At 46.6% G+C, this 288,358-nt stretch overlaps 1 protein-coding gene across 4 annotated transcripts; it reads right to left on the reverse strand.

Moving 5' to 3' along the window:
- Positions 1 to 10,461: 10,461 nt before the first annotated feature.
- Positions 10,462 to 199,159, reverse strand: LOC146785217 (putative E3 ubiquitin-protein ligase ariadne-2). Of its 4 annotated transcripts, XM_085634123.1 has the most exons (5): positions 198,944 to 199,139; positions 122,878 to 122,972; positions 96,761 to 96,928; positions 11,558 to 11,623; positions 10,462 to 11,128 (listed from the first exon to the last, which is right to left on the reverse strand). In XM_085634123.1, the coding sequence occupies exons 1-5, from the start codon at positions 199,011 to 199,013 to the stop codon at positions 11,108 to 11,110; spliced, it is 420 nt and encodes a 139-aa protein (XP_085490249.1). In that variant the 5' UTR covers positions 199,014 to 199,139; the 3' UTR covers positions 10,462 to 11,107. The 4 variants fall into 4 exon arrangements, with proteins under 4 accessions (XP_085490249.1, XP_085490250.1, XP_085490247.1 ...); XM_085634124.1 differs by lacking the exon at positions 11,558 to 11,623 and having other exon boundaries at positions 198,944 to 199,128; XM_085634121.1 differs by lacking the exons at positions 10,462 to 11,128; positions 11,558 to 11,623 and adding an exon at positions 49,603 to 52,492 and having other exon boundaries at positions 198,944 to 199,122.
- Between the last annotated feature and the right edge of the window lie 89,199 nt (positions 199,160 to 288,358).

The following is a 288,358-nucleotide window of genomic DNA, read 5'->3' on the forward strand; positions in this document are numbered from 1 at the left end:
CTGCGGACCAGATACGTTGGCTAATTTTGGAAAAAATTAGGACCAATTCGGGTACAACCAGCACCAATATACGCAAAAGTAGAGAAGTCTATTGGATTTTCCGTCTTAATACATATCTCAATGGCATGAACAATGAAATTCCTTGGGATCAAGTCATAAAATATAACTGTGGCTAATACCCATTTGTGAGTTGTCCCTTTTCAGTAACCTTTAGATCTCAACATGAGCTCTCGCTGTTTTTCTTTTTCACTTGTTTGATATCATCTAGCATCACGGATTTGAATATCTAAAGTCTCGTGTAGTTAATTTGTAATTTTCATGCATTATACCCCCTTTTTTTAACCTTCATTAGTTATCCCTTCCAAGATGGCCGCTTCTTTCTCTATTCTTTCTCCCATTCACTACTTATAAAAGTCCATGTCTCTATGCTAATGCATTTGAAAGCCTCATTTCCGTTTGGCTTCGTGCATGCACAAGAACACTATTTAAACACGGCCCCAGCTTACGCATTTACCCCTCTTGCTCGGCTGTCCAGGAGAACGTGATGCGGGAATTTATCAGGACGACTTTGAGAGAAAACAGATAATGTGATCTACGGCGGTCTCACCCTTTTTCAAGTGAGCAGATTACACAATACCATATCGCTATTCCGCGATTATGAGCATCACATAGATAGAATCTATATCCAATCTATCGTTTTTTGCAGTTTTGTTATCTTCTATTATAGATATCCTTCTAAAAAGCATTAAGGAGAATGCCTACACCTCTGTTTTAAAACTACCGAGGCTACTCCTGGTTACAATTTAGGTAAGCTGACATGGATTCACTGCCTTATATTTCCTCATAGTATCAACCACGTAATTTAGTCACGGTCATTATGCAATCGACTTTTGAAGCAGCTTGTCTATATTTACAGATATCCTGATAATTAAATATATTTCTACCATACCTGAACGTTCCGTTCTTACGAACCACCGTATCACGCTGACAGCACGGTATTTTCTAACTACGACGGTTTTCCAAACCAGGTCGGTTCTGTTTGAATTTATAGAGATACTTTTTATAAATATACAACTTACATAGCATTTACTATGCAATTCCATCTTGCACCTTTGTTGTATTAATTTATCCACCAGTTTTCCATCACATTTCTTCTAAGTAGTTACTTATATAATTAAAAAAATACCATTGCAGAGTATACAGAAAGCTGAAACACTGAACCACTACCTGACCAAGACTTCACTGCTCCATCGACCTGTTATTCGTCCTCTAACTGAGACACAGGTATTGAAATAATCTTGAGATTTCAGTGACTCTATAGCATATCCGCCCCTACCTCTCCCTTTGTTCTTTTGATTCATTATCATCTCCTTTAGAAAGTTACCCTTTTTCTTTGGATTCATCAACCCTTTCCAAATTCATCTTGTTTTTCCCCTGGCATAATAAATGTATTTTTTTCAAAGTCACAATTGGTGATGGGATTTCTTAAGGTGCTAGATTATAAAGTCCACCTTACCAATTAGATGACTAGAAATGTAGACTAGTGATTTTAAATGTGTTTTCTAAATGTGTTTTTTTAAATTTAAGATGCTACATACTTCATGCTTTGTATGAGCGTAAAACAAACTCTTTTGATCTTGACTTTTGAACAACTTGGCATGTTCTTGATAGCTATTTGTATCTCATTCAGGCATTGATGAACCAATTCTATGGCCCCCTGACGAAGGCACATTGCCGAAACGCGCGTAGGAATTTGGAAATATCCTAAGGCCATACCATTGACATACTTGGCGGACTGTGTAAAATACGAAAACAAATTTTGTTTACACTGTGTCATTTATACATTACGTATGTTTTGTGATTGTTTATGTAATTTATGATTCAACATATTTTCATTATAGCAATGAAACAATACTGACTATTTCCATGTATATATGTATGATTCAAAACTGATTTCCCCTTGTTTTTCATAATTTATATATTTTTTATATTTTTTTTAAAGATTTGTTATATAAACAGCCATACTTTTGAATACCATATTGTTTTCAAGATTCATGTTTGTTAATTCAAGTTTTTTCAGGACATAATTATCGTTTCCTAAATCTATGTTTTTTCACACATGTTCACTTACCCTGATTTAGGATTACCAATTAGGGGTACCCTCCTCTTTCTTACAAACATTTTCTCCACAGCTTGTCTGTGTGGGGGTCTTTTTCAATTTTTTTTAAAATATACCCTTCCACTAGTCTCTTTTCATTCCCTCCTTTCAATCAGTTTTCTATCTTTCCATTCATTAGATTCCCATTCTTATGTCCCTCACCATCAGGTTATTTTTCATTAGAGTTACCGTTTTAAGCATCCAATCCAGAGATTATTGAGATAACCATCATGGACAAATTACTCACATTCGGATTCACAGATGAAGACTTTGCATCTTTGATTGGTGAATCTGCTTCCAACATTACCGCTGCCACTACCACCACTTCATGGCAAAGTAATACAGATAGCCAAAAGCTCCTAGCTCTTAAGAAAAAAACAAAGAGAATAGAACTCCATGGACAGTTTATGTTGGAGTACCTTAAGGCAGGAGTAATACCTCAAGGGCTTAGAGTACGAAATATCCCTGGCCTATTTGTACAGATTCGTAAGTTTTTGGAACGATGGTCTTTAATCTTAAATAGATGCTCACGCGACTACATGATCCTGATCATTGAGACTGCCAAAGAGCTAGTTCAAACACTTCTTGTTGAAATTTCAGAATTAGATTCCAAATTGAAGAGCAGCAATGCCGTAGAAGAAGCTAAAATCAAGCTAGCGGAGGTAGAAAAGGAAATGACTTCGTACAATGACTATTTACTAGAAAGAAAGACTGACAAACTCAATAAAGATATCAGATTCCTCAGCCAAGATAAAGTCTATCCTTATCTAGCGGAACACTATCATCAACCAGAAGCTAGTGGAGATACTTTTGATTCGTACACCACCAACCAATCCAATAAGAAGGTAATTACCTTCTCTGATACCTCTGACTCAGATAATGAAGGACCTAACCAATACCAAGCACAGGGCCCTAGAGCCAACATGAGTGGCAATACCAGAAGCATGCGTACCTCCTCTTTTTTATCCAGGCGAGGCAATCCGCAGCCACGTTGGAGAACGAGATACCAACCGAGATTCAGGGGCAACTTTCAAACATTACAGAATCAACAGTACCCCTCCCCACAGAATTACCAACAAGCACCCACCACCTATTCCAATCAGAATCAATTCCTAGTGACGAGAAATGCACAATATTGGCACGACTAAAAGAGATTCCCATCTTTAATCTGAGCAGCCATTCACTTGACCATCCCACAGAAACTTTACTCACCAAAGGTCTGTCTTTTGTACCACATAGTAGAATCAATCAGTTTGAGCTCTTTAAAGACCTCATGATCTTTTTCCGAAAGATCAGGCTCCAAAGTTTCTTTGAAGGTAACCAAGATAACATCCCAGTGGATAATAAATCAGGTCTCAAACCATCTTCCTCTTTTCTCCCTACCCTTGAACAAGTGGCACCAGAAATATCTGTGTTTGAACATGTCGTGTTCAACAAGCTCACAGCGGCCACCAAACATATCCCTTCTCCAAAATACAATATATCACGCGAAGAACATCTAGCACTTGAATCATTGAAACAAAATAATCATCTAATTATTAAGTGTTGCGACAAAGGAGGAGGTATTGTTGTATTGGACAAACTCCAATATATTCACAAGATGGAAGAAATGCTGAATGATCAGCATCATTACATACCTATAAAGAAAGATCCCACCAAAAGAGTCCAAACTAGCATACTCCAGCTTACTACTCAAGCGTTAAGACAAGAACAGATCTGTGAGAAGGAATGGCAATTCCTCAATATTCAAGAAATGAAAATGGCCGCCATATACAGAATCCCTAAAATTCATAAGGACAGCACCAATCCCCCTACAGACCAATAGTCACTACGATAGGGTCCGTGACGGAGCCACTATCTAAATATGTGGACACCATTTTAAGACCTTTGTCACACAGATCCCTTCATATATACGTGACACTAGAGATATCATCAACAAAGTAGAGAATTTACCTTTTAATGCCAATTCCCATCTGATGGTCACTATGGACATTACAGCTCTATACTCCAATATTCCACAATCTGGAGCTTTGGAAGCTGTAGCCTGGTTCATGGAAACGTTTAACATTGACTGCCCAAGATCGTTCATTCTAGATTGTCTTACCTTGATACTCACTGAAAATACCTTTGAATTCAATGGCTCCCTTTTTAAGCAAACTAAAGGAGTCAGTATGGGGGCATCCTGTGCCCCAACAGTGGTGAATATTTACATGGCTTTCTATGAATCTCGATTTATGTATAATGAGATTGCCCCCTTCAGTGAATCTATCACATCTTGGTCTAGATACATAGACAACGTCTTTTTCATTTGGACATCTGACCCAGATGATCTCCCTACCTTCATATCTGGGCTCAATTTATGTGATGATAACATCTTCTTCACGGCCAATTTTAACAACAACAGAGTGGAGTTTTTGGATATTTTGATCCAAAATAATATAGATCACCTTGAAGTAGATCTACACGTCAAGCCAACAGCACGGAATACGCTTCTCCATTTTGAGAGTTATCACCCCCTAATGCAGAAGACCAGCATTCCCTTTAGTCAGTTTCTGCGACTTCGCAGGAACTGTACTAATGTTCAAGACTTTGATACAAGATCTGAAGATATGAAACAGAAATTCCTCACAAGAGGATACCCAAAACGTCTTATACGAGATTCGTATAAACGAGCGAGATATTTCGACAGACAACATCTACTAACATCGCGCCCGAAAATTACCAATCCCAGATTAGTCTTTGTATCGAGGCACTCCACCATGAATGAAAAAGTGTGTCATATCATCAATTCAAATTGGCATATATTAAATGCCACCAAACCCAAAAACCAAGCACTTCCCAAACCCCTATATGCGTATAGGAAAAATAAAAACCTGAAGGATCTTATAATAAGATCACGCATGCCAGCCAAGTCTGGTTCAACCCTAATCCAGTCGACCATTACTGGCTTACCCAATGTAACAGGTAATTTTAAGTGCCTTTCTTGTACAGCTTGTGAATTTGCGATCGAAACAAAACAATTTTCTTTCAACAATTTCAATTTACAACTCACAAGCTTGACGAACTGTAAAACTACTAAAGTCATCTATCTGCTACTGTGCCCATGTAACCAAGGTTACGTAGGCGAGACAGCACGCATGCGGTCTACCACATTGACAGAACACAGGTCAGCTATACGCACTCTAAAAACTTCAAGCTCCTCTGGTCCGCCATTACATGGAAGCTAATCACACTGCGGACCAGATACGTTGGCTAATTTTGGAAAAAATTAGGACCAATTCGGGTACAACCAGCACCAATATACGCAAAAGTAGAGAAGTCTATTGGATTTTCCGTCTTATACATATCTCAATGGTATGAACAATGAAATTCCTTGGGATCAAGTCATAAAATATAACTGTGGCTAATACCCATTTGTGAGCTGTCCCTTTTCAGTAACCTTTAGATCTCAACATGAGCTCTCGCTGTTTTTCTTTTTCACTTGTTTGATATCATCTAGCATCACGGATTTGAATATCTAAAGTCTCGTGTAGTTAATTTGTAATTTTCATGCATTATACCCCCTTTTTTTAACCTTCATTAGTTATCCCTTCCAAGATGGCCGCTTCTTTCTCTATTCTTTCTCCCATTCACTACTTATAAAAGTCCATGTCTCTATGCTAATGCATTTGAAAGCCTCATTTCCGTTTGGCTTCGTGCATGCACAAGAACACTATTTAAACACGGCCCCAGCTTACGCACTTATCCCTCTTGCTCGGCTGTCCAGGAGAACGTGATGCGGGAATTTATCAGGACGACTTTGAGAGAAAACAGATAATGTGATCTACGGCGGTCTCACCCTTTTTCAAGTAAGCAGATTCCACAATACCATATCGCTATTCCGCGATTATGAGCATCACATAGATAGAATCTATATCCAATCTATCGTTTTTTGCAGTTTTGTTATCTTCTATTATAGATATCCTTCTAAAAAGCATTAAGGAGAATGCCTACACCTCTATTTTAAAACTACCGAGGCTACTCCTGGTTACAACTTAGGTAAGCTGACATGGATTCACTGCCTTATTCACGGTCATTATGCAATCGACTTTTGAAGCAACTTGTCTATATTTACAGATATCCTGATAATTAAATATATTTCTACCGTACCTGAACGTTCCGTTCTTACGAACCACCGTATCACGCTGACAGCACGGTATTTTCTAACTACGACGGTTTTCCAAACCAGGTCGGTTCTATTTGAATTTATAGAGATACTTTTTATAAATATACAACTTACATAGCATTTACTATGCAATTCCATCTTGCACCTTTGTTGTATTAATTTATCCACCAGTTTTCCATCACATTTCTTCTAAGTAGTTACTTATATAATTTAAAAAAATACCATTGCAGAGTATACAGAAAGCTGAAACACTGAACCACTACCTGACCAAGACTTCACTGCTCCATCGACCTGTTATTCGTCCTCTAACTTAGACACAGGTATTGAAATAATCTTGAGATTTCAGTGACTCTATAGCATATCCGCCCCTACCTCTCCCTTTGTTCTTTTGATTCATTATCATCTCCTATAAGAAGTTACCCTTTTTCTTTGGATTCATCCACCCCTTCCAAATTCATCTTGTTTTTCCCCTGGCATAATAAATGTATTTTTTTCAAAGTCACAATTGGTGATGGGATTTCTTAAGGTGCTAGATTATAAAGTCCACCTTACCAATTAGATGACTAGAAATGTAGACTAGTGATTTTAAATGTGTTTTCTAAATGTGTTTTTTTTAATTTAAGATGCTACATACTTCATGCTTTGTATGAGCATAAAACAAACTTTTGATCTTGACTTTTGAATAACTTGGCATGTTCTTGATAGCTATTTGTATCTCATTCAGGCATTGATGAACCAATTCTATGGCCCCCTGACGAAGGCACATTGCCGAAACGCGCGTAGGAATTTGGAAATATCCTAAGGCCATTCCATTGACATACTTGGCGGACTGTGTAAAATACCAAAACAAATTTTGTTTACACTGTATCATTTATACATTACGTATGTTTTGTGATTGTTTATGTAATTTATGATTCAACATATTTTCATTATAGCCATAAAACAATACTGACTATTTCCATGTATATATGTATGATTCAAAACTGATTTCCCCTTGTTTTTCATAATTTATATATTTTTTATTAAAACAATTAAAGATTTGTTATATAAACAGCCATACTTTTGAATACCATTATTGTTTTCAAGATTCATGCTTGTTGATTCAAGTTTTTTCAGGACATAATTATCGTTTCCTAAATCTATGTTTTTTCACACATGTGTCACACATTTGCCATAAATTCAAAATGTTAGCACTCTAGTTGCTCATTAGATCACTGTAGTAAAGCTACTGCTCACCAGGGAAGTCTGCTGCTGGTATTGAACGTGCATGTTTCAGTCTGCATGTCAGAATTTTTTTATGACATAGAAGAGGATTTGAGAAGTCACTCAAAATGCTCCCTAATTTTTCTTTCTGTAGCAATAATCATACTTTCTATGGCAAAATGAACCCCCTCATTTTGTTCCTTTTTAAATTAAATGTTTTAAGAGTTACCACTTTATCCCAATCAAGATGGCTGCAGGTGTGCCATATGTTTATCATAAGTATGACTGTTAGTGCTCTAGTTGTTCTTTGGAACACTCTGGGAAGCTGCAGTAGAACACAAAGGAATCAACTGACAGTCTCTACCCTTGTTGGATGTACATGTTTTACTGAGAATGTCAGACTTCATTCTCACATGACTGAGAAAGATAATGTGAATTTAGAGAAAATATGCTCTCAGTTTAGCTTATAGATCACCTTTCAAACCTCTGTGGGAAAAGCATGAGAAAATAGTTTTCTCTCAAAAATGATTCATGATATCCCAGCAGAAGGCTTTTTCACATGGTAAAATCACCTTAGAACATACCACAATTCCTAAAATGAGTATGGTACCATAAACAAATGATTTATAAGGTAACTAGAGTCTTAAAACCTTCTATTAACTGAAATGCTTTTTAATGAGGTGCTTTCATGTATATTCTTCCCAAGATGGCTGCCAACACTTCTTGGATGAAGTGCTGACAGCCAATCAGATCTCACGATGAGATGTGTGGTTAGGCTCCGCCCAGATATATATGTGATTTTACTTTTGATTTTCTCAGGAACTACTGAACGGATTTACACCATTTAAGCAAAAGGCACGACTCGGAACAAAGGTCTACCTTTCTGCCAAATTTTGTGTAATTCCGTTCAGCAGTTCGGGTTGTAGCTGCGACTAAAGGTCCCTATGGAAAACTGCATGGGGAAAACACATTTTGGGACCCCCTTTTTTCTCGGCCCCCTCTTTACGAATCACCCCGAGACTTTCAGGATAGGAGCAGACTGGAGCGGGCCACGAGTTTTAAAAATTTTGCGAAGATTCATCAACCGGCGCCAAAGTTATTCTAAATAGAATGTTGCAGATTTCCTATGGATAATAGGTCCTAACTATAACTACCCACTGGCGACAGCCAGTAGGTAATGTGTATATATATATATATATATATATATATATATATATATATATATATATATATATAAACACAAAACTGGCTCCGTGTTGCGGACCCCTGGCGCTTCTATTATCCGGTGCGGAACCTCAGCAGAGCCACGCTATCATAATTTCAACATCTTATCTCCATGGGAAATAAATGGCACACACTCACAGGCTCTGAATTGATATCCCCAATATTCTTTATTCAGCTCACAGCTTCAAATTTGAGGGACAAACCAACGCGTTTCGCTATCAGCCGATAGCTTGATCACGGTCAGTGTACCTCATTCAAACCAACCAATAAAAACAAGTTGATGCAAGGTCATGTGATTAATGATGTCATGTGTCTTACTTCATTTTCCCAAAGGCTTGTGGTCCCTGTAGTTAACACAAAATTATACTGTGATTCAAACAGATTACTCATTTGTTTTTACAAACTGCTGTCTATATGTCATGAAAGATTACCAAATTTGTTTCTTTCATATATAAAAATGTCCTATTCAGGACTCAAAGGACAATTAACCAACTAACAGACATAGGGAGAATTATTCTCTTCCGCAGATATACGTTTCTGTCAATGTAAGAATTTCGAACGATTGGTGTCTTCGTTATGAGGCTATCTGTTTTGAGGAAGGGTACACAGGGGCATATACCAGAATGTCAACTGTAATGGGTTGCAGCCCATATCCCTTATACACTAGGTTGCTAAAAAACATTGTGTCCCTGTCACTATGTCCAAGAGTTAACAATTCATACTGTTGGTGTCACAATTGACATGAGTAATATAAGCCCACCGGAGGGCAGATCACTGATAATTAAATATACAAAAGATTCTGACAATGAATAGTAGCCAACTGTACAGTTTAAATCTTGAAAAAAACTATTGTTACCGAGATGCGTAAAAATCCGCTGTTGACGGAAACGTATATCTGCGGAAGAGAATAATTCTCCCTATGTCTGTTAGTTGGTTAATTGTCCTTTGAGTCCTGAATAGGACATTTTTGTATATGAAAGAAACGAATTTGGGAATCTTTCATGACATATAGACAGCAGTTTGTAAAAACAAATGAGTAATCTGTTTGAATCACAGTATAATTTTGTGTTAACTACAGGGACCACAAGCCTTTGGGAAAAGGAAGTAAGACGCATGACATCATTAATCACATGACCTTGCTTCAACTTGTTTTTATTGGTTGGTTTGAATGAGGTACACTGACCGTGATCAAGCTATCGGCTGATAGCGAAACGCGTTGGTTTGTCCCTCAAATTTGAAGCTGTGAGCTGAATAAAGAATATTGGGGATATCAATTCAGAGCCTGTGAGTGCGTGCCATTTATTTCCCATGGAGATAAGATGTTGAGAATATATATATATATATATATATATATATATATATATATATATATATATATATATATATATATATACACACACACACACACACACACACACACATTACCTTATGGTGGTGCAGATCGGAGCTTCCGAATCCCCTCTACTTCCACGGACGGAGTGATTTCACAGTCACACGCACACACACACATCACACGCTGGTGGGGCCCCTTACACCAACATTCAAACCTAACCACTTTATCCGTGCCTTGTATAGAGGAAACACTTTCTATATACCTAACCAATCTGCATATACCTTGAGGTCAATGGCATCAACTAGTTGCTATAGATCTGATGGAAAACATTCTGAATATTCAATAAACATGACAAGAAATAACCACCCGACACAATAATTCAAACAGAATATAGTTTATCTAAATTAATTTGTAAGAAAAGCCAAATAAATGCAAAGTCATTTCTTCTCATATTTACCTATTCTGGCTAAAAGTCGTTTTCTAAGTCAGAAAGCTGGTCCTCAGCAAAAGTTAAAGTTTCTAGCCGTCATGTAGAGTCACCGTCCTCTCCGTCAGCGTCGGGACCTCTAATCATTGGTTCGGGAAGTAGTGGCACTAGACCTCTCTAGTCTACTAGTATTTATACCAAATTTACATTCCAAAATGTTGCAATCATATCGTACAAATCGGACGAATGGCGGAAATTATGTCGTCTTGGTACATTGGGATACATCTGTAGTTTTTCACACACATTGATCGTCTCAAATAATGAATAAAAATAAGGAGTCCATAACTATTTCGTTACTTCTACGGATGTATCTTTTGGATAAATTGTATCCCATTCGTAGGATCATCACAAGTTCATAAAGTCAGTATTTTAGTTTGGCAACACATTTCATGTTCAGGGGCATTTGGCATCTCTCCCGGATTTGTCGTCATGATCATGGCTTTTCAGTTCGACAGGAGGGCAAGGTCACAGTCAGCGCGAAGCCTCCTTGCAAATTTTCCATCTACTCAAATACAGGCTGCAGGTGGTAGCCATGTTTTAGCAGGCCACAATTGTCAACTTAAGTAAAAGGAAACACAAAACATAATTACTGCACGGAAATGATTATACAGTGTTATTCCCCTGCTAATACCCTTATGTGCATGTATTTATCTAGCCATTTGCAACATCAAAAGCCATTAATGCATATTAATTATAAGCACAAAACATAATAACATCACATAAGCAACATTTATTTTGTCAATTTGCTCACCAACATTTTAGCCATGCAATTGCATTCCCACGTGTAATTCTTCTGTTAATAAGGTTGATTAATCAAGACTCAACAATCTTTAGTAATTACTAATTAATCAGTAGTATTTTTAATAATGACATACAGATATTTGGGTTTATATTGAAAACCCTGCTCCATCAATGGTGCTAACCACTAGGTAGTTATAGTTAGATCTGCTTTGCCATAGAAGAAGCGTTTCTTAGTTTGCTAATAACCTTAGCCCTGTTTGCCGAATCTTCATGAAACTTTGCAACAAAATGTTCATCCACCTCAGCTCCTTCCTGGGCAGGGATAAAAGGAGGGTCCCAAAATGTAAAATCTTCATTCATTCTAAATAGACTTCTTCAGGCATGGCTACGAGAAAAACTGCTTAACCGAATAACACCAATTTCGGCAGCAAGCTAGATCTTGGTCCACAGATTGTGCTTATTGTGAGTTGTTATAAATCCATTCAGTAGTTTTTGAGAAATTAAGACTGAAAAATATTTCTATATTTTAGGAGTTGGGCTCGCAAGAGCCCCGCGAGCCTCCCACAAGCCTCTCGCGTGAGTGCAACATAAAAAATGGAGCCCTGTGATTGGTTGGGAGACCAGATTTTCCTGTGAGCCTTCACTCTTTTGCGGGAGCGAGAGGCTCCTGTGAGTCTCGCGAGTACTCTGATTGGCTGGCTGTTTGAATGTTAGGAGTGAAATTGCCGCCATTACTGTTCATGTGAAAATTTGGAGGTACTTTGCAAATGAAGTAAAAAAGCTAAATAAAGGGGCAGCAGAAAGGCATGCTGTCCCCTTCGATTTAGAGAGGAGGTGTCTAAGGGATAACTTCCGTGGAGAAAATAAATGTATATCATTTTTAACTAATGTTTATGATCTCGCAGGACTCTCACGGGAATGTGAATAGTAAAAAGGAGTAGGTGAGGTCTAAATACACTTCATGAGTAGGAATGCATATTATGGTTGTTTTTGAGGAGTAGTGTGTAACAGGTAAGTACTGTGATGAGTAAATAGTTAATTCTTATTTGAATTTTTTTAACGATCTAGCAAGACTTGCGGGATCGTGAAAAGTAGGAGGGAGTAAGTGATGCGTGAATGCACTCTGCTATGCGCACTTGTTACTTTAGGAAGGAGTCTTACTAGAGATGATGCTTATCAAAGTCTACTGTTTATGCTCATTGGCTTAGGAAGAGTTGTGAGTAGAGTTAAGCTCATCCATAGACCCTACTATGCACACCTGTCATCTGAAATAGAGGTCTGAAAGGAGAAACTAGTCCATCCCCACACCCTACTATGCACACCCATCATTACAGAGAGAGGTCTCAGCTGAAAGACCAATCTCTCCGCACACCCTACTAAGCACACCCGTCATCTGAGAGAGAGACCTGAAAATAGAGTCCAGTCCTTCCCCATAGCCTACGACGCACACCCATCATTCCAGAGAGAGGTCTCAGCAGAGAGGCCAGTCCCTCTATACACCCTACAATGCACACCCATCATTTGAGAGGACTGAAAGGCGAGCCCAGTCCCTCTCCGCACCCTACTACACTACACACCATCATCCAAGAGAGAGGTCTGAGCGAACAGCCATCATCAGAGAGAGAGAGGTCTGAAAGGAGAGCCCAGTCGCTCTCCGCACTCTACTATGCCCACCCATCACCTGAGAGAAGGGTCTGGAAGGAGAGGCCAGTCCCACCGCATACCCGTCATTTTAGAAAGGGGTCTGAAAGGAAAGGTCAGTCCATCCACACACCCTACTATGTACAGCAGTCATCTGAGATAGGGGTCTGAAAGGAGAGCCACTCCCTCCCTGCACCTTACTACACACACCTGTCATTTGAGAGAGGGGTCTGCAGGGAAAGGTCAGTCCCTTACCACATTCAAGAAAGATTTTTCCTGTCTGCAAAATGCTTTAAATAATGGAGAAAAACTCTTCTCTCTGAAGTGCTCAGACGAGTCACAAACATGCGCCAAGTAGAGGTTCCGCTCACAAAAATTGCTATTGATGAAGATACACAGAATTAAGTCAAATGGTATACATTTCCATTGGATCCCAAAACATAAACAGAAATTGCATTTCTTATGTACTACTTTTATTCATGTCAAAACGATCAAACTGAACATATTAAGATAAACTCAGGGTAATGAAAAAGCCATACAGTAAATAAACTGATCAAAACAAAAATATCATCACCAAGATAATCTCACATTTGATCTATCAGGCATACCACATTCATACCACAAACAGTCAACACATCTTAAAAACAACACTGAGAAATACATTTTTTAGAGAGACCATCCTCAATCTAACATAACAAATCTTCTTATATACAGTTATATATCAAGTTGGAGTAGTCTCAGTATCTTACATTAATATCAAAAACTAGAAAACAATTACTGACAGTGAAGCTGTTGAATCACAGTGACAGTGATAAGAGAAATAAGGTTCCATCTGACAGTATAAATCCTAGCTACATGGGGTGGCTTATACAAAACCTTTTTTAGCTCCAGGTGTTCGCCTCTGTGTGTGCCAGTCCCGCCACACACCCTACTGTGCACATCCGTCATCTGAGAGAGGTCTGAAAGGAAAGCCCAGTCATGCTGCACACCTTACTACACTCACCCATCACTACAGAGAGAGGTCTCATCAAAGAGGCCAATCCCTCAACATACCCTACTACATACACCCTTCATCTGAGAGAATGATCTGAATGGAGAGCCCAGTACGTCTCTGCACTCTATAACACCCACCTGTCATCCTAGAGAGCGGTCTAGCAGATAGGCCACTCCCTGTCCGCACCCTACTACGCATACCTATCATTGGAAAGAGGGGTATGAAAGGAGAAGCCAGTCCCTCCCCACACCCTACTACACATACCCGTCATTTGAGAGAGGGGTCTCAGCGGAGAGGTCAGTCTCACTCCACATATCCTACCACACACACCCATGATCCGAGGAAGCGGTATGTATGAAAGGAGAGGCCAGTCCCTCCATACACCCTATTATGCACTCTTGTCATTTGAGACAGGGGTCTGAAAGGAAAGACCAGTCCATCCACACACCATACTATTCACACCCATCATCTGAGAGAGTTGTCTCAGTGGAGAGGACAGTCTCACTCTACACATCCTACCACACACACCTGTGATCTGAGGGAGAGGTATGAATGGGGAGGCCAGTCCCTCCACACCCTACTATGCACATTGTGCACAGTGTGGGATTGGCTGTAAGGGGAGGTGTTGGCTGCAGGGCTTTTGGCCATGCACTGCGGGGTTGCACTTGTGTATGGTAATTAAGTATTACTTTACATTTAAAAAAACTCAAAATTCCCTGAAAAGAGCAAAGGTTAAAGTAACATTATAGTTAGGTGTGATAGAAGGATCTTTTTTGTGTTTTTTTTTTTTTCAAACCATAAAATTCACTAAAAAAACACAAAGGTTAAAGTAAAGTCATAGGTGAATTTCTCAGTGACAATATTAACATTTTGAAAAAAAACCACAGAAATTCACCAGTCATAGTAAGCTTCGCTAACTATAACTTGCGTCCCCACCTTGCACTACTTATGACCTTACATATGACATCACTCATGACATGTTCTATGACATCATATATGCCATCACTGATGACATCTCAAATTACATCATACCAGTGGTTTTCGGGTTGATTGACCTATACTTCATTGTTCCTAGTCCAACCTATTGATCTGACTTACCCATGTGTTCAATGACCTGATCTGCTTTAATGGACGACCAGCATTGATTATTCTAGTTTCTTTCAGTGAAAATGCCCAGATAGTGCTGTGTTTCTCTACATAGCTGATTATGTGGGAAAATACGTATTGACAAGTTAAAACAAGTCAGTTCAGCCAGTGCTAACTTTTTTTGATTAACAGCAATTTGCATGCTAGGATTTTGGAAAACTTGGCTGTGCTAAACGTGGAGGGAAAAGTCCTATAACACAGCAGGCTCTTGTCTAGTTAGTCAGAAGCTACGTTCTTTACTTCAATGTATCTTGTTTTTAAAGATGTGTATTCTGTTACATTTGGTGGCTCATTCCAGATCCCAAGGAATCCTGGGGGTGTATTAGTAAATTTGGTTAATGTGGGTACCGCTGGAGCAGTATAAACTATGTGTGCTCTTACTGTACCGTTTCAATGTATACCCACAAAATTGAAGAGATTGCGTAAATGCCATGTATTCCCCTTCCAAGGTACACAGATGCAGAATGAATGGTGTTTCCCCACAAAATTATTTGCACCAGTTTTTACCTAGTTGAACTAGTGTAAGCAAAAAGCCTTGGAGTATGTTAAAGCTGGAATGTGTATAGTCCTGATTCAGTTGCAAACTCACGTTCATGCTCAAATCAGAATTTAAGGGGCAAGCAATGCTTACATGTGTGTTGATAGTTGCCGGCGGTGGCCACTGGCACTCATTTTTCCACCTCAGACATTAACCAAGAGTGAGAGAGGGAAAACACACAAAGTGCAAAGATGGAGAAAAGAGGAAGAAGGAACAACCTTCACAAAGAGAGAAAGCACGAACGTTGAAGAGTGAGCTAAAGGGGCATTGGAGTCTTGGAGTGGATTAAAGAGGCATGAAGTCAATTCAAAATTGTGCTGCTTAGGTGTTTGGGGCAACAACATTTAATTGCCCCAGCCAGGGGCTTCTGAGCAGCGCTTTGGACACCAGCATTCATTCTTTTACAAATTAAACACTGGCCCGTTTCTGTGCCTGCATCAGCACTTAATTTACACAGAGGAGACTGGGGACTGCAATCACTATCAGCCTTGGCGCCTGGAGACGCCCGCATCATCTTTCACGTGCCGGAGGCGCATAAAGGAATCTGCAGGCTCCCACAGAACTGGCGTGCCTGGAGCAAGGGCGGGCCCGTCTGTGCCCGTCCGTGGCCGAACGAGGCTGGGCTGGCCCTGTCTCTTGGCTTGCTGACACAGCCTTGTCTAATGGTGGATAATCTGAGACCACAGGTAAGAGGATGGGGAAACGCAAATTAACTATGCCTACCACTAAGGATTGCCCACTAACCTCTATCATTACCAGCTTACTCACTACTGCCATGGGGGCTATTAATAGTGAGATTGAATGTGTGGAGGAGAGATTCGGGGCTACAAAACGGGCATTACACAACAGTTCATTGATGGAACCTGTGTGTCCAACAGATAGTCAACGACTGAGGGGCTCTAACCTACCCACAGGTGCCACAACATCAAGGGCCATATGTAGGAAGCCCAATACCGGTCGGTAACGGCCGATTTTCGGTAAATATCCCGTTACCGACCGGTATTCAGGCTTTTGGTATGTAGGGGGCACATTTCAGGATTCGGTAATTTACCGAATCGGTAAAATTACCGATTCGGTAATTTTACCGATTCGGTAAATACCGAATCCTGAAATGATATGTAGGGGGAGTGTGTGGTTGTTGTGGGGATTCGTTATTTACCACCAACTAAAAGTTGGTGGTAAATGACGAATAGCTGGAAAAAAGCATTTTTTTGCACTTTGAAGTGTGCAATGTGGCAGACATTCATGCCCTTAGGGCATGTATGTGTGCCACATGTGCACACATGCAGGAATCAGGGGTGCAACAGGGTGTCACTGTGCCACCCTGCCACCCTTGATTGTGCTCCCCCCATTACCGAATCGGTATTTACCGATTCGGTAATGGTAACTGGCTTCCCATTGATTCCTATGGGCCTCCTGGCCCATAGGAATCAATGGGAGGCCAGTTACCATTACCGAATCGGTAAATACCGATTCTAAATTACCGACCCATTCCGAATCGGTAAATATTACCGATGGATTACCTACATATCATTTACCACTTCATAAATACCGAATCGGTAAAATTCGGTATTTATGAAGTGGTAAATGTTAGGCTACCTACATATGGCCCCAAATGTCTTAGAAGCCCCCAATACCAATACCAACGCTACTCAGCAAGGCTGCTCCCTTGACACTTTACGTCCCCCTCCTCCAAAAAAGGCAAAGGCATGTAGTAAATCAAAGATGGAAGTGCAGCCACCGGTAACTTGGAGAAAAGCACCCACTGTGATGAAGAGCACAAGGGCTCCAGACTTGGAAATTGATGTAGGTCCCAAAGACAATGGAGACAATGGAGACTTACTGTCGCATGCACAATTTGTCAGTTCCCTCGAACTAGTAGTGAAATCCCTCCTCGACCCGTTTTTAAGCATTATGAATAGCTTAGATTAGTCACTGAAAATTTTGATTGGTTCAAGTCTATCCAGCCTAACCTCTGGGACTAATATCGCAACAGACTTTGACCCTCTGTCTTCGCGCCATACTACCTTGCCCCCCCTCAGCTTAGCCCCCCCGATTTTGGACCCGCCCTTAGGTTGCTTCTGTGCTACTAACACTAATATTTTAGCCCGCCCCTCGCAATCTCAAACAAATATAGCATCTGTTTTAGCTGGAGGTCAGTCAACCATCTTAAATGGGACAAATGATGTTGGAGCTCTTAATCCTGCTGTCAATCGCCATGTTTAATTAAGGAAAAGTCACGAAAGAACCCTCCATCTTCTACCTGAAGCTACTCCGTTGGTAATAGTCCTCAAGAATGTGCCATCTCTGCCAACCAATAAGGAGGAAGGCTTGTCGCAGTTAAAGAACAAAACTGTACTCTGGTTAGTGAAAGCCACGGACTGGCCAAAAAGTGAAGATTTATTCCAGCATATAAATAATGTTAAATGAGTTTTGTGGGTGGGCACACAACCTAAAATGAAATCAGGCGACTGTGTCGTTCCAAATTTTAAAAGCAGGTCATTAGTTAATTCCCTTACGAATAGGCTCTTTTGGAGCAGCAACGCCAGTGGCTCTATTGAGGCGGTACCCCTGGGATATTTTTATAAGCCAAATTCAGCTGCAGTGCATAGGCCACTTTGTACAACTGATAATGCTGTGCATAATTTTGCTATTTCAACCTGTAATCGTTTTTCCCCTCTTGATCATGTGGATTGACTACATCATAGGGTGCATGGATCTGCTTGGTCCACTGAGTGTGATTTAGAACAGAGAATTGCCAAGTGTAGTACTGGCGGCCCTGAAAAATCAATACAGAATGTTCTGCCATATGTAGGTAGGCCTATCTTCCCGGATTTAATAAGGATAGCATTGATGGAATCTAACAACTTCTCACCAGCTGAGCAGGTCTAACTCTTGTTGCCTCCTCATCTGGCCATGAAATACCAGGGTGACTGTGAAATAACCGCTCATACAAACAATGAGGGAGCATTTTGCAGTCACAACACATAATTGTCTCTGGCAGCCTTTTTTTAAAAATAATGCTGGCTTGTCAAACAAGCTGAAATCTAAACAATTGCTTGATTTTTATAAAAGGTTATAGTATTGTATGTCTTCAAGAAACCTGGATGAGAATGACAGCTTATATTAATGGTTATGCCTCCATGAACACCCCAGCCAATGTAGCTCTGGGTGGCCATTCCAAGGGTGGCCTATTAACCTTGGTAGCGACAACAGTATCAGACAGAGTAGGTAAGACCCAGCTTCACTCACCACATTTTCAAGCTATTAACATTCTTTTTAGATAGACTGTGACGCTTGTCATTGTTAATTTTTATCACAATAATTTTGTTCCCAATAATACCGCCATTGCCGAAGACTTAGAGATTTTATTAAGCAGACACACATACAGGAGATAAATACAGATTTTATTGTTCTCTGGTGGGGTGATTTTAACTGTAAATTATGCCCCCTATCAAAGCAGTCTGCATATTGTTTGCTAGATGGGGCCAGGGACGGTGGTTGCCACTTTTATCACAATCCTTGTGTGAATATCTTTAATTCATTGCTTTCAAATTTTTCTCTTTTTCTTACAGTTGATCTTATTCAACCAGAAGGTATGGCTCTTGTTTTGTTTATGGGGAGAGGCCAAGGGAGTTTAATTGATTTTGTTGCCCTTGTTGAATACATTAAACCTCAATCTGTGACCTTTTCTATTCTTAAGGTCTGTTTTAGTGATCATTACCCATTATCAATCCATTTAGAGATTCAAACTGGTGACCCCTCTGGGACAATTAAATTATGTCCCATAACTTATAAAAGAACCAAGGGGTTGTTGCGCAAGTGGGCTATCATTAATCCAGACTCCGTTCTCCAACGGATCTTCACCACCGATATGAGCCAAGTCTTAGAATGTCTGGAAGATAGCGTAAATCCACCATCCATGTTAAAGGCCTATGCTGCAATAACTGAGACTATTAATGTTGCTTTATGCAGTGACAGCAGATTAAGACCCCGGAAGCAACACAAGTGATTTAATAGTGGCTGCTCGCAATCTCACAAAAAACTTGTTAAGGCACTGAAAAAAAAAACCTGGATAACTTGGTGATAAAACATCTTTGAAATGAATATAAACAGGCGTTAGGGAGATGAAACTGTATATAAGAAAAGAAGCTTGGGAACAACTGCACGTAGCTTATCAAAGTAAAGATCCCAGACTCTTCTGGAAAACCGTTAACTCAGACTTCTTCCAGAGCTCCCACAATAGCAGTATTGATGTTACATTCATGCCTGATGTGTGGGTAGAACATTTTTCCTTTTTACACAGCACCAATGGCGAGCACTATTCCAACTTAGATCACAGGGCATGAGAGCTGGCTCAGCCAACTCTTGACGAGGTCGAAAGGGCATTAAACCAAACAGTGAAGAACAAGGCACCTGGCCCTGACAGCATCCCAGCCGATCTGTTTTTGGCCAACTCTGCTCTATGGCTCCCTCTATGACTAATATTTTAAGTTGCATAGCATCCCAGTGTCCTCCTGAATGATGGGGATCCATAATAATAGTCCCCATTTTTTAAAAAGGGGATAGATCGGACCCAAAATGTTATCGACCCATTTCATTAATTGACTGCAATTGGAGGTTGGAGGCCTGGGTAACCAATAGTGGGAAATTTTCGGATGTACAATACGGTTTCAGGAGGGGTCTGGGAACCATTGAACAATGTCTTTATCTGCATCTGGTCATAAGCAAGTATACAATAGCTAAGCCCGGACCTCTATCTTGAGTTCATGGACCTTCATCGGCTTTTGACTGGGTGCAGAGAGGGAGACTATGGGAAAAGATGTCGAACCTGGGCATTGAACCATCCATAGTCCATTTCCTAGCCAAACTGCATCAAGATGTGATTGGGAGGGTCAGATATGGAGTGGGCGGGGAACTCTCTGCTCCCATAAAAATGAATCGTGGGGTTCGTCAAGGCTGTGTCCTTGCCCCCTTTTTATTTTGTTTATACATCAATGATTTAGAAAGTTACATTAATCATGGGAATGTGGATGCCTCCAACATAGGTACCAGACATCTTCCGGCATTACATTACGCAGATGATTGTGTCCTAATGTCTAGCACTAGTGTGGGTTTGTAGAAGCTTGTGAACAGGTTTAATGATTTTATGAACGGACTGGGTCTAAAGACCAATACAGGGAAATCTTACACCATGGTGGTGGGTAAATCCCCCACCATTTTAAATTCATGTTTTTATCAAAAATGAAAAGCTGTCCTATGTCCCTACTTTTTCTTATTTGGGAATCCCGTTTTACCAGAAAAGCACCTGGCACCACCTAGTTGAAACAAGGATCAGTAGTTTCAACCAAAACCTGGAGGCGGTATTCAGATTTACGAAAAAGCTAGGCTCAAGACTGATTAATATAATAATTACCATCTATAAGGCTCGCACTTGTTTTGTCACATTGTATGGGGCTGGAGTATGGGGTTCCTGTAACCCGGTGGGACTACTAAGAGCTGAGAACACCTTCATGAGAAGCTTGTTGACAGTCCCCAATAGTCTTTCTGCTACTGTCTGTCACAGCAAACTTGGCTTGATTACTTTGTCCTTCCGCATACAAATAGCACCAACTTTACTGTGGCACTCCATCTGGGTGAAGGAAGAACCAGCCCTTAACCGTGCAATTATCTTAGACTGTTTTAAACTGGATTACATGTCGAAGATACCTTGGCTCAGCTATATAAAAAAACAGTTAGAGTCACAGGGGTTGGCGGATTGTTTTTATAATCCAGCTAATATTGCCAAGATCCAAAAAGCAAAACTGTAAAAGGATCTCCTGACCTGCCTAAAATCAACTAGAGGAAACTTACAGATTGCAACAAAGAGTGTCTCAGAACACTCCCTTTTAGTATGCTCTTTAGGTGTTGAGCCTTATCTCTCCTTTTATTTTAGTCATACCAAATTGTTTTACCTTATTAGATTCAGGTTTGGCATTTCGCAACCTTTGATTTCTTATCCACGCAAAGTTTATTTTGACGCCAAACTGGATCTGTGCCCTTGCGATTCCAAGTCCACTCAGAGAACGCTCCAGTTCCTTTTCTTCTGTCAACTTTGCATTAAGCCAACGTGTGATTTTATCATCCGTTTCCTAAAGTTTTTAAACATTGGGAAGTGTCGGCCAGCTTTATATCATCTCCAGCTTTTAAATGATGAATTTACTTGTCTAATGATTTATAGATACAGCTCTTCGGCTGTTTGTTTGCGTGATATTGTTGGGAAATGATTTTATTTGCTTTAACAATTCATTTCTGGGCCTTATTGCTCACGGGACAGGGGATTGTTATGAATTCATTATACCCTGTTCGTGCTGTTATTTTGTAGCAATGTTAATTCATTGATTATTACTATGACACTGATTATGAATCATCACCGCTGCAAAACACATCATTCATTGTCTGTATTACCTTTTTTTTCTAAAAACTGATTTTATTTGTCAAATAGCACATATGAGGCAGAGCTCTGTACCCAAGAGACTTCTGCATATGAAACTTACATCATCTTGACTTTGACTTTCAAAGAAACATAATCAAGGAAAAATGAAAAGCAATACAGATGAAAGAAAACAATCAAGAAAAAAGATAACTTTACAACCCCCCTCCCGTCGCACTAATGTCTTCCCTAAAGTAACACACCATTAGGAAAAAAAAAGGCACCCACACCATGAAATGCAATGCATCATTACACCCAGAACTGCTCACTGCAACCAAATAGGAACTTAAGCTGAGTCAGGTACCCCCATTGTAGAGACGGGCTCCAACTGTAGGCCTCGATAGTCCGCCCATTGCTTCCAAATTTTAAAATGTTTTTGCGGGCATCCCCTCACTGTAAGATTGGGATTTCCAAGCCCATGAAAAAGTCCAGGACATTCTTCCACGCAGTCAGGGAGGGAGCTGCCGGTGCTTTCCAGGACTTTGCAATGTCTCTTTTGGCCAGAGTAAACCCCAGTAACATAAGATGACGTTTGTATATGTTGCCCCCAACCCCTTCCATGATATGTAAAAGTACCAGCTTCTGCGAGCGGGGAAGGTCCCAGCCAAATACTTCTGAGAGACAAGCCATGACACCTCTCCAAAATTGTACCAAGGCAGAGCGGTGCCAGACCGTATGCATCAAGGTTCCCTCTTCCCGTTCACTTCTGAGACATACAGGAGAGGCCACCAATCCCGCCCTCCACAATCTAACTCCTGTGAAATATACCCATTGAAGGTACTTGACCTGGATAAGGCGCAGGCGCACCGCTATTACGGCCTCCCGCGGGGAGGCCAATGCCTCCATCCAGTGCTCCCCCTCCAGTGGGCCTACATCACTCTCTCAGGCCTCTCTGAGCTTTTGTAGTGTAGAGGAGATATGTGTAACTAGGGATTGATAGATTTTAGATATATTATGGTCCTGGAGATCTCCCATAAATACCTTCGCCTCGATGGGGCTAAACTCAGCAAGTGATTCTAGCCACTCCAAGCTAGGGGAGATGGCATGCCGGAACTGAAGATATCTATAAAATTGGGTCTTTGGCATTTGAAAGTCCCGGTGGAACTACTGAAAGGACTTCAGGATCGGCCTGCATTACATCTCACAGGGTAGAAATGCCAATACTGTCCCAGCCACGAAACCCAAACAGAGTAGCCAACTGTGGCAATCACCCATTGCTCCAAAGGGGAGTCTCCCTCGTCAACCTATTCCACCACCCCATCCTCTGAAGAGCCTGCTTCCAAACCTGAAATATGACCCTCGTAACTGCCGGAAAGGAGTTGTGCAGCGGTGCTGAATACAGTATAGTATGCAAGGTAAGATCCCCCATACACCGCCGCTCAACTGCATAAACTGGGTCTGCCCTATCCCCGTACCACGACTCATTTAACACAAGCAGGTGCGAGGCCATGTAGTACGATTGAATATCGGGCTTTGCCAGCCCCCCGCAATATGTAGACCGGAAACACGTCGTAGCGCAACTCCGGCTACCCTACCTGCGCACAAAAACTGCCCCAAGGCCGCATTAACCTGCCAGAACCATTTGGGAGGAATCAGATACGGGTGATTTTGCAAGTGATATAGTAAACGGGGGAGTGAGACCATCTTAAAAATGGCCAATCTACCATAACTGGACACAGGCATATGGGATCAGGTCGTAAGATCCTCCCGCACGCGTGCCCATACTGGAGCTAGATTTCTGGCTCAAGACACGCTAGGCAAGTCTGACAAGAATACCCGCAGATATTTTACACTCCCCGTGGCCACCTGAACCACCGAAGCCCAGGATCTCAGGACAGCAGCATCTCCCAGGACCAATAAAGTGGACTTTTGGGGGTCCATATATAATCTAGACGGTTCCCCGAAGATTTGCATAATGCAGAGCAGCCTCGGTCCCGTCCTATTGACATCGGTAAGAAAGAATAGCACGTCTGCGGTGTACAGCGCAATACGGTCCGACAGCCCTCAAAGCCGGTCACCTGCGCATCCATTCGCACCCAAGTAGCCAGAGGTTCCATAGCCAACGCAAACAAGTATGGTGACAGGGGGCAGCCCTGCCTGGTGCCCCGCCCGATGGAAAATGTCGAGGAAATAGACCCAGCAATGCGCACTGAAGCGGTTAAGTCACTGTAAAGCAAGGTCAGATTGGACAGGGATCGTGGGCCAATATTCAGGCGACGCAGAAGCGCAAATAGATATACCCAGATAAGAGAATCGAATGCCCAATCCATGTTAGCCAGAAGCAACGCTGCTTGTTTACTCAACCCCTGATGAGCTGCAATAGCAACATGCGCTCTGCGAACATTGTGACGTGTTGCTCTTTGGGGCATAAAGCCAGCCTGATCGGGATGTACCAGAGTAGTAATATGATTTGCCAAAGCCTTGGCAAAAAATTTTGCCTCTACGTTCAGCAAAGAGATAGGGCGATATGAAGCTATGGAGCAGAACCTGCCCTAAACCTAGGGATGAAGTTATTAAATAACTGTGACCAGGTATCAGCCATAATACTAGCTAACATTAAAGGGGAAGCAGCATCAGTGGCAATCTGCCAACGCATACGGGAGTTCTCTCCGTTAGAACATGAGAATGAACTACCAAAAATAATAGATACTGCATATGCAGAATTAGGCAGTGATAGTTTGGGTGGAAGAGCTTTAAAACCTCAACTATAGGGCAGTCCTGAGAAGGACAATTCTTCTTCTAAAAAGAAGTGGGATAATAAAAAAGAATACTCTCAAGAAAAGAGATCTCAGTCCCGAGGTAGATCTCCTCAACAGGAGCACTCTGAAAAGAGGTATAACCTTAGGAATAGGGATAATATATAGAAACCTGACAGGTATCAGGATACTGATACACGTTCCTCTCGTTCCTTTCAGGGCTCGAAGAAAAGCTCCGAAAGAGAAGGACGGTCAGAAAAAAGAGAGGAGCGCACACAGTCCAGAGACAAGCAGTGCGCTCAAGACTTTACTTCTAAAAAAGAAGAGAAGCAAAATCAAAAACCTCAATTTAAGAAAAAGAAAGTTGCAGGTCTGAAAATCAGACATGCCCAGCATTCTGAGGACGCAACTCCTGAACGGGGAATGGGCTCTGAAGATGCTAGACAGTGCGGCAGAATTAACAATAGCTTGCCTGAACCTGAAGGAACTTCTGGTGAAATCGGAGTTGAATGATTACAGCCCTGTGGAAACACCAGACACCAGGGTGAGCGTCCCACATAAGTTATATGAAATAACACTCCGGATGGAGGGGGACAAGCCCAGGAAAGTAAAAGGTTAGGACATCCTGTTAGCAGAACAAGATTCACCGCTGGCATTCGTAATTGAGTGCCCCAGGGGAGAAAGTATAGTTTTTCCTGCATTTTTCAACTATGTTCCCGTTCACCCTAAACATAAATATGCGCAGGAGTGGGCGGTAGCTCAAGCTCCAGCACTGTACAAAAATCATGTTGGGTGGGATGAGAACTCAACCTACCCTGTGATCCGTTAAAAACTTCACCTAGTGCTCTGAGACAATATCCAATAAAGCAAGAAGCTAAAAAACAGGTTAGGGAGATCTTAGATCAACTTGAATACCAAGAGGTCATTGAAAAATGTACCTCTCCAATGAACAATCCTTTGTTTCCCGTCTCTAAACCTGACAACACTGATCGTCTAGTTTTAGATTACAGACATTTAAACTCATGCACAAAGACATTTTCTGCCCAAAATGCACATAGTGGCGCATTAATGAATAACATTGTGTGCAAAAAATACAAAACCAACCTTGATACCTCAAGTGGATTTTTTTATCAAAATATAGCGCCTGAAAACAGATATTTAACCGCATTCAGTGCCTTAGGGTCCCAGCTACAACTCTGTCCACACGCCCAAGGGTATAAAAACAGCCCGGGTGTATTTTTAGCAAGAGTAACAGAGTTACTTCAAAAAGTTGATGAAGAAGCGTTGTCATATGTCGATGACATTTATCAGACTTGATCAGGGTAAGCACCATTATTGTGGGATTTACCACAGAAGGCTACAAATTCAACTTTAAAAAGTCGAAAATAGGCTACCTCAACATCCTATTCTTGGGATATGAGTTGTCAAGTGAAGGCAAAAGTCTGGCAGCTAACTTTTTAGAAAAGTGTGCGGTGCTACAGGCTGCAAAATAATTAAAAAAACTACAATCAATACTTGGATTCCTAAATTTTGGCAGGACATACATTTTAGATTATGCACAAAGGGTATAACCTTTCTATGACTTTCAGCCAGGGATTGAACACAAGAACATACTAAAAAATTTTGTTTACTCCAGGAAGACATGATTACTTCAAAACACTTACAGACACGCATAAACATACGCCACTTAGTGATCCGAATAATTGCGGGTCGATGCGGGTACACTTATTTGACGTTTAATGAGGGAGAAACAGTACCAATCGCATATAAATTACACCTGTACACAAATGCAGAAATGCGTTTCACTTCAACAGGAAAAATACTGACAGCTGTTCAGACTGCGGTAGCAAGAGAAAGAACACAGGCTCAGGAGAAACGCATTATTGTCGTAACTCCGGTACCGGCATTAGAAGCTGTTACAAAGGCCAGTATCCCAAATGCGAAAGTGCTACATCTGAGATGGATACAATGGGCTAATTCTCTTACTGCAACAGATGTTGACTACAGATTTGATCCAAATTTACAAACACAAGCATTCCTGTAATATGAACAAGAATTGTGCTGCTCCCCCCTCTTGCCAGAAAAAAGGAGAAAAGATTTGTCTCAATTGACTTAATCAAACCACACTATGTGCCTGATACTAAACAGTAGGCATAGTGGACTCCGCTGTAGCAGATGCCCTCCTCTAGCTACAATCCAAGAAGTTCAAACAGAAAGACTCATCATGTTTGAAGAGCCACCTGTAAGGAATGAAGGAATATGCAACAATGCTATGGAACTTGTTCCACTTGAACCAAACATTAAAAATCAAACTGAAAATCAAATTAATTCACAAGTTGCAATTCGACCAAATACGGGCGTCTACATGAACTTGCCTAAGCAAGAGGAAAATAATATTTCAACCAATCCTGATGCAATTCCAACAATTGACGAACAGCTTCTGGCTATTTCATTCACTTTGATACGTTTTCTGAGGATCCAAGTGAGACGGAAACGACGCCAGCCAAAACACTGTTGAAGCAACAAGCAAAGAACTTTATTCTCTTTCTTCAAAAGACATACCTGGTATCACCATGGGTTGAACTGTGGGCAATATCTGGGATAATGTTTTTTCTTTTCTGGGCATGCACAGTACTGACTTTTAGTATGCTTATAAATGGACACTTTCTTCAACAAAGTTCCACAGCTCAAAAGGTCAACATTCTACTGAAGCTACATCCATCATCACATCGAGAACAAAGAGACTTGTCATCAGTGAACATCACGGCAGTTCCTATACCTGATGGTGTAGTATGATTTCAACATATCGGACCAACCGAACTTTTAAAAATTAGTCATGTATTTAAAATATCACTGAGTGATATCATTACCTCCAGTACATTATCTGATGATTGGGACACTGAAGTAGTTAATAACATGTTGTCTGATTTAGAGAAAACAGCTGCATTTTCTAATAATAAAATGTTAGAAGGTTCTTCAGACGATGACAAATTGTACTGTTACCAACACTTTGGTCATCATTTTCTGCACAAATCCATCTCACCTAGGTATGTACTTGAGTACCATCAGTGGGAACATTGCCCAACACCACCAAAAACTAGTTCACAAGTGTTTGCACAGAAATTTGCATACTTTTCAGGATTTAACACCAAAGATCCAGCCTCATTTTACTATAAGGTTGTACCAAGATCAGTACTGAAAATTATGTTAATGAACACCAAACGGATTTATTCTGCTTCCTTTTTGGCCCAGATGTCTGAACAGGGTTTCAACCTATGGAAAGATGAAATTGACACAAAATCAGTCTTGGGTTGAAGAGACTGGCAAGTCCAGGGTACAGAGGCCCTATTTAGAGCATGCCTCATTCAACAGCAGATAATCTTTTAAAATGAGACTGTGCAACAGACATCCTGTCTTGGAATAGCCAAGATAAAGGACCTGAACACTCCAAGGTTAACTAGACCATCACATGGGTGGCAGAATTCTTCAACGAATAAAGGGGCAACAGTTGATGACATACTAAAGTACAATAGATCAGACCCAAATTGGAAGGAGTTGGTGGTTTGGCCCTTAGACACAAACACATGTCATAAACGGTTCCTACACATCACCGAGGGACTCAACATGCATAGGCCAGACCCACGTTATGTACAGAGAGAACATCCAGGGGTAGTGACATCCCATAGTGTTGGGAAGTTGTGTCTAGATTGGCTAGAAACCTCAACACTTGCAGAAGTGAAACAACGCTTATCTTTACTGTCACAAGAAATGGCTCTCAGGGACTTCTTACTAGGACCTAGGAAACAACGTCAAAAACGTTTCATATATGCAGGCATTTATGCTGCCTATAATGAAATCTTGAAGATTTCCCAACAAGAAGCCGCAGAGAGAATACGGGAAATAAACCGAATCAACTTAGAAAAAGCTTTTGCTGTGGTAGATAATGGGTTAACAACTTTAATCTCCAAAATATATTCATTGGGCAACATTGTATCTTCTGCTATTGACATACTGGAACAGGATTTAGCCATATTACAACACGGCCAATCTCAGTTACGTTCCATTATGTTATTAAGCTAGATGCTGCAATCTTTGCGTGCAGGAATTGTGCCTTGGCGTTGCATAAACAGTGCATCTCTGTTTTCAGAATACAATCTAACTGATACACGGATAGAAATGGCACAAAGGGGAGCTAGATATAGAATGCTGTAAATTGAAAAACTGGACAAGTCATAGTTCACAGTAGCTGAACTATCATCAACAGAAGGGCTACTACACGGCCAAATCACTCTCCAGGTCACAACCTTTCAGTTTCTCTATTGCCTTGAGCAAAGGCAGGCAGGCAAATATGAACAACTGGGTATAGAATACATTAAGAAATCCTGGGATTTACCATATAAATTCCGAACTCGGAGTGGGATTGAGAAGTGTTTCTTAGTGGTACAAACTGCAGGAACGCTTTAAGTGGTTCACTCATGTGCCAAGATATTATTTTGCACGGAGCTTGTAGTGGTTCAATTGCAAATCTATCTTGCCACATGGAAGGAACTCCAGCTGCCGTGATAACACCAGTGTTCGAGTTACTTTCGAATGGGAGTTACTTAATGCTGAGCGATCAAGGTTGCTGTGGGGTGCTCCCGGGCATCGCATATCTGGTCACCGTGAACACCAGGGTTACTTGCTGTATGCAAGTATTGTTTCCTCTGACAAATACCGTCAGGGATGCACCAATTTGGCCTTCACTGAATGTTTTGTTGATACAGTTTGATGCTTTGAGCAGAATGAAAGCCATGCTTTTACAATAAACCGTGCCGTTAACCTCCGCTCGAGAAACCTTTGAGCTCCAAATAGCAAGGACTTCGACAGAGATACAGGCACTAATCCACACCAACTACCCCCTACACTTTGCAGAAATGGTGGGTCGTATCTTTAACATGTCTGATACGAGTGGCATTATACACCTATTTAAGACCATAGGGTCCGGCTTCCTTAGCACTTTCCAGATAATCCTCGGAGTTATTCCTAACTTCATGCACTCCGTGTTTGGAAGCATTTTCGGGGGTCTACCTCTGATCCTGCTCGCTGTAGCTGGAATCCTGATTATCGTCTACCTGCTACGCAATGGAGGGACCATCCGCCAGTGAGATTGCAAAATCACTCGTGGCGAGATATTGACGTGAGCGCATGGTACAACATCTGGGTTCACCTCGCCTACGAGAACTGAGTGCTTCTTGGTTCTTGTCCTTCAGACCAGTCTTTACTGACTGAATTGTACCTGTATTCCTATGCCTGTTCTGGGGAAGGAGAATGCGAGTTAAACGTCTGTCTGACACCTGACACGGAGATGCCAGTGGACTTAGACTCCAGGCTGGAGCCCCTGTGGTCCCATGCACGACTCTGTTCCCAGCATATTCCCATATTGACGCATGCCTTCCTTGAGGAACCGCAGGTGCCTTTTACGACTGAATTGAATTTCAGCTCCAGCATTGGCACCGAGTTATCGAGTTCAGCACCGGCACACCACAACAGCTGTTGGCAGCAAGGAGTTTCATCTGTGCACACTTGAAGTGCTATTTGAGGTATTGCAGTGTTTGTCACCTGCTGTAGCAGGCAGCGATAATGTTATGTTTCCCAGCCAGGACTTCTAATCTGAATCTGGCTCACCGTGTGCTGGGAACGAATATGGAACTTTTCCTTCCCTTTCTTTTCAAAATAGCTTTTTCAAATTGACACTTTCAAATGGCATGGCCTTCTTAGTACGCTTACAGTAGTTCAACTTGTGTGATCGAACTTATTTAACACTGCGATTTGCGGAACTTTACAACAAAAAGTCAAACTTTACCAAAGAACATTTATTTCCTCATTTTTAAACTGTTTTTAAAAGATTTTAAAGCGTTTTTAGAAAGATTTTAAATAACCTCTTGACAATGTTTAAACACTGAAACCATTATGGATGTGTATCTCTAAATGTGTATTATTATTGTTAAGTATAAGGTGGAGTGGGTGTTATATTTCATATCGGTACCCTGACATAGGTTTAGAGATCATCATACTCTTTCCCTACATCATCTCCCCTTCATTTCATATTAACGAGCCTTATAAGGATATAACTCCAAATAAGGACAGAATGCTTTATAGGGACTGAACGCCTTATAAGGACTGATACCTTTAAAGTACTAAACCTTTCACCTAGTTTTATGACGAGGGTGAGCTCTGCCTGATCGATATTGCTAAGACGTCATCCTTAGCACATATATATAATTTATTAGAACACTCTCTAGGGGGCATACCTCAACTCTACTATCTACGTACAAAGGCTTAATCCCCGATGTCATCCTCATACTGAACAATGGGTAACACACGTACCTAGACTGTATAAATACAGCACCTTTCGCTATCAGTAAGCAGGAGGGACCCGAGACTTCGAGGCCGACACACTGACCAGAGACGCTGCGGCTCCGGCATGCCATCGCTCCAGCTGACAGTGGTCTGATTATCCCTTGCGGGGTATCCAGCTCAAGTCCAGGAGGTAGTCCCACACTTTCAGGTATGGGGGTTTGACTAAATACTAGTCGGATTCTTGTCTATTAGACTCTTAGACGATTAGGCTATTAGGCTCTTAGGATTAGGCTTTTTTGCACCTACTCACAAGCTAGGTACTGCACAATTATTTTACATGAGAAGAACAACGTTACGGGGGGGGCGTGGCTTGGACGCCGAGGGAAGATGGCGGATCTCCGTTAGCTCCGCTCGGACGCGGTGCTATGTAGCTGTGTGGAAGGCTTCCCAGCGAGCTACGGGCACTGTCTCCAGAAGAACTTACCAGCGGAACATGGCGTGATTCTGAATTGCTCCTCGTTGGCTGTTTTTTCCACTCCTATCCCTCGGAAACGTGGCGGTTTGATTTCCTGAGGTAATGCCCGACGGCGGCCATTTTGTATCGAGGCGCCGGCATTCTATTCCTGAAACACCGCGCACGCATTTCCTGGTTCCAGTCATGCTTTGATGCTTTTCTGCTTCATTTCTCTTTGAGAGGGAGTCTGTTCCAAGTTCAACAGTCGCCAGTAGCCCCTGGCCATGCTTGTTCTATATCGTTTCTCTCCCCGGAGAAGGTCTCATAATTTTGTCTATCTTCTGAGGAGCCGTGATTAACCCCTATGTTCCGGTATCTTCAGAGCCACAGGCTGGATGCATTGCAGCTTTGTGTATCTTTCTCTTTTTGTTCTAAGGTGATGCTCTAGTGGCTTTATGAACATCTTTGTCAAACCTTACAGCGTATGAGAGAACTCCGTGTACTTTTTCCCGCCAAAAAAGCATCTCGTCAAATTGCCAAGATGTCTAATGATTCCCATCCTCCAAATAAACCGTCTTCTTCTGGCGCAAAGCCTAAAAGGCTGAAGAATGACCCGCCCTCGCCTATTCTTTCATCGCAAAGCCCAGTTTTGGATAACATACTAGAGGAAGTGCGTGGTCTTCAGCCCTTTATGGCCGCCACAAACGAAAAATTGCAACAAATTGAGGACCGATGGATTGTCATGGAAGGTAGGGTGACTGAGTTAGAACAACGCGTCAGTGACGTTCAAGATGTTGCCATAAAAATTCCGTTATTGGAACAAGAGATTCACAAATTGAAGCTCCATACTGAGGACTTGGAGAATCGTAATCGAAGGAATAACCTCCGTCTTTTTGGCTTGCCAGAGAATATTGAAGGTCCAGATATGTTGCTTTTCCTTCGAAAATTCCTTCATGACCTCTTGGGCCTTCAGTCATCTACACCTTTGAATATACAGAGAGCTCACCGCTTAGGTCGCCTTCAACCGAATTCCACCAAACCTCGTGGTATTATCATGCTGTTTCTGGAGTTCACAGAACTCATGACTGTTCTTAAAGCAGCTAAACTCAAACGTCACCTATCGTGGTCTGGACACAATATCTTTATCTCACAAGATGTCTCCAATGCGACCAATGCTCGTCGCAAAGAATTTCTTGCATTGCGTCCACAAATGAGGCTCTTGAACGTCCAGTATGGCATACTCCATCCCTCCATCTGCAAGATCACCCACGACGGCCAGACGAGATCCTTTGATGACCCGGGAAAACTGAAACTGTTTCTCAATAACATCTCCTCTCGGAATATGGACACAAACCATTGAGCGCTTCTTCTTTTTTGCTGCTTCAGTGTAGTGCTCTTAACAGCTATTAACAGCTTTTTTCTGGTTACCTTAGATTCCTCTTATACATAGCTTTCCATATGCTTTAGTGCTTATTGCTTATTGTACGTTTGTTAATCACGTTTCTTCCTCTTTGTTACTGCTTATTCCTGTTCAAATTCTTTCTTCCCCTTCTCATATCTCGCTTCCGCTATATGATTACCTATGTTATGTCCTGCTTCCAATTGTACCCATGTGAATTACACCGCTGTCTTCTCTCCGGTCTCATCACGCTCCAATTTTACTTTTCTATTGATGTCTTTCAGGTCTGGACTCTTTTCCTTGACCTGTTTTCCTTCTCTGCTTTCCTATCCTTTTTTCCTCTGCTCACCTTCTTTCCCTCACCTGCTCTTTCGCGCTCTTTCCTATTTCAGTCTCCCTCTGGTCGGTGCGTCACTCTCTTCTTCTTTCGAGTTTTTCCATGTTTCCTCTTCGCTCTTTTCCCTTCATTTCTTCATGATTATGGTGCTTTTGGACTTCTTTTTATGTATGACATTGTCAAAGGCTTGTTGATTCTTCTTAATAAGGTGGTTTTATGTTTTGTTGTTCCCTTGTGTAACCCTTATGCGCATTTTGTCTTCCAGTGTCGTTGTGTCTCCGAAGTATTTCCACACCATGTGTATCACATTCCCCTGACCCTCGCGTATGTGTAATTTTGTTACGTGGAACGTCCGTGGTCTTGGAAATCCTGTTAAAAGACAAAAGGTAATTTCTCATTTATCTAAACTTAATTCCCAAATTTCCTTTCTTCAAGAAACTCACTGCAATGACGTCGAGTCACTGAAATTAAAAAGGCAATGGGTAGGCCAAGTTGTTTTTTCCCCTGCTGTTGACAGGAAGGGGGGGGTTGCCATATTGTTTCACAAAACTTTATCTGTGCAAATTATTTCCTCTCAAAATGATGACGCAGGTCGATGGGTAATGGCCAAGGTTGTTGTACACAATAAAACGTTAATCTTGCTAAACATTTATGGCCCTGTGAAACCAGATCCAAAATTTTGGAATGATATCAAAATTCTCCTTTCCACAGCTGATTGTCCCAATATTATTGTAGCAGGCGATTTTAATCAATGGTTGGATCCTTTCTCGGATCGCTTATCCAAGTACAAATTTCAACCGGATAAGACCCATAAATCCTTTCAATCGGCCATTGCCTCTCGCCCAATGTATGATGTCTGGAGAACCTGTAACCCTGATTTGTTGGAATATACGTTCTTTTCGAATGTACACCAAACCCGATCCAGAATTGATTATATCTTGGTTAGCAAATCCCTTCTTCCTTGTATCCAAAAATCTGAAATTGGCTCTATCTTTATCTCTGATCATGCCCCTGTCTATGCTATGTTCGACCTTTCACTCACCTCCACCAAATACAATCGCTGGAAGTTTAACACTCACCTACTTTCTGATACAACTTATATTAAAGAAGTCACCTCCTTTATTAATGAATTTTTCACCTTTAACAACCCATCAGACACTTCCACTTCTAACAACTGGGATGCTTTTAAAGCGGCGCTCCGTGCTTTTACTATTTCTTTTGTGTCCCGGAAGAAAAAGGCCAATGTGAAAAAGTATAAAGACCAATTACAACAGTTGAAAAAATTAGAGCATAACTATTTTTCCTCCAAAAATGCTGATTCACTTAGGAATTTAATTACAGCCAAAACCAACCTTAACAAAATTGCCACTGTTGATGCCTGCAATGTTTTACTTAGAATTAAGTCTAAATTTCACGGAGGGCAAAATAAAGCAGGTAAAATGCTAGCGAATTATTTAAAAATTCGCTCTGAACGTAAGACCATTGGTCCTATCTTGGATGAATCCACCAATAATCTGGTGTCCTCTGATGAAGAAATTGCAGCGGTCTTTCATGACTACTACCGATCTCTTTACTCAGATGATACATTCCCCTCCTCTTATAATCTTGATAAGTTTTTTTCTGGTCTTCCTGCTCCCCCATCTCTGAATGCTGAGTTTTCTGCCTTAGAGGCGGATATTACCCTTCAAGAGATTATTACCGCCCTTCAAGCTTTAAAGAAATCAAAAGCCCCCGGCCCGGACGGATTACCGGTGGAGTTTTATTGTACTTTCAAATCTTTGTTTGCCCCTAAATTATTGCAGCTGTTTAATTCCTTCATTGCTGATGCGAAAGCATCAGGCTCCTTTATGGATGCCCTGATCGTCATTATCCCTAAGCCTGACAAGGACCATTCTTTATGTAAAAATTTTCGCCCAATCTCCCTTATCAATTACGACTGCAAGATCTTCGCTAAGATTATTGCATCTCGACTTGATTCTATCATACCCCTTTTGATCAAGACGGACCAGGTGGGTTTTGTCAAAGGTAGATTGGCTTCCGATAATGCTAGAATGTTCATGAATATCCTGTCCCATGGTAAAAATTATAAAGATCCTTTGGCTGCTTTGTCTCTGGACGCTGAAAAAGCATTTGATCGTATAAATTGGCAGTATATGTTTCATACTCTACAATGGTTTGGTTTTGGCCCTAATTTTATTTCCTTTATCAAATTGTTATACTCATGTCCGAGGGCAAGTATTTTTGTTAATAACCAATTCTCTCAATTTTTTCCCCTATCCAGAGGCACCAGGCAAGGTTGTCCTCTCTCCCCATTACTTTTTATCCTGTGTTTGGAACCCTTCCTTGAGCGTATTCGAACCAATCCCAAAATTAAAGGTTTTGTCTCTGCTTCTGTTGAAACTAAAATATCTGCCTACGCGGATGATATATTGGTATACATGTCCAATCCCAGTGAATCCCTTCCCCCCTTTTTAGAAGAAGTCCATCTTTACTCTTCCATTTCTGGGTACAAACTCAATCTAACCAAAACGGAGGTTCTTCCTTTAAATTCGATTTGTTATCAATTCATGTTTGCGGATACAGCCTTTGCATGGTGTCCCTCCAAAATTAAATACCTTGGCATTTGGTTTGCCTCCAATATTGCGGACACTATTAAATTCACCTTTAACGCACTAATGAATAAGTTGAAATCCCTTCTCCTTGTGTGGTCCCCCTTATTTTTGTCATGGTGGGGTCGACTAGATACTATTAAGATGATGGTCACTCCTCATATTCTTTATACGGTTTCTATGCTCCCTGTCAAAATCCCTAACACGTTTTTCTCCCAACTAAACTCTTTATGTATTAAATTTTTATGGAACAATAAACGCTCCCGCATAGCCTTAAACAAACTTATTTGCCCCAAGGAAGAGGGGGGAGTGCGTTTCCCTAATTTTAAAATATACCACTCTGCTTTTTTGATTAAACAATCTTTCTCATTGGCCTTCGATTTTGGGGATACGCCTATACCTCGTTGGATTATCTTTGAGCGATCGCTTCTAAAAGAGTTTCAGTTTCAGCATGTTACATTTATGTCCAACTGCACCTTTTTGTCTAAAAACCCTGTACTAAAATACTCCCGTGAATTGCTGTGCAATACATTTCTTAAGGACCTATCCCCTATCCAATGTTTTTTAACCTCTACCCTGTGGTATAACAAATTTCTCAAATACAAAGGTAGATCTTTCTATTACAAATACTGGAAGGAAAAGGAGATCATTTTTGTCCATCAGTTTTTGAATGGGTTCTCTATCATCTCCTTCCAGGAATTACAAACACGATATCAGCTACCTGACTCCTTCTACAAGGAATACCTTATTATCTCTAATGCTATACAAACCCAATTGGCTACCTACTCTCTCCCATCAGTCCCACCTTCTTTAACACCCTCTTCACCATTGTATCCTCTATTCCCGGCGCATAAACTCAAAGCTGCCACTGTTTATAAGTTATTGTTATCTAATGCTAATGTTCGTTCTAAAACCACCATTGAAAGTGCATGGGAAACGGACCTATCCTTTTCTCTTCCTATTGAAAGTTGGGACAAACTATGGTCGAAATTATTTAAAGTTTCGGCTGCAGCCAGGATAACCCAATCTCTGTTTTTTCTGTATCATAGAGCCATTATTACTCCTGTTACTATTTGTAAGTTTTCCCCCACATCCTCTCCCCTTTGCTGGTCCTGCTCTACCGAAACTGGTACATTAGTCCATCAGTTATATGAATGTGCATCTGTTCTATCTTTTTGGATTTCAATTTGGAATGTATGCATGTCAGTTTTCAACTTTAATGCAACCTTATCTTTTGTAAATATCTTTTTAGGTTCCTTAGCTCCTGATATGGAAACTGTTTTACCTAGTTCTAGGTTATTTGACCTTTTTATTGCATTAGCTTTTAAAGTGATCCTGTCTGCATGGAAAGATAATTCTAAACTGTCGTCAATTACTTGGTGGAATTTTATTTGTGACGAACATAGGATTGCTTCCGTTTCCTCCTCTTCTGTCTCCCAAAAAATCAAGACTGATCTTCTTTGGCTTCCTTTTACTGTTTATCTCTCCTCGCACCCTCCCTTGCGGTAATTCTTCTTCTTTTTATTCTCTTCTCTCTCTGGCTTTCTCTCTTCTCTTCCCCCCTCACCTCTTTGGTCTTTCCTCTCTTCTTCCCTTCTTTCCCTACTATCCCATTCTCCAGTGCCATTTTCCTCAATTTACCCTATTATTGATCCTTTTTTCCTTTTGTTGACCTAATCATTATAAACCAACTTCGTTTATATAATATTTCTTATGGCGCTATATTGTAATAATTGTTTTATTGTATCATTTGTTTTTTCTTTTTCTTTTTCTCTGAAAATTCAATAAAACTTCTTAAACAAAAAAAAAAAAGAAGAACAACGTTACAATAAATTCTTATTCTGTTTCTTCTATGTCTCTCTGAGAGCAAAACAGACAAGCACGAGTGACTAGGTGAAAAGTAATATTTTGTTTCCACGAGTATGAGGTTATTGTGTTCTGAGGTTGCCAAAAACTAATCTCTCCGATAACAGGAGATTCTAGTAGGCACTGCGAGCTAGCTAATGCAAACCATAGGCTGACATATGCGGTGGGGGTGTACAGAGTCAGTCTACCACCAGACCCACAGTATATGTTATCCGTAAACAGCGTAGGTCCTGCATGACAGGGTACTATTAGGACTACACTACTCCAGGGAGTGTAGTTTAGTGGACTGATGAACATCTGGGAGTCCCCCCGTCTCCATCTATCTCTGGCCACTTCCATTACATCATTCCAGTCCCCCCAACCATAGACAAGCCTTCCGGCATATCTGCCCACAAAGTCATGTCGCTCCACCAAGCCCCAGGAGAGCTGCGGAGGAGCATATACGCATCCCAGCACCACCCGCTCCCCACAGACAGTGCCATGAAGAAACAGATATCTCCCCTGGGTGTCAGCCCACGTTTGAACATGCCTGTAGGGAACCCTGCGGTGGATTAGGATTGCCACCCCTCGGGACCGCCTTATGAACCCAGAGTGGAGCACTTGGATGTATACATAGCGTTGTAGGCACAATGCCTTCGTCCCCATATAACATGAGAACGTCAGCTTGAGCCCATTTAGCCTGCTGGAGTATAGCCCCACGTTTGATTTTGTCTAACGCCCCCCTGACGTTCCAGTTTACTATCCGAAGGGTACCAGGGTGAACCTGCTGTCTATCTGCTGGGGCCGCCATTGGAGATCCTAGTGGGAATGACAGGTGCATAGATACTCATCTGGTGTGCACGTGGCGGCTTTGGACCAGTATAAAATAGTGCATTCAGAGAACAACAACAACACAACTGCCCCCCACCCTATACCTCAAAACTGCTGAAGTATCTGTTGCGGTGGGTGTGGCCTGTGGACCCCATCAGGAGTACCCGGCCCACCCCCACCAATCGATCCCCAGCTTACAGCCCATTGTCAGCAGGCTCTCTCTCTGTCAGGCAAAGTCTGGCAGAGGTACTGGCCCTCATTCGTGCTTCTTCGGTCTAAAACAAATGCGTCCAGATCTCTTAGGACCGGGGTCCCTACCGTGTCTAAGAGGCCGAAGCATGCTGCTGAGGGGCCGACCCTGCCCTGGAAGAGTCACTACATGACTGAGATCGACGTCCGGACCTAGAGAGTCTATTCCCCCTGAGCCTTGGCTTGGGCAGCCTCCGGGCCATCTCACTGGATGAGGAGTCTGATTCCCGTCTGGGAGGCATGTGGGGACGTACCTTTCCTGTCTCGTCTGTCCATTGGAGGACCTCCTCCGGCGAGTCAAAGAAATGGGTGTGGGATTGATAGACCACCCGCAGTCTGGCCGGGTACAGCAGGGCATATGGAAGTTTGAGATACAGAAGATGAGCCTTGGCTGCCAGAAACGATTGTCTCCGCTGTTGGACCATCCTTGTGTAATCAGGAAACACCAGGATACAGGCATTATCGTATAGCAATGGTTCCTTGTCCCTGGCCTGCTTCAGGATGATGTCCCGGTCATGGTAGTTTAGTAACTTAGATATGACCGGCCTCGGCCAGGCCCCCGGCGGCAGCTTCTGCATCAGGGCTCTATGAGCACGCTCCACCACAAAACACAGAGATAGGGACTCCGAGGCGAGCCAGCTTCCAGCCACTGAGTGAGGAACCGCTCCATGTCTCCCCCTTCGCAGCCCTCCGGAAATCCAACAAAGCGGAGGTTGTTATACATGGCCCTGCATTCAGTATCCTCCACTCGTGTCGCCAGACCACGTTGGGCGGTTTCCAATGAAGCAACCTTTTTTTGCAGGGTGGTGACCACATCTTCCACTCCAGAAATCCTGGTCTCGGCCTCCGTAATGTGCCCCACTGTATTGCGCAAATCCTGTCGAAGCAGCATGACATCAAAACCAACCACCCCGATTTTAGCGTCCAGGGTGTGCCTGGATTGTGTGATGGCCGCCATGAGTGCGGCATTATCCAGCATGTCCCCATGTGCTCCTCCAGGCTCAGTCGTGGAGGCCCCAGTGCCAGTGAACTTGTCCAATGTGCTTTGTTTGGCAGAGACCCCCCCTGTTTTATCCTTTGTCATGCTGGCCTCCGATCCTCCCAGCTCCCAGGACCATCCCACTGCAGTTCACAGTGCAATTCCGACAGGGTAATGCAGGCTTCCAAATTCAAGATAGTGAGGAGGCTCACTCAAATATTTAAATCAGTCCACTCTGACTCCACCAGCTAAGGGTGTTCGGGCCGGACGGGGACCACCCACCAACAAGCCGCACCAGGCACTAACCCGGCCACCTCCGCAGGCATGCGCGTCCCCCCCTAGTGGGTGCCCCACCTCACCGTCTCTTGCACGACCATTTCAGCAGACAAACAGAGTCAGGCCCCCGACTCACACGATGCTTCGGGCCCTCCGACTCCAGCCGCTGCAGCGCTCTACCAGTTTGTATTGCCATTTCCCAGTATAGACGGCTGGCGATGTCAAAGGGGCCGAGTCCCAAAGTCCGGACCCTCCAGAACCCCCAACACGAAGGCAGTCACTCTATTATGCGAGGTATGGCGAACACAAGGGGTTCAAAGCACTCCGCAGTTCGTATAGCCCACGGGGTTCCACCATGCAGGCCCGGGCCTCCCAAGTCCACACGACAGGTCATGGGAGCACGTACTCGTGGCCTGCACGAACCGACCTGGCCGCCGAACGTGGGACCACCAATCAATGGGAGGAGGCGAGGAACCCAAAGCCGGTGACCAGGCACCCAAGGGCAATCGCACGCCGCTGTGCGGCACCACGCCCTGCCAGTGCCTGTAATAGTGTCTCCCGGGGTACCCCGCACCTTCTGGTGCTGCTGCTCCCATTGCCCCCTAGTTGGAATCCGGGAGGGGGCCCACACACACTGCGTCACCCCTTTGGGTGCCTGCTACAGATCTCCTCTGCTCACCGCAGCAGACCGGGTCCATAAATGTCCCCACAGGCCCGCAGTGCAATACTCTCCCCTGGTGGCTTGTGCGACCCGATATGGCCACCGATGCGAGATCGCAATGCAAGGGGAAGGGGAGGAACAATGAGGTGGCCTACCGGGTGCTGGATATTAATCCCAAATGAGGCCGGAGGCACTGTGCCGGCCCGGAATCAGGGAGCCCCCCACAAGCCCCCATGGCTCCTCCTGCAGCCGGATGCGACCGCCAACAACAAGGCCGCAGTGCGAGGGGGGAGGGGCGAGGGGGAAGGTCCGCTTACCGGGTGCAGGGGACCAGTTCCAGTTGGCTGCTGCTTCACCGAGTCCCCTTCATAGTGAGTTTCCCAACCAGGCACTCTACCGGTGTCCCCACACGTCACAGGAAGCCTAAGTCCCACCACGCCCAATCCCCTCGACCGCAGTATGCTTCTGCAAGGCCCCGCCTCAGCTCCACTGCGTGCAGGTCGCAATCCGGGCTGCCACCGCACCAGCACTCCAAGCTGCAATCCAGGCATGATTCGGGGCTCAAAGGGCAGCCCTTCTCCTGCTCCATGCACAGGATGTGGTCAAATCTCCAATTATGACCGGAGAAACAGGATAAATAAAGGGTAATTGCTAAGGCTGAGCGGAGCTCGCCTAGCACACGTCCACCATCATGGCTTGCTAGGCCACGTCCCCCTGTATTACCTTTTTATTTCATGTTTTAAATGTTTTTATGATGCACTCTTTGATGGTTGAAAGTCAGTTGAGTGCAGGTATTTTGACTGACTAAAACACTGGCTTCCAGAGGTATGAGGGTCCTACAGAGGGCATAATTTAGTATGGACTGGTTACTTCAACACCCAAGGGTTCATAATGCCATACAAGACACTTCCTCAATACATAGCATGGCCAGTAAAAGAACAGGACTAGCCAAAATAAACCTATAAGAGGAGGAAGCTAGCAACTCTTTCAAGAAGGCCCTGACCTCTGAAAGCTGTAACCCGATGAATGCAGATTGTGGTAACCCTGAAAATGGAGGAAGGAAGTACAAACAACACTCTTCCCTCCCACAAATCTCTTCCAGTAACTGAAAAGGCAACCTCCGTAACTGAACACATTACTCCATAAGAGACAAACACAGACCATTGAGGGATAAATTGCAATGTTTGGAATAAGAAATGGCTAGGTGTAGATAGAGGAATCTAGCTTATAACAGACTTTTGCCGTGCCCAGTTTTGGTTGTCTATTATCAAGAGACAGCGGTCCCTTACCAGGTGAGTCAACATAGGTAGCGACAAAATTACAATCAAGTTTAGGTCTGTTTGTGTCCGATTAGACAGGTTGCAATTTTAATAAACATATAATTAAGGCGAAAGAATAAATAACAAACAACAAATAAGTGAGCAGAATGTGAAGGGGTTTTTGAGAAATCAGCCAATTTCCTTACCCAGGCAAGTGACTTAAAAGTGACTTGAACGGTGAAGATGAAAATGAGCTCAAGTTACAATTACAGAAAACATCTTGTACTCCACAAATTACATAGTTTATAGTATAGAGTTAAGATGCAATTGTCGACGACGTTTCGATCGCAATTTGGATTACGGGCTCATCATCAGGACTGAGCAATAAAGAAAATGCCTGGGAAGTTGCTGTAATAAGGATTCCGTCCATCATTTGTTGCAGTTACAGTATTAAGGCTAGGAGCAGTCGGTCCTGTATAGTGGTAAAGCAACGTGAAATCACGATCTTGCAGCAGTAAGGATGGTTGCCCGCCGGAGGAGATACCAGTGGGGCGTGCGGAGGGAAGGAAGATTATTACCAGCGGGGGAGAATCCCGTGCATGTACTGCGTTCTGTGGGAAGATTGTGTCCTGTGTCCGTGAGGGCTGGGACAAGGTCTGGAGGTAGGGCCAATCTTTAGTTCAGAGGCATAGTAGCGGATGTTAGGTCAGGGAGTGCAAGGAACAGTGCTCTATCAAGGATCCACGTAACTGCGGTGCAAGAGGAGCTGTCCTGTCTGGTTGTCTGGCACTGCTAGATGTGCCACCTTGAAATGACCCATATGTGCGCTGTTTTATTTGGTCCAGCCACAGGACCAAAGCAAATGAAACAAATCCACTGCTTTGTCGGAGAGTGCAGGTTTTGGAGGAGACCACAGTACTGGTACTTGTGTTCGGTCATGGGTGAGTCACACCTTGGAACTGAACTGTCTACCTTTCACACATTTTGTCAGTTACGTCAACATTTTATTTCCTTCTGTCACAGTGATGCATTGGCAAGATGAATACTTTTCCTCAGGTGCACAGTGAAAAACCTTGACTGTGGGCCAACAAATGTTCCATATCGGAAATAGATTTTACTACATTCAGATTGAGAACAAATACGCCAGCCATCTAGAAGAATATAAGAATGTTTTAATATGCAAACGTCAATTTCACATAAAGATTTGATTGATTTATCAATTTGATTTATTAGATTCATACATTTTTCATAACATAGTTTACATCAATTTCGCATATATTTTACACAGACATTTGATTTCTAGTTTCAGAGAGGCAAACAACCACAACATACATTTTTTCACGTGTTCCTTGCTCTACCCCATTGAATGGATTTATTCGGATTCCCAAAGTAATTATACCCTATCTTTGCATGGCAGTGTAAAAAGCTAATCTCAAAACTGTTGTGCCATATGGCTAGGGAAATGGCAGAACCAGAGAGGAGAAATTGCCACCTGCGTACTGAGCAAATTGCACTTACAAATCAAGTCCTTGATGAACTCAACATTCTGACCATCTTGCACTAACCTATCTACAGTAAGTCACAGCAATACCTGGAAAAGCTGCGGGGTCATTTAATGTTAGGTAGGACTAATGGGTCAGCAGAGGCCCTTGTCTATTCCCTGGAAGTACATTAGCAGTGGATACACATTAGGCAGAACTGAATACTGGGTGGTGCCATGTTTTAACAGCACAACTGTTATTCATTTTCTTTTTTCAGAAGCAAACCCCCAAAGGGGAGGTCTATTTCTGAAAAGGAACTCAATAAAGGCTCTAATGTGCAGGGAGCTTTCAGCCGGTGTGTTGATGCCACTGTTTATTTTCTCTGCCATCTGAAGTTGCATGTTGGACTAAAACCAATAGTCTGCAGAATGCCCCCAATAGTGTTTGCCAATGGCTGAGATTTCATCCGTCCACCCATCACCCTTGTGTTTTCCTCAGTGTGACACAATAGGTACCATCAATATGCCCAGTTGTTGATCCTGTGCTCACTGTGCCGCAGACCTCAAGCTGCACCTAACGGATGAGGCCCAACGAGGCTGGAATTGGTGTGGGAGTTGCTTGTGTTCCTGTTCAGAGAGGACTTGTATGCTTGGTTTGGGCTAGGCTGCTTCTATTATAGCGAGACCAAGTATGATTTGTATTAGGTGGGGCCCAGAGCGATTGGCAGTGACTGAGACTTTTGCAAGCATTTTAACCCACCAGGTGTGGAAACTGTGAGCTACGTGAAGTGGCAGCTTCACCAAACGATGGGGGAGCTCCTGCTCCAATTCACTCTAAATAACTCCCGTAATTTCCACCCCAGTCTACTATGGTAAGTTGCATACCAACCCTCGATTATTCATTACACTAGGCGACTGATACCTTCCACTACCATGCCAAAGTCATGTGGACCATACTGCTCTTGGATCTCCAAATGCAAACTAGCCCCTGACTCTCCACGAGGTATGCCTGTTCCCACCACAGTCTGGAACACCTGGACTATGAATGATAAGCTCAAGAACTTGGTTGCCTGAGTAGTGTTTGAGCACTACATACATGGATTTAACATAACATACTAATGAGCTCCAGGGACCATTGCTTAAATTCATGTTCTGCTGTCAGTGGATGAGTGATGAAACTGATTTTATGAAATCCAACTCTAATGTTGCTGGCTTGAAAATACACTCAATAATTATGTGATCGAGGAGGACTCCTAAACACCCAATAAACCTAACTCTATGGATGCATAACTTTTATCCAAACTGTTTGCCTCAAGCCATGATCTGTGTATGCCCATCCCCGTTGATGTTGATAAGACTGGCTATATTCAAGATAGGCAGGTGCCAAATATTGTTATAAAGTATTGACACTTGAATGATAAACAGAAAAAGGCATTACACAGCTTTCACTCTAATAGTTGATGCCGACATGGCATCTGATTGAGTCATTTGGGGCTATGTCAGGTGGGTCCTGGAGACGGTGGGCCTAGGTTGTAGCTTTGGAACCTGGATATTTGCTATTAACTCAAATCCTAGGGCAAGCATTTGGACAAATAACTTCCTGTCATATGTTCTCATCCTTGAAAGGGACACAAGGCACTTGGCAACTCAGGCCTCGACTCAGCATATAAGATACAATAAGCATAAACTAGAATATCCTTAAGAGAACACTCTGGCAAGTTTGGTAGAGCCCGGCAAACCCCTTGAACAACACAAAAGGAAATGTATTAATTTACAAGTGGTATCTAACTTTAAAGTTAATCATAGAAAATCTGTAGTTCTGAATATCTTGATGAACTTAAAAAAAGGAGACGCTAGACAGACCATATCTAGCTCCATTAAATATCTGGCAGTAAATATTTCCCTGGAATTTTCCTATTTTAACAACACACATTAATTGAGCGATTCATGCAACATTCAAACAGACCTTCACAAAATATGCTTTATTCTAATTCAGCAGCACTGCCAGAATTAGGATAAATGTTTTACTCATATCACTATAAATATTTAATGTCTTCCATTACTGGTCACTTAGATCACATTATTTGCTTCACAGAAGAAAAGCATCACATCTGGGGAAGCTGAAGGAGAGATATTCTTCTAAGAATAACAGGGAAATGTGAGGTAATAAGGATAGGTCTTGTTGAGAACCTTTCAGGCAGCATAGATTTGAACAAAGTTTCTGTAGACTAATGACCATTCTGATCAGATTTGGTAATACCTGGGAAGGCTTTGGCCGAGGCACATTTAAACTGTGGCATCCAGGTACAGAAGAAAGAAGGAACACAGACTTTACATATGAGTCCAATAGGCAGAACGCCATTGAGCTTGTAGCGCACACCAACGAACAAAGAATGCCTTTGCTCCTTGCCACTGTTGTAGACACACACCTTTGAAAATACAGAATTCGTTCTAGCTGTAAATCCTACGGTTTTTATCTAGGTTTGGAAGTAGAAGGCCAAGTCACTTCAAGACATATTTAAGAATTCAGTGGTGAAATCCTTTTTATGACATAAAGACTAGTTTAACTCACTGAAAGGGATAGGCTATCATATGGTCTGCTTACACTGAGGGCCTTTTACGAGTTCGCTGTTCCGTGGACCGCCATACCTTTGGTCATGGTCCGACCGCTGTATTGCGAATTGAGAGTATTGCCTATCCAAAGACAGTGGCTGGACCACCGGCACTGCGAGCACACCGCCCACTGCCAGGGACGCTGTAGGGGGAAGGCAGCCTCCATAGGGCGGTACAAAAGAGCTACACCGGTGTCCGTATTACGAGTTGTTTTCCCCATGAGCCGACCACGGCAGTCAGACTGCCATCTAAAGGTCGGCAGAAACGAAGGCTTTGGGGTGTATACACACCCCTTTTCAGTTCTTCCCAGCAGATTACGACATGGATCCCTTACTCCAGGTCCCCCCTACACAGCAGCATCTTCACCCCAAGGAATACGACCCGGTCTGCGGCAATGCACAGGTAAGTGCTTTTGGTACCATATACCTATTGACAGGACTGCCCACATATGAGTAGGACTCAGGCAATGGGAAGGTGGTATTTTTCTATATCTATCATGCATATGTGTGCATTCAACACATATGCTGTGGAAATGTACACACATGCATCAATAGATATGCAAATACATTCACCACCACCACAAGATCGCTGCAGACACAACGCAGGCCCCGCGGTTCACTCGTAATACGGCAGCCGGAAAATCGCCATGGCTGTGGTCTTCTCGCAGACAGACCGCTAAATTCGTAATCAGGCCCTGAGTCTTGTAGAACTGTCAAGGTAGGTGTGACAAGTGAAAGCGTTTGAGAGGCTGACTGAATTAAAGTATGAAATGTAGTTATCTGCAAGAGTGAAAATGGATTTAGGACAGACATTTTCATGATTCATGTACCCTAATTTAAACAGAGTTTAGGCAAGGCCAGATTTGGGGAAGGGTGACCTGTGCAGCCACACCTGGCACTGAGCTTGAAGGTGGGTGGGGTAGTTGTTTTACTGTGTTATAAAATAACTTATGGATTTAAAAGCACCTGCTGCAGAGTTTCTTTGTTTGTCTATCAGGCAACAATAAAAATGTCAAGATAATTCTGTTAATTAGTGTTGCTGCTGGAGAGAGATCGGAGTTCTGTCTAGTGGCACTTTTGACTCGCAAAGTAGCGCAGAGGGTTAATATGCCTGCTGCAAAGAGCGTTTACCATGCAGTTCACAGCACTGTATTTTATGTAGCTAGTTTAGTGAATTACTGCTTTTGTCAGAGAGATACTTTTGTTCCTTGCAGTTCATAAGTCATGATTCTAATATAGTAAAGTGACCTGTGAACTGTCATCAAAGAGTTGCATTGCAAACTGTAAGGTAAAAGTTAAAAGTTAAGTTTTCCCCCCCAGTCTTTCATTATCCTAATGATGCTAAAATGGGGTTGTTGTGGTAGGAAAAAAATCTTATTAGTAAAGCCAACTCCAATCACTGTGTTACATTTTACAACTTAAATTTGTGCTTCTCGAGACCAATCACTCTTAAAATATTCTGAATATTTGTATGGATGATATGTGATTCCTACACCTTGTAGTCCTCATTGTTGTATGTAACATTTCCTATAGACTGATTTATACACGATTTATTGTCTCTGTGTAATGTCTGTGTGATGTAAAGTGCTATAACGTCCTATTCTGGCACGAGTAGTGCTATAATACAAATTAAATGTATGGGAGGGAGGGACTACAGACAGATGAGGGGCACTGTTGGAGGCTTATAGTAACGGAATTCGTACAGAAAGAGGTAATTGGGAGGGCGTTCAAAAAGAGTGTCGCCACCAACGGTAAAGCTGGCCCTGAGTTAAGGCATCATTTTTCCAAAATTAGCAGGCATGATTCAAAGTACTAGACGTGCGGATACAACATGCAGATTTAGATACATCTATCACAGCTCTTCAAATCTTTTCTGGGGTTGTATGATAGAAGCACAAATTGTTTTACCACACTTGCCTCTACCACACAGCCCAACCACGAATGCATCTTAGCCATGCATTCCTTTACCATGCATGCCTGTACCACAGAATTTCATGGTATATGCATGATTGGTAAAGAGGTATGTGTGGCTCAGGTCGCCATTACCCAGCCTCCTCTGACCACCCACCACCCCTTCACCCCTGACCTTCTTGCCCCCTCAACCCCTTCCACTGCCCTAAAACCTACCCTGACTCCCCCCGCCCTAAAAACTAACCTAACTACCCATTCCCCTCCCACTGCCCTAAGGCTTAAACCCTGCACCCTAACTTACGCTACCCTGGTCCCCCGCAACCCACCTGCACTGTCCCTAAAAATGACCTCAACCCCTTCCACTGTCCTAAAACCTACCCTCCTAGCCCTAAAAACAAAAAAAACAGCCCCACATACCTCACCACAGTGTCTCCCTCCTTCCGTCTTCCAGCAGCTAGACCATGCACTGCCTTAACCACGCATATGCGTGGTTACGGCATATGCGCAGTTAAGACAAGCATCTTAGAGCTTGCGTTGTCGGAACACACGTGGTTCCCCTTGCTAGAGATATCATTTTAATAAGGGTTTGCCACGTTTTTACCTTTGGTAAACTCTCTACAGAATTAGGGCATTTTCCTTAAGAACGGTTGATAAAAGTGGGGACATTATGGATTCTCACCTTCTAGTAGATCCCTCTGCTACATTGCTAGGTGCCTCTAACACGAGTTCTTCAAATTTCAGGGCCAAATTATCAAGAACGGCGAAAACATTATCGCCGCTTTAGCAGCAGGAAACTGCCGCTAAAGTGGCGATAAGGGGCTTGATAATATGCCCTGAGAATTCCAATAGAAGCTCAGGTTTGATGAACCTGGGCTTCTATTGGAATTCTCTAGGGCATATTATCAAGCCCCTTATCGCCACTTTAGCAGCAGTTTCCTGCCTCTAAAGCGGAGATAATGTTTGCGCCATTCTTGATAATATGGCCTCAGGTCTCTTGAGAAGGGTGTGCATTGATAACACATTTTTAACTAATAGACAGATTGGTCATTCCAGTGCATTGGAGGAAAGACACAATTCCCTTTGTGGATGCTTGGCCACATACAATCTTGAGTATAGTAGCATAAGTACATATAGTTTACGAAATTTGTTTTCCAAACTGCAAAAAAACTTAACTCCGTAGGTTTGCAGGAACCATCGCCACAATCTTTAAATCTATGACCGATCTGGGACCCCCGTGTCCCCTATCAAACCTCAAGACTCTTACTGGTGGACCCTTTGCATGTTTTACTGAAAGCTAGGGGTGGGTTTTACACTCATCAACAAGGTCATTATGTTTTTAAACATACTTTAGCTGCTTCTTGTTTAAAAAAAAATATATATATATATATATATATATATTTTTTCACACCACTGAATCTTTTTCACAATTTTAACTTCTTCTTGTTGCATTTAAGATGAAACATATTTTTTGCCTGTTTTATTCTAAATTGTCATGATTTTAAGTAATCGAACAATAAACAATTATATACATATATCATATGCTATAATCAAATAAGACACTGCTTTTAAAATATCTCAAAAGCAGTCTTTAATTAGATCGCAGGTCAAAATGGAAAATTAACTTTTTTGTCAAAGGCTAATAACATGAACTTCTGAAAAGGGTAAATGTTGTAAACTTGAATTCTAGGTTTTCTTTGTGTTTGCCAACTGCACTAGATTACCATAATGACTATTATTTCTTGACCTGTTAAGGCTTCTGCCCTATTCTTAAGATGTCTGTTTATGTGGTTCGTAGGGGTGAGAGGAAATGGCGCTCATTCTTCTTGTAGAAATGTTTTTGGTCCTGTAATGCTGTATCCATTGCCAGTTGTATTGGCATTAAACACAATATTTACACTTTTCTTAGGGCAATGTAATCCTTGCTGTTCAGAGTCGACATAGTTATATAATGAAATAAAATACAAACTATACATTGTGACTCAAAATAAGTAAAAGGGGAACTGCAGAGATGACCCTTAGTCGGAGATAAAAACAGAAAGCATGGTAAACTGGACTGATAGTTTTAAGACAGTTGTGATCCATAATTGTCAATTGAGGCTCAGAATGTTGAAATGGAGCGACGGATGGAAAATGCAGATCCCAGCTACAATTTGCTCATTTGCAATGTAATGAAATCCAAAGAAGGGAATAGGAAGGGTGCCTCACAAAGAAGAACTCGGGTTGAGTGTGAGGGAAACAAGGTTATTGACAATATGACATACATAAAATTAATTGAATATCAAAAACATAACTATATTGAAATTCCACCCCTTTCCCACCCCACAGCATTAACCATGAGTGATTTTATAGCTTCCTCTTTAACATACACGTAAAAACTTTCTCAATCATTATCTCTCATTCGATTTAAACGTTGGACACTGACCAACGAAAGCTTCATTTAAGTTTTTGCATTCTTATAATTCGATATTCAGTTTTTTGTGAAGAGCTTTTAGTACTTGCATTTATTAATAGAGACTTATTATTAGACGATGCTGTGGAATTTCCCACATATTTTACAGAACAGAAGGGTCTTTGTATCCTTTCCACCAGTCAAATATTGCATAATATCCCTTGTTACGAATTGCAGGGTAAATTGGTGGACATGACTGCACCGGCAACTAACAGTAGCCCATTGTGCAGTAGCTATTGGGTGCTATATATAGCATCTAATTCCAGAGATCAGAATGAGGCATCATTTTTAGGAGGTTTTACCTATTTCCGGCCATTTTTACCTGGATAATATCGCCAAATCTACAACATCCATGGAAAATTGTAGGGGAGCAGTAACTACTCTGTTCTCTAATTATGCCGTGGGGTATTTACCATGTGCCGTATTTTACCCTATGTGATAATCATCCCACACTTCTGAGTCCGGGTTTGGAATTTACCTCATTGCATGGAATGAGGGCTAATTTCTGCTGTTTATCCAGCTGCTGGCTAATGATTAATTTATGTCCTGTTTTACTGGCAACCGGAAAAATAGTATGAGGAAGACTTTTTTTAACCCGGCTCTCTTTCAACATAAGAGACTACTGGCAATGCCACAGCGGTTGGTGTGTGAAAACTCGAGTGCGATTGCTGTAGTCGGGGACTAGCAAAGAACTTCACTATTCATAAATGGCTAGCTAAATAGTACAGAACCTCTGCTGATACGTCAGTGGCCTTAAAAATAGTGAAATGTTTTTATTTGACTGCTCTCTGGACTAGCAGTATGAATTTCTTCTATTAAGCCTAAGGAGGGTAAATCGTATTGTTTTGCCTTATCGCCGGTGCCACCCAAGCACCATTTCATTTTTGCTATTTAACTGCCAGCTTTTTAAAAAGTGAATTTCTTTTGCCATTCACTAAACTGTTACTTGGCTAGCAGCCAAGTAAATGTAAATAGAGCAGTGTTTTCTATATTTGCTATCGACCAAACTGAACACATCTCTGCTATTCAGCCTGAAAGTATACAAATAGTGACGTTTCTTTGCCATTTATGTGGCCACCAGCCAAATAGTACATCATATCTGCTGTTTAGCCAGCACTGAGGTAAATAATGAAGTTACTTTGTCATTTCCGTGATCCCCCAAGAGACATGGGGGCAGATTTACAAGCCCCTTGCACCACTTTTGCGTCATTTTTAACATGGGAAAAGTGATGGAAAAGTGGCGCAAGGGGATTGTAAATCTGCCCCATGGTTCATCATCTGCTATTTAAACGGCCATCAGTAATATTATGAAGTTTTTCCTCTTTGCCCGCCCACCAGTCAAATAATACATAATCTGCGCTATTTCGCTGGTACCAGGGAATTAGTGAGGTTCATCTCATTTCTGAACGTCTGTAGGCAAATTAATACATAATCATTGCTATAGAAACGTCACTGTGTACCCAGCCATGAGCCTAATAAACGCTGCATCAAGCGGATATATGGCGTCTGAGGATTTTGAGGTGGTGTAGAGCCAGATGGGCTCCGTTGACCTCGCTGAGACCACACCGGAACTTTAGTTTGCCGGGGAGCAACAGGCTTGCTGCAGACACCAAACCAGGCCCCTCCTCTGCCTAACTTGCACTCCTTAGCATTTTCAAGGCAGGCAAAGCAGAACTCTACATGACACTGTTTGCACATCATATATTTACACATTTCCTTGTGTTCTATCATAAGCCCACATGTGGGACAGGCCCTGGTGGATGGACAGTTTTTGATTTCACTCCCTGGAAGATCTATGACACTACATTCGGCGAGGATCTTTAGCCGGGGGTCTGCGCACCCCTCGTTTCCACATCGCATAGCTGAAGATCCAGCATCTTTCCAGGGTCTCAGGCACTGCCAGCAGAACTCACAAGTTGCCTTATTTGTGGCCCTGCAGATCACACAGAGCACCCTCAGGTTCCCCAGGTCTTTGCGTTCCACGAATGTTTTGCATCCAGGACACTAAAAATGACAATAAAAGATTAGAGATCTGCACATATCTTTATCTACTATTTCCACAACATGACAGTCACTGCCAGTGATTCCTTTTTCTGAATAGTTCCTAATAAATAGTTGACATCTCTTCCTAGGGCCCAGTACACTACCCTTATCTACACACCATACTCTATCATCCATCTAACATCTCTTGACAGTAGCCATCATAAACAAAGTGAGAATAAAAAGCTGACATTTAGGGAGGGAAGGAGAACCGATAACTGGCAAATGAATTCAAGCAAGAGTGATGGGTTGCCATTTTGGGCAAGCAAAGGTAGAGCTGCAGTGGCCTGCCAGCTGTTTGTAGTGGTGCCACTGAAGACAAAGATGTAAGGGTGAAGCGAGTATTGGGCCACCAACATTCCAACTATCCCCAAACAGGAAAAAGCAAAAATAATGGTCCAACCCTACACTGTAATTACCCTCCTCAGTGTAAAGAGTGACAAAGAACTTAAGATTCCAAGACGACTGCATTTCCATTTTCTGCTGACGGGAAAAAACATAAAGAGCTTTAAACTCCTGTGTAGCTCCCTGAATTTCAGCCACCTGGACGTGGCACAAAACGACCCCTGTGTGGCACTGTTTAGATACACGAATACATTTGGCAGTGCCTGCTTTTAATTTTATGGCAAGACCGGAGGCTCCTATTATGCTTTTCTTATCTTGCATTTATTATACGGCAGCCAAGATAAGTGCAAAAAACTACATTTCCCAGGGGCCCAGGTAAACAAACTGGCCAATGGGAACACAAGAAAAAACGAGACCTAGTAACCAATCATCAGGTAACAGCCAATATAACATCACATCTGACTGCGGAGCTTCCTCTTTTCTTGCTGCTCACAGTCAGATAAGTGACTTATCTTTTTGCTCCCATTGCGCTATGTTATATATTTTGCATGTTGCTAATGTTTATGGTTTTGTCTGTTATTCACTGAATATTCGTAGTGCTCTCGCGCTCCTGGTCAGCGTTTCTCTGCTGCAGCACGGACCCGCTCCACTCCTTTTCCCCCCGCGGGTGTTGTTTCAGTGGTTTCTGCTGCAGCTCACTTTGCCGCTCCGAGTTTCTCGGAACGCTCACGCTTACCTGACATGGCCCCCCGGTGTAGCGTAGGCCATTTTTTCCACTTATCAGCGCTAACATGTAGTTTCCCCCTCTGACTTCCGCGCTACCGGTCCTTGCCTCGGGTCCGCATTACGGAGCTCCGGTGAGCTCGAAGGCTGAGTCACGCCCCTGGGAATGTTTTTCCCTTTGTGTCCCTCCCTCCTGCCTGCCTGTTAACCCCTGGTTACCTCTCATATTATTTTGCTCTGCATTACAATGGAAATAGACAGTTCTCCTGAACCTGTACAGCTCAATAAGGAAGGCAAAGCCTTTAAACATGATTTAAATAGGTTTATAAATAACTCTGTGGAGAATGCAGTGGAGGTGTCCATGAGATGCATGTCTAAGGGCATGGAGAATTCCATGTTAAGTCTCTTGTCCAAAGCACTGGCCCAGTCTGCGGGGGATAGCAGAAAAAGAAAGGTGGTTTCCTCTGCTTCATTGCATGCTTCCAAAACTGCGTCACTATTGACCGGCAAGGTTTCCTCGCGCTTGAATGAGGACCAAGTGCCTCCCAGGCCTCCAGCAAAGGAGGGGATTTTAGGTACCGAGGGCAAACTCAAACATAAGGCGAAGCACGCAGAGTTACCCAAGAAATTGGTTATTTCCACCATTTTGGACACTGATGACGACATGGCTGACGCAAATTACCTCTTTGATCTTTTTGATGTTTCGGACCCTCCCTCCGCTCCCTTCAAAAAATCCAAGTTGGATTCTTTCGCCTTTGACCCATTCTTAGATTCTGACGGGGTCCCTATGTTTGATCCTTCATCAATACGTCATCCTAATTCAACTGAATGGTTGCCCGCTTCTCATGTGGGAGTAGACATTTCGGCCAGACTACGCCTTCCTTTGGATGCCTCGGTCAGGTCGAGGTTGACATCAGAGTGCCCCAAGCCCTCCTTGCCCGAAATGGTTACCATGGTCCCTTCCATCGATCAACCCATACTTACCTTGTTCTCCAAATTTGGTAAAGATCCTCGTAAAGGGGTGGACAAAGCCTGGTCCACCTGTCAGGATAAACTGCTTGATGTAGTGGGTCCTTTGGCATGCATTTTCGACATGGCCGAAGCTGCTCGCCTAGACGGCTCTGAACTGTCAGCCGAGGACGTCTCTTTGTGGGTCCAGCGAGCCTTTTGCCTGCTTGGGAACGCCAATGCCACCATCACGCATGAACGTCGTAAAGGTCTTCTTACCAAGTTAGACCCCAAACTGGCCAATTTAGCACCCCAAGATCCGGGCAGTAAGGCTAATGGTCTTCTCTTCGGAGAACCTCTGGTTAAGGACCTCAGCAGGTTTGTGCCCACCTTCGCGTCGCTAAACAAGGCACAACAATCCATAAAAAAGGTGCTTTTGCCACGGGATTTTGGACGGGCCGGCAGAGGAAGGAGTCGCTCTTCCGGCCGTCCCTGCCACAACCAAGGCTCCAGGGGGTCCTTCAACTCCTCCGCCCAAGAATACAAGCTTCAATTCTACCCTCAGCGGGGTAGGGGATTCCGAGGTCGAGGCCAGAAGAATTATCGCAACCATTACAGCAACCAACAAGGTATGTCTTTCGTCCCCTCCTCCTGTGGGAGAACATTTAAAATTGTTTCTTCCAAAATGGCAAATCATCAACACAGATCCTTGGGTGCTAAATACCGTTCAAGGCTATCTTATAGAGCTTTATTCACCGCCTTCCCAAACTATGTTCCCCCTCCCCTGTTTTTTTCAATCGAAATGGCTCTTCTGATCTCGTCGGAGATCCAGAACCTTCTCCAGAAACAGGCCATTCAAATGGCTCCTTTCGATCCTACAGGTTTCCTAAGTTCCATCTTTCTTGTTCAGAAAAAGAACAAAAAGCTGCGTCCAGTGATCAAAATGAAATGGTTCAACCAGTTTGTGGTGTACCGCCACTTCAAGATGGAGACTATTCTTCATTTAAGGGATACCCTTCGTCCAAACGACTGGATGGTACGATTGGACTTACAGGACGTATACCTCACTGTTCCCATTCACCCTTCTCATTCCAAATATCTCCAATTCCAGTGGTCGGGCATGACCTACCGCTTCACCTCTCTCCCTTTCGGCCTCTCCTCAGCATCCTGGTGCTTTACAAATCTCTTAAAACCGGTGGTGGCTTTTCTGCGATCCCTCGGGATCAGACTGATCATTTATTTGGACGACATCTTGATCATGAATACAGACAAACAGCTCCTTCTGTCCCAACTTTGCACCACTCAGTCCCTGCTCTTGGATCTGGGTTACCTCCTCAATCTCGAAAAATCAACGCTTATTCCATCACAGAACATCGAGTTCTTGGCTTCCCTTGTAGATTTCGCCGCTGCCTCCCTTCTTCTTCCTCAGTCAAAGGTCTCGACGATCAAGGCGGAGATTTCTTACGTCCTTCGGACGTCTCTCATCTCTCTGAGAGCGCTTGCGAGAATAGTCGGTCTACTCTCTGCGTCAATTCAAGCCATCTTCCTGGGCCCCCTGCATTATCGGGCCCTTCAACGTCTAAAAATCAGACATCTGCATCAAGGCTTGGCCTACGCTGACCTTATCGTCTTGGATCAAGACTCAAGCAAAGAACTTCAATGGTGGATCGACCATTTAGATGCGTGGAACGAGCGCACTATCTTCGCTTCGGCCCCAGATCTTGTATTAGAATCAGATGCAAGCCTGTCGGGTTGGGGCGCCCGCTGTGGTCCAATATCGATTGGCGGTACATGGTCGCGCGAGGAGTCGAAATTGCACATCAATTGTTTAGAGATGCTTGCAGGTTCCTTTGCAATCCAAAGCCTTTCAAAGAACAGAGCTCGATGTTCCATCCTCCTTCACATGGACAATGTTTCTGCGGTCCGCTACATCAACCATCTCGGCGGTACCAAATCCAAACCCCTCGCAGAATTGGCAAAGAGCCTTTGGGAATATTGCCTGTCAAACCAGCTTTCCTTGACGGCGGAGTATCTTCCAGGAGATCTCAATTCTGTGGCAGATTGGCATTCTCGATATCTTCGAGATTCCAGCGACTGGAAGCTGCTGCCATCCGTCTTCCTATCCCTTTCTCAAAAATGAGGTCCTTTTTATATAGATCTCTTCGCTTCCCGTCTCAACACTCAGTTGCCCTGCTTCTTCAGCTGGCGTCCAGATCCTTCAGCCCTAGCAACGGATGCTCTCCTTCAAGATTGGTCTCTCCACCTCAACTACGCATTTCCTCCTTTCCTCATGATCAGCAGAGTACTTTCCCAGGTGCGTCGTCAGTCGACATCCCTGGTCTTGGTAGTCCCATTTTGGCAATCTCAGATTTGGTTCCTGTCCCTGTTAGAAATGGCGGTAGATTTTCCAGTTCTTCTTCGGACACGTGTGGACTTGCTTCTGAATCCCCTGGGACTTCCACACAGCCTCATTCTGAACAACTCCCTGGTTTTTTCTGCCTGGAAGGTTTTTGGCCTGTCCCTCCTGACATCCTCATTTTGCAAGAGGCTTCTCTCTTTATCAGCAAGGCCTGGGCCCCTGGGACCTCAAAAGCTTACAAATCCGCTTGGTCTCTTTGGGCAAGCTGGTGTCTGGAAAGGCATATCGATCCGCTTTCAGACCCTCTAAATTTTGTGGTCAATTTCTTGGCCACTGAAGCTGGTGCGGGTAAGTCTTACAGAACAGTCAACTTGTACAGGTCTGCCATTTCCCTCAACCATTCTCCTATCGATGGCAAGTCTGTAGGCGCTCATCCTTTGATCTGCCGTCTTCTGAAAGGAGTTTGTTGTTCCAAACCTCCGTTGGCTAAGTATTCCAGTTTATGGGATGTTTCTGTAGTTCTCAATTTGTTTTCTGACTGGCCAGATAATGCTGCACTTTCTCTAAAAATTTTATCTGCTAAACTTACCATGCTTTTGTGCCTTTTTTCCATTAAACGTGTTTCTGATGTTAAAGCTTTGGATATTTCATCTCGTCAATTTTCCCCTACAGGTGTTGTGTTTCAGATTCATAGACAAACTAAAACAAACTTGAATTCGGTGTTTTACCCTTATTTTCCCTCTCATCCTCAGTTGTGTGTAGGCCAATGTTTAAAAATGTATGAGCAAAGGACTTCTGATCTCAGAGCGCCCTCTCATTCCCAGCTCCTCATTTCTTTCCGTAAACCCCCCCTTCCTGTCTCCTCCGCTACCCTGACACGTTGGGTGCGTTGGGTTATGTCCCTTGGGGGCATTGATGTCTCCCTTTTCGGAGCTCATTCCACCAGGGGAGCCATGGCTTCTAAAGCCTTTTGGGCAGGCTCCCGTCTAGAGGACATTCTGAGATCAGCTGACTGGACTAATGACAATGTTTTCCGTATGTTTTATTGCAAACCAATTGATACTGTGGCTTCTTTGATGGTTGCTATGCTTTAAACAAACATAATAGGTGCCTCCGGGCTTGCCATGAAATGTAGATTTTTCTAGTTGTTATGACGGAAAGTCTTAATTTTATTAAAGACACGGAGGCAAGTATTATCCTGCCTCTACACTACTAATCTGTGTTCTCCCTCCCTTCAGCGAATCCGGCCTTGCCATCTGCATCTTCGTGATGGTCCTGTTCAACAATGGATATGGTCTTCTCCCTGTGGGAGCATTTCTCCTTCCTGTTTGGAGTCATCTACGGCGAATCCTGCTGTTCGTTTCTCCTGGATGGATTTGGTTCAAGAAGTTTGTTCCTGGACTTTGGCTCTCTCTATTATTTTGGCGATTGTTCCACTGTTTTCTGACTTTATCTGACCTGCTCATCAGTGAAAAGAGGAAGCTCCGCAGTCAGATGTGACGTTATATTGGCTGTTACCTGATGATTGGTTACTAGGTCTCGTTTTTTCTTGTGTTCCCATTGCCCAGTTTGTTTACCTGGGCCCCTGGGAACTTCATTTTTTTGCACTTATCTTGGCTGCTGTATAATGAATGCAAGATAAGAAAAGCATAATACTCGCCTCCGTGTCTTTAATACAATTAAGACTTTCCGTCATAACAACTAGGAAAATCTACATTATACCAAAGCAGGCATTAGCTTTAGTACCAATTCTGTATCATATTTCTGTAGATTGTTGGCTCTGTGGATGTGCTACTTTGTTAACGCAGATTTGTTTATTTCAATTATTGCTATGAGTCATGGTTATCTAGTTGTTATAATGATTAGATATATTAAGCATATTAACATCAAGACAATCAGATACCTAGATACACACGAAACTGCACTTCATCCGCTGTCTATAAACTGGGATGGAAATAAACCCAGGTCCAAGGATGCCCAAGTGCCCCCTCCCAAGTCCTGATACAGATGTAAGTAAAGCATAGAGAGAAGAAGCAACTCATCCAGCCTTACAACACCTTTGGTGTGGAAGGGCTGGATCAGGCTACAATGTCCTTTCCTTTACCACAGGGTTAAAATGAGGATACAATCTTAAGCCACAAAAACCCAAGGTACCTGGTACCACCTTGTGAAAGTTAGTAGTGACCGAACCCCAACAGCTTACTTTCTTCTACAAGTAGGGCATAGGAAAGCCAAATATTGCTGGATGGCAGCTTCATGCCCCAAAACAATGGATAAACTGCTACACTGCAGGTCCTACTCCCAGCCAATGTGGAACTGAAGAGAAAAGAAAGCATGATCCCCGTTATTGCGAGTGAAGCAACCAAAAATTTGTAATTTTTGCATCTTCCGCAGCATGGCAGACGTCAGAAAAGTAGCAGGCCAAATTGGCCTGTGCTGTACCCTGTGCATTGAGGCAAGAGAAAGAAGAAAAACAAGTTGTAGAATAGTTCAACATCGCCACCCATCATTGGATGGGAAAATGATCACAAAGTCGCACTGCAGCTTTCTGTCCACATTACCACAGAGTCACAGAAGAGTGGAGTCCATCCACAAAGGGCTAGACAACTAAACAGGTTAAACAGGCAGAGCTTTATAACACCAGGCGTTGATGTATATCAGTGCAGAAGCTGTGAAAAACCAGCTACCTTTCTCTTTCTTTAATTTAATTAATAAGAGGATTGTGGCATGCCATTCTTAGTTCACGCCAATAGCTAAGCCTGAAATCTTGAAACTCATTCAGACTATAGGCAATTCATGCATTTCCATCTATAGAACCTGAGTAAGGTGAAGTCAGCTGAAGAGTGGCAGGTTTATTAACTTCAATGATCACTTACATTATAAAGAAGACTCTTAGGAAACGTTATTATTGCGTGCCTTAAGCAAGCAGTACTGTGTTTGAAAAAGCCCAACCTGAAATACAAAAGTTCAGCCAACTTTCATCTAACAAAAATCCCTACTTCATCCATCCTATCATGGATGGGTGGTCTTTAAAGAAACAGTTCAGTCTGTCTCATGTCAAGAGGTTTGCTCTACTTGACATAAAGGAACACTATGAAGGTATTTACAGGAGATTTTGCTGGAAGGCTTTGTAGGTGGGAATGGCTCTAGTCTGACTGAGTCTTTCTTAGGTCGAGCCTCTGCAAGACCTGTTGTAACCTCTTCTGAGGGCTTTTGGCACACCCACTGATTGCCACAGGTTGCTATCTGTGGCATTTACAAATGCTGGCTTGTTATTAGTGCTTGTCCGTGTTAGTCCCTCCTTTCTCTGTCTCTTCCTGCCCCATGGCGATTTCACTAATGGTTTCTTTTGGTCAGCCGGCTGCAACATACTTCAATGCGCCTGATTGCCCGTCCTCCCATCGTATAGGCATGCTACAGTTGTCTTCCTATTTGGCATTGTTTTATTTTGTTAACATGCAATCATCATGTATTTAAAGTTTTTAACTAGGCAGGGACAGTGAGACTCGAACCCGGTTCCCCAGCTCCAAAGTCGGCAACTTTGGATGTTACGCCAGTCCTCTCTCTAAACATTGCTCGTTTTGAATGGCAGTGAATGCCAATAGGTGGGGGCAATACCAGTCCATAATGTCCTGATAAAAGAGAACGCCTTCTGCATGGTCTTAAACTTAATCCTGGCCCAGGCATTTTTTAATGGCAGCTCACCCCCATTTGGTGATTATTGCTCAATTATCTTGGTAATCTTTAGCGTTGAAACTTGGCTTCGTGCAATCAGATCACATGGAGTGAGGTGGCTGTCTGCTCATACCCTGCCTTAGAACGTCTACTTTGCTTGTAGTGCCCTGTTGCATCTCACACTATGATGGTATGGTGTTAGTATTAATATAGTGTTTATTACCCCTGTTAAATTGTTCTATTACCCTCACTCTGGGGTCGTGCAAGGTGTCCACACAAGAGAGTGCACTGCTCTGATGTTTTATTGTGTCTTTTATTTACTATGTTATTGGCAGCCTAAGACAGCCATCTCTCAAAGACGTTTAACAATCACAAACACCTTCCACTTACTTAGATGGATTTCGTCAGCTGGTCAGTGGACAGTAAACAATTGTAAAATGCCAAAGGATTGTGTTCTATCTACACCCAAAATTAAAACTTGAATGCATTAAAGGAAGACAAAAAGAGATAGTGGGCAGACATTTTTCAATATGCCATTGTTTTATTTACCATCATGTATTTAATTTTTTGTATCTAGGCAGGGACTCTGAGACTCGAGCTCGGGCTGCTCTTGGCATTAGATGGGAGGGGCTCTAAGAGTTTTAAACATTTTATGACGGATGAGAGACATTTTATGACTTCTTTTGAAAATGTTAGGATCACCCTTTGGAAGCATTTTATAAATACATGTGAGTGCGTACCTACGTTGTGTGATCCCAGAAGTTTGTTGTCGGAATATTGTGTATCATATACAGAAATATTGTGTATCATATACAGAACTACTGTCTGACACAAACATTGTGCCCTAAAACTCATGTACCAAAATATTGCCCAATTGAAGTTAATAATATAAATTCCACACCCATTAAGAGGATATTTTTGTAAACAATGCAGGTATAGAGGTTCCTCATAGTGTCTAGTTTCTGACTTTCTGACGCGGTGATGTGTTGAGTCATATTAAGTGTTCTAAATCGCCCCACCATCGTCTTCAAGCTATTTCAATCTAATCAGTCATGCCTGATACAACTTACTCAACTAGTAACAACAACTAATTACAACTCAACTATTCACTCAACTAATGACTCAACCTTATAATTTGTGCCTCTCCTTATATCTCCTGCCTCTAACCTATCGCATCTGATTGGTCTCATCACTTTGTCCTCCTTTTTCCCATTGCCCCACCCAGGTGACCTACTTCACCTTCAGATCTACCAAGAACCTTCACACTGAAGAACTCTATCACCATTTGTCCTTTTCTCTGTCAAAGTAGTCGGATGATGCAATTCGCTCAAACTCACTCATCTCCTCCCTCATGGCTTCCATTGACACAACGTCTCCAGCGACCTAGGAAAGTGGCATCAAACGCTAAATCAAGACTCAATTCTGCCAAATGCATTCTAAGAAAACATGAGAAGCCCTTCACCTCCTCAAGGCCACCAATAGAACTAGTGTCCTTCAAATCAGATAAAGCCACCCACAAACACACAGTTTGTCAAGTTAAGGGTGCACAATATTGGAACACAATAATTCAGCAAAGGATAACCCTAAAGCCTTATTATTCAAAGCAGCATTACACGTGCTAGCCCTCATTCAAGACAATATTGCAAATCAACAAATGTTTCTCTAATATCAAAACCAAATGCAACAATATTGATTTCTCTAACGGGCCTAATGTAGACCCCAAAGTTAAGCCCCTCCATTACTGGATAGGCCCGCTTGGAGCTTTCCTCAGTTGCTTTTCACCTCTGATGTGATCGTTTAGTCCCTCGAACACAGATTTTAAGACATTGACATATTTTCTCATCCATCAAGTCTCTTCCTTTTTCTGCTTCCCCTTACCCCTACTTATTTAACCATTATGAACACCTCCGTTTGAGCTGGGGCCTTGCCCACCACCGCAAAAATAGGAAAAAATCATACTTTGCTAAATAAACTCAATTCAGCAGTTACCATCCATGCTGAAATTATGAGCGTTGCAGAAACACTGCAGGTCTGAGAATGTAGATGACATTTCTGTGTGAAAGTCTGGGCAAAATTCAGTTTTTCTTAGTGGACCGTCAGGGTGCAACATGTAATAGACCTCAATTTCCCCATGCGTGGGGTTAGCGCTACCCCTTTCATCAATTACTCCAATGTGGAGAAATATCTGCCCATTTTTCCGGGCTACATGCAATGAGGGCCAAAGTGTCATCTGTAGTGGTTATCCAGTAATGTAATTCTTGTTTGAAAATGATTCAGTCCTGGTTATCCACTGTCTATCTCAAATTAAATACAACTAAATCTCTGTCCATGCTAGTAAACATTGGTAAAATGCATAACACACTGAATCCTGACTAACTTCAATGTATCCTGAAAGCTTCTCCCTTTCCCTCACCTGAAATGCAAAATCTTAGAGCTTTCATATTGACCTCCTCTTGTCTCCCTCAAGCTGTTTCCAAATCAAGTTTCTCCTTGAAGAGTAAATCCTTCATTTCCCCCACCACCTTCACAACCATAATACTAGTCCTTGTCTTCAGGGGCGTAACACAGGCCCCCGCAGCCCCTGCGGTGCGGGGGGGCCCCCACGCTCCAGGGGCCCCCTCACTCTCAGTGAGGGAGACAGCTGCGCCTGCAAACTAGCCTCTTCAGTCTTCGCAAATTAAATAGTGCTCCTGCGCCCACGGCCTCCCCAAGTCCCCATAAATTAAACTGTGCACACACTCTAGGCCTCCGAGCAGTGGCGTAACGAAACTTGAGGGGGCCCCCCTGCAAAGCACATGGAGGCCTCCCCCCCGGCGGCACGGTCCACCATCTACCACTTTGCCCTACCACCCAGAATTCTAGCATATTTTGATTTGAAACCTCCAACATTTAAATGAAATGCCTCTATATTGTCTTTCTCTAAGTTCTAATGAGAAAGTGGGAAACAGTCTTAACTTACAAGCTACGCCATTTGTAACAATACTGTCAAAAGCAGATTATTTAACTGAGGCAGCAATCAGAACAATTCCAAGGAGTGATCCTATTGTCTCAGAAACTGCCTTTGGCTGAGAACAAAGAACAACTATGAAGGGTCTGAAATAGAATTGACAATACCTTGAAACTTTGAAAGACCAACACAAACCTGCAACTCCATAAAAACTCGACTGACAATATACATGAGAAGTACACAAACTATAACTCAGTATCCTGCGAAAGTCAAGAGAAATAGACTGGTGAATTATCTGCATGCCACACACTAGCGACTGTTAAGGGTTGTGCATGATAATAACATGAACTGAGGAAGCGATTTCAATCATAATGTCTTTATTAGTAAGCACTGCAAAACAGGCAGGCAAACAAGGCTGAGGAAGAAAACTGTTTGGATGCTTCAGAACATTGATGCAGATGTTTGTCTGTTTTAATTTATCATTTCTGTAGTGTAAACAATGCTAAATACAAGATTTAAGGTACACGTATTACAGATAAGTGCAAGCAACACCATAAATAACACTGCATGTAGAATAAAAACAAACCATATCAGCAAGTACCTAATGACAATCTATACAAACTGTAGTTGGCAAAGCAAAAGAAAAAGTGTAAATACTTTCAAAGTTCAAAATAAAGCAATCACCAGTCCAGCAATATAAAAAAATCAAGCATGTTTTGTAAAACAATCCAACTTTCTTCTTGCATCAAGGTGAAAATGCTTTCAAAGTGCATGGCAAAAACAAGTCCAGCAGCTTCCCGCACAAGGACTGACCTGAACCACCAGACTGGGCTTTACTTCATAACAAACAGAGGCCTCAGACCTCTGTGTGTCAACACTGGCGGTATTTACAATTTGCTAAGAGTATAGACACGCCTGCTAAATTACAGATTCACCATTGCCTCCAAATGGCTCTATCGTCACGTGTGACACCGCCAGCCAGGCCTGGATTTTAAGCCAACAGCGCCTTGCATTCTGGGAGTTGTACTGTGACCATCTAAGTAAGGGGTTAAACATTCCAGTATGAAAAGTGTGGTTGGATAAAAGGTACGAATGGACACAACATGGTGCCAATGCCATTTGGCAGCTATGTTTTATACAAGCACAAGGGGATGTTTAATTTCCTCAACACAAGCTGCAGAAGTCTGGCGTCAAATAGCAAAAACGCTGTGCGGAGGACCCAGAAACGTGCTGTGTGTAGCCCCCGTGTATGGACCTGAGGTGTCATTCTCTAAGAGACCCAGTGGTAAAAACCCACAGTTGTCTCTAATGCATGTTAGTGCCAGGCAGTGGTCGAAGTGGGGGAAAAAAGTAGGGAAACTGTGGGAGGAGAATCAGAGAGCGGGAATAACCAATGGATTGGGTCAGTGGGCAGAGTGAGAGGTGTGGCAGAAAGAGCAAAATATCCCAATTTTTAGTATTCTTTTCCCATTTCACTAACCAGTTACATCTTATTACATTATTTAATTTAACCAATAGATACACATGTGTATTTAAGGTTGAATATGTGTTATTGACATTAAAATACATTCACAAAGTGGGATACGTTTCCAATCACAGAATGTCCCAAATATCCTTAAAAGTGGAATCGGAAGCCATTTGTCTCCCAGCCATGGAGTTTCTGTCATCAGCACGTCTCCTCCCTTTTTCCACAAGAGCAGTTCAAACATGAATGGCAAAATATCCTAGTTTGCAAATGTTTTCCACATAACTATGGCTTTGCCATATTTGCCACATAATACATCATCTGCTGCATAATCTGACGATTTTAACTAATAAATTGTTTATAGCTCAAACACATCAAAAGTTACAAAAAAATGTGACTTGTGCTGCTGTGAAGTGGAGGGCCCTTTGCAAAGGCTGACTGGGCACCTTTCCCATTGCTGCAGTTATATGTTCCACTAGTACTAATAAGGAAAAATCTTTGCAGAGACTGTTAGAATGTATACAAATATAAAAATAATAAAGTATCAGAAAATGTACAGCACCACTAATACCAGTGTAGGGTGTCAGAGCACTTTACATCACACATATTACATAGAGACAATCATTCATATGTGTGTAAATCACTGTGTAGGAAATATTACATAAGACAAAGGACTACAAGGTGTAGGAGTCACATGACAACCATACTAGTAGGCAGCATAGTTTAATAGTGATTGGTCTGCAGAAACACAAACTCAGAATTAAAAACATAATACCATGGTTGGGGGTTCTCTTTAATAATCAGAATTGATTTCTACCCAAATTAACCCTTTTTTGCAACATTAGGATAATCGAAGAAGGGAAAAAAACATAACACTCTAATTTATACCTTGGAGTTTGCATGCAGCTCTTAAATGACAGTTAATAGCTCACTGTTCTATGTTAGGATTTTAACTTATTAACTGCAAGTAACAATAGGGTATCTCTGACAAAAGCAGTAACCCACTGACCTATTCACATTAACCCTCTGTGCTACCTTTACATGATTCAAAACGTCCACTAGAGAAAACACCATCTCTCTCTACTAAGAACATTAATCACTGGAATTATCAAGACATTTCTATTGTTGCACAAAAATGTTGGAGGCCAGGAAGGAGGCAGCAAGTGCTTTTAAAACCATATTATACTTACAAACATGACGCCCCCACCTGAATTTAGTGCCTGGTGCGGTCGCACTGCCCTAGAGCCACTCTGCTCAAGGGTCCTGTGACCTCAGTGACAGAGTCACTGCCACTCTATGGTGTGCTGCTTCATAGGTCTGTCCCCAAGACTGGAGGTGAACTTCAGTATGGATTGTGGTGGACAAGCCTTGAAGGTTAACCTACACTTGTCATGCTGGGGTCCACCTGCTGGTGCTAAGACACCAGGGCTTTTAAGATCTTGCGGCGCCTTCTAAGGTGTAGCACAGGAATGTGCTCCCTCCGGAGAGTGGTCTGGGAGCCTGGTCATTAAGGCTGAACCTGGTTCACCAGTTCCACTTCAGTAGCTCTGACCACAGCGCCACATCCTCTCCCCCACTGAACACCATACTGCCCCACTTAGAGAAACTTGCACTGCACTGACCCGCTGTAAACACCTGGATGTGACTCAATTCTAATTACGCACTAGACAAGAGCAATATGCTGCCTAAAAATTTTTTACATTCTAGCAAAAGAAAACACTCATAGGGAATGCAAGATTAAGTAAAGCATGTCAAATGTAAGCAGGAACAACATGGTTACCTTTTTCCTTTTTCACTCATTATTCTGGAATTAGTGAGTGTTTTTGCATGAAAAGGTAAGGCTATGACTACAGGGCCCGGAAGGGACCTTTTTCAGTGCCCATTGCTTATATCTTTTCAAAACATAAGCAGTATGGTTTAAAAAGACCACATTCGGTAACACACAGTCGCTGTACACATTTTGGGGCATATTATCAAGGGCAATATCGTCGCATTAGCGGCACTTTTTGCCGCTAAAGCGCCAATATTTTTATCACCCTATTAGCAAGCTGTCACTAACAGCTGTTAGCGACAGTTTACTGGCAATAGCGTCTGTTTTTTGTGCCACTTTGCATGTCAGCGATATTTATCGCTAATGATATGCAAAGTAGGTGTTCCTCACTAAAACTAAATGGAAACAGTCGTAATCACAACTTTCCCCTATTATCAATGCCAGCGTTGAGATAAAAAAAGTCGCGCTAACCACAATTATCGCTGGTTCCAAATGCCTGATTGAAACCTGACTTAGACATCTTTTCAATAGGAGGTGGATTGTCAGGCTGAGACCACCTTAGCTTATTACCAAGGATTTCGCTATCGCAGGAATTTCATCACTGGATGTCCAGCGATGATCAGCCATTTTGCCGCTATCGCTGGTTTTTTTATCGTCTTGGAGATAAGTGTTACTAATAACGCGCTATCTCCGCGATAAAAACCAGCGATAGCCAGCGGTAAACAAATTGATGCTGAGCACGCTTTGCGACATTTATCGCAAAGTGTTGCTAATTTGCCCCTTTGTTTTCCAATTCACCCATCAAGCAGGTATTTCAGTACCTCCAGGCAAGGTGCACTTTCCCACACAGGGAAAACAATGTTGTTCAAAGAGAGAGGAGAACACAAAAGTATCACTTCACTGGCAAACACTGTAAAGTGGCGCTAATGTGTTTAGGTGTAAATAAATCAATCTGGCCACCTTGCAACTACCCTGTCTCGGTTTTCACTAGTTGAGGAGCGAGACAGAGAGAGAGGGAAGACTCGGAGGCAGGGGCGTAACACAGGCCCCCGCAGCCCCTGCGGTGCGGGGGGCCCTACACGCTCCAGGGGCCCCCTCACTCTCAGTGAGGGAGACAGCTGCGCCTGCAAACTAGCCTCTTCAGTCTTCGCAAATTAAATAGTGCTCCTGCGCCCACGGCCTCCCCAAGTCCCCATAAATTAAACTGTGCACACACTCTAGGTCTCCGAGTCTTCCCTCTCTCTCTGTCTCGCTCCTCAGCTAGTGAAAACCGAGACTTCAAGAAACGGGGTTTACCCTCTCTTTCCTCCTTTCGTTTATTTGCTCCCCTGTGAAATGGATCCAAAAAAGAAAAATATTTTTGCTGGAAATGTTGTCTTTTTCTGACACAAGTGCAGCCTCAGGGTGGAGAGAAATAAAACATTCCAATTGTGAAAAAAAACAAAAACTAATTAAGCAAGACAGAGTGGTTGCAAGGTGGCCAGATTGATTTATTTACACCTAAACACATTAGCGCCACTTTACAGTGTTTGCCAGTGAAGTGATACTTTTGTGTTCTCCTCTCTCTTTGAACAACATTGTTTTCCCTGTGTGGGAAAGTGCACCTTGCCTGGAGGTACTGAAATACCTGCTTGATGGGTGAATTGGAAAACAAAGGGGCAAATTAGCAACGCTTTGCGATAAATATCGCAAAGCGTGCTCAGCATCAATTTGTTTACCGCTGGCTATCGCTGGTTTTTATCGCGGAGATAGCGCGTTATTAGTAACACTTATCTCCAAGGCGATAAAAAAACCAGCGATAGCGGCAAAATGGCTGATCATCGCTGGACATCCAGTGATGAAATTCCTGCGATAGCGAAATCCTTGGTAATAAGCTAAGGTGGTCTCAGCCTGACAATCCACCTCCTATTGAAAAGATGTCTAAGTCAGGTTTGAATCAGGCATTAGGAACCAGCGATAATTGTGGTTAGCGTGACTTTTTTTATCGCAACGCGGGCATTGATATTAGGGGAAAGTTGTGATTACGACTGTTTCCATTTAGTTTTAGTGAGGAACACCTACTTTGCATATCATTAGCGATAAATATCGCTGACATGCAAAGTGGCACAAAAAACGGACGCTATTGCCAGTAAACTGTCGCTAACAGCTGTTAGTGACAGCTTGCTAATAGGGTGATAAAAATATTGGCGCTTTAGCTGCAAAAAGTGCCGCTAATGCGACGATATTGCCCTTGATAATATGCCCCAAAATGTGTACCCCGACTGTGTGTTACCGAATGTGGTCTTTTTAAACCATACTGCTTATGTTTTGAAAAGATATAAGCAATGGGCACTGAAAAAGGTCCCTTCCGGACCCTGTAGTCATGGCCTTACCTTTTCATGCAAAAGCACTCACTAATTCCAGAATAATGAGTGTAAAAGGAAAAAGGTAACCATGTTGTTCCTGCTTACATTTGACATGCTTTACTTAATCTTGCATTCCCTATGAGTGTTTTCTTTTTCTAGGATGTAAAAGTTTTTTAGGCAGCATATTGCTCTTGTCTAGTGCGTAATTAGAATTGAGTCACATCCAGGTGTTTATAGAGGGTCAGTGCAGTGCAAGTTTCTCTAAGTGGGGCAGTATGGTGTTCAGTGGGGGAGAGGATGTGGCGCTGTGGTCAGAGCTGCTGAAGTGGAACTGGTGAACCAGGTTCAGCCTTAATGACCAAGCTCCCAGACCACTCTCCGGAGGGAGCACATTCCTGTGTACACTTTAGAAGGCGCCGCAAGATCTTAAAAGCCCTGGTGTCTTAGCACCAGCAGGTAGACCCTAGCGGTGCCAAGTGTGGATTAACCTTGAAGGCCTGTCCACCACTATCCATGACGTTCACCTCCAGTCTTGGGGACAGACCTATGAAGCAGCACCCCATAGAGTGGCAGTGACTCTGTCACTGAGGTCACAGGACCCTTGAGCAGAGTGGCTCTAGGGCAGTGCGACCGCACCAGGCACTAAATTCAGGTGGGGGGCGTCATGTTTGTAAGTATAATATGGTTTTAAAAGCAATTGCTGCCTCCTTCCTGGCCTCCAACATTTTTGTGCAACAATAGAAATGTCTTGATAATTCCAGTGATTAATGTTCTTAGTAGAGAGAGATGGTGTTTTCTCTAGTGGACGTTTTGAATCATGTAAAGGTAGCACAGAGGGTTAATGTGCCTGCTGCTAAGAACATGTGCCATGCAGATCACAAAGTTCACATAATGTGAATAGGTCAGTGGGTTACTGCTTTTGTCAGAGAGACCCTATTGTTACTTGCAGTTAATAAGTTAAAATCCTAACATAGAACAGTGAGCTATTAACTGTCATTTAAGAGCTGCATGCAAACTCCAAGGTATAAATTAGAGTGTTATGTTTTTTTCCCCAGTCTTCGATTATCCTAATGTTGCAAAAAAGGGTTAATTTGGGTAGAAATCAATTCTGATTATTAAAGAGAACCCCCAACCATGGTATTATGTTTTTAATTCTGAGTTTGTGTTTCTGCAGACCAATCACTATTAAACTATGCTGCCTACTAGTATGGTTGTCATGTGACTCCTACACCTTGTAGTCCTTTGTCTTATGTAATATTTCCTACACAGTGATTTACACACATATGAATGATTGTCTCTATGTAATATGTGTGATGTAAAGTGCTCTGACACCCTACACTGGTATTAGTGGTGCTGTACATTTTCTGATACTTTATTATTTTGAAATTTGTACACATTCTAACAGTCTCTGCAAAGATTTGTCCTTATTAGTACTAGTGGAACATATAACTGCAGCAATGAGAAAGGTGCCCAGTCAACCTTTGCAAAGGGCCCTCCACCTCACAGCAGCACAAGTCACATTTTTTTGTAACTTTTGATGTGTTTGAGCTATAAACAATTTATTAGTTAAAATTGTCAGATTATGCAGCAGATGATGTATTATGTGGCAAATATGGCAAAGCCATAGTTATGTGGAAAACATTTGCAAACTAGGATATTTTGCCATTCATGTTTGAACTGCTCTTGTGGAAAAAGGGAGGAGAAGTGCTGATGACAGAAACTCCATGGCTGGGAGACAAATGGCTTCCGATTCCACTTTTAAGGATATTTGGGACATTCTGTGATTGGAAACGTATCCCACTTTGTGAATGTATTTTAATGTCAATAACACATATTCTACCTTAAATACACATGTGTATCTATTGGTTAAATTAAATAATGTAATAAGCTGTAACTGGTTAGTGAAATGGGAAAAGAATACTAAAAATTGGGATATTTTGCTCTTTCTGCCACACCTCTCACTCTGCCCACTGACCCAATCCATTGGTTATTCCCACTCTCTGATTCTCCTCCCACAGTTTCCCTACTTTTTTTCCCCCACTTCGACCACTGCCTGGCACTAACATGCATTAGAGACAACAGTGGGCTTTTGCCACTGGGTCTCTTAGAGAATGACACCTCAGGTCCATACACGGGGGCTACACACAGCACGTTTCTGGGTTCTCCGCACAGCGTTTTTGCTATTTGACGCCAGACTTCTGCAGCTTGTGTTGAGGAAATTAAACATCCCCTTGTGCTTGTATAAAACATAGCTGCCAAATGGCATTGGCACCATGTTGTGTCCATTCGTACCTTTTATCCAACAACACTTTTCATACTGGAATGTTTAACCCCTTACTTAGATGGTCACAGCACAACTCCCAGAATGCAAGGCGCTGTTGGCTTTAAATCCAGGCCTGGCTGGCGGTGTCACACGTGACGATAGAGCCATTTGGAGGCAATGGTGAATCTGTAATTTAGCAGGCGTGTCTATACTCTTAGCAAATTGTAAATACCGCCAGTGTTGACACACAGAGGTCTGAGGCCTCTGTTCGTTATGAAGTAAAGCCCAGTCTGGTGGTTCAGGTCAGTCCTTGTGAGGGAAGCTGCTGGACTTGTTTTTGCCATGCACTTTGAAAGCATTTTCACCTTGATGCAAGAAGAAAGTTGGATTGTTTTACAAATTATATTGCTGGACTGGTGATTGCTTTATTTTGAACTTTGAAAGTATTTGCACTTTTTCTTTTGCTTTGCCAACTACAGTTTGTATAGATTGTCATTAGGTACTTGCTGATATGGTTTGTTTGTATTCTACATGCAGTGTTATTTATGGTGTTGCTTGCACTTATCTGTAATACGTGTACCTTAAATCTTGTATTTAGCATTGTTTACACTACAGAAATGATAAATTAAAACAAACAAACATCTGCATCAATGTTCTGAAGCATCCAAACAGTTTTCTTCCTCAGCCTTGTTTGCCTGCCTGTTTTGCAGTGCTTACTAATAAAGACATTATGATTGAAATTGCTTCCTCAGGTCATGTTATTATCATGCACAACCCTTAACAGTCGCTAGTGTGTGGCATGCAGATAATTCACCAGTCTATTTCTCTTGACTTTCGCAGGATACTGACTTATAGTTTGTGTACTTCTCAGGTATATGGTCAGTCGAGTTTTTATGGAATTGCAGGTTTGGGTTGGTCTTTCAAAGTTTCAAGGTATTGTCAATTCTATTTCAGACCCTTCATAGTTGTTCTTTGTTTTTCAGTCAAAGGCAGTTTCTGAGACAATAGGATCACTCCTTGGAATTGTTCTGATTGCTGCCTCAGTTAAATAATCTGCTTGTGACAGTATTGTTACAAATGGCGTAGCTTGTAAGTTAAGAGTGTTTCCCACTTTCTCATTGGAACTTAGAGAAAGACAATATAGAGGCATTTCATTTAAATGTTGGAGGTTTCAAATCAAAATATGCTAGATTTCTGGGTGGTAGGGCAAAGTGGTAGATGGTGGACCGTGCCGCCGGGGGAGGGGGGGGCCCCCTCCATGTGCTTTGCAGGGGGGCCCCCTCAAGTTTTGTTACGCCACTGCTTGTCTTCTCTGATATTGACGGACATAATATACTTCTAACATACCTCCCTGACTTCACTCTACTCCCTCTTAAGGCAACTTTACATGAAGCTCATAGTCTTATTGCTGGTGAGCGTAAATTTGAACACTGTCCCTCCACCCTCCTGAGTCTGCTCTGCAATCTCTACGTGCATTCATCCAAATGAAGGGGCTTATTTATGAGAGCCCTGCATCACTTTTGCACCATGTAAAGTGGTAGATGCATGACGCAGGGCTGTCAGAGGTCACAGGAATTAGTCACGGCCAGGCATCAGGGATAAACAGAGCACGGGAGAACTACATCTCCCAGCAGCAGTAGAGAACGTATGACGTCCGACGCATTGTTGAGCGTGACGTGGGGAAACCACGGAAAAGGGAGGAATTGGCAGGAGACGCTGCCGATTATTCGTGAAGTTCCTGTCTAGCATGCTCTCGATTTTGTGGCAAAACTTTGAGTATCCTGGCCGGGTAAGGGTGCCATTGGGCACTGGTTATTTTCCTTTTGTACCATTTCGTGAGTATGTGTCAGGGAGACGGATGGAAGACAGCCTTCAAGACTCGCTATGGATTATATGAGTATCAAGCCATGCCGTTTGGGTTATGTAATGCACCAGCCGCATTTCAATTCTTTCTTAACGATGTCCTATGGGAATACCTGGATAAGATAGTAGTCGTTTACATAGACAACATACTGATCTTTTCTTCTAATGAAGAGGAGCATGTTACACATGTGGGATTGATTCTCCAAGCCTTGAAAGACAACCATCTGTTTTGCAAAATCAGCAAATGAGAATTCCACGTGTCCACAGAAGAATTCTTGGGAGTGGCGCTCACACCAACAGGACAAGAAATGGCCGAAAGGAAAGTGAGGGCAATCACCGAATGGCCTTGTCCCAACAACGTTAGGGACATCCAATGCTTCTTGGGATTTGCAAATTTTTATAATCGCTTTATATCACAGTTTTCCAACAAGGCGGCACCTATAACATAATTGATGAAGTAAAACACACACTTCCAATGGACCGAGGAGGCACAAACAGCATTTTACATTCTGACGGAGGCATTCATTACAGCTCCTATCCTAACCCATGCTGATCCGGCATTGCCATTCATTGTAGAGGCGGATGCCTTGGAAGTGGCGATTGAAGCTGTATCTCCCCAGAGAAACGTTAACACAGGCAGCTGCATCCTGTAGCTTTTATGTCCAAAAAATTGAACAGCGCGGAGCAGAATTACACCATTGCGGAAAAAGAGCTGTTGACCATAAAAGAAGCTTTTGTGGAATGGAGGCATTCGTTGATGGGAGCTAGACATACAGTTACGATATACACGGACCATCGCAACCTTCAGTTCCTAAAGACCGCCCAGCAGCTAACACCTCGTTTATTACGATGGATGATGTTTTTTGAGGCATATACATTCATAGTGACGTTTCGACCTGGAAGTATGAACAAGAAGGCAGATTCTCTGTCAAGACTAGAGTACACAGTGGTACCTCTTCATGGCCCTGAAAGAGCGATGATCAAACCTACGAAAGTTATTGGAGTGGTTCACACGGACACCTTTTTAAAAAAGGTGGTGCATGGAATCCAAACTTTTCGATGGAAGGATTGGTTGAAAGGTCATCCAGAATGAAAGAAGTGACAGGGGATACCCATTAAGGGAACACAGATTCTGATTCCCACTCCTAAATTAAGACAGATGGTCTTTCAATGGTGTCATGTACATCCTAGTAGAAGACATCACAGGAGTGAAAAATCATGTAAAAAGATTCAACAACAGTTTTGGTGGCCTACCCTTTGAAGAGATGTACCTTTGCGGGTATAGAACTGTACAGTTTGTGCTCAAATGAACTCTATCAAAGACAAACCACAAGGTCTCTTACACCCTCTACCCACTCCGGATAAACCCTGGGAAAGATTTTCAGTAGACTTTATAGTAGGATTAACTAAGGCTAAAGAACACATGGTTATCCTGGTGGTAATCAATTATTTGACTAAGATGGGACATTTCATCGCTTGTAAACAAATCCCCACAGCAGGACAGTTAGCCAAACTGCTATTGTTACATGTGGTTAGATTGCCTGGGCTTCCCCAAATGATTGTGTCAGACCGTGGAGCCCTATCCACGGCACATTTCTGGCAAGTGTGGTGTTCAGCCCTACAAATATCCTCCACCATGTCCACCAGTTTCCATCTGCAGACAGATGGTCAAACAGAGAGGCTAAATCAGACTCTTAAACAGTATCTGCGCTGCTATGTAGACCAGAACTCAGAAGCGTGGGTGGAGTGGTTATGGCTTGCAGAAATAGCTTACAACAATGCTCAGCATAGCTCAACCAAACATTCTCCTTTCTACAGCTCATATGGTCATAACCCCCGTGTTATTCCCTTTCTGACACCTAGCAATAATGAGCGTCTTCCTGAAGTACATGAGCAAATCTCTCAGATCTGTAGAATCTTGAAGGATACACAAAAACAGTTAGTCCACGCTAAAGACCGATACAAAAGGCAGGCAGACAAACATCGCAGGCAGGCTCTACCTACCGAAAAGGGGGTTTAGTGTGGCACGTAACATTCATTTCAAACTATATAGTGTGTTTAACCTGAAATACATTGGTCCTTACAGAGTAGTGAAGCACATCAATACGGTTGCGGTGAAACTTGTTTTACCTTCACATTTGAAAATCCACTCTGTGTTTCATGTGTCCTTACTCAAACCATCGCATGGCACAGTAAAACAGAGGCTGGCGCCTTTGTGGGTTGATCAGGACGAAGAATATGAGGTGGCTGATATTCTTGACTCTAAGATTCGGCGGAAAAACCTTTGGTATCTGGTGGCATGGAAGGGGTATGGAGCTGAGGAAACTCTTCGGAACCTGAATCTTCTGCTCCTAAGATGATTAAAGCTTTCCAGAGATATCACCCAGATAAGCCCTGTGCCTGTCAGTGTTCTCCGAGAAGGGGATGTACTGTCAGGAGTCACGGGAATTTGTCACTGCCAGGCATCAGGGAAACGGAGCAAGGGAGAACTACATCTCCCAGCAGCAGCAGAGAACGTGTGACGTCAGACGCACTGTCGTGTGTGATGTCCCGAAACCACAGAAAAGGGAGGAATCGGCAGGAGACGCTGTTGATAATTCGGGAAGTTCCTGTCTTGCATGATCTTGTTTTTGTGGCAAAGCTTTGAGTATCCTGGTCGGGTAAGGGTGCCATTGGGCACCGCTTATTTTCCTTTTGTTCTTTAGTCCGAGGAGTGCGGTTCTAACTCTCTCGGTGTGGCTGGTCGTTCCAGCTATCTTTCATATATTTCCCTACGTTGGAGAGTCATTTGACTTACGGACTCATGTGAGGGACATATCTTGATTGTTCTTGAGTGTCAGACTTTGATTATATCATTCACGCTTAAAGAGGTTTCTCCTTTCTTTCCCTGTTGGCGAGTCCATGGCTGAGACTCATGCAGGGAGGGTTCTGTTTGCCTAATTTATTGACCGGGCTTTCTATTCACACAGAGAGTGGTTACGAACTCTCATAACATTTTGCTTTGTTGCTTCATATACGGATACAGTATATGATGATGCTATGAATAATGCCATGAGTGTATTTTACTTCATTACTGGCTTATGATGTTGAACCTCTTGACAATGAGCATTGTCTCACTATTTGCTACGTTTTGTGATACAAGGGGTAGGTGTTCCATGCAGGGAGAGTTATTTCATACACTAAAATGATATTGGGGTGAGGTAGAAAGTATAACATTTATAGATTCTTTTATCTTATTTAATTGCAGTATACTGTGTAAGGTAGCAAGATCACCTGCTCACCACCCATTTTTGCAAAGAAACATTTTCTTTCTTAACAGGTTAGTTGAAGATGGGGTTCAGGCAGTCTTTGAGGTAGTGGTAATAGTTATCTCATCTGGATGAACTCATACTATAAAATTTCCATTTGTGTTCACAGGTCTCCCTCCCCGCAGTCCCCATCCCTTCCTTCCCCCGCTTGACCATCATAAAAGTCTGTGTGTATTCATATTCAGACTTGGGGCTGTCAAGAGGTGGACCCCTAAGAGCTTCGGTTCGATCCTGAGGATACTTCAGGCCTGGGACAAGGGATTTGTGAAGCAATGCAAAGCCAACCTGTGTGTCTTTTGAGTGGCCTCATGAATCATAACTAAGGCGACGCAGCACAAATTTCAGTGTCGCCTTACTCCGTGCCCAGGAGGCGTTCCATGGGCATTGTGATATTCATGAATTTGATGCTCCCCCAGATTTACAAAGTGATGTAAACCTGGGGAAGCGTCAAATCCATACGCCTCTTGAGGTGAGGCATAACGAGGAGAAATATGTTAATTTCTCCTCGTTTTGTCCTCTTTTTCTTTGTGTTGCATTCTGCAGCACACATTGGAAGAGGAAAACTCCTAGGATTGTTTTTGTGCAGAAAGGTGCCTCTTACTGCACAAAAACAATCCTGCCTGTAACGGAGGCACTCTTGCACCATGGTGACGGGGTGCCTATATTGGCGCTAGGCTGCAAAAATGGTGCCAGCACAGGCAGAAAGGAGAGGAATTCACCATACTACTTAAATAAGGTGCATTCCAAATCAATTTGGCTTAGGGTGCTTTTCTGCACTGCCCTATGCCAGAATCCCATAAATGAGGCCCTAAATCTCTCTGCATCGCTTGCAAAGCCCTCCTTGCTTGCAGACCGGCCTACCTAACTGAAAAACTATCTCTACTTTCAATGCAAGCCCAATGATTCTAGAAATGTCCAAATTAAAAGAAAAACAAAACAAAAAGTAAGCCTTATCCTCTTTCTCCTTTATTCTGCAGAACAAACGTCCCCTGCACCCAACAGCATGCTGCTTTGTTACATTCAAATCTAACCACCAAGATCTCCTTTACCCAGTTTAAGTCCATCTACTCCCAGTACTGTCCTTACTGCTACTGAATTTGGATTCTGAGTTACCCCTCAAAACTCATGTATATATCTGTTTGGATGTCATCTTCCAAATACTAGATAAGTGTTGCTCTTGAGTATTTTGTCTGCCCATTTTATACTTCTAAAAAGAAAACTACAATCTCGTATTTGTACACCTTTATAAAAATGTATTGACATTAAAGGCAATGCAAGAACTATGCTATCCTCTTCTATAAATTCCCAACTGCGCCTCCCTCAAAAAAGACTGCTGGGGAGTGGCCCATGCACTCTAATTTTTGTTAGAGGCTGGTGTGGACACTACTCAGGAGTGATGAAAAACATTAGCTCTGCGTCACTCTTCCACATCTTTAATGAATTTACAGCCAGATCTGTCTCCGCAGAGGAAATCAAATGCTGACATTAGTTAACATATTGACCCTGCACCCAACATTCCCAGAATCATGCACACCCCTGCGGTGACTGCTTATGAGTTTTAAGCCAGGCCAGCAGTTTTAAGTCTCATCTCTGATGCCCTCTGTCTTCAAGATCTTGAAATATAGTTTTGGCAGAGGAATGCCAAATCTGGATCTCAGCAGTAGGCAAGTGGTCTTCCTGTGTAACAATGATGCAGTGGACCCAGAAAGAGAGTCTGACGCTAATAAATCATGAAGCATCTGAAGACTTTGGCAAGGAGGGACGGTGCAATACTGCATAGTACCCAAACACACTCTCTTTCATGATTCTTACTTCATGGACCTCATTGATGGGGTTTTGGCATAGGGCAGCACAGTAAGTCACCTTGTTGTGCTGCCCCGCATCAAAGTGAAAGGACAGGAATGCACCGCATTTATCCAATAGGGTGCATTTCTGTCCTTTCTCACTGCACTGGCTCCATTTCACAGCCTAGCGCCAACGTAGGTACCCTTAGAACATTGTGCAAGGGTACCTGTGTTGTCGGCAGGATTGTTTATGTGCAGGAAGGGTCACCTTCCTGCACAAAAACAATCCTCAGAGGCTTTTTCCTCTTTCTATGTGTTCTGCAGAACACATCGCACATGGATAGAGGAAAAATGAGGAAAATTAAAGTTATGGGGCATCCCCAGGTTTACATGGTTTTGTAAATCTGGAGAAGCGTCAAGATCCATGGGTGGTGGGTAGAAACACCCACCACAATGCCCATGGAACTCCCGCGTGGTGCAGAGTATGGCAAACCAGCAATATGCACAGCCTTGACTTACTCCATATCTATGAGGCCACTCAAAGCCACGCAAATTGAGTTTCTGTGAATTTCTAAATATAATTTTGCAGTTTGTGCTGCTGGAGCATCACAAATAGTAACACTCCGGCGGTGCTAGAGACTCAGAAATATGCCTCAAAGTTTGTGTAAATAGTAATGGAACACATAGCATAGAGGGAGCACCAAAGTCACAACTCATTTTGGACTGCTGTCAATTTCTTTTCTTGTGATTCCATGGGTGATCTACAAGGGAAAACAAGAACTAGGTGAGGCATACTGGGTTGTCCATTTCTTCATCTGATTCTCCTCCTTGTCCAACCAGACTTAGGCATAGGAGGCACTGTGAGAAAGTCATCCTTTTTGTCCTGATCACCCCCATTTTTAGGTCAAGCCTAGCGCAGCACGCATGCGCTGCCCTAGAAAATGACTTCTTGGAATGACTTCAGCTTTTCAGCAAACTCGTGCATGTGGCTAAAAAAAGCCACACGCACGAGTTTGCTGAAAAGCTGAAGTGATTGGTCATTGCGTGTGGCTTTCAAAAATTGAAAGCCCGCAATTGGCCAAAGGCAGGTGCATGTCCCGCCTTCTCTCTAAACGTTAACGCCCCTGGCCTAGGGAGCTCGGGAGCGAGCAGCAGCGCAGCCGGATGCCAGCTGTATTCCTGACATTCCTTATCTAATTAGCACGGTCGCTTTAACTTTCGCTGCCGCGCTTGTTTGTTATCCTGTAAATGACCCCTTTTCATTTTCAAGAGAAGTCATCAAAAAACCCCGTTAATTCCCCTTTTATCAGAGACCAGAGAAAGCGAGTTAAAAGCCAAGGCCTCTGATCAGTTTTCGAAGCCACCTGCAAGATCCTAGTCTGAGGAGGGGAAAAAACCTCAGACACAAAAGAACAAACACACACAGGCACTTAAAACAAAACAGACAGCTTGAATGAACCCTTTGAATAACCACAAGGATAATTCCCCACTCATGTGTGGGAGAGAATGTAGAAGAACTGGCAAATTTGCAAAATTCCCTCGAGCACTGTTTCCTTTCAGACTCCAAATATCAAAGACGCGCGCTTTGCTGCGCAGCGAGGCACAGGTGTTTGAGCTGCAGGCTGCGCGCTGTGAACATGAACAGCTCTCGGCCCTCAGATTCAGTTACCCAGACAGATAGGGGATGTACAAGAGGTCAAGCTACTCGTTTATCAAAGGTCAGAACGGTTCCTACAAAATGGCGCCCGCCTGAGGGACTTTAATGTAGAAGCGAGCTTGTTTAGATGTGCGTGGTGTTGTAAGTATAATCATGGGCTGGCCAGGAGGAGGCCATTGGCTTGCATGCCAGTGCATTCCATTTTTTAATTTTTGTAGATTTATATAGCGCGTACTCGACTTGAAGGTATTAGAGCGCTTTACACGAGCACCAGTTACATTACCCAAATGAATATTCATTTTTGGTAGGCACAGGTAGATTAAGTGACTCGCCTAGAATCACAGGATGTTGAGCCGACGCAGAGACAGGAACCTGGTTTCCCAGCGCCAAAGTCAGCAGCTCTGGCCGCTGGGCCACATCCTGGCCTTTTTTTTTTTTTTTTTGTAGAGTCAGTGGGCTGCAGCAGGAAGCGTGCATCGAAACGTGGGAAGAATACAGCAAGCACAACCCATTTGCAACGCTCTCGCGCTCCCCATGGCTTTCTTTGCATTGTGGGAATTGTAGTCCCGATTATCACTTTATTAAATGAGAAGTACATGTTCCAAAATGGAAAGAAAAATGTGGACTAGATAAGCTACTCATGCCTTGGCCTTGAATTAATGAGCTCTGTAGTTTATTTAGTAGCCTGTGATGAGTGCTGCACGTGTTCAGCTCTGTAATGCACACAATATGTGCTGAGAAGGTTTGCTCTTCTGGGGTTTGAAACTTATCGAGATAAGGAATCCAGGTTGATTGAACATCTGCTGGGGGTATCTCTGTTCGAACTGCAGGTCACAGGTTTGAGCCATGATCGGTCGACTCTGCCCCTCATTCTTCTTAGGTCAATAACATGATGCTGCTTGAGAATTTTCGAACTGAGTAACTTGACACTTGAGACCTCTGCAGGCAGCCCACTCTTTTTTTTTTTTTTTTTTTTTTTTTTTAAAAACCTTTATTTGTGCATAGTAAAAGAACAAATACGGGCCTACAACCATCCGGCCGGCCACAATACGGTTAAGCACTGAGTCAAACATTACATCCCTTGTGCATTGATGATCAAGCTTAGCTACGATTCACGAGGTATACACTGGAGAGATCCTTGACACCAGGGGAAGGAGAAGTGAAGGTTAATTTTAAGGTTTTTAAAATAATTTTTCGAGAAAAAGTCAGTAAAGGATAGAACCAAGGAGATTCGAGTCCGCAAGATGGCTTCACCACACAGGAGAGCAGCAGCATCATTAAAACGACCATAGAAATTCTCAGACAGTGAGGCGGTGCAGTTAGATAACAGGATAGTCACGTGAGTAAATACGCACCCCTCCAAAGCCGCCCCCACTCAATCCACCCCACCCCCGGACCCCGAATCGAAACAAGTATAGCGCAGAGACATAGAAGAAAAAGGCCCATAGAACTAAAAAAACAGTGAATTACCCCCCCACCCTACACCAATGCGGAGGCTACGGCCTGCCCCCCCCCAGCATAGTGCCTGTCGCCCAATGAACCCGAAATATAGACAAGAGAGAAAGTAGGAATAGAATGAAGAAAATAAGAAAACAAGAAAGAAAGAAAGCGGGGAGGAGCCCCACGTAACCTCGGAGCGCCCGGGACCACCGGCCAGCCACGCCTCCACACACTGAAAACCCACTATACCCAAAAGCGATCGTGTGAAGATAACGTGTCACAGCAATTTAAATGAAGGCAGACAATTCGCGACGAGTGCGCACAACATATGCAAACAGTTCCAGTCCGAGTCCAGTCCAGCCGTGAAACCATGGTGATATAACTCAACCTAGCCCTGGCCCGATCGCGGGCTTAAGATTAGACCAGCCCCCACATGAAGGCCCCGCATCCCGTGCAGACAAAGACAATATGGCCGCTGGGGAGAAGATGGAGAAGTAGAGTCACAAAATGGCCGCCGATCGGCTATTGAGGTCCCCTTGTGCACCATATAAAATCCAGACCTGGCCTGTAAAGTACACGAGTTCCACATAAAAGAAGCCGTAGGCCACCGTGAACGATTCCTCGAGGACGTCAGGTGTCGCTCAGCTGGATACTCTTGCGGGCGCGGTGGGGCAGGCAACAACAAAGCAGGCAGCGATGAACGGGGAAACAAAGTATCCGCAATTGAGCAGGAGAGCGATTGATCCTGGATACCGGGAAAGCCAGTTGCAGACACCAGCGTAGCACGGTTATACACAGTCATTGCGGCCCCGCAAGAGGACAGAAGCACCGGCCGACCCATGTCTTGTTGATAACAAACGGGGCGCTCACGACCCGCAGCCGACAGTATGGAGTCGAACCGCTCACTCAGTGTTTGCAAGCCAGCACACAATTGCAGACGAAAGTCCCGCAGGGCAGCCAGAACGGAGCCGCATGTCAGCGGAAGCTGCGCCCCCACATCGGCAGCAATCCGGGACGGCACTGTGGAGCTAGAATCTGGTAGAGGGAGGGCGAGGCGGGCAGCGGGCCAGACCGGAGCATCCCCCCCCAGCAGCAGGCAGGCAATCAACGCCATGTTTTACCGCTGAACGGTGCAGTGGCCAGGGGGGGGTCGTTACAAGGAGGCAATTCCCATCAGGTCTGCGCCGCAACAGGTGAAAGCCAACAGTCGCTTCCCCTCCCTCGGGCTCTCTGTGCCGCCGACTAGGCGATAGAAGAAGGGGGTCTGCAGCCTCCCACAGCGCGGTCCACAGAGCGGGCCAGAAGACCCGCCACACCGGGGCTTACCCTATAGCTCCAGCCCGTCAGGTGCAGGGCGCAGGAGGTGTCCGGGCTTCTCTCCCCCGGCTCATCTGGCGACAGTCCGTGGTGTGAGGCGGGATCGGGACCGCGGGGCTCAGGTTTGCGCCAGCGGGTCCGGTGACTGCGGAGCTTCCAGGGGGCCGGCCAAGGCCACAATAGAGCAGGGGTCCAGTGCGAAGTACAAAGGCACCAAGAACTCCGGCATCCGGGTGGGCTAAGACTCCGGGAAAGCGGCGGCGCAGTCAGCGCGTCGTCGCACACGGTGCACCTCGAAAATCGGCGAGGATAGGGATCAGGATGATAGTCCGAGGCCAAGGGCCGACGGAGCCGGGCGCTCAAGCGTCTGCTCCGGTCGCCATCTTGGCTCCTCCCACAGGCAGCCCACTCTTGATCGAGATGCGTGAAGATAATCTGTTTTTTTAGCAACCGACACTTTCTATGTTAGATTTATGTGAGCCCGGTGTTGGAAGGGTAACTTGAAAACCCGGAATGCAACATGCTTTTTGGATAAAAAGCCAAGTCTGACTAAAGGTGTCATATTTAAAATGGGGACACATGGCAGATCTGCACGAGGACACCTCATTTTCTGTCCTCGGCTTTTTAAGCTGGGCACTGATGTGTGTGTTTAGGGAGGGAAGTCCGCAGGTGATTGCTGCAATGTACAGAATACTTTTTTTTCACTAAGAGGTACCTTGTTCAAGTTCTAACCAGTGGCCCCTAATTCATAAAGGCCACTACGATAAAACTCTGTTGCCCTGCTGAACCCTAGACTGAAGAGGGAAAAAGAGAGACCCCAAACCGCCCATGTCTGCCCTCCAAGGAGAAACTGCTTCAACTGATCCTGGGAGGACTGTCTGGTAGTGTATGTGGGGTTCGAAGGACAGCATTTGTGCTCTTCCTGATTGGGGAGGTCTTCTGACTCAAAATCCACCCTACAGTAAAATGCTTACAGTGCCTAATAATCAGGACCATCTCCCCAATACCTTTTGCCTACACGTCCACTTGTTTATGGGGCGTCTAGGGCAAAGGAACAGGTGCGGCCTATGCCCAACATGCCAATGCTGCTTATCTAATAGAAACCTACAAAAATGTCTCTGTCCCTTTATTGAATGCCACCAAAAGCAGTGACCAATGTCACCTTTGATTGGTAGCTGGGCCTCAGTCCAGCGCCCTACATAAGTACTGGGGGGTCTGCAAACTCACTTCAACTAGACCTTTCTGGCTCTTAATGACGCAAGCTGTGGGACGCCTGATTCCCCAAGACCTAGATCAACCCTAAATAAATCTCCACCTCCACTCCCTCCTCCCTCCTCCCTCCACCTCCACCTCCACTCTCCCACCTTCACTCCCCCCTCACTCCCTCCACCTCCCTCACTCACTCACCCCCTCCCTCCACCTTCACTCCCCCCTCCCCCCACCCCCTCACTCCCTGCACCTCCACTCCCCCTCCTCCCATCCCCTCCCTCCCTGCACCTCCACTCCACTCCTCCCCTCCCCACCCCTCCCTCCCTCCCTACACCTCCACTCCCCCCTCCCCCCACTGCCCCCTTCCTTGCATAAACAATAAAACTAGAACACATTTTTGGTGTTAATTATGGTTTTTATTAGGATACTTCAGTTGTATATAATTTTTTCTAGGTTATATATAAAGTGACAAATGTTTATAGCAATTTTTTAATTGTTACTTATAACTTTTAAACATGCTGTGCAACATTCACAATGCTCTTCAACACATATTAAAAACGTTAACAAAGCCAATAGCTCTCTCTAAACACTTATAAGGCCCAAAGGCGAGACCTATTGGCTATTCCAATGCTTGTTTTGATTGATATTGATGGTAATTGACTCGTATTGTGCACTGGGGTCTGCTAATCAAACCCAGGGCCAGTGCTCTGTGTAAAAGGTATATGGTAAATAGGTGTAATTACAATTAGTATGACAACTTACCTGTAAGCCCCTATGTTAGGGTAAGTAGGTGTAGAGGCACAGCAGATTTAATGCACTTAAGTGTGCTTTGCTGTTGTGCCTGCTGTCATTTTTAAAACAGCCCTGCTTTAAAGACTGCTTATAAAAGTACAGTATATTCAAATTCAATTTTGGAAATAAATGTATTTCCAAAGTCTCAAACTACCTTATTTTTACATATGTCAACCCTAAGGTCTACCCTAGGTGTCCCAGGGAAAGGGTGCCTTGTAACTATAAGCAGGGTCAATATAAAAAAAGCTTTCATAAGCCTTGGAGAAAGAAAAACTGCCAATTTAGTTTTTCTCCATTGTAGCGCAATGGCTCCATCAGCTAACATGTGAATACTTAAACAGAGTCCAACTATTGCTAGAAGTGAGCTAAAAATATACTTCAAAGTCCAACAATTTGCCATTGTTAGATTTATTATAACTCTCACGGAAAATAAGTTATACAACTTGCTTTTCTGAAGAACCAAAATCCAGTCTTCCAGCAGCCCTTCTCTCAATGACCAGCCTCTGCCAGGCTCGGCCAAGCTACCTTAATGAGGTGTGAAGTGGTCTGAGCTGAGACAAAATAAGTCTTTGGTGGGAGAAGAACTGCAGCTGCAGAGCAAAAGGCAGGATGGGGTATAATAGCAAACTGGTCTTCAAAGAGGGAATGACAGGACAGGACACAGGTTCACCCCCACATCCTGCCACCCTAGCCAGGCAGGAGCCCCAGTAATTAGATTAGCAGAGGGGCTGGAAAGGGTGTGTTAGGAAAACTTAGCCATGTCAGTGGGATGGCTTAGCCAGAGCTTAACCTCCAGGAGGGAGTTTGTAAATTTTGGATTTTGGAAGAATAGTGCTTTCTGGGTCAAGAATATGCCACACTTAGAAGGAAGTGTTCATACCCGAGGTTGGCTCCATGTACCCCATTGGTCAGAGTTGCCCCCCTGCTTGTCACTCAGGAGAATTGGATACAAATGGGAGAGCTGCCCAGCAACTCAGATCCCTGCCTGAAACTACAACGAGAAGCAGGACTACCCTACTGGAACTTTGGCCCTCACCCCAAAGGATTGCACTCTGAAGGACTGCACCTTCTGCACACTGTGAAACTAGAGCCCTAAGGACTTTGCCTTGCTTCAAAAAGTGAAGGAGTGGACACCCTGAAAGCAATAGGTTTACAGAGCTCCACGTGCATCATCTCCACCAACAAGGACCCAGTTTGAAAGCATCCAGGGGACCTTTAAGGATTTGGGCTGGTGCATTCTGGGAAACGTAGTCCCAACATCTCAAGTACCATCTCAGAGCTTCTAGACCCTTGGATTTGTTTTGTGGGCACTTCTGGGAGGAGATCCAGAAGTTTGGAGAAGATTGGATACATTTTGTAAAAAGCTTCCTAATGTGACTGATCCGTTGATGACATTCAAACGGCTGACGTCGGACTGGGACCAGGCCTGAATTTCAGGTTCGTCCTGCTGAAATCTCCGGAACTCAAGACATCCAGGATTTCACTGAGGCCTTGCGCTGAACCAAGCTGCTGTCGTCTAATAAAAACTCGGCCTGACGAGTTGCCTAGCTCGATGTCGAGAGACAAAGCTCCGGGAAAACGACTAAGTGCGAAGGTAAAAACTTAAAAACTTAACTGAGGCCTCCCGCTCAGTGTATCCGACCCCCGCTCCACCATTGTGGTCAGCCTCAAACTTTGACTTTGTTCCAGTCAAGTGCGACCAGATGTCTCAAGTTGGCGCTTTTTGGGCACTTTAACCGTTCAAAATTCATATCTGCAGTTACCTACTTTGGATTTTTGTCGTTTTGGCGTCATTTTAATCATAAAACGATGTCCTATTTGTATAAATTGGTTGTGGATTTTTATTGTGTGTTGTGTCTTACTTATTTCATTTATTGGTGTTTTTAAATGCTTTACACATCTGTCTCCTAAGTTAACCCTACCTTCTCGCAGCCAACAACCAATGGTTGAGCAAGGGAATAATTTATTTAGACCTTGACAGGACCTTTTGTTGTGGTTGTGGCCTTATTGCTAGTGTTAAGTACCTACTTATCCCTACTAATAAACCACTTTTCAACATTTGGTTTGCAGTAGTGGGATACAGTACTTGTGTTTGATCACATCATACAGTAATTAAGTGAAGATCTTTAAAAATCCAGTACATTAGCTTAGAACAAAAATCGATTTTTGAAAAAAATTATATTTGGACTAAACTGCTGTTAATTCAATTTTGAATTTCCTGAATTGTTCTACCTCTGTTTACAAAAGTTTTTTTAGTGACCCAAAACTAGGGATACCATGAAGCTTGATCTGGCTAACCTGTCTAACCTCCCAGTGGCTGAGCTTCGGGTACAGCGTAGGGCTAGGGGGCTGCCAGCTCCTACTCATATCAGAAAGAAATATATGGTTAGGTCCCTTAAGGCCTTGGCAGAGTCAGCTACAGGGGATAACAGTGAGGGAGAGAGGCCCCCTCCATTCTCCCCCAGGAGGAGGATGATGACAACTCGCCCATACCTCCTAGCACTAGGTTCAGATTTTCAGCTAATGGTGGGAGGAGGGGAGGCTCCACCACAGAGGAACCAGTGCTGCCCCTTGCAGAGAGCCAGCTTGAGGCTCAACTAGTTTCCATAGCTATAGAGAAGGAGAACAGCTGAGAAGTGGGCTGAGGCGAAAGCAAGAAAAAATGGTGGCACTGAAAATGAGGGAAATTATGAGACGTGGGTGGGTGGGTGATGGTTTGATTCCTGGCTTCCTAAGGGGATAGCTACCAAATACCCGGAGGGGGACAACATTGACAAATGGCTGACTGCATTTGAAAGGGCCCATAAGATGAGAAGGGTCAACTCCAAATACTAAGATTCACTCCTATGGAAATTGATTCCAGTACCTTGGAGGGATAGGCTCCTGACCCTAGAGGGGAATGAGGCAGAATCCTACTTCTACATGAGAAAATGTCTAGTCAGGAAATGTAGTCTCACCCTAGAGCAGTACAGGGTGAAGTTCAGGGACACTCAGACAGTAAACACACAGTCCTGGGTGAACTTTGTAGACATCTCCATGAAGGCACTAGAGGGCTGGATTCAAGGTAACCAGGTGAGTACTTATGAGGGGATGTACAAGTTATTCCTTAAAGAGCACATCCTGACTCATTGTTTACAAGAGAAGTTACGCTAGTATCTAGTGGACTCTAACCTGTCTAGTCCCAGGGAACTGGGGGGGGGGGGCGGCTGATGAGTGGTTGAAAACCAGGGTTTTGAATCAACAATAAGGGAGTGATCAAAGGAAAAAAGGAAACCCCCCTTCCCCCTCCCCCCAGGGTAAAGCCCAGGGGAAAGATGACAAAAAATTCTCACGAGACCCACAAAAACCTGTGCAATGAGATGGTGCCAATCCACCTTAAAAGGGAGGGGGTATCAAGGAATGTCTTTTTGACCCTGCAAAGGCAGAACATTTCTTTGACACTTCAAAGGTGGGTAGGTGTTTTAGCTGTAATCAGACAGAACACAAACTCTGCACAAGGAAGCCCCCACTGGTGGGCAGTCCCTGGGGATTGTCATTGTAGGCGGAGATCGTCCCAGAGTTGGGGAAGGGTATCACAGAGGCCACCTTAGTGTCCTTGTGTGGGGTGGAAATTGCAACTGTGGCCGTCTTGCCTCCCAGTATGGATAGGTACAGGCAGAGGCCTAAAATCAATAGAACTAAAATTGAGGCTCTGAGGGATACAGGAGCCAGTGTGACTATGGTTATAGAGACACTGATTTCCCAAAGGCAGTTCATACCTGCTGTGTATCACTAGGTAACAAATGCAGACAGCAGAGCCAAACTCCATCCCATGGCAATGGTGAGTTTGGAATGGAAAGGTGTGACAGGTCATAAGAAGGTAGTTGTGTCTCCTGCACTTCCAGTACAGTGTCTACTGTAAAACGATCTTGAAGTGTTTGACTAGTTAGGGGTGGAGAGAACAGTACATGCAAGGATCTCCCTGAGTGGGTATGTACTGTGACCAGGTCACAGACTGCACAGCAGGGTGATGCTGGACACTTCAACCCTGGAACAATGGACCAAGCATCCATTGACAAGAGAAAGGGCACAGGGTCTGGTGAGCCAGCCCAAGGAACTCCAGAGATGCAGGAGGAATCTGACCCTGAGGGGGGTTAAGGATCTTAACTCTGAGGTAGGGATTCCACCACCCCTGCAAGATCGATCCAACCTGGCAGAATTGATATGAGCTGGTGGATCCTCCAGGAAGGAGTTGTGTCAGGGACAGAGAGAGTGTCCCAGTCTTGAGAGCCTAAGGCAGACCACCTCCAGGCAAGAGGAAGGTGATGTCAGTGGATTCTACAAAGTATATTGAGATGAGGGAGTTATGTTTACTGAGGCCAGAAACCTCAAGGAAGGAGCCACCAGGAGAATACCTCCTCACATTGAGTCACGACATCCCCTAGGCAGGTCATTTGGGTCAGAATAAGACTTGGAACTGGTTGGTTAACGATTTCTATTGGCCCAAAATGTCTACCAAAGTAAAGGAGTTATGTAGCTCCTGTGCAACCTGTCAGGTCAGTGGCAAGACAGGGGGCAAGCCACAGGCTCCCTTGATTCCCAGACACACTTCTAAACACAGTTTCAAACCTGATAACAATACACTCCAACCTATGCGTTCTGGGTGACCTCAACATATGGTTTGGCAAACCCAATATGACCCATCCGAAAATGATAATCACTGGCCTAAACGCACTGAACCTGCATCAGATTGTCCACAAACCCACCCACATCGCTGGACATATCCTAGATGTCATTTTTGCTAATACCGAACTAGTTACCTTTTAAACTATAACTCCTGTCACATGGTCAGACCACCATTTGCTTGATTTCCAACATAAACCAACACTAAGTGACTAACCTAAAACCACCCTACATGCATCCACCTATTGACCGTGGAGCAAACTCAATTTGGAACACTTAGAAACACAACTAACAGCCAGTACAGATCTGTAAACAATAAACTCTGTTCAGAAACTATTTGAGTGGCTACAGGAAGCTTTTGATATCCTGATACCTCTCAAAACCACATAACAGAACAAAAGAAAACAAGCATCTTGGAGAAATACAGAGATAAAAGACATAAAACTACAAATTAGAAAGCTGTCTGGCTCGAAACAAAAAACAAACAAGACAAACTTCACCTACAGAAAATTAACAGATTATACAAGTCAGCTATCAAAAAGCTAAGAAAAGGTACTATTCAGACAGAATTCAAAATGCTAAATATGCAAATAAAGAATTCTATAAAATACTCAATAAATTCCTAAACCAAATTGCCTATAAGGAACTCATCCCGGTACTCAAGATTTCACAGACAAACTGGCAAATCATTACACGGACAAAGCAGACACTTTGGACTCGTACTTAAAACAGAGACAAAGCACCGGCACTAACCCTTTTACAAAACAACAATCTAAGAATACTCTAACTCAGCCTCTCCATTCTTTCCAACACATTTCACACAATGAATTTATGGACCTGCTCAAAGCAAGCAGGCCTGCTGGCAACCCTTCTGACCCCTTTCCAGCGTAAACTTTCAAGACAATTTTTCTAACAACCTCTGCTGCCACTGCAGTACGAAGAATCAACAACGATTCCTTAACTACTGGAATATTTCCAGAAGAACTCAAAAAGTCATACATACACCCTTTGCTGAAGAAAACAAACTTGGACCTGCTGAACCCTGACAACTACAGACCCATTACAAATGGACCTTTCCTGGGCAAACTGATAGAAAAAGCAGCGTTCACCCAGATGTCACAATTCATTGAAGACAATGCCATACTTTCAGACTTCCAAACAGGATTCCGTCCAGGAAGAGGCACAGAATCTGCCCTCCTTCCCATCTGGGATGACCTGAAAAACACAGTTGATTGCAATGGGGTTGATGCGTTTCTCCTCCTTGACCTCTTGGCTGCCTTTGACACGGTTGACCATGACACTGATACAAAGACTCTATGAAGCCGGCATAGAGGGGACTGCTTTAGACTGGATTACATCATACCTTCGAAACAGAACTAATGTCATCCATACCCCACCTTTCTCGTCCAAACCATTCTCCACAAAAGCTGGGGTCCCTGAAGGCTCTATCATCTCGCCCATGCTTTTCAACATCTACATGAAGTCATTACTGGTACTGATCAATCAATTTCAACTCACGTGCTATAACTATGCAGATGACATGCAAATACTCCTTCAACTGGAATGCCCCAAAGACATTGGAAACTCGCCAATTTTCAGTTGTCTCGGAGCAGTAGATAAATGGATGACTTGGAGCCATCTCAAATGGAATGCTTCGAAAACGTAAATACTCAGGTTTCGGTGATTGGAAACATTATGACCCGCTTGCCACCTAGCCTGATGAACAGGGATCACCGCCTAAAGTATCGAAGGAAGTAAGAAACCTCAGAATGACCATGGACTCCAAGCTATTGATGAATGCCCAAGTGGACAAACTAGCAAGATCAAGCTTTGTAACTATAAAAACTCTGCGACAAATTTTCCGCCATTTGGGATTTCCACACAAGGTACAAGCTACCATCTCCCTTGTTCTGTCCAAACTTGATTACACCAATAGCCACTACCACGGATCACCTTTAAGGACTATGAAAAGACCACAGCGGATTCAGAAATCAGTTGCCAGACTACTCTTGCATATCAAACCTCAAAACCACATCTCCAATGCCTTGAAAGGCCTGCATTGGTTACCGGTTGCCAAAAGATCCACGTTAAAGCTGCTTTGTATCACCCACAAAGTGATACATGGAATTGGACCACTCTTCATGACTAATAAAATCACCAAACACATTCATCATAGGAATCTCCGCTCTAGATTAGCACCTCGCCTCAAAATCCAAAGATACAAGAAAAAAAACATGGGTGGCACACCCTTCTCTGCTCAAGCAGCCAAAATATGGAACTCTTTACCCCCAACATAAGATCCACCAACAACCACCTTATCTTCAGAAACCTACTCAAGAATTGGTTCTTCCCCACATAAGCACCATACGCAAACAGAAATATACAGCATCCCTCTGTATATAAGCCTTTATTTGTACTATAGATATGTACCTATATATGTGTATTGCTGTGTATAAACATGTAGAATAATTATGTGTTTTTAAAAAACAATTTAAAAATAAATATCTTTAATCTACATATACTTACTTCCTTATGCATCTATACACTTTCCATGTACTTATGGATCTATATATTTATTACTTTCTTCTAATTCAGCATGTCCAAAGCACTACCATATCTCTCACCCTATACCTCTCTCAATATATCTTCTACTTCAACTATCTGACTCATCTCAAACCTCTTTCTACTACTGTTTCCAATGCACTACCCTATTTATCACCCTATACCTCTATCAATAGATCCTCTACATCCACTGTCTCATTCATCTCAACCCCCATACCACTACTATGATCCCCAAATTAGCCTTTCTAGATTCTCCGCCACTCTACCCCTCCTTGCACCATCTGACACCTCTTTTACTATACTGAGCCCCCAAAACAAGCCTTTCTAAACTCGTCCCTCTGACTCTTCCTCTCCACATCCCTTTTTACTCATCCCAAGTCTCCCACTACTGCTATGACCTCCAAAAAAAAGAAAAGAAATCCAAATCCTTCACTCTTCTATCCCTCCACCATCCTTTTCAATCAAAATACCAGACTAACCTGTCCACTTCTCAAATTTCATATTCCACTACACTAATTCACCACTAATCCTTTATGGGTTCCAGAGTAGTGTGCTGCTCGCCGAAAAAGAGCTTCAACACCTCATTAGGGGTAGCAAGCACTATATAAATGCAACCCTTTTCCACCTCTTCTATCCCTCCGCTATCCTTTTCAATCCAAATAACTGACTAATAACCAGAGTAGTGTGCTACTCGCTGAAAAAGCGCTTCAACACCCCATCAGGGGTAACAAGTGCTATGTATATATGTGAACCTTTTTTTCCCTCTTCTATCCCTCTGCTACCCTTCTCAATCCAAATAACTGACTAACATATACACCACTCAAATTACTTTCATATTTCACTATACTAATTCACCACTAATCCTTAAGGGTTCCGGAGTAGCGTGCTGCTCACCAAGAAAGTGCTCCAACACCCCATTAGGGGTAACAAGCGCTATATAAATGCAAACATTTTTTCCCTCTTCTATCCCTCCGCTATCCTTCTCAATCCAAATAAATGACTAATACCCCCCACTCAAATTACTTTCATATTTCACTATACTAATTCACCACTAATCCTGTATGGGTTCCGGAGGCGCATACTACTCGCCGAAAAAGCGCTTCGACACCTCGTCAGGTGATCTACCGACACTACGCGAGCCACACACACCCACTTTGAAAGTTGCAGAATGGGATAACACCCATTGTCATGCCATTTCTAGGCTAAAGGTTGAATCACACTAGAAGATTGCTTACTAGAAAATTGACATATCCTTTAATACCTTGACATAGGAAGAGCTTTTACATTGATCAGGCTTCTACCAATACCACTTTAAGAAAGTGGATTGAAAATCGCTGATAGTACACAGAATAGAAGGCCAACACACTTTTTGCCCTGAGGAAGTCTTAGAGGACGAAACGTGTTAGCTACAGTGTTACTTGTTGTGAAGAAGAGATCACGAATAAAGAAAAGTTAAAACACACCTGCTGAATTGATGTTGTTCTTAATCATGTGATGTTATTTGAGATATTACCATAAGGATTGCTGGACCAAATTGTTGTTTTGCTATTGTGGGGTTTTCTAATCCTAGGAGGCTTAGGGGTATTGGGCCTCAGGTCCAGTGCACTATAGATTTAATTTTTTTACCTTACTGTTGGGATAAGTGCAGTCATAATTGCCTCATACCCTGTATATCTGTTGTCTTCTCATGCTTCACATGCCTGTCTCCTAAGTTAAGCCTGCTTGCTCACAGCCAGCTACAAAGGGTTGAGCAAGAGAATCATTTATTGAGACCTTGACTGGAGCTTTTACTGTGATTGTGACCTTATTACTAGTAGTAAGTACCTACTTATCCCTACTATTAAACCACTTTCCAACAGGCACCAATTTAGGAAGAAGTAAGATGAATCAAAGTACCTTGAAGGCTGTATCTGCAACACAAGCAACCCAAAAGTAGTCTGACCAAGAGACAAGCCTCCCTCTTGTCTACTGTGTATAATAAGCCTGAATCTTCATTTTATGGGGAGGAACAGCCACAGCAAACACAAGGACCCTTTTCCTCATGGGAACAGTCCAGCCCGAACTGCCAAGCCAGGTCTTTCCTGTACCGGAAACAAGCATAATGGGAACAGCCACAGTCCAACACACCACACAAAAATCCTGGTGGCAAGTATATAGCTCAGGACTTGCTGATTCATGTCATGGCCCATTAAAAAAAAATATGTAAGGTCCCACATGCTGAAGAGCCAAGAATTTCTTAAGTGCCAAGACTGTAACAGCTCAAGAAACTAAAGAATACATGGTTTCCCTTGCTGCCAGAATCAAATGATGTGAAATTCTGTGAATGGAAGACTCCAGATAAGATCACCCTTCGAGATTCCTATCAAATTTCTGCCACTGTTAGGGGAGTAGGACTGCTCCTTACTTGAAGTAACTGTAAGCTAGTTTGTCTGGGCATCCTTCCTTGGCACCAAAAGATCCATTAGAACATATTGATAAGAGAATGGATATAGCTTTCAAAATATTCTTATGAGGGGTCCTGTCTCTCTTTAAGAGCCAACAATTACACCACTAGCAATTACTTGGGCCTCCATCCCTCTCTATCCATATTTTGCACACAATACCCAGCCATGTGCAAATCAGTCTCTGCCCTGCTCCAAAGGGAATAGTTCAGCCCAAATGCGAGACCTGGTCATCCTTGAAGCTGAACACAAGCAACATAGGATAGGTTTCATCCTAGTTAGGGCTCATCAGCCAGGTATAGCTTGGTTCCAGTGACATAGCATGTGGGTATACCCGTCCCACTTAGGGCGACACACTTAAGTATACAAAAAAGCAAGGGATGGAATGCTGGAACTAAACTCAGCCACCAGTACTTACTTGGATCTACCTCTCAGACCATCATTTTTTTGCACACAAATCCACCTCAGTTTGGACCCAGCCATATGCAAATCTGTCTGGACTCTGCTTCAATGGGAACAGTCCAACCCAAACTGCCAGGCCAGGTTCTACCTAAAATGTAACACAAACAACCTAAGCCCAATTTTGGCTTAGCTAGTGATCATCAACCAGGTATAGCTTGGTTCCAGTGACACAGTGTGCACAGGAACCGAGTCTCGGTATACCCATCCCACTAAGGGCACCACACTAAAGTGTACAAAAAAGTGATGGATGGAATGCTTGTATTAACCTCAGCCACTGGTAATTACTTGGACCTCATCCCAGTCCATCATTATTTTGCACACCATGCCACCTCAATTTGTGCCCAGGAATATGCAAGTCAGACTCAACCCTACTCCAGTAGAAATAGTCAGGCTCGCAATGCTAAGCCAGATCCTCCCTGAACTTGAATACAAGCAACCTAGGTAAATCTCTTCAGCCAGGTATAGCATGGTTCCAGTGACACAGTGTGCACAGGACCCACATCTGGGCATACACGTCATCGTAAGCCTGAAGCAATGTTTTACATGCGAACCCTCCAGAAAACACCATAGGTGCTGCAGTCCATAGGTGGTATTTAGCTTCCAGGTGGCTGGTGTTTTTCCTACACCATATGCTAGGGACTTATAGGCAAGTTAAATATATCAATCAGGTATAATCCAATGTAACCATGTTTAAAGGAGGAGCAAATGTATCTTACTCCAGTTATTTAGGGGTAAAGTGCGTAGAGTATAAAAAAGCCCAGCAAAAACAGGGTCCACAAAAAGACAGAAAATCAAGGATGACCATGCAGAAAAGACGGATTTGCTACAGTTATTATGGCGCCTAGCTTTGGTGACTAAGAGAGTTTTTCTGGTGTACTCCAAGAGACTACCTATCTCCAGTGAAGACGTATACAAAGTGGCCAGGTAGAACGAGCCAATAAGTCTCACTGATCCCCGCCTGGGTGAACATCATTCACCCACTCCAGTATCTATTTGTGGCATCTGAAGGCTACACAAGTCTGGTCTAAAAAACCATGGCGGGAGATGGTCTGTTCAATCTATAGCAGAGTGTACTCAGGCCAAGTATTCTTTATAATCCAGACATCTCAACTGTTCCACATTGACTGCATATTATTGGAAGCTAGTAATGGAAAAAGACATGCTTTTGTACTGCGTCAGAAGTCCAAGGGTGGGCTGTTCTCTTCTAAACTCGTGTATTTCAAATACACTCATCTGAATGTATTGTCTTTAATACATCAACCTAAAAAACCCAGCCCAAATGTCGGGTTACAGTTTCCGAGACATTTAAATTAGTACCTCATGTCCTTTTTGGGTAAGAATCCTTGATGTGATAATGCCAGAAATCTTGTAGATTGGCAGGTTGGAGTGGTATACTAATCATTACTGACTCTGGTCCTCATGGGAACAGTCCATCCTCAAACATCAGGGAATGCTATTGTGTTTCATGTAATGCTTTAAGTGGTCGAGACTGTGCCCAAAGGTGAGTCCCTTGTTCGCTGTGCCATAGGATCCAAGCTATAGCTTGCTGATGAGGCCTAACAAGACCAACAACAGTCTGAAGAGCTTGTATATCCTTCTACTGGGAGCCTCACTTGGAAGTTTGGGATGGACTGGTCACATGAGGAGCAGGGTCAGTACAGATTTGCATATGGTGAGCCACTGTCTAGAGTGCCACAGTAGGTGAAACTTTATTGGTATGAATGCTGCCCAGAGCCATTGCCCATAGTGTGGACTATTTGCAAGCATCCCTACCACCACATTTTGTGCCTTTCATAAATTCTAATACTCAGAATGTTGCATACTAACAGATATGACACGCTGGAGATGTAAATAAAGTGAGAAAGATTAAAACAGCACAAAAACCACAACTCACCTCTTTAAACTCACAGTACTGCTTGGCTGCCATTAATGCCACTTTTTCTTCAAACTTGCACTGCTCATCCTCCATCAGCACCGCATGTCTCCGTATCTCCACATATGGCCATATTTTACCACATTTTGCACCATTAACATCAGCAGGGCAATGAAACATGAAATTTCCCTGAAAACCAGGAAAAGCACAGAGTTAACATAGTCTTATCGAACGGTAAATCATGTTACTGAATATGTAATTTCTCCAGAGGGATGAGAGGAAAAGATTAAGTTAATAGGGGAATCCTTCCCGACAATACTCGCCAACCCATGCTTGCCTACTGGAAAAAAAAAGCTATTAGAAAGAGCAACAATTAATAATCAGTTCTGCTAAAAGGACAGTCTTAGTTCTGACAGCAGGTAATCACAGATTTTATTCTGAGTTGAAAAGTGAATAACTTTTTTGTTTTGAAAAAAAATCTGGTTTTTAATTTCCAACCAATAACCTCTGACATTATGAACAGGAAACTGTAGTTCAAGGCCTAACATCATGACATAGTTTTCATCTATATATATGAGTCACATTCTACAGGGCACAAGTTCTAAAGAAGAAGTGGGGAGACTGACCAACCTAAGCAGTATGCAAGTGATATCATGACGCGTGACATCAAAGCACATGACGTCACGATGAGTGACATTCCAGGTGGCATCACAGGAAGTGACCTCACTGGAAGTGATTCTCTGATATGTGTATGTTAGGACATGTGACAACTGAAAATGCAATAAAATATATCTAAAAAAATGTTGTCTCCTGCAAAGCATATCATGTAGCATACAGATCACAGATTTTTATTTTATGTAGATAGGTAAGTGGATTACTGCTTTGAACATGGCGATCCTTTTGTTACTCTCAGTTAATAAATTGTAATTCTCCTAGTACACCACTGCGAGCTATGAAGGGTATTAGACTCCTCCCCACACTTTGTAACCCTGACACTCTCATGTAACACATCTTGTACATTGATTTACACTCACATGATTTAGTTGGAATGGATAATGTGAATGTTATGTAAAGCGCTCTAACACTGCATTGGGATGAGTAGCGCTATAAAAGAAATAAAATAGTGCTATTGAAATTGTTATTTGTGTATATACTGGGACAGACCAACACATCTGACATTTTTACAGTGCATGCATCTCTTATATACAGGGACTGAACAAAGGCAAAAGCATGCCTCTATTAAGAACCTGTGAAGAGAATACAAGCTGTGTGCTTTTGTTTCCTCGCCTCTGCATTTGCATTTGTGAGGTTCTGGGGCGCCTCCAGTCCCATACTACATCAAAAGGAGGCCTGATGGCCCCTTAACTTCGGCCCAGCTGGAGGTGAAACAAAAGCTCCCTCGCTGCCTGCACTTTGCTGCTGGGAATGGAAAGCAGGCAACGTGCAGGAGCTGCTACAGGTGTCCCGGTGTCTGAAAATTACACCGGGACAAGTTGAACATATTTCTGTGGAGCCCTACTTCTTGGCAGGGTACACAGCGTCCACCCCTGTGAAAATAGTGGATGGAAGCCGTGTACCTGCATGTACTCCCGACTTGTGCCCGGACATTCTAGTACCACATTACGTGCGTATGGTCCCATATTCCTATCCCATTCCTGCCGCCCCTTATTCCTCTCCACTCAAGGGACACCTATCAACCTGGTGTTCTACCAGTTTCTCTCCTGGGCCCACTAGCCCTATTTCATGTCCTCTTCTGCATTCCTCCATGCACCCCACACTTTGTCGAATTTACATGGGTAACCCCAAGCCTTGTACACCAGTTCTACATGTTGCATGCATTAGTTGAGGCCAGATTCCCACTCTGCCACCGTAGGCATCTTCGATGCCCACCCCCCCCTCCCCACCCTATTATCGCACTATCAGGCATATGCATCAATATTGGCTGTTGCGATTCCTTAATTGCGATTTTTAAGGAATCGCAATTAAGGAATCGCAAAAGCCTATGCATGTAGAAATTGCTGGAAAAATAGCGATTTCTAAACATTCCTTAATTGCGAATCCCAAATTGCGAGTCGCAATTAAGGAATACCTCCCCATTCATTCCTATGGGCCAAGAGGCCCATAGGAATCAATGGGAAGACATTCTCAATTTGTGATTCTCAATTAGAGAATCGCAAATTGAGAATGCATTTTCAAGGGTGCAAGGGTGTTAAGACGACACCCCGTTGCACCCCTGAAATCGATCTGTGCACAAATGTTGCGCACACACATGTCCAAAGAACATGTGTGTGTGTAACCTACGACTTTGAAAAATGCACTTTAGTGCATTTTTCAAAGTTTTCGCTATTTATAATGTGGTATGATTCCATGGTAAATAGCGGGCCCAAATAGCGAAATCGCTATTTTTAAAGGCATCTTGCATTGCAGTTAAGGAATCGCAATTTGCGATTCCTTAAATGCAATCGCAATTTAAGAAATCACAAAAATTTGCGATTTCTTAAATTGCGAGTGGCAAGTTGTTTCATGCATCGCAAAAGCTATTTATGCGATCGCAAACGGCCGATTTTTGCGATTCGCTCCGTTTGCGATCGTAAAAAGCTTTGATGCATGTGCCTGTATGTCTCTCCTAGCCACCATCAGGGCTACATTACAAAGAAAGTTGCATGTATATGTTCAGGGCCCCTTTGCCCCGTATGCCCATTATAACCAGCTGGGGGTAAGTTCCAGGTCTAGTTTGGCGATTGGTACACGTTTCTTACGGATCTTCCCCTAGTATTCCTGTACGTATGAGCGCCCATATTCTGTGCAGTAGTATACCTTTTTCTTTTGAATGCCCGGCGCATCAATCGTCTTCCGCTTTCCCCATTTTCAATAGCTGCATTCTGTTGTAGTATACCCTGTGTAGTAACTTTAGTGTTACCAACCGAAATCATGCCCTTATGGCCACCTCCCAAAGAATACTTCAGGCCTCCCCCCATGAATCAACCTTCAGCCTGCCCAGGTTCTGTTCCCATTTATCCCTTAACGCTATGAGGGGGTGGTAGGCTGTTGTTTAGCAATGTAGAGTTGATAAGAGGAATAGAATACCTGTGTAGTGGGGCCCTCAAAACTCTCTAGTCAAAAGGTGTCTCTTGCAAAATATCTTGTTACATGCACGTACCTAAGAAATGTACCTCTTGTGAGCTCACATTACCCCTACAGCTCTGGGAAAGGCATCAACTCGCCATCCCGCTATACGGCGACCATTTTGGAGATGCCCAGCAAGTCCCATTGCTTGTGGCTATCAGTTGACTATACGTCTTTCAACGTTTCAGTCTCCCAAAATAGCATCTCAAGTGTCCGTTTCCCATTCCAACCCACTGCTGCTGTGGTGTGGCTTTCTGCTAGACCTACGCTACTATGGCTGTGGGGGATTGCAGTAGTTTCATCTTTCCCGTACAATAAACTCAGGTACCCCTTAAGATCCCTAGCCCTCCTATCAGCAAGCAAAGAAGGTTCTTGCAATTTCATGAATACGCAGTTGTTGCTCAGTTGCAGCAGGACAGAATGAACCACGCTTAGAAAGAGGAAACAGTGATGTTATGCTGCCCCTGAGAAGGTGTAGCATGTTGACGCATTCCCAGGTTTACTATTGTTGGTAAAACAGGGAATGCGCCAAAATCCATGGGCAAATGCAAGGGAAAACCCATTGCCCCCCCCATGGAAGGCCTTTCCAAGGCACAGTAACGCAAGACAGCAACTTGCGCTGCTGTGCGTTACTCCAGATTTACCAAGCAATGCAGGGCCACGGAAGGTGGCCTTGCGTTGCTTGGTAAATCTGACTCAAGAATTGCGTTGTCCTGCAACACCCTGCGTAACTCAAAGGCAACATAATCCCTTTATAAATCTGGCCCTGAGTCCCCAGCCTATGCTGGACATGGTTCAGCAACCACTGTCATAAACACATGGAGGTCCTTCAGGAAGCAGTGGCTCCTCATCAGGAGCTTCAGTGTGCAGCCCCCCTGCCTCCTGAGTGGCCCCTCCGTATTTTTTCAATTTAGCAGTGTTCATGAAAACACGAGTTTCGTATTTTCATGAACAGTGTTGGTGGCAGATTAGCCCACCCTGCCTCCAGTCCAGGCTCCTGATGACAAGAGGAGAAGGGGGCTGAAGGGGTTGAGGTATGATCCAGCTACAGAGTGTTGTTTCAGAATAAAACACTCCGTAATTAGATGTCTGGATTGCACATGTCTGAGGGGCGTAGTTCAACTATGATCCCCTCACACAGGTACAATCTATTTTATTTGGCAGACACAATGCACATGCCTCAGGTAGTGCAGTATATCTGCTAAAATGTGGCTCTCTGGTCACACATCATCAGTGCATCCCTGAAGCCAATCAAAAACCACGCAGAACAACAGGGGCAGGATTCTGAGCACTATCCCATCTTCTTATAGGACTATATTTCCAGTTCGGTCAAGAAGCTGGGAGAGGGACTGAGGTGGTTTTTCCCCTTTTCAAACCTATCATTGGTGCTCCAAATGGCTCCTCGTTGGGAATCATGGCTTGCTGGTTCCACTGTCCAGCACAAGATCCCTGTTCTGCTGCTGCCATGGAGCCTCCAAGTTGCCAGCTAGGTAAACAGGGTAAATAAACAAATTCTATTTCTCTGTGCATGCCTGTATGTGTTTGTGAGTGATTGAGAGTGAATGGCATTGAGTGAAAGAGAGTGTGTGAGGGTGTTTGAGAGTGTCAATGAGAGTGAAACTTAGTGAGAATCTGAGTTTGAGAGTGTGTATAAATAAGTGAAAGTGAGTACAAGGGTGGGAGTGAAAATGTATGCTAGAATGAATGATTGGAGGTTGTGAGAGGAAATGGAAGTAAGTTTGGGGTGTAGCTAATAATGGTGCAGGAGGTGCAGTTGCACTAGTGCCCAGAGTCAGTGAGTTTGTGTAAGTGTGTTAGTAAGTGAGAATGAGAACCAGCGAGTATGAGTACGTTTGTGTGCAACAGTGAGTAGGAGTGAGTGTGAGTGAGAATGAGTAAGTGAGAGAATGTGTGTTAGAGTCAGTGAGAGAACAAGAGTAAATGTGAGAGGGAATAAGTATGTGTGAGGACATTTTTTGAAAAAAAGGGTGAACTCCACCACTTACACCTCACCACTTTCAAAAATCACCAGCTGCCACTGCCTTCAGGTCAGGGAATGAGAATGTGCACCCCTAAGTTCTGCATACCTGCACAGTCATTAGTCCCTATGCTCAAGAGACTGATGTCTTTGTAATTTGTGTCTGGTAATGAAACTTTGTTTTCTAAGCATTCTTTGTTCTATTTATTTAGGCTGGGGTAAACAGTTCCACATGTCGTGTGAGGCTTCTTCAGAGAGTTATGTTAAGTTAAGCTCTCAGGGAAAGAGCAACACACAACAATACACTACTTTGCACTAGCAGCAAATAGTAGAGATAACTCTGAGCTATTATTTCCATGCTAGTTCAATAATTGAGGAACCAATGAGCTTTTCACTGTTTCTTGAAGGTAAATCTTTTCTGGTGTTACACATGTTAAACGGAAAGTGATTCCAACGTTTGGATGGTTGAGCCAAAACGCAGTAAGTACCCTAACTTTAATCTAGCTTTACTGCACCTCAGTACCTTCAGTGAGATGAACGTGGTACAAACTGTGGCCTGGGATGGACACATTTCTTGTGGAGAAAACAGGACAATGCTTATAAATTGCCTGATGTATAATGCACAGCATCTTAACCAGATCCTCTCTGTCCCTGGTAACCAAAGAAAAGATCAAAGGCATGTGTTCTGCAATGAAACTCTGATTAAAATGTGAGCTGTGGCTTTTTGTTTGGACGATGGCCTACTTGGTAGTCCAGAAGTCCCAAACGTACTATGTTTGCATAATCAATCTGACATAGTGGCAAATATCTTAACACTGTTATCAGGGGTGGTTTCTGACTTTTGGGCATTGCCTCACACATATTTGCCCCTCCCACTGGCCTCCGTCTAACATGTTGTGAAAATGTAAGTTGTTGAGAGACTTCTGAAACTATTTACTGTATTAAAATCCTCTGAAGGGGGTGGGGCTTAAGTTTGATGGGCACAAGCGCACGGCACCTAGGCAGCAAAGTGTGCATGTCGGATTGGACGGCAGCCTTTCTCCGCCAACCTGACATGTGCACTACAGGCTACGCAGGGGTGTAACACAGGACCCCACATCCCCCGTGGTGCGGGGGGCCCTGAGCTGCAGGGGGCCCCCTCAGCCCAGTACTCAGGCCTTAGAGCTCCGGATTAAATCTGGAGTGGGGGCCCTCCGTGTACCTTGCAGGGGGTCCCCCTCAGCTTTCGTTACGCCACTGAGGCTACGCTGCACTGCAGATTAAGGGAGTGGGGGTGGCTCAAAACTTCAGACTTCCAGTCACTTAATGAGGAGTGAGTTTGCCTGCTCCAGCCAAGCATCATGATTGGCTGCGGGACGAGGTTGCCAGGCCAAGTGCAGGCCTTTGGTGCAGTCTAGTGTGCCCACATGGCACAATGGGGCTGGGAGGGTCTGCTGATGGAGCAAAGGCCGATCACTGTAATGGCTTAATGTGAAGCCATGTAGTGATTGGCCATTTCTGCCATTGTTTGGCTGATCGGCCAACCTGTCTGTTTCTGCCCCCTCTCGGCGAGCGAGAAGCAGACTCAAGTCACTCACCGTCACCATCCAGAGGAGTTAAGGAGTGGACGACACAACACTACTTTGGTCAGTCGACTAACAACAGCCAGCAACTGAGCTAAAATAATTGGCACAACAGAGGAAATGTATTAAGGAAGGGGCACCGTCAGATGACAGTTAAAGTTTAGAGAGGGGGGTAGGGGGGAGAAGAAGGATTCAGTCAGAACTGATGGAGTATTGAGCTTGGGTCCGGTAAGGTTTGGTTAGTAACAACAATGACAATCCCTGAACCTTACTGAACCCAAACACACCTCTGCTGGTTCAAAGAAAACATGGCTCTTATAATTTTGCGTTAGGTCACGTGCTGCATAAGTAACACGGCCGGGTTTCCATTTCGCCTATCTGGAATAGAGGGATCTGGTGTGAACAGAAGAATGTCTGTAAGAACTTGAGCGTTTCCAACTGCATAGTGTGTTTGTTTTTACAAACTTAATACAATTTTTATTTTATTACAAATACACGTGGCTGTTCCAAGTGTTGTGCAGTGTTAACGGTCGGTGGGCTTGATTCTACAGACTTTTAGTGACTGGAGAAAACTGATTTTTCTTATGTAAGTTCAATAAATGAATGAAAGTGAGCTCGGACTTAATTGGCCCTTTTTTGCAGTTCTGTAGTGAATGTCATTCAGCGCTCCGAAGGGGTCCCGGTGACGCATAGTGCTATGTAAAGCTAACAAAAATACATTTTCACATAGCAACCTATATGAAGTAATGTAACTTTCATTGCTTTTTTTGTAGTATTTATCAAAGATGCACCAGTCTCACCGCTGTTTTCCAAACACCTGATAATGCTTAGTTTGTATTTAAACAGAATGCTGTTTTTGCCCAGATGTCTCTGTTTCTTGCACTGTGTGCTGCAATAGGAACAGATGCGCACAGTGATTATTTGAGACTGTGCACTAGTCCAATAGTGGAACACCACCTCAACTTCTGCTGAGTTCAGTTTCACTTTATTCTGCAGAAGGCAGTTATTCAGCTCAGGCATGAAGTCTCTTAAAATTCAATTCACCATGAAATCTGCTTTATTAGATTCAAAATAACCTAAATATGACCGGCATAGTTAAATGTTTTGACCCTGAATGAATGATACAAAGTAATGAAGGGGTGGACAATCACAACACCAACACAGCTATAAAAGAACAAAACAATGCATTCTGTCCACCATCTATTTCAGTGACTAGTTCTATATGTGCACACATGCATGCATATGGATACAAACACACACAAATACACACTCTTAGTTAAAATTCAGATGTGCTGGCTAATAAGGTTTTATTCCCATTGTTGAGTGTGAGGAGGGGGCATGACTCACACAAGCGATGAAGTCCCAAGTGAGTCATGGTACCACTAGTCTCCCTCAACAATGGTAATAAATAGTATCTTACTATGACAAAAAAAATGATTTGACTTTGGCACTATAGCATGGCTTTCATATATTTGTTCCAAGTTTAGGCTTTTTTACTACACAAAATGCAGTGGTGTAAAAAATTCATGTCTCAGAGGGACACATGAAATATGTTCCAGATTTTGCAGAAATTATGTCCTAATTACAGTCTCTGCAGGGTTTCACCACTGCCCATTGTTTATTTAGTAACCACTTGATGAAAGTTAAAACATAACTATATCCATGAAATTACAATCCAGCTTCATTACTAGCTGAATATTGCACGACAATCTTAAAATAGCTGAGCACAGCAATTGCTGCTTGTTTAATTAGCAGTCCATTTCTGAAAACTAATTAAATCCTGAATATTCAAAAATTAGCGGCCTATTGGTAGTTGAACAGTCACGGAGTAGCCCCAAACATCACTCAGCAAAATAAATGTACATTTTTCAATCAACAATCATTTATGAAAGCTGCACATTCTAACTACAGTTCCGGGCCCTTGTTGTCAAGTTCTGGAATTATATAGATCTATTGAAAACACCAGTCATCCCTGAATACCCAAGCCTGTCAGCAAACAGGAAGTCGCTACTGGACGTGGAAATCGGGCTAGAAACAGGGAAGGGAGTGAGAGACAAACCCTGGACTGGCGCTCACACTCCTTCAAGGTTTGTTTGTTTGAAGGGACAGCACCACTCTATCTAGATCTTACTAATGGGTTTATCAACACAGGCGGGAAGAAAGAGTGGAGATGGTAGATAAGCAGTCAAGCTGGTAACCAAACAATATAGCACAGATGGAATAAATGTTTACCTGTTCTAGCAGCGAGTTGTGCTATAATGATACCAAAGTTGACCAGGATACAAGCTGAGGCCCCAGGATACTATAGTAGCACACCAGTAGGACTATACAGAAAAGAAGGTAGGGCAGCACAACATATGGAAAAGCACAACAGGAGGAAACAGGGAAACAGAGGTACCGAAAGGGGAAGGAAAGCAAATGTGGAGGGAACACAATAAGAGATGCAAACTAGTACATGAGCGAAGAGCCAGTGCAACTATGCCACACATTGCCAAGGAAAGTCTAATAGCCTACATTTCTCTAAATAGAGCTCTATCAAGCTCAACCCAGAAATCACCAAAAACCTGGAAGTAAGTAATTATTGCTATACTGCAGTTAGCAGTCTGCTGTCCCAGCCTTACATAATTTCCACTGGTCCATTCTCCAGCTTCTCCAGCCTCCTTGCACCTGCCATTCCCCCTGAAGCCTCAAAGTCCCTCACCACTCCAAAGAACGGCCTCCTGAAGAACAGTTTTGGGCAAAGGTTGTAATGGACTTTGTTTGTAAAACCTCTTTATTAATCTGTAGGAGTGTAGAAAGTCTACTCACTCCTAAGACCTTTATAACATTTCATAACCCTTACAGGACACCAGCTATTGTAATTGACCACTCCATTAAAGATACACAAACCAATGATGTCCTCAATTTCACTTTCAGGGGACACACTCTTGAATCCACACACAAAGGGTTGCATATCCCCCTGTAGTGAGTCTGGAGCCAGGGCAGGAAGGGCAGTGCATCTGTGCACTTCAAATGCATATCCTTGAAGTCTCCCCACTTAAAATGCACCACTGGGTATACAAACTGGACCTCAGACACCACCAACTCAGTACACTTCTGGGCCTGTGGATACTCTGCCAGGAAGAGGAACTGCTGTGCTGCTCCCAGGACTGCCACTCTGCTGGACTTCTGATTGCTGGACTCCTGCTTTGCTTTTCTGCCCTGTGCCTGCTGACCTCCTGCCTGGGAGTGAGAAGAACTGGACCTGAATCTCTCCAACCCAGAACCCAGAGTGACTCCAAGGGTAGTTGGCTGGTCTCCTAATTTGAAGTCTCAGGGACATAACAGACTTCCAACCACCCTGCTCCTAGACTCTGCCATCTGTGAGTCTGTCCTGCTAAGTGGTGCCACCCCAGTCCTGATCCCTTGAAAGTGGGCCTAAGATATTTTCTCCAGCGAAACCTATGCATCCTCTGCTGCAGGAGAGGAATAGACACATCACCTTCACAGCGTGGGTCAAAACTAGCAAATCACCTTTGCAACCGACATAGTGACACTTTTCTCAGCGCAAGGTCCTTGCATCCCCGGCAATGGCAGCCTCGGCGACGATGCTGAAACTTAGCATCGCAGCCTCTGCACTCATCAGGACCAACCCATCGTGTCAAACAATTCGGGAAATCCCACAGTAAGTTCACTGCATCTCGGAACCGACCGATCGCAGCTGTTGCGTGGAGAACATCAGCACAACCTCTCTACTGTGTGGTTTGGAATCAAGGCATCGCTCTGCAACCCAGATGTATCGTACTTTGGTTAGGCGGTTCTACCTGGGTTCTTGTAGGCAGCCTGTGCTCCTTCACGGTCGGCCTAAATATTTGAATTTGTCCCGGTCAGGCACAATCAGATATCCCCGATTGGTATTTTTTGCTTCTAAGCGCTATTTTACAGTTTATTCCTTGAAAATTTATAATTCAAGTTCTACTTATTGGATTTTGATCACTTTACTTTAGTCTTCATTTATTTATTAAGTTAATCTCTATTTTTCTAATCTGATGTGGAATATTTTTGTGAGATGCTTTCACTGTTTTACTGTTTGAAGTATTGCACAAATACTTTACACATTGCCTCTAAATTAAGCCTGACCGCTCTGTTCCAAGCTACCAGAGGGTGAGCACAGGTTTATTTGGGGTTTGCTTGTGCCTTATCCTGACCAGGATTGTTGTTGCTGCTTGACCAGGGTTCACACCCTAGTCAATCGGTAACCCAATTTCTAACATTGGTGATCAGTGGTGAGAAAAGGACTTGTGTTTGTGCAATACCATAAAGTGGATTGGTGTACACTACTATTCCATACTTAAGACTAATTTGAGTGAAAATTCTTCCTGATTCGCCTTTTTGCTTTTTCAAAATTCATTTTTACCTTACTTGGCTGTTGTGTCTGTGACTATCTTGCAAAGATGGAGTTCGAGCTGGCCAACCTGGAGAGCTACACAGTGGCCAGCTCAAGGAATTTTGTCAGGTTAGAAGGCTGCTCACTAAGAGGAGCATTAAAAAGGCTGAGCTCCAGAAAGCTTTAAGGGCATGGGCAGAGGTTCATCAATATCTAACTGCAGCAGATGACCAGGAGGATGAAAAAATGAGGCGGGGGTCAGAGTGGAACCCAGAGGATGGTCTTGGACTGCAACCTGCTGAGGACGGGGTGACATCCCCCCAGGATTGGAGGAAAGGGAGGAAAGAATTGCTTTGGACCGTTTGGCCCAAGAGATGAGCCTTAAGAAGCTGGACGTCGAGGCCAGACAGGCAGATTCCAGCAGTGATGGTATCAGATTTTCTTTAGTGTCCTCTGGAGACAAGCGGGTTCACATTCCTAAAGGTCTGGTGCCTGACTTTGTTGTAGGAGACAATATTGATAGGTGGTTAGAGGTTTATGAAATTGCCTTGCAGATGAACAAGATCCCAGAGGAGGCTTGTGGGGCTAGTCTGTGGAAGTATATCAGTAGGGAGGTGAGGGACACCATACTGGCCCTAGAGAAGGAGGTCAGAATGAGGCATCCCCCATGAAAGAGGACCTTATCTGAAAATATGGATTAACCCCAGAAACATATAAGGAAATGTCCAGGGACAGCCAGAAACTGGCCAAACAGACCTGGGTGGATTCTGTTTATACTTTTTGCAAGGCACTGGATGGTTCGGTGAAGGGCAGTGAGTTAAAAGATTATCAGGAGCTGTACAATTTGGTGGCAAAGGAGCACATGTTCAGTCTTTGTTTTGCACATCTGCCCCAACACTTTATTGACAGTAAGCGCACTGACCCCATAGAGCTTGCTAAGGAGGCGGTCTGCTGGGTATCTGGGGGGATCACCACAAGGGTGGGCATGGTCTCTATCAGAAGAAGGAAGGGGGGGGGGAAACATAAAAGCAATGAGTTCTCAAAATGGCCCAAAACAAGCACCCCCCCCACCCCCACTGAGAGAAAGAAGAAATGGTTCCCTAACAGTAAACCTGCAGGAAAGACACCCCTTAAGTGCTGAGTGTCAACAGGTAGGGCACTACAAGGGAATGTCAAGGGTTCCAAGTGGGCACAAACCCCCCCACCAGTGAGCAGTCATTGGGGTTGGCTCGTGAAGTGCTTGGGGAGAAAATTGTCCGAGATAGAATTGGTGACAGAGTAGAGGTTACCCTGTATGATGGAGAGTTGGTGCAGAGAACTCACATGCCTATTAATACTAGGAAATATAGGTAGTGGGTCGCCACCAATGGGCAGAAGATAGAGGCTCTAAGAAACACTGGAGTCAATATGAATACTGTCAGATGCCATCTGGTGACCTCAGAGCAGGTAGTCTCTAATGTGTTCCACCAAGTTGTTGCAGCTGAGAACTGCGAGTCACTATCTAGTGGCTCTGATTCTCCTTAAATGGGAGGTTCTCAGGGTCCTTGAGGGTAGCTGTGAGTCGGCCCATGCCTGTGGATTGTCTGCTTCGCAATGAGCTGGGGCATACTGCCTGGAAGGAGGTGGAGCTCAGGTCTCACTGTAAGACATTAGGGTTACCTGAGTGGGTGTTACATGACCACACGGTCCATGGCAACCCAAGAGGGTAGTCAGGAGGTCTGGAGCCTGGAAGAATGGCCCAGGATCCTGCCAAGAAGAAAAAGGGCAAGGGGCATGGGAAACCAGTCCTGAAACTCCCACGGTACGGGAGGAGGATGATCCTGAGGGTGACACCCCGGTGAAACTACATGGGTGGATGTGGCTGAACTAGGAAACCTGGCTGAGCTGGCCAAATAACAGCAGGAAGGTGTCCCACCAGGAAGGAGTTCTACAAGGTGCAGAGGAAATGCCCTACTCTTGTGGGTCTACAGCAGCAGGCTGAGACCCAGGCAGCTGGTGACACATCTAGTAAACACCTGATCTACTTGGAGAATGGGGCTCTGTATAGTGAGCCTAAGGCTCCTGTGCCTGGTGCAACCCGAGTGTTGGTTGTCCCACAGTGCTATAGGCCCTTCCTACAGGAGCTGAATCATGATTAGGGCTCCCGGTTTTATGGTATTTATTTTTTTGCCATTTCCGTCTGTATTTATCCATATTTATTTTTTGGGCATTTTTTCTGTATTATGCACATTTATTTTTGCCACAAGCAAAAGACGACGCTACAGCTAGTATTTTTCCACATTTATTTAAATTGAAAATGCACACATGCGCTCGGTTGTTATTGGTCAACACTATACATTCATCTGAAAACTTTGCCATTTGCAGAACGTCACAAATATTCTTAAAAGTGCTATCACAAGCCATTTGTCTCAGAGCCCTGCAGTTTTTGTCATCTGCAGAGTGCCACATCCTCTCCCCCACTGAACACCATACTGCCCCACTGAGAGAAACTCACACTGCCTTCAGCTGCAACCCAATTGTGCCCCGCTATAAACACCTGGAAGCAATTGAATTCAAATTATGCACTAGACTACAGTAATATGCTGCCTGAAAAAAGTAACAACATACTGGAAAAAAGCAAACACTCATAGGGAATACAACTTAAAGCTTTTCCACCCAGTATTCAGAAATCAATTAGCGTTGTTACTTGAAAAGCTAACAACATGAAAAGAAAAATAGCGCTTCACTAGCAAACTCTGTAAGGTGGCGCTAATGTGTTTGAGTGTAAATAAAACCAATCTGGCCACTTTGTGACTACTCTGTCTTGCTTTATTTAGTTATGTATTTATTGTTTGTATTTTAAAATCTTTTTTCTCTCCTCCTGAGGCTGCATTTTGGAGGAGAAAAATGTCTGACAAAGACATTTGCAGCAAAAGTGTTTCTTCTGTTTTTTGGATCCATTTCACAGAGGAACAAATGACGGAAAGGAATGCAAAGAACAATCACGGTTTTCTACAAGTGAGGAGGAGTGCAACAGAAAGAGAGAGAAGAAGAGGAAGAAAGAGTGGGGGCAGCAGAAGTGGAAACTGTCCTTGACCTTGTCCAGAGAAAAAAGGAAGAGACCGCTGCTGTGTAATTGAGCACTTTGAAGTGGCTTTGAATCATATCTGTGAGTGACCCACTAATGCTAGACATAAAACGCTAGAGTAGGTACCTTAACCGATCGAACTATCTCTCTGAGATGCATTATTGCTGGTGTTAGCTGTGGACGGTCCTGCAATAGACGAGTGAGGCTACTGTTCGTACCCACAGTGGGGAGGGCACAGACCGAGGCACAGGCAGGTGTTATGTTAATACTTTTACTCACACTCACTGACGGCCCATGGCCTGTGGCGAGCTGCTGCCCTCCTCCTCCTCAGTTATGCAACCTCCAATGGCATAGTAGGGACCGTCCCCTGCTTGACCTTTCCATCCTAACCTGTTGGGCTACTGCTACCTGCACAACAAACGTGCTCTTCGGATAACAGAGGCGGCAAGTGACCCCTCAGTGCCAGACCGTGTTTAATTTAATAGGCTTTGCCGCCCCACGGGGTGCTGGCATTCGATTCCTGCTTTTGCCGCCCCCAAAACTGCATACGCCACTGACTCCAGCCCCCCACCCCCTTCCCCGAGGGCACCTACTTTTGTTTTGAAATGGCTGCATATGCTGCAATTAGGCAGGTCTGGGGTCAGACCGTCATCCTCTTGGCCACTCTGGGCGGCTTCTTTCTATTACCGGAGGAGTGAAAGAACAACAAAGCCTCGTTAGCAAGTAAATGGTCTTTCAAAGACCTGTGAAGTACTCGGATGTGGCTGCGTGTGTGTGCCCGGGAAGGCTGACACCTCTTAACCCTCTAATGAGGGGGAGACACCAGATGGTTGGGGCTGTGATTCTATTGATGCCAATGAAGACCTCACTCGAGGGGCGGAGCGGAGCCCCCAGAAATGGCTGGGGCATCAATAAAAGCGTTTTATGTTACTGTAGGCAGGTCTGCTGGAGCACGGCAGTGCTGCAAATTTGTACTAGTATTTTCCAGTTTTTATATGTAAATACAGATAAAGGAAAACTTGTTTTGTGTCTGTATTTATATGTAAAAATCAGTTTAAACAGAAAACCGGGAGCCCTAATCATGATGTACCCCTGGCAGGTCAATTGGGGCAGGGCAAGTCCTTTCACATGCGGGTTACCCACTTTTACTGGCCTAAAATGCAGAAGGCCTCAGATACACTCTGCAGGACCTCTCCTACCTGCCAGGCCAGTTTTAAGTTAGGGGGGGAGAGCATGCCCCCCTTGCAACCTTTACCTGTCATTGGCACCCCCTTTGAATGGGTGGGGGAATCGACATAGTTGGGCCTCTGGACCCCAAGACAGCCATGGGCAAGAGGTTTGTCCTACTCTTGCTGGACCTTGCCATCCGGTATCCGGAGGCTATACTTCCAAGGACTGTGACTGCACCTGCAGTGCCCAGAGCACTAATGGGTATCTTTACCCGTGTGGGCTTCTCCAAGGAGGTGGTATCTGACCGTGGTACCAACTTCATGTCAGGGTACATGAAGGCCATGTGGAAGGAGTGTGGGGTAACCTACAAGTCCTCCTCTCCTTACTCCTCACAAACCAATGGGCTTTTTGATAGGTTCAACAGGACCCTACAGGGCATAATTGTGGGCCTGTCAGTGCCACTGAGGTAGAAGTGGGACGTCCTCCTGCTATGTGTTTTGTTTGCCTACAGGTAGGTACCGCAGAAGGGGATTGGCTTTAGCCCCTTTGAACTTTTGAATGGGCACCCTGTGCAAGAACTCTTAGTTTGGTGAAGGAGGGCTGGGAGCAAGCTCCCAGGAAACTCACTCAGGTTGTGACCAGCTACATGCTGTCCTTCCACAACCAGACAGCATGCTTCAGGAAACTTGCTCGGAGAACCTAGAGATCTAGCCATGAAGACATGAAACAATGCTATGACCAGAATACCACTCTGGTCGAGTGTCAGCCTGGTCAAAAAGTGTGGGCGATGGAGCCTGTGGAGCCCTGGGCCCTGAAAGATCGCTGTTCTAGGCCTTATGGGGTGAAGGAGTGCAAGAGTGATGTCACCTTCTTGAATGACCTCAAGACTCCCAGGAACCCTTCAATGTTACAGGGATTCTGCTGGAAAGAAGAACTGTGCCTTCAGAGAACAGGACGTCAGAATGTTGGGAGTGAGTCTCTCTACCACATCAGTACCTGTAGGCCCAAATCCGATTAGCTCACAGTGCCTCACCGGAACTCCTAACATTTCCAGAGTAGCAGGTGAATTTGACAAACCTAGAACATGAACCTCTAGTCCCCAGTGGAACCGTGTAAACAGATCATCACCTTTCGTTTCTTACTCATGCATGTCCATAGTAAACAAAATTAAGTGACAAAGGAAGTTTACAATACATTTATTGAAACTATCGTAGTGTATTTTGAAGGAGGTAAGTAAACCAATACAACTGATCAACATAATCAACATTACTAGCAGCCTGTATATAATGAACACACCAATTATGGCAACTAATATATCTATCTAGGCCTATATTAGTGATCTCTGGGATTAGCAACAGATCCCTTACCTGGTATGCGTAGTTAGGTGGTCCACATCATAGGTGTAAACTGAGTTTATGCAAGGCTGCTGCTTCAGTTTTAGGACCAGACTATCTGCCGTTATTCTCCTCTCTGCCCCCCAAGGGGGCGAGACACGGTTTATATGATAAGAATTACTTATTAGAAAACTGTAGCTGTGCTACCATGTTAGGTCTAAAAACGTTAGGAGATGTTGCTGACGAGGCACAAGAAAACAGGACACCATATTGTTCAACCTTGTACAAGATGTTCAGACTGAATCCCGAGAAAAGTCACTGAATACCAAATAGTATGTACAGCGTATTACTGAAAAGAATCATGTCACACAAATACATGTATTATGTTTGTCTGTGCAAAGCAGTGGCAGTCTAAAACTGCTAATACATGAAACTAAGGGAGAACCAAAGTAGGCCCAAAAGGGAAATCACTAAATTAAGTGTTCTACATGTCAATTGTCTCAAGCCCCACTTGAGAGGTCTGAGTTAACCAAGCTCTTAGTCAAAGGATGATGGGGTGGAAGAGGAAAGTGAACCTCTCCTTGACCTCCTTTCTTCTAAGCAGCAGGATGGGTCAGTGGATAGTGTCAACTTCTCCTCTACATTGACCCTAGACCAACAGAGAGACTGCTGTCAGTTGCTGGGGCAGTTTACCACTTTATTCTCCCTCACCCCAGCACTCACTACATGGTGTAACTATCATATTGAAACTTGGGACAGCATGCTTATGAAAAAAAAATATACAGGTGTTGGAAACGGGTAGCGTGGTGCAGAGCGGGCGGGCCAATCTCCGGAGGAAATGTGCAAAGCATCCACGCAGTACACACAGGCGACACACAAGGCACACTACAAAAAAAAACACTACACCAGCTTAGGTAAAAAGAACTTTTGTATTGTCAAAACCACAAGGTGTCAGGTAATCTCTACACTGCGCCAACTGGCGCTCGGGTTAAATTTACAGGGGGGGAATTATGTACAGGGCAGGGCCAATCGGGCCCCTGCCGGAATCATTGTGACATAGCAGACAGTAAAAATAATTCCATCAGCTGCAACCCTGCAAGAAAAGCATCATGGCACAACATCAGCAATAGTCCGGGACACCTGGAATAAAAACATCATGCATTCCCTTATGCATCACCAATATGATTGACTCCTGAGCCGGAGGCAGAAATTAGGGTAGGCAGTGCATTGACTCATCAAAACCTGGCATCTAAAACTAGCGCTGCACAGAGCAAAACAATAGCGCTTCCCATAGAGCCTTTTAACATAGCGCTGCACATAGCAAGGCGATAGCGCTTTAAAACCAGTATATACACATAGCGCTGCACACAGCAAGGCATTAGCACTTTAAACCATGGCATTCGACATAGCGCTGCACATAGCAACTCAATAGCACTTTAAATGTGGCATTTTGACATAGCGCTGCACATAGCACGGCAGTAGCGCTTTAAAACATAGCCTTTAACACGGCGCTGCACATAGCAATGCAATAGCGCGGTAAAACAGTGCCTTTACCATAGTGCTGCACAAAACAAGGCCTTTGCGCGCAGAGCATGGCAAATAAACATAGCGCTGCACATCAGAGCCTTCAATCAGGGTATTAAATCTAGCACTCCATTAGAACATTGCATCTGGCATTGCAGTTCACTGTAGCACTACCCCTGTATCTCCCTCAAAGCGTTATCCCTTGCCTTTCATCTGGGCATGTCAGTGGGGCCTCCAAAGTGTCCCCCACGTGGCCACAGTCCAAAATGAGACCCGCAAGTTGCTAGTCACGTAGGAGGTCCGCTTGACCCTTTGGGATCCCTCACTGGGTTTGAAAATCCCTCGATCCAGCCCAGGGTGGCAATACGTAAGGGACCTTGGGGCCCCCCTCCGGGACTCCTGGGCGCCAACTGCCTCCTACTTCGTTGCCGCTGCCCTCTGTCAGACGGGGCAGCGGGGAGGATCAGTCCAGGTACCGGGGGCGGGCACCGGCAATGTGCCCCGACACACCCCCCTACCACACGACATCAGAGCCCCACTCACCGTCTCGCTGGAGAGCTCCTCGGGTCCCCGGACTCCTTCCAGCAGGTGACAGGCACCGATAGTTGCCTCGACAGTCCCCTGCTCCTTCAGGACTCTTGCCGGCTTCCTCTTGCGGTCTCTGCTCCTTAGGCCCCTGTCAGGGCCCTGCTGCAGCTCCGCCGACCTACACCGGGACACAGTGACCCCACGCAGGACTCTTCTCTCATTGTGCGGGCCCCGCGAGGGTCAGGGCGCCTCCGGACTTCACCCCCTTCACCCGGGCCCCCTCCTGGGACACGGGACTTCGTATGGAGCCTGAGAGGCTCCGGGCGGCGCAGGCTTCCCTGTGAGGCTCCCCTCACCAGACTCCACCCGGGCCCCCTCCTGGGACCCGGGACTTCTTCCGCGGGACTCTCCTCTCCTCATGGGGAGCCCCCACCGTCACTTGGGCACTTCCTCGCCAGGGGGGAGGCGGAGTAGGCTCCCGCTCTCCCCGGACTTCTTCGACCGGCGTCCTCCGGTCTCGGCCGTCTTCGGGGCTGCTTCCTGGCGTCACGGGGGCGCGGCCGATGACGCGGCCGGCGCCCCGGTTGCTGTGCAACGCGCACTTGCGCGGCCAAGGCCCGGCACCTCCTCCAAACAGCGCCCGGGCGGCGGCGGTGATTTCTCCTCAATTTGAAGCGCGGGGTAGGCTCCCGCTATAATTCTAATCGGCAGAAGGGCGGCAATACCGCGGGGTGGACACCCGCTTCCCTGGCAACGCGGCGACCTCCCTCGGCGGCAATCACGCGGGGTGGGCACCCGCTCAGTTACCGGAGCCTGCAAAACGCCACCATTACGCGGGGTGGGCACCCGCGGCGCTTACACATCACCAACTCTTCCGGGCCACACAGCGCCCCTGGGCTATGGAGTATAGCGCTTCCTCGGCGCTGGGCAGTCCCACCAGCTAACACAGTCAATTCAAATATAGCGCTCACCAGCTATAGCGCTCTCCTTCCTTGGGCAGCGTGAATTTAGCGCTCTCTCCCTGCAGGCAGCTTGTGAATAGCGCTCTCTCTCTGCAGGCAGCTTGTAAATAGCGCTCTCTGGTTCTTGCCCCTTGGTTGAGGGTTTCATGAGGGGGGAAGTTGCGTTGGTGGCTGCAGGCGGACTAATTAGTCTCTGCCTGTCGTCCCTGGGTTCTCCTCTCGCCGGGCCAGATCAGTGGGCAGTTCAGGATCCCTCACTCACTTGAAAGGCAGCACCTAAGCCCTGTCACTTTCAGAGGCATAGGTCCCTGACTAAACCCTACCGCCTAAAACTCCTGCGAAGGCTTCTCCAGGACTGCGTTGCCCCAACCATAGCTTTCCCTCGCCCTATGAACAGTAGGGGGGGATAGGTAGGCTCAGGGCCCAGCACACAGGCCCATGTGGCGGTAACCCCTGGCAGCAGGTCCCCTCTCTCCCAGGTCCACCCTCTGACTGAGCACATGGCAACCCAGCTCCACCCTTTATACGCCCCTCACCCCACCTTCCAGACAGTGCCTGAAACTTCTAGAAGCGTTTGGGGAAACTGGCTCTAACTGGCCTAGGGGGAGGGGTAGAGCACCCTGGGTGCCAGGCTTCCCTCCAAAAGCTGAGGTTGCTGGGAAATAACGACTAGACTGTTAACCCAGCTCAGTCAAACGGCGCAACCACACAGCTCTGGCATCCATTTTAAGTTACATTTTTAAAATGGGGAAACTCAGTCTGCACACTCTTTGCATTTACACATGTGGTTTCCCAGAAAAGCGAAACATTTCTGGGAAAAAGGGCCAAGTCCAACACCAGGTTGTCTGACAAGGTGAGATCCAGCATTATGGAGGTTGTCTTTAAGATGCTTACCCTAGGGGTTATTCAGCCCTAAAACAGTCCTTGGTTCAGCCCGGTCGTGTTGGTCACCAAGGCTGCCCCTCCAGGTGTCACTCCAAGACTTAGGTTCTGTGTGGACTACTGTGGGCTCAATAGAGTCACCAATACTGATGAACACCCCATCCCCAGAGATAATGAGCTCATAGATCAGCTAGGAACCGCCAAGTTCTTCAGCCCATTTGACTTAACGCCTGGGTACTGGCAGACTGCCTTGGCCGAGGGGGCTAAATAGAGGTCTGTGTTCTCTATTCTAGAAGAGCACTTCCAGTTCAAGGTCATGCCCTTCAGGTTGAAGAACTCCCCTTTTACCTTCCAGAGGTTGGTCAACCAGGTCCTGGCTGGGTTTGAGAACTTCAGTGCCGCCTATTTGGATGACATTGCGGTTTTCAGTTCTAGCTGGGAGGACCACCTGTGCCACCTCAGAGAAGTCCTTCAGGTTTTGCAGAAGGCAGGCCTGACTATCAAGGCTTGTAAGTGCCATACAGGGCAGGGTTCAGTGATCTACATAAACCACCAAGTAGGAGGTAGCAAAGTGCAGCCCCACTAGGCCAAAAGTGAAACCATTTTGACTTGGGAACCCCCAAAGACACAGACAGCGCCTTTCTTATGCCTCACTGACTATTAAAGGACATTTGTCAAGGGGTATGGCATCATTGTTGCCCCATGACAGAGCTGACTTCCAAAAAGAAGCCACATCAGGTGATCTGGACAGAGATGTGCCAGAATGCTTTTGACACCCTGAAGGAGGCCATGTGCACAGCAACCCTGCTTAAGGTCCCAAGAATTCATTGTGCAGACCCACACCTCAGAGCATGGCATAGGGGCCATGCTCTCACAGCTTAACAAAGAGGGCCTAGATCAACCTGTAGCCTTCACCAGTAGGAGGTTACTTCCCAGGGAACAGAGGTGGAGTGCAATAGGTAGAGAAACCTTTGCTGTGGTCTGGGTGCTGAAGAAGCTGAAACCATACCTGTTTGGTGCACACGTCCGGGCTCAGACAGACCACAGACCCCTCCGATGGTTAATGCAGATGAGGGGGTGTGAATCCTAAACTGTTGAGTTGGTCGATCTCCCTACGGAGAATGGACTTCATGGTGGAACACCATCCTGGAACAGCCAATGCTGATGGTCGCAGCAGGTTGTTCTGCTTTAGTGAATAGAACTCCTAATGGGTCAGGTAGCTCTCTCCACTTTCAGCTGACAGGGACACATGTTAGACCGGGTATCCTAGGTGTGGTTTCCCCTGACTTTTTGCCTTCATACCACCTGTTTTTGATGACTTCATTGTTGCTGGCCTTAGGATATTGTGACTTTACCACTGCTAACCAGTGCTAAAGTGCTTGTGCTTTTCCCCTAAAATATGGCAATATTGGCATCCATACAATTGCCATATTCAATTTACCTATAAGATCCTAGTAAAGTACACTTCCTGTGCCCAGGGCATGCAAATTAAATGCTACTAGTGGGCCTGTAGCACTGATTGTGCCACTCACCCAGGAAGCCCTTTAAAAATGTGTGAGGGCTGCCATTGCAGATCCTGTGTCTACAGTTTAAATTGCCATGTCGACCTGGAAGGATAACACGCTTGCCAAAAGGCCCAAACCTTCCTTTTTATTACATATAAGTCACCCCTAGGGTAGGCCCTGGACAGCCCCAAGAACAGGGTGGCACTGTATTTAAAAGGTTGGAAATGTAGTTGTTAGTTTTAAATCTCCTGGTAGTACAAAACTCCTACATTCATTTTTCGCTACTGCAAAATCTATATTTCCCATAGGTCAACATTGAGATTATCTTATTGCATCCTTTAAGTGTAATTCACAATCTGGAAGAGATAACCGTTTCGAGTTTGGTGTCACTGGAATCACAATTTAAAATCACAACTTATGGTGAAATTGAATTTTAAATTAGAATTCCGAAAATGCCACTTTTAGAAAGCGTGCATTTTCTTGTCTTAGCTGTTTGATGCCTGCTGCCTGTCTCTGATCACTTGTCTGGGGTGGTGGACAGCTGGGTTTTGTGCATTTCCACTAGACAGCCACACACAATGGGAACTTAGGGGTGACTTGATAGGCCCTCTGTAACCTCATGGGCCATCCTGAGCAGGGAGGGGAATGAGGAGTTGGACACACGCACACAAAGGGCTGCACTCCCATTGTAGTGAGTCTGGAGCCAGGGCAGGAAGGGCAGGGGATCTGTGCACTTCAAAAGCATCTCTTTGAATTCTCCCCACTTAAAATGCACCACTGGGTATAAGAACTGTACCTCAGACACTACCAACTCAGTACACTTCTGGGCCTGTGGATACTCTGCCAGGAAGAACTACTGCTGGGCTGCTACCAGGACTCCAACTCTGTTGGACTTTTGCTTTACTGTGCTGCTCTGTGCCTGCTACCCTCTTTCATGGGAGTGTGAAGAGCTTGACCTGACTCTCTCGAACCCAGAGTGACTAGAAGGGCTAGATAGCTGGCCTTCTGATCTGAAGTCTCAGGGACATGTTATGTTATTGACATATATAGCGAGCACAGATACCGAAGAATGTCCCGGCGCGGAACCTAATGGGGACTGAGATCACGGACCACGGATCATTAGATAAAAAGCAGAGTTTTCAGACGTTTTCTGAAGAGTTTCGGGTCCTGGATACCACAAAAGGTCCAGAGGAAGTGAATTCCAGGCCACCGCTGCCTTGTAAGCCAGAGAATTGCCACCAATTCTCGTAAGGCAAAAGCAGGGAATGACCGCCTGAGGCTGCGCTGCTGAGCGCAGCTGTCTCGTAGGAACATAGAACTTAAAGTGTTTCTTGAGGTATACAGGGCCAAGTCCGTACAGGGCTGAATGAGTCAGGGTGAGGGCTTTAAATTTTACTCTTTCAGCCACAAGAAGCCATTGAAGATCGTACAGGTGTTGCTTTATACTAGATCTCCCTGGAATGTTAGACCTTGCTGCAGCATTCTGGATTATCTGCAGTCTCTTCAACTGGTACCCTGGCAGGCCGATGTATAAGGCATTTGCATAGTCAATGCACAAGAGGATTAAGGCACAAGTAACCATTTCCTTTGCTGCCCTAGGGAGGAGGGGGAGAAATTTCCTGAGTGATTTAAGGATGCCAAAGCACTGCCCCCTAGCTTCTTGATCTGTGTAGAGAACCGAAGATTTTCGTGGAACCAAATTCCAAGGTTTTTGGTGGGCTGACCCAAGGAATTGGGCAAAGGATAGTCAGCCGGCCAGAGCGATTCCTTAAACTGAGGAGGAAAGGTCCCTCATTACACTTGAGCTGCGCAGAGAGAAGCCATTGAAAAACGGCCATAAGGCATGCTCTAGCTCGAGAAAGGGAGTCGGTTTTTTTCCATGTGAAGAGGAGCTGGGTATCATCAGCATAAGCAATGATTTTGGTGCCCAACTCCTCCGCCAGCTGAATTAGCGAGGTGATATATATGTTAAAGAGGAGGGGGCTCAAGGTGGAGCCCTGAGACACTCCTGTAGTCACACTTTGGGGGGGCAGATGAAGACAGGGGAAGCCAAACTTGCTGCAATCTGTCTTCAAGTAATGATTTTAGCCAGTTCCCTGCAGATCCAGAGATACCGATATCCGAGAGGCTGGCCAGTAACAAAGAGTGAGGCACAGTATCGAAAGCCATGGAGATGTCTAATTAAACCAGAGACGATTTGCCACCAGCATCCAAACACTCCCGAATTGCTTCAGAGATTTCGACAAGGGCCGACTCTGTACTATATAAGGCTCTGAAGCCCGATTAGGTTGAATGGAGTAGGCCAGAACCTTCAACATAGTTGGTGAGCTGTTTTTTAACAGTTTTCTAACAGACTTTCGCCACGGCCGGAAGGAGAGAAATAGGGTGGTAGCTAGCCGGGATAGATGGATCCAAAGAAGGTTTTTTCAGCAGAGACAACAGTTCAGCCTGTTTCCAAACTAGAGGAACTGTAGCATCCTGTAAGGACATGTTGATCAGACTATTAACATCCGGGTTTACTACCTCTGGTAACAGACTTCCAAACACCCTGCACCTGGACTTTGCCATCTGTGAGTCTATCCTGCCAAGTGGTGCCAACCCACTCCTAGACCCTTGGAAGTGGGCCTACTGCTTGCTCCAGCGAAACCAGCGCATCCTCTGCTGAGGTAGCAGAATCTCCGCATCGTAGTAGGTGCATGGAGAAAATGTATGCCCCACCCCTACTGCATGGCTGAAACCCAGCGCATTGCCTTAGGAACGAACACTGCAGTGCTTTCCTCGGCACAAGGCCCTTGCATCCCCATCTACAGCAGCCTCTATGATGACGCTGAAACTAAGCATTGCAGCCTCTGCACTCATTGGAACTGACACATCACATTGACGTCAATGCATCGGGAACTCGCACCACAGTATCACCGCATCTCGGAACCGATGCATCACAGCTGTTGTGTGGTTCAGAATCGACGCATTGCTCCACAACTGGGATTTAAGGTACTTTAGTTCAGGGAACCTACCCGAGTCCCTGTAGCTGGTCTGTGCTCCAATTGCGGTCAGCTTGAACTTTTGACTTGTTCCAGTCCGTCGTGATCAGATATATCTCCGGTTGGTGCTTTTTGCTTCTAATCACTATTTTACAGTTTATTCTTTGAAAATTCATAACTCAAGTTCTACTAATTGGATTTTTGTCGTTTTGGTCTTGCTTTATTTATTAAATTAAGCTCTATTTTTCTAACATGGTGTAGAATCTTTGTGTGTGGTGTTTTCACAGTTTTACTGTTTGAAGTGTTGCACAAATGCTTTACACATTGCCTCCAAGTTAAACCTGACTGCTCTCTGCCAAGCTACAAGAGGGTGAGGACAGGTTTATTTGGGGTTTCCTTAAGCTTTACCATGACTAGCATTGCAGTTGCTACTTGACCAGTGCTCATGCCCCAATCAACTAGTAACCCAATTTTCTAACACATTCTTTCAAGTTTTAAGGTTGCAATATAATGTCACAACTTTAAGGGCCTCACTTAGGACCAGATTTAGAGTTTTGTGGATGGGTTATTCCATCAAAAGCATTATGGATGCCCCATCCAACTTATTAGAAGGCCCATCGATTATAATGCACCTGGAATAGGGCTGATGTGACATCTGCCATGTTTGAGATGGAGTAACCCATCTGACAAACTTTAAATCAGGACATCCAAATGATATGAATAAAGAAGTTAGGACCGATTCACAGAACTAATCTGAGATAAAACCCTAAACTTACAACTTTTGGTATTCACAGAAGGCATTTAGTAGCAGTAAAGTTAGGACTCCTAACTTTACTACTACAAAACTGAGACAAAATCCTAACTTTACAACTTTTGGTATTCACAAAAGGCATTTAGTAGTAGTAAAGTTAGGAATCCTAAATTGTTTTAGTTATTTATTTATTTATCTACTTAACTCCCTTCAGCCGTATGCCGGAGTTTACTAACCCCAACCCAGCCCTACCCTGCCCCACCCCGCCACACCGCCCCTCAGCACACCCTCGGCGAGCCGCCACTGGGAATGAACTACGGGCTTACATACTGTCAGAGGCTCAGAGTAGTGCTGAGGTTCGGTGATCAAAATCAGGAATTGTTACCATCCATCTAAACTTACCTGATCTAAGAGACTGCGGCACCATGCGGTCAAAGAGTTTGGATAAACAGCGTGTCCGCATGACATTTTCACGCAGGGAGTGCCATTATCATCACCTATAAGAAAGAACGAGCAGAATTATCATTTAGAGGCAACATGTCAAGTGAGTTAAAGGAAACATTCTGACGGAAATGTGGATGATGAGGAAGGAGGGATTGAGATAGGTTCTTTGAATAATGTAATGTTACTTAAATGTCATAAGCAAGTCCAATGTATGTTAAATCTCCTTGACACATTTTGGATCAGATATACTAACATATTACGGCATGTTTGCATCACGAACGTGACACAAATCAGTGCATAATGTTTATTTTTAATTTACTTTCAAATGCAAAAGGGGGCATATTATGGGTGGTACATGTGCGCACTGAGGGTGCTACTTTGTGTGTGGAAGTGCCAGTGTGGAGACAATTTGCACGATTACCTTGCAGACAGGAAATAGAGGAGTCTACTACTGTATTGCTGCCACTGACGTCACAGACGCAGCTGAGGGAGTTGGAGGAAGCTGGTGAGGTGAGTCCAGGCTTAGAGCACGTTGTGGTTATGGTCAAGCGCAGGGGGTCGAGGGGGTGAGACACTGTTAAGTATGAGCCCCTGCTGGAGCAGGGTTTTCTATTAAAACTCGAACTTCAGTTTATATTTTTGTATGTCATAATTAAAATCACTAACAATTAATTATTAAATATTAATTTTGTCGAGTGTTTTGATTAATCAACCTTACTAAAGAAAGAATTACACGTGGGAATGCAATTGCATGGCTTAATTAATAAGTGAACTAAGTTGGTGAGCAAATTAATTAAATAGGTGTGGCTAAAGTGCTATTTGTTATGTGTTTGCGCTTTAAAATAATATGCTTTAATGCTTTTCTATGTCGCAAATGGCTAGATAATTACATACACATAAGGGTATTAGTGGGAATTAACACTGTATAATCAATGCGATGTAGTAATGTTGTTTTGTGTTTCTTTTTAATTAAGTTGTCCATTTTGGCCTGTCGAGAAATGGCCGACATCTACAGCCTGCGTTTGAATAGATGATGTACGGAGAGAGGCCTCGCTGAATATGGTTGAAAATATGACCTCGGCCTCTGTCTGAGCCAAAAGTTATGAAAGGGCAACAGCTCTGGGATCATCGCCAGATATCCTTGGAAGTGAACCATTGTCACAATGAACATTTTGATAAACTTGCGGTGGCTTCACTATGATTCCGGAGAAGAGCATCCATGGATGTTACAAAATTAGTTTGTGCTTCCTTTTTCCGTGTTTTTATTTTTGAGATATTCGAGAGCAGAGATTTTTCTAATGTTGCGAGTCGACATCCTTTCCTGCTCGCTCTGCTCAACGGACGCTTAGAGCTTGTTTGTAACTTTTAATGTGTAAGTTTTCGTATAAATATTGTTAGACTAGGGAGGGTCTTAGGCCACTTCTTCCTGAACCTATGCTCAAGAGGATCGATGCTGATTGAGAGGACGGCGACTCGGGAGACTTTAAGAGACTGGTCCTGACCTAAAATATGACATTAGCTAGAATAGGTAACTATGAGAATAATGATTTTGCTATTGGATGACTTTCATTTGAGCTAATATAGATAAATGATTTTCTGTTTGAAATACAGTGTCGGGTGGTTATTTCTTTGTCATTTATTGAGATCTCAAATGTGTTCTTATTATTTAAATCATGACTCGAGACAAATCAATTAGGTTGCATTGACCTCAGAATTAGATGCAGATTGATTTAGGAGAGTTCTCTCGTATAATCAGTGTGGATAGAGTAATAGAATGAATGTTGGTATGATGGGCCCTAGCGTATGATGAGTGTATGTGCGTGTGACTGTGAAATTACTCTGTCCGTGGAAGTAGGGAGAATTTACAAGTTCTGATCTGCAGCAGTTTCCTGGTAGCAGTATGATGGTTTTGATTATTGTCTTGATCTGATAGATTGCTTGTACATAGGCTTTTTGGATTTATTGATTGATATTGATACATGTACTAACATTATATGTTGAAGTCGTTGTATTGAGTTATATGTAGTGTGTACGGCTTCTGGAACGTAGGGAGTCGGTGACGGTTCCGTAGTAGGCCAGAGGGAAGTAAGTGCTGCTCTCGGGAAAGACGGGATTGTTGGCCCTGTACGCATGCAGGGAAAAGCGTGTGACAATTGAAGTTGCGCGTCGCATTGTCTGGGTTCGGCAAGGTAGCATCGCCATGTGTTGCCATTAGAAATGTTTTCTGTATAAGAGAAGTGTGTATGGTTGCGAAGGTTATCTGTGAAGTACTGGTTTTAGGTATCAGGGATCCTTTTGGGATTGCCGTTAACGCTTATCACTGGGAAGGTAATAGGTATTCTCTGAGCTTGATTGAAGGACTGGGCAGAGGTAAGCGCTGCTTGGTTAACGTATGTTATAATTCTGTAGTGGGACAGATTGTTCGCTGTTCTCGGGAAAAGCAGGATTCTGTGTGGATGTACTACATTTTCTGGAGTGAAAGTGTGTGAATGTATGAGCATTTAGTTAATTGTGAAACTCTTTGGAGCATTCTGAGAGGAAACAGTTAATGGATGCATGTTAGAAGGGCAGAGTAGAGGGATGTGCTACTGTGTCAACGAAAGTAATAATTCCGTAGTGGAGCAGAGGTAAGCGCTGTTTCTGAGAAAGGCGGGATTCTTGTGAGAAAGACTTTCCTTTACTATTCTGTGGTTAGCGGAGCAGACAATGGAGATGTTTATATGTTGTAACTAATAGATTTGTGGAATCTGAAACAGAGTCTACCGAGAAGGTTTTGTAAAGGAGGGGTAGACGAGTGACAAGAGACAGGAGTAGGAGCGACTGCAGCGACTACTGACGTCAGAAAAGACCGCGCTGTGATTGGACAGTGGGATAGAGCAGTGTTCGTGCTGTAATTGGTGCGTTGGTGTGAGCCGCGCAGGGATTGGAAGAAGTACAGGGTGACGTAGACGCTTCGGGATTGGTGCGTTAGTGTGAGTCGCGCTGTTATTGGACAAAAGATCGTACAGTTGCGGAAAGGACAAGAGGGTTGTGGTAAACGCAAAAATGTATTATCAAGCGGAGGAAAAGAAGAAGAAATCCTTGTTCGGTAAAATTAAAAGATGGTTTGACAAGGATAAGAACGTAATAACCAGAGAAGGTGAATTACTACCTCCGACAAGAACCCCTGCATCCTTCATGGTTGCGAAATATGGGTACCATACCTGTATATGGTTAGACAATTGGGCTAAGTACACTAAAGGAGATGGTGTTTTAGCATTCCCGGAACATGGTTCATTTAATCTGGCCGTGTTGAGAAATTTACGGGAAAAGATGTTGTGTCTAGAGCCAAGACCAAGACCGACACAGTTCGAGGCATTGGTAGAATGGGAAGATGAGGTACATGAGCGAGAAAAACAGAGGAGTGGAGGTAATTATAGGTACATTTTTGGGAGGAAATATGATCGTGAAACTCATCATGATCGAATGAGGAGATGGCGAGATGCTAGTATGTCAGAAGGATTGTATCCTATGAGAACTGTTGAAGAAACGGAAGGGAGGAAAGGTACGGAGAAAGTACCTGAGGCGGAATTGAGAAGGTATGGGGCTAATGAATATGAGGATGAAGTCTTGGATGACATGATTTACAAGAGACCACCTCCATATAGACCCGAACCAGAAGTGAGAACACCAGTTGCAACCCCAGTGAGAGATACTTTGCGAATCATTAAAACAGAAGTTGTGACACCTGATCTGAAAAGTGGTAGCTCTTTCGCGGAAAGGGAAGGAGAGAGAGAGCGAGAGAGAGAGAATTCAATTGGAGATGAGAAAACAAGGGAATTGGTGAGAACAACATCTGAGTTGACAGAGAAAATCAGGGAGTTGACAAAGAATCTAGAAGCTGTTACAGTGCCTGTAACAATAGGTCCGGTTATGCCTATTTTTGATAAGCAGAGGACGGGTGAAAGTGGTTTGACGGTTCCATATGTGGGAAATCGATTAATGAGTTCTTCAGATGAGTCAGGAATAAGGACGGGAGAAAATCAGTTGAGGCATATCATATGTGTTGAAGAGTTAAATGTGCAGCCTAATTCAGGATGGAATACTGGTTGTGTTGGAGGATCAATTTTGGAACCACAGAGGATGGCAGAAAAAGTGAGTACAGTGAAAAAGTCTACAGAAATAACAGCTGAGGATTTGAATGATTGGTTGAAGGTTCTTCAAAAGAAGGATAAAGATTCTCAGGCAATTGATGTAGCTAGGTTGCGTATAGAACTGGAGGAGCTCATAGCGGGAACAATTCCTACAGAAATGTTAAAAAATCATCATGATGGAGAGTTGTTATTCATGTGCAAGAGTATTACCTGGAGGGCTAAGAATACACATGACAGGTTAAAAGGAATAGCGAGTGAAATGGGAATTGACATGGATAAGGTGAAAGCTTTGCAGAAGCCTTACCGAGTGGACTTTTCTGATAAGGACATTGAGAACCTAAATGAGGTTGGCAGAATAGGGCAGATTAAGGAAATGATTTCCTTATTGCGAAAATGGGGTGATGTGGAAAAGTGGAAAGATAGGTGGTATAAGAAAAGAGAAGATTCAGTGGACAGGACTTATTCAGCATTTCCTATGAGAGAAAAGGAAAAAACAGTGGATGCTTACCCTATGAGAGAGATTCCTGGAGGAGGGTACGTACATGTTCCATGGACTAGACAGGATATTTTGTCATTTACGAATGATTTCCCTCGACTGAGAGAAAAACCTGTCGAGTGGTATAGGCAGGTAGACAGGTTTGTGAAATTGTCGAAAGTGCTGTGGATTGACCTGAATAGTCTGTTTGATATAATTGTTCCAGCAGACTTGTGGGCAGAATAGATTGGCCTGCTAAAGAATACCCGAGAGATCCAAAGACAGGAGCTCCAGACCCGGAGGTTATGAGAAAATATGAACAGGTCATTGTGTTCCTGAAGAATAAGGTACCCCCTAAAGAGACAGATTGGGTTAAGATAGATCGAACACATCAGGAAGCAAAAGAATCAGTTCATGCTTTTTATGAAAGGTTGATACTGGCTTTTAAACAGTTTAGTGGAGATGAACACCTGGGTGATAAGGATTTGAGTCATTTTGTATACAGGTTTGTATATGGCTTGAGACCTGAAATCAGTGAAATGATACGTGAGCACACAGTTGATTGGCAGAGTAAGAAAATTGATGAGATCCTGAGACATGCGAAGTACTTTAGGGATGAAATTGAGGCGAAACAAAGAAAGCTGAAAGAAAAAGCAATGTGGGCACAGGTAAAGGATGCAGAAAGACAAGAAGCACAGCTGGTTGAACAAACAAATAATCCAGGAAATAGGCCTAGATTTGGTACAGGAAAAGGAAAGGGGAACCTAGAAGAGGCGAAGAAGAAGTTCCCATGTCACAACTGTGGACAATTGGGGCACTGGAGATCCGAGTGTACGAATCCACCATTAGTGAGTAATGAGAATAAATCCTTGAATCAACAGGTGCAGAGCGAGGGGTGTAATCATCAGCAGCAACAACAGAAGGTTGTCAAGCAGCAGAGTCAAGAGCCAAAACCGCCTTTGCCACAGAACAGAGGGTCTCAGAAATATAACCAGGATTCGGGATTCTATAATGGTGAACAGGTAAACAAACCGAGACGTACTAACCCAGTACAGCAATACTGGCTAAAGAATGAGGGGAGTGAGTCTGAAGGTGACTTCTGACGGTGCCGAAGAGAGGAGGAGGAGTGCATACTTGGAGCAACTCTAGAAATAGACCAGGCAGGACCATTTGTAGATGGGAAAATAAATGGAGAAAGTGTTACTTTTTTAGTAGACACAGGAGCAACAAGATCAACTGTCAGGTCAGCAGATATAAGAAATCTTCCTCTCTCGGACGAAGCAATCCAAGTGGTTGGTGTATCAAATACACAGATTAAGACCCGTCTTACTGAACCAGTAAGGGTAAGAATAAGGAAATTTTCAGATATGCACAGGTTTGTTGTGTGTGACACTAGTCCAGTGAATTTGTTAGGTAGGGACTTATTGTGTAAGATGAATTGCACAATTTTTTGTACTCCGGATGGAATAGCCTTTGAGACACCAGATGAGGATGTCTTATACCGGATGACTCTAGACAATAGAGAAAGTGAGATTGTTGGAGCATATGCTGTATTTAATCCAGATGATTTGCCACAGGAGTTGAGGAACACAGTAAAAACAGTGGTCTGGGATTTTACTGGAGAGGATGTGGGATTGATGAATAATGTAGATCCAGTAAAGATTACAGTGAAAGAGGGAATCACTTATCCTAATATCCCACAATACAGATTGACACCAGAGATAATTGAGGGAATAACTCCTATAATTGACAAGATGATTCAGCAAGGTGTTTTGAGAGAGTTGCTGAGTAGCCCATGCAATTCACCGATAATGGGACTGAAGAAACCTAATGGGAAATTCAGAATAGTACAAGATTTGAGAAAGGTTAACAAAATTGTGGTATCATGTTGTCCCATTGTGCCAAATCCATCAGTGATTTTGTATCAGATCCCTCATGATGCTGAATGGTATACAGTAATTGATTTGTGCCATGCTTTCTTTTCAATTCCATTGCATCATGACAGCCAGCCGATTTTTGCATTTCGGTTTGGACAGCGTATTTTGGCATGGTGCCGAATCCCACAGGGGTATACAGAGAGTCCTTCAATATTCAATCAGTTGCTGAAGAAATCTTTGGAGAGTCTGACTATGCCTGAAAACTCAGTACTAGTACAATATATTGATGACCTACTTGTGGCATCGAAGACACGTGAAGCTTGTGAAGTAGATACCATAGCTTTACTGAATCATCTGGCTGATGGAGGGTTAAAGGTATCATCATCAACAGAGAATGGATCACTGGTACCTGTTATCCAGGGTTAAGTGGTTTTTTCGACTGTTCCTAAAAAAACCCTCATTCACGTTTTTAGATGGTTACTGTGGCGGTATATCTTGGTTCTCCGCCTACAAAACGTGACAGCATCATCATTGGGTTTAGTATTATGCTACCTCCACCCGGAGGAAACCACTGGATATTTCAGTAGTGATTGGAAATAAAAAATAAAAATTGAAAAAATTGGTTTATGTGCTCGTGTGCAGTGATTCGAGTGAATTAAAAAGGATGTTCCCTTATGCTACCTGGACCATGAATTTATTGTTGTCTGGAGCACAGGGAAAGAATAAAAATAGGAAGAGATTGTACAGAGAGGACAATTATTGTGTCCACTGTACGATCAGTCCGGTGTGTGGGTCGACATGTTTCAGCTCCTCATGTGCCCCGTAGGGTCAGGAGAGCTTTCTTCAGGACCTAAGGGTGTTGTGATAGAGAGGGGTGTATTGCCCACTGTCTAGGTAAAGGGTTTAGAAGGAGATACACTGAGCTCCTTGTGCGAGGTTAGTACCTTGAGAAGCTCCGTGTTGGGGCTTCCGAGGAAGAATTACAGCGCAGTTTAGCGGGATTACCGCTGAGCACGACTTGTGCTGACACTGTCTTCTTGTTGTGCTGGTTAAAGGTATCTCCAGCCAAGTTGCAATTTTGCAAGAAAGAAGTACATTATCTTGGACACAATATTGAAAAGGGTCTGAGAAAAGTGACAAATGACAGGATCAAAATTATCAGAGGAATGAGAGCTCCAATGACCCAGAGAGAAGTAAGAATGTTTCTGGGAATGGTAGGTTACTGTCGTCAGTGGATAAGTAATTTTTCCCTGATAGCAAAGCCACTGATTAAATTGACCAAAAGTGAAATAAGAGACCCATTGGAGTTGAATGCAGAACAAATGGCAGCATTCGAAGAATTAAAGAGCAGATTATGTGAAGTTCCTGCTCTAGGAATGCCAGACTATGAGAAGGAGTTTGAACTGTACTGTAGTGAGAGAAATGGATGTGCACTTTCAGTGTTAATCCAGAAACATGGACGACTGAGAAGGCCAATTGCGTACTTCTCATCAACACTTGATCCAGTAGCAGTGGGTTTACCAGGTTGCCTGAAAGCAGTAGCTGCTACATGTAGAAGCTTGGAACAGAGTGAGGGTATAATAATGGGATATCCTGTACGGGTATACGTACCTCATAATGTGGCAATTCTTTTGACAAGGAGCAGAACTCAATATATGTCACATAGTCGGCTGACTAAATATGAGAAAATCATTCTGGGAGCATCAAATGGGACTCTTGAGAGATGTGTGAATGTGAATCCAGCAACACTGTTGCCAGATGCTGAAAATGTGAATGTAAGAGATGAGGATGATCATAATTGCTTGGATGTGCTTGATTACTGCACAAAACCGAGACCAGACATAAGAGGTCTGCCACTGCCAGAGAGTGATCATGTGTTGTTTGTGGATGGATCATGTCTGAGAACAGAAGACGGTGTGCTGACTGCTGCATATGCGGTGTGTAAAGTTTCAGAAGTTATGGAAGCTTCACCTTTGAAAGGAGTTAAGTCTGCTCAAGAAGCGGAATTGGTAGCACTGACAAAAGCTTGCAAGATTGGGAGAAATGTGAGAGTGACTGTAATGACTGATAGTCAGTACGGATTTGGAGTTGTGCATGATTTTGGCCAACTTTGGCTACAAAGAGGTTTCTTGACTTCGAGTGGAACTCCTATAAAGAATGCTGAAGTGATTGGGAAATTGCTTGAGGCAATACAGCTGCCTAAAGAACTAGCAGTTGTTAAATGCGCTGCTCATGGACAGGGAAATGATTTTGTTACCCTTGGTAACCGTTTTGCCAATGACATAGCACAGTATTGTGCAAAGAACAATCAATCGATTAACAAGGGAAGAGAGAAGGAGATGTCTTTTTGTTCTGTTATGTTTACTAATGTCCTGGAAACCTGGGATGAAGTGAAGCAGTTGCAGGATGAGGCAGGAGATGAGGAAATGAGAGATTGGATTAAAGCAGGTTGTGCACCAAGGGAAAAGGATCATGTTTGGATCTATAGAGATGGAAGACCAGTCATGCCAAATTCTATGTTGTCAACAATGGCAAGAATGTATCATGGCCAGGGACACCTGGGAAGGGATGCTATGATTAGGTCCTTTAAACAGACCTGGTACAATGCAAATTTTAGGTTGATTGCAGAGAGCACATGTCAAAGATGTTTGATTTGTCAGCAATTCAATACTGGAAAGAAAACAGTGGTGATCCTAGGAACAATAGGCAGAGAAGGAGGTCCTTTTACCAGAATGCAAATAGATTTCATTGAAATGCCCCAAGTCAATAGATTGAGGTATGTTCTAGTGGTAGTCTGTTTGTTCTCAAGGTGGGTGGAAGCATATCCAACTAGGAGAAATGATGGAATAACAGTGGCCAAGCTGCTGTTAAGAGAGTGGATTCCTAGGTACGGGTTCCCAGTAACGATTGAGTCAGACAGAGGTGGACACTTCTACAATGAGCTCATGAGTTTAATTTGTGAAGCATTGAGTATACAGCAGAAGCTACATTGTGCATACAGACCAGAGGCTTCTGGTGTTGTTGAGCAGATGAATGGCACAATCAAAAACAGGACTGGTAAGATGTGTTTAGCCACTGGAATGAAATGGCCTGATGTCTTGCCTCTAGTGCTAATGACTATTAGATCTACTCCAGACAGAACTACGGGGTTGAGTCCACATGAAATATTGATGGGACGTGCCATGAGACACGCATTCGTGCCTGTCAACAAGCTGATGACTATAACTGATGACATGATTTTGGATTACTGTAAAGGCCTGGCTGACGCAGTTCATTCTGTGTTTCACCAGGTTGGAGAAGACGCAACTACGCTTGAAAAGAAGCAAGCCCATGATCTGAGTCCAGGGGACTGGGTGAGGATAAAAGTACACAGAAGAAGAAATTGCTTGGTTCCAAGGTTTGGAAGGCCAAGATAAGTCATTCTGACTACGACGACTGCTGTGAAGTGTGCAGGAGTGAAGAACTGGGTTCATGCAAGTCATACTCTGAGAGTTCCAAATCCAAAGGATGGGACTGGGAAAGAGTACTTTGAAGAGTCAGATTCCAGTGATGATGCAGACACTGAAACAGTGAGAAGAAAAAAGAATCCTGAAAGGGGGGAAGGAGAGTCAGGAAGAGAGTCAGGTGATTCTTTTTTCTTACCAAGAGAGGTTTCAAGAGGAACATTGAGAGCCTCAGAAGAGGGTTCAGATTCTGGAAAAGTGCCTGAAGTTCCAACGAGTAGTGAAAAAGGAAAAGAGAAAGAAAGGAAAGAAAAGAGTGATTCCATAGAGACCATACCTGAGTCAGATGAAGAGATTGAGAATCCACCTGGGATTACTTCTGAAGAAGTAGGGTCAGAAGAAGATAGAGAGGGACAGATTGCGGAAGACCCCCGAGGAGGTGTAGGGAACAATCCTGATAAGTTAGGTGAAGGGACAAGTAGACAGCAAGAAGATTGCGTGTCGGAGACCCGAGGAGGGACAGTAGTAGGGAAATCTCAATCGGTGGAGAAGAAATTTGTGGAAAAAAAGAAGAGAATCGTTGATGAACAAGAGGCAAAAGAGACAGAATCAGATGAGAGTGAGAATGAGAAACCAGAGGGTCGAGTTCTGAGAAAGAGAACTTGGATTGGAGAAAGGAACAATAAAGATGCGAGACAGGAAAGAAGTGTAAAAGGAGATCTTTGGCCTAACAAGATAAAGAGGCTGAGATATCGGCTGACACGAGTGAATTCATCAAAAGCTGAACAGGTGAACGAGGTGTCGAGCCAGAATCAAGCAAAGGAAGAAGAACAAAAAGAACCAGAGAAACCGGAAGAGGTCAAGAGAATCAGAAAGCCCAACCAGAAGTATAGGTCACCGGAATGGACGTACGTGGCACTGTCTGAAGGAGAAGAAGAGGCAGAGAGTCAAGGAAATCCAGAGGGGACCTTACGGAGAGTGGTTGAGGAAGAGAAAACTGTTGGAATCCTGAAAGTTATATTGACTGACATTGGAGAAGAAACATATGTTCAGGATATTCAGGATCTGATACAATTTGATGTTGCTGAAGAAGAAGTGAAAAGTGATGAAAATCCAAATTGAGTGAACTTAAGGAGTCACCTGGAGAAGAGTGAAGACAAAGAGCCTTAAAAATTAACAGATTGAAACAATCTAGTGTCCTAGACACACAGTAGTGGAGTAGTAGAGGCTAAGTCAAAAGACACGGTCAAAGTAGTAAAATGGCTAACACAGAAAATAATCAAAGTAGATGTGCCTTCTTGAAAAGATGGTGTAGAATGTGCTGCTGCTGTACAGGATTATTAATGCTGTTATGGAGTGTACTTGCTTTATTAGTTACTTTAAGAGTTTCCATAGACACTTTTGGAATACATACTGAGAATAAGACTAGCATAGGGAAGAGTTCACAGAAAGTAGTGCCAACTAGAATTAGTAACATATACATACATAAAGATAGGTCAATTAATGATTTTTCTAGCAATGTTTTTTCAAAATTGTTGTATGAATACGTAAAGACAATGGAAGTAAGGGATTGCTACGTTTGTATGCAATTACCTGCATCTGTTTCAGAGGGAGTTACTTATCATCATCTTCCAGCTATGTATGGGATTTCATGTAGTGTGTTGAGTAGTGTTTTTTATTTGTTAGGGAAAATAGATTATGAGATGTCTGATAAGGATAACATTTTTGGGCAATTGCCTATGAATAGAAAACTGAATCCTGCTAAAGAAGCTAACATTTTAGTTGAGATTTTTATTGAGACTGAAGAATTAACATTAGATTATATTTTTAAGAATAATTTAACCTGCAGTTTAAAAGAAGAAGAAAAGGCTTTCCTAGATATGGTTGAGAAAAGAAGGATGGGTATGCATGAGAAGGGGAAAGAGTACAAGATGAGTGAGACAATATGGGATATTGAGATGGGAAAGAAGTTGAAGAATGAGGCCAGTCCAACTTTGGCTTTAGATGCACCACAGAAGGGTAAACTATGCATTACCAGAAGGAAATCCCAATATGATCATTATTTTGTTGGAACTAGTGAGTGCCATGATACATACTTTATTGCAACGGGATGGGGATTTAAAGGAGGAGAAGATCCAGTTTTCCCGGGAGTGTATTATATTTGTGGGAATAAGGCTTATTACAGGTTGCCTGACCATTGGTATGTCACATGTTATGTTGGCCTGGTCTTTCCAAAGATTTTCCATATGGATAGAATAGAAGATACAGAACGGATTAATTTACTAACACGCTTTAAAAGAGAAACTTGGTCAGAAATTGTAGGAGATATTTTCGGAGCTTTGATTCCAGCAGTGGGAATTTCATTAAATGCATACGGAATTCGGAAATTGTCAACAGTGGTGGATCGCTTATCGACAAGCACCGCTGGAGGCTTTCTTTTGGTAAATACTGAGATGGTTGCTGTACGCTCTATGTCAATGCAAAATCGACTTGCCCTTGATATTCTATTGGCAAAAGAGGGTGGAGTCTGTGGAATGCTGAAAGTTCAACATTGTTGCACTTATATTCCTGATGAAAGCAAAGATCTAAAGGTCTATATCAAAAATATTACTGATTTGCATGAAGAATTAGTACCACTGGAAGCTGAAAGTATCTGGACTAAAATGGCTAATAAGATGATAGCTGTTAAGAATTTTATTGCTAAGATAGGTAGTACCATTTTTGGTAGGATATTATTTCCATTGATATGTGTGATTATTGCTTTATTGATTCTTAGATTAGGGTGTTTATGTTGCAAGTTCATGAGAAATAAGAAGAAAATTACGTACGAAAATGTTAAAAAGAGACAAAAAAGGTCAGAAAGAGACCCACAAGAAATTGAATTAGAAGAATTTAGAGAGAGTATGTAATTAGAAACTAAAAGAGATGACGAGAGAGAGACTGGTGTGTAGTATAAATGCAAAAAGACATTTGAACTTCTCTTAAGAAAAGGGGACTACATTTTTGGGTTGAATTTTTGTGGTGATAATATATCACCAAAGGGGGGATTGCTGGAGCAGGGTTTTCTATTAAAACTCGAACTTCAGTTTATATTTTTGTATGTCATAATTAAAATCACTAACAATTAATTATTAAATATTAATTTTGTCGAGTGTTTTGATTAATCAACCTTACTAAAGAAAGAATTACACGTGGGAATGCAATTGCATGGCTTAATTAATAAGTGAACTAAGTTGGTGAGCAAATTAATTAAATAGGTGTGGTTAAAGTGCTATTTGTTATGTGTTTGCGCTTTAAAATAATATGCTTTAATGCTTTTCTATGTCGCAAATGGCTAGATAATTACATACACATAAGGGTATTAGTGGGAATTAACACTGTATAATCAATGCAATGTAGTAATGTTGTTTTGTGTTTCTTTTTAATTAAGTTGTCCATTTTGGCCTGTCGAGAAATGGCCAACATCTACAGCCTGCGTTTGAGTAGATGATGTACGGAGAGAGGCCTCGCTGAGTATGGTTGAAAATATGACCTCGGCCTCTGTCTGAGCCAAAAGTTATGAAAGGACAACAGCTCTGGGATCATCGCCAGATATCCTTGAAAGTGAACCATTGTCACAATGAACATTTTGATAAACTTGCGGTGGCTTCACTATGATTCCGGAGAAGAGCATCCATGGATGTTACAAAATTAGTTTGTGCTTCCTTTTTCCGTGTTTTTATTTTTGAGATATTCGAGAGCAGAGATTTTTCTAATGTTGCGAGTCGACATCCTTTCCTGCTCGCTCTGCTCAACGGATGCTTAGAGCTTGTTTGTAACTTTTAATGTGTAAGTTTTCGTATAAATATTGTTAGACTAGGGAGGGTCTTAGGCCATTTCTTCCTGAACCTATGCTCAAGAGGATCGATGCTGATTGAGAGGACGGCGACTCGGGAGACTTTAAGAGACTGGTCCTGACCTAAAATACGACATTAGCTAGAATAGGTAACTATGAGAATAATGATTTTGCTATTGGATGACTTTCATTTGAGCTAATTTAGATAAATAATTTTCTGTTTGAATTACAGTGTCGGGTGGTTATTTCTTTGTCATTTATTGAGATCTCAAATGTGTTCTTATTGTTTAAATCATGACTCGAGACAAATCAATTAGGTTGCATTGACCTCAGAATTAGATGCAGATTGATTTAGGAGAGTTATCTCGTATAATCAGTGTGGATAGAGTAATAGAATGAATGTTGGTATGATGGGCCCTAGCGTATGATGAGTGTATGTGCGTGTGACTGTGAAATTACTCTGTCCGTGGAAGTAGGGAGAATTTACAAGTTCTGATCTGCAGCACCCCCCAGTGGAACAGTTGTAAAGAGGTTTATTGGCACTGGAACACCAAGTACAGAAGAGCAGCGACACAGTTTCCTCCTAGCTCCGCCAGCTCCTCTGTAACTGTCCCCTCTAATAATCTAGAACCCCTAGTTTCCAGGGAGCTAGGCACGAGCCTGACATGTTATAAACTGACAACAAGCGATTGTTAACATAACACATCTTCCCTCTTTAAATGATAAAACAAAAGAATACTCCTCCAAGCAACATGTAAGAATGTAAACCAATACATACATACTCATTTAACATTCCTAGAATGCAAAAAACAGTAAATAATAAACACATCAATTATTCACTACAGAGAATAATAAATATATATCAGTCACTTACAATCTTACATTCATTTTTTTTCTTTTTTTTGTGGCTTTATTGAATAATTTCATATATACATAAACAACAACAAGGCAATTGTCAGCATCGTTTTCTAGAAGGGAGACCTTCCATGCGTTAGTGTTGAAAATAATAAAAATTCCAACAAAAGGTGGGAAGGGGAGGAGAGGATTAGAGGGGGGAGTGGGGGCGGGATTCCACATGTGTGCTCTGTATGTTTTAATATAACAATTACGCTGGGGGTATATCAGGTTCTCTCTGTGATAAGTTCTGAAGGAGTGATCAGTATGTAGGCAGCTAGTACCATATCTAGTGCGGCGAGGAATAAGTACAGGTCTAGTGCGTTGATTCTGAGGACGGTTGTAGAGGAGCCGTGGATGTGGAGCCCTATGGTGCTAGCCGGTGTGTAGGAGAGAGAGTAGGAGAGGTCTGTTGTGTCTGTTGTAGGTAACAGCGATAAATATGCCAAATGTCTTTGGGTCGTGAGGATGGGGGCTGAAGTGTAGCATATATTTTGTTTTGCATATCACAATATGTCATGCTTCGGAGCCACGCTTCCTTCGCAGGATGTTGCCCCAGTACAGCGTAATTTCTCTTTTCGCTAGCAATAGTGCTATGGCGAGAAACCCACGGTAGCAGAGTTTTATATCTCTGACTATTCCCATTAAGGCCAGTTTTGGAGAGGGAGGAGCGGCGTGGAGATCACGTCAGAACCCGTTTGGTACATGTCCATCCAATATGCAGTTACAGGGGGACACGTCCATGTCATGTGTGCAAAGTCCGTGTCGAGAGCTTTGCATTTTGGACAGCTCGACGATTTGGTGGGGTCATACTTGGTCATTTGGATTAGGATGATTTAGATCCGGTGTATAAACTTGAAATTAAGCAATTTATGTCTGCGGTTGGGGAAAACCCTTTTTATTTGTTCCTGACTATAAGCCCATTCCTTGTCTGTCAATGGCGGACCCAGGTCCTCCTCCCAGCAATGCCGCACCCTCCTGTCCTGCATTTGTTTGAGCGCCATACATGCCCGGTACAGCTTAGTGACCAAATGGGACCATCTTTGTCAGTTATAAGCAGCGTAATCGGTGTGAACTCTTTAGGAGGAGCTGGAAAAGAAGAGGTGGCCGAGCGGAGTCACAACACATTTATCCATGTAGGACATCTCAACTTGTGTGGACAGGTCTGCCATAGTTATTGGCTGTCCGTCAGGGAATAGGGAACCGATGGTGCATAGTTCAATTTGTTGAGGGTGCGCTGTACCATCCTCTCAGAGGTGAGTGGTAGAAACAGGTTTTGTTGCAGTGTGATGCCTGGTGAGTATAGGGAGCCGGTACCCAGTAGTCGACTCAATCTACGCCAGGCTCAGCAGGTGGTGGATAGGGGTTGTATGTCGTTTGGTTCGAGCGGCATACCCAGGGGGAACAGTGCACCTAAAGGGGTAGGGGCAGTCAAGTCTCGTTCAGGCTTGGTGTGTGGTATACGGGTATCTGGATTAAACCAATGCTGGGCAAATTGAGTCTGTGCAACCAGGTAGTAAAGATGCAAATCCGGGACTGCAAATCTTCCTCGCTCATAAGGAAGTGTTAAGGTGTCCCATGCTATTTGCGCTCTATATCATGCCCAGACCAAGGGGTTAAGCAGGCCTGCAGCTGTGTGAAAAAGGCTTTTGTAAGTGGGATTGGTACGTTAACAATTAAATGTAAAAATCAGGGAAGGACATTCATTTTAATGAGGGCAACGCATATGGCCATAAATATCGGTAGTTGGATCCATCTCTCAATCTGTGAGGTAAGCTGGTCTATGGCTGGCCCGTAGTTAAGGCGGATAACTTGTTCCTTATTTCTGTGTAAAATAATGCCTAGATGCTTGGTGGTATCCATCGACTTGTCCCAGTTAATTTGCAACCCGAACATGTTGCCAAAGCTGCAGATTTAATCAATTAGGGGTTGCAAATTGATGGTGGGATGCCTAATAAATAGCAGGATGTTGTCTGCATACATAGACATCAGCAGGGGTCCTGATTAAAATTGAAGCCCACAAAACATGTGCTTTCCATGTAAATGCCTGAATAAGGGATCCATGGCTACTATAAAAAGTAGAGGAGACAGGGGACAGCCCTGGCGAGTGCCACGGGAGATCAGGATCGAGGGGGACAGTAATCCAGTGGTCCATTCACCCGGAGCCGGGCCGTGGGGGATGAGTATAGCAGTGCAATCAAAGTAATAAAGTTTGCTGGGATGCCAAGTTTGCAAAGTGAGGCAATGGGGAATGACCACTCCAGAGAGTCAAAGGCCTTCTCTGCATCGAGAAGAGCTACTGCTGCCGGGACAGTCGGCTCTATCCTGCTTATCACTGAGAAAACAGTCCAGAGGTTTAGGGTGGTAGATCTATGTGGGATGAAGCCGGATTGCACTGGTGAGCGTATTTGGTCTAGCAGCAGTGACAATCTGGTGGATAGCATTTATGCTAGGATTTTGTTGGGCGAAATTTATTAGGGAGATGGGGCAATAGGAGGCGCAGTTGGTGGGCTCCTTACCTCGTTTTAACAGGAGGATATAGCTGCCTCCTTCATGGAAGGGGGGAGTATGCCCTCCTCAAGTGCTTCAGCGTACACCTCGAGCTGCTGTGGTGCTAGTGTTTGCTTAAATGTCTTGTAGAATGTCCCTGATAGACGGTCAAGGCCCAGGGTCTTTGCTCTGTCTAACGCGTCTATTGCCTGTGTATCCTCCTCCATGGTGAAGGGTTCACCGAGGAACTGCGCCTGTCCAGTGGTGAGCCATACCATTGCAACCTCCTCCAGGTAGACTAAGTGCTGTGTAAAATCTTTGGGGAGTTTGGTTACATATAAAGACCGATAGTATGTGATTAGTTCTGATAATATGTATGCATCGTCAGTAGCTACGGTGTTGTTGGACTGCCGCAGCGCCGCTATATGTCCAGTTCCCCGGGGGTTACACCAGTTGTGCCAGTGTCCTGCCAGGGTGCTCCCCCTCACCATATCCACGTGCTGCGTGGTGTTTGCCAAGTAGAGCGGCCTTCCTGTCTGCGTGTTGGTTGACATCAAGTATCAGGGCATTGCGTAGGTTGAAAGTGTTTGGTGTAATTGGTGATATGTCCAAAAGCGACAGGTCTGCCTCAACCCTGGCAAGGCTGCCACGCTTTGAGCGCAGGACCCCAACCTGTTTGGATATGCAGATACCGCGGACATATGCCTTAAAGGCGTCCCATAGTGTTGCATATTTAGACACTGAGCCTGGTTTTAGAGTGAAGTATTCAGTTATTGCCTCTTGTAGTTCAGATTTAAACAGCGCATCCAGCAGGGCCGTGGCTGGGAAGGGCCATCTTTGTTCCCACCAGGTGGAGTGTATAATTTTTAAGTGAAGGATCACTGGAGCATGATCTGAGAGCATGCGGGGCAGTGTTTCTATACCCCTAGTCCACTGACAGCCTAGTGCATCAGTGAGACAATATTCTATGTGCGTCCGGGTTGAGTGGAAAGTTATTCCGGTGCATCCTGATGGTGCGAATGCCAGATGTCGTGCAGGGTCAAGGATTGTATTTAATCCCACATTGCTTGGTGGGCATGTGGTTTTGTATTTTTCATGGGGTTAGAGGAGTCGCATCTGGGATCCAGCCATAGGTTCAGATCCCTCCCAATAAATAGTGAGTCGTAGTCATAGCAGTTAAGCATAGTGTGGAGTTGGAGAAAAAGGCAGGGGCCTCCGTGTTGGGCGCATAGACATTGAGGAATACTACTGTTTTGCCCATCAGCGTTCCCATCACCATAGATACCTCCCTTGTGCATCGAATATAGATACCTCCCTTGTGCATTCAATCAATCAATCAAAGAAATTTATAGAGCGCGCTACCTACCCGTAGGGTCTCGAGGCGCTTGGGGGGGGGGGGGGGGCGCTACTGCTCGAACAGCCAGGTCTTGAGCTTCTTCCTGAAGGAGAGGTGGTCTTGGGTCAGGCGCAGGTCGGCCGGGAGGGAGTTCCAGGTCTTGGCGGCCAGGTAGGAGAAGGACCTTCCTCCAGCAGTGGTTCTGCGGATGCGTGGGACGGTGGCGAGGGCGTGGCTGGCGGATCGGAGGTGGCGTTTGGGAGCGTAGAAGTTGATTCGGCTGTTGAGGTAGCTCGGGCCTTGGTCGTGGAGAGCATTGTGTGCGTGGGTAAGGAGGCGGAAGGTGATTCTCTTGTTGACCGGGAGCCAGTGCAGGTCTCTTAGATGTCCGGAGATGTGGCTGTGACGTGGGATGTCGAGGATGAGTCTGGCTGAGGCGTTCTGGATGCGCTGGAGTCTCTTCTGGATCTTGGCGGTGGTTCCGGCGTAGAGTGCGTTGCCGTAGTCCAGTCGGCTGGTGACGAGGGCCTGGGTGACGGTCTTCCTGGTCTCTGTGGGGATCCACCAGAAGATCTTCCGAAGCATGCGCAGGATGTTGAAGCACGATGAGGAGACGGCGTTGACTTGCCTGGTCATGGAGAGGGAGGAGTCCAGGATGAAACCCAGGTTGCGTGCGTGGTCTGTCGGTTTGGGTGCGGTGCCCAGGGCGGGGGGCCACCAGGAGTCGTCCCAGGCGGAGGGCGAGGAGCCCAGGATGAGGACCTCCGTCTTATCTGAGTTCAGCTTCAGGCGGCTCGTCGTCATCCACTCGGCTACCTCTCTCATCCCTTCGTGCAGGTTGGCTCTGGCGGCGGCGGGGTCGTCGTTGGTCAGGGAGAGGATCAGCTGGGTGTCGTCGGCGTAGGAGATTATGTTGAGGTTGTGTTGGCGTGCGATGGCCGCGAGAGGGCTCATGTAGACGTTGAAGAGAGTCGGGCTCAGTGAGGATCCCTGAGGGACGCCGCAGATGACTTCGGTGGCCTCTGACTTGTATGGTGGTAGGCGGACTCTTTGTGTTCTTCCGTCGAGAAAGGAGACGATCCATTCCAGCGCCTTCTCCTGGATTCCGACGTTGCTGAGGCGCTGTGCTAGGGTGCGGTGGCAGACCGCGTCGAAAGCCGCGGAGAGGTCTAGGAGGATGAGGGCCGCTGTTTCCCCATTGTCCATCAGGGCTCGGATGTCGTCAGTGGCGGCGATGAGGGCGGTCTCGGTGCTGTGGTTGGCACGGAATCCGGACTGCGATGGGTCGAGGGATCCATTCGTCTCGAGGAAGGCGGCCAGCTGTTTGTTGACGGTTTTCTCGATGACTTTGGCTGGAAACGGGAGTAGAGAGATGGGGCGGTAATTCTTGAGTTCGGTGGGGTCTGCTGTAGGTTTCTTGAGTAGAGCGCTGAGTTCGGCGTGCTTCCAGCTCTCGGGGAAGGTGGCGGTGTCGAATGAGGTGTTGATGATGTCCCGCAGGTGGGGTGCGATGACAGCGTCGGCTTTGTTGAAGACGTGGTGAGGGCAGGGGTCGGTCGGAGATCCGGAGTGGACGGAGTTCATCGTGTGGACGGTGTCTTCGGTGTTGACCGGGGTCCAGGCGCGGAGGGTGGTGGTGGGTGGCGTTGCTGCGGTCGTGGCGTGGGTCGGATGGGTGCTGAAGCTGTTGTGTATGTCCGCGATCTTGTTGTGGAAGTAGGAGGCGAGGGAGTTGCAGAGGTCTTGCGAAGGGGTGATGTCGTTGCTTCCGGCGTTGGGGTTGGAGAGCTCTTTCACGATATTGAAGAGTTCCTTGCAGTTGTGTGCGTTGTTGTCCAGTCGGTTCTTGAAAGCCGTCTTCTTGGCGATGCGGATCAGTTGGTGGTGTTTCCGGGTGGCAAGCTTGAGGGTGGTCCTGTTGTCCGGCGTGGGTTCCCTTCTCCAGGCTTTCTCGAGGGCGCGGCAGTTCTTCTTGGAGCTCTTGAGTTCGTCGGTGAACCATGGGGCTCTCTTGCTGCCGGGTCTGCTGGGCGGGGTCCTCAGTGGGGCGAGTTCGTCCGCGCAGACGCTGATCCACTTCGTGAGGTTGTCGGCGGCCTGGCTGGGGTTCGCTGAGCTGGCCGGAGGGTGCTGGCTCAGGGAGGCGGCGAGCTGGTCGGCTGTGATCTTGTTCCAGCTTCTTCGGGCAGCCTGTTGCTGGTGGTGGTGGATGGTCGTTCTTCTGAAGGTGAAGTGGATGCATCTGTGATCCGTCCAGTGGAGTTCTGTGGCGTGGCTGAAGGCGATGTCTTTGCTGGATGAGAAGATGGCGTCGAGTGTGTGTCCGGCGAGGTGGGTGGGGGTGGACACTAGCTGCTTGAGTCCAAGGTTGGCGAGGTTGGCGAGCAGGGTGCTGGTGTTGCAGTCGTTGTTGTTCTCCATATTGGATATTGTAAGCTTGTGTGTGAAGGGCAGAGTTTGCCGATCGGCAACCCCGATCTAACTCCTCTGCCCTGATCATATGGTCTGCCTGTAGCGCAGCGCTGGTAGGTCTCAGGACCCTGAAACTTCAGTTCTCGGACGACTGCGACGTCGATCCCCAGGATATGTGACTCAGTGCCAGCAGAGACGATTTTGGTGCACGCATGGCTATGATCAGCGCACATCTCGCTGCTTTACCTGGTTCTTCTCTTTCGCCTCTTGTTTGATGCCTGACCCCGAGAGGGGTGCCACCGGGTGGTCACGTGAGTAATTCTGAACATTTTGGCCTTAACTTCAGTTATATCTGTAGAGAGAAGCTTTGCCCAAAATAATCTCTCAGGCAGTTTGGTATCTTCCACATACTGGAGGCTACTCTCCCAACCAGCATTTAAATGGCTAACATGGCAGCCATCTTGGAACGGTATTCCCTGCCTCTGTAACGTCTACTTACTGATGATACTGACCTCCTACTAAAGACTCCTATACCTGATTGACAGCTTGCATTATTTTTTATCACTACAGCAGCCATTCTGGAAGGTTCTCCTTCCAAAGAGACAGCCATACTTTATTGTTGTAATCACCTATACTCACTACGCCAAATCAGCTTTAAGTGGATGACCAAAACAGCAGCCATCTTGTAACGGCTATTTGCTTGTACAATCTACACCTAATGCATAGTCATTAGATTTAGCCCCTGCGCAATGTCAACCATCCCTCTCATTTATTTTTCGTATCATAACCTACCGCGTATTAGCATTATAACATCCAAGCTTATTTTCACTCCTCAGAGAAATTCATAGCATGGCGGAACCCAACATGATACAGGATATAAACAGCGCGTACTCTATTCAATACCCCCCTAACCTCTCAAAAAATGCCTCTAAAACTTTCAAGCACAAGGTGCTCAGAAGAAACCCAGATACCCTGTTCCTAGATCCCTCCTTTAATGCCAAAAAAGGCACTATTCTAAATAACCTCATATTCTTCACAAGAAAAATAGCTAAATGGCGATTGACCCTCTCCAAGTTATTAAATATCCAGGAACATAAAAACATCCCCTAGGGAGCTCGGATTACTACGACACCTTTGCATAACCTCAGAGCTACACTGAACATAACATCCTACAAAAATGGCACCATGCTCATTCAAGCAGCTAACAAGGACCTAGAACAATTCGACAGATACTTCGTCACCCTCAAAACACACACCATCACCACTTGTAGCATCTCACAGGACCTTACCACGCCTACCACCCCTTCATCTCCTGTTGTTCAACAACTCCCTACCCCTCCCAGAATGGCTGAAAGTATCATTAACAATTATCTGCAGCCTAGTGCGTTAAAAAGCCATTCTATCAACCTACACGCGGGCGTAACCTCTCCCTCCTCCCCATCAGTGCTTCCTGAGGATCAACGTCCCCCTACCCCTCCTAGAACTGGCGATAGTAGCATTAACAACTCCCATCAGCTCCTTCTCTCAAAAAGCCAGTCCATCAACTGCCCCAGGGCTCCTATTGACCCCACATCTTCCGCCATCACATCAGCACCTCAGGAAGATCTACGACCATTGCCTCACCCCAGATTCGCTTCAAGAAGCGTCAACAAAACTCCCCCTGTTTCACACATCGCAGTGACTCCCGCACCTAGTTTTAGCAAGATCAATAACAACAACCCCTTCCGTTCCACTTCCACACACACCCGTAGTTCCCCCCGCCCTACCAAGATCCTGCTAACACACATCCCTTCATCACTGTCCCAAAGCTACAAAACATTATCCATGAAATCAGACATGTCCTTCAGCTCACTGAAAACTCCCTCTCTACACTTTAACACCTTGAAAAGTCCCTAACATCACTCGAGAAGGGGATAAAAACTATCCCCTTACCTCTGACTGAGCGATTCTTGCGCACATGCAGACGTTCCAACAATATATCGTACCGTGAAATCCAAACTCTACTAGGGCTATATGAAACTACGGCAGGCCCTACCACAAACAACGATGAATATGCTATACTCCCAATCCCCAGTGACCCAAGCAGAACCTCACATCCTAGACTTAGAGGAATGAATCTGAAAAACCTTCAATCACTAACCGCGCACACCGAGAACCCTGAGCCAAGTGTAAAGAATTCCGCAAATGCGCTTTCCTGCCTTTTACTGAATTGCCGCTCAGCATCTAAACACGCCTCCGACATCGCCGACCTTGCTCTCAACAGGAAAGTGGATATAATCATCCTCACAGAAACATGGCTTAATGAATCTTCCTCCCCATTCCTTGACCTTCTAGTCCCGCCAGACTACAACATCATTAGATTAGACAGAACACACAAGTCAGGCGGGGGTATAGCCTGCATACATCGTTCCGGCATCTCCATCTCGAAATTTCACTCGGAACCCTTAGACTCCTGCGAATATCTGGGGATTGCCGTTAAAACTTCAAATATCCTCTCGCACAAACTACATATACTCTACCATCCTCCAGTTTCGAATGCTGAATTCACAGAACAGCTTATGGAAATCATTACCTTAAACTCTTCCCCTCACTCTAAAGACATATACCTGGGTGATTTCAATCTTCATTGGGACAACCCCCTGGACAAGCAGGTTAACGCCCTCAAAACCTTCCTAGCAGACCTTTCCATGACCCAATTTATCTCAATGCCTACTCACTCAAAAGGTGCCACTCTTGACTGGATCATTTCTAAACACGATACAATTGAATCTCTTTCGGTCAGTCCCTGTGACTGGTCAGACCATCACATTATCACCTTCCAAATTCCATCAAGTTACAAGAAAACTTTCTCGCAACAAAGAAAGCAAAAACACTGGATAAGAGACACAAAAAGCATAGAGTGGAACAACCTGGCTTCCCGTTGTGAGAAGGTTCTCACTCTCCCCTCGAACGTGGCAGAAGTCAATGACCTGACTGCTCACTATAACTCCTCAATGTCCGAAATCTTTGATCAAGCCGCGCCTCTAAAACTCAAAAAAATTCCAGATAAAGACAAAAACCCATGGTTCAGCGAAGCCTTAAATGAAGAGAGACGCAATCTTAGATTAACGGAACGGAACTGGAGGCAACAGCCTTCCCCCAATCATCTCAAACTTCTCTGTAAATCGAGGCATTCCTATAATAAAAGTATTCTACAATCAAAAAAAGACTTTTTCAGATCAGAACTAGACAAGGCCAAAAATATACCAAAGAAACTTTTCGAAATTCTGAAACAACAATCCAACAAATTAGCCAAAACCTCAATCCTAACATCGAAATCTCAGTTGAGTAGTGTAGAATTTTTGTTATTTTTCACAGCTAAAACTAACTCCCTGCAACTCGAACTCAGTGAGGCAGCAGCCAACTCGACCTCGACAAAGAGCAGTCTAGCCATAACTCCGGCACTGCAAGAACTTCCGCTACCTAAAAACAACTCTCACTGGGACGCGTTTAGACTCTACGATCTCAATGACATCACCGATATCCTAGCAACGACCAAACTCAACAACCACTTTAACAACCCTATACCCTCTAATTGTTTACCACGCCTCTTCCATATCATCGCACCACTCTGGACCAAAATCATCAATGCCTCTCTTTCACAAGGCCACATCCCAGACTGCCTAAAAACAGGCCAAGTCACCCCTATCCTTTAAAAACCAACAGCAGATAACTCCGACCCCAACAATTTCCGACCAATAACCAACATTCCTATGCTAGCTAAGGTCCTGGAAAAATGTGTGCAGCAACAACTAAACCAACACATCTCGCACTTCAATCTTCTGAACACTCACCAATCGGGTTTCAGACCTGGACATAGCACACAAACAGCCATCCTACACATTGTAGATGATGCCATTCAAGCTCTTGACCACAACAAAACATGCCTGTTAGTCCTACTTGACCTCTCATCAGCCTTCGATACGGTTAATCATGACAAACTACTAAGAAGACTAGAAAACAGGATGGGTTTTTTGGGTAAAGTCCTTCAGTGGTTCAAATCCTTCCTAGAAAACAGAGCACAATCATACATGATCAACAACAATCTCTCCGTTTCCTCCCTGAACTTGCTGGGAGTTCCTCAGGGCTTCACACTATCTCCCATGTTATTCAACCTATACGTTGAACCACTCACCGAGTTACTACAGCAGGAGAACATCTCCTTCCACATGTACGCGGATGACACCCAACTGTACATCAAGATCTCCTCGATCGAAGAAATAAAGTCAATGAACCTAGTTCTCGAAAAGACAGTCCAATGGCTATCAACGAACTTCCTCAAGCTTAACTCTCCAAAAACAGAGTTTCTCCTAATCTCCCCCCCCAAGAACTCCACGGAGACAAAGGAATGGATCAAAATTATCACTGCGTTGAAATGCACGCCAACTGTGGTAGACTCCTCCTTATCACTAGGTATCACTCTAGATAAGAACCTCAACATGCAACATCACATCAAATCACTGACTAAAAACGCCCGCTTCCACCTCAGTTATCTCAGAAAAATGAAACCTTTTCTCGAGATTTCCGACCTAAAATCCGCAGTCCAGTCCTCAGTTATTTCAAGGCTTGAATACCGCTGCACCACCATCGCTGGACTTCCCAAAATCTCTACCGCACCGCTAAAAGCCTGTCTCAATGCAGCAGCAAGACTCATAACAGGGTCTAGGAAATTTGACCACATATCACCACATCTGAAAGCTCTCAACTGGTTACCCTACTAAGCCCGAATCCAGCTAAAAATAGCTTGCATCACACACAAGGTGTTACACCACAACACCCCCCAGTACCTAGCCCAAAAACTCACCTTATCAGGAGGAAACAGACATTCAAGGAGCTCAAACAATCTATTTCTGAAATCCTCACGTTTCAAAAAGTCTAAAACTTCCAACAGAGCTTTCTCCGGGGCTGCACCAAGGATATGGAACTCTCTTCGACCATTCATCAGAAAAATCTCCGCTACACCTCTCTTCAAAAAGGAAGCAAAAGTATACCTGATGAGCAAATTCCTACTTTAATTGCACACAACCTCGACCCCTGAACCTCAACCACTAACTACCTCTACTGTGGGTTCCCTGCCCGGAACTATGACCTACACGAGCTTGAACTATATTGTAAGGCTCAGAGCATTTCTTCCCAATGCTGACACGTGAAGTGTAAACCGACACGAATGCTGAATATTTTACTACTTTAACTATTCATTTAATTGTTGTTACTCCTTGTTTCTTTCGGAGTATGTCTTTTTATATGCAATGTTCTCCTTTGAAAGTGTTCACCGTATGCCTTCTGTAAAGCGCTCTGATACCCTTACCTGGGTCTGGTTCGCGCTCTATAAAACTTTAAAAATAAATAAATAAAAATAAAGGGGAGGGTAAGATAAATAAGGAGGCCTACTCTACGGGAATAAGTGCTGTAACTTGCAAAGTATCTATGAGGCCCCCACGAGGAGTCAAATGAGGGGGCAATCTGCGATGGAAGATGGGTTTTTTGTAAGAATGCTATTTTAACGTTGATCCTCCAGAGGTACGCAAGTACTAGCTTGCATTTCCTGGGGTTGTTAAGCCCTTGCGCGTTCCAGGTGATTAGTTTGGCCTCAATAGTAGGGTCAGAGATCATGGTCATATGAAAAGGTGTATGCATTTGTACCTCCATCGAATAGTAATGGCTGTATTGCGTGTGGAAAGGGAAGACTACATGAGGAGAAATATGTAAAGAACAAAAACCAAAAAAAGAATATGCAGACAATAAAACCCCAATGAAAAACAGCAACCCCCCCCCCCCCACACCGGGGCTCAACGGTCCAGTGAATACCCTACAACCCAACAGAGAAAAGATAAGAGGAGAAAACCCAGAGGCAAACTATTGGGAGTCATCCGTAGGAGGCGCCTCAGACATCCGATGCCCATTTCTTAAACTAAACAAGTTGCAAAATAGATATACAGAAACATTTATAACATTTGGGAATGTCGCAGTTTTCTTCTCAGTTCCAGTTAAGTTTTTAAACAGCGTGACAGGCGAGGGCCAGCAAGGTTAGGAAGCCTAGGCGACCATCATTCCGAGGTAAAGAGTTCAGCGCTTGCGGCAAGCTGTTGGTCCAGGAGTGTCCAGAGGACAGAGGACAGGGCAGGGCTCCTGCGGGCATGATTTTGATGTTGCTTGCAGAAATTAGCACATCAGTAGAGTTGTCAAAGAAACGGGGTCTGTCGTCCACTAATACCCGCAATCTAGCCGGTTATAGCATGGCGTACTTCAGGCCAATTGTACGAAGCTGACATTTGGCCTCCAAAAATCTGCGACAGGCTTCTTGGACTGTAGCTGTGTGGTCCAGGTAAAAGGAGAGCACGGTGCCTTGGTACTGCACTGGTGCGTTTTCCGGAGCCAGGCGGTGGACCTCGTTGCAATCCCTGTAATTAAGCAGACAGGCAATTATGGGTCATGGGGGAGCACCTGGAGAGGGATGAGGGCAGAGGGATCTATGAGCTCTTTCCACAATGAAAGTCTTGGAGAATTTATAGGATCCAAACATTTTCGCTAGTATTGCTTCAACAAATGTCTCAGGCCGCCTGATGTTCGTGGATTCCGCGAGGCCCAGGATGCGAATGTTATTTCTCCGCAATCTAGCCTCTAGGTCTTCGTTTTTTATGGCTACAGTCTAGAGCAGACGTTCCTCTCGCTCCAGCCGGCACGTTGTATCTTTGGCTTGGTCTTCAAAGGAGGAGATCCTGTGCCCATCCAAGGGTTCCCCCATTCTATCCAGCCTGGAGGGTATGGAATCAAATCTGGAGTGTATTGCGCGGAACCCAGCACGGTGCTCCGCCATTATGGCTGCTGTGCCTTCCAGGGCAGGAGACTGCTCACACCGCTCCGGTCCATCACCTCTATCAAGGCTTTGGTCTGCACGCTCTTATGTGCCCGGCCTATCATAATTCAGCCTGCACTGTTTGGGGTCCCCATGACCCATGCCTGTATTGTATGCCTAACATGGACGCAGCTAGACTGGAGAGTTTCCGTCCCATCTCCCTCCTGCCCTGGGTCTCTAAAATCTCTGAGGTCTATGTCAATACCATTCGGACAAAGTATCTGGAGGAAAATAACATACTAGACCCCTCTCAGAATGGCTTTTGTTCTGGTCACAGCACGGAATCTGCACTCCTTGCTGTCACAGAACAGCTGAGATGGGCCTTGGATGAAGGTCGTACTTCGGCACTGATTTTGCTTGATCTCAGTGCCGCGTTCGACACGGTTTCCCACCAGATCCTATTGAGGCATCTGGAGAAGGTGGGAATAGCAGGGGCCGCCCTGGACTGGTTTGTCTCCTTTCTCTTCAGGAGCACCTTCCAGTTTGCCGCCTCTCCCTTTGTTTCTAGAGTCTATGCCACTAAGCAGGGGGTACTGCAGGGCTCGGCATTGAGCCCTACCCTCTTCAATTTGTATGTTCAACCACAGGCGAGGGTGGCTAAGAACAGAGGGCTCACGGTAGTGTCATATGCAGACGATACTCAGTTAGTAGTCACACTCTCCGATGACATTATTCGGGACGCTTGAAAGTTCCGTAGCGTTCTTGAGGCTGTCTCGGAGTCGATGACTGCCAACTGTCTCCAGCTCAATGCCAGCAAGTCTGAGGGGCTGCTGGTGGGGAAAGACTCGGAGCTGTGGAGCGAACACTGGTGGCCTGCCATGCTGGGGCCGGCACCTGCCCCTAAGCAGGTGGTAAAAAACCTAGGGGTTTGGTTTGATACCGCCCTTTGCTTTCATGTTTGCTTTGGGCTATTGCAGGGGCTCAAGCCTTTGTTGGGCTGACAGGTCATCATGATTTTGATTTTGTCAAGACTGGACAATGCAAGCTCCCTCTGTCTGGGGGTTAACCAATCTGAGATTGACAGATTACAAAGGGTTCAGTATGCAGCGGCTCAAGCTCTACTTGGCCTACCGAGGAGGTGTCCTACTTCTAATGCCATCTGGCCAACCGTCTAGAGTTCAAGGCCCTTTGCATTACTTTTAAAATTCTTAATTTTGTATCAACATCTATTCTGGCTAACTTGCATCCTCTCCCGCCAACTTCGCTCTATGAGACAGAATCTTATGGTTGCGCCCTAGGGTGAGGAGGGCTCGTGCTGGAGGGGCGTTCCTTCCGTGTGTTGGCCTCAAAACTTTGGAATGCACTCCCAACTGCTGTACGTAGCATAAAGTCCTATCTGCCTTTCCATATAGCTGTGAAAACATTCCTCTTCCCTCCGCTATGAGCTGTCTTGTTACTACAAGCTGTGCAGTTTTCTGTTTTCAGCGCTGGGACGCCCCTTCGCTGGGGCAGCCGAGCGCTTTATAAGTCACCATAACATAACATAACAGTGTTTGCAAGGGTACCTGCTGAGTGCCTTATGGATGCGATGTTAGGGCCTCTGTATTAGGAAAGGGCGACAAAAATGATGGTACTCACGCACCAGGCCTTTGCATCAGCTATTTCCTTAGGGCCCAGCCGCTGGTGTTCATGGGGGTCTGCTGCCGCTTAGAGAGGTGCATATGTGCTTGTGCAGTTTGGCAGATCCAGTCCAGGAGGGTCACAGGGGGTGTTGCTGGGCCAGGTGAAAGAATGCAGTGATGGATCTGGCCTGATCGGGCTGACACGTCGGGCCTCAGTGTCAGGTGTTCACGCCCGGCCGCTCGTAGTAGAGCCTGGCTTTGTAAGTTCTACTGGGTCCCAGGCACAGTCACTCCTCACTGTGTGTTAGTGGTGCATGATTGGCGGCGGCCACTTCCCCAGTCCCAAGCATCACTGTTCCTCTAGGAACAGCCTGATTTACACTCCCTGCCCAGCATGGTCGTGTTTGGGTGCTGTGCAGGTATGTACTGACCCTTCCTGGCATTATGTGCCCATGTTCCCAGCCCTACCTTAAAGTTCCTCTGCCAGTGATCCTGTGCCCCGCCTCCAATGTATGGGGTGTGCGCCCACTATGCCGGTGCAGCGGGGGCCTATGAGAGTTTTGTTGAGCCCGGGGGAGGGAGGCAGCGGCGACCTCGGGCCACGTAGATTTTCTCACTGGTCTTCACAACGATCTCCCTTACTGGGCCATGTGTGTCACGGCCCGACTCCCCGCGCTCACCCGGGTCCCAGTGATGGGAGTTGCTTCCCGCTCAGTCCGATCGCCACAGTAAGGGCGCTCCCCTCGCTCCTCCGGCCGTGCGGCCCCGGAGGCAGGGGACCTAGCAGAGCACCATTGATCCGGTCTCAGGCTCACCCATGGTCCCTATCACTACGGGGCCTCCGAGGCAGGCTGGGCCACAGCTCGCCACAGCAGGACCAAACGGCAGCCAACGAGGGGGTCTGCGCAGGGTTTCTTCATCCCTGGCTCCATCACCACACTGTCGTGTGCTTACCCTGCAACATTTCAAGTGTTGGGGACTACCGGATCATGTAATTTCTGCTGCTATAGGGACATTGAGCGCCAGAGCTTCAATGCCGTATGACCATTTTGGTTGATGGTTTGGCCATGCCCCAATCTCACATTCATAATCCAACATCCACTTAGGTTTACTCCTAACACTCTTCCCATTGCACCTCACTTCCACTACATCCACAAAACCATCATCCCTACCGACATCATCCGCACTTCAAACTTCACCACCCTGCATGTAGAAGCTACAATCATTTACCTCCAAAGGACCTTCTTCTCCTACACTACTTCCCTAAACACTTCCTCCTGTAACACACCCCTCAGCCTCAATCAGCCTTTCCAACTCATTCCTCTCCGTTCCGAACTCTACTGCTGGTTCAACAACATTTCAATCAGTATTTGCACTTTTGTCATTTAACTTCTCCTTCCTTACATACTTATTGTGAAAAACACCTGTTCTTTTCAAATTCCAAACCTTGCTATCACTCAACATGAGAGGATTGCGCAAAACCTTAACAACCTTCAAAGGTTCAGAGAACTGACTCTCACCTTTCTTGACTTTCCAAGGTTTCCTCACTTTGACCATCATTCCAACTTCCATAACAGTATCTTTAGCATTTTTCCTTAAATCATACTGTTCCTTGTATTTTAAACAAGTATCCAAAATCCTCTTCCTTACTACCTCCATAGCAAACTTAACCACTCACGGTTAGCCTTGGTTCTGGCCTCCCTTCCTCTCATGATTTCAAAAGGTGAAACACCCAAGACATCATAAGAAACTGTTATGTACAACCAAACTGTCTTAAAAATGTGGACCTTCCAATCATCCTTATTCTTAATAGCCAAACATACTGCATTTTTTATTACCCTGTTGAAGCCCTCTATCATTCCATTCCCACTAGGATTATAGTGAAGTGGTCATATGTTTGATGCCCACCCTGGTAAAATAAATAAGAGCTTTGCCAGACATAAATTGTACTCCATTATCACTGACCAGTTGCTCAGGCAACTCCTCATTCAAGAATACCTCATCCGTAAATGTTAGGACTGCATCACTGTCAACTCTTTCAACAACTTTAATGGTTGACCATCTAGAAAATATATCAGTTAGGGCTATCACATACTTCTGCCCATCTCCAATGGGTCCCATGATGTCAATGGCCACAGTCTCCCATGGACCATGCAGGGCAATAGACTCATACATGCTAGGCCTCAAAGTCCTTAAGGACTTGTCAGAATTTGAACATGCTTACCATACTTTCCACAAATATATCCACTCCTAGCCCCTGAACCATTTTTTGACCATACGTTTGCTTTTGGCAATGCCTCCATGTCCTTCATGGCATAAATTGACCACCTTCCTTCTGAAAGTAACTAGGGGAACATATTTATCACTCCTACGTAAAATGTTATCATCCACTGATAATTTGTTTCTTACCTCCCATCAATGCTTCAATTCCGAGGACAATGCAGCTTTGCTGGGCCAACCAGACCCAATAAAATTGATAATTTTTTGTAGAACCACATGCATGGCACACTCCTTATTCCAAGCCATTTGCATAACACCTGCCAAACCTTGATCAAGAATAACTGCAATCCTAAAATCGTCCCATTCAAACTCCTCACACTACAGAATGTCCAAAGGGATTCTTGACAAAAATTCAGCAGTGACATTGCTTTTACCCAGAACATATTCTACTCCATATATGAAATCCTAGAGTCTCATGGACATTCTGGGGCCGTTTCCGATCCTGGAAAAACCGGGTACAAACCGTCGGTCGGAGCGTTTTCTCCGTCCGACTCGTACCCGGGAAAAAAAGCCTACAAACTTGCAAGTACGATTCGGACGGAAACACCATTTCCGTACGAATCGGAAAAAAGACCGACCGACAGAAAAATACAGTCGCTGTCGCTCCGGACGGTCTTTTTTCCATACAGTTGTACAATCGGACGGATGGGACGGATCGTACTTGCGCATTCGGACTTCAGTTTTCCCATTTGTACGTAAAAATGTCCGGGGACGTGTCAGAGACTTTTCCCGACCCGAGGACATGTGGGGGAATTTTCCCAATGCGATTCGTATGGACTTTTTCCCATACGAATCGTACTTGCCAGTTCGTACCGAACTTGTACGATTCGGTCAGAAAAAAATCCAGATAAGATTCGTACGGGGAATTTTTTTCCAGGATCGGAATCAGCCCCATAATCTATCCTTGCCAAAGCCCTGAACATGCCCTCTGTCTTTAAAAGTTACACTAACGGCTTGTGATCAGTCCTCACTGTACATGCTTTATCCCATACAAACAGTCTGAAGCGTGCCAACGTCCACACACAAGCTAAAGTTTCCTTCTATATGACTGAAAACTTATCCTCCATTGGTGATAATGCTTTAGCACATATGCAATGATTCTTTCCTGTCCCTTGGTGTCCTTTTGTAATAAAACGCCCTTAAACCTATGTTACTAGCATCCACCATAAAAAATTCTCCAAATTGGGATCAAAACCTTTTAAGGTGGGACCCTTCACAATGGCATTCCTGATGTTTTCAAATTCCTTCTGACACTCATGTATCCAAGAAAATTTACACTTGTTTTAAGTAGCTGTCTGTGAGAAGTTGGCCTGGCATATGCGTTCCACTAATTAAAGTGGGCACCTTGCACCGGTCCAAACAACCCTTTTGGTGATTTAAGAGGTCAAAGATAACCTTAGAAAGCTATCAAAGTGGTTGCTATGGAGAGCAGCCTTCAAGCTTAGTCTTGAAGGAATGTTTAGCAGCTTGTTTTACCAGAATGCAACCTTATAGTATTGGTTAAATGAAAGGAGAACCACACAGTAGTTAAAAAAATATGTCTTTATTGATATAATGCTATCTAGTATGACACAGTATCTCTTACACGGAGATAATCGCAAAACACACAATACTTAAGCATAGAAATGACAGTAAATAGCACTAGTACACAGTGGACCCCAGGAGGGGACCAAACCATATACTAATAAAGTGGTATAAGAATCACAACTCAAGTCAATACAGTGTCAAGAGGACGTAAAATCACTGGGACCCCAAGGAACCACACCAGGTGAGTAAGTAGGGACCCCATGGAGGAGGGGTGCAGTGTGGGAACACGACCGCGTGCTCCGTACAATTCTATGGGAAAGTCGCGGTTGAAATTTTAGAGTTTAGGGACCCTTCCTAGTGGACTAAGAATAAACCCCATGGATCACAGAAGGTTGGAGAGCCACCCCATCCGTGGATACCAAAGTACCAGAGTTACCTCTTCCAGTTAAGCCAGGTACACAGGCCTGAAGTGGCACCGGAAACCTCCATCGATCTCAATGGAGGACTTCAAGAAAGTGACACTGCTTGAAGGAAGAAAAGTGTCTGTTGGAATCCAAAGGTGGATTCTTGTCGAAGAGTACCTGAAAGCGGAGGGGACAGAGTCTGGGTCACTCAGAAGTGAACAGGGGCTCGTTAGCGAATGCCTGCCGATGTCGGATGCTTCAGGTGTGTTGAGGGAGTGCTTGACTCTGCAGCTATGGGGACCAGGAGATGTCGAGGATGACCAGGAGCCGATTACGAGCTGTCCCATGAAGGATGTCGAGTGCTGATTGGTCGGTGTTCGGTGGGAGTACCAACAAGCATTCGCATTGGCAACCCATGCAGAAGGTCAAAGATGGTTACGGTACAGACCAGCAATTGCCAGGAGACTCACCACAGCAAGTGCAGGCCTGGAGCAACCAGAGGAGCCCAAGAAAAGCAAAGTTGACCCTCAAGTGGACTCACAGGCCGAAGCCACAGGAGTCGCAAGAGGACCTCGAGCGATTTCACCAAACGGCAGCCCACTGAGCGCTCGGTGTAAGGAGGCCAAAGTTCTTGGTAGGAAATGGTGCCAGAGGTTGAGGCTACTCGTAGCCCTATGCACTTGTTCGGGAAATGCCAACAAGCATATGAACTTACAATGTACGTGGTGCACAGGGTTTCGGTTATTGCAGCCCCACAAGGGATTCTGACCTCAGACCTGGTGAGAGGGCAGCTCAGACCTAGAGGGATGTAGAAATCCACCTCCTGTTTTGCTGCAGCCCCTGGAGTCCGTAGGAGCTCACGGTCAGCAGACTGGACAGTTGTGTTGTGGTGCCTGCAAATGGAGGGGAGTGACTCCTTCACTCCAAGGGAGATATCTTCGGTTGTCCTTGATGCTCCACAGTTCCTGCACAGAGCCTGTATGGTGCATGCAAAAACAACAGTTGATGGACAGAATGCAGAACAATGTCATACATTCACCCCAGTACAGAGATCTGGGCCTAAATCCATCAATTGTTTTTGCTCACCATGCCATTCCAGTTTGATACGGTATGATTCCAAGATACCAAACACGATATGGTTAGGGTCAGCCATTTTAGAGTTGGTCATCACGCGGTCGCATAATGCCACTCTATATACCGTAAATGGCAGCCTCACTGACAACCAGGGAGAATGGACTTCGTAGGCTGCATCGGTGTCCTACTCATGCAGTGGCACCCTCTCACTTAGAACCAAGCACCCTGCCCTCAGGACTGCAAGGCCTGCCATAGGGGTAACTTATTTGTTTTAAGTGCAGTGACCCTTAGATATAGGGAACCTATATCTTAAGTAAGTGGTGCATGCACCAGCTTACACAGGCTGCAATGGCAGACTTGTAGTTCCATTTTGCATGTCCTCTCATGGGTGGCATAATACCTGCTTCAGCCCATGGGAGGCCTCTGGGGTATCTATGCCCTGGGTACATGTGTACGATATACTAGGAACTGACAAGGGTACCCGAGTATCCAATCTGGAGTGTACCTAAGTATAACATAACAGTTTAGAGAGAAAGCATTAGCAGGATCCCAGTCAGACTAGTCAAAAACCAGCTTAGCACAAGGCAAAAAGTGGGGGTACACATGCAGAAGGATCCTACCTTCCTACACAGTTGCACATTGTAAACTTTACTGGAGAACCCTTCTACAATTACTTTGGCAAACACATTGTCATCTCCACTACCCACAATCAATGGCAATTGTTCAAAAACTTTCAACTCCATAGGCCCCACGGAATGTAAATATATGTGTTTTTTTTTCTTTCAGGTTTCATCTTCTAATCAATGTCAATAGTATCTAAATAATTCAGAAAATAAGACTTTCAATCCGACCATTTCAAGCATGGTTAACCTCCAGCTGGACAAAATGCTTGTGGGGGAGTTAAAGCATGGTTCTGGGTGCTCATGGCGCTGTACTATACCAAAGAGTAGCCAGACCTGAGAGACAATAATTACAGTGTTCCTTCTTCACCCCAGGAGGGACTAGTTCACTTTAAAAATTGCACAAAATAGGGGCACAGGAGGTATCAAACTGAAAATAATTACAGCGTCCCTTCTTCACCCCTACCAGGGACTACGTCACTGTAATTACTCAAGGTATGCAGGGCACGGTAAAATCCAAAAATATGGGCAGCCAACTCAAGGAATCCAGCAACAATGCAGCTATCATAATACTTTCTGTATTGAAACTGGCTTACGAACAGAAAACTATGAATACTTTACTTTTACAGTTGCAGGAAGAGCACTGGGCTTTCCAGGATCTGGAACATAAAGGCACTACCATGTCTGAGGAGGACGCGTTTCAGAGGATGCCTGCTGCCTGCAACAGGGCGTGGACAGTGGCAAAGGACAAGGAAATAGTCCTTCTTAATCTTCACTGATGTCCTGCACATAACACAGGAACAAAGGATTTAGAAGATGCCCTACTTCAATTTCTATAAAAATGTTGGAAAGTGGGTTATTAGTAGTGGCAAATGTGTATCTGCCACTAGCAATAAGGCCACTAACACAATATAATACTCAGTACAGGTCTTAGAAAATTATTCCCATGCTAAACCCATTGTAGCTTGGCTGCGAGCAGGAAGGCTTAAATTCAAAGACAGGTATGTAAAGCATATAAAAACAACAATTCAGTAAATAATTAAGATACAACACACAATACAAATCCAACACCAATTTATAAAAATGAGAAATATTTTAATCTTTAAAATGACACCAATACGAAAGCAATTCAATGTAGGGAACCAGAGATATGAATTTTTAAAGATTGGGCACTACATAACACAAAGAAACCAATAGCACCTATTGGGACATCTGCTCGCGGTAGACCGGGTCAATGTTTCAGGCCGACCACAATGGAACCCTGCACAGCTACCCCTTGCAGTAAGTCTCGGTAAAAGTTTTTAACTTCTGACTTAGAAACTTTTCTGTAGCTTTTCATCCCGGGGTCCCTAGAATCTCTCAGCCAGTCCAGATTCTGTTAGGGTTCGCCTGCTTGCTTTGCGACGAGCTACCGGAAGTCTGACCTCTGGAGCTTTGTGATGAGGTCCCGGAAGTCCGACCACTGGAGCTTTCCAGCGGGACGAAACAGGGATCCAGGCCGGCTCTTGTGGTTGGTCTGGGTCAACTTTCCTATGTTCTGACTCAGAAACGTTTACAGAGCTTTTTCTTGTGGGTCCCTCGATGCTCTTCACAAGGATGGATTCAGTGAGGGTTCGCCTGCTTAGGTTTCAGCCCACTCCCGGTCAAACTCTGGAAGTCAGACGTCCAGAGCTTTTCAGCAGAACGAACCTGGAAAGCAGGCTGGCTCTCGGTTGAGGGTTGCTGGCTTGGCAGGCCAGGTTGAATTGCTCCACTTATGGAGCTTTTTTCCCAAAGTTGCTCCAAACTTCTCCAAACTTATGGAACTTCTTCCTGAAGATCCCCAAATGGTCCATAACTAACTCTAAGGGTCTGGAAGCTCCAAGATGGTCCTTGAAAGTTTGAGACTTCAGTTCCGACAATCCACTCGGACAAAACCCTTACAAATCCACTGGTAGTACTCCAGGCTGAGGGTTCTTGGTGATGATGTTCCAGGTGAGCCCTGTTAACCTGTAGCTTGCAGGGAGTCCACTCTTCAGTCCTCTTGAACCATGGTAGTCCACAGGGCTGTAGTTTTGAATTGTGCAGCAGGCGAATTCTTCAGAGTGCAGGGGCTGGTTGGTACAAATCAAAATTCTCAACATGGACCCTTCTTCTTTCTTGAGTGTCAAGCAGCATATCTGAGAGGCTCTGCCCATCTCGGATACTTATTCCAAGTTCTCTGGGTCAAACAGGAGGACACTCCTGTCCAATGAGGTTCAGGGCAGCACTACAGGGTATGACAACATCCTCCATTGTGTCACACTATTTTCTCCCAGAGAGCACCATTCCTCCAAATTTCATCATGGCTGATTTTTCAGCAAGGAGAGCAAAGAGCTAGTTAAACACACCCCCAGGACGGTTAATCTCCATAGTCTCTCCCCCTTGCATCTGCTAATTTTTTCCTTAATCCTACTATTGGGCTGAATTCAAAGAGGAGAGGTGTAAATGAAACTGACTTCTTTTGACTGTCTCCTCCTTCTATTGAAGAATATTGTTTACGACCCCTCCCCCTGCTCTGGCATTCCTATGTACCAGAACCCTGCCCTCCCAGAAGAGCTGTCTAACCTCAGTGGCTATTTATCACCTCATCAAAGGAGCCTGGCTAATCCACCTAACTCCGACCAATCGGGACAGACCACTGGAAGGCTGAATTATGTCTTACAGACAAGAAAGTCCTATACCTTCTTGTCTGTACCCCTTTGGGAGAAGTTCAACAACACCATATTGTTGGACTTATCAATACCATTCTAGGAAGTCTTTGAATGGCATTTTTATGTTTCTCCTAACGGGAATTATTAGTTAATAACCTCTTGCCATGTTAACCTATGTGGCAGGGGATTTCCAACACCAGCCCTTTTAAAAACATCTTTTATATAAACCATGCCTATATATACAGGATCCCCACCCCTTTGGGGTTCTGAATATGTAATAATATTGCATATCCTCCCTCCACAGTGCTCCTAGCACAAAAGTCGATTTTGTGAAGTACTTTATCACAATGTGGGGACTGAAATGTGTTTTCGCTTAACCCAGGGCATATAAAACTCGTTTTATAAGTGTCCTCCTTGTAAATACCTGACCCCACCCCGGGATACTGGGGGAGACCCTGGGGGTACCTAATATACCCAAACATTGTAGTTTATCAATTTTTAAGTGCCCCAAACACCTAAGGAGAGTTTGTACACAATATGCATTTTAAAAGCAGTCCTGCAACACAGAGCTGCTTTTAAACTGATCTCAGGTTTCAGCGTTGCACTCATGCAAGTGCAGAAAGGGCTGCTGGCCTCTAAACTGCCATGCCCTATTATATACTAGGGACTTAAAGGTAGTTGTAATCCCCCTGCCCTATTATATACTAGGGCCTTATAGGGAAGGTCCTGCCAATCAGAGCCGTAACCTAACCCATAGTGTACCCGAGTGTATTTAGGTATTTTCACTGTATTCTAAATGTCTCTTTCAGCATAGCACTGGCTCTGTGCCTGGTTAGGCAGAGCCCAGGGTCAGTCAGAGTCAGTTACTATCAGTACCAGTCAGCAGAAAAGTTGGGGGTGCCCAGGGCACAGGGTGACTTTGCAACACTATGAAAGCAGTGTAACGCTTACAATGACCAAGGGAACAATAGCATTGTGCAGATGATGGAGCAAGGTTTCGTAAAAGAGACTTGCTCGTATGCAATCCTCTTGAATAACATGTAATAATGTAACCAACATGTTTGTGAGTACTAACTTTGCACCACATTTTACATATTGTATCTAGGGGAAGCTTTTCTATGTATTTTACGAACCAGTAACCCGAGTGTCCTTAAAATGGCCGCCGAAAATGTGGGAATTCTTCTGCGCATGTGTCTACTGCATCTACGTAGTATGAAGTTTTCTGTCGCTTGGTGGGAAATCTTTGCAGCTGCGCAATAGCTTTTAACATGGCTGCTCGAAACTCTCGCATTAACGCACATGCAGTGCTGAAACTAACCCGTGCAAGTTTTACTAAGCTATTAATGCGAAAGAAATATTAAGTAAATGGGATTAGAGTAGAAGTAAGTGGTATACAGTGAATTCATTTAATTTCGTATTCTAACATGTTTTTCTCTGACTTTATTAATAGTTCGTATTTGGGCCCTGGAGGGTGACTGATGTCTCTACCCCTTGCGACAACTACGCAAGGGTCATTGAATGGCTGCCAAAACATGTCCCCAGCAAGGACATGGGAAGTTCAACTTTTGAACCTACGAAAGGAAGAAGCCGAAACATTGTACTACAGATTTATCGATCCACATATGAAATGCTTGTGGGAATAAAGCTTGTGGGTATTAAAGTTAAGGAGCGGGAATTAGACAATAGAACTAAAGAAAGTTATTACACTTGGTATGGTGTGATGTCCTCACTCCACTGCCTGGCCCAATCAAATTGAGGGGTGTACATAGAATTGAAACATTTGGGGGTGGATCATACACTCGATTTGGTATAACCGAGGTAAGTTTTAGTTAGTTAGACACACTTGATGCTGATGCTATGCTGAGATGTTGCCCGATTTGCTGCAGGCTGATTGAAGAATCCAACACTAGGGAAGAACCGCGGAACAACCGAGGAGGCACATCTAGGAAGGGGTACGGACGAGCCCGAGCCGGAGAGTGTAGCAACAGAGAAGGGTGTAATGCTGGCATTGCACTAGAAGAGGTCACCTTCCCGGTCCTGAACCTGTCCTGAATCCTTGATACTTTGATGTCTAGGTCCTCACACCATTCTAGGTAAATATAGATATGTGGGGTTATGCTACATATTTGCTCTCTCCTCAGGTACTATCATCACAAGAATTTAATTAATGTAAATTTATCTAAGCTAACTGTATTTTCTTTCCTGATGGAGAACTTTGGTGTAACTAGATGTATTCTGATTTGACTCACAAAATTATTAATTCAGATAAAACTTTAAAACTCCTACTTAGGTGTAGATTCCGATTCTGGAAAAACCGGGTACGAATCGTCGGACGGAGCGTTTTCTCCGTCCGACTCGTACCCGGAAAAAAAACCTTACAAGTACGATTCGTACGGAAACACCATTTCCGTACGAATCGCAAAAACCACCGACCGACAAAAACATACCCATAATTCTGATCCGGGACACCGCGGACGTGACGTCCGGACGCGTTTCACGAACCAGCAAGTACGATCCGTGCCCACGTCACTCCGCACGGATTATTTTTTACGGCAGCCAAAAACTGCCGGGAAATCAGGACGACGCGCAGAAGGAGCACCTGTACACGACGGACAGCCATGGACCCCAACCTACGTGTCATCCTGGCCCTCATAGCAGTCCACCTGGTGTACAGGAACCGACGCAGACGCCGCAGAAGGTCAGAACAACACCCAGGGGCAAAGGGGGGGGCAGGGGCAGGAAACATAACCCCCACCCAAGTTACAAATCATACATGCCCTGTGCATACCTGACACCCAGGGCCTGGTCACTTCGGGGGTGGGGGCGTGTCCACCAAGGCCTGCGTCCGCCACAACGGCAGTGGACGTTGACGCGAACTGTCAACACAACAATTGTGGCACCCCAACAATGGCAGTACGGACCGTACCCATGCCTCTAGGACGTGGGTACGGGTCGTACCACACCTACCCCTACGGCACCCCAACAATGGCAGTACGCACCGTACCCACGCCTTAAGAGCGTGGGTACGGGTCGTACCACACCCACCCCTACGTCACCCCAACAATGGCGGTACGGCCCGTACCCACGTCCCAAAGGCATGGGTATGGGCCGTACCGCCATTGTTGGGGTGCCGTAGGGGTAGGCGTGGTACGACCCGTACCCACGTCCTAGAGGCATGGGTACGGTCCGTACCCCCATTGTTGGGGTGCCGTAGGGGTACGGACCATACCCATGCCTTTGGGACGTGGGTACGGGTCGTACCGCCATTGTTGGGGTGACGTAGGGGTACGGACCGTACCCATGCCTTTAGGACGTGGGTACGGGTTGTACCACGCCTACCCCTACGGCACCCCAACAATGGCGGTATGGACCGTACCCTTGCCTCTAGGACGTGGGTACGGGTCGTACCACGCCTACCCCTACGGCACCCCAACAATGGCGGTACGGCCCGTCCCCACGTCCCAAAGGCATGGGTACGGGCCGTACCACTACGGCACCCCAACAATGGGGGTACGGACCGTACCCATGCCTCTAGGACTTGGGTACGGGTCGTACCACGCCTACCCCTACGGCACCCCAACAATGGCGGTACGGCCCGTACCCACGTCCCAAAGGCATGCGTACGATCCGTACCCCTACGGCACCCCAACAATGGCAGTACGGCCCGTACCCACATCCCAAAGGCATGGGTACGGTCCGTACCCCTACAGTACCCCAACAATGGCGGTACGGCCCATACCCATGTCCCAAAGGCATGGGTATGATCCGTACCCCTACGGCACCCCAACAATGGCGGTACGGACCGTACCCATGCCTCTAGGATGTGGGTACGGGTCGTACCACGCCTACCCCTACGGCACCCCAACAATGGCGGTACGGCCCGTACCCACGTCCCAAAGGCATGGGTACGGTCCGTACCCCTACGGCACCCCAACAATGGGGGTACGGACCGTACCCATGCCTCCAGGACGTGGGTACGGGTCGTACCACGCAAGTGGACAGACACATAGGGGTGTGTGGCCATCAGCCCCAGCAGTGCCCAGACATAGGAGGGGTGGGTGCAGAGTCCTCCCAGCAGTGCCCAGACATAGGAGGGGTGGGTGCAGAGTCCTCCCAGCAGTGCCCAGACATAGGAGGGGTGGCTGCAGAATCCTCCCAGCAGTGCCCAGACATAGGAGGGGTGGGTGCCTATCACTCCCAGCAGTGCCCAGACATAGGAGGGGTGGGTGCGTATCACTCCCAGCAGTGGCCAGACATAGGAGGGGTGGGTGCAGAGTCCCCCCAGCAGTGACCAGACATAGGAGGGGTGGGTGCAGAGTCCCCCCAGCAGTGCCCAGACATAGGAGGGGTGGGTGCCTATCACTCCCAGCAGTGCCCAGACATAGGAGGGGTGTGTGCAGAGTCCCCCTAGCAGTGGACAGACATAGGAGGGGTGGGTGCAGAGTTCTCCCAGCAGTGCCCAGACATAGGAGGGGTGGGTGCAGAGTCCTCCCAGTAGTGCCCAGACATAAGAGGGGTGGGTGCCTATCACTCCCAGCAGTGCCCAGACATAGGAGGGGTGGGTACAGAGTCCCCCAGCAGTGCCTAGACATAGGAGGGGTGGGTGCAGAGTCCTCCCAGCAGTGCCCAGACATAGAAGGGGTGGCTGCAGAATCCTCCCAGCAGTGCCCAGACATAGGAGGGGTGGGTGCCTATCACTCCCAGCAGTGCCCAGACATAGGAGGGGTGGGTGCGTATCACTCCCAGCAGTGGCCAGACATAGGAGGGGTGGGTGCAGTCCCCCCAGAAGTGCCCAGACATAGGAGGGGTGGGTGCAGAGTCCTCCCAGCAGTGCCCAGACATAGGAGGGGTGGGTGCAGAGTCCTCCCAGCAGTGCCCAGACATGGGAGGGGTGGGTGCAGAGTCCTCCCAGCAGTGCCCAGACATAGGAGGGGTGGGTGCCTATCACTCCCAGCAGTGCCCAGACATAGGAGGGATGGGTGCCTTTCACTCCCAGCAGTGCCCAGACATAGGAGGGGTGGGTGCCTATTGTTAGAAGGCGACCCCAGGGGAGACAGGGAGGTTGCCTGAACGCCCTGAGACCCACCCTCGGGGTAACGTAGCCGGGCACTGGCGGGAGTCTCTTCAGGGGAAGAGTCTCGTATCTAGAATCGCACACACGGCACCACACGACAAAGAGACACCACACGGTAGGTCCTTGGGAACAGATCTTTTATCTATTCAACTTCGTCGGATCTTTATGATCACCAAGGTAGATATGTACAAAATAGAGCACGGGCTCAGAGAGTCTCGGTAGGGAAGGGGGTAGCGGGACAGTCTTTGGGGGATCCGGATAGATGCAGGGGCGTACCCAACGCACAGCTCACAATCCTCGAGCCGGGGGATACGCTGTGGTCCAGCCAGACCAGAGGAGACTTTAGGAGCCGCGAGTCACTCAGCGGGGATCAAGCACAAGTTCGGAGGTCTTACGATCTTCAGGGGAGCCGCGAGTCACTCAGCAGGGCTCAAGCACAAGGTCGGAGGTCTTACGATCTTCAGGGGAGCCGCGAGTCACTCAGCAGGGCTCAGAGGTTCTAAGGTTGCAAGGGAGCCGCGACCACGTCAGCAGGGCTCTCGTCGTTCCGGACGAATCTGCCAGATAGCCCCAGAGCACCCCTTGTTATAGGTCAGCTCCTCTTTGATGTCCGGGGTCCGTGTGGGCAGGGGTCTTAGCGCCTGGGGGCCGCTCGTTGGAGTTTCCTGCCCTGTTGTCCTTTGAACCTTTCAGGGCAGGGTCGGGAGGAGTCCCAGACACCCAGCAGGCGTGGAGCCAGCCCTCAGGGAGGCTAGAGGGCCGATCGAAACCCATCTCCCGAGGGGAGGCCAGAGGTGTGATGGAAACTGCTCCTCCCTCTCTCACTCTATGGGAGCGCGATGTTCTCCAGCCGGGGTGGCGCCTGTAGGCCTGGGTTGTGCTGGGGCCGGGCGGCCATCGTAGGTGCATGAAGTGGGCACGCAGGCCCGGTGGTGTTGGGAAGATGGAGGGCACAGACAGGGAAGTCTGGGTCGGGTGTGTGTGGGTCCTGGTGGACAGGACCGGCTAGGCCATGTACTGAGGGACTGAAGGAGGTGTACGGGTCAGGGGGTGTGGCCAGGGGTCAGGGATGGCCAGGTCACAAGGCCGGGTCTAACACGCGTCCCCCCCAGCTGAAAGCCGGAGAGAACTACCCATCTTCTTGTGGTTCTCTTCGCTGAGGCGGAAGAACCGGGAGAGGCCGTCAGCGTTGGCGTGGTCAGTACCAGGGCGGTGCTCTACGGTGAAATCCATCCCCTGGAGGGAGATTGACCACCGCAATAGTTTGGGGTTCTCCCCTCGCATCTGCATGAGCCACCGCAGGGGGCGATGGTCGGTTTGGACTTTGAAATGGGTGCCGAACAGATAGGGTCGTAGTTTCTTGAGGGCCCAGACTACGGCGAACGCCTCGCGTTCAATGGTGCTCCACTTCTGTTCTCTGGGTAACAGCCTTCGGCTGAGGAAGGCTACGGGCTGGTCTAGGCCTTGGTCATTCACCTGTGACAGGACTGCCCCAATGCCATGCTCGGAGGCATCAGTTTGTACCACAAACTCCTTGGAGTAGTCGGGGGCCTGGAGCACGGGGGCAGTACACATGGCCGCTTTCAGGGCATCGAACGCCTCCTGGCAGGCAGAGGTCCACTGCACCTTCTTGGGCTGTTTCTTGGACGTGAGTTCCGTGAGGGGACCGACAAGGCTGCCGTACCCCCGGATGAATCTTCGGTAGTAGCCGGTGAGGCCCAAAAAGGCTCGGACCTCCGTTTGGGTAGTGGGTGGTTCCCTGGCTAGGATGGCGTCGATCTTACGCTGCAGAGGGGCGACCTGCCCGCTTCTGACCTGGTGCCCTAGGTAGACCACCGAACCTTGCCCAATCTGACATTTGCTGGCTTTTACTGTGAGACCTGCCTGGCGCAGGGCCGTTAGCACCCTCCGGAGGTGCTGGAGGTGCTCACTCCATTCGGAACTGAAAACCGCAATATCGTTGAGATATGCGGCGCTGAACTTTTCCAGCCCGGCCAGGACTCTATTTACCAGTCGCTGGAAGGTGGGCGGGGCATTTTTCATCCCGAAGGGCATCACGCGAAAGCGATAGTGCCCATCCGGGGTGGAGAAGGCGGACCGCTCCTTGGCTCCTTCTGTAAGCGCAATTTGCCAGTACCCGCAGGTTAGATCGAATGTGCTGAGGAAATGAGCCGACCCGAGGCGGTCAATGAGCTCGTCTGCTCGGGGAATGGGGTGAGCGTCGGCTCGGGTGACTTCATTGAGTCCCCGGTAGTCCACACAGAATCGGAGTTCTGGGGCGACACCGGGGGCTGCTGCTTTCGGGACCAGTACCACGGGGCTGGCCCAGGGGCTGTCTGAGGGTTCGATCACCCCCAAGGTCAACATCTTCGAGACCTCGGCCTGGATGCAGGACCGGACTCGATCAGGTACTCGGTAAGCTCGTTGCTTCACCGGCGGGCTGTCACCGGTGTCCACGTCATGGACACACCAGTCGGTGACTTTGGGGACGAGAGAGAATAAGTCAGGGAATTGCCCTAAGAGCTGGCGGCAGTCTTCGCGTTGCTGGGAAGTGAGGGATGGAGAGAGGTGCACTCCTTCCACAGAGCCATCCTTCTCCTCGGTACACAGGAGGTCAGGGAGGGGATCTGACGCCTCCTCTGCCCCGTCATCGGTGGCCAGCAGCAGACTCAGCTCCGTCCGCACGAAGTGGGGCTTGAGGCGGTTCACGTGAAGGACCCGAAGGGGGTCCCGAGGGGACTGGACGTCCACCAAGTACGTGACCTGGCTCTTTCGCTCAACGACTTTGAAGGACCCGGTCCATTTATCCTGGAGGGTGCAAGGTTTCACAGGGGCCATGACCCATACCTGCTGGCCCGGCTGGAACTCGACCAGAGTGGCATTCTGGTCGTACCAGCGTTTCATTTCTTCTTGGCTCGCCTCCAGGTTGGCCTCGGCCATTTCTCGAAACTTCCTAGTCTGGTTTCGGAGGGCCAGAACGTATCGGAACACATCTCGGGGGGTGCCTCGGGGCACCGCCTCCCACCCTTCCTTGACCAAGCTGAGGGGCCCCCGGACGGGGTGCCCGTAGAGTAACTCAAAGGGGCTGAACCCCAGGGATTTCTGGGGGACTTCCCGGTAGGCGAACAAAAGGCAGGGGAGCAGGACGTCCCACTTGCGCCGGAGGGGCTCTTCCAGGCCCGCGATCATCCCCTTCAGAGCCCGGTTAAACCGCTCTACTAGGCCATTCCCTTGGGGGTGGTACGGTGTGGTGAACTTATAGGACACTCCACATTGTTGCCACAGGGACGTCAGGTATTTAGAGATAAAGTTCGTCCCGCGGTCGCTTACGACCTCGCGGGGAAAACCCACACGGGAAAAGATCCCCATCAACGCCCGGCCCACCACAGGGGCGGTGATGGTGCGTAGGGGGATGGCCTCCGGGTATCGGGTGGCATGGTCCACGAGGACGAGGATGAAGCGGTGACCTTGGGAGGTTGGGGGGTCCAGGGGCCCCACGATGTCGATCCCGACCCGTTCGAACGGGGTATTGACGACAGGGAAGGGTTGGAGGGGAGCCTTGCGCTTTCCTCCACTTTTCCCACTAGCCTGGCAGGTGGGACAGGACTTGCAGTGGGTTTCTACATCTGCTTTCATTTTCGGCCAGTAAAAGTGAGTCACTAGGCGACTGTATGTTTTGTCTTGGCCCAAATGGCCTGCGAGGGGGACATCGTGGGCCAAGCCCAGGAGGAAGTCTCGGAAGCGTAGGGGTACCACCAGCACCCGGGCTGATCCTAGCTCCACCGACTTCTGCTCACTGTACAAAAGGTCATTTTCCAAATATAGCCGGTGTGTTCCAGATTGGTCGCCCGCGGCTTGGGCCTCTGCTTGCTGCCGGGGTCCGACCAGGGAGGGACAGGTAGCTTGCTCTTGGCAGAACTCCCCTCGGGAGGGGCCCCCCTCGTGGCGCCACTGGGCCAACTCGGGCAGAACGCTTAACTCTGCGATCTGTGTGGGGTCGGACGGTAGGGGTTCGCCGTTGGCGACAGATTCTCCACGTGGGGAGATGTGGGGGACCTCGACTGGGACAATCCTGTCTTCGTTGGCAGGGGCGTCCTCGACTTCCCCAAGGGGGGGCAGTCGGGCCACCATAGATCGGGTGGTGGCGCACACCCACTCGGGGAGACCCATCATCCCTAGGTGGGCTTTGTGCTCGACTTGCTGCCAGGGGGAACTTTCCAGGTCGTTCCCCAGGAGACAGTCGACCGGCTGAGAGGTTCTTACGGCTACTTTCAATTTACCGACCACTCCGCCCCATTCAAAAGGCACCAGGGCTACCTGACAGAGACTCTCCGTGTTGTCGGCTGCAATTACGGGGCTAAATATATTGGGGAGGATCTGGTCTTTGTGGACTAAGTGGCTGAGGACACCGGTGATGCTCGCCCCGTTGTCACGAAGGGCCTCTACCTGTTGCCCATTGATTGTCACTAGCTGCCATTATTTCTTCGTGTTGGAGGGCAGGAGGCTCCCAGGGACCATTTCTCTGTCTCCTAATGACACCAAGGCCATGGCGGCGGGTTCCCATTCTACGGTCTCCTCACTCTCCTCCCCTAGGGCTACATTGGCTATCTCTCTGGCTGGAGGGGCTGTAGAGGGGACGCGCAGGGCCATGGGGCATTCGGGGTCATTGGCGTAATGCCCGGGCTTCTGGCAACGGAAACAAGTGATGGTCACCCGGTGCCCCCGTCTCACGGGTGGACCGGATACAGCTGGTGGGGGTGCCGGGAAGTGCGGAGGTTGGCTTTTCGGAGGACTGGACTGGGATTCCCTCTGCCCTCCCTGGTTCCCCCCCCCTCTCTGGCGGGGTGGTCCCTGACTGGTTCGGGGGTATTCTCCTACAGGGCCCCGGGAGACCCGGGTGTTGGTCCAGCGATCTGCCTCGACAGCCAGCTTCCTCGGATCTGTGAGCTTGCTGTCGAGCAGATGCTGGCGTAGCTCCACAAAGCAGTTCGCCGCTAGGTGCTCCCATAGCATAAGGTCGGTTAGTTCGTCCAGGGTGGTTACTTTGCTGCCCTTAATCCACCCGTCGAATGCACGGCTGAAAAAGTTCACATATTCCACCCATGTGGTGCCGGGGATCTTCTTGCAGTCCCGGAACCGCTGGCGGTACATCTCCGGGGTGAGGCCGTACCTTGTGAGGAGGGCCTCCTTCATGTGGCTATAGGAGGTCTGCAGGGAGGATGGTAGGTCGAGCAGGGTGTCTCTCCCCTCGCTCAAAAATCGGCCCCACAACCCGGCCCCCCAATCTTTCTGCGGGACTCGGTGGGAGGTCATGGCGACCTCGTAGGCCTTGAACCATTGTTGGATGTCATCGTTTTTGTAATATTCCTTGACCACATCTTTGGGGATGTGTACCTTCTGCTCTGCCGGTGATGGCGCCCCCCGGTTCTCCGTTGGTCGAGCTTCTTCGCTCCTCGCCTTGAGCTCGATTTCTTTCAAGCTGCGCTCGTGCTCCAGTTGAAGTCTTCGTCCTTCGTGCTCTCGTTGGAGTTTCTTCTCTTCCAATTCGCCTTGTACTTGCATCTGTTCCACTGCTAGCTTCTTCTCAGCTAATTTCAACTCGACCTCAATTTTCATTTTGGCCAGTTCGAGTTCGTGATTACGACTTCTCTCTCTGTCTGTGAGTTCTTCCGGGGATAGACCCCCGTCTGGTACGAAGCTTCGTACCTGGTTGCTGCTGCTTTCTCTTGGGGAGAGTCCAGCTTCGTCGTGGAGCTCCACCGCTCCTTCTGGGCGGGGGGCTCCGGATTCCACCCAAGCTTTCAGTGCCTTCTGCATATCTTCTTTGGTGTTGAGACCAGTGGTAGCGATTTTTAGTTCTTTGCAGAATTGTTTTAGTTCTTTGTGCGTGTACTCTTCCAGTTGTTCCGCTTGGAACACTGCACTCGCTTTGGTTTCTGTGAGACTCATGGCGTTTTCTTCTGCCGTCTTTGCCGTTAGTGCGTCAGCCGCTTACGGTACGATCTCTAGATGATGGGCCCGAATCCCGTCGCTTGCCACCAATGTTAGAAGGCGACCCCAGGGGAGACAGGGAGGTTGCCTGAACGCCCTGAGACCCACCCTCGGGGTAACGTAGCCGGGCACTGGCGGGAGTCTCTTCAGGGGAAGAGTCTCGTATCTAGGATCGCACACACGGCACCACACGACAAAGAGACACCACACGGTAGGTCCTTGGGAACAGATCTTTTATCTATTCAACTTCGTCGGATCTTTATGTTGACCAAGGTAGATATGTACAAAATAGAGCACAGGCTCAGAGAGTCTCGGTAGGGAAGGGGGTAGCGGGACAGTCTTTGGGGGATCCGGATAGATGCACAGCTCACAATCCTCGAGCCGGGGGATACGCTGTGGTCCAGCCGGACCAGAGGAGTCTTTAGGAGCCGCGAGTCACTCAGCGGGGCTCAAGCACAAGTTCGGAGGTCTTACGATCTTCAGGGGAGCCGCGAGTCACTCAGTAGGGCTCAAGCACAAGGTCGGAGGTCTTACGATCTTCAGGGGAGCCGCGAGTCACTCAGCAGGGCTCAGGCACAAGTTCGGAGGTCTTACGATCTTCAGGGGAGCCGCGAGTCACTCAGCAGGGCTCAGAGGTTCTAAGGTTGCAAGGGAGCCGCGACCACGTCAGCAGGGCTCTCGTCGTTCCGGACGAATCTGCCAGATAGCCCCAGAGCACCCCTTGTTATAGGTCAGCTCCTCTTTGATGTCCGGGGTCCGTGTGGGCAGGGGTCTTAGCGCCTGGGGGCCGCTCGTTGGAGTTTCCTGCCCTGTTGTCCTTTGATCCTTTCAGGGCCGGGTCGGGAGGAGTCCCAGACACCCAGCAGGCGTGGAGCCAGCCCTCAGGGAGGCTAGAGGGCCGATCGAAACCCATCTCCCGAGGGGAGGCCAGAGGTGTGATGGAAACTGCTCCTCCCTCTCTCACTCTATGGGAGCGCGATGTTCCCCAGCCGGGGTGGCATCTGTAGGCCTGGGTTGTGCTGGGGCCGGGCGGCCATCGTAGGTGCATGAAGTGGGCACGCGGGCCCGGTGGTGTTGGGAAGATGGAGGGCACAGACAGGGAAGTCTGGGTCGGGTGTGTGTGGGTCCTGGTGGACAGGACCGGCTAGGCCATGTACTGAGGGACTGAAGGAGGTGTACGGGTCAGGGGGTGTGGCCAGGGGTCAGGGATGGCCAGGTCACAAGGCTGGGTCTAACACCTATCACTCCCAGCAGTGCCCAGACATAGGAGGAGTGGGTGCTGAGTCCTCCCAGCAGTGGACAGAGACATGGTGGTGTGTACACCATCCTACAATTAGCAAAACTTCATGGGTGCATGAAGGCATACACAAAGTGCGACTATATTGAGAGTGGCATGCCAACACATCACTGACAGCAGTGTCCTACTCCCATGAGGGTGGATGTCCATCCCCCACTGCATGACAAACCACATGTGGGTGTGATGACAAATTACACATGCATACCCACCCCTGGCGCTGGCAGCACAATACACACACTCAGAGAATGCAACAAGACTGTATATTCATGTGCCACCCTACTAAACTAAGAGACCCAAAGGGAACACACACTGTCACACACATTCCAGGACTGATAGGAATGTACAGGTGCTGGGGCAGCCAACAAGTTGTTGTCTCCCATGGAAGGAAAAGGGTGGAGTACCCACAGATACAATGCCCACAATTGTCAGTCAGGTGACCAAAGACCCTGCAGAACACGTAACACATGTGTGCGAGGCTGGGAGTACACACATGCATAGTGCGTAAAAGGGAACCCTACACACGCATGTACGGACCATATCCCTATGGCGTACGCCTACGGCAACACAACCATAGTGATACGGACCCTACACACACGTTTACGGACCGTATCCCTATGGCGTACGCCTACGGCAACACAACCATAGTGATACGGACCCTACACACGCGTGTACGGACCGTATCCCTATTGGGTACGCCTACGGCAACACAACCATAGTGATACGGACCCTACACACGCGTGTACGGACCGTATCGCTATGGCGTACGCCTACGGCAACACAACCATAGTGATACGGACCCTACACACGCGTGTACGGACCGTATCCCTATGGCATACGCCTACGGCAACACAACCATAGTGATACGGACCTTACACACGCATGTACGGACCGTATCCCTATGGCGTACGCCTACGGCAACACAACCATAGTGATACGGACCCTACACACATGTGTACAGACCGTATCCCTATGGCATACGCCTACGGCAACACAACCATAGTGATACGGACCCTACACACGCGTGTACGGACCGTATCCCTATTGGGTACGCCTACGGCAACACAACGATAGTGATACGGACCCTACACACGCGTGTACGGACCGTATCCCTATGGCATACGCCTACGGCAACACAACCATAGTGATACGGACCCTACACACGCGTGTACGGACCGTATCCCTATGGCGTACGCCTACGGCAACACAACCATAGTGATACGGACCCTACACACGCATGTACGGACCGTATCCCTATGGCGTACGCCTACGGCAACACAACCATAGTGATACGGACCCTACACACGCCCTCAGAGCGTGTGTACGGTGCGTTTCACACCTTACACTGGTTACAGGCGGCACACAGAAAGGAATTGAGCTGTCATACTTTGCCAAGGCTGGACATCAAGTCATTGTCAGTGCAGTCCTACATGTCTCGGGCCTAGGTGTGTCATGCTGTGATGTGGCACATATCTCCTCATGTTTGAACCCAATAGCTGTGTGATGAGCTGTGTACACATGTCATGTGTGATGGTGCACTATGTGCCACACATCCCCTTCACACCTTTGACATGTGTGCATGTAGTACAGACTTGTTGAGCAATGCGTCACTGGCATGGCACAGTCACCAACACCCGCAACTGTCTCCTGATGCCAGGTACACGTATAATTACACCTGACATGTGACTACCGACGTTGCACGATGTGACTATGTCATGTGTGTGTCATGTGTTCCCATAAGCTTGCTGTTGGTGTTCCGTCAAATGCATCTGCAGTTGCTGCATCCCACATGTGCCTGTGTGTAGATGGGCATGGCACACTATTATGCACACCAGGACACATGTGGAATCATACGTGACATGTGGATGTATGCATCGAACATGGACTTGCGAGACAAGGACATATCTGCGTAGTCTCAATGTATGTGTGATCAGTCTTGACATGTACCCCTTCATGGCAAGGTGTGTGGTCTGTCCTTTTTTCAAGGACATGTGACCTGTGCCTCTAGTGTTCCGAAACCTGTCTGTATGATAAACCTCCTTCTTCTGCACATATGTGGATGTCTGTCACTCCTGTAATGAGTCTGCCTGTGCACTTACACTGGCCCACAACTAGTTTCATTCCATTTCATGTTGAGCTTGAGAATCCACGTTTGTAGCTGGCTCTTGGTAGGAGTGTCACCTGCCTGGCATACGTGTCCAGGATATATTGCACAGACCTGACTCTGTATGTTGCATATGTGTATTGGCTGTTGAACATGTGCTCAGTACATTGACATTGTTGTTGTACTGTACTCAGTCTTCGTTGTCCCTTCCAAATTACTGCAGGGCTCCGCCTCTCCCCCGACCAATGCCAGACTTGGCTGCCCTGAGGGAACGTGACTGTATACGCCGCTACCGCTTCAACCAGCGGTTGATTGAGAACTTGACCGCAAGGCTGGCACCACACCTCCAACCGCTACACAGGTATCCTACTGCACTGACACCCAAGATGAAGGTGATGGCAGCCCTACATTTCTTTGCCACGGGTACGTTTCAATATACCATAGCTCATGTTGGTGGCATGTCCCAGACCATGTTCAGCCGTGTCCTGCATGATTTTTTAGAGGCCATGTTGGTACACCTGGATGAGTTTATTCATTTCCCAACTCCTGAGCAGTTGACAGGTGTCAAGGGTGACTTCTATGCCCTGGGAGGGATGCCCCATGTCATTGGGTCTATTGATGGGACACATGTGGCTTTGGTACCACCACAGGCACAGGAGGTAGCCTTTCGCAACCGTAAACATTACCACTCTATTAATGCCCTTGTGGTGTGTCTTGCTAACATGGTGATTTCCCATGTCTGTGCTCGTTTTCCAGGGTCAGCACACGATGCCTACATCATGAGGCGTAGCAGGGTGCCAGGAATGATGCTGCAGCTGCGCAACGAACGAGCATGTCTTGTTGGTGGGTATACTCTATTAGTCCTGTATTTAGCGTCATCTTTATGTCTTACTGCTTCTCCTGACCCACTTCTGTCCATGATGTTTCCATGTAGGGGACTCTGGCTATCCCAACATGCCATGGCTGATCACGCCTCTCCGCAACCCCAGAACGGCTGCCGATCACCAGTACAACAACGCCCATGGGTAGACCAGGCGAGTGATAGAAAGGACTTTTGGCCTCCTGAAGAGCCGATTCCGGTGCCTCCATAAGACCGGCGGCGCACTCCCATATGCACCGGTGAAGGTCTGCAAAATCTTCCTCGTGTGCTGCATGCTGCACAACATAGCAGTGGAGAAAGCTGTGCCACTCATCCTGGATCCGGATGAGCAGGAACATCCACCCGTGGAGGATGAGGGGCTTGGTGACGAGGCAAGTGATGTGGAGGAGGAGGAGGAAGAGGACATCCGGAGTCAGCTCATACGCAACTTCTTTGCTTAGTGGTGAGTTGCAATGTCTGAGTGTGCACGCATTGAGCCTTGTGTGGCATGTGTTGCAATGTGTGGGTCCATCTGCATGTATGGCAAGTGAGTCAGAGGTGTGTTTGGATGTGTCACTCGAGTGATGGTGTAATAAAAGAATGTATTTCCTGAGGCACTTTTTTCACCTAGCATGTTGACAACCTTATACGTGTCGAGTACATGCCCATGCATGCGGATGTGCTTCTTTTGGCTCACTTCTTGTTTGTCTCTCATCCCCAAGTATTTGCGCATGCTGTCTGCTGGTGGCATTGTTGTGCTCCTGCTATTCCTCATGAATACAGCTACGTGTGCTGAATCAGCGTAACATGCACGGACATGTTGAAAATTCTCCTTAGGGTAAGGGATGCAGCACGGCTTTTTGGGTGTGGTATTTGTTTGGAATGTGTGTGCACTGCTCCTGTTCATGTTTGGTTACTTTGCATACATGTAGAATCACCATGGGGCACATGACATGGAGCTGGATTCACCTGAATTGATAGTCACACTTGGTGACAGTCATCTGTAATGTGATTGTGGATTGTGATGAAGGCATCAATGTGTGTAACACTGCCCTCGGAAACATACGGGATGCACCGTGTTGACATAGTGTGGGACATCCCCATTAGAGGCTCAATGGTGAATAGCAGCCTCTCCGTGAGCAGCAGGGGGTGATTGCCTCAAACCCGTCACTTGTGTGCCAGTTCCATGGATTTCATGCATCTGTGGTGCAAAGGGGGGTGCCAGTGTAGGTCCCACATGTTCATCCACATGACCTGTGCATCTGTTAATATAGATGCATTTGCCTTCCGGCGAACATGACTAATAAAGGTGTCCCTCAGCCTCCAAGGTGCCTCATCTCTGTCAATGCAGGTCTCTTGCCACTGTGCATGCGGCATGTCTGGCATAGTTATCACAGATTGTGCATATGAGTCTATGTGTAGAGTAGCAAGATGCAAGCTGTTTCTCAGGGATTATAATATGTATTGTGCATGATGTCCATGTCTTTGTAGGTATTTTGGCATCTCAGTCCCCACAACGGCCACTTTGCTGCAAGTGCATCCATTGTCTGTGTGTGTGTCATGTTGAACCAGACACTCCTTCCTTATCATACAGCTTTTGCAGTAGTCCTTTCTGACATCCTTGTCTTTGTGTGCAACTTGTGGCATGGTTTTCAGGACATGGCGCCTGCTGCTGCAGGCCCTGCAGCAAGGGCACACAGTGTTTCTATATTTTGCCTCACACACACGCCTCTAAGACGCACCCCCCTTCCTCCCTCCACCCATTCATTTTGGTGTAATCTGCTTGTGTGTGACACAATTGCGGTGGCAAAGGCTGGACCATCTGCACATGCTACGTGCACATTGCACCTGCCTCATGTCCTTGCATGTGCCACATCACGCTACACCATGAAGTTGAGGCCACCCGCCAAGCAATGTCCATCCAATACATCTGTTGCATGCACTCATCACCCACAGAACACCTTTGCATAATGAGTGTGCAACTCCAACTGCCTACACAGCGCAGGCACGCCTTCCACGCCCTGTCACACCAACCAGGTCATGTCCCTCCTACTCCCCACCGGCTCTGTACCCCAACAAGGCCATGGGAGTGGTACTCCAGGACTCTGCATGTAGCATGGTGTCGTTGTGGGACACATGGCACAGGTATCATGTCTCAGCGTGTCAGTCTACAATGTGTCCAGGATCCCCCTCTACACCATGACATGCGCACTGCATCTCATCATCATCTGGTGTCCCATTGACAGCCAGGTGCTCCTCACCCTCCCCAAAGACGCAGTCCTTGCCAGTTCTCATATTGAATAATGCATGGTATCCATTGGCAGATGGCTGAACATCGGCCACCTGATGCTGTACTTGTACACGACTGAGGTGTTCATCTGCGGATTGTCCCCTTACAGCTGGGTCAACTGCTTGTATCCCACCCGCAAGGGCCCTGCACAGGCACACAGTGTCCACGCACACGAGCTGGTGTGCATCATGGATTGCTTGCTCACATGTGCTATGCTGATCACCAGCATCTGTACCTCTGGCTTCAGCACACTCTGCATTATGCACAAGATCCACAGTTCGATCCACATCAAGGCAAGACAGACCATCCCCCAGGTCAACTACAACATCCGTGTCAAATCCTATCCTGCCCTCTACGGACAAGTACGTTACAACTCCCATGATACTTTTCCACATCCAGGGTGCATCTACACAGCTCTGCTTCAACATCCGGCGACCCAGCCACATCACCGTCCAACAGAGATAGCTGCAATGGATCACTGTCAGCTGCAGGATGACCTTCACAATCCACGCCCACACTCAGGATGCAGCCCACGACCACAACCCCAACACAACCTTGTGGCACTGTCATCCAAGACCCCATTGTGCCATCTCCATGCATCCAACCTTGGCCTGGCCACCATTCTCCACATCCACCTGACTCCAGCATGCAGGACATAGTTCTCCCACCTGGCTAAACATACCTGGGACTCCCACCCCAGGACCCTCCACATGATCCCTGACCTCTACGCATGACTGTTGCTCTTCGAAAAAGGTCTGTCCGCACAGTTGTGCAGGCACCCCCTCAGCTGGTTGGGCCCATCACGGGTGAGTATGGTGCACCATGTCTGTATTGGATGATACATTGTGACACATGTTTGTCCTGTGCCAGACTCAGATCCCAGTGTATGGATGGTTGGAGTTACTTCAAAACTCAGGCATGGTTTGACTTTCCGACACACACATGTTATGGAATAATGCAAAATGACGGCATCATCTTGTGATTTTGAAGATTTTTATTAGTGGTGGGGTACGTGTTTGGGGGGATGAAAAGAGGTGCTCGCCGGGTGTCTGTAATCCAAAGTTCACAGGGGGATTTGGGATCCTTGCCATTGGAAGTCATCAGAGTCCATGCCACAGTCTTTGTCAACATTGGTCAGACAGTGACCAGCAAGTCCATGTGGCAGAGAATTTCATTGGATGAGGTGCTGCTGTTGCGCCAGAGGGCCAGGTGCCAGGCCAGGTGACCTGGGAGATGGTGATGGTCCGCTGACTCTCACGGTCTTTTGCGTGGACGACCCACCTTCCTCCGGGGACCCTCAGAAGCAGGCCGTGACGATGTCTGTGATGCTCCGTCGGACGAATCCTCCTCCTCCTGATCCCTCCCTGTGGCTGGTGGTGATCTTCGCCTGGTGCCACAGGGAGGGTTGCCCATGTTTTCGGCAATCCGACGGAGTGAACGGCTCATGGCCGTTTGCACCGCCACGAGCTCAGCCAGTCTTGCCTCCATCCGTCATTGGTGTTGCTGTTGACTGGCATATTGCTCGGCCTGCAGGTTCTTAATCTCGTTGAGGGTCTCCACTACCTGGCTGATGCCCCTGGTGTCACGCCGGTATGTGTCCAGGATGTTGCGGACGTGTGATATAACCAGTTCCTCAGCTGTCTGGTCAGGTTCGCGCCTCTGCCGTCCTCCACTCCCACCACCCCTGCCCACTCGAGCCTGGCCTGCCGTTGTGGGCACATCGGGTCTCCGGAACCCATGAGGGATGGCATTTGCGGGGTCGCCTGCCTCCTCCTGGGTGCCCGGAGTACCTTGTCCCTCCTGGTCAGACTGGCTGCGTTGTTGTGTGCGAGCAGGGCTCCTGTGTGTATCCTGGGATGTGGCAGGAATGGGGGTGGTGGTTGGCACAGTTGTACCTGACGCAGGTGCTGCAGGTGCTTGGGCACCAGAGGGGCCAGGTTGGCCTGGGTCATCCACGGAGTGGTGAGAGTCGTCGCTGCCGGTGGGATCATCGTGACGCCGAGCCTGGTCCTGTGATTCTTCCCCCCCAGTGTTGGGGGGAGATCGATGACGTTGGCCTGTGTGTGAGAGAGAGACAATGTTAATGGTGTTTCATGCGACATCCATGTTTCATAAATTTTCAAGTTGTCACAGTTCCTCTGGGTAGTTGGATATGTCTAGCATTCCTCTCACAGTGCACTTGTGGATGGGTATGTTGCGGGGGACAGATTGATATGTACTCCTGGTTCTTTGGCCTGTCTAATGAGTGTTGGGATGCTTATTTGGCTATGGATTTGTCTTGTTGTATCACATGTCCATTGTGGGAGTGGCAATTTGCGTTGGCTGCCCCAGGGGTGTGTGCTTGTGTAAGGGGGGGGTGTGTGTGACCGGGCATGCTGTTGGGTGTGGTGTGATTCGTCATTGGGTCTACCAGGTGATGTGTCTATCCCCTCATGGTGCATGGTGGCATGACAGTGAATGTGAGTTCCTGTGGTAGGTAGGTGGCATGTGGAGTTGGTGTTTGAGTGTACAGTGGTCCCAGGATTGCCTTGTGCTGTCTACAGCAGGGCCAAGTGTCATCTACCTTATCTGTACTTGGCAAGTCCCTGGGCATTGTGCATGGTGCATGGGTATGTCCCTTGGCCACAGCTTTCAACACTTTTCCTATGTGTGACACACTCTTTGTTGTTGCATCATTTTGGAACGCAGTAAGCAGTGTAGCGTGCATTCGTAGCGAGCGATGCAGAACCGGCTTACGTGTTGCACTGTACATGGGCAAATGGTGCTTTTTCATATCTATTGGAGAATGCAGGTAGGTAACTTATGCATTTGTGACTGGGTTCTAACAAACACAGTGAGTGGGTATACTGGGTGTAAGGTTAGGTTTGTGCCTGCAGCAAGAATCTACTCGTGCACAGTTTGACACTTGGCCCAGTGATTTGCAACCGAAAAAGGGGTGGTTCACGCACTGCCAAACCTTGTCAACATGCACACAGTCCACTTGCTGACGAGCGGACATGCCCCCACCACCCAAGGGTGATTTTGTCTCCCTCTGTCTCCCTCTCTCCCTCCCTCTGTCACCCTCGTCCCTCTGTCTGTCTCCCTCTGTCGCCCTCAGTCTCCCTCCCTCTCTCTCCCTCTCCCTCCGTCTGTCTGTCACCCTCTGTCACCTCAGCCCAGCTTCCTGGGCACACACACACTTTGCAGGTCTTTCAAAGGCCATTGGCTTGTTCATGTGGCTTTGTTTAGAATCTCCCGGCCCCCATTGGGCAGAGTGTCTCTGAGTCTGCGCTGCTGCGGCGGTGTGTGCTGACACTCTTTCACAGCGATGCCTCTTCATTAGCTGCTGTTATACACAGTACAGTGTCGGGACACACTGTTTGTATAGCTCTGCCCTAGGCCATATGGGCTGAGGGCATTGGTGTCTGCTTCTGAGTTGCACTATGTTTTTTTTAGGCCTACCCTCCCGGCATCACGGACATCCTGTCTTGTGTTGGTGTTTTGTGTGGCCTGTGACTTGGCATGGCCTTGCTTGGTGCATGGGGCATGGAGCCGCTAGTGGCATGTGCGTGTTTTTGGAGTGTGGTTGTGTCCGGTGATGGCTTTGGGGTAGTTGCGTGCATTATTGTGAGTTGAGTTGTTGATGCGGTTCCCCCCATGTGTGGTGAGTTGTTTGTGTACTCACCAGGCTCGGCGACTCCTTCTACTCCGTGTACTCCCACCGGCGGCAGCGTGCGCATCACCTTCTCCTCCCAGGGATGGTAGTGTACCGGTCTGCGGGGCGGGCCACCTCCAGTGATGTTCCCCTGGTTATATTCGTCAGTTATGTTTCGGCGGACCGTCCTCCGCAGATCGTACCACCTGGCTTGGCATTCATGCCTGGTCCTTCTGATGGGCGCAACAGCATTCACCCTCTCGACGATCCTCTGCCACATGGCTGATTTTGCTGCTACGCTGGTCTGTCTGACCAATGTTCCAAAGAGCTGTGGCTCGACTCTGATGATTTTGTTGACAATGATCTCCAGCTCCTCCCTTGTGAACTTTGGATTCTTGTCTGTGGGCATGGTGTGGGGTGTGGGTGTGGATGGTTGTGGGTGTGTGGGTGTGGATGTGACGGTGTGTGTGTGAATGTGATGAGGGGGTGTTTGTGAAGGTGGTTGTGTGAAGGTGTGCAAGTGTAAGGTGTATTCAAGGTTGAAGTATGGTGCAGTGGGTTGTCTGTGGGGTCTGGCAGCAGTGGGTCTGTTGCAAAGGCTCATGGTTTGTGTGTGTGGGCCCTTTTTATTGGTCCATTTGTGGGTGTGGCTGTGTTTGAACTTTGGGTGGGTGTGTTATAAGAAGTGGTTGTGTTTTGGGCCTCTGTTTACCTGTTTGGCTGTTGCAGGTCAGTGTATTGGATGTATTTGGGCTTGTTGGATGTGTTTTGTGGTGTTGTGCGATTTGAATTGACTCTCCCTGTGGTGTTTTGCAGGGTCCTGGTTCAGTACGAGTGTTTTTCGCGTCTGTACGGTGCGTACATCGGCCATGTTGTTGTACAGTCCTCACATTTGCTATGGCTTGGTACGACTCGTACATGCGCGATGCTGGGTGAGGGTGCTGGTGTAGGGGCCTGGGGTATGGTGCGTACAGGCACGGGCATGGTGTAGGGGCCTGGGGGTACTGGGCGTACATACTGGGGGGCTGGGGGTACGGCACGTACTTACGGGGGGCTGGGGGTACGGCGCGTACATACGGGGTGCTGGGGGTACGGTGTGTACCCCCACCCACGTATGGACGGTGCATACCCCCACCTCCGTATGGACGGTGCGTACCCCCAGCCCCCGTATGTACGCACCATATCCCAGCACATACCCCCAGCCCCCCGTATGTACGCGCCGTACCCCCAGCCCCCGTATGTACGCACCGTGCCCCCAGCACATACCCCCAGCCCCCGTATGTACGCGCACAACCCCCAGCCCCTGTATGTACGCAACGTACCCCCAGCACATACCGCCAGCCCCCCGTATGTACGCGCAGTACACCCAGCCCCCCGTATGTACGCGCAGTACCCCCCCGCCCCCGTATGTACGTGCCGTACCCCCACCCCCGTATGGACGGTGCATACCCCCACCCCGTATGGACGGTGCATACCCCCACCCCCGTATGGACAGTGCGGAACCCCATGTGCTGGGGGTTCGCACCGTCCATACGGGGTTGGGGGTCCGCACCGTCCATACGGGGGTGGGGGTACGCACCGTCCATACGGGGGGCTGGGTGTACGGCGCATGCATATGGGGGGGCTGGGGGTATGGCGCGTACATGGTGGGGGTGCGCTCTGTACATACGGGGGTGGGGGTACGCTCCGTACATACGAGGGGGGTGTTCGGCGCATATGCGGGCACATGTTTGGACGTCTCCATGGTTGCTATAGAAGTTCGCTCCGTACGGTGTTTTTTCCATATGGTTGTACATTCGGACGGACGGGACGGATCGTACTTGCGCTCTCGGACTTCAGTTTTCCGAATCGTACGTAAAACTGTCCAGGGACGTGTTGGAGACTTTTCCCGACCCGAGGACGTGTCGGGGAATTTTCCCAATGCGATTCGTATGGACTTTTTCACATACGAATCGTACTTGCCAGTTTGTACGGGACTTGTACGATTCGTACGGAAAAAAATCTGGATACGATTCGTATGGGGAATATTTTTCACGGATCGGAATCGGCACCTTAGCTTGTGGTTCTTAAAGAGTAAGGCTAAATGTGTAATTATATCCTTCCTATTCTAATCTACAACTAGATCTATCGACAAAGTACATTTTACTTAAGAGACAGGAATGGTAAGAGTACTGGTGTAAAGGGTTCTCTAAAGTAAACAAAATTGATGACCAGCAGATATTTGCTACCTCATTGAATGTATGAATGTATATGGGCCCAAAGTGAGAGTTGTGTGTATGTGTGTGTACCGAGCTGGTAAACTCCGCTGCATCACAGACAGAATGTCAGTTGCTGGGAAATGCCTCGAGCCAGCTGTGCAGGGACTCCAAGAACAGCACAGAGCACTTTTCAAAGGATGCCAACCTTACCCAAACAAAGGCAACCGGTATAATGCTCCACTGTAAGTGCTGCCATCGAGACCTTCCCAAAAGGCAAACACGGAGATAAAATGAAGCTACGATTTAAAAACTTCCCCCTTAATCGAAATTGCTTGTTCTTTCCTTACTAATCCTCTGCATATGTGGTTCTATAGTGTTTCAGCCGCTTGGTGCCACTTTTATAAAGTATGAGCCCACCAGTGTAATGGTTGAAAAGGGCTTAAATGGCACTGGAACACCAAGTAGAGAAGTGCAGCAACACAGCCTCCTCCTAGATCTGCCAGCTCAGAACCCCTAGTTACAATGGAGATAGGCACAAGCCTAGCATGTTAAACACTGACAACAAGAGAATCTTAACATAACAGACACCGAGGCCTTATTATCACCACAGATCTCTGTACCACCATCCAAGGTAAGGGGCAGCATACTGGCCGATGCCCGGTGCAGAGGTGGCTGAGAAGAAGCAAGCCATTACCGCCCGTGATTATCATTATACTGCAGTGTTCCATGTTACCGTATCTGCCCCCGTATTGCTCAGTCGCCCCCTCACCTCTCCTGCCAGCCACTTCTCCAGATCATCCTGTGCTGATTGTCTGTTGACCGCTCTACCATGTGCTCCTACCTTACCACTCGTCAGGGACACGAGCCAGCACCTACCAGCAACTCTTTCACCTATTTGAGCCTACTCAAGCCTACTAAAGCTCATACCCTTTGACTACCCCTCTATTATAGAAGTAACAGATCTTATAAGGCCCCACAACTTGCATAAGCTGCACAAGCAGCACAAGGCCACGTTGAGCTGGCCCTAAAGGTGAAAGGAAGGTGGAAGGAAAAGCTCTCCAGTATCTGGTGCACAGTTCTCAAATGTTCAGCACTCTCTTACTGGGTGCAGGCCCCTTCTAAGGGGCCCTTCAAGAGCACCTCAGAAGTCCTCAAGGCCCCAGGCAGGACTAGCAAGACTCAAAGGCTACAAAAAAGACTAAGTGGAGACTAGAAGGTCCCAGAAGACAGCTGTGGCTAGTGAGACACAACAGTGAGAGTGAGTTTGGTTGGAGCTGATTGTGGAAGTGGTGTTAGAGCCTATGCCCCAGGTTCAAGTCAGGTAGGTGCGGATGTGGGTGACCTAGGCCCCGATGCGGCTTCTCTGTGGGCTCCCGTGTCTTCCCTGCTCCTCTGCAGCCCACTCATCCTAACACCTGACGCCACATCCACAGATGAAGCTGCAGTCCCATTAACTAAATCACCAACCTTCAGCAGCAACAACAGCAACAGCTCCAGCGACAACATTCCTTAATGCAAGGATTAGCAAAATCCCTGCTACGCAAAATTTAACTCAGCTACACAACCACCCACTTTTTATGACAGCTGTGATAGATGTAACCATTAACTTTGCCCAAGGCACGCAAATACAGAGTTTGAGGCGGGAAATAAACCCCAAAACCAACAAAACTCATGCTCAATTTTAAGCTTTTAACTAAAATTGAGGTCCGGAAAGACACGGCTGCCCCCGCTTCTAGGAAGAAAGGCCTCCCGGATGTGGAAAATGCTAGCAAGACCGCATCAAGGTCGCAAAACAAAAGTCAAGTGTTCCACTGTTTAATTTCACCCATAATTAAATCGTTTGAAAAGAGTCAGAAAATCCCACCCAGGTTTGCATTCCTCAATGAGCCATCCCAGGAATCACCCCTGAAAATTGATTCTACAAGGCCTGCCAGAACCACTAACTCCGCAGATCTTGTTTTGCCAGCGGGGGCTCAATCCCAGACCAACTCAAAGTTAAGGCTAAAGCTAAAGGCTCTGACAACCTAGGGGTTACCCCCGAGCACGGCCTTACATTTTTCCCAGACTTCACCACAATACCTAGCCACCCAGGCAATGTTCACATACTACAGGGCCAACATGCCCAATTGCCTGCAGAGGCAACTGAGGCAGGAAACGCAGCCAAGCCCACATAGTCACCATCCCTGTTCCACCTACAAAACTAAGTCACAAAGTCAGAGGTTCATGCTCAGTGAGAAACTGTTTTGGAAGACATGCATGACCTAAGCAATCTTTCCCCCCACTGGAATTGAAGATCAGAAACATACCCTCAACACGGCACCAAACGCTGTTTCCATGTCAACTAGGCAAAAGAACTCCTAGTGACACCAACCAAGCTTCAATTGAGCTAAATCTAACTAGCTCAATGAGGTCAAAAGTTGCACATGTGGCGGAGACCATCAAAGTTATATTAATCCCATGCCAGGAAGCGACGGCCTCCCCCATTGAATTTTATAAGACATATACCTAAGAACTGGCATCTATACTATTGACTGTCTATGAAGAGGCTTTTTAGATTGAATGACTGAGTCCATCATAATCACACTTCTTAAACCAGATAAATGTCCGAATAAATAGGAGTCATATCGGCCCTTGTCCCTTATCAATGTTGACAGCAAAAGTCTTGCTAAATTACAGGCAAACAGGTTACTCCCCTTGTTGCTGAGATTGATCTGTCCAGACCAGTCTAGCTTTACTAGGGTCGCTCCACAGTAGATAACCTTCGCTCACTCTTCACCCCTACCTACCAGCTAGGATTAGGTGGGACATTCGTAAAATGGGTTCACCTGCAGTATACCACTCTTCCGGCTAGACTGCGCTCAAAGGAAGGTCTGTCTGAGCCTTTTATTATTGGACTGGGTACACGGCAGGGATGCCCTGTCGCCTCTTCTTTTTGCTCTTACAGTAGAGCCCATGGTGTGTGCTCTGCATGAGTTCCATTATCGTCGGGGGTGAGTATGGGCCGAAGATGCGATGCTAGTGGTAAAAAAATCCAGAAGTTAACTTGATTCCTATTACTGAGGAAGTAGTGGAGTTCCGTCGGTGGTCAGGCCACCGGATTAATGGTCCAAATCTATTAACGTCCCCGTGACAAAAGCTGCCACTAGACGAGACACACCCTATCAGCTTAAATGGCCGACTGAACCAATTAGATTTCAGGGTATTATCTATCATATAGACATTCCCGCCATTATCCGTGAAAACTATGGGTACTATATGGAGAACCTGCACTCCTAGGTCACACGTTGGATCACGTTGCCGCTATCATTTTCAGGCAGGGTGGCTCTGATGAAAATGATTGTTTAGCCCAAGTTAATATATTTGTTTCAAAATATTACCATCCCTTTAAATAAGGCCTTTTCTGCTCAACTGCGCTCGCTAATGATTAAGCTGGCATGGGCGGATCGACAACCAGGCATACATTGCAGCTCCCATATCAAAAGGGGGGTTTTGTGTCCCCTCATTTTGAGGTGTATTATCTGGTGGCACAGGTCCAATTCACCCATCACTAGTTCCACAATAGCAGACAGGCCCCCAGTGTTGTTATGGAGATAGGCATGATTTCCCCCACCCTACTCCCTGCAGCCCCATACGTGTCGCTTCCCAGACACTCACAGGAGATCCATACAGTCCAGTGCACTGTTTGGGCCTGGAATAGACTGGCCTCGTTATGTAATATTCAAGTACCATACTCTCTGCAAATACCCATTAAATAGTACCACTTGCTAAAGCTCCGGAACTGTTGATGTCGCCTGGGAAGAAACACATTAAAACACTGGATGATTTGTTCACAGCAAAAAAGTTTAAAACATACTGAGAGTATCTGGGAGAATCCTCTGCCACTTTGCTAGATGTTCTTGTCTATTAGAAGCTCGCCCATGAACCTCGCCGCCTCTTTGTTATGTTCTCGGAGGAGCCGACAGAATGGCCAGTATTGATGATCTTGTTCTCTAACCCCCAACCATTTCAATTTTTCACAAATGTATACACTGCGGTGATAGGCTGCATGTTTATGGAGTCCTACAGGGCTTACTTGGCATGGGAGGGTGACCTGGGTACGGTCATATCAGGCGAACAATGGCAATTCTGTTGCCAACCAACTAAGGTGGTGTCACCCCAAAGGTAGATTTCGGTTAATTCACTATAAACAGTATTAGGTCAAAAATGCTTAAGATAAGAACACAGAGCCATAAATAGCAATCATAAGAAATATCGCTAAAAACATTAATTAGTACTAAACTTTGTGTTGTATAAAAAGGCTCGAAAGTACAAAAACAGCAATAAAAACAAAGAGAAACATCGATAAAATGTGTGAGACAAGATATTTCAACACCATTGTAAGTTCATTAACAGGGCCACGCTAAAATAACTTTACGTAAAAGTAGGTATAACTAGACTTGGGTTTCTCTTATTTTTTTGGAACGGATAAGCCAAGCCCATTTAAAAAATTTTGCCATAGCAATAACTATTGGGTCGTTAGTGGATGTCTGCAGAATCCTTAGTGCCTCCGTGGCAGATCTAGTACCTAGGTTCATACAGATAGGTTTCAACCATTTAGTCCTGGGTAACTTATAGGCCGGACACACAAAGAGAACATGAGATATGGATTCCGTCTGGGCCAGGCAAACAGGACAGTGATCTGGCCCATGCAGAAGCCATTTGCTTGTAAAGGTGTTGATCGGAAGAGAGCCAACCCTGAACTGGTGGTATAGTTTCCTATCCATTGGTTTTAGGATGACATCCCAGTAAGCTTCAAGCACAAGGTCCTGTTTGTGCGTCAAAAAGTCCCTCGACAGGGTGGGCCTAATAGTAGAGGAAAAATAATTACTCTTAATCATGTCCCAATAGGCGGTCTTAAACTCCCTTTTTGTTGGGAATGGGTTTTCTTCAGGGTGCTCCCATAGACCACTCATCCCCATCTCACACAAGGTGTTTTTTACATTCTGTAGCCATTTGATCTTACCCAAACAACCAACCCCCCTGAAATCCAGAAGAGATTAGGCATATTGGGAAAGCTCGGGAGTGGCCCAGAGCCGTCTCCAGAATGATTCTGGTCTATATCGAGCTAAATCCTCAATACGTAAGCAACCCAAATCCATAAAAAGGGGCAACAGTGGAGAAGATTGCGGAAGACTTGTGATAGCTCTGACAAGTTTATTCTGAGCTCGTACCAAGATAGAGATGTTCTCATAAACCCATAATTCGGCACCATATAGGATTGAAGTGGTGACCTTGGTGGTATGTATTTTAAGAACAGGGGCTATAGGCTTGGTAAACGAGCGGCTATGTTCTTTCACAAGAGCTCCTGCCAGCTGTGCGTGTTTTAAAGCTAGCAAGTCAATGTGAGGTTTCCAGTTAAGCTTCCTGCCTAAGGTAATCCCCGGGTACGCAAACGCATCTGTCTGTTCTAAAAGGGAATTATTCATGTACACACTGCTTTTAATAATCTTGTGTTTGTGAAAAACCATGAACTTTGTCTTGTCCACATTTACCACCAGCCCATGATCTTGACAGAACACCTCAAACCTAGATAAAGCAGCCTGCAGCCCCTTCTGTGTCTTAGATAGGATCAAGGTGTCGTCTGCGAACATGAGCAGTGGTATCCTCAGCCCCGCCAAACTCGGGGCATCAGTATGACATGTGGAGTAATAGTGGACCACCCTGTCAATAAACAGGGAAAACAATGTGGGCGCCAGGACACATCCCTGGCGCACCCCCTTTAGGACAGGAAATTTATCAGTGACCTCACCCTTTGATCCCCACCTAACCTGTGGATAGTTCGATGTGTGCAATTTGATTAACATGGCTAATAGCTCCTGTGGCATCCCTGCGTCCGAGAGGACGCTCCATATTTTATTACGAGGGACCAAGTCGAATGCAGACTTAAGGTCGATAAAAGCTGCATAAAGAGATCCTCCCCCTATATTAATTACTTTCCAGTAAATCATAACGAACCTAAAGTCTTGGTTGATGGTGCTAGTAAAGGGGCGAAAGCCGGCCTGCAGTGGTGATAGAATCTCATACTCCTCAATCCACACTTGGATTCTACTGAGGACCAACCTGGCAATTAGTTTCTGCATTGAATCAATAAGGCTGATAGGCCTGTAATTGCCAGGTAGCGAATGATCGCCCTTTTTAAAAATCAGAATAATGACTGCTCCAGACCATGTATCAGGGATAGGTGCACCACTATCTATGGCGTTGGCTAAAAAAGTAATGTAGGTGACCCAATTCTCTTTGTCATGCTGAAACAAGTCCTCTGTTATACAATCCGGACCTGGTGCCCTTCCTTTCGGTATCAATGGGAGAACCTTCTCTACCTCAGAGCTGTCGAACAATAAAATGGTAGGGGTGAGACAAGGTTGGGGGTCAGTTGAGACATTATTTGAATTACAAAATTGTGCTTTAAAGTACGCGACCCATGATTCTGGTGCTACATGGTTAACTGGTATGTGTGTTGTTCCATTGCTTCCCCACTTAACTAGCTGCCAGAATTTGGCCATATCCCTATCATTACTAGCTTCATACAAGTCAAGCCAATATTTGTCGTCCCATTCCTTCTTTGCTGTTGATTTGGTTGCTTTATACCTGGCCATGGCCGATCTAACCGCGCCTATATTTTTGGATCTAAGGGCGTTCGTTAGCACCCGGTAAGCCACTCTGCATGACTTATTGTACCAACAGGCCCTTTTTGCACCAGGCTTCTCTTCCTTGAAATAGGCTTGATAAAAAAGGGTTTTAAGCTAGAGAATAGTTCACTATGGACATATGGGACAATGCAGTTAATGACCTCCTGGGTAGAACAGTTATTGAGAATAGCAACCGAATGAGCAACCATAGATTTCATCTGCTCCAGGTCCCCTTGCTTTTCAACTTACTCCACCTATGGCTCTACTGGGCTATGTCAAAAGGGTGCCTAAACAATTCTGCAAATTCACCGCCACAGGACTACTTTTGGGGAAATGTAGAGTAGCCATGCTGTGGGGAAGTAAGCAGGCTCTGAAATTTCAGGACTGGCTAAATGATATGTCCTTATGAGAGGACTGGTCGGAGACATATGCTGAAACTTTACCCTCTGCTGCTCGACCACAAGACTTTTGGGACCCCTCTACGCTCTTAGCTGCTAAAGCTGAATCCTGATTAAACACTCTATCCCTACTGCACTGGTGATGATTTTTCAGTTACTACAAGATATACTGGACTGATTATCCTGTTTGCAACTATGTGACATTGTATGGCTGTTATATGGTATGTTGAGATATTAGTATATTTTAGAGAACTCTGCTGGATCATTATTTCTGTGTTACATTTTTATGACCCTTGTGTTATGTATGTCTATTCCTGAATTCTTATCAGTCACAAGCATCCAGCCATGTCCTGCATTGTCAAAGTGCTGTATGTATTAGCATTGTTTAAAAAAACTAATAATTTAAAAAACAAAATGTATTAATCTTGGTAACGGAGCAGGCAAAGGATACCACATGCCCTAATGTTAAACCTGTGGTCGAACCAGCTGACAAGTCCCTGGACATTAACCTGCCACTAGTACAATCACTACCAATGGAAAGCCCACTAAGGAAGGATAACATAGAAATCAATGGCAGCTCAGATACATGGCCTCTGTTATTACAAACCTTTCAAGCATCCATAGATTTTCTAAATTACCACTCAGCTAAATTGGACTTGCAAGTAGACCTCCTAAACATTCTTGTTGTACACATATCATGCATCAACTCTAAACTGTCAAACGAAACAACTTAATCATTGAAGCCCAGGCATCCATGTATCTTTAACAAACCACCTGTTTGTGTTTCCACATTGTGGACAAACTGTGAACCCTACTGTGTGTGGTTCAAATCAATTATCTACACGCAACATACCTCACACTCCAGTGTTTTCAGTGCTTATCTCCCGATGCCCCGGCCGCAAGCACGAGATGTGTGCCTCCGGAAGCAGATTATTTCCATATGGCATATGTTGAGGCCCTCCTAGGAGGGAGTAGGTCAGGAGCTTTCTTCCGTCTTGGGCCGCACCCTGGAACTCACTCCCGTTAATATACTGTTGGGGATGCTGGAGGACTTTGAGGGCCCACGGGAGGAGTGGGCCTTTTTGGGGGTTGCCTGTTTGGTTGCCAAAAGGGATGTAGCTGGTGCCTGGAAGCAGCGGGCATCACGGACCCTCGGGTGCTGGCATAAGGGAGTGGACTGGTGAGTGCATCAAAATAAGCCAGTTTTTGTGGCTTCTGGCTGTCCTCAGAAGCATGACCGAATATGGGAGAAATGGTGTAACCATTATGGACTGTCATTGTGATTCCATGTTGTTTTGCTATACTAATGTCAGTTCCTGCTATGTCATTGCCATATGCAGTTTTCAGTTTGTGATTCTATGTGTCTTGCCTCAAAACTTTCAATAAAATTGGTCATAAAAAAACCACTGAGAATCCTACCTGATACTCTAAACCTACTCTTCATAGACCTAAAATCCAGTATGGGCCGCGCCCAAAAGACAGATCGTCAAACTGACGAAACAGAGGGCAAAGTAGAAATAAGGATGGACATCACCTCCAGCTCCGGTCTTCTAACTAGTGGCCAACCAGACCAGCAAGCGATTAGATAGCTGGACCACATTCTAGTGGAAAACCAAAAAGAGACCAGTCCCTTTAAGGAGACCCCTCAACCTGACCTAGCGCCCTCATCCTCAAATTTGCCTCTCATGAAGCGAAAAAAGAAAAGACTAAGGAAAGTGAGGAAAAAGCCTACTGAACAGTTAACTAGTCTCACAAGACTACCAAACTATACCACTTAAAAAGTTCTACCTTATCTTCACAGAAAAGAACACAGCAAAGACCACCTCCATGTTGCCGAACAGTGCTGAAACCTGCCAGGCACCTCTTAACTTACCAAGTGAATATACATCAAATACTTGCAACACCCAACCAATGGCCCTTCAAAGCAGTTCACCTGAAGGGAAGCCCCTCTCAGCAGGCACCGTTCAGTTTCATCACGGTGCCATGCAGAAGCTCCTCAGTCTAGTCCACAATCTCTGCGCACTTCAGAAAAACTCAATACAAGTTATACTAACTAGGAAAACAATCAAAACCCAGATTCAATTCCCAGCCTCAGTGACGCGGTGCTACACCTGGAGAGGAATCCCCATCTCACTCCCCCTCAGAGATTAGTAACCAGTCGAGGAACCGGTCCCAGGAATTTCCTTACAGACGCCTCAAATTACAACTCCCTAAGTATTACTTCTGCCACATTTAATACAAGTACAGTTTGTCCACAATGTGGGAACACAAACAGGTGGTTTGTTGAACATACGTGGCTGTCTGGGCTTCAATGTTTAAGTTGTTTAGTTTGACAGTTTAGAGTTGATGCATGATATGTGTACAGCAAGAATGTTTAGGAGGTCTCTTTGCAGCAGGCTAAAAGGAGAAATGTTTTATTTCTCTGAAATTTTCTGACTCTGCATGTGTGCTGCACTGTACAGCAGACTTCCAAAGTGGGAAAAGGTTTAAAGTTTGTCTAGGCTTAATATTGTAGACATAAAACTTTGTCCTGGTAGGGTACCCTTCCAGTTAAAAGCATGCTAGATATGACACAGACACCACGCTAAGAAACCTGATTGTCCATTAGGTCTAGGCAGAGAGCAGGATAGTGCCATCTCTTAGTAGATTTGCAGCTTTCCTGCTCTCTCCCTTTAACGTAATGCAGCGCAGCACCCCTGCATTCTCATCTGCCTTGTGAGACATCTGTGTAGAGGTGGGTGAACCAGCGAAGGCTCAAGCCTCGCTCGTGACACATGCCTGGCTCTGGCTCGACCTTCGAACCAAAACCGAGATGAACGCTCTTGTTTCTTCTGCCCCTTGATGCACTCTTAGACCATCGTCTACAGGAATTCTCCAAGAGTCCCTTGATGCATTTGATGTTAGGCTGGCCTGTGCTGTGAGATTTGTGCATATTGGTTATGCATAAGGTGGGTGGGGGGGGGAGTCATCACTGCTGAGCATCTCTACAGGAAGGCGTGATGTCCAGGGTGGAGGCCCTTTGAAATGTGCAGGAAGTGATGCAGTTAGCAGCAGGTTTCCTGAACTGCAAGCCTCAAATGGATACTTCATATGTTAAAGCTACAGAGAAAAACAAAAAGCAGATAAGATTGCCCTTTCATTCCCTGGGAGTTTTGCTCTTAAAGGATCTTATTTCATAGTAGCAAGTTATTTTCAAGAGGAAATGCGTACTATATTACTATGACTCCTACCCCAGTTACATTTGTATTTTGTCACCAATTTCTTTATAGCACTTTCTTGCACCCAAACCTGGATCCACACTTTTTAACGATTGAAATAAATAACATATCAAGAAAGAGAGAGGGAGTACAGAGATGTGGTGAAGGATGGTATTGCTCAGCTGGTAGCTCTCAAAGGTCTTGGATTGTATGCACACAATACACATGAAGGTTTCACCAATGAGACAAACCAGCATTTACAATGCAATGGTCTCGGCATTGTTAAAGTTAGAGCTATTGGCATTGCTCATGACATTATTTTTGTTTATGTTTTTGTTTTTAAAACATTTAAAGAAATGGCATTGTTATTTACAATGTCAATAGCTTAATCTCTCTCAAATGCGAGACCTATTGCATTTGCACCCACACACAGAGCCACACACAAAGCCACCCACACACACACAGAGCCACCCACACAGAGCCACCTACGCTAGCCGAGACCTAAAAAGGGCCACAGTCAAATCTTCCGAAATGCAACTTCACATACACGTAATAAAAATGTTCCACGCCACTACTTACTACCCAATTGGTGTATGTGTAAACCATATAAAGAGCGCTGGGACCTCACGGCGCTATAGAAATTCATTGCTACCCAGAGCCCGGAAGGATGGGCGGCTGAGAGGCCCCGTCAGGATTTCAATTCCCGGTGGATGCATTCGCCCACGAAGACATAAGACTTCATTAGATAAGTGTGTAAAAAAAAATACAAGCTCAGCAGAATGCGCAAGTGGGGGTGGGGTGAATTCTGCCGGAGCTGCACTTTAGTGTATTCCGTTAAAGGCCACGGTTCTGCTGAGAAGGGCGAAAATGCACAATTGCAAATAGATGGCTTCCCCCACTGCACCCCGAGCCAAACATTCAGAGCACCGCTTCCTGCCTTTCGTATTCACACATACACCCACCCCTCCCACACTCCTATGCATGTACACGTCCGATCGATGACACGAGTTATTACCCAAATCAATAGCACCCATTTTAGACATCAGAAGAACGAACTGCTGGGCTGCGTGCCGGATGGGAGCCTGTGAGGCCCAGTCTACGCAGCCGGTACCAGCCCCCACAAGCAGCACTTCACCTCCGTGACACCACAGAGCCCGTCTTCCACCGCCCCTTCCCTGTGCCCTCGCCAGGAGACCCCGTTGTACTCCAACAGATCCGTCAAGTCACGTTATATCACGATTTTCCCAAAGCGCGCACACTCGTTCTTGCTTCCCATGCAATCCACGGCCTCTGCACCGCTACATGTGACCTTTGAACAACATTTCCGTTCGGGGTGCCTAAAAACGCACACGTACTAAATCTATACATGAAACACAAAATCTGTGCGCGCTGCCTACATGTGAGGGGAAGAGGTCCAGTTTCTACGTATCTGGTATTATTAGGTTTTGTTACTTTGTGCAGAAGTCCTTCCTACAAAAACAGACAACAAAGAAAATAAAGGGAAAAAAACACAGAGAGAAGTTTGTTAAGCAACGAATGTGACGATTCAGGGCACCTTTCAGATACACAATTGTCCTTCGTACATTCCAAAAGAAGAACTTTCTAGAAGGTAGAATGATACACTCATCAGCCACTCGCATATGGTGGGAGAGTTGCTACTCTGGGAGGAACCAAAGGCCAGACTATATATTTTGAAGAATAGGTAAACCGACAGCTGACTTTCAAGCCAGAACTAAAAAAAAATCTTGCCCCTAACCCCACAACACCACCACCTCTCCAACCCCGCTCTGGTAGAAACATGTAGCTATATGTGGCCCCAATGCCGCTGCACCTTCTGCATTATTGACAACTATGTCTCTAATTCCCACCACGAATTCCGTCACGAGCGTGCTCCGGGCTCGGTCACAGCACCTTCGGGGGATTGAAATACCCGCAGTGTCACCCCTCAGAACCCCCTGCGTCTCTGGAGAGACAACCCGAGTAAAGGACCCGTCCTCTGGGACAAGTCAGACTCTGACGGAGGGCTTTGGGGCTCTCTTCAAGTAAGATCCGAATCAGACTTCACTTTTTCAGAAGCGCTGCAAAGAAGCGCGGTGTATTGAAGCGGGTGAAAGGGGGGCTGCGGAGGGGGAGGGGGAGAGGGGGGCAGGCCTAGAGTTCCAAACGAAAGAAAGTACGGAACAGAAAGAGGCTCCAAGTGAAAGAAAGTACACAACAGAAAGAGGCTCCAAACAAAAGGAAGTACTGAACCGAAAGAAGATCCAAGTGAAAGAAAGTACACAACAGACAGAGGCTCCAAACGAAAGGAAGTACTGAACCGAAAGAAGATCCAAGTGAAAGAAAGTACACAACAGAAAGAGGCTCCAAACGAAAGGAAGTACGGAACGGTCAGATAAACGGCACGAGGGCCGCGGACGGTAATGCTGGCGCAGACTTTGCGCAAAGATTACCAGACGGTATCTGCGGGGAGCGAGTGCAGACCAGGAAAGAGTTACAAGTTGCCGCAGACTTTGCGCTTAGAAACCTCGTCTCTGGATGATGTTAAACCGCGGGACCCTTTTAAAACGAAAGCCCTTTCTGACATGGAACAAATGTTTTAAAATTACCAAAGTATCGGAGGGGGGGGGTTGACGCCCCAGTCTTAGTTATTCAACACTATCAATCCGTGGTCCATGCTCGCCAAGTATTAGTCAACTAATTACAAAGGCTGCTTTTGAATTAAAAAGTGGAAACATACACGTTTGCATCTGTAGAAACGGCATTTCTAAACCGGCGTGCAATTACCTCAAAACGAATTTGACACCACAGAAAACAGTTTTAAGCGTGGTACACCCGTGGATGGTGTGTGTCATGGAGAGGCAATGCGCCTGCCATCAGAAGGGTAGGGCGGCACCTGAGCGTGTCTGCCATGCTACGGGCTAGTCCGTTGTCTGTTTCTATTGGGGCGGTGACCCTGCTACTACTGATGCCATTTCACGGCATTGACTTGAAATATCGGGCCTTACAATTACTCATAAGAAACGTTATAGACAAAGTAAGAGGCAGTAATAACACAGAGACCTAGTGACAGGGAGAGAGTCATAGAGCGCAAAGGGCAGAGACATGCGACAATTACACTGGAGGAAGAACGGAAACAATAGACAGCGAAGAGATACGAGAAAGTCACACAGCAAGTAAAGCAGACATCTATAGCGCAGGTAACAAAGGCAAGTCACCAACAGGACAGCAGCATGGACAAGTGGGAGGCAGCATGGTCTACGTGCACAAACACGGAGCCACAATCGTGCACACACCAAGCCCCCCCAAAAAAAATCACATTGGAAAGGAGACATCCTGCTAACAAACACACCACTGCCTTTCTCCGAGGCAGAGCAGAAATGCCTCGGAGAAACGCAGTGGCGTTTTCGGATTCGGGGGTGTGATTCGGGGGTGTGTTTTGCTTGCCATTGGCTGGAGGAGATAATTAGACTTTCTGAAAAAAACACGCCCCCCGATCCGAAAAGGACGGGGCCTAATCGGAATGACGGACCTCTTCTCCAATGGCTGGCCAGCATTCAAGAGGCCAGCCAATGGAGAACAGGGGAGAAGAGGGGCGGGTTCAAGCCCCTCTTCTCCAAGTCATTCAATCTCGGATCGAGACTGCGCAAGCGCAGCCTTCGAGCCGAGACCTAAAAAGTAGGGAGGAGAAGAGTTAGAAATAGAGAAATAATATATTGAAGTGAATGGTAAGGCGAAGACGACATCAAGGAAATAAGAAAAGAGGGACTGGCAGGGTAGAGAATAAAAGGTAAAGTTCTGCGCAGGGGACTAGCTTCAGACGGTGTTTGGGGTGTTGCACTCCCTAATAAATGTTTTTTTCTGAAAAATAGTTGCGTGCAGGTATCAGTCGGGTATGAGGAGGTGTCTATCTGATTTCACCAGGAATGTTTACATACACAGACACAAACACACACACACACTCTCCCTTACTGTTTTAAAGGTTCTAGAAAATGTTGGCTATTTTAAGAAATATTTTCTCTTCTCTCAGTTAGTACTCCTACCAATCCGTATTCCTTTCTATTTCCACTGCCCCTTATGCCCCTCTCATGCACCCCGCTTGTTTTACAATGTATTCTAACATGATATGCTAGCGTGACTGTGGGAAATTCAGAAACTCACACCCCCTCCCCTCAGCCTTACTGTCCAAGCTACGCCCCTGGTTCTCCGCGGCTTAATTTATGTTGTTTTATGTGCTTTACTAACATACTAATTATTTCCTGACTTGGCTCGCCTCGGCTGTGGCTCAGCACTTCCCTAGAATTCTTTGGCTTTCCCCCCTCGAGATCTTCGTATATCTGATATAAACCTCCGTACACAACAACTAGTCCCTTCTCCGCACTCTCCCTTACCTGTGATACTGTCTGCTTCTCCATAAACAAACTCGAGCGGGGGCTCTGCTGGGTCCTCTCCTGAGCTCATTGTAAGGCTTTTCACAGCAATATGGAAACTCGGGGACAATAGATCTGTTTTTATGCTGCGTGTCAGCTCGCTAATGACATCACTGGCTGCCCAAAAGCTCGAAGTTCGACAGTTTCACTTACGCTTTCTCTCCTAATCTGACCGCACCTCTTTTCTACACAACTAAGAAGAGTTTCACTTTCAGCAACATTTCCCTGCACAGCTTCTAAGATAATGCTAGCTTGAGGCCTGGGCGTGTCCAAGGAGTGTTACATAAATACCGAAAACCGCTGTCGATTGAGAAAAATAATTGAATATGTATATTTTGGGTAAATACACATAGGGCCTGATTCACAACCTGCTCTTTGAATTAGGTTTTCTAGTACTATATTAGTACTGCAGAACCTACAACAAACCTACAACAAAGGGCTGTTCACAAACTGCACATTTGTAGTCACTTACACATTTGTGTAAGTGTATTACTTTTCCTTATTCACAAACAGTAGCAGCTCCTGGAGGGAGTGCTGCGGGGCGGTGGGGGGGGGGGGCAGGGTGGGGAGTAGTAAACTCCGGATTAAGGCCGAACTGAGTTGAGTAGCTAAATAAATAAATAAAAGGAATTACATTGCGCGCGCTGCATCGCCGGTGTGGCGTTGCAGCACGCGCAATGTAATTAGTTTTATTTATTTATTTAGTTACTGAACTCCGTTCTACCTTAATCTGGAGTTTACTACCCCCCACCCTGCCCCTCCCCCGCCCCACTGCCCCGCAGCACTCCCTCCAGGAGCCGCTATTTGCTCACAAACTGCATTTTTGTAGTATCTTACTCTTGTGTAGTATGTGCCTGCCTCCATTATTTTCTATGGGAGCGTGTTGCAGTACCAGTGGTTGGCCATGCGTAATGCTGGACTTGTTACAATAGTGCAAGTTACTACAAAAGGGCAATTGGTTAATGCCAAAAAGTAGTAAACTTACTCAAAAGGGTAAACTTACTCAAAAGTTTAGTTACATTTGTGAACACAGCCTCTAAGGCACATGTTACTCTTCACAATTGAAAATCTCCTGTCCATCAAAGAGAACTACAGTCTCACTCATGACGAGACAGACACATTTGCAGGTTGTAATGCGCTCTCACTCACTAGAGAATCTCACACGTAGTGAGGAAGGGTGGATCCCCAGATGTCACCTGCTAAGAGGTGAGTAGCTGCTGCAATTCGAAACAAAAGTCATCCTACACATCCCAGAAGGAGTCATCAGAAGTTCTGCTATGGGATGGTAGGTTTTACCTATTTGGTTTTTTTCTACAGAGTTTTATATAGCGCAAACTTGACCCGAATCGGATATCAGAGCGCTTTACAGCACCAGTTGCATTACATGAGAACACATTAATTTTTTGTAAGACACTGGAAGATGTTTTCTCAGGGATGTGTAAAATTTACAGAACAGCAGAAAGTCGATCATGCTTTGTGCGGAATGGTCGTCACAGGGACATACAGGAAGGCTGTGGAAATAGGAGCCCTGATGTGGAAAAGCATCCTAAGTGCACTGTGCCTAGTCTAAGTCTAACCAGCAAGAATCTGTGGGGCTGGTTACATACCCAGGTTAGGTAGGGTTCAGTGGCAGTATTTGTACAGATCCACATACACGCTTGAACTATAGGCATATCAACCACACTCCGAAATCTCTCATTCATTCGACTGGCTGAAAAAATGTTCTTTAGCGAAGTGAGGGAGGCAACTGCCATACTACTAGGGAAAGTAAACAGGTCTTCGCGTCCCAGACTTAGGCAGGTATCGCGTAAATACCTTATCCAAAGTATTGTCAGGCCTCGCTCAAGTTTCAGACTGTCAGCGAGCACGGCCCTGTTGAAAGAAGTCTAGTTCCTAGACCAGATTCTAAGCCATAGAAGGAGTGGTTGCAACATTATAAAATCATTTATGTACCCAGTCACGACCTCAGAGTGGCATATAAAGGAGCTGGTGCTGCTGGAGACAGCTAGTAACCTTTTAATAAAACCAGTCTCAATTACTTCCAGACACCGCTGGTCATTGATGCCCCACAACCAAGACCCAAACGAGGCAACAGCACAACATTCAGCTTTGCAGATGGCCACAAGTTTCTTGACTAGCTTGTGGCCCAATCTGTGGGCAAAGTGGAGGAGAGCCTCAACAGCTTTGGAGAAAGCTGAGGCTCTACTAGTCTTTAGGGGACCCCATGCTAAGTGAGTGTCAAAGGGAATACTTAGATACAAAAACGAAGGCATAGTGCTAATCCTAGAGGTGTTAACTACAAAGGCCTTTTTCTTTGCACCAAAGATCATAACGTGCATCTTGATCTGATTGAAACTTAAATCAAAGCTAGTCATGAACTGGCAAAAGCGACCCAGCAAGCGCTGCAAGGTGATTGCTGTCCTGGCCATTAGGACAGTGTCACCAACATAGATTAACATGGGAACACTGCGGTCACCCATGTGGGTGTAGTCAGCCCTGAGATCAAGTGGATTCCTCTCCAGGCCATTAATGTACAATGAAAATAAGAACGGAGCCAAAACACAGCCCTGACGTGCACCACTCGACAGGTTAAAGGCTGAAGTTGTCTCTCCTACCGGGCCACAGATCACACTCGCAGTGACCTCATTATGAAGCTCGCTAAGGAAATTGACAATGTACTGATCCTCCCCCATATCAGTCAGTATGCTCCATAGCTTGGACCTGTTAACAGAGTCAAAGGCAGTGCTCAGATCCATAAAAGCCAGATGCAGCTTGCCCTTCCTGGCTACCGTATATTTACATATAAACAGATAGAAATTGAGGCACTGCTCCATAGGACAAAGCCATATTGGACCTCTGAAAGCAATTTTTTTCGTCAGCCCATGTCTGGAGACGGTCGAGCAAAATACATCCCATAATTTTGGCTATTAAACTTATCGAAGATATGGATCGGTAGCATTGTGGATCACGTTTCAAACACTTTTTAAATATCGGAACGATAGTAGCATAGGACCAAACTTTAGGTGGGCCTGTCACTAAGGCTACATTGAGGACATTGGTCAAGAGGGGCGCCCATAATGGAGTGTTAGCCTTAAACATGTCTGAAGGTATATCCTCAGTGCCTGGAGCAGGCCCAGCTGGGCAGCTGGCTATTGCTATTGCCAGCAGAATCTCACTCTACTCTATCTCAGGAGCAGCCAGGGATAACACCGAAGACTGAGAATGTACGGGGAAACCTAAAGAAGGCCCAGCTACTTCTTTAATAAAGCAGCCTGAGAGCTCCATAGCCGGACCCTCAAAAAGCTTCGTAAAGTGGGCAACCCAAAGATTTGGAGGGGATCACAGTGTCGATGTCAGGGCTAGTGGCTCGCTTAATATTATTGCAATTGACTACTGCCCAAAAGGCCTTCATGTCCCTTAGCTCACTTGCTTCGTATGGCAATCTACCTTGCTCTGAGGGAACTCTTATATATGGACCTACAACTTCTGACAACTTCCTGCTCTCTGGGTTTTCTCTTTAGGACAGCTAGCAGTTGATTGTGTGCCTTGGTATTGTTTCAATCGAACCATTAAATGGGCGGTCTGTTACCTGACTTAAGTGAGACCAAAAACAGATCAAAGGCTGTATTGAAAATTCTATTGAAGCTCTCCAGAAGCTCCCGGCCACCACCCTGCTTGTAGTCGTCAACAAGACAGTTGCAAAAATCCAGAAGTGAAGAGACCACGAGCTGAGTTAGAAAGGCAGTTTCATCAGTCTCTGCCCAGCTCCTGATCACTCCACGATTCCTATAAAAATGTTAATGAGACTGGATAATTTGCTACACCCTTAACGACAAAGAGCGAGATATGCAGCCAAAGGGCCAACAGTCTATGCTCACTCAGTAGAGAGTCTGCAAGGCTCTATTCCAGCACCCATTTCCTCAAAGCCAGAGAAAAAAGAATGAAATATATATGATCAGGGTACTCCTCCCAACGTGCATGTATCAGTCAACATTCTATGGTGTGCATGCTTTGCATTATACAGGTGACTGATTGACATCTCAAATGCACACTGAATCCCCACATTTTAAATTAATTATTTTATGGATGTATCCAGAAAGCAGTATTTATTCCTGTTTGATTTTACTGCAACAGGGGTTTTAACATTTTAGTCATGTCTCAAAATGCAAGACAGGCTGTTGGCTTTGTCAATGCTTGTTAAAACCTGAAAGCTCTGCAATAACATAAGCACTTGTGTCTGCATACTGATCATGATGTACAACTGGCTAGGACAAGACAAGCCAGGTGGTTCAGGAAGGGTAAATAGACATAATATCGAAAAAATAATATCGAACAACAAGAATATCGAAGTTAAAATATCGAGATAACATTAATATCGAAGTGTAGAATATCGAGGTAAGTAATATCGTTTTTTTTGTGTTTAGTAAAATATCGAAGTATGAAATATCGATGTAGTAATATCGTTTGTAGATAATATCGATTGATTAGTTTTGTTAGAAATATCGAAATATAATATATATATTGTTTAAAATGTATATTTAGTGTATACTGAATGAGTAAATTGTTTAATTATATGTATAAATACTTTATTAATTTTTAAAATATAATTAATAGTGTGAAGTAATTTATTGTATGATATGTTTTAGGAGCGGGATGTTGGGTTATTAGGGGATAAGGGTGGGGAGTGTTTTAAAAATATTAGTGTAAAATCAGATAATAATTAAAAAATATTAAATAATAAATAATTATGAATAGTAAATTGTAATGAAATTTGTAAATTAAATATTTATAATTTAGAAAATAATAAAGAAATTATATATATTTTTTCGGAGCGGGATGTTGGGTTATTAGGGGAGAAGGGTGGGGAGTGTTTTAAAAATGTTATTGTAAAATCAGATAATAATGTAAAAATATTAAATATTTAAGAATTCGAAATTTCAAAATTTTAAAGTAAATTCGAAATTATATAATTTAAAATTATAATGAAATGTTAAATTTGTTTTATGAGTGGGATGTAGGGTTATTAGTGTATAAGGGTGGGGAGTGTATTAAACATATTACTGTAACATTTGATAATAAGTAATAAATATTAATATTAAAGAATTAGAAAGTTAAAAATTTTAATTTAATTTTGACAATTTTATAAAAAAAAATCAAATTAATTTCGAAATTATTTTTTGGTTTCATGGTTGGGAAGTTGGGTTAATAGGGTGTAAGGGTGTGGATTGTATTTTAATAATTATTACAAAATTATAGATTAATAACTAAATATATAATTGGGAATAATTTAAATTTGTGAAAATTTAATGTAAAATTCTAATTATATACTTTTAATTGGAAATTATAATTTCAATATTTATGTTGTATTTATGGGTGGGATGTGGGTATATTAGGGGAGAAGGGTGGGGAGTAATTTTTAAAAATAATAGTGTAAAAATAGATCATAAAACAATTCAATTTATTAGTAAATATTGTGAAATTTAAAATTTAAAATAAAAATTATAATAAAATAATTGTATATTTGCAAATTATTTGGAAAACATATTGTACATTTTTTATATGGATTTAGGGTTAATATGGGATAGCGGTGGGTATTGTTGTAACTATAGTATTGTTAAATGTAATAGTTTTTAAATGATATCTCATAGTTAATAAATGTAGAATTTTAATATTTTAAGTGATGTTATAACCAGCACCTTCTCTCAGTTTTATCTTTCTGGAGCGGGAATATTACATTTTATTGGGTTAGTGTCCAGCACCTTCCCTGAGTTTATGTTAACTGGAGTGGGAATAGTAAATTATATAGGGTTACTGTCCAGCACCTTCATTGACTTTATTTTAACTGGAGTGGGAATAGTAAATTATATAGGGTTACTGTCCAGCACCTTCTCTGAATTTATGTTAAGTGGAGTGGGAATAATAAATTATATAGGGTTACTGTCCACCACCTTCCATGACTTTATGTTAACTGGAGTGGGAATAGTAAATTATATACGGTTAGTGTCCAGCATCTTCCCTGACTTTATGATAACTGGAGTGGGAATAGTACATTATGGTGCCAATTCCGATCCGGTAAAAACCGGGTACGAACCGTCGGACGGAGCCCTATCTCCGTCCGACTCGTACCCGGTGCCAAATCCATCCTAAAATGCAAGTACGATTCGCACGGAAACACCATTTCCGTACGAATCGAACAAAACACCGACCGAACAGAAACTAAACACAATTCCGATCCTGAAAGGCGCCGACCTGACGTCGGTACGCATCCAGCCTACGTTTCACGAACCAGGAAGTACGATTCGAACCGACGTCATCCCGCACGGAAAATATTTACCGGCTGCCAAAAACTGCCGGGAAATCAGGACGACACACGCAAGGAGCAGCTGGACGCGACGAACAGACATGGACCCGAACCTACGTGCCATCCCTGCCCTCCTAGCAGTCCACCTGGCGTACAGGAACCGACGCAGACGCCGCAGAAGGTCAGCACAACAACCAGGGGCAAAGGGGGGGGCAGGGGCAGGACACACAACACCAACACATGGTACCAAATCACACATGGCCTGGACATACCTGACCATCAGGGCCTGGTCACTTCCAGGGGGTGGGGGCGAGGCCAGCAACGCAAGCGTCCGCCACAACGGAAGTGGATGGTCACGCGAACCGGTACGTACCCTACCCAGGCCGCTAGAGCGTGGGTACGGAACGTACCACGCGTCCCCCTACGTCACTCCAACAATGGTGGTACGGCCCGTACCCACGTCAGAAAGGCCTTGGTACGGCTCGTACCAGCATTGCTGGGGTCATGTAGGGGTACGCGTGGTACGACCCGTAGCCACGCCCCCAAGGCCTGTGTACGGTGCGGACCCCACGGCACCGCAACAATGGGGGGACGCACCGTACCCACCCACCAAAGGCATGGGTACGGCCCGTACCCAGGCACGCAGAGTGTGGGTAGGGGTATGTACGGACCGTACCCCCACCCGTGGAAGTACGGCCCGTACCCCCACCCGTGCATGTACGCCCCGAACCCCCACCCGTGTATGTACGCACCGAACCCCCACCCGTGTATGTACGCCCCGAACCTCCACCCCAGCAGTGTATGTACGCCCCGAACCCCCACCCGTGTATGTACGCACCAAACCCCCACCCGTGTATGTACGCACCGAACCCCCACCCGTGTATGTACGCACCAAACCCCCACCCGTGTATGTACGCCCCAAACCCCCACCCGTGTATGTACGCCCCGAACCCCCACCCCACCCGTGTATGTACGCCCGAACCCCCACCCGTGTATGTACGCACCAAACCCCCACCCGTGTATGTACGCCCCGAACCCCCACCCGTGTATGTACGCCCCGAACCCCCACCCGTGTATGTACGCACCAAACCCCCACCCGTGTATGTACGCCCCGAACCCCCACCCGTGTATGTACGCACCGAACCCCCACCCCAGCAGTGTATGTACGCCCCGAACCACCACCCGTGTATGTACGCCCCGAACCCCCACCCGTGTATGTACGCACCAAACCCCCACCCGTGTATGTACGCACCGAACCCCCACCCCAGCAGTGTATGTACGCCCCGAACCACCACCCGTGTATGTACGCCCCGAACCCCCACCCGTGTATGTACGCACCAAACCCCCACCCGTGTATGTACGCACCGAACCCCCACCCGTGTATGTACGCACCAAACCCCCACCCGTGTATGTACGCCCCAAACCCCCACCTGTGTATGTACGCACCGAACCCCCACCCGTGTATGTACGCACCAAACCCCCACCCGTGTATGTACGCCCCGAACCCCCACCCGTGTATGTACGCACCAAACCCCCACCCGTGTATGTACGCCCCAAACCCCCACCCGTGTATGTACGCACCGAACCCCCACCCGTGTATGTACGCACCAAACCCCCACCCGTGTATGTACGCCCCGAACCCCCACCCCAGCAGTGTATGTACGCCCCGAACCCCCACCCGTGTATGTACGCACCGAACCCCCACCCGTGTATGTACGCACCAAACCCCCACCCGTGTATGTACGCACCGAACCCCCACCCCAGCAGTGTATGTACGCCCCGAACCACCACCCGTGTATGTACGCCCCGAACCCCCACCCGTGTATGTACGCACCGAACCTGCAATAAGAATGGTGTGTGCCAAACACCCCCAGCAGTGCCCAGACATAGGAGGGGTGGGTGCAGAGTCCTCCCAGCAGTGCCCAGAGACAGGAGGGGTGGGTGCAGAGTCCTCCCAGCAGTGCCCAGACACAGGAGGGGTGGGTGCAGAGTCCTCCCAGCAGTGCCCAGACATAGGACAAGATACCCCATCAACAAGTTCAGTGACCAACAAGGGTGATACCCCAGATGCAGGCGGAGCCATCGCTGAGCCAGCATGGCTATATTGAACGGCAACCCTCACACATCCAGGAAATGTAGACACAGCACAGCACAGCATTTGGGAGACACCCTGCAGGGAAAATGGCCTGCTCCACAGAGGATGGAACACACCTTGGGACAATGTCACCATACAGTGAGAGCAAACATGACCAAATACCATTGGCAGAGACCTTTGTGATGGCACGCAGATGGCAGGGTACACCCCATGAGCAGCACACTCCAACATTTCACAGACCCCTAACACATTATCACCACCCCAACTCAGGGAGCACCAGCACCAACAGCAAGTCCAGGAAAGCATCAGTGTGCAAAACCAAAAGAAAATGCTTTATTCAGCAGGAAAATATCTCTGAGAAAATGTCCACTATGTACAAGGGCCATGGGCCAGGCCAGCAGCAAAGTCCGGGGGGGGGTACACATCGGGACGTGTGTCCCCTAGCTTGCCTGCACAGTTCACAAGTCCATTTCATCCACAGAAGAGGGGGCATCAGGGGGGAGGGTGGAAACAGGCACCGCAGGGACAGGAGGGGAAAGGGTAGGTGTTGTGGGTGCAGGGAGGGATGATTCTGCCACAGGGGGGGTGCCAGCGCCAAAGGTGGAGGACAGAATGGCGCTGCACACGTCGGCAAGTTCCCCCAGCGACTCCCCCGCACCCAATCCAACCACAGGCCCCAAGGAGGGGGGGGGGGCAAAGGGATGGGTCGCAGCGCCACTGGGGGAGGGTGTGGACAGGGTGGGGGACTCAACTCCCCTGGCCGGGTCCCGCCTCCACCGCTTGCGGGGTGGTGTCATCCTGGGGCTGGGGGGCACACTCGCAGTGGATGATGCTGTCACCGACTGTTGGCCAGGAGAGCTAAGGGGAGTGGATTTGGAGGGAGTGGGTTGTGTGGACTGCGGACTCCCACTGTGGCTGCGTGTTCTACGTTTCCCCCCCGACCCAGTGGGTGTGCCTTCCTCACCCTGTGTGTGCGTGACAGGAGGTGTGCGCTTCGACTTCCCTGGTGGTGTGGTGCCTGTGTCTGTTGGGGTGCATGCACGCTGACGTCTGGATGTGCGTGGGACAGGCACGGGAGTGGGAATTGTGGATGGGGCAGGGGTAGGGGGGGGTAGGCAGCGCTGCAGGAGATCCAGTGCTGCAGTCAGTGTGGAGTCTATGGACCTCAGCAACTGCCGTTGGTCAGACTGCGCAGCCGACATGCCCTCCATGTATGCCTCCATCTGGGTCAGCACCTGGGTGTGGGCATGGAGGACATTTAGCATCGCAGTCTGACCAACCTGCAACTGCCTCAGGATGTCCACAGACTCCGCACTCACCGCAGCAGTGGTGACAGGGGCAGGGGGTGCGGTGCCTGGCAGGAAGGAGACATGTGGGGACCGAGCACGGAGGGAAGGGCCACGAGCATGTGGGAGGCCGGTGATGGAACCTGAGGTGGCGGGGGGATGTGGAGGGCTGCCATCAGCTGGGGGGGCAGACTCCGCCACCTCTTGGAGCTCAGCCTCGGACCCGTCTGCGTCATAGTCTGTGTTGGCAGTCGACAGGTCCTCTGCCTCACTCCCTTCGGCCTCCGTGCCACTCCATGTGCCAGACAGGACAGCACTGCTGGCACTGGTGCTCAATCCCTCCTCCCGGTCCGTGCTAGTGTCTCCTTCCGTGTCCCCCGGCGATGCTGTGGGCAAGGTGAAGAGACAGGAGATAATCAGACACCTGTACACATATGTCACATGAGTCAAATATACATAGGTCACATTGCATAGCCTGAAAAGCAACAGGAGTAACACCTACAAAACAATGTACACATGTAGGCCATGGAACACACAGTTTTTCGACCCACCATGCCACTGAGACACAATGGAGAGCATGACACAACATCAAATCACTGCACCTGAAATTTTACAGAGGAGCCAGCCTCTGGGGACAAATGTGCACAGCACCTGCACCACACTGCGTCGTCAAAAAGGGATGAGCATGAATCATATCCATTTACTCTTGCCGCATGCTGCAAAGGCAATACATGAAACCAGGCCAAACATGACTGGGTCACTGCACCTTGAGCGTATGTCCAGTCAAACATCACACACAGGCTAAACCCAGCAAGGAGGATGAAGCTTCTGACATGTAGGCCTTGTACGCACAAACCACCCACACCTGAGACAATCTCATCGAGACGGAGAAAGTATGTACACCTCTTACTCTGGGATGAAAACACATGGCCTCCACTAATTAATGACTGTACACACACAGCCCCTGGTGGGCATGTCCACACATCATTGACAGGCAAACATCATCAGATTGTCTCAACAACACACACAGGTAATGCCCACTGTGAGTATGCACAAGCAAAATGGGTCCCCCTGTACAGTGGACACATGTAGCAACCTGTAGGTCCTAACAGTTGAGCCCAGGGTACAATGCCACCCTACCCAACCCATGGCGAAGACACAGTGAATGGCCATATTGTTGGATGACGCACATGATACCTAGGAAGAGGTGCCCCAGGGCACAGTAGTGCCCACACTCCTCCATGGTCCAGGATGTACATGACTGCAAATTAAGCAACCGTCCCTGCACTTAGCAGGCCTCCCACTCAGGCACATCATGTCAGAGGGCACACAATTGGACATGCATGCTGGAAGGCTGTACATTTTGGAGACACACCCCTATGTCGTGATTCACAATCAGTGCCAAGTGACATGGACACCACAATGACTGAAATTGGCCATGGCACACGCAAGGTCCCCATACCTGTGGCACATCACCCCCACGCATGATGCTGATAGCATAGGGCACCTGCATGAACTGCCTGCCTAAATACCCTTGTGCAAGAGTGGCTACAGACAGACCAGGGAACACATGGCAAGGAGGGGAAGGGAGGGAGTGAGAACAGCACTGTGCTACTTTGTGGAGAAGTTGACGCACTGCACAATCAAACCCTGGCAGTGTATCCATGCAACTGCACACTTACATTGGCTGGGGACACACAACTGACACACATGTACCTACCCCCTTCCTGCTGCTGCTTCTCCTGTAGGCGCCTGTCCATATCGGGGAAGACCACCGCCAGCACACGCTTCTGGATGTGGGTCAGACGACGGCGCCCACGGTTCTTACGGCTCACAGGTGAGTCCCCCAGCAGGACCCGTGCAATCCTCCTCGTCCAGCACCGGATGTCCTGCCAGCGTTTCCTCACCTGAGACAGGCTCCGCCTCCGACCCTCTGTACCCCTCACGGCACTGACGGCTTCACTCCAGATCTCCCCCTTGGCAATGGCGCCTACCTGTGAGGATGCAAAAGTGAGAATACATTAATCCACATGAGCAGAGACACAGAGACACACATATAGAACAATCCTCATTATGAACAGGCCATGGTATGCATGCAACTAATTGCACCTTTGTCATAGGGACATTATCCACTGTGGAAGGCCAAATGCACTACGTGCCATTGAAAGTACACGGGTGGCATGAGGGGTACCACACACTCACTGACCAGGGATCACACTGTGCCTCACAGGCTGCACCAGGATTATGTACAGCACCTCACAGCAGTCACCTGCCCAAGCACACTGATGCTACCTCAGCAGAGTACACAGACACACACAGGTACAGGACAATCACATGGCATTGCCAACTGCGGGTACACACCTCACTCTGCCCATGTGCCAGTAGACGGGGGTGTCACAGGTGTGGGGCTGGCTCAGCACGGCATGCACACAGCACTGCTCCCTGCTCACATCGGATGGCCAGGCTATATCCATCACTCATGCTGCTTGTGTGCAACACTCCCCATATGCACTCACCCACATGACAGGGGACTTACACACACACCAATGTGCAGGGGACGAACACGGCCTTTGGACACTCACAGCACAGGTACACTGACCAAACACACATCCATGGGTACTGACACCTGTCACACTGGGGGGAACACAGGATCACATCAGGACTGTGGAAACAACATCCCCAGGAGGAGTATGCAGGCAGAATGTGGCATGCACCTTGCATTCATTGTCACAGTAGGCACTATGCAAGTGAGGAGTGCACACAGGAAACACAGCATGCTCTGCATGGGTGACATGAGGCCTTCCACACCCTGGGACCCACTCCAAACAACAGTGCATGTCTGTCACACATGGATACAATGGCAGAAGTCACTGGCACACAAAAGGGGCACAGTCTAAGCTAGTGGAGTCTGCACTCACCTGAACCCCTGGTCGACCATACAGGCTCTGGAACTGTGGGAGGATCACATCTATCAGGGCAAGGTTCTCCTCCTGGGTGAATGGCTGTGACCTCTCCACAGTCCTGGACATGGTGCCAGAGGAATCACTATCAGCAGCAGTGGTCATGGATGAATGGATGTGCAGGCAAGTGCTCTCTCATGGGACCTGGCTGCCTTATATATGCCTGGCTGGCCTGTTCATGTACAGGAGTACAGATTGATTGGTCAGTCACATTTGCATGCTACGTTTCATCCAATCCCTTCAAACCTACCCCAGTGTGTGCCTTTGCATGGTTTCAGTTTTGATGATGATGTCAAGTCAACATCCACATTGCAACAATGTAGATTCTTTCAAACTGACTTCTGCTGGGCACCTGGTGCTCAAATTCAAAAATCTAACTCAGTCTCCATGGCAACCATCATGCATTTAGGCCCTTATACTTGTCCCTCATGTGTCCCCTATGTGTTTTCATACATATACACACAGGTACGGTGCGTTCCATGCCCTAGGGCACCCCACAAGCAGTGATACGGACCGTACACGCGCTTGTACGGTCCGGATCACAATATGGGCGCTGGCGTATGCGTACGCCACAGTAGTACGAACTGTACAAGCGCTTGTACGGTCCGGATCACAATATGGGCGCTGGCGTATGCGTACGCCACAGTAGTACGAACTGTACACGCGCTTGTACGGTCCGGATCACAATATGGGCGCTGGCGTATGCGTACGCCACAGTGGTACGAACTGTACAAGCGCTTGTACGGTCCGTACTACTGTGGCGTACGCATACGCCAGCGCCCATATTGTGATCCGGACCGTACAAGCGCGTGTACAGTTCGTACTACTGTGGCGTACGCATACGCCAGCGCCCATATTGTGATCCGGACCGTACAAGCGCGTGTACAGTTCGTACTACTGTGGCGTACGCATACGCCAGCGGCAATATTGGCCCAGGGACCCTATACACGCACTCAGAGCGTATGTACGATGCGTTTCACACCTGTCAGTGGTGACAGGCGGCACACAGACAGGAATGGAGCGGTCAGATTTTGCCAAGGGTGGACACCAATGCATTGTCTGTGCAATACCACATGTGTGTGACACAGGTGTGTCAGGATGTGATGTGGCACTTTACCCCTGAGGTGTGGGCAAAGCACATGTACGATGAGCTGTGTACACATGTCGTGTGTGATGGTGCGCATTGTACCACACATCCCCTGCACTCCTTTGACATGTGTGCATGTCGTACACACTAGTGGAGCCATGAGTCACTTGCATGTCCCAGTCACGGACACCCGCACCTGTCCCCTGATGCCAGGTACACGGAATATTACACATGACATGTGTATGGCTGCGTTGCACGCTGCAACAATGTCATGTGTGTGGCATGTGTTTCCATGATTTTGCTGTAGGTGTGTGGTCCAATGCATCAGCAGTTGCTGCTGCCAACATGTGTCTGTGTGTAGATGGCCATGGCACACTGTTCCGCACACCAGCCCACATATGTGATTTGCCATGAGGTGTGTATGTATGCAACTACACGGAGTATCAACACAAGTACATATCCACATGCTCTCTATGTATGTTCTGTCTCGACATGTACTCCTCCAAGGCAATGTGTGTGGCCTGTCCTATTCCTATGACATGTGACCAGTGCATATCGCATCCAACAACCTGTCTGTACCATACGCATACTACTTCTGCACATGTGTGGATGTCTGTGAATCCTGTGATGCGTGTGCATGTTCACTTACACTGGCCCACAGCTAGTCTCATGCCATGTCATCGTGATCTTGCCCCACTCCGTTAGTGGCTGTCCCTTGGTAGGAGTGTCACCTGACTGGCGTACGTGTCCAGGAAATGTGGCACAGACCTGACTCAGAATGTGGCATATGTGTATTGGCTGTGTAACATGTGCTCAGTGCATTGACAATGTCGTTGTACAGTGCTCACTCTTCGGTGTTCCTTCCATTTCACTGCAGGGCTCCGCCTCTCCCTCGACGTATGCCAGACATGGCTGCCCTGCATGAACGGGACTGTATACGCCGCTACAGATTCAGCCAACGGTTGATTGATGAGTTGACTGGCCGGCTGGAAGCACAACTCCTCCCGCGCCACAGGTATCCCAGTGCACTGACACCCAAGTTGAAGGTGATGGCAGCCCTACATTTCCTTGCCACGGGTACATTCCAACATACCATTGCTGATGTCGGGGGCATGTCCCAGACGATGTTCAGCCGTGTTCTGCATGATTTCTTAGAGGCCATGTTGGTTCACCTGGATGAGTACATTAAATTCCCAATTCGTGAGCAGTTGACAGATGTCAAGCGTGAGTTCTATGCCCTGGGAGGGATGCCCCATGTCATTGGGTCCGTAGATGGGACACATGTTGCGTTGGTACCACCACAGGCACAGGAGGTGGTGTATAGGAATCGCAAACATTATCACTCCATTAATGCCCTTGTGGTGTGTCTGTCCAACATGGTGATTTCACATGTCTGTGTTCGCTTTCCAGGATCAGCACACAATGCCTTCATCATGAGGCGTAGCAGGCTGCCTGAAATGATGCTGCAGCTGCGGAACGAGCGAGCATGTATTGTTGGTGGGTAGACTCTGACAGTTCAGTGTTTGGCGTCATCTTCCAATCTCACTGCCTGTGCTGACACACTTCTGTCCATGATGTTTCCTTGTAGGGGACGCTGGCTATCTCAACATGCCATGGCTGATGACGCCTGTCCGCAACCCCAGCATGGCTGCCGAGCACCGCTACAACAACGCACATGGGCGGACCAGGAGAGTCATTGAGAGGACGTTTGGACTTCTGAAGAGCCGATTCCGGTGCCTCCACAAGACCGGCGGAGCACTCCCATATGCCCCGGTGAAGGTGTGCAAGATCATCATCGTCTGCTGCATGCTGCACAACATGGCAGTGGAGGAAGCTGTTCCACTCATACTGGATCAAGATGACCAGGACCATCCACCCGTGGAGGATGAAGGCCTTGGTGACGGGGCAAGTGATGTGGAGGAGGAGGAGGCTGTGGAGGACATGCGGAGTCGGCTCATACGCAACTTCTTTGCTTAGTGGTGAGTTCCAGTGTCTGAGTGTGCACGCATTGGGCCGTGTGTGGCATGTGTTGCAATGTGTGTGTCCATCTGCATGTCTGCCAAGTGAGTCAGTGGTGTGTATTGAAGTGTCACTCGAGTGATGGCGCAATGGAAGGATGTTGTCTGAGGGTCATCATTGTCACCTGTCATGTTGACAACATGATACGTGTTGAGTACATGCTTGCAGATGTGCTCCTTTGGGCTGACTCCTTGTGTGTCTCTCTTCCACAGGTCCATGGGCATGCTGTCTGCTGGTGGCATTGTTGTGCTCCTGCTACTCCTCATTAACACAGCAACATGTGCTGATTCAGCGTCACATGCACGGGCAAGTTTTGAAATCTCCTTAGGGTAAGGGATGCCTCACGGCGTTTTGGGTGTGTGAATTGTTTGTAGTCTGTGTGCACTTCTCCGGTTCATGTGTGTTCCATTTGCATACATGTGGATCCTACATGGGGAACATGACATGGGGCAGGCTTCACCTGGAGCCATGGTCAGACTTGGTGACTGTCATGTGGCAGGGGATTGGGGATTGTGATGAGGCCATCAATGTGTGTAACACTGACCTCGGAAACATACAGGTTGCACCGGGTTGACATGGTGTGTGATTACCCCATCAGGGCCTCAATGGTGTATAGCAGCCTCTCCGTGGCAGCAGGGGGTGTTTAGCTGTTATCCGTCACTTGTGTGCCAGTTAAATGGAATACCAGCATCTGTGTTGCAATGGGGGGTGCCAGTGTTGCTCCCACATGTTCATCCACATGACCTGTGTGTGTGTTGACAGAGTATCATTGTCATTCCAACACACATGACTAATAAATGTGTCCCTCTGTCTCCAAGGTGCCTCTTCCCTGTCAATGGTGGCCTGTTGCCACTGTGCGTGCGGCATGTCTGGCATAGTTTTCAGAGGTGGTGCATATGTGTCTATGTGTAGAGTGACAAGATGCTAGCGGTTTGTCAGGGAGTGGGAACTGTATTATGCACAAGATGCACAGTTCCATCCACCTCAAGGCAAGAGAGACCATCCCCCAGGGCAACTACAACATCCGTGTCGAATCCTACCCTGCAGTCTACGGACATGTGCCTTACGACTCCCATGATACTTGTCCATATCCGGAGTGCATCTGCACAGCTCTGCTACTGCATCGGGCAACCAGGCCACATCAACGTCCAAACGGGATGGGGGGAATGTTTCACAGCCAGCTGCAGGATGACCTTCTCGATCCACGCCCACACTCATGATGCAGCCCACAACCCCAACACAACCATGTGGCACTGTGATCCAAAACTCCATTCTGGCATCTCCATGCATCCAACCTTGGGCTAGCCACCATTCTCAACCTCCGCCTGACGCAAGCATGCAGGACATGGTAGGGACACATGTCTAGACATACCTGGGAGCGGCAAGCCAGGTCACTCAACATGATCCCTGACCTCTGCGCATGACTGTTGCTCCCCTGAATGTGTCTGTAGCCACAGTTGTGCGGGAACCACTCAGCTGGTTGGGCCCAGCACAGGTGAGTATGGTACTCCATGTCTGTATCAGATGATACATTGGGACCCATGTGTGTCCTGGGCAAGACTGCAACCCCACGGTTTGGATGGTTGGAGTTAATTCTGAGATCAGGCATGCTTTGACTTTACGACACACACATGTATTGTAATAATGCAGAATCACGGCATCATCTTGTAAGTGTGATTAATTTATTTGTGGTGGGGTACGGGTTTGTGGGGATGACAAGAGGTGCACAGCGGGAGTGTAGAATCCAAAGTTCACTGGGGGAGTTGGTATCCTTGCCGTAGCAAAATGTCAGATTCCATGCCACAGTCTTCGTCAACATAGGTCAGACAGTGACCAGCAAGTCCATGTGGCAGAGAATGTCATGTGCTGCTATTGGGCCAGAGGGCCAGGTGCCAGGCCAGGTGACCTGGGAGATGGTGATGTTCTGCTGACTCTCACAGTCTTTTTCGTGGACGACCCACCTTCCTGCGGGGACCCTCGGAAGCAGGCCGTGACGATGTCTGTGACGCTCCGTCGGATGAATCCTCCTCCTCCTGATCCCTCCCTGTGTCTGGTAATGGCCTTCGCCTGGTGCCACAGGGAGGGTTGCCCATGTTGTCGGCAATCCGACGGAGTACACCGGTCATTTGGGTTTGCACCGCCACGAGCTCAGCCTGTCTATCCTCCATCCTTCCTTGGTGTTGCAGTTGACAGGCATGTTGCTGGGCCTGTAGGGTCTTCATCTCCTGGAGGGTCCCCTTGATGTCATTGAGGGTGGACGCAATCTGGTCCATGCCCCTGGTGTCACGCCGGTATGTATCCAGGATGTTGCTGACCTGGGACACTACCGGGTCCTGAGCTGCCTGGTCAGGTTCGCGCCTCCGCCGTCCTCCACTCCCGCCACCCCTGCCCACGTGCACCGGGCCTGCCGTTGTGGGTGCATCGGGTCTCCGGGACCCCTGAGGGATGGCATCTGCGTTGCCGCCTGCCTCCTCCTGGGTGCCCGGAGGACCGTGTCCCTCCTGGGCAGACTGGCTGGGTGGTCGTGAGCGGGCAGGGCTCCTGGACGTCTCCTGGGATGTGGCAGGAATGGGGGTGGTGGTTGGCACAGTTGTACCTGACGCAGGTGCTGCAGGTGGTTGGACACCAGAGGGGCCAGGTTGGTCTGGGTCATCCACGGAGTGGTGAGAGTCATCGCTGGCGGTGGGGTCCTCATCCCGCGGAGCCTGGTCCTGTGAGACTTCCCCCCCCAGTGTTGGGGGGTGTTCGTCGACGTTGACCTGTGTGTGAGAGAGACAATGTTAACAGTGTCACATGTGGCATCCATGTTTCATGCATTTCTGATTTGGCACTCTTCCTCTGGGTAGTTGGATCTGTCTTGCATTCCTCTCACAGTGCACTTGTGCATGGGTATGTCCCTTGGCCACAGCTGTCAGGGCTTTACGCATATGTGAGACACAATCTTAGTTGATGCATCTATTTGGGTACACAGTCAGCAGTGTGGTGTGCGGGCGTAGCGAGCCATGCAGAGGCGCCTTACGTGTTGCACTGTACGTGGCCAAATGGTGTTTTGCCAAGGCAATTTGATGTTGCAGGTTGGGGACTGAAGCATTTGTGACAGGGTTCTTACCGACACAGTGGGTGGGTATACTGGGTGTGTGGTTAGGTCTGTGCCTGCAGCACGGATGGACTCGTGCACAGATTGACACATGGACCGGTCTTCATCTACGGAAGGGGGGGTTTGAGGCACTGCCAGACCTGGTCTGCATGCACACAGTCCACCGGCTGACGAGTGGACATGGCCACACCACCCAAGGGTGATTTAGTCTCCCTGTGTCTCCCTTCCTCCCTCCCTCTGTCACCCTCCTCCCTCTGTCGGTCTCCCTCTGTCACCCTACTCCCTCCCTCTGTCTGTCTCCCTGTGTCCCCCTCTGTCTCCTTCCCTCTCATTCCCCCTCTCCCTCCCTCTCTTTGTCACTCTCTGTCACCTCAGGCCAGCTTCCTGGGCACACACAGTTAGCCGGTCTTTGAATGGCCATTGGCTTGTTCATGTGAGTTAGTCCCTGTTCTCCGGGCACCCATTGGGCAGTGTGTCTGAGTGTAGGCTGCTGCTGTGGCGGTGTGTGCTGAGACTCTATCAGAGCGATGCATCTTCATTGTCTGCTGTAATGTGCAAATTGTGCCTTCAGACCCATGTCATCCTGCATGGCAGCCACCATTTGCAGGCAAGACAGTACTGTGTGGGTACACACAGTTTGTATGGCTGTGCCCTGGGCCATATGGGCTGAGGGCATTGTTGTGTGCTTGTGAGTTGCTCAATGTTAGTTTTGATGCCCCCACTCCCAGCATCGACCACATCCTGTGTTGTGTTGGTGTTTTGTGTGGCCTGTGACTTGGCATGGCCCTGATTGATGCATGGGGCATGGAGGCGCTAGTGGCATGTGTGTGTTTGTGGAGTGTTGTTGTGTCCGGTGGTGGCTGGGGGGGGTGGCATGCATGATTGATTGTGTATGGCATCCCCCCCATGTGAGGTGAGTTGTTTGTGTACTCACCAGGGTCTGGGAGTCCTGGCAGTCCGTGTAGTCCCTCCACCGCCAGCGTGGACATCACCTTCTCCTCCCAGGGATGGTATTGTACCGGTCCAGTGATGTTCCCCTGGTTGTGATTGTCAGTCATCTTCCTCTTGACCGTCCTCCGCAGATCGTACCACCTGGATTGGCACTCGTGCCTGGTCCTTCTGGTGGTCCCAACAGCATTCACAGAATCGACAATCCTCTGCCACATGGCCGTTTTTTCGGATATGCTGGTCTGTCTGACCAATGTCCCAAAGAGCTGTGGCTCGACTCTGAGGATTTCGTCGACAAGGATCTCCAGCTCCTCCTTTGTGAACTTTGGATTCTTGGTGGTGGACATGGCGTGGGGTGTGGGTGTGGATGGTTGTGGGGGTGTGGGTGTGGATGGTTGTGGGGGTGTGGGTGTGGTAGTGGAGGTGTGTGTGTGAATGTGATGAGGGGGTGTTTGTGTAGGTGGTTGTGTGAAGGTATGCAAGTGTGAGGTTCAAGTATGGTGGTGTGGGTCGTCTGTGGGCTCTGGCAGCAGTGGGTCTGTTGCAAAGGCTCATGGTTTGTGTGTGTGGTCCATTTTTATTGGTCCATTTGTGAGTGTGGCTGTGTTTGAAATTTGTGTGGGTGTGTTATGAGGAGTGATTGAGTTTTGGGCCTCTGTTTGGCAGTTTGGCAGTTGCGGGTCAGTGTATGTGATGTTTGTGGGGTTGTTGGGCATGTTTGGTGGTGTGGGGAAACTCTAATTGACTCTCCTTGTGTAAATATGGTTTGTCCTGGTTCAGTACGTGTGTTTTTGGCGTCAGTACGGTCCGTACATGCACTGGTGGGGGTACGGTCCGTACATTCCCTGGTGGGGTGTGGGTACGGCCGTACATACAGGGGTGGTGGTTTGGTGCGTACATACAGTGCTGGGGTGGGGGTTTGGTGCGTACATACACGGGTGGGGGTTCGGTGCGTACATACACGGGTGGGGGTTCGGTGCGTACATACAGTGCTGGGGTGGGGGTTCGGTGCGTACATACACGGGTGGGGGTTCGGTGCGTACATACACGGCTGGGGGGGGGTTCGGTCCGTTCATACACGGGTGGGGGTTTGGTGCGTACATACACGGGTGGTGGTTCGGGGCGTACATACACGGGTGGGGGTTCGGGGCGTACATACACTGCTGGGGTGGGGGTTCGGTGCGTACATACACGGGTGGGGGTTCGGTGCGTACAGACACGGCTGGGGGGGGTTCGGTGCGTACATACACGGGTGGGGGGGGGTTCGGTCCTTTCATACACGGGTGGGGGTTTGGTGCGTACATACACGGGTGGGGGTACGGTCCGTACATTCCCTGGTGAGGGTGTGGGTACGGCCGTACATACACGGGTGGTGGTTTGGTGCGTACATACAGTGCTGGGGTGGGGGTTTAGTGCGTACATACACGGGTGGGGGTTCGGTGCGTACATACACGGGTGGGGGTTCGGGGCGTACATACACGGGTGGGGGTTCGGTGCGTACATACACGGCTGGGGGGGGTTCGGTGCGTACATACACGGGTGGGGGTTCGGGGCGTACATACACGGGTGGGGGTTCGGTGCGTACATACACGGCTGGGGGGGGTTCGGTGCGTACATACACGGCTGGGGGGGTTCGGTCCGTTCATACACGGGTGGGGGTTCGGTGCGTACATACACGGGTGGGGGTTCGGGGGCGTACATACACGGGTGGGGGTTCGGGGCGTACATGCACTGCTGGGGTGGGGATTCGGTGCGTACATACACGGGTGGGGGTTTGGTGCGTACATACACGGGTGGGGGTTCGGTGCGTACATACACGGGTGGGGGTTCGGGGCGTACATACGCGGGCGGGGGGGTGGTGGGGTGTTCGGCGCGTATGCGGGCACATGTCTCCATGGTTGCTATGGGAGTTCGGTTCGGACTGTGTTTTTTGCGTACGGTTGTGAAATGGGGAGGACGGGAGGGATCGTACTTGCGCTGTCGGACTTTATTTTTCCGCACGGTGGGTTTTTCGACCGGGGACGTGTCGGTGACTTTTCCCGACCCGAGGACGTGTGGGGAAATCTTCCCAATGCGATTCGTATGGACTTTTTTCCGTTCGAATCGTACTTGGCAGTTTGTACGCTACTTTGACGATTCGGACGGAAAAAAATCCGGATACGAGTCGGACGGGGAATTTTTTTACCGGATCGGAATTGGCACCTATATAGGGTTAGTGTCCAGCACCTTTCCTGACTTTATGTTAACTGGAGTGGGAATAGTAAATTATATAGGGTTACTGTCCAGCACCTTCCTTGACTTTATCTTAACTGGAGTGGGAATAGTAAATTATATAGGGTTACTGTCCAGCATCTTTCCTGATTTAATATTAACTGGAGTGGGAATAGTAAATTATATAGGGTTACTGTCCAGCACCTTCCTTGACTTTATGTTAACTGGAGTGGGAATAGTAAATTATATAGGGTTACTGGCCAGCACTTTTCCTGAGTTTATGTTAACTGGAGTGGGAATAGTAAATTATATAGGGTTACTGTCCAGCACCTTCTCTGAATTTATGTTAACTGAAGTGGGAATAGTAAATTATATAGGGTTACTGTCCAGCACTTTCCCTGACTTTATGTTAACTGGAGTGGGAATAGTAAATTATATAGGGTTAGTGTCCAGCATCTTCTCTGACTTTATGTTAACTTGAGTGGGAATAGTAAATTAGATAGGGTTACTGGCCAGCACCTTCCTTGACTTTATGTTAACTGGAGTGGGAATAGTTAATTAAATAGGGTTACTGTCCAGCATTTTCCCTGAGTTTATGTTAACTTGAGTGGGAATAGTAAATTAGATAGGGTTACTGGCCAGCACCTTCCTTGACTTTATGTTAACTGGAGTGGGAATAGTTAATTAAATAGGGTTACTGTCCAGCATTTTCCCTGAGTTTATGTTAACTGGAGTGGGAATAGTAAATTATATAGGGTTACTGTCCAGCACCTTCCTTGACTTTATGTTAACTGGAGTGGGAATAGTAAATTATTTAGGGTTACTGCCAGCACCTTTCCTGACTTAATGTTAACTGGAGTGGGAATAGTAAGTTATATAGGGTTACTATCCAGCACCTTCCTTGACTTTATGTTAACTGGAGTGGGAATAGTAAATTATTTAGGGTTAGTGTCCAGCACCTTTCCTGACTTAATGTTAACTGGAGTGGGAATAGTAAATTATATAGGGTTACTGTCCAGCACCTTCCTTGACTTTATGTTAACTGGAGTGGGAATAGTAAATTATTTAGGGTTACTGTCCAGCACCTTTCCTGACTTAATGTTAACTGGAGTGGGAATAGTAAGTTATATAGGGTTACTATCCAGCACCTTCCTTGACTTTATGTTAACTGGAGTGGGAATAGTAAATTATATAGGGTTACTGGCCAGCACCTTTCCTGAGTTTATGTTAACTGGAGTGGGAATAGTAAATTATATAGGGTTACTGTCCAGCACCTTCTCTGAATTTATGTTAACTGAAGTGGGAATGGTAAATTATATAGGGTTACTGTCCAGAACTTTCACTGACTTTATGTTAACTGGAGAGGGAATAGTAAATTATATAGGGTTAGTGTCCTGCACCTTTCCTGACTTTATGTTAACTGGAGTGGGAATAGTAAATTATATAGGGTTACTGTCCAGCACCTTTCCTGACTTTATGTTAACTGGAGTGGGAATAGTAAATTATATAGGGTTAGTGTCCAGCACTTTTCCTGACTTTAATGTAGGTGAAATGGGAATAGTAATTTGTATAGTGTTAGTGTGCAGAATGTATATGTATTGTGTTAATGAAGTATGTTTTTGGATTTTATGTTGGAAAAAATGTGATTATTTACATTTTTAAACAATTAAATTAGCTAAATTATATATGTGATAGTAATAAATTATGAAATCCAATGACACATTTTATATTTTTATATAAGCTTTATTTTTGTTGAAGAAAGTAGAGAGATTATTGGTTTTTTTTATTTACAGAATGGAGTATACATTAGTAGAGATACAGCAAATATGCATACATTTGTGTATTTTTGCAATGTTTTAAGGAAAATACAATTTATTGATATCATCACATTTTAGAACAGAAGTATTGATAATTACAAAAAAACATACATAACATTTATTACTTTTTTACATTGTTTGCAAATAAACATATTCTTACAGTAATCATATAATAACGTGTTTGTTGGCTATATACATAAAAAAAATCATTGCATATGTAATTTCTGAAGAATATTGTGTCATTTTTATTTTGTTGTTGTACATAATTAGTACATGACAAATAGTATATTTTTATGCTATGTATTTTTAATGATGATTAATAATATTATTGTAGGAAATGTTAATATTATTAATTTTTATATTTTATAATTATATGAAAAAATTTTTTTTCAACATGTACGTTTTGTAAATAAAATTTAAATAATAACATACATTTTATTATAGTTTGTACAGTTTTGAAAAAAAAATTACTGTATTATAATCATAATAATAATGTATTTATAATTATTATGAATATAATTTTTAAAGGTATTGTTTATTAGAAAATCATTTGTAAGAATTTAGATAAATTTATGTTATTTTTATATATGATTATAATGATGTTTTTTATTGTTTTAATGTATTTACACTGATTTAAGTAGGGATTTTCATTTGAATGGGATTATTTTGTAACCGGTTCATGTTATTTTGGGTCATTTTGGACTGAGGAAGCTCGCGGTTGGAAGCTGCGTCGCGTTGAGCAAGGTAAGGGGTGTTTTAAGTATTAAGTGTTATTAAATACTTATGTTTAGGGTAGTTAGGATGTTTATAGTGTATTGATTGATAATGTAAAATGTTTTGGGTGTTTTTGAGGTGTTAGTAATGATTTAGTTACGTGTGGTTGTTTACTGGTTGTGACGTAGTTTTAGAAGTAAATATTGTGATTAAATATGTGTTGTTTGAAATGATGTAATTGTATTTATTTCATGTATTTGGGTGTGATTGTGTGGGTGGGTATGTTTTGTTCTTTTTTCAGGTAAATGTTGATCGATGTTTTTTCGAAGACCAAGACGCGTTTTTTTTTTTTTAAAGTGTGTGTTACTTGATTTAAGTAATATTGTTAACACACTTTTTAACTTTTTACGGGATTTCATGGAGCGTTTATTTGGATTTTTTACTTCTTTTCGGGTTTTTTAGGGTTTGGATATTATGATGGAAAGAGAGACGTTATTTTTTTTTTTTTTTAAAGTGTGTTTTAGTTAATGAAACTAATAAAGTTATCACACTTTTTTTTCACCTGGATTTCCAGGAGCGTTTGTTACTATTTTGACCTATTTTTCGGGTTTTTGAGGGTTTCACGTTTTTGGATTAGTCGAGGATGGATTTACATTGGATGTGTTCATTTTTTCATTTTTGGTGGGGCAAATTTTTTATTATTACTATGGATTGACATACAAATGGAAGGAGTCTTGCTTGGTGGAATTCATCTTGTATGGCTACATCAATGGTAAGTTATATTTTGTTATAATTTGGGTGGGAAATGTTATTATAGTTTATTGTTATATATATTATATTTACAGGAATAATATTTAATTGTACATATATATTTTCTATATGAAAATGAAATGTATCTGACAATTATATATTATTTAGGAAAATATAGTATTAATATATGATTGCAATTGTTTATTGTATTGACCAATTTCTTTTAGTAGCTGTGTGTATGTTAATTATAAAATGCTTTTGGCTATTAGTGATAGGTAGTCTAGGCCACTTGTTGATGGGTATAGGTTTACTTGACTTTGTAGTAGATCAAACATTTGTTTGGTTTGTTTAGTTAATTTAGGACCTATTTGAGTAACAGATTGTTGCATCCGTAATTCTTGGTAGCTTTGTTCTTTTTGTAGAGATTCCAGGAGTTTTTGTAGGGTAGGTTTCCCTCTGCTTGTAGTTGCTTGGAAGGCATTATACCATCCTTCAACACTATTGTTTGTTTTGGATTGTTTATTTAAGGTACTCAGGTATACATTCCACCAAGGAATGTGGAACTTTGGTTGTCTTCTATGTCCTGGTCCATGTAATCTTCCCACCCAGGTGTCCTCAAAGTAGTCTAGGAGTAGGCTTAATTTGTCTTCGTTCTTTATGTAATAGGGACTTTCTATTAGAATATTATAGTGTTCTGCTACATCTGTTACAGGTACGTATGCTAGTGCTATTAGTTTTTTAACCTGGTAGGCAAAAGAACTATCTGTAGCGTATTGTACACTTAGGTGCCAATTACGATCCGGTAAAAAAATTCCCCGTGCGACTCGTATCCGGTCTTTTTACCGTACGAATCGTACAAGTGCCGTACGAACTGGCAATCACGATTCGCATGGTAAAAAGTCCATACGAACCGCATTGGGAATATTTCCCCACACGTCCTCGGGTCGGAAAATGTGTCCGACACGTCCTCGTACGATTTACCGTACAAATGTGAAAGGTGAAGTCCGACCGAGGAATCACGATCCATCCCGTGCGTCCGAGGCTACAACCGTATGGAAAAAACACCGTCCGCACCGAACTCCCATAGCAACCATGGAGACATGTGCCCGCATATGTGCCCAACACTCCCCCCAGCCCCCGTACGTCCGACACGTACCCCCCGTGTATGTACACCCCCACCCGTGTATGTACACCCCTGTACGTTCGAGTCGTACCCCCACCCCTGTACGTGTCGTACCACCGTCTATGTACACCCCCCACCCCTGTACGTGTCGTACCACCGTCTATGTACACCCCCCCACCCCTGTACGTGTCGTACCACCGTCAATGTACACCCCAGTACGTTCGAGTCATACCCCCACCCCTGTACGAGTCGTACCACCATGTATGTACACCCCAGTACGTTCGAGTCGTACCCCCACCCCTGTACGAGTCGTACCACCATGTATGTACACCCCAGTACGTTCAAGTCGTACCCCCACCCCTGTACGTGTCGTACCACCGTCTATGTACACCCCAGTACGTTCGAGTCGTACCCCCACCCCTGTACGTGTCGTACCACCGTGTACCTACACCCCAGTACGTTCGAGTCGTACCCCCACCCCTGTACGTGTCGTACCACCGTCTATGTACACCCCAGTACGTTCGAGTCGTACCCCCACCCCTGTACGTGTCGTACCACCGTGTACCTACACCCCAGTACGTTCGAGTCATACCCCCACCCCTGTACGTGTCGTACCACCGTCTAGGTACACCCCCCCACCCCTGTACGTGTCGTACCACCGTCAATGTACACCCCAGTACGTTCGAGTCGTACCCCCACCCCTGTACGAGTCGTACCACCGTCTATGTACACCCCAGTACGTTCGAGTCGTACCCCCACCCCTGTACGAGTCGTACCACCGTCTATGTACACCCCAGTACGTTCGAGTCGAACCCCCACCCCTGTACGTGTCGTACCACCGTCTATGTACACCCCAGTACGTTCGAGTCGTACCCCCACCCCTGTACGTGTCGTACCACCGTGTACCTACACCCCAGTACGTTCGAGTCGTACCCCCACCCCTGTACGTGTCGTACCACCGTCTATGTACACCCCCCACCCCTGTACGTGTCGTACCACCGTCTATGTACACCCCCCCACCCCTGTACGTGTCGTACCACCGTCAATGTACACCCCAGTACGTTCGAGTCGTACCCCCACCCCTGTACGAGTCGTACCACCATGTATGTACACCCCAGTACGTTCGAGTCGTACCCCCACCCCTGTACGAGTCGTACCACCATGTATGTACACCCCAGTACGTTCGAGTCGTACCCCCAAACCTGTACGTGTCGTACCACCGTCTATGTACACCCCAGTACGTTCGAGTCGTACCCCCACCCCTGTACGTGTCGTACCACCGTGTACCTACACCCCAGTACGTTCGAGTCGTACCCCCACCCCTGTACGTGTCGTACCACCGTCTATGTACACCCCCCACCCCTGTACGTGTCGTACCACCGTCTATGTACACCCCCCCACCCCTGTACGTGTTGTACCACCGTCAATGTACACCCCAGTACGTTCGAGTCGTACCCCCACCCCTGTACGAGTCGTACCACCGTCTATGTACACCCCAGTACGTTCGAGTCGAACCCCCACCCCTGTACGTGTCGTACCACCGTCTATGTACACCCCAGTACGTTTGAGTCGTACCCCCACCCCTGTACGTGTCGTACCACCGTGTACCTACACCCCAGTACGTTCGAGTCGTACCCCCACCCCTGTACGTGTCAACCACCGTGTACCTACACCCCAGTACGTTCGAGTCGTACCCCCACCCCTGTACGTGTCGTACCACCGTGTACCTACACCCCAGTATGTTCGAGTCGTACCCCCACCCCTGTACGTGTCGTACCACCGTCTATGTACACCCCCCACCCCTGTACGTGTCGTACCACCGTCTATGTACACCCCAGTACGTTCGAGTCGTACCCCCACCCCTGTACGTGTCGTACCACCGTGTACCTACACCCCAGTACGTTCGAGTCGTACCCCCACCCCTGTACGTGTCGTACCACCGTCTATGTACACCCCAGTACGTTCCCGTCGCACCCCCAACACAACCTCCTAAGTACGGAGCGCACCCCAGGCCCCAACATCACAACCGCATGTACGAGTCGTACCAAGCCACACACAAGGACAGCACCGTACAACCAAATGGCCCATGTACACACCGTACACACGCTCAAAAAGCACGTACACAACCAGGACAAAACAAAACAACACAAGAATACACTATTCGAATGGCACAAAGCCACTAAACATGGCCAACAAACACTAAAAAACACACATTCACTGACCTGCAACTGCCAAAAACAAACAGAGGCCCTAAACACCACCACTCCTTATAACACACCCACCCAAACTTCAAACACAGCCACACCCACCAATGGACCAATAAAAAGGGCCCACACACACAAACCATGAGCCTTTGCAACAGACTCCACAGACAACCTACAGCACCATACTACAAGCTTCACCACACCTTACACTTGCACACCTTCACACAACCACCTTCACAAACACCCCCTCATCACATTCACACACACACACACACACCTGCACAACCACACCCACACACCCACAACCATCCATACACCCCCACCACCATCCACACCCACACCCCTCACCATGCCCACTAACAAGAATCCAAAGTTCAGTAACCGAGAGTTGGAGGTTCTTGTTGATGAAATCCTCAGAGTCGAGCCACAGCTCTTTGGAACATTGGTCAGACAGACCAGCATGGCAGCAAAAACAGCCATGTGGCAGACCATCGTCGATGCTGTGAATGCTGTTGCGGACACCAGAAGGACCAGGCAGGAATGCCAATCCAGGTGGTACGATCTGCGGAGGAGGGTCCGAGCCAAGATGCAGGAGGAACACAACCAGGCCAACGCCACTGGAAGAGGGCCCTCCCGCAGACCCGTACACTACCAGCCCTGGGAGGAGAGGGTGATGGCCATCCTGCCGGTGGAGGCAGTGGAGGGATTAGAAGGACTCCGAGACCCGGATGAGTACACAAACAACGCACCTCACATGGGGGAACGTCATCCACACCAAATCACTAACAGGCACGCAACCACCCCAAGCTATCGCATGACTCAACCACACTCCATGAACACGCACATGCCACTGCCGCCACCATGCCCCATGCACCCAGCTGGACAATGTCAAGTCACAGGCCACAGAAGACAACAACACATGACACGGTAACCCGGATGGTGGGAGGGTGGGCCCCAAAAAATCACATAGTGCAACTCAGAAGCAGACAACAATGCCCTCTGCCCATATGGCCTAGGTCACAGCCAGACAAACACTGTGTCCCCACACAGGAAATACTCGCCAGCAAATGGCGGACGCCTTGCATCAACACATGGGGGTGAAGGCACTGTTTTGCACATGACAGCAGCTAATGAACAGCCAACATTGTGAAAGAGTGGCAGCACACACCACCACAGCAGCAGCGCACACACAGACACTACACCCAATGGGTGCCTGGAGATCAGAAACAAACTCACATCAACAAGCCAAGGGCCATTCAAAGATCTGCTAACAGTGTGTGCACAGGAAGCTGGGCTGAGGTGACAGAGGGTGACACACAGAGGGAGGGAGAGGGGGATAGAGAGGGAGGGAGACACAGGGACACGGAAAGAGGGAGGAGGCTGACACACGGAGGGAGGGAGAGGGGGACAGAGAGGGAGGGAGACACAGGGACACGGACAGAGGGAGGAGGCTGACACACGGAGGGAGGGAGAGGGGGACAGAGAGGGAGGGAGACACAGGGACACGGACAGAGGGAGGAGGCTGACACACGGAGGGAGGGAGAGGGGGACAGAGAGGGAGGGAGACACAGGGACACGGACAGAGGGAGGAGGCTGACACACGGAGGGAGGGAGAGGGGGACAGAGAGGGAGGGAGACACAGGGACACGGACAGAGGGAGGAGGCTGACACATGGAGGGAGGGAGAGGGGGACAGAGAGGGAGGGAGACACAGGGAGACGGACAGAGGGAGGAGGCTGACACACGGAGGGAGGGAGAGGGGGACAGAGAGGGAGGGAGACACAGGGAGACGGACAGAGGGAGGAGGCTGACACACGGAGGGAGGGAGAGGGGGACAGAGAGGGAGGGAGACACAGGGACACGGACAGAGGGAGGAGGCTGACACACGGAGGGAGGGAGAGGGGGACAGAGAGGGAGGGAGAGGGGGACAGAGAGGGAGGGAGACACAGGGAGAGCAAATCAGCCGTGTGGTGTGTGGGAATGTCTGCTCGTCAGCAGGTAGACAGCGTGCATGTAGCCAAGGGTGGCCAGTGCCAGAACCCCCCCTCTTCTCCATAGCCAAACACAGGGCCATGTCACAACCTGTTCACAAGCACAACGACAGCTACCTGCATTATATAAGTGTGTGGATCCACTCCATGTGCACATGTACAGTGCTACACGGAAGGCGCCAATGCATGGCTCGCCACACCTGCCCACTCCACTGCTGACTGCAGTCACACTTGACGCAGCAAGTAAGACTGTGCCACACATAGTGAAAGGGGCCAAAGTGGTGCCCAAGGGACACACCCATGCACAAGTGCACTGTGAGTGGAATGCAAGACAGATCCTCATTCCAAGAGGAAAAGTGCCAACTTTGAAACTGATGAAACATGGATGTTGCATGGACCAAAATTAACATTGTCTCTCTCACACACAGGTCAACGTCGTGGTTCACCCCCCAACACTGGGGGGGAAGACTCACAGGACCCGGATCTGCGGGAGCCCGATCCCACCGGCAGCGACGACTCTCACCACTCTGTGGACGACCCCGACCGACCTGGCACCTCTGGTGTCCAACCACCTGCAGCACCTGCGTCAGGTACAACTGTGCCAACCACCACCCCCACTCCTGCTACATCCCAGGAGACACCCAGGATCCCTGCCCCACCACCACAATGCAGCCAGGCTGGCCAGGAGGGACACGGTGTCCCGGGCACCCAGGAGGAGGCAGGCGACAACGCCAATGCCACCCCTCAGGGGTCCCGGAGACCCGATGTACCCACAAGGGCAGGCCAGGTGCAAGTGGGCAGGGGTGGTGGGAGTGGAGGACGGCGGAGGCACGAGCCTGACCAGTTGGCTGGGGAACCGGTATTTGCCCATGTCCGTAACATCATGGACACATACCGGCAGGACACCACGGGCATAGCCCAGGTTGTGTCCACCCTCAATGAGATCAAGGGGACCCTCGATGAGATAAAGACCCAGCAGGCCCAGCAACATGCCGAGCAACATGCCTGTCTACTGCAACACCAACGGAGGATGGAGGACAGACAGGCTGAGCAAGTGACGGCGTTCCAGGGGATTCACGATACACTCCGTCGGATGGCCGACAACATGGCCGACCCTCCCTGTGCCAGAAGGCGGAGAACATCACCACCCACAGGGAGGGATCAGGAGGAGGAGGAGACATCCGACGGAGCATCCCAAACATCGTCACGGCCTGCTGCTGAGGGTCCCCGCAGGAGGCCGGGTCGTCCACGGAAAGGACCGTGAGTGTCGGCGCTACATCACCATCTCCCAGGACACCTGGCCTGGCACCTGGCCCACTGGAGCAACAGCATCACAGCATCAAGAGACATTCTCTGCCACATGGCCCTGCTGGTCACTGTCTGACCAATGTTGACAAAGACTGTGGCATGGACTATGAGGATTTACATTGGCAAGGACACCAACTCCCCTACTGAACTTTGGATTCCAAACTCCCGGAAAGCCCCTCACTTCATCCCCCCCCCCCCCCCAATAAAAATTCACACCATGAAGAGAAGATGCCTGCTGGTTGAATTATTACCTTACATGTGTGTTGTAAAGTCTAAACATGCCTGAGCTCTCTTTTGACTCCAACCATCCACACCCTGGGGCCTGAGTCTGGCACAGGACACACGGGTCACAGTGTATTAGGCAAGACAGACATGGAGCACCATACACACCCGTGATGGGCCAAACCAGCTGAGGGGGTGGCCGCACAACCGTGCTGACAGACACATTGAGTACAGCAACAGTCATGCGCAGAGGTCAGGGATCATGTCCAGGGTCCTGGGGGCACCCAGGTATGTGTAGACAGGTGGCAGAACCATGTCCTGCAAGCTTGAGTCCGGTGGATGCAGAGAATGGGGGCCTGGCCAACGTTGGATGCATGGGGATGGCACATGTCACAATACCCACACAGTCATGGACATCATGCCCAATACACAGTCTCAGCCCACACACACAGCTTGCATCTTGCTACTCGACACATCGACACATAGCCACTATCAGGGAAAACCATGCCAGACATGCTGGATGCACCGTGGCAACACACCAGCATTGACGGAGAAGAGGCACCTTGGAGGCATAGGGACACCTTTATTAGTCATGTTTTCGGGATTGCAGAGGCAACTTGAAGTACACATGAACACATCTTGTGGAGTAACATGTGGGTCCAACACTGGAACCCCCCTTCTGCAGCACAAATGCGTGTTAGCCATGGAACTGGCACACAATTGTCGGCTAACAGCTAAACACCCACAGCTGCTCACGGAGAGACTGCCATACACCATTGATCCGCTGATGTGGAAGTCCCACACCATGTCAAGCCAATGCTAACCGTAGGTGTCTGAGGGCAGTGTCACACACATTGATGCCATCATCACAATCCACTATCCCATCACTGATGACTGTCAACCAGGCAGACCATCTATTCAGGTGTACACAGCTGCATGTCGTGTCCCATGGGGATGCTACATGGCTGCAGAGGAAACAAACATCAACAGGGGCAGTGTGCATACATCGTGAACAACTGCCACACCCAATACACCCCTGATGCATCCCTTACCCTATGGAGACTTCCAAACGTGTCCGTGCCTGTAACGCTGAGTCAGCCCACGATGACGTGTCCATGAGGAATAGCAGTGCCACAACAATGCAAGCAGCAGACGGCATGCGCAAGTACCTGGGGAAGAGAGACACACAAGAAGTCAGCCACAAAAAGCACAGCCACTTGCATGTGCATTTACTCGACACATGTATGGATGACAACATGCTAGGTCACAATTATGACTGGGGAAATACAACCATCACTGCCACCATCACTCCAGTGACACACCCACACACACCTCTGACTCACGTGCCATACATGCAGGTGGAGACACACATCACAACACATGCCACACGGGGACCAATGCGTGCACACTCAGACACTGGTACTCACCACTAAGCAAAGAAGTCGCGTATGAGCCGAGTCCGGATGTCCTCTTGTGGCTCCACATCCTCCACATCACTAGCCCCATTGCCAAGCCCTTCGTCCTCCACGGGTGGATGGTCCTCGTCATGTTGATCCAGGATGAGTGGCACAGCTCTCTCAACTGCCATGTTGTGCAGCATGCAGCAGACCATGAAGATTTTGCAGACCTTCGCAGGGGCATACGGGAGCGCGCCGCCGGTCTTGTGGAGGCACCTAAATCGGCTCTTCAGCAGGCCAAACGTCCTCTCTATCACTCACCTTGTCCGGCCATGGGCGGTGTTGTAGCGGAGCTGGGCCGGCGTGATGGGGTTGCGGAGAGGTGTGAGCAGCCATGGCATGTTGGGATAGCCAGCGTCCCCTACATGGGAAGCACATGGACATCGTTAGAACTGGTGAAGCGGTCGTGCTGGTAGGCTATGCAAATTACAGGACAGACAGACTGTACCCACCAACAACACATGCTCTTTCGTTGCGCAGCTGCATCATCATTTCAGGCATCCTGCTACGCCTCATGATGTAGGCATCGTGTGCTGATCCTGGAAAACGAGCACAGACATGTGAAATCACCATGTTGGACTGACACACCACAAGGGCATTGATGGAGTGGTAGTGCTTCCGATTGCGGTACGCCACCTCTCGTGCGTGTGGTGGTACCAAAGCTACATGTGTCCCATCTATGGACCCAATGACATGGGGCATCCCTCCCAGGGCATAGAATCCATGCTTGACCGCAGTCAACTGTTCAGGGGTTGGGAACTTGATGAAGTCATCCAGGTGAATCAACATGGCCTCTAAGAAATCATGCAGCACACGGCAGAACATGCTCTGGGACATGCCACCAACATGAGCTATGGTATTTTGAAAGGTACCCGTGGCAAGAAAATGTAGGGCAGCCATTACCTTCAGCTGGGGTGTCAGTGCCGTAGGATACCTGTGCTGCGGTTGCAGGTGTGGTGCCAGTCTCGCCGTCAACTCCAGAATCAACGGTTGGGTGAAGCGGTAGAGCCGGATGCTGTCATTCTCCTGCATGGCAGCCAAGTCCGGAATTGGTCGGGCAAGAGGCGGCGCTCTGCAGTAATTTGGAAGTGACAAGGAAGAGTGAGTGCACTACGACAACAATTCATATGTACTGAGCACATGTTAATCTGTCAATACACATATGCTACATAGGGAGTCAGGTATGTGCTACATGCCCAGGACACGTATGGATGCAAGGTGACACTCCTACCAAGACCCAGCTACACACGGAGATTGAGAACCTCCCCATGCCACGCCATGGGAATAGCTGTGTCCCAGTGCAAGTGAACAGCCAGACGCAAGACAGGAGTGACATACGCCCACACATCAGCAGAAGTAGGATGCCGATTGCAGAGACTGGTAGCAGAACACTAGAGCCACAGGTCACATGACATTACACTAGGACAGCCCACACACCTTGCCATGAAGGTGCACATGTCATGACTCACCACACATTCATTGTGAGGATGCAGACATGTCCTTGTCACGCTACTCCGTGTCCCATGCATACATGTGCACCTCACATCCGATACCACATGTGGCATGGTGTGCGGAACAGTGTGCAATGACAATCTACACACAGACACATGTTGGTTGCTGCAACGGCTGCAGCTTTTGAGGGTGCTCCAACATCAACCTGATGGGAAGCCCCCACACATACATGACATAGTCACATTGTGCACCGTGGGTAGTGACAAGTCAGGTGTGATAACCCCTGTACCGGGCATCAGGGGACACTTCCGTGTGTTGGTGTCCGTGCCATGCCAGTGACGCTCACCCCAAGTGTGCAGTACGACATGCACACATGTCAAAGGAGTCAAGGGCATGCCTGGCACACATTGTACCATCACACAGTACATCTGTAGACATCTCATACATCTGGTGCCTTCTCGACTCAGGAGTAATGTTCCACATCACAGGCCGTCACACCTGTGCCCCACACATGTAGTAATGCACAGACGATGCCTTGATGTCAATTAATGGACAAGTATGTCCATTCATGGACAAGTATGTCCATCCATGGACAAGTATGTCCATCCATGGACAAGTATGTCCATCCATGGACAAGTATGTCTGCCCTATCCCTACCTGTGTGCCGCCTGTCACCACTGTGATGTGTGAAAACCGCTGTACTGCTGCGAAGAGGGCCTGTGTACGTTCCCATATCACTATGGGAGTGCTTCCGTATGTGTACCCATCGTGATGGCGAGCGTACAGGCATGTGTACGGCCCGTACCACTACGAGTAGGCATACGCAAGAACACCCATAGTGGTACGGGCCGTACACACGCCTGTACGCTCACTATCACTATGGGTGTCCTCGCGTATGTGTACTCGTAGTGGTACGGGCCGTACACACGCCTGTACGCTCCCTATCACTATGGGTGGCCTCGCGTATGCGTACTCGTAGTGGTACGGGCCGTACACACGCCTGTACGCTCCCTATCACTATGGGTGGCCTCGCGTATGCGTACACGTAGTGATAGGGAGCGTACAGGCGTGTGTACAGCCCGTACCACTACGAGTACGCATACGCGAGGCCACCCATAGTGATAGGGAGCGTACAGGCGTGTGTACGGCCCATACCACTACGAGTACGCATACGCGAGGACACCCATAGTGATAGGGAGCGTACAGGCGTGTGTACGGCCCATACCACTACGAGTACGCATACGCGAGGACACCCATAGTGATAGGGAGCGTACAGGCGTGTGTACGGCCCGTACCACTACGAGTACGCATACGCGAGGACACCCATAGTGATAGGGAGCGTACAGGCGTGTGTACGGCCCGTACCACTACGGGTACGCATACGCGAGGACACCCATAGTGATAGGGAGCGTACAGGCGTGTGTACGGCCCGTACCACTACGAGTACGCATACACGAGGACACCCATAGTGATAGTGAACGTAGGCACCCGTGTACGGGCCGTTGCAATGCATTTGGGGTGCCCTAGGGCCCCGGAACGCACCGTACCTGTGTGTGGAGCTCCAAATTACATAGGGGACACATGAGGGACAAGTATTAAGGCCTACATGCATGCTGGTTGTCATGGAGACCAAGTTCAAAATTTGAATGTGTTCTGGAAGGTGCACAGCAGTAGTCAGTTGGAATTAATCTACTTTGTTGCAATGTGTTTGTGGGCCTGACATCATGCAGGAGAATGAAACCGATAGAGAACACACAGACTGCTAGGTTTGAAGGGATTGGAGGAAACATAGGATGCAAATGTGAGTGACCAATCACTCTGTACTCCTGTGCATGAGATGGGCCAGCAAGGCAGATATAAGGCAGCCAGGTCCCATGAGGGAGCACTTGCCTGCACATCTTTGTATTCCACGACCCAGCTGCTGCTACTGATTCCCTGGAACCATGTCAAGGGCTGTGGAGAGGTCACAGCCATTCACCCTGGAGGAGAACATGGCTTTGGTGGATGTGATCCTCCCACGGTACCCCATGCTGTATGGGCGACCAGGTTATCAGGTGAGTTCAGTGTCCACTGGCACAGACTGTGTCCCTTTTTAGTGACTGTGACTTCTGCCATTGTGTCCAGGTGTGACACACATGCTTTGTACTGTAGGGGGGGTCCCAGGGGGGGGAATGCCTGATGTCTCCCAGCAGTGCCCTGAGACAGGAGGGGAGTGTGCAGAGTCCTCCCAGCAGTGCCCTGAGACAGGAGGGGTGGGTGCCTATCACTCCCAGCAGTGCTCTGAGACAGGAGGGGTGGGTGCCTTTCACTCCCAGCAGTGCCCAGACACAGGAGGGGTGTGTGCAGAGTCCTCCCAGCAGTGCCCTGAGACAAGAGGGGTGGGTGCCTTTCACTCCCAGCAGTGCCCTGAGACAGGAGGGGTGTGTGCAGAGTCCTCCCAGCAGTGCCCTGAGACAGGAGGGGTGGGGGCCTATCACTCCCAGCAGTGCCCTGAGACAGGAGGGGTGGGGGCCTATCACTCCCAGCAGTGCCCTGAGACAGGAGGGGTGGGTGCCTATCACTCCCAGCAGTGCCCTGAGACAGGAGGGGTGGGGGCCTATCACTCCCAGCAGTGCCCTGAGACAGGAGGGGAGTGTGCAGAGTCCTCCCAGCAGTGCCCTGAGACAGGAGGGGTGGGGGCCTATCACTCCTAGCAGTGCCCTGAGACAGGAGGGGTGGGGGCCTATCACTCCCAGCAGTGCCCTGAGACAGGAGGGGTGGGTGTGATGCACAGTGTGAGCCTGGATCATTGATTGTGTAGTTGCCCTCATTCCACCTGTGTCCTTTCAATGGCACGTACTGCTTTTGGCCTTCCCCCACAGGATCATGTCCCTATGACAAAGGTGCAATGCGTTGGATGCATACTATGCCTTGTTGTAAACAGCAAATGTGTTCTAATCTGTGTCCCCGTGACATGTGCAAGGTGTATTGATGTAGTGTCACTTGTTCATCCTCACAGGTAGACGCCTCTGCCAAGGAGCAGATATGGCTGGACGCCGTCAGCGCCGTGAGGAGTGCGGATGGTCGGAGGCGGCACCTGTCCCAGGTGAGGAAACGCTGGCAGGATATCCGGTGCTGGACGCGGAGGATCGCACGGGTCCTGCTGGGGAACTCACCTGAGAGCCACAAGAACCGCGGGCGCCGCCGTCTCTCCCACATCCAGAAACGTGTGCTGGCGGTGGTCTTTCCTGACTTGGACAGGCGTCTACAGGACATGCAGCAGCCGGAAGGGGGTAGGTACATGTGTGTGTTTGTTGTGTTTCACCAGCATTTGTATGTGCACTGTTCCATGGATACACTTCCAGGGTTTATGGTGCTGTGACGATCCTGTTACCCACAGTGTTGCAGGCCTCTCCTGCCTCCCTTCCCCACCTTGCAATGTGTTCCCTGGTCTCTGTGTAGTCACTCCATCACAAAGTTATGTAGCCTGACACTTTCTCCAAGTGTACAATGCCTGCAGCATCATGTGTGGGGATGGTGTGTAAGAGGTTTAGTGACCTTGCCTGTGCCCTGTCCAGTTCTGGACTTGTGGGTTCCATGTCAGTTGGCACTAATGCTGATTTCAGACATGGGAGTTAATCTCTTGAGTGCGAGGCCTTCCAGCAGGCATGTCCCATGTGGTGAAATAGAAACTAAGCAAAAAAACACAAAAAACTCTACCCCTATGTTTAAAGAATGTACAAAGTATCATATATTTAACTCCAACAGTATGGCACTCAGATAGGAAAAGGACAGTGTGGCATTGAGACACATAAAGTGACCATAGAAACGGATGCAAGTGCAACAAAACGCAAGACGATCACAATAGAAAGGATATAGTTATATCCTTTCTATTGTGATCGTCTTGCGTTTTGTAGCACTTGCATCCGTTTCTATGGTCACTTTATGTGTCTCAATGCCACACTGTCCTTTTCCTATCTGAGTGCCATACTGTTGGAGTTAAATATATGATACTTTGTACATTCTTTAAACATAGGGGTAGAGTTTTTTGTGTTTTTTTGCTTAGTTTCTATTTCCCCTACATCTCTACCCATATTGTGTGATTAGGGGTTGCCCCTTGTTCTTTGGCTACGATGTCCCATGTGGTGGCCTGTGACATGATGTGCATGAGTGTGTGTTACGCATAGTGCAGGGATGTTAGCGTGTGTTGCAGTCATTTCCATTCAGGATCATGGAGTTGTGTGGCCACTACTGTCCCCAGGGGCATCTTTTCCTAGGTATCATGTGTGTAATCCGAGAATGCCGACAATCTCTGTGTCTACAGCATAGGTTGTGCTCTGTGCCATTGTCCCCTGGCACCATGTTTATTGACGTGAGATGTATTACAAGTGTCCACTGTCCAGCCTGACATGATTTTCCAAGTACATACTCACGGTGGCCATTGCCTGTGTGTCTTGTAGCAATCATCTGATTATGCCCATTTGTACATGATTCTTTGGACAGGCGCACCTTGGGTATTTGGTGTGCAATCTTGAATTATTGCATCCCATGTGTATTTCACCCAGACTAAGAGATGTAAGTGCTTCCTGTGTCTCCACAGATGTGTCTCATGTAGGGGGTGGGTGGGGCGGCCATGGCCTACATGTCAAGACCTGTCATCTCCTTGCTCGGACTGGCCAGTGTGTGATGTTTGTCTGGACATACACTCAAGGTGCAGCGTGCCAGTCAGGATGGGCATGTTCTCAGTATTACCTATGCTGCATGTGCCTCTAGTTCCTGGATTTGGTCCCTGCTCATCCCAATTTCCTGCCACGCTGTGTGGTGCAGATGCAGTGCTGTATTGTCCCCAGGGCCTTGCTCCTCAGTCAGAATGCCATGTCATCTCATTTGCTATTGTGTCATGCTCTCCATAGTTTTTCCATGGCATGGTGGGTCACACAACTGTGTCTTGCAGGGCCTACGTATGTACCTTGTTTTGTAGTTGTATCTCATCCTTTGTTTCAGGCTATGCACTGTAACCTACGTAGATTGTACTCATGTGACATATGTATACAGGTGTATGATTACTTTCTGTCTCTTCACCCTGCCCACAGCATCGTCGTGGGACACGGAGGGAGACATGGACACAGACGGCGCGGAGGGACCGAGCACCAGTGCCAGCGGTGACATCGGGGCTGGCACTTCGAGTGGGACAGAGGCGGTGGAGAGTGAACCCGGGGACTTGTCGACTGGCACAACAGACTATGAAGCGGACGGGTCCGAGGATGATCACTCCGAGTGGGCGGTGGCTGCACCACCATCTGACAGCAGCCCTACATCTGGCACCGCCCCCTCCATTGCCATCAGCCGCCTCCCACGTGCTCGTGTCCCTTCCCAACGTGCCCAGTCACCACATGTCTCCTTCCTGCCAGGCACCGCACCCCCTGCCCCTGTCTTCACTGCTACCGCCAATGCTGAGTCTGTGGACATCCAGCGGCAGTTGCAGATTGGTCAGACTGCGATCCTTAATGTCCTCCATGGCCACAGCCAGGTCCTCAACAACATGGAGGCATACTTGGAGGGCATTCATTCATCGCAGGCTCACCAACGCAACTTGCTGAGGTCCATAGACTCCACACTGACTGCAGCAGTGGGTCTCCTGCAGCGCTACGTCCCACCCCCTACCCCTGCTCCTTCCACACTTCCCACTCCCATGCCTGTCCAACATACACCCAGACGTAGCATGCCCCCACCACAACAGACACAGGCACCACACCAGCAGGGAAGGTCCGCCGCACACCTCCTGACACGCACACACAGGGTGCAGTAGGCACACCCACTGGGTCGGGGGGGCAAACGTGTGACACGCAGCCAGAGTGGGAGTCCGCATTCCACCCAATCCACTCCCTCCAAATCCCCTCCCCTCAGCTCTCCTGGCCACATCTCCCCCAAAGACTCCTTCATGGCCGCTCTGTCCCTGAGCCCCACAGTGACACCACCCCGCAAGCGGTCAAGGAGGTCCCCGGTCAGGGTGCTTGAGTCCCCCCCCATCCACACCCTCCCACAGTGGCGCTGCGACCCATCCCTCTGACCCCCCCCCTCCTTGGGGCCTGTGGTTCCTTCGGGTGCAGGGGAGTCCCTGGAGGACCTTGCTAAGGTGTGCAGCGAGATCCTGGCCTCCGCCTTTGGCCCTGCCCCACCCCCTGTGGTGGAGTCCTCCATCCCTGCACCCACGACACCTACCCTTCACCCTCCTGTCCCTGCGGTGCCTGTTTCTTCCCCCCCCCACATGATGCCCTCACCCCTGTGGAAGACAACGGATTGTAACTGTGCAGGCAAGCTAGGGGACACGCATCCCACTGTGTCCCCCATCCAGCTGGGACTCCTGGACTGCCCTATGGCCTTTGTTAAAATTGGACTCACGTCATACTAGTTTTTTTCTCATGCTGAATAAAGCTATTTATTTTTGCCCTTGGAACACTCCTGCATAGCTGGCCTTGCTGTTGGTGGGGCTGCTACATGGTTGTGGGTGTTGGTCATGTGTTGGGTGTGTGGGAAATGTAGTAGTGTGCTGCTCATAAGGGGGACCCTGGGATCTGTGTGCCATCACACGGTGTTAGCTACCTTTCTCCATTCATGTAAGCAGTTGCTGCATGTTGCAATTGTCCCAAGGTGTATTCCTTCCTCTGTGTACCCTGACTTCTTCCCTGCAGGGTGTCCCCTGACTTTGGCACAGAGCTGTGTGTCCATTAGCTGGGTGTGTGACGTAGTCCTTCACCTTTGCACATGCATGCTGAGCGATGTCTCCACCTGCGTCATTCGTGGCATCCTTGGTAGTCATTGTACTTGTGTATGTGGCCTATTGACATGACTTCATGTGTACATGTTTTCTTTTCTGCGCTATGCATGCGTATACTCCCAGCCTCGAACACATGTGGTACATGTACTGCAGGGTCTTTGTGCACCTGACTGACATTTGTGGGCATGGTATCTGTGACTACTCCACCCTTTGCGTTCCATGGGCACTGCTGGGAGTGATGGGCCCCCACCCCTCCTGTCTCAGGGCACTGCTGGGAGTGATAGGCACCCACCCCTCCTGTGTCTGTGCACTGCTGGGAGGACTATGCACACACCCCTCCTGTGTCTGGGCACTGCTGGGAGGACTCTGCACACACCCGTCCTGTGTCTGGGCACTGCTGGGAGGACTCTGCACCCACCCCTCCTGTCTCAGGGCACTGCTGGGAGGACTCTGCACACACCCCTCCTGTCTCAGGGCACTGCTGGGAGGACTCTGCACACACCCCTCCTGTCTCAGGGCACTGCTGGGAGGACTCTGCACACACCCCTCCTGTCTCAGGGCACTGCTGGGAGGACTCTGCACACACCCCTCCTGTCTCAGGGCACTGCTGGGAGGACTCTGCACACACCCCTCCTGTGTCTGGGCACTGCTGGGAGGACTCTGCACACACCCCTCCTGTCTCAGGGCACTGCTGGGAGGACTCTGCACACACCCCTCCTGTGTCTGGGCACTGCTGGGAGGACTCTGCACACACCCCTCCTGTGTCTGGGCACTGCTGGGAGGACTCTGCACCCACCCCTCCTGTCTCAGGGCACTGCTGGGAGGACTCTGCACACACCCCTCCCGTCTCAGGGCACTGCTGGGAGGACTCTGCACACACCCCTCCTGTGTCTGGGCACTGCTGGGAGGACTCTGCACACACCCCTCCTGTGTCTGGGCACTGCTGGGAGGACTCTGCACCCACCCCTCCTGTCTCAGGGCACTGCTGGGAGGACTCTGCACACACCCCTCCTGTCTCAGGGCACTGCTGGGAGGACTCTGCACACACCCCTCCTGTGTCTGGGCACTGCTGGGAGGACTCTGCACACACCCCTCCTGTGTCTGGGCACTGCTGGGAGGACTCTGCACACACCCCTCCTGTCTCAGGGCACTGCTGGGAGGACTCTGCACACACCCCTCCTGTGTCTGGGCACTGCTGGGAGGACTCTGCACACACCCCTCCTGTGTCTGGGCACTGCTGGGAGGACTCTGCACCCACCCCTCCTGTCTCAGGGCACTGCTGGGAGGACTCTGCACACACCCCTCCTGTCTCAGGGCACTGCTGGGAGGACTCTGCACACACCCCTCCTGTGTCTGGGCACTGCTGGGAGGACTCTGCACACACCCCTCCTGTGTCTGGGCACTGCTGGGAGGACTCTGCACCCACCCCTCCTGTCTCAGGGCACTGCTGGGAGGACTCTGCACACACCCCTCCTGTCTCAGGGCACTGCTGGGAGGACTCTGCACCCACCCCTCCTGTCTCAGGCCACTGCTGGGAGGACTCTGCACACACCCCTCCTTTGTCTGGGCACTGCTGGGAGGGTTCTGCACACACCCCTCCTGTCTCAGGGCACTGCTGGGAGGACTCTGCACACACCCCTCCTGTGTCTGGGCACTGCTGGGAGGACTCTGCACACACCCCTCCTGTGTCTGGGCACTGCTGGGAGGACTCTGCACCCACCCCTCCTGTCTCAGGGCACTGCTGGGAGGACTCTGCACACACCCCTCCTGTCTCAGGGCACTGCTGGGAGGACTCTGCACACACCCCTCCTGTCTCAGGGCACTGCTGGGAGGACTCTGCACACACCCCTCCTGTGTCTGGGCACTGCTGGGAGGACTCTGCACCCACCCCTCCTGTCTCAGGGCACTGCTGGGAGGACTCTGCACACACCCCTCCTGTCTCAGGGCACTGCTGGGAGGACTCTGCACCCACCCCTCCTGTCTCAGGCCACTGCTGGGAGGACTCTGCACACACCCCTCCTGTCTTAGGGCACTGCTGGGAGGACTCTGCACACACCCCTCCTGTGTCTGGGCACTGCTGGGAGTACTCTGCACACACCCCTCCTGTCTCAGGGCACTGCTGGGAGGACTCTGCACACACCCCTCCTGTCTCAGGGCACTGCTGGAAGGACTCTGCACACACCCCTCCTGTCTCAGGGCACTGCTGGGAGGACTCTGCACACACCCCTCCTGTCTCAGGCCACTGCTGGGAGGACTCTGCACACACCCCTCCTGTCTCAGGGCACTGCTGGGAGGACTCTGCACACACCCCTCCTGTCTCAGGGCACTGCTGGGAGGACTCTGCACACATCCCTCCTGTCTCAGGCCACTGCTGGGAGGACTCTGCACACACCCCTCCTGTCTCAGGGCACTGCTGGGAGGACTCTGCACACACCCCTCCTGTCTCAGGGCACTGCTGGGAGGACTCTGCACCCACCCCTCCTGTCTCAGGCCACTGCTGGGAGGACTCTGCACACACCCCTCCTGTGTCTGGGCACTGCTGGGAGGACTCTGCACACACCCCTCCTGTGTCTGGGCACTGCTGGGAGGACTCTGCACCCACCCCTCCTGTCTCAGGGCACTGCTGGGAGTGATAGGCACCCACCCATCCTGTCTCAGAGCACTGCTGGGAGTGATAGGCACCCACCCCTCCTGTCTCAGGCCACTGCTGGGAGGACTCTGCACACACCCCTCCTGTCTCAGGGCACTGCTGGGAGGACTCTGCACCCACCTCTCCAATTTCACAATATGTACGCTCATGACATACACGGATGTGGGTACGCTCCATACATTGGAGGTGGGGGTACGTGTCGTACTTACACTGTTGGGGTGGGGCTACGCTCCATGCATTCGAGGTGAGGGTACGAGTCGTACTTACACTGTTGGGGTGGGGGTACGCTCCATACGTACGCGGGTGGGTACGGGTCGTACTTACACTGTTGGGGTGGGGGTACGCTCCATACGTACGCGGGTGGGGGTACGGGTCGTACTTACACTGTTGGGGTGGGGGTACGCTCCATACGTACGCGGGTGTGTGTACGGGTCGTACTTACACTGTTGGGGTGGGGGTACGCTCCATACGTACGCGGATGGGTACGGGTCGTACTTACACTGTTGGGGTGGGGGTACGCTCCATACGTACGCGGGTGTGGGTACGGGTCGTACTTACACTGTTGGGGTGGGGGTACGCTCCATACGTACACGGGTGTGTGTACGGGTCGTACTTATGCTGTTGGGGTGGGGGTACGCTCCATACGTACGCGGGTGTGGGTACGGGTCGTACTTACACTGTTGGGGTGGGGGTACGCTCCATACATACGCGGGTGTGTGTACGGGTCGTACTTACACTGTTGGGGTGGGGGTACGCTCCATACGTACGCAGATGGGTACGGGTCGTACTTACACTGTTGGGGTGGGGCTACGCTCCATACGTACGCGGGTGGGGGTACGAGTCGTACTTACACTGTTGGGGTGGGTGTACGCTTCATACGTACGCGGGTGGGGGTACGGGTCGTACTTACACTGTTGGGGTGGGGGTACGCTCCATACGTACGCGGGTGTGTGTATGGGTCGTACTTACGCTGTTGGGGTGGGGGGTACGCTCCATGCATACGGGGTGGGGTAGGGTCCGTACATATCCGTCCCCACGCTATGTGATGCTTGTGCGGGCCGTACCCAGGCCTTTGCCACGTGGGTACGAGCCGTCCCGCCATTGTTGGGGTGACGTGGGTGTGGGCGTGGTTCGACTCGTACCCACGCTCTTCAGGCGTGGGTATGGGACGTACCTGTCTGGTTGTGTTGCCTGTTCGCGTCGTGACGGACTTCCGTTGTGGCGGTCGCTGGCTTATCTGGACACGCCCCCAGCCCCTCGTAGTGACCAGGGCATGGGAGTCAGGTATGTCCAGGGCATGTGTGCTGTGTGACTTTGGTGGGGGGTTTGTGGCCTGCCCTGGTCCTGCCACCCCCACCCCACCCCACTTTCCCCTCTCCCTTAGTTGTTCTGACCTTCTGCGGCGTCTGCGTCTGAACCTGTGGAGGAGGTCGACTGCTATGAGGGCCGGGATGACTCGTAGGTTCGGGTCCATGTCTGTCCGTCGCGTACTGGTCCTCCTTGTTCGGGTCGTCCTGTCGCGTACTGGTCCTCCTTGTTCGCGTCGTCCTGTCTGTCCGTCGCGTACTGGTACTCCTTGTTCGCGTCGTCCTGTCGCGTACTGGTCCTCCTTGTTCGCGTCGTCCTGTCTGTCCGTCGCGTACTGGTAGTCCTTGTTCGCGTCGTCCTGATTTCCCGGCAGTTTTTGGCTGCCGGAAAATATTCACCGTGCGGGATGACGTCGGTGCGAATCGTAATTCCTGGTTCGTGAATGGCAGGCTGCGAGCGTCCCGACGTCAGGTCGGCGCTTTCCCGGATCGCATTTGTATGTTTATTTTGTTCGGTCGGGGTTTTTTACGATTCGTACGGAAATGGTGTTCCCGTGCGAATCGTAATTCCATGTTTGTATATTTTGACGACCGGGTACGCGTCGGACGGAGAATATGCTCCGTCCGACGGTTCGTACCCGGTTTTTACAGGATCGTGATCGGCGCCTTAGGGTGGACTTTTGCAGATGTCTCCATAGACTCTGGTTAAAATGATAATAGCAACCTTGGATTGCTGTGTGTGGATAATTTTTTAGTATTGAATTGATCATGGCTAATTCGAAATCAATAATTATTTTTTGTGGGAAATAATTATTGGTTTCTTCTTTAATTTTGGTTAATATTTCTATGTATGTTGTTTGCTGTTTATTTGGTAAGAGGGCATAGATGAATGGAATGTTAGAATGTTGGTACAATCCATGCACTGTGTACAGTTGGTAGAATGGTTTTGGACAAACTTTAAAAGTTCCATCCATCATCCAAGTGTCACATTGTTGTAATTTCACTAAATTGTTTGCAGTAGCAAAAATAATTATTCTTTTATCAGGAGATTTGTTATAAAAAAAAAATGGTTCATTAGTGTGAGTTATGCTTAATTCTGGTGGAATGATTACTGTCTCAAATGTTTTAGGGGTAGGTAGAGTTTTGGTAGTTAGTTTTTTTTGTCTAGCAATAGTTCTTTTTAAACAATCAATTGGGGTAATTGTGCTGATGCATGGTGTGGTATTTTTAATAATTGTTCTTTGAGTATTTGGGTGGTGGGTTTATCAGTGCTAGTACTTGCTTCTTTAATGTTTTCAAGAGCATTTCTAACTTCTATCTCTGTTATATTGGGGGGGTGATTATGTTCTTTTACAGAAAGAACAGTGGTTTCTTTTGTAATAGCTCTACCATAGCATTTGTTTGAGTAGTATTTGCTACATTTCCAAAACATTTTCAGACCACTTTGCTTTTCTTGTGTATATACATAACCCATATAACATAACAACATTTTATTTTTTTGAGACGTTATAAATTCTGCACCTTCAGTCATGATGTTCTGTATTATGCTAGGAGAGATGAAAAAATATTTTGTAAATATAAACAATGTTATAGATATTTTAAATATATTTAAATTTTAGTGAATATACTTACAATGTTTAATTTGATATGTTCAAAGATGTTAATTAGCTGATTTCAAGCTTTCAGTTTAATCTTGGAGATAGATTTTCTGTTGATAAGAGAAAAAAATTAGTTAATAGTTGGATACATTTTTTAGAATGTGATACTGTTTTAAGGGGAAAGTAACATTCTGGCTGCGTATTTTAGGCTGTTTAATGATTGAGGTTTATATACTTACTTATTTCTTTGGTCCAGTAGGTGATTGCGTAGAAGGTAGTTTTGGATGGTTCAGTGGTTTTCTGTAGAGGAGAGAAATAAGGAATAAATATGTTTTAGAATTATTTTTTTAATAATACTTGTAGGTGGGTAGGAAAAATTTAAAATATACTTACATTGATTAATATTAGAGTTGTGGGGATGTCCAAAATATTTCTGTCTGTTTAGAAGGTATCTATAGAGGAGATATGAATGTAATTAAATAAAGTGTAGTAAATTCATTTATAGAAATAGTTTCAGCTGTAGCATTCTAGATTTGTTGCTTTATAAATAGAGTTTAACTTACTTTCTGTAGTTGTTAAATTTTCTTTTGGACTGTAAATCTTCTTTCAGGAAACAGTTGAGTAGAGTTTCATCTTATTTCTTCTTTTCAGTTTGTAGTGTGAAAGAGATGTTGAAATGTAGTGTTTTTATAGTGTGCAATTAAATAGTTGCTTCATTTCATTGGTTTAATTTGAAATGTGAGCATGTCATTGGTCCACCTTGATTTTTTTTTTTTTTTCTGGCTGTTTGTTTCCATGTAAGGGAAACGCTAATTAGCAACTTATTAGTAGTAAGTCATTGTTTATTTGTAGTATTAAATGCTTTAAAGATATTTTTAAATGTGGTTTAATGCATGTATAATAATTATAAAATTATTTATGTAGTGAAATGTATTCATATTGTTTATGGAATGTTTATTTTTAAATGTATGTGTTTGTACGAAAATTTTAATGTTATTTAAGTGTTTTATTATGTATTACAATGTTAATGTATGTGTTGTGCTTAAAGTATATTTTCTTGATAGTTTTTTAGATAGTCGATATTGTGAAATATTCTATATTTTGGTTGTCTATATTTCTGGTTTCGATAATTTTGTCATTTACATAGTCATTTAAGAGTAGACGATAATTTTGTTGACGATATTTATAATTTCGATATAATGATATACGATATTTTGTAAAGACGATATTGTGTACTCGATATTTTAGTATTTTCTTTAATAAGTATGGTGAGTCGATAATATTGTAGTCGATAATTTAGCAACGATATTTTAAGTAGTCGATATTTTGGTAATCGATATTATGTCAGTGATCCTCAGGAAGCTATGGGGTTTTAGTGCATTTCTTCCCGAATTCCGAGGAGGTTTATACAACTTTGGGTTTTTGAAGTAGCAGAGAGGTAGGTAGAACTTCCATTTGCTTAATGTGATTGCTAGTCAGTCATTAACTTCCATTTGCTGCATGCTGTTGCTAGTCAGTCAATAACATTCAGTTGTGGGCAGCGAGGCAGCAAATGGTGAGGCATTTTCCCCATGGAGAAAGTCCTTCCCCTACATTCCCAGCAAACCTGGCAGTGATCTTTCACTTTTCATCCTGCAAGGGGAGTTACTTTAGAACTCCAACCATTCCAGAATGCAAATAAAAGGAGAGGAGTTTGGAAATGCCCACAAACGTACATGTTTGTGACAATTCAAAATGTATGTGGTAAACCATGCCTTTGAGCACCCACTTCCATCCCTTGAGTGGAATTAATGATTACAGAAATCCCCACACATATGGAGATGTCCGCATTAGTAAAGCCATTTATGCCTGCCAAAAATCTCTTTTTGCATTCCTGGCAGCAGTAAAACACATACATTGGCCATAAACCACAATTTATGATGGAATTTACCTCTGTAAAGAAGACTCTAATGGCCAGATGTATCAACAAAATGTTTTGCGATTCCCTAATTGCGAATCTTTGCAATTCGCAATTAGGGAATCACAAAACGGCATGCATGAAAGTGTATAGTACACTTTCTGTGATTCCTAAGGGGTCGCAAATGACCTACCTTATGAATATTAATGAGATTGGTCGCAATTAGCGACCCCCTATGAATCGCAAAAATCACAGGGATGGTGCTGAGATCAGCAGACCACCATGTCTGTGATTGCTTTTAAATAAAGCAATCTTTTTTTTTGGAAAGCAGCCCGTTTTCCTTAAAAGAAAACGACATGCTTTACAAAAAGAAAAATTAAAAGTTTTTTAAAAAAATTTTAAGAGCAGGTAGTGGTCCGGGGGACCACTGCCTGCTCTTGGAAAATGCTTTTACAAACATTCACAAAGGGGAAGGGGACCCTTTCCCATTTGCTAATGGGTTACCACCTACTTGAAGTAGGTGGTACAATGTGAATGTTTTGCGACTGCATTCATGGTCACAAAACATTCATGAATACCGTTAGGATTCGCTATTTGGAAGGGATGCCCTAAACACACCCCTTCCAAATAGCGAATCACAAACCCTTTTTGCAATTTGGTTAGAGGTTACCGAATCACAAAATTGGGTTTGATGCATCGCAACAGCATTTTTAGCGATCGCAAACGGGCCGATTCTGCAAATTTGCGAGGAGATAAACGCTTGATGCATCTGGCCCTACGTTTTCAAATAACATTAGGTCCTGTGGTTAAAATTATACCACAGAGCAGTGCTTGTGGGCTTTGGTTATCTTCGTGTCTATTGTTTTTGTTACAGTGTTTGCAACCACAGTCTCAGTCAATATATATAGGGGTGCCAGACGAAAAAAATGCAATTTAGCAAGTTTACAATGCTGTGCTGGCTTTTTGTTTCTTTGATCTGTGATTGCAAATTGGGCAACTCGGTTGCCTTAAACCACAGCTACTGAGCTTCCAGTTCAAAATCCCCCTTACCCACAAAGGCAACCGCCCAAAAAGGGTTCCACCCAAGTACAGCAATGGATTTTTCACGGTGTCAAGAGTCTCAGTATCCGGTTCCATATGGGTGCAAGGCATCTAGTAGCTGGTGAACATTAATGATACAGCTTGCTTTGAGACTATTTAAGGACAGAATTGGTCTCACTGGCTTTGAACAGGGGTAGATGAAGTAGTGGGTCATTCGTTAGTATAATGTTCCCCTGTTGTGCTGGATTTTACAAGCACACATCTTGAAAAGGACCGTCTCTACTGATGATATTCAGGTGTTCGGCTAACTGTCAGGAAGCCTTAAGTCCGCTCAGTGCCCTCATTCTAAGTTACACCTGGGAACTAGACTTTAGAGTTGGGGTCAAATTGTCTTTAAACTACAATATCATTAGAACTGTAAGAAATAGAACAAGCATTTGCAATGCAATAAGTCTTGCATTTGTTAATGTTAGAGATGTTGGCATTGAAAATGACCATGTTGTTTACTTGTGTTTTTTTTATTTGCAGTGGAGTAATTATATTTGCATAGCACTATTGCAATTGGTATAAAAAAGCAAAACTAAAACGCATTGTCATTTTGACCACTAACAGCTCTAACTTTAACAAATACGAGACCTATTGCATTGCAAGGAATGAACTCTGGGATTTTTTTTTTGCAGTTTTTTTAAAGCAGAAACCCAAAGGAATCAGAGCACTATACATGAGTACTAGTTGCATTAGATCCTCCTGCCAGACTCGAACCTGGTTCCCCAACTTCAAAGTTAGCCGCCCTAGCCATTAAGCCACACCCTCTCCTACAAGTCACAGAAATTAAAGAAAAACAATGTTCCTGAGCAGAACCTACACGAACCTGGGAAACTCTAGAGTACTATTAGTAGCAAAAGTGAAAACATGAAATGGTTTCCAGCAATACTGTGAATATGTTCCTTTTCAAAAGTACTTCTGTCATCCTTTGAGATTGCCAGGAATGTTTAAATCTACATCCAAACATATATGTAAATGTACTGATATAAATTCCCGAATTTCCTGAGAATCGGGCTCAGTTTGTTTTGGGACGTTCCAACTTTTTGCAAACTCTTTTCAGTTGTAAATGAAGCCTACTACATAGAAACCCAAAGGAATCTAAAGTGGACTTGTCCAGAAACATGGCGCCTAGCGTCGGCACATTCTGACGCATGGTATCTTGTAAGTTAGCATTCAAATTCAATAATGGAACTCCGTGACATAGCTACATGGCTATTCTCTGCTGCTGCCATCTTTGAAGTCGAGTTGTCAGTGTGACTTCAGGGAAAGCAAACTGCATGGTCATGCCATTTATCTGTCCTTTCAATTAAAGATGTTCTTTATTTTCAACGACTGTGTTTATTTAGTTAAAGCTATCTATTAAGGCCGTTTATAAAAACAATGTGGCTGAGCATGGTACTTTCATGCGGGTTAAACACATTTTTCATCTGACGCAATGATCTCGCCGTCCCGTAAATGAAAATATTTCCTTTGGATGCTTTTGCTCAAGGATGTGCATTTTTTAGGGCACTGACTTCCGTGGAGAGGAAGCTGAGAGCACTAATGAGACGCGTCATTGGAATTTGCTATGTTAGTCAGAATCATGTGCCACAAATCTAAAACAACAAATACTGTCTTTTCCGGAAGGGAGAAGTAAACAGCGTGTAGAATTGATTTGCTTACATTCATGGCTGATCAGACTGTCGTGGGGACTAAATGTGAATGTTCCTATAGTCCTCTAGGCACTTTTGGTAATACTGAACTGCCACAGTCCCTAAGGTGTGCCCCTGATGAATGTTGTTTGACATACGAGGAAGCAGCAGGAATAGCTTTGGTTACTGGGAGTTTGAGATGCTGCTGGCCCTTTGCCGATGGTGCGAGCTGCTGCAGGGCAGGCTTCACCCTGCCAAAGAAAAGTTCTGGATTTTAAGTGATGCTGTTTTGAAATGAATGTGGACAGCTTAAGAAGAGGCACAGATATAAATAAATACAGAGAGATGAAAGCGGGTGCCGCAACGCCCATGCATATTAAACATATGCGCATAGCGGCCCATGAAGCGGGCGCCATGCCGATTGAAAACAAGTAGTCCCTAATCGAAACTGACAAAGCGGTGCTGCTTCCGATAAAAACGGAAGTGATGCTTCGGACCAGCAACCAATAGGGAGGCCGGACACATAAATAAGCCAATTGCAAGCAGCAGGAAAGCAGCAGGCGGGATTACTCGCGCTACACAGATTACTTTATGTCTCAGAAAGACAGCGCATGCGCGCTGCCTACGCGAGACCTAAAAATGATTCAAACAATTTTGGAATGAGGAATAGAATTAGCCAATAAACCACAAACCTAATGGTAGGCCCATGAAGGAAAGACTCCAGTCTCTCTTCACTGCTCAGAAGAGACAGATACTACTCGAATAGTGCATGTGGATTAGGAGTGGTGCAGGCTCATCCATGATTAAAGGAGCAGAGCATCTCTTTAGCTCCAAAGCTGAGATGGGGTGATACCTTTGTCTTTTTCCATGCCAGCCGGACTGCAGAGATCATGTGGCATCTGGGCATCTTGGTTCCTTGAGGAATCCTCCAGACAGATACTTCAGTCACCTGGCAATGTGCAAATGTTCCAGACAGCCAGGAGTCAGCTCATTTCCTCTCAGGGCAGTCCACCTTATACTCCATGAAGGTTAGAGCAACATGGGACCTTATGTATCAGGCCTTGGCACCAGCCTGAGGAAAGACCACGACCAGCAAAGGCTTTGTCCCTCGCAAATGCCTGCTTAGACAATGTACAATTTGCTAGTTTGAGGGAGAGACACTATTTATCCTTCCCTGGCAGTAAGATGAGAGATTGGGGATAACCAAAGTGCAGCTTTCTTTAAATTTCAAAGCCTTCTCCAAACAATGGAGTAAAACATATCCCTCTTTTGCATTGATTTTGCCAGCACTTACTTTAGATACTTCCAGGTCAGGCTAGTTAGATCTAGTCAGAGCCAGCATGTCCATCCAAGACAGACTAGTGCAGGCAGAGAGCCAAGACTGCTATGTTACAGTCAGGAACGCGTGAAGGTATTAGGGGTGCATTACTCTAAGAAATGGAAAGGTATACAGAACAATGAATCTCCCCTCAAACAACAGATATCTCCCGCTTCTCCAGCACCTGAATTTTTATAGATGTATATGGCTGAATTATTCCTGGTCACGTGGATGTGAAACACCGTAAGTCAATGTTTATACAGCATTGTCCAAGTACACTCAATTAACAATGCATTAACCATGTATTATAAGTGATCTATTCAATTCATTCTGTGACCCTACACAGTTTTGCTAGGTCAGGTTTTATACCGCATGTCAAATATAAGAGACTCCTCCACAGCTCCACTCTCAAGCCCTTCATTTTTGTCACAATAGTTTTCGCCATAGGCCGTTTCAACCCCATTTTCAGAGAGGGGATGGTGCACCAGCATTTTTTTCCAATTTGGGTGTGGAGGATTGAACCAGAAATATCTGTTCAGGATCACTGAGTCTACTTCAAAGAAAATTGTCTTCATGGCCTGCAGCTTCCATGAAAATAAAATGTTTTACATTGTGTGCATTTAATTTCTGTATCCTGATCGTAACCCTAAACAAATGTAACGTGTACCTCACTTTTTCAGAACAAATGCTGAAAGAACCTCAGAGATGACTGGTCCAGGGTATTCTAGAGGAAACATTTACTTTTATTTTGAGTTCTGATCCACAAAATCTCAAACTGAAGTGGGTAAGCAAAAAAACGAAGTATTGTTTACAGACTTCCACAGACTCTAAGAAACCCTGTGACTGTACCTCTAAGGTTCAGATTTAGTAAAGTACTTGCAAGTATTCCCTACAAAACCTCTTCAATAAAACAGTGTTTCTTATGAAAATCTAGTAAAAAGGGCAATTCTGATACTGTCAGCTGTCCTGTCAGCAGTCAATCTGACTTCTGCAGCATTTATTTCTCAACCATGAGTGCAGTTGATGGGGCGAAATTTCCTGTACCTAGATATTTTAGTATGGTTGTCATACAGGATCCTCCCCAGGTCATATAGACCTTTGTTTGAGGATTGAAAGTGTATGAAGAGAGCTAGTATCAGTAATACATTTCAACCATAGTGAAACCAATTTGACTCCACAATAAGGACAGAGATGATGATGTTCAAACCATGAAGCTTTATTAGCAAAATGTAGTAAAGGTTACAAACCATCAATCAGTAAAATCATTGTACCCAAAATCAATACATATTAATATAATTGTGTAGTCTGAATTTGTATATTAGAAAGGAAAAGATTCAAAATATGAAAAGCAACAAAGCACAGAATATAAAGTGGCTAGGTTCCATAAAGGAACCTCTCTATTACAATTATAGCTTTGAAAGTTACAAGGGGAAAGAGGAAGGTGAACCAAATCAAGATTCTGGGGAAAGAAACTGGCATTCAAGCATGAAGCTCAACACCCGGAGCAAGCAAAATTGACCGAGTTCAAGAAAGGTAATCTCTCAGCAAAGTCAGAACAGGGTCTGGTAAACTAATCTAAGAAGGACTCAACACTCAAATAATACACAGTAGAATGTTCTAGAAGTTCATCCCCGCCAACTCCCTCTGGACAGTGCAATCAGAAGACAAGATTCTCTGGGAGTAGGTCCACTCCCCAGGTTCCCAGCATTTAACAAAGAATGAACAGCTATGCTGCCTTGAAGTTAGCAAGAGTTTGGTCTGCTTGGTGCAGGAGTATCCTTCTTCTCTCTACATGCTGCATGTCAACAGCCAAAATTTAATTAGGCAAGCTCAATGTAACAGTTCTCTACAAAAAACAAAGACCTTATTCTCACTAACAAACACTCCTCGATAACACACCTGCAGAGGAGAAAAACATAAAACTTGCAATGTGCTTATTGAAGAAATTATTTGAGTGGCTGAGGCCTAGGCACAAGTCATGTCAACTGCGAAAGAAAAATATGGCCACCAACAAGTACAGTTAGTATGAGAGAATGCAATGATTATTATACGGATATATATGTGGGTCTTACTACCTGTAAATGCAGCCATCTGGTATTAATTGATTAATACGATGCACACAGATTAATATTGTTATCCTCTATCATGTAAATATGTTGTATATCTGCATGAAATCCTAAATTATGCTGCTCCAACCACCCCCCCCCCCCCCTTAATGGCTAGAATAGCTATTGCACAAAACATTTCTGAGACTTCAAAAATGAGTTTCCTCATCTTAATCTTAAACTGCAAACAGACGCGACCCAGGCCACGCACCAAACACCTACCGGAGTAGCAGAGCGGCGGATCCTTGGCGGGGCACCCACGCTGTTTGTCTCCTCCGCTGCCCTGACGACATCGAGGGCCGCGGTGGGGGGAGACTACAGCTCCCGTGAGCCCTCACTGCCACGCCCCAATCCAGGTGATTGCGCGCCCGGAGGCGCTTTAAAATCGGCGGCTCCCTCCGCGACGCGGGACGCGCGCGGGCGGCGCCGGGCTGAGCCCGGGCAGAGGGCGGGCCGTCTGTGGCCGTCCGGGGTCGCTGGAGGTCGGGCCGGGCACCCCCTCTTGGCCCTTTTCAAGTTGGTGCAATTGGAAGTCATCGCTAAGTTCGTGAGTAAAGTATACGTTGTGCCTGGGATTTAATTATCTATTGCTGCTTAGCACACTCAAAACTCTGATCGGAAAATGGGGAAAAAAGCCCCACCTGCGCTTAAACCTAGTCGTAAGCAACTAACATCTCCCTCAACTGTTATTGCTCCCACCCAGTTGCCTAGTTTGACCGCAATTGATAAAATGCTGCAGAGGACGATCGGCGTTGTGGCTTCTGCCATTCAAAGCACTGAAAGACGCCTCTCGCTCCCACCAAGCTCGCAATTACCTTTACTGCAGGACAATACATTGGATTCCCTGGCGGCCACATCGGACATAACTTCCTATGCGGGGCTACCAGGCACCAACTCAAATGCGAATTGTATAATCCTGGACAGTGTATCCCCTAATCATCGCATAATGGAAAATAGACTATCACAAACACCGTCCATGTCACGATCAAGTGTTAATAGAATCACTGATACTTCCCTAATTAATGAGCAGGAAGGGATAGAATTATGTCTAGACACGGACGCATCAACCACAGATAAAGAAAAAAGTGATAGTACACCAGCACGAACTAGGGGTCAAAAAGCAAGAAAACAAAAAGCAAAGCGGAAACAGAAACACTTAGAGTCACTGGCAGATAAACGTAGAGAGAATGGTGGACGCTCTCAATTGAGTAGGCCTTTTTCTCCTGTAGCACAAAATCATACTCAAAGTGAGGTGCACTCGGGCAAAAATAACGAACAAAGCTCATTAAATAATGCAATGCCGGGTAATGAAGATTTTTGGGGGAGACTGGAGACCTTAATAACTACTCTATTAGGACCTTTTAGTCAACAAATCCTTAATATTGACAAGAGGTTGAAGGCATTAGATGACCATGTGTTGAAATTAGGCACAGGGTGTAACTCTATAATTTCATCACACCATGTTGCATCCAATACTAATATACAAAAACCACAACACACTATGGCCAACAAGAAAAGTGTAGTGGAGACCAATGCCTCTCCCTCTACATCTACATCTAAATTGAGTAGAAATAAAGGTCAACCAAACACAGAATCCTCAGCCAGACAGGCATTAGACACCAAAACAGCTACAACAGTTAGTTCGGGAGGAAGGGAGAAACCCACTGACACAAATAACAGGCCAGTAACGAGGCAAGTGCAGGATGCTAACCAAGATCACTTAGCAGATAAGCCCGACATAATTGAAGTGATTAATAAGAGAAAGATTCCGGCCCGCATTAGTTTGCCCCCAGATTGCGGACCATATGTTTTGATTTTAGCCAATGTCCCAAAATTGGAGGAAACCAAAGAGGAAAATTACACAAGCCTAAGAAATAGAACTCTTCACTGGCTTTCTGCAAACTGTAATTTCCCAATGGAAGGAGTAGGAGAAATTATTCACACACAGAGAGTAGGGTGGGTGGGCCCATTGAGGAAAAATTTTGAAGGAGATTGCATCATTATAAATTTTAGATCTCCACAATGGGTGCAATCCACACTCTCAAAAGCCCCACTGCCCTCACCCTGGGAATTTAACACTACTCTGCTTCCCCTCGGGTATTTTTATAGACATTTAATTGACCTTCATTCTAACCCTGGGATTAACTTTTTAACAGATCAGCCGGGCATGAATCGTAACATTGCCAATGGCTATGAACACCCTTACCAAGAGTTCAACACTAATTTAAGGAACGGTTGTTCATTAGGCCATCGGATTATACCCCCACCATATCAATTCCCATATCTACCTCTCCCCACCCCCTCCTATCCCAATCCAAGGGAGAGACCTTATGTAAGGCCTAAACAAAACTTTAATATGCCCCAGAACGAGCCAAGGTATATATACAATATACCAACGCATAATCGTTTTGAACATGCTCTCTCCAATTTGGAATGTCAAGATTGACTGGGGAAAAGAAATAGGGGGAGTGAGGATGCACAAATTATTGCTAATGAAAATCCCTCAGATGTACAATGTAATGAGAATGTGACAATGGTATCACGCACTGTTTTGACTATGTCCCCAGTTATACTTGAGAACATAACTATTCCATCAATTCAACCTAAGCAGTCTAGTGGCTATAATACCTCTTGTGCCCTTAAACGCCCCAAATTGTCCATCCTTAGTTGGAACGTTGCTGGGTTGGAACCAAGATTGCTCGACCCTCAATGGATCAAGCTATTGGATAACAAAGATATTGTTATGTTCCAGGAGACATGGGCTGTCAGCAACTTATTCATTGAGGGTTACCATTGTTTTAGTATAACCTCAAAGAAGCCTATTTTTTGCCGTGCAGTAGGAGGATTATTTATAGGTGTTAGTACATTGGTGGGAGGCACCATTAAGGACCTATCAGAAGGAAATCCGAACATTCAGGTCCTTGAGCAGAAGCTTAAACTTAAACCCAGGATTTTTATAATTAATTTTTATAATAATGATTTTTACTCTACACCCAACACAAACTATATAGCCCTCTCTAAGACTCTAAGAAAACTGGAAACAAACTTGGAATCAGAGGGGGGGATAGGGATCTTAATCGGCGGTGATTTCAATGCTAAATTATCAAAGAAGTCTTGGACCGAGGACACCAACAATATCACGGACCAAGCTGAAAAAAGGGGGCTTGAAATAGCAAAATTATTGAATGAACATACCCTTGAGAATGCCATGGAAGTATCTCTAACATCTGACATGGACTATGTCCCCACGTTTAGGGGGCGCGACTGTTGTTCTACTATTGATTTTATTTTTATGTCCCCCGATTTGCTGGACCGTGTATTGGAATCCAAGGTGATAAAAACATCTTTTGGTGATCATAACCCCCTCACAGTTTCTTTGCACTTAGGCTCTCGCCCTGTATATTTGAAATCTATTGGTGCAAGAGACATTACGCCATCAAGTGATGGTCTGCGGCTGAAATGGAGGGGGATTGATAGCGGAGCTATTTTAGAAAATGTGCAGAATGATCATGTTGAATTAATTAATTCATGTCTATTTTTAAATGGAGATAATAATAGAATAATCTCTGACTTTGGCAAATTGTGTTTAGTGATCAAAAAATTGTTGTTAGTCCCACTACCAAAAATAGCGAAAGAACCGAGATGGTTTGACTCGACTTGTTCTAAGGCAAACAGGGACCTGCGTAAAGCATTGTCTTCTAATCCAAGGTGCATATTGGAGGTACAGATGGCCAGGAAAAATTACAAGCTAAAAATTACTGAAAGGAAGGCTGCGCTGCTGGCAGAACAGTGGGAAGCATTGGTCGCGAGTGCAAATTTGAAGAGCAGCGGCCCCTTCTGGTTAGCCGTTAGGAAGACGCGAGATATGGGGAAACAACTGTCCCCAATTAGCTGCAACATTACTAGTAGTAGCTGGGAGGCCCATTTTGCCAAAATATATGCTACCCCCTCTAAGGAAGTAACTATTCCTACTCTGAGGGTGACATGCAATCTCAAGATTGACCTCCCCGAGATAGTCACAGCCATTAAAGAAAGCCTTGGTAACAAGGCCCCTGGCCCCGATGGGCTTCCCATAGACATTATTAAGTATAACACGGATCTATGGGCACCAATTCTCCTCAATGTTTTCAATAGCCTACCTATGGTGCCAATGCCTGATACCTGGGCGACCAGCACCATAGTTCCCATCTTTAAGAAGGGAGATAGGTCAGATCCAGCCAACTATCGTCCAATCTCGCTATTGGACAATACCTTAAAAATCCTTGGACGAGTTATTTACAATAGGATGATAGAGTGGACTGAAGACACTGACCTATTGGACCCGTGCCAGTTGGGATTCAGGAGTGGCGTAGGCACGGTGGAGCAGTGCCTAAATTTGAAATTGATTATCGATAAGTATAATGTTGCCCGCTCTAGTCCAATGTACCTTGCATTTATGGATCTTTCATCTGCATTCGATCTAGTTAACAGATCCAAATTATGGCTTATGCTTTCTAACTATGGTCTGGATGCAAGTCTTGTTAATTTTTTGGCCTACCTCCATACAGACCTTAAAGCACAAGTTAGGATCGGGTCTGGTGGCGATGTGTCCGGACCCATAAAAATAGGTAGGGGGGTAAGGCAGGGGTGCGTTCTGGCACCCCTGCTATTCATTATTTATATTAATGGTCTTGCCAAAGCCTTGAGACAAGTGACGAGAGATGTGCCAATTATCCAGGGGAATCAATTACCAGTTTTATTATACGCAGATGATGCGGTCATTATGGGCCGCACCCCTAATGCTCTTCGTTTGCTTATTAGAGCATTCGTCCAGCATATGGAGGCACTCGATCTGCGTGTGAATTTTAAAAAATCTTTTATCATGTCTAGCGGACCCGGGAAAAGGAAGCTCAATACGATAAATGTAGGCTCGGATAAATTAGAATCCGTAACCTCCTTCCCATACTTAGGAATGGTTTTCGCTGCGAACGGCTCATGGAGTGGGCATTCTGCCCACGCCATGGGCAAGTTCTCGAAAGCCACCAATTCTATACTGAGCCTCCAACGCCCGAAGAAAATAGGTGCCACTAGGGCTATTTTAAAATTTTTTAAATTACAGTGCATTCCTGTGGCAACATATGGGGCTGAGGTCTGGGGCTCAGGGAGAAACTCAGGGATTCAACGGGAGGAAAACCGCTTCTGTAGGAAAATATTGGGTGCTCCCTTTTCAGCCTCTGAATTCATTTGCCACAAAGAACTAAATCTCCCCTATGTATGCGATTTTATCAGAGCCAGACCAGCCCTATTTTGGATTAGGATTTGGACAAATAATTTTGCGGCCTTAACCAAAAGCATTATATTAGACTGTCTAAAGTGTGACCACCACATGTCCATACCCTGGTTAGCTGAGGTCTCTAAAACATTATGTGCAGTGGATAAAGGCAATCTTTTCTTAGAACCCACAGGAATTGAGATGAATGATAAGGTCATAGTCAAACAAGCACTTTATGCACTTTTTAATTCAGAAAGACTGGGGAAGGAGCTGTCTAAATCTTCTGTTGCTACATACATGGGGTATGATTTGTGTAGACACCCACTACCATCCTACCTAACTCTCCCCATGTCCAATTGGGAACGATCGCTGCTCTTTCGTTTAAGGGCAGGTTCTGTAAAAACTTTGTTGGCTTTCCCTTTGGGGTATCATCACACAGTAGAATACAATCCTTGCCCATGTGATGGAATTAGCAAACAGAATGACATCCACTTCTTATTCTTCTGCAAATTTTATCTAAAATATATTAATTGGTTTTTAACTCCCTATTTTAGGAAATTAAGACCTCTTACACTGGGGGAATCATGTTCACTATTATTTTCCCTGGATACAGATGAATTAATTTTTCGCACTAGCACTTTTCTGAGATTAATTGTACACGCACGTAAAACGATGGAAAATCCCTGAAAATTATTTATGTTAGTTGTATACTTGCAAATGAATTACTGTGATTGTGGTGTTTTTATGGATTGTATTATTGTACAAATGTGTTGTTTTTCTTTGTTGTACTTTTATGGATTTTATGAAATTCGAATAAAGGTCTTTTGAATTGAATTGAATTGAGTTTCCTTTTCCTTACATCTAGAATTCAAAAATCCTCTGTTACGTAAGATTAAAAAGGAATTAGATAGGATGGAAGGTCTTCATTTGTCAATGTTGAGAAGATGCAATGTCCTAAAAATGATCATTTTACCTAAGGTTCTTTACTTTTTTAGGGCAGTCCACTAGAAATTACAAGGAAACAGATTCAGAAACTACAATCTATCTGTAGCAGCTTTCTGTGGGCGCAGGGGAAACCCCGCCGAGCACTCAAATGTATGTCCCTCCTCGAGAACGAGGGGGTTGGGCAATCCCTAACTTTCAGTTTTATTATTGGGCGCGCTTATTACACTATATGGGAATTTTATTAGTTGGGGTTAAGGATGAAAGTATAGATGATATACCACATATTGTTCAGCTGCTATTAGGCTCTATAACAGAGAGAACTGTTTTTAAGATCCTTGAGCCCAGTTATTACCAAAAAACTCACTTTAAGGTGCTTCAGGCCGCCCATAAGGCCTGGCTTCAGATCAGGCGACATCTAAAGATTGGCAGGAATAATTATTATACCCCAACGGACGCCCCAGGTTTACTTCCTCCTATTATTTGGGATGGCATCATTAACAGATGGAGAAGTAAAGGAATTCTGACACTAGGAAACCTAGTAGATAGTAATGGTATCAGGACACACACTTCATTAATGGCTAAATATGATCTTCCTAAAGCAGACTTTAAAAAAATATTTACAGATTCGCGACTACTTAATTGAAAGAGGGATGCCCCAAGTTTAGCACAGAAAAATAATCTATTAGAAGTGGTGAAGGGGTTGGGAAAGATTGACAATATATATATCAAGCACTTATTGAAACACAAAAGGATGACATGGAGGCACAAAATACTAAATGGAATATCAGGCTGTCATTAGAGGGCAATATTTTGCAAGAGCCTATTGCACTAGCGGAAATACTTTTAATATCTTCCAATCTCAAAACACAGCAATATAAAACCATGTTTAATTTGTATTATACACCTGTAGAAATTGTGCGTTGGGGGATAAGTGAGGACAAGTGTACCCGGTGTGGGAGGGACCAGGCAGATATAGTTCCAGTGGTGGCTGGTGACATTTAAAAGTGGTGGGGCGTAAAAGTTAGAGATGAGCTTTAAGTAGGCTTAAAATGCGGAAAGAAGACCTACAGAGACTTTAGATGTACTTAAAGTACCAAGAGGCACATGGGAGCTAAATTGTGCAGAAAAACAAACTCCCCAGCCTGCAACCCCCCTTTCTCAGTTAAGTTGAAGCAGCTCGTCAACATCTGCCTCACTTTCACAAATAAAGTAATAAACAAACAGCAGGCAACTTCATAACACACATTCACACTGTTTCATTATTTGCGCTTACCTCTGGAAATGCCGGCAAAGGCTGGTGTGTGCTGCACGCGCTCAGGGCTGATTGGGCTTTGCTGCTGCGGGGAGGTCACAATGACCAGGACCAGGGGTTAAGGGCGAGAATCAAGGCAGGACCGAAGCGGTGCAAACGAACGGCGAGCACTGGTGAGCACCGCCGATTGTGCATTGCGCTTGAAAGAAAGTTGCTGCAAATAAAAGGCATATGTGACCCTCCGTTATCAGGGGAATGCAGGTTCTAATACAGGTGCATTCTCAATAGTATGGGGTTCCCTACACACGACAGAGAAGCGGAGCCTGTGTGAAGCGATTGTGAGGGGCTCTGTTGGAATTTGGCAGGCCGGGGGCTTCGAGAGCAGCCCCATGCTGGCTCTCTTTCAGAGGAGTGGCTTTCGGAGGGCCGCGCGGACTTCACTCAGCCGTGCCCTCAACGGCTTCAAAAAGATGATTACAACCTCCAGCGGAGCCCGGCCTGGCGCAGGTGCAGGCGAGCCTCAGGTGCATATATTATAGAGCCTTGAAATCAAGTTGCCACCGACGGATATACTTTTCTAGAAACCGTTACATCATTCTGTGAGCGGTTACACGATTTTTGCGAATCTCACCAAAAAAGTTACAGTTTTCTGAGAGCGGTACGCAACTGTGAATTTCATCAAAAAACAGTGGACGTTTTTTATGCTGTAACTGTGCGTTCACCTAAAGTTGCGTGATGTTTGTTTCAGGTCACGTTTGAGAATCTCTAGAGTTAAGGCTGAACACGATGAGTTTCTCATAGTGCGTGTTAATGGAGCCTAAAGTGCCGCAGAGCTTGTCATTGGGGCATACGTATGCAAAGGCTGTCGAATGCAATTACGTATCATTTCAAATGTACAAATTACACACACTGTTATAACCCCACCCCCCCCCCCACACACACACACACACACACCCTCACCCGACTCACACTGATATTTACAGGCGATCTAGGTCACTGTATGTGCTATTGCGTAATAATATGCGAAAAGAAAACAGAGAAACCAACATTCGGGAAAAGCTAATGCTCTTGGGAAAGTAAATTACGTTAAACGTGAAATGTAAGCAGGAGCTACCTCACTGACATAGGGTGTGTTTACGATGGGTAAGGCCTTTTCACAATGTGTTTTCCCCAGTAAAGCTATGGAATAATATAGGACCCGAAAAAAGCCCAGTTTCATCGTACTGCAACTGATGGACCCGCAGAGCCCACCTAATTAGTGCAGATCCCGGGGGCAGCCTGCGACAAGCGTGGAAAGGCTGGGACCACACAACGCCAGGCCCCTGTGCCCCAGGCAGCGGCAAACAGGGCTTGGGAAGTGCGGGTCATGATTATCCCGGCCATTCACTGGGGAAACCGCAGCTCAGCCGTGGCCAGCATGCTCGCGGGAGGGAGGTTGGGTATAAAAAATTCAAAATGAAACTGACCTTACTGCCGGTTACCAAGCCGCCTCCGCTCCTGGCTGGCCAGTCGGGTCACGGTGTAATCTGGTGCAGCTAGGTCACACTCCTGCAGGAACAGGAAGCCGCCGCAGGCAGCTTCCCTCCCCTACACTAGCCAATCACAACGCTGCAATGGCAGCGTTGTGATTGGGAAGGCACAGCAGGAGAGCGCCCCACAGGCGGGCCATTTTCTCTGCATAGAGAAAAAGGGAGAGTGGGCGGTCCTGCTCGAGGGCAGGGGGGAGTGGCTTACCCACTGTTATGGGTACTGGCTGTTTGGTCGGCAGGAGCCGACCAAACAGTCAGTACCCACAACAGTGGGCAAGCCACTCCCCCCCCTACCCTCGAGCAGGACCGGCCACCTGCCCGCCCCCAACCCGGCACTTCTGCTTTCTCGCAGTGCGAGAAGCAGAAACATAAAATGGTCGTTTTACCATTTTATGTTTCTGCTTCTCGCACTGCGAGAAAGCAGTGGGGTGACGCCCAAACGCCCCTATGGAGGTGCCGCCACTGTATAGATCATATGTTTGCTGCATGCCCAGAATTAAAACAATTAACTAATAGGATGCAGACTTTTTTGATGGAAGTTACAGGGGCGCAGATCGAGATAACCCCAACAGTTATGTTGTTGGGGGTCCTGGAGGATGCCGTGTTAACACAGGGAATGTATACATTCAGATATTTAGTATATATCGCTGTTGCTGTGGCAAGATTGTGTATAGCATCACTGTGGCATCAGAAAGGACCCCCTACTTTCGAGATGTGGAGCGGAAGGCTATTTGCCATTTGCAAACTTGAAACTAGTCTTTACGCCATCAAAGGGCTACAGAAGTGAAGATTGGGTGTTAAAATTTGGGGTGCTGTGAAAGAATTCATGACACCCGCAACCCAAGTAAATTAATAATTAAACCATGCCATTCTAGAAGGTATAAATCTTGTTTTGCTTTATAAATCTCCTGCTCTGTCTTTAACTGTATGTGTATGCTCCCGGGTCATTGCTTCTGAACACACAATGCTATTTTACCGTATACCCTCCTGTTTTTGTTTTTCTGGTTTTATGTATATGTTCTTTGTAAATGACTACTGGCTTAAAAAAAAAAAGAAAAAAAATAGAATTCAAAAAGAACATTTCATGGATAGAATGCTGAACAATGACAAACATTCACCCCATTACAGAGATCTGGGCCTCAATACATCATTTGTTTGCCCACCATGCCATTCTCGTTTAAACACAGCCATATGCAAATCAGTCTTGACCCTGCTCCCCATGGGAACAGTCGAGCTCGAACTGCCAGGCCAGGGTATCCTTGGACTGGAAACAAGCATCCTGGGACTGGTATCGGGGTATCACCCTGCATTATAAAATGTAAGCGGAAGTGTAATTGGAAGCATTGACAAACAGAAATTAATTATTGGTAACATCATCATCTCAATCGTGGCTAGTCTTCCTCACCAAGATAAATATAATAGGGACCAACCCTCAGCTAAATTTGAATTGAACGAGGCAACTTCGTTAAGATTAATTTTAATGGTTTATTTAATAGTATTAGAGTATTAAATGCCAAGACATTTAGGGGCATATTCTCAAGGAGTTATCGCCGAGTTATGGGCACCTTAGCGCAGCCAAAGTCGCGATAAATTCATCGCCCCATTCACAAGCTGGTACTAACCTCCGATATCACCAGTTTTCTGGCTATAGCATCCTCAAAAACATCACCACGGATGACCCCGGCAACTATCGCTAATTAAATGCAGAGTAGACGTTCCCGAGCAAAAAGCCGCGACAACACCACTCCACAACATTCTCGACCAGACAGATTGGCGATAAAATCCCAAAACAGGCGATAAGGCACGTTAGCAGCAGAAAACTAACACCTGCTCTGACCTGGTGTAAAGTCGGATGACAACTGGCAGCAGCCAAGGGAGCACAGCCCAGAGCCAAACATGAAGAACAACAGATGCCATGGAGTAATTGAACATGCAGCCTGGATCCCCAATAGGGCAACAACACCCACCACCACCAACCCCAGGACCCCACCACCCAACCCCCCCTCCCTTTGTGCAAAGAGAATGCACATCAACACCATGAAACCATGAACCAAATTGTCTGAAGTTGCACATTCACAACACCTAACATAGAGGTGCGGAATAAAAAAGGGAAATCATACATTCATATCATATAATTCAAATGAAAATGTTATTATAGTTTAAACAGAAAACAACAATCTTGAAGAGGCACTGTGGGTCTTCTCTGGGCATTCTGTAAGTCACAGCCTGCAAGACAGAAATACAGATAAGATGGTGTGTCATGCGCCCATCAAAGTACAGAGAGAGAGAGCGAAAGAGAGAGAAAGAGAGAAAAATAGAGGGAGATAGAAAGAACGAGAGAGAGAGAGGGAGAGGAAGAGAGAGAGAGAGAGAGGGAGAGGGAAAGAGAGGGAGAGAGAAAGAGAGGGAGAGAGAGTGCTGACACTGCAGACCCAGGCCTCACTGCTCACCTGCAGCCACCGGTGTGTCTCTAACCACGTGCCGGTACACACTGCAGTCCCCCAGGTCCCTCATCTGAAACAGATGCCAGAGACATGAATGGCACATACTAGCACACGCCACCCACGCTTGCCCGCCCCTGCGCACACCGGCTGATGCACCCCAGCCCTCCAGCTGCCCAGCGGTGATTGCCTGCCCCTGCGCAACCAGGCCTCACTGCTCCCCTTCCACCACCGGTGTGTCTCCAAGATAGCCCACCACGACCATGGCACGCTGCACATCATGCAGCTCCGCACCGCAGGCCATCAGATCACACACTTGATTCTGGGTCTTGATTTCGCTATGGCAGAGAACATATCAGTGCACACAGCCTAATCGCAGGCTGCACACCCGCTCAGCACTAGAGGTGCCACTAACTCTGTGTACTGCGAGGCGACGCCACGTGGTGGGAGGCCTGCACTGCCCGCTGGCTTAGGCCTACACTGCGGTCCAGCAGGGCTCACACTAATGCCACCATTCCGGACCACCTGGACGGTGCATCATCGCAGGCTGCACACCTGCTCAGCACTTTAAGTGCACCTACCTCAGTGCACTGAAAGACACCGTCCCATGGCGGTGTGCCTGTGCCTGCCGCTGTGTATCCGGTGCCACCAATTCTATGCCACGCAAACCAGGGACCCTTTATGATTAAGTCCTGTGGTGCGGACGCCATCATGTCACATCCCCGGCACTGGGCAATGTGAGGTGGCAGGGCCCTAGGCCCTCATGCATAAAGGATAACTTCACAGGGACACCCAGTTAGAGAGTGGAAATGGCGACCAACAGGTGCGCCAGGCCCGTTTCATTGGCAGGGTCACATGTCCTGTGACGCCGGTGCTGAATGGGTGTGAACCAGCCGTGACGGAGTGGCTGTGGCATGCTGACAACTAGACCTGTGAGCAGCAGATCCTCACAGAGAAGACCTGGGACATGTATCATTGTTGTCCCCCCCTGTAAGCGTAAGCAGAGTGGGCTGGCGTGGCGTATGCCAGTCCAGGGTAAGGGTGTGAACAATGACCCCGGGGCTCTGGGCATTCTTCCGTTCAGGGCTGGACAAGGAAGTGACTGATGCGTATGTCTCCGTTCTAGTGTCGGCGCCAACCAGACCGCAATCGGCAATGTCTCACCCTGTGACCCAAGTCCTACTACATGAGCAACATGGACGTAAGGGGGAATCGTTGACCCTGCATACATCCATACCAACACACTTGCAAGATCATAGACATGACACATCATTGTGACACAGAATGTTTAATGCACATTCAATGGAGTGTCGTAGCTGGAGCAGTACAGGCCATGCAAACCCCACTTTACATTGATAGCCCGTGGAGGGCCAGCCAGAGGCCTTCAGGGAAGGATAAGTACATCAGAGGAGGAGGAGTTCAGTCTTCAGTCTAATAGCTGTGTCATTGGTGATCAAACAGAATATAGCAGTCCATGTTAAGGTCCAAGGTGAGTGTCGCAGAGTGCATCGGGGGACAGTGGAAGGTGATGATGCAGAGGGCAGAATTAAGCAGAAACAGGCCACATGTAGGAGATGCATGCTACTGCGTCCTTCTGACCACAAGGGCAGATTCATCTGCATCTTCGTCCTCTGCTGTTTCATGTGCCTCACATGTGGGTGGTGGTGTTCTGTATCCAGCACTGTGTGACAGTGACACCTCAGGGGCCGGAGGTGGAATGTGTGACGCACTGTGTGTAGCACTGACACATCAGGGGCCGGAGATGTGGATGGAGTGGTAGCAGCAGCATGTATCAGCGCCTGGCCTTGTGGCAGCAATAACATGAGGAGGATCTTTATGCCATTGAGGGACCCAGCTACCTCTCGCTGGTGTGCAGCCGTGTCAACCGCTCTTTCCGCACGCGTCCGCTCCGTGTTCTCCATGAGCCTCCGCATGAGTCACAACTACCGGGCGAGCTCGCTGGAGCCACTCTGACTAGACAGTCATTCTTGTCCCACAGTCAGGACTCTGGCGATGTCAGCCATAGTTCGTTGGAGGGCATGGAGTGGACTGTCAGTGTCTGTTAGGGACTGTGAGTGGTCCTTGATGGGACTTAGACACCCACGTATGGCGTCCAGTTTGTCTGCCATACGGTCGAACCCCACCTGCACCTGTTCAGCCAGCTTCTCCTGGCACCCCAACACACGGCGTTGGAAGGCCATGTGTTCGTCATGGGGGTCCTGGGAGGCATCTGTGGTGGTGGGTGCTGCCTGCTGTGTGTTCTGTGCAGGGGGTGGGTTCTCCTCATAGCAGCTGGGCTGCCCTGCTCCTGGAAGTGGGCTGCGGAGGCTGTCCACGAGCTGTTGGAGTGCGTCGGAGTCGAAGGTGTGGCGGTCCTCTTCGTCATCAGAGAAGAGAGGTTGGAACTGCTCTGCAGGAGGTGTTGAATTTCCCTCTGCAATGTGACGGGGAGATGCAGTTTAACATTGTGTTCACATGTATGTCGACGTCTTGTACATATTTCTGCACACAAGCGGCACCAGTTGTGCCCTCTGTTCTGTTGTGGACGTGTTTAGGATTGTTTAACATCGTTGTCAATGTTGATGTGCTCTGCATGTGATGTGCGTGTGCCGCATTTTGGGGGAGTCATCCCTGCAGCGCTGATGTGGCTGCCCTTTTTCCCTTATATGCGGTGTGCCTATGACTTCTGTGCTTATACAGTGCTGGGATGTTGCATACTTGGCTGCATTGGTCTCTTGGTGCAAGTTGGGGGTCTGAGGCCTGGTTTGTCAGCAGATGTGCTATGCTTACTTGTGCATATGTGTCATTGTGGCCATCTCCCCCATCCCCCAGTCCCCAGTCCCTGGTCGTTACTCACCCTGTTGCTGTTGTGTCCGGTAAAGTTGAGCAGTGTCTGGGCCCCTGACTCCTGCCACCGTCTCCCCACTGATGACGTAGGAGACCATTTCCTCCATCTCGTCCAGCTCTTCCTGTGGCGCAGGACTCACACCTCCAGTCTGCATTGCTGTCTTCCGGTTGTTTGCAAGTTTCTGCTTGGTTTTGCGCTTGACATCATTACAGCACCTCTTGACCTCTTCCATTGTCCTCTTCAGCACTCCGACTGCATTCACCTTGTCCACGATGTTCTGCCATATTCCATTTTTGGTTCCCAGTGACACAGTGAAGGTAACCACCACAGTAGTTGATGGTGTTCTATCACCTCCGTTATCAGGATCCTGTTTTCCTGCGGATTGCATCTTTTCTTCCTACTCTTCTTGTCCTTGCCCTTCCCTGACCCCGAGGTCCGACTGTGGTACTTTAAATTTTGGGACCACGTAGGAGGCATGGCCCTACCCTGCCTATTTCGGTATCAGCGAACCGCGAATGGCCAATGCGGTATGTACAAGTGTTTTGCATAACGTTTCATCAATAAATGCACTTTGTATACGATATTACACATTGACTTAGTGGGTTCCATTTAGAGCGGTAGCCGTCTTATGGTTGCCCTCACATAGGCTGCACATTAAGGACATGCACAGGCCTTCAGAACACATGTGCCTTCTATTGACTTCTCTGTGACCTGTGCGATTTGGCTCCACCGCCCCAGGTCAATCCGGTCTCACGAGCTCCCCATCCTGCGGCCACCTGTGATTAGCATCAGGGTTTGACACACCATAAAGCCTTTTCATCCCACACAAGCCTCCGGCTAATCTCTTTCACATCTGACTCTTCCTGCTTTATGGCTTGTTTTACAAACAGGAGGTGCCCGTGTTTATTGGGGTCTGCTGGTATCTGATGAGGGATCTGAGCCTTGCTGGGTAAATAATTGTGGGCTGGCTGAACTGAAATGTGGGATGGTCATCATGACTCTGCCTTTTCGTTTGTAATGAATACATATGAATGACCATATCGTAAAACGAGGAATGTGTGCCTGAAGCATGATATTTTGTATATAAGGAGAAGCCCGTTTTTGTAAGGTTGAGCAATCTCCTGAGAACATACTTGTGTGTACTTCTAGGATTGCTGTTACTGGCTGCAGTCAATAATAAAACGATCTTTGACGCCACCGCAAGACTCTGTGTTTCTGTGGTCCAAGACAGGAAGAACTCGAAGTCATAGGGTGCTACCCCTGGCACCGCTGGGGTCCTAAATAACCCAGCACTTCAGTTGGCGCCCAACTCGGGGCGATTTCAGCGGTACTGGTCCAAGCCAGAGGTTCGTGAGGAGCTTCGTGTGGAAATTCTGGAGGAAGGCCGCCACTTCATCGACCCCTGCATGTCGACGTGGTCTGAAAATCTTTGCTGCGAGGTTCCCCGCTTGCTGACGGCTACGAAGGACTGCTGCCCTGACTATCGCCCTGTTTTTGGACCCTTGATAATTTGGTAGAGCGAAACGATTAACCGAGTCTTCTGGTGACGTCATCGATACCTCAGTTAAGTATAAGTGGATCGTCTCCTAATTCTTAGTTTGGTTCTTAGTTTTGGTATCCCTTCGGGATCGCTTTGATTTGGAGCTTGGACTCGTGTATTCACGAGACTATTGCGTTTTCATAATCCTTTGAAGTTTGAAACTAGACTAGTGAGCAAAGATGCCTGGTTCTAGTATATTTGGAAATTTGTTTGGGTTGTAAAAGGGATTCCCAATTAGAGGATTAGTGTCCGGTTCCTCCAATTGGAACTCCAACTTATGAGCTTTATGTAAAACATGGCGTGGGCCCCATTGCATATAATGAACTATGGATCCGATACACCAGAAAGGACGGTGTTTTAAAATGGCCCCAAAACGGTAGTTTCGATACAGATATCTTAGACAATTTGGAAGTTACATTATTTAAAAAGAAAGCCCGGCCGGCGATGTTTGATTCTTTCCGCCTATGGCGAAAGGAAGCCAAACAGAAGGAAATTAAGCTAGCAAAAAGAAATAAGAGAGAAAAAGGTGTGTCAATGATGCAAGCAGCAGTACAATTTAAAGATAATGAGGAGGAACAAATGAATGAGCAGTTACATAGACAGCGTAAACTAGGGATCGATAAATGTTACCCAGTTTTGTCACCCCTTCCACAAGATGAGTCAAAAGAGAAAGAGAAAGATTCCCTAATGTCCCATTTGCTAAGTTCGCCATCCCCATATGCGCAAAATGCCACAGCGCCTCCACAGCTTGTAAATGTGCAGCCTCCAGTTAATGCGCCGCAAGCTTTCCTGCAGCCGCCAGCTCCTCCTCAGCCGGCACCTGCTCTTGTGGTGCAGCCCCCTCAAGGGCCGCCGACTTTGCTGCCTGCATCCCCTTTGCCTTCTGCGACTTTGCCTGCCCCACCAACTGCCTCCCTTGGCGCTCTCCCCGATACTGTCCTTGCATCTGCATCTACACCTACTGTGCTTCCCTCTGTTTTCTCCCCTGTTCTTATGTCAGATTCTCCTTCTGCACGACAACGCATAACTAGTGCGGTTACTAGTTTTGTGTCACCTCTCCTTGGGTTATCTAGTGTGATCCCTGGCTCACAACGAAAGCAGTTGCGTAGTCAGTTGCCTGGTTCTGAAGAGAGAGAAGTATTAGACAGCATGGCACGTAGATGGATTGTTTATCCTTCTAGATATGAAGTAGAATCCGTTGTTAATGTTTTTCATCAGTGGGAAGCGCCACAACAGCAGTACGTTTTTGAGAAAATGTGTGAAATCCTATGTGAAGAGTTGGAAGAGAATGATTTAGACTCCAGTCCGCAGGAGTTGTGTCAAGTACGATTTGAATTTGGAAAAGGTACGATTGTGGGTTCTGATGTTGGGAAAGCAGTTGCGACACTGCTGTCTTTCAGGAATGGGGATTGTCAGCAATCATTGTTTGGACAGGAATTCCCTGAAAGGAAACAGGTAAAAGAGCGACAATATCCAATGCGTGCGGTTCCTCCAGTTTGGAGACCTGGTGATGCGAATGCTGTTCCACCTGTTCTACCACATTTCCACCGTGTTTGGGTACATGTCCCTTGGAAACGATCTGAAGTAATAGCGCTTAAACAGACATTGCCTGATCCCCGTAAAAACCCTGCAGGATATTATAAGGAGTTGTCACAGACGGCAGGATCATGTATCATGAATCTAGCTGACATAGACATGTTGTTTGGAAACGTTGTTCCACAGCCTTTATGGGGATCAATTCGTAATGTAGATCACGATGCAGAACTAGGTGACACATGGGCTAATATCATTGCTGCAGACACTAGACAAGTTGGTGGTGCGAAACCTGAGCCCCTAGTAGCAGAACTCCCTGGTAGAATTATCACCTACATGAAAACTTTAATGCCCGCGATGCGTGTGAATTGGGATAAACTATCGGCTTGCAAACAAAAGAAAGATGAAACAGTGTCTGATTTCTTTACAAGGTTTGAAGAAACATTTATTGACCACAGTGGTCAAGATATGAGTACTGAAGGTGGTCAACGGTTATTTGTTGATAAATTTGTGCATAATTTGCTTCCCGAGTTGTGTAAGAAGTTAAAAGATTCAGAGAGTTCTTGGGCTGTTTCCTCATCAGCGCGAATACTGGCTACTGCACAGTATTACGAAAATAGAGATAAGGATGAGAGAGATAAAGCAGACAAGAAAACGAAAGAATTAAAAACGAAGGTTCTGTTACAGCAAGCTTACCCGCCACGTGGTGGCCAGAGTAATTATCAGCAACCGCCACAGTTTCAGAGAAACGTGCAAAGGTACGAGTATTCTCAACCGCACGTTCCTGTAGGCCCTAATCAATGTTCATATTGCAAGGAAGAGGGTCATTTCAAGTATAGTTGTCCTATTCTGTTACAGTGCACTAATGGCGCTTTTAGCACCAGAGGTAGAGGTGGTCGACAAGCTCCTAGGGGTAGGGGACGCGGGAGTGGTCCCCAGAACGCGCGTCCTCTTCCATCTCAAAATATGATTAATAGTTTTGATCAACAAGCAAATGCAACTGGTAGGACAGCTCAGTACTATAACAATGACTATTATGCAGAGGATGAAAATGAAGAAAGTAATGATTACTAGGATAGCCGTAGACAAAGAGAGGGAGTTGTTTCAGTGCCAGTGAATCAGAGTGGACCATATGTCAAGGTCACTCGGAATCTTTTCTGTTGGATACTGGTGCTGCAAAAAGTTCAATTATGCATTCAAAACTCCCTGGCGCACCTTTGTCTGGCGACACGAATGTTTCAGTAGGTTTTTCTGGCGCCCCGGTTAGGAACCCCATCTCTAGTCCTATGCCCCTTTCTGTTGGACCTTATGAACTGAAAGTACCCCTTATCCTAACGACAGGTTGTGGTGAGAACCTTTTAGGATTAGATTTGTTAAAGAGATTACATGCGACATTATATTGTTCCCCCTCGGGAGTACAACTTACACTTGGTAGGGAAGTGATTTCTCTAATGTATTTGTCAAGGAATGAACTGCTAGCTGAATTGTCATCTCTTCCAGATGCTCTTTGGGCTTCTGGTCTTAATGATGTGGGCCTTTTGGAAATACCGCCATACGTGGTAACTTTGAAAGCCAATGTTAAATTGCCACGCATTCGCAGTACAAGATCTCTAATGAGGGCGAAAAAGCGTTGCTAGCGATTATCCATGATCTGATTGAAAAGGATGTAATTGAAGAGACAAGAGGTAACGTTTGCAATATCCCTGTTTTGCCTATTTTAAAACGTACTGACCCCTCACAGCCACCTGTTTACAGATTTGTGATCGATCTTAGAGAGGTAAATAAGATTGTTGTGCCACAGTTTCCAGTTGTCCCTGATATAACTGCTTTGTTAACTATGATTCCAGCATCCGCTGCTTGGTTCTCAGTGATTGATTTAAAGAATGCTTTCTTTAGCATCCCAATTGCAGAGGAAAGCAGGGACATTTTTGGCTTCAGTTTAGGAGGTCGTAGTTTCCGTTTTAAACGCGCTCCTCAGGGCTACTGTGAAAGCCCTTCAATATACAGCCAAGCTTTAAAAGCACAGCTTGATGCAATTGTTTTACCTAGTGGTGCCACCCTTATCCAGTATGTTGACGATTTACTAATCGCCGCGGATACTGAGGAGATTTGTAAAGAAGCTACGGTGTCATTGTTGCGTCATTTGTCTGCCTTCCATCACAAAGTGTCTCTCTCAAAACTGCAATATTGTCGACAAGAAGTGACCTACTTAGGTCATCTCTTTTCGAAGGAGGGAAGGAAACTGACCCCAGAAAGAATTCAGGCCATTGCAAAATTGAGCGTGCCAAGAACACAGAGAGAAGTGCGTGCTTTCTTGGGTATTACTTCCTACTGTAGGCAGTGGATCCCGAGCTTTTCTTTGCTGGCAAAACCTTTAATAGCATTGACATGTAAAGATACACCGAATCTCGTCCCATGGTCTGAAGAATGTCAGAAAAGTTTTTCTGAATTGCGTGAGGCATTATGTTCAGCTCCTGTGTTGGGCACTCCCGACTACAGCAAGCCTTTTACATTGTATGTTCACGAGAAAGAAGGTTGTGCATTGTCAGTGTTGACACAGTCTTTTGGAGACAAACAGCGCCCATGCGCGTATTTTTCATCGACTTTGGATCCGGTAGCCAAAGCATTGCCAAGTTGTTTGAGAGCCACAGCGGCAGCAGCTTTCTCTATTCGACAGTCTGCTGGGTTAGTAATGAATAACACGTTAATTGTGATGGTTCCACACACAGTGGACACGTTGTTGAACAGGACCAAGACACAGCACTTAACTAGTGCTCGATTGTCAGGTTATGAGTTGACACTATTAGCGAGTCATGTACACATAAAAAGATGCAACACATTGAATCCAGCTACTTTATTGCCGATTGCAGCAGACACAGATGAGATTGAACAGCATGATTGTCTGTTTAGAACAGAAGAGGAAACAAAAGGGAGAGTGGATCTTAAAGATACTGCCTTGACTGAGTGTGATGGTACCTTATGGGTGGATGGTTCATGCTTCAAGCTTCCGAATGGTGATACGACTGCTGCATATGCTGTCACGACTTTGCACACGGTTGTTGAGACCGCACGTATACCACATAACTCGGCTCAAGCAGCAGAGCTAATTGCACTTACAAGAGCATGCGTGTTGTCAAAAGGAATGAAAGTGAACATATACACTGACAGCCAGTATGCCTTTGGCGTGGCCCATAGTTTTGGGCGCTTGTGGAAAGAACGTGGATTCCTGACTTCGCATGGAACCAAAATTCAGAATGGTCAGTTGGTGAATGATCTCCTTGAGACACTGGCCTTGCCGCTACAAGTTGCGATTGTGAAATGCAGTGCACACAAGAAAGTTACGGATGATGTCGGTCGTGGTAATGCATTTGCTGATGAAGTTGCGAAAGAAACAGCAAAGAATGTAAATAATCGAATGTATGTTGCAGGCCCTGCAAGATGGGTTGGTGATGTTGGAATGTGTGAAGACACGATAGAGAGCGTGAAGTCCCTTCAAGCTGAAGCCACAGAGAAAGAATTGAGCAAGTGGAGAGAAAGTACGGGTAAATTGGATGAAAAAGGTTGTTGGGTTGATTTGTCAGAACATCAGCGTTGGTTGTTACCTGATGCGTATGTGCTTGCAGTGGTGACGATGGCTCATGGAATGGCCCATATTAGTGTAAAAGGGATTTGCAAGTTGTTGGCCCCAGTATGGCAAAATGCTGGAATTCCCAAATGTGCAGAGAATGTGGTCAAGAATTGCATGGTGTGTCTGAAATACAATCCTGGTAGGGGAACCCCAACTCCAGCTGGTCATTTTGCACCTCCAACGTATCCGTTCGAGGTTTTGCAGCTAGATTTCATCCACATGGAAAGGTGCAACAATTTAAAATATGTACTCGTTGTTGTCTGTGCCTTCTCAAAGTGGATAGAAGCATACCCTTTAAAAGACAATACTGCCTTGTCCACAGCTAAAGCCCTTGTCAAATAATTTTTCCCTAGGTTTGGAATGCCGAGAATGGTCTGGAGTGATAATGGGAGTGAATTTGTGGGTCGAGTGATGAAAGAAGTATGTGAGGGACTAGGCATTAAACAGAAGTTCCACGCTGCAAATCACCCCCAATCAGCTGGGCTAGTAGAGTGCTACAATGGCACTCTGAAACTTAAATTGGCCAAAATCCAGGCGAGCTCCGGTCTTAAATGGCCTGACGCTCTGCCTTTAGCACTCCTATCAACAAGAATGACTGTGCATTCACGAGTGGGACTTAGTCCCTATGAGATCATTTTTGGCCGGCCAGCCAACATATGGGGTGTGCCAAGACCGACAAAATTCAGTGAAATCGAACATCCAATACTGCTTGACTATCTGTATGAATTGACGGCTAAATTGCGTGTTTTACACCAACAGGTGCACAATACTCTGCCCCAGGCCTCTGAAGCTCCAGGACACCCTATCGACCCTGGCTCGCGGGTGCTTATTAAAAATTTTCTACGAAAAAACAACGATGAGCCCTGTTGGATCGGCCCTCACCTCGTGCTTCTATCGACAAGATCAGCGGTTCGAGTGAGAGGGAAAAAGAATTGGATACATGGCGCCCACTGCAAACGGATCCCTTTGCCTCTACCATATGACCGGTGGGTCCAGGAGGGTATCGCTGATTCTGAAACTGACACTGTCCCCCGTTTTGTGCCATTTAGTGATGCACGTGTAAAGGGAACGACTTCAGAACGAGAAAGCGACGATATTTTGCAGGAAGCTGTGCCACCGTCAATTCGAATAGACACCACAGAGCCTGAACTCTTGTTTCAAGACCAGACAGTACCTGGCCGAATTCGCTATAACTTGAGGCCAAGGCCTATGGACAAATAAAAATTCCCTTCCCTTACTATTTTTTTTATATTATAGCTCTCCCATCTGAAGGACTTTTTGATTTTTGTTTTTCGAACCACCATCCGGGTTCAGCTGCAGGGTCGCGGTGCCAAGACTTCGGGGTACAGGCGGAAGACGTTAGGTCAACGGTTCTGGTTGGTCTGGGGCGTTCCCTGGACTGACAGGCGTACTCCTTAGCAGAAGATACTCACCCGCCGCGAGCGGCACGATTAGAGGATGGAGTTTTTCAAGATGGAGAGACCCGCTGAGGAAATGAACTTTAAGACGAAAATATGTAAAATAATGAAGAGCAAACGTTTTGTATTATTATGTCTGTTTATACTATTTAGTATGATGGTGTTTACTGTAGGTTATGTATTCTTCTCCTCTCAAGTGACATTTGCACCCACTGTACAGCCTATACCTCCTCCTGCTGTCCCCTTGCACTCTTTCCACCCTCTGCCTGAACACGAACAAGCTAGACGTTCTGAGTTTGTAAACAATTCATTTATTCAACTCCTACACCAGCACCAACTAGTTATGAATACAACAAATTGCTGGGTGTGTGGTTTGATGCCACATACCATTAACAAGGGTATCCCGTATCTAGTGCTGCCGTTTAGCTATAATGGATCGTCATGGGCATTCCAGACTATGTTTCTTTTTGCATTAGATGCCTACTCCCCACGACAACCGCGTTCCATCAGACCTAGCACAAACAATAAGGCCTTAATGAAAGGAGTTGCTGATATGAGCAGAGATATCGACGCATACTCATCTATTCCCAAGAATGAATTGCGAGCTTATGTAGGTTGGAACGCGACGGGGTATAGCATTAGTCTGGGTGAAAGGCAGCGGAAAATTTCATCCCCAATTTGGGTCGTACCCCACATAGGTCGGTTCTGTTTACAAGGTAATGGTCAGAATCCAAGAGCTCAACTGGGGAAAAGTGACTGTACTGAAACGTACACTTTTCCATCACAGTTTTCCCCCGCGTTTTTGGCTGCCAAGGGTACATATTTTGTTTGCAATGACCGAGCATATACATGGTTGCCCCCTGATTTCTCGGGCACATGTTATATTGCAAACTTGCTACCGCCAACATTTACTGCTGCCTCTGATTATCACAAGACCAGAGTTGTGAGAGGCGTTTTTAGTCAGGAGGATACTGCCGGTCAAGAAGCGGGAGACTTCTTTTTGGGTTTCCTGCCGTTTTGGGGACCGATGGTCAATAGTAGGAACCTGAGACAACTGACTCGTGTGGTTGAATCTACTGTTAATGTAATGGCTGGTGCCCTTGGTAATTTGACAGCTGAGCTCCAAGCGGATCGCCTCATGACTTTGCAGAACCGTATGGTTCTAGACGTCATACTTGCAGACCGTGGTGGGGTATATAAGGTCATCCAATCTAGCTGTTGCATTTTCATACCAGATAACGCTCCAACAGTTTATCAAGCCATCTCCAAACTGCATAAAATATCTGAATCTATTCACGTGGATAAAGGAGATTGGTCACTGATGGGGTGGTTCTGGGAACTGATATCTGCCTGGGGTTGGAAGATTCTGATGGTCATTGGAATGATCTTAGCCATTCTTTTCCTGTTCTGTCTGTGTGTACAGTGTGCTCCCGCGATATGTGGCCTCTGTGCTGCATTATGTGTAAGGAAACCTGTAACGAGGGACGAGCTAAGTAATAGGATGATGCTACAGCAACATCTCCATGACCTTATGAATATAGACCTGGACTCGGATTACTATGAGGGTAGTTATTGCCTATGTAAGGGCAAAAGGAGGGTCTGTGGTACTTTAAATTTTGGGACCACGTAGGAGACATGGCCCTACCCTGCCTATTTCGGTATCAGCGAACCGCGAATGGCCAATGAGGTATGTACAAGTGTTTTGCATAACGTTTCATCAATAAATGCACTTTGTATACGATATTACACATTGACTTCGTGGGTTCCATTTAGAGCGGTAGCCATCTTATGGTTGCCCTCACATAGGCTGCACATTAAGGACATGCACAGGCCTTCAGAACACATGTGCCTTCTATTGACTTCTCTGTGACCTGTGCGATTTGGCTCCACCGCCCCAGGTCAATCCGGTCTCACGAGCTCCCCGTCCTGCGGCCACCTGTGATTAGCATCAGGGTTTGACACACCATAAAGCCTTTTCATCCCACACAAGCCTCCGGCTAACCTCTTTCACATCTGACTCTTCCTGCTTTATGGCTTGTTTTACAAACAGGAGGTGCCCGTGTTTATTGGGGTCTGCTGGTATCTGATGAGGGATCTGAGCCTTGCTGGGTAAATAATTGTGGGCTGGCTGAACTGAAATGTGGGATGGTCATCATGACTCTGCCTTTTCGTTTGTAATGAATACCTATAAATGACCATATCGTAAAACGAGGAATGTGTGCCTGAAGCATGATATTTTGTATATAAGGAGAAGCCCGTTTTTGTAAGGTTGAGCAGTCTCCTGAGAACATACCCGTGTGTACTTCTAGGATTGCTGTTACTGGCTGCAGTCAATAATAAAACGATCTTTGACGCCTCCGCAAGACTCTGTGTTTCTGTGGTCCAAGACAGGAAGAACTCGAAGTCATAGGGTGCTACCCCTGGCACCGCTGGGGTCCTAAATAACCCAGTACTTCACGACGCTGGTCTTTCGGGGGGCTTGTGGGGTTCTGGTTGTCCTCTGCACTTGCTTTGGCTGACTCCATTGTGCTTCACTGTTGTTTGGCTTTTGTATGTGGTTTTTGTTTTACTTTTGTAGTGCTTTTTCCCGCATGTAGCGTGAGGATTGCAGATCTGTGGCTGGTTTTCGCCGAATTTTGTATTGCGATTTGCGCCATCGCCGCTTTTTTCGCGTTAGTTTTTTTTGTATTTTTGCATTGTCGCGTTGATTTTAGCGTGTTCATTTAACGCGTTGTGGTGGGTCTATCGCATGGTGCCGCTATGTTGTGAATACCACGTTAACACGGTGTTATTTTCCCGCGATAGACTGCGATGTGAAGAGTTGCCTTAATCTACTTTTGCGTTAGTTACACGTTCTTGAGAATATCCCCCTCAATTCCATGTGAAGCTGGTCCTGCAATCATTTCTGGTAGGCAGTATTTATTCAACGGCAGTACCTCAGATTTTACTATATTAAGTTTGTATCCAGAGACCAAAGAGTAGTCACTTAATAATGAAAAAAACTCAGGTAGAGTGGTATTGGGGTTAGAGACATATAACAAAACATCATCTGCATACGCCGTGAATTTTATATCCATATGCTTGAATTGAAAGCATGAGAAGTTTGGGGATCTATGAAGCTTCTCCAGGAAAGGTTCTAAGGATAAAATAAATAAAAGAGGGGATAAAGGGCAACCCTGTCTAGTCCCTCTATGGAGGGGTAAATAACAGAACTGATTACCATTGAACCAAATGGAAGTCGAAGGCTCAGAATATAACAGACAAATATATTGAAGAATGTGGGAACTGAAACCATGCCATTTTAGCACACCAAACATAAAATCCAAATTTACTGGATCAAATGCTTTTTCAACATCCAGAGTTATGGCTGCTAAAGGAGAGTTTAACATGGAGGCCAAATGAATAATATTAAGGAAAGGTCTAGAGTTATCAGAGCTATAACGTCCCTTCACAAACCCGGACTGATGAAAATCCTCTAAATCAGGAATAATTTGATAAATACAAGATATGAACAATTTAGCAAAAATCATATACTCGGTATTAATGAGAGAGATAGATCTTTAACTACTGCATAGAGATAAGTCCTTTCCTTTCTTTGGAACCAAACAAAGCATTGCCTGAGAAAATGAGTCTTGAGCATGCCCTGCATATAAAAATGGGTAATAAGGAGTAATAATTTAGGAATTAATAGGTGCTTAAAATGAGAGTAAAACTGAACAGAAAAGTCAACAAGCCCAAGAGCTTTATCCTTGGGAAGGTGATTGATCGCCGATATAACCTCTTGCTCAAAAATTGAACTATCAAGTGAAGACAAATCCACTTTGCAGTCCGGCAATTTTGGAATGGATTGGAAAAAAGCGTCCAATTGTTCAACGTTAAGAGAGGACTCTGGAGTATAAGGTTTACTATTGTTTTCTGGAAAACATTGTAATATCTTAGAATCGCTAACCTGTCTGACCTTAAATGTATCTGTTATTGCTACTATATTAGAATTTTGCTTCTTTATTTTATGATAATTAGTCAAGGACTTTCCTGCTTTGTTGCGACCTCCATAAAGTTTAGCTTTCAATTTAAGCAGTGTACCACAAGCATTAACCCAAGGATTGTTTATTACAGTGTTGTTTAGCTTTTATAAGTTTAGACAAAGTGTCTGGGTGATTATAAAAAAAGTATTCATGTTATAAAGATTTAATGTGCTTTAAAAGTAGCTCAGATTCTTTGAGTGCTATTTTTTTCTTTTTAGCGACAAAATCTATTATAAATCCCCTAGCGATAGCTTTACATGCATCCCAGACAAAATTCATCTTTGTTTCAGAGGATAAATTAATCGTAACAAATTAATGGAAAAACTTTGCAAAACTGTTCCGTGAACTGATCATCAAGCAAAAGGGCATTATTGAATTCCTACCTACGGGAATGAGATGTAGGGGCAGGGGTAACCAAATCTACTATGACAGGAGCGTCATCGGAGATAAGTATAGAACCTCTCAATATGTGTCATAAATTGGAGGACATTCTGAGTAAAAATAATATAATCTCTTCTAGAGTGTGAATTGTGAACAGGGGAGAAAAAGTAAATTCCAATACATCTGGATAAGAGATTCTCCATGCATCAACCAACCCTCTGGAGGAAATGGCTCTCTGAAAGATTTTTTGCATTTTATTGGGGATAAACCTAGTCTGTGATTGAGGATCGAGAAAGGAATCCATTAATTGAATACAATCGCCTCCCACTATAAATTATTCAGAAGTGCATCAGGATAAAATAATGGTAAAGTGATTCCAAAGTAACAAATCTACTCAATTTGGGCCATAGACATTACAGAAGGAAAACTAGGTATCATTAATCTTAATATTCAGTATAAGCCATCTTCCAGCATCATCTTTGACCTCACTCAACAATTGAATACATAAAGATTTGTGAAACAGTATTAATATTAAGACACAGTTTTTGTTGTTTACTGCAGAAGAACAAAACACACTCCCAACCCACTGTCTCCGTAAGGAAGCTATGTCCTGTTCCTTGAAATGTGTTTCTTGCAATAAAGTAATTTTAGAATTTAATCTTGATAAATGAGATAATACCCTTTGCTTCTTAACTGGATTGCGAAGAACCCTTAACCTTCCAAAAGACAATATATAAACCATTCATTACTAAGATATATTAAAACCATCAAACAACAAACATTATTAAACCTAAAATATAAATAAAACTTAACCTAAAAAAGTATAGGAGAATCAAACTGATGGAGTCAAAACTGCACAAAGCTGCATAAGAAAGCAAGAGCTGTATACAAAGATATATAAAATATTGTGGAAAAAAAGAAGAAACAGAATGAATAAAGAGGAAAGAGGAAGGAAATAAAATGGGAGTAAAAGAATCCCCTAAAGGTAAATGAAAAGAAAAGGCGACGTTAAGCCACAAGATTTCAGCCATATGTGAAAGAACAAAAAGAGATAAAGTTAATGAAACGGGGGAGCGAGAAAGTCAGAGTACGCTCCAAGGAGAACCACAGAGGAGCCAACATGAATAAAGAACACCAGTGAAAGAAAACAAGAACTTCCAGCATTTGAACAGAGGACCATGCACTTTATGGCAGGAATACAGAATCAATGAATGTGTGGTGTGTTGTCACTCACCAGTAGCAAGCTGCACTGCCTTTTAAAATATGTAACACAAGTCTATAAATCCGAATTCTGTATTCATCCAAGTTATCCAAGGTTATTCCAAGTATTTCAGCACTTTTCTAAACAGAGGAACGCGATTCCGACATAAAAAATGGCAAAGAAGTACCCATCCAAGCTTTTATGCTTTGTAACACGGCAGAATTTACAATATATCCTGGGCAGCCATTTTGGTATTAACCCAATGCAATGCAGCTTGAAACCCCTTCTTTTTTACTACCGCTGATGTAAAAACCGTATTCACAATATCTTAATGCTGTGACCGGTCGCGTGACCACTTTATGTAGCATCCGTGAAATGCAGAATCACCAGGCAGCATAAGAATTCCATGTAATGCCAAAGGTAGCTACATTAAGGTGTCGATTCCGATCCGTTAAAAATATTCCCCGTACGAATCGAATCCGAATTTTTTAACGTACGAACCGTACAAGTCCCGTACAAACTGGCAAGTACGATTCGTATGTTAAAAAATCCATACGAATGGTAGTGGGAAAATTCCCCGACAGGTCATCGGGTCGGCAAAAGTGTCCGACACGTCCCCGGACAGTTTTACATATGAATGGGGAAACTGAAGTCTGAGCGCACAAGTACGATCCGTCCCGTCCGTCCGAATGCACAACCGTATGGAAAAAACACCGTACGGTGCGAACTACCACAGCAACAATGGAGACGGCAAAACAGTTGCCCGCATACGCGCCAAACACCCACCTCGTAGGTACGAAGCGTACCCCCACCCCGTAGGTACGGTGGGGGGTACCCAGCATACCTACGGGGTGGGGTGGGGGTACGGCATGGACATACGGGGGATGGGGGTACTGAGCGTACCATCACCCCGTAAGTACGGAGCGTACCACCACCCCGTAGGTACGGTGGGGGGTACACAGCGTACCTACGGGGTGGGGTGGGGGTACGCCGCGGACATACGGAGGATGGGGGTACGGAGCGTACCACCACCCCATAAGTACGGAGCGTACCACCACCCCGTAGGTACGGTGGGGGGTACACAGCGTACCTACGGGGTGGGGGTACGGCGCGGACATACGGGGGATGGGGGTACGGAGCGTACCACCACCCCGTATGTACGGAGCGTACCACCACCCCATAGGTACGGAGCAAACCCCCACCCCGTAGGTATGGAGCGTACCACCACCCCCGTAGGTACGGAGCGTACCACCACCCCCGTAGGTACAGCGCGTACCCCCACCCCATAGGTATGGAGCGAACCCCCACCCCGTAGGTACGAAGCGTACCACCACCCCACCCCATAGGTACGGAGCGTACCACCACCCCGTAGGTACGGTGGGGGGTACACAGCGTACCTACGGGGTGGGGTGGGGGTACAGTGCGGACATACGGGGGATGGGGGTACGGAGCGTACCACCACCCCATAAGTATGGAGCGTACCACCACCCCATAGGTACGGAGCGAACCCCCACCCCGTAGGTACGGAGCGTACCACCACCCCACCCCGTAGGTACGGAGCGTACCCCCACTCCATAGGTACGGTGGGGGTACACAGCGTACCTACGGGGTGGGGTGGGGGTACGGCACGGACATACGGGGGATGGGGGTACGGAGCGTACCACCACCCCATAAGTACGGAGCGTACCACCACCCCGTAGGTACGGTGGGGGGTACACAGCGTACCTACGGGGTGGGGTGGGGGTACGGCGCGGACATACGGGGGATGGGGGTACGGAGCGTACCACCACCCCATAAGTACGGAGCGTACCACCACCCCGTAGGTACGCCGTGGACACATACGAGGGTGGGGGTACGCTTCGTACCTACGAGGTGGTGGTAGGCTTTGTACTTACGGGGTGGTGGTACGCTCCGTACCCCCATCCCCCGTATGGCCGCGCCGTACCCCCACCCCGTAGGTACGGAGCGTACCCCCAGGCCCCTACACCCTGCGCGTGCCTGTACGCACCCTACCCGAGGCCCCAACACCAGCACCCTCACCCAGCCCTACGCATGTACGAGTCGTACCAAGCCATAGCAAATGTGAGCACTGTACAACAACATGACCCATATACGCACCTCACAGACGCAAAAAACACACGTACTGAACCAGGACACTGCAAAGCACCACAAGGAGAGTCAATTCGAATCGCACAACACCACAAAACACGTCCAACAAGCCCCAAAACATCCAATATACCGACCTGCAACAGCCAAACAGGTAAACAGAGGCCCAAAACACTACCACTCCTTATAACAGACCCACCTAAAGTTCAAACACAGCCACACCCACAAATGGGCCAATAAAAAGGGCCCACACACACAAACCATGAGCCTTTGCAACAGACTCATTGCTGCCAGACGACCCACAGCACCATACTACAACCTTAACTACACCTGACACTTGCACACCTTCACACAACCACCTTCACAAACACCCCCTCATCACATTCACACACACACCTTCACAACCACACACACACACCCACAACCATCCACACCCACACCCCACACCATGCCCACAGACAGGAATCCAAAGTTCACAACAGCGGAGCTGGAGATCCTAGTCAACGAAATCATCAGAGTCGAGCCAAGGCTCTTTGGAACATTGGTCAGTCAGACCAGTGTATCAGCTAAATCAGCCATGTTGCAGCGGATCATCGAGAGGGTGAATGCTGTTGCGCCCATCAGAAGGACCAGGCATGAATGCCAAGCCAGGTGGTACGATCTGCGGAGGACGGTCCGCCGCAAAATGACGGAGGAACACAACCAGGGGAACATCACTGGAGGTGGCCCGCCCCGCAGACCCGTACACTACCATCCCTGGGAGGAGAAGGTGATGCGCACGCTGCCGCCGGTGGGAGTACACGGAGTAGAAGGAGTCGCCGAGCCTGGTGAGTACACAAACAACACCACATGGGGGGAACTGCATGAACAACCAAACTCACAACAATGCACGCAACCACCCCAAAGCCATCACCGGACACAACCACACTCCAAAAATCACGCACATGGCACTAGCTGCCACATGCCCCATGCACCAAGCAAGGCCATGCCAAGTCACAGGCCACACAAAACACTAACACAAGACAGGATGTCCGTGATGCCGGGAGGGAGTGGGGGCCTCCAAAATCAAATTGTGCAACTCAGAAGCAGACACCAATGCCCTCAGCCCATATGGCCCAGGGCACAGCTATACAAACAGTGTGTCCCGACACTGTACTGTGTCGCCTGCAAATGGCGGACACGTCGCAGGATGACATGGGTATGAATGCCCAATTTGCACATAACACCAGCTAATTAAGACGCATCACTGTGAAAGAGTGTCAGCACACACCGCTGCTGCAGTGCAGACTCTGAGACACTCTGCTGAATGGGGTCCGGGAGAGTCTAAACAAAGCCACATGAACAAGCCAATGGCCCTTTAAATACCTGCAAAGTGTGTGTGCCCAGGAAGCTGGGCTGAGGTGACAGAGGGTGACAGACAGGGGGAGGAAGAGGGAGAGAGAGGGAGGGCCACAGAGTGCGACAGAGTGCGACAGACAGAGGGAGGGAGAGGGAGAGAGAGGGAGGGCCACAGAGTGCGACAGAGTGCGACAGACAGAGTGAGGGAGAGGGAGGGAGAGGGAGGGCCACAGAGTGCGACAGACAGAGGGAGGGAGAGGGAGAGAGAGGGAGGGCCACAGAGTGCGACAGAGGGAGACAGACAGAGGGAGGGAGAGGGAGAGAGAGGGAGGGCCACAGAGTGCGACAGAGGGAGACAGACAGAGGGAGGGAGAAGGAGAGAGAGGGAGGGCCACAGAGTGCGACAGAGGGAGACAAAATCATCCTTGGGTGGCGTGGGCATGTCCGCCCATCAGCAGGTGGACTGTGTGCATGCTGACAAGGTCTGGCAGTGCGTGAAACACCCCTCATACCTTCGGAAAGCACTGGGCCACGTGTCACACTCTGCACGAGTCGATCCTTGCTGCAGGCACAATCCAAACCTCACACACAGTATACCCACTCACTGTGTTTGTACGAACCCAGTCACAAATGCAGAAGTTACCTACCTGCAGTCTCCAATAGACATGACAACGCACCATTATGCCACGTACAGTGCAACACGTAAGTCGGTTCTGCAGCGCTCGCTACACTAGCTTGCTACACTGCCCACTGCGTTCAAAACCGATGCAACCACAAAGAGCGTGTCACACATAGGAAAAGTGTTGACAGCCATGGTCAAGGGACACACACATGCACAATGCACAAGGACTTGCCAAGTACAGACAAGGTAGATGACACTTGGCCCTGCTGTAGCCAGCACAAGGCAAACCTGTGACTACTGTACACTCACACTCCAACTCCACATGCCACCTACCTACCACAGGAACTCACATTCACTGTCATGCCAGCAGGCACCATAAGGGGATAGACAAAGCACCTGGTAAACCCAATGACAAATCACACCACACCCAACAGCATGCCTGGTCACAAACACCCCCCCCCCACTCACACAAGCACACACCCCGGGGCAGACAAGGCTAATTGCCACCCCCACAATGGATATGTGACACAACAAGACCAATCCATAGCCAAATGAGCATACCAATACTCATTACACAGGCCAAATAACCAGGAGTACATATCAATCTGTCTCCCGCAACATACCCATCCACAAGTGCACTGTGAGAGGAATGATGGGCAGATCCAACTACCCATGGGAACTGTGCCAACTTGAAAATGTATGACGCATGAAACACCATTAACATTGTCTCTCCCTCACACACAGGGCAACGTCGTCGATCTCCCCCCAACACTGGGGGGGGAAGAATCACAGGACCAGGCTCTGCGTGAGGAAGATCCCACCGGCAGCGACGACTCTCACCACAGCGTGGATGACCCCGACCAACCTGGCCCCTCTGGTGTCCAAGCACCTGCAGCACCTGCGTCAGGTCCAACCGTGCCAACCATCACCCCCATTCCTGCCACATCCCAGGATACACACAGGAGCCCTGCTCGCACACAACTCAGCCAGTCTGACCAGGAGGGACAAGGTACCCCGGGCACCCAGGAGGAGGCAGGCAACCCCGCAAATGCCATCCCTCAGGGGTCCCGGAGACCCGATGTGCCCACAACGGCAGGTCAGGCTCAAGTGGACAGGGGGGGTGGGAGTGGAGGCCGGTGGAGGCGCGAACCTGACCAGACAGCTGAGGAACCGGTCATGAGACAACTCCGCAACATCCTGGACACATACCGGCGTGACACCAGGGGCATCTGCCAGGCCATGGAGGCCCTCAATAACATCAAGGACATGCAGGCTGAGCAATATGCCAGTCAACAGCAACACCAGGGACGGATGGAGGCAGGACTGGCACAGCTCGTGGCGGTGCAAACGGACATGACCCGTGTACTTCGTCAGATTGCCGAAAACATGGGCAACCCTCCCTGTGCCACCAGGCATAGATCACCACCAGCCACAGGGAGGGATGAGGAGGAGGAGGATTCGTCCGACGGAGCTTCCCAGACATCGTCACGGCCTGCTTCTGAGGGTCCCCAGAGGAAGGTGGGTCGTCCACGCAAGAGACCGTGAGAGTCAGTGGACCATCACCATCTCCCAGGTCACCTGGCCTGGCACCTGGACCTCTGGCGCAACAGCAGCACCCCATCCAATGACATTCTCTGCCACATGGACTTGCTGGTCACTGTCGGACCAATGTTGACAAAGACTGTGGCATGGACTCTGATGATTTCCAATAGCAAGAATCCCAACTCCCCCTGTGAACTTTGGATTCCAGACACCCGCCGAACACCACTTCACATCCCCCCAACCATGTACCCCAACACCAATAAAAGTGTTTGTGAGCACGAGAACATGCCGTCATGTAGCATTATTCCATGTCATGTGTGCGTTGGAAAGTCAAACCATGCCTGAGTGTTGAAGTAACTCCAACCATCCACACCCTGTGGCCTGAG

The sequence above is a fragment of the Triturus cristatus genome, chromosome 11 (assembly GCF_964204655.1).
Source record: "Triturus cristatus chromosome 11, aTriCri1.1, whole genome shotgun sequence".
NCBI classification, from domain to species: Eukaryota; Metazoa; Chordata; class Amphibia; order Caudata; family Salamandridae; genus Triturus; species Triturus cristatus.

Coding starts and splice junctions, on each gene's coding strand:
- LOC146785217 (XM_085634121.1), bottom strand. CDS start 199,013: ATGAGCTCAGGAGAGGACCCAGCAGAGCCCCCGCTCGAGTTTGTTTAT. Junction 122,973..198,943: donor AGAAGCAGACAGTATCACAG/GTAAGGGAGAGT, acceptor TCTTTCTTATAG/GTGATGATAATGGCACTCCC. Junction 96,929..122,877: donor GCCGCAGTCTCTTAGATCAG/GTAAGTTTAGAT, acceptor CCTGGTTTTCAG/GGAAATTTCATGTTTCATTG.